The sequence below is a fragment of the Battus philenor genome, unplaced genomic scaffold, assembly GCF_028537555.1.
Source record: "Battus philenor isolate CCGP_79_NKW_IND1 unplaced genomic scaffold, ilBatPhil1.0.hap1 SCAF_23, whole genome shotgun sequence".
Classification (NCBI taxonomy): domain Eukaryota; kingdom Metazoa; phylum Arthropoda; class Insecta; order Lepidoptera; family Papilionidae; genus Battus; species Battus philenor.
In genome coordinates this window covers 5,545,181-5,820,757 of record NW_027181686.1, presented here as the reverse complement: position 1 = coordinate 5,820,757, position 275,577 = coordinate 5,545,181, and the positions used below count along the sequence as shown (strand labels likewise).

The 275,577-nt window shown below is 32.9% G+C and overlaps 14 protein-coding genes across 22 annotated transcripts; 9 read left to right on the top strand and 5 right to left on the bottom strand.

The window, feature by feature from the left end:
- Nucleotides 1-430: 430 nt before the first annotated feature.
- Nucleotides 431-15,858, top strand: sals (sarcomere length short). 2 transcript variants are annotated; one of them, XM_068767585.1, is made up of 12 exons: nucleotides 431-539; nucleotides 2,090-2,291; nucleotides 8,448-9,091; nucleotides 9,342-9,513; nucleotides 11,106-11,316; nucleotides 11,595-11,871; nucleotides 12,363-12,463; nucleotides 12,608-12,920; nucleotides 13,614-13,724; nucleotides 14,072-14,223; nucleotides 14,433-14,637; nucleotides 14,743-15,858. In XM_068767585.1, exons 2-12 carry the CDS (start codon nucleotides 2,099-2,101, stop codon nucleotides 14,938-14,940), a joined length of 2,577 nt encoding a protein of 858 aa, XP_068623686.1. In that variant the 5' UTR covers nucleotides 431-539; nucleotides 2,090-2,098; the 3' UTR covers nucleotides 14,941-15,858. The 2 variants fall into 2 exon arrangements, with proteins under 2 accessions (XP_068623686.1, XP_068623685.1); XM_068767584.1 differs by having other exon boundaries at nucleotides 431-628.
- A 1,297-nt stretch (nucleotides 15,859-17,155) lies between these two features.
- On the top strand, nucleotides 17,156-37,936 carry Cap-G (Chromosome associated protein G). Its single transcript, XM_068767347.1, has 28 exons — nucleotides 17,156-17,395; nucleotides 18,002-18,172; nucleotides 18,515-18,640; nucleotides 19,459-19,607; nucleotides 20,492-20,651; nucleotides 21,017-21,198; nucleotides 21,461-21,655; nucleotides 21,901-22,061; nucleotides 23,244-23,434; nucleotides 23,520-23,618; nucleotides 23,939-24,010; nucleotides 24,335-24,463; nucleotides 24,678-24,791; nucleotides 25,472-25,655; nucleotides 25,820-25,902; nucleotides 25,992-26,109; nucleotides 26,730-26,815; nucleotides 27,143-27,262; nucleotides 28,103-28,270; nucleotides 28,754-28,844; nucleotides 29,466-29,534; nucleotides 31,095-31,199; nucleotides 32,772-32,912; nucleotides 33,375-33,551; nucleotides 34,501-34,686; nucleotides 35,917-36,026; nucleotides 36,803-36,900; nucleotides 37,707-37,936. The coding sequence occupies exons 1-28, from the start codon at nucleotides 17,240-17,242 to the stop codon at nucleotides 37,768-37,770; spliced, it is 3,705 nt and encodes a 1,234-aa protein (XP_068623448.1). The 5' UTR covers nucleotides 17,156-17,239; the 3' UTR covers nucleotides 37,771-37,936.
- A 3,778-nt stretch (nucleotides 37,937-41,714) lies between these two features.
- LOC137924142 (glucose dehydrogenase [FAD, quinone]-like) lies at nucleotides 41,715-59,456 on the bottom strand. Its single transcript, XM_068767491.1, has 14 exons — nucleotides 59,376-59,456; nucleotides 58,315-58,360; nucleotides 52,348-52,593; nucleotides 50,900-51,071; nucleotides 49,094-49,293; nucleotides 47,503-47,627; nucleotides 46,892-47,072; nucleotides 46,211-46,471; nucleotides 45,679-45,827; nucleotides 44,460-44,625; nucleotides 43,897-44,107; nucleotides 43,507-43,551; nucleotides 43,221-43,365; nucleotides 41,715-42,310 (listed from the first exon to the last, which is right to left on the bottom strand). The coding sequence occupies exons 2-14, from the start codon at nucleotides 58,330-58,332 to the stop codon at nucleotides 42,136-42,138; spliced, it is 2,094 nt and encodes a 697-aa protein (XP_068623592.1). The 5' UTR covers nucleotides 58,333-58,360; nucleotides 59,376-59,456; the 3' UTR covers nucleotides 41,715-42,135.
- Nucleotides 59,457-123,881: 64,425 nt separating this feature from the next.
- LOC137923957 (pupal cuticle protein-like) lies at nucleotides 123,882-128,107 on the top strand. The gene is made up of 3 exons (XM_068767219.1): nucleotides 123,882-124,008; nucleotides 126,954-127,200; nucleotides 127,564-128,107. The coding sequence occupies exons 1-3, from the start codon at nucleotides 123,997-123,999 to the stop codon at nucleotides 127,950-127,952; spliced, it is 648 nt and encodes a 215-aa protein (XP_068623320.1). The 5' UTR covers nucleotides 123,882-123,996; the 3' UTR covers nucleotides 127,953-128,107.
- A 2,830-nt stretch (nucleotides 128,108-130,937) lies between these two features.
- Nucleotides 130,938-137,674, top strand: LOC137923959 (chromobox protein homolog 1-like). Its single transcript, XM_068767220.1, has 6 exons — nucleotides 130,938-131,019; nucleotides 132,970-133,059; nucleotides 133,974-134,097; nucleotides 134,445-134,591; nucleotides 134,796-134,994; nucleotides 136,498-137,674. The coding sequence occupies exons 2-5, from the start codon at nucleotides 132,970-132,972 to the stop codon at nucleotides 134,972-134,974; spliced, it is 540 nt and encodes a 179-aa protein (XP_068623321.1). The 5' UTR covers nucleotides 130,938-131,019; the 3' UTR covers nucleotides 134,975-134,994; nucleotides 136,498-137,674.
- A 2,288-nt stretch (nucleotides 137,675-139,962) lies between these two features.
- On the top strand, nucleotides 139,963-153,583 carry LOC137924026 (uncharacterized). 2 transcript variants are annotated; one of them, XM_068767322.1, is made up of 2 exons: nucleotides 139,963-140,058; nucleotides 149,925-153,583. In XM_068767322.1, the coding sequence occupies exon 2, from the start codon at nucleotides 149,933-149,935 to the stop codon at nucleotides 153,422-153,424; it is 3,492 nt and encodes a 1,163-aa protein (XP_068623423.1). In that variant the 5' UTR covers nucleotides 139,963-140,058; nucleotides 149,925-149,932; the 3' UTR covers nucleotides 153,425-153,583. The 2 variants fall into 2 exon arrangements, with proteins under 2 accessions (XP_068623423.1, XP_068623425.1); XM_068767324.1 differs by lacking the exon at nucleotides 149,925-153,583 and adding an exon at nucleotides 143,783-147,800.
- Nucleotides 153,584-156,090: 2,507 nt separating this feature from the next.
- Tao (Serine/threonine-protein kinase Tao) lies at nucleotides 156,091-174,805 on the top strand. Of its 3 annotated transcripts, none has more exons than XM_068767171.1 (21): nucleotides 156,091-156,319; nucleotides 156,681-156,767; nucleotides 157,600-157,829; nucleotides 158,752-158,869; nucleotides 162,429-162,692; nucleotides 163,015-163,137; nucleotides 163,715-163,955; nucleotides 164,062-164,198; nucleotides 164,632-164,723; nucleotides 164,922-165,226; nucleotides 165,547-165,662; nucleotides 166,287-166,457; nucleotides 166,570-166,781; nucleotides 167,165-167,315; nucleotides 167,432-167,544; nucleotides 168,397-168,523; nucleotides 169,031-169,132; nucleotides 169,343-169,477; nucleotides 169,976-170,134; nucleotides 170,669-170,787; nucleotides 171,357-174,805. In XM_068767171.1, the coding sequence occupies exons 3-21, from the start codon at nucleotides 157,606-157,608 to the stop codon at nucleotides 171,478-171,480; spliced, it is 3,033 nt and encodes a 1,010-aa protein (XP_068623272.1). In that variant the 5' UTR covers nucleotides 156,091-156,319; nucleotides 156,681-156,767; nucleotides 157,600-157,605; the 3' UTR covers nucleotides 171,481-174,805. The 3 variants fall into 3 exon arrangements, with proteins under 3 accessions (XP_068623272.1, XP_068623273.1, XP_068623271.1); XM_068767172.1 differs by having other exon boundaries at nucleotides 156,091-156,476; nucleotides 164,967-165,226; XM_068767170.1 differs by having other exon boundaries at nucleotides 156,091-156,476.
- A 50-nt stretch (nucleotides 174,806-174,855) lies between these two features.
- Nipsnap (protein nipsnap) lies at nucleotides 174,856-180,547 on the bottom strand. The gene is made up of 6 exons (XM_068767352.1): nucleotides 180,380-180,547; nucleotides 180,112-180,294; nucleotides 179,350-179,518; nucleotides 177,704-177,837; nucleotides 177,292-177,425; nucleotides 174,856-175,983 (listed from the first exon to the last, which is right to left on the bottom strand). The coding sequence occupies exons 1-6, from the start codon at nucleotides 180,433-180,435 to the stop codon at nucleotides 175,835-175,837; spliced, it is 825 nt and encodes a 274-aa protein (XP_068623453.1). The 5' UTR covers nucleotides 180,436-180,547; the 3' UTR covers nucleotides 174,856-175,834.
- A 442-nt stretch (nucleotides 180,548-180,989) lies between these two features.
- LOC137924078 (rabankyrin-5) lies at nucleotides 180,990-245,063 on the top strand. Its single transcript, XM_068767398.1, has 21 exons — nucleotides 180,990-181,080; nucleotides 181,171-181,476; nucleotides 182,117-182,297; nucleotides 183,124-183,224; nucleotides 184,049-184,185; nucleotides 227,306-227,532; nucleotides 229,548-229,691; nucleotides 232,147-232,516; nucleotides 233,439-233,623; nucleotides 235,099-235,286; nucleotides 236,393-236,546; nucleotides 237,202-237,364; nucleotides 238,650-238,726; nucleotides 239,531-239,699; nucleotides 239,904-240,140; nucleotides 240,250-240,467; nucleotides 241,538-241,737; nucleotides 242,363-242,475; nucleotides 242,817-242,939; nucleotides 243,143-243,267; nucleotides 244,035-245,063. Exons 1-21 carry the CDS (start codon nucleotides 181,077-181,079, stop codon nucleotides 244,162-244,164), a joined length of 3,552 nt encoding a protein of 1,183 aa, XP_068623499.1. The 5' UTR covers nucleotides 180,990-181,076; the 3' UTR covers nucleotides 244,165-245,063.
- On the bottom strand, nucleotides 191,647-199,541 carry LOC137924247 (uncharacterized). The gene is made up of 3 exons (XM_068767627.1): nucleotides 199,158-199,541; nucleotides 194,413-194,574; nucleotides 191,647-192,268 (listed from the first exon to the last, which is right to left on the bottom strand). The coding sequence occupies exons 1-3, from the start codon at nucleotides 199,201-199,203 to the stop codon at nucleotides 192,009-192,011; spliced, it is 468 nt and encodes a 155-aa protein (XP_068623728.1). The 5' UTR covers nucleotides 199,204-199,541; the 3' UTR covers nucleotides 191,647-192,008.
- LOC137924079 (uncharacterized) lies at nucleotides 206,046-220,776 on the bottom strand. The gene is made up of 5 exons (XM_068767399.1): nucleotides 220,634-220,776; nucleotides 212,053-212,248; nucleotides 207,591-207,764; nucleotides 206,982-207,138; nucleotides 206,046-206,282 (listed from the first exon to the last, which is right to left on the bottom strand). Exons 2-5 carry the CDS (start codon nucleotides 212,111-212,113, stop codon nucleotides 206,156-206,158), a joined length of 519 nt encoding a protein of 172 aa, XP_068623500.1. The 5' UTR covers nucleotides 212,114-212,248; nucleotides 220,634-220,776; the 3' UTR covers nucleotides 206,046-206,155.
- Nucleotides 209,377-211,159, top strand: LOC137924317 (uncharacterized). The gene is made up of 2 exons (XM_068767708.1): nucleotides 209,377-210,289; nucleotides 210,367-211,159. The coding sequence occupies exons 1-2, from the start codon at nucleotides 209,400-209,402 to the stop codon at nucleotides 211,157-211,159; spliced, it is 1,683 nt and encodes a 560-aa protein (XP_068623809.1). The 5' UTR covers nucleotides 209,377-209,399.
- A 432-nt stretch (nucleotides 245,064-245,495) lies between the features above and the next one.
- On the bottom strand, nucleotides 245,496-247,947 carry LOC137924129 (cytochrome b-c1 complex subunit 6, mitochondrial-like). Of its 2 annotated transcripts, XM_068767467.1 has the most exons (3): nucleotides 247,877-247,947; nucleotides 247,672-247,754; nucleotides 245,496-245,825 (listed from the first exon to the last, which is right to left on the bottom strand). In XM_068767467.1, the coding sequence occupies exons 2-3, from the start codon at nucleotides 247,747-247,749 to the stop codon at nucleotides 245,652-245,654; spliced, it is 252 nt and encodes an 83-aa protein (XP_068623568.1). In that variant the 5' UTR covers nucleotides 247,750-247,754; nucleotides 247,877-247,947; the 3' UTR covers nucleotides 245,496-245,651. The 2 variants fall into 2 exon arrangements, with proteins under 2 accessions (XP_068623568.1, XP_068623567.1); XM_068767466.1 differs by lacking the exon at nucleotides 247,877-247,947 and having other exon boundaries at nucleotides 247,672-247,866.
- A 1,072-nt stretch (nucleotides 247,948-249,019) lies between these two features.
- Nucleotides 249,020-274,131, top strand: Set1 (SET domain containing 1). Of its 4 annotated transcripts, none has more exons than XM_068767275.1 (29): nucleotides 249,020-249,106; nucleotides 249,444-249,680; nucleotides 250,113-250,362; nucleotides 252,246-252,425; nucleotides 253,345-253,490; nucleotides 254,533-254,808; nucleotides 255,184-255,280; nucleotides 255,839-255,934; nucleotides 257,019-257,149; nucleotides 258,910-259,061; nucleotides 259,512-259,651; nucleotides 259,734-259,886; nucleotides 261,118-261,295; nucleotides 261,927-262,048; nucleotides 262,836-263,042; nucleotides 263,693-263,905; nucleotides 265,130-265,245; nucleotides 265,987-266,104; nucleotides 267,000-267,078; nucleotides 267,704-267,867; nucleotides 268,644-268,762; nucleotides 269,032-269,278; nucleotides 269,972-270,131; nucleotides 270,659-270,782; nucleotides 270,998-271,316; nucleotides 271,988-272,162; nucleotides 272,545-272,651; nucleotides 273,052-273,246; nucleotides 273,863-274,131. In XM_068767275.1, the coding sequence occupies exons 2-29, from the start codon at nucleotides 249,445-249,447 to the stop codon at nucleotides 274,034-274,036; spliced, it is 4,674 nt and encodes a 1,557-aa protein (XP_068623376.1). In that variant the 5' UTR covers nucleotides 249,020-249,106; nucleotide 249,444; the 3' UTR covers nucleotides 274,037-274,131. The 4 variants fall into 4 exon arrangements, with proteins under 4 accessions (XP_068623376.1, XP_068623377.1, XP_068623375.1 ...); XM_068767276.1 differs by having other exon boundaries at nucleotides 249,020-249,289; nucleotides 269,044-269,278; XM_068767274.1 differs by having other exon boundaries at nucleotides 249,023-249,289.
- The last annotated feature ends 1,446 nt before the right edge of the window (nucleotides 274,132-275,577 follow it).

Genomic DNA, 275,577 nt, shown 5'->3' with positions numbered 1-275,577 from the left:
TAAATATAAATATCGAGAAACCTACGCGTAAAATTTAGCAACAGACGTAAATTTATACACGTCTTTTTAATACATACTTATTTATTAGTAAGTTGTTAGAGGTGAAATAAAACCATCATAATAATGTTGATAGCTTTTATTGTGTGGTGTATTAATACCATCGGCATGTACTTTTAGTTTCTTGAAAAAGTTAAATCTTGCACTTTATTCATTGTTATATATAATATAAAAATTATATTTTCTTTTTGAGTATGTATAAACTTTTTTGCTATTTTTTATAATTTAAGCGTGCGAAAACAAGATTAAACATAAAATATAATCTGTTGATAGAACTGATGCTTAATACGTGGTACACGCCTTGGCACGTCTATTTATAAGTTCCAGAGGATTGTTCAGCGCTGAAATTCCGATGGTAGTCGTGAGCCACGCGTACTCGCCGTCGCGTCTTCGCGTCCCAACGAATTCCGTTTCTGGATCACCATTCTAATCCTGTCGCAACGGAAAATATGACCAGTTGATCCTTTGAATTGTAATGTTCGGTGTGTTCTGTTTAAGTGACCTTTTTATTTAATAAATTTACGTGCCTTTGACATTACACAGACAGCTACACATATACAAGTGGATTGACGTAAGAAAAAGAATATTAAAAACTTTTTAACACGTTCTGCATTTTAAAATAAATTTTGAGCTCAGCTTTTTCAGTTGTTTTATGTTAAATGTAAAACAATAGTCTATTATTCTACACAATATATAAAAAGAAAAACAATTTATGTAATTGATAAAACAACATTCGTTCATTTGAATTAAATCTAGACAGAGAAATTTTTGTAGGGTTTTTCTGATCATTATAACATAATTTAATATACGTAAAATTTTATACAATGTTACATACTAGTAAGAGTGGAGTTCCTAATTCATATTCCTATTCATAGTAAAAAATTAGTTTGTAATTTTTTTTTCGTAATTTTGAGTTGTAATTAAATTTTAAAGCAATAATAGTAATATATAGAACCGTAACCCTGTCCCGTCTATGTTATTTGTAACTATAACGCTATCGTAAATTCGGGATAAATATAATCTCTGCCAAATATTCGCCTCTATCGTCCGCTATCACGCGCTATCGTGTCTGCCTTTTGTTTTAGAAACTTACGTATGGAAAAGTGAAATACTCTGTTTTCACAATGAACTAATCAGATAAAATTGTTTCAGATTCACTTTCCAATACCTATGCTTGATACCTGCATTGTATTCAAGTGAAACTTTACAAACATTTCCAATTTATATTATTGTTTTAGATATTATCAAATCATAAGAACTGTATATTGCATTTGATAGATTTATCACGTTACCATTTTTTTTTCAAAATAATGTGTTTTGTATTAAAATCATTACAACATAAAAAATCATCGACACATTTTTTACTATTGCGTAAACGACGAGCTGTGCTAGCCTATTGTTAGAGTACTGAGACTTGCGATCATAGGCCGCGGGTTTGATTCCCAGAATACAGTCTTATATATATTTCACACTTTGTGCATTAATCATACAGGATTGCCACTACTTTTAAACAAGTTTCCAGAGAATGCTATCATATGCTTTCCCCGCATAGATATCTTTAAGGGAGGTCCATGCCTTGCAGTGGGCGTCTATGGATTGAAACAACTACGATGAAACGACAACATTGTATTAATCTTTGTGTTATCGCTCAGATTTTTCTAACTTTTAAATACACCTTTACACATAGTTGAGCAAATTTTAGTGATAAGTCAATCAACCTAGGTTAAAACAACATTTGAAACTATATGTGACAACGTCGACTTTCTATGAAGTTAACTCAAGTTCCACTCAACGTAGGAGGTCTAATAAAAATGGACGGTTTACATTCCAGTTTCCACATTTTTCATACAGACTGCTACATTGTAAAATGCGATCCCTGGTGTTTTATCTATCTCTGTTTCTCTGATTTTAAAGACATCCATATGACACGGTTCTCTTATTTGTCATAGAGTTGACATTTTACTTTTTAATCCATATAGGTAGTAGTAAATCATTATACATAATACACCTTTCATAACACTCTTAACCACAGGCCTGCGTCATGCCGATCGGTAACGTAAGCAACAACACTGCTGTCCGTCGAGATAGCTTCAGGCCGCCATGGGTTAAGGACAAAGATACTGAATCGCCACCATCATGGACCCAAAAGAAACTGAAGCCTGTAGAAAGCACCACCAAAACAATTGACACCCCGTCAAAATCCGTCGACGAAACGCCTACGAAACCTTTAAAACGTGAGTATTAATGTCGTGAAATAATTCCAACCATTATTTTTTAACTTTTTATTCCAATCGTAAAACGAAGCAAAAATTTTAGAGAAATTCATTCATAGTTTTCAAAGAAAAATTGTTAAATTGAAAGGCTAATTGAAAAATTATTGTCGTAAACAATATAAATTTAAATAAATAAATATTAACAACACTGAAAGCCAGGAATGGAGAGATTTTGCTCGCAATTTTGTAAAATTGTATTAATCAAAGCGACATCTAGTAGCAATCGAAATGTGACATAATCAATATTTTATGAACAATTCATCAGTTAGCAGTAAGATGGCAGTAGTTTGTAATTTTTTTAAAACTGTAATGTACTCGTAACAAATCCGAAAGTCCAATTTTATGCCCAAAACATTGATTCAGAATTTATTAATTGACTTTTTGTGCATCAAATATTTATTTAAGAAGCCTGTACCGTGTGTTTGAGGTTTAAGGTTCATTTTAACTATTTTTTTCAACAAAATATAAATTATGTTTCCTAGTAAATCAAAGTCTAAAAGTACGAGTATAAAGGTCGCGGGTTCGATCCCCTGGATAAGATCGTAAATAATTCACACTTTATGCATTAATTACATAGGATTGCCACCGCTCACAAAACAAGTTTTTAGGGGATGGACAGTAGCGTCCTCTGACTAGCATAATACCACAATACGATTGCCAGCCCGCCTGCCAAGCATGGCGATTAAGAAATATCTCGCCATGGATATCTTTGGGAAAGGCTTGTGCCTCGCAGAGCGTGTCTGTGGGTTGAAACAATCAAATAACATTCAGAATTTTAATTTATTCAAAGCTACCAATAAATCTTGAACTTGGACTATTTCTAAAATGAAAACTTACGACTACTATTTTTAATTAATTTGTTTTTAATGTGTTATAAATATTTGCTCTGAATCTTCAATCATTAATCAGCCTAGTGGTTAAAAATCTAGTTTATGCTCTACTGAACTGCTACTGCGTACAAGATGCTATAATGCATATGTTGACCAGAATAGCATAGGACCACTAACATTGTAATGAGTACCAAAAATACGTCACAAAAGCGCTCTGTTTACTCATTTGACCATTCCGCGCAAGATTAGACGAACGATTTTGATCCTTATTAAAATATTTTAGAAATTACCACTTATGTCCTTATGACTTTCAATTAATAAACCACATTACAACATTAACTTATGTTGTTATATTTCGTTTAACTTTTTTTCAATACTTACTACTTGTATTCCCTTTTATCTGTTTATATAAAATTACGATATTGCTGCATTAATTTTACTTTAGAGCCGTTCAAATAATAATATTTTTTATACTTTATCATAAACTTTGACAAAAATAAGTGATGATGTTGCAGATTTTATTTAAAATATGAAAAGGGTAACAGACAAACTTTTTTATTTATTTTATTCATTTATTCCAAGCTACTTCATAGCTGACAGGTTCATACACAACAAAATACAAACATTAATAGATAAACTATGCCAATTACGAAGTACTACGAGTGTTAATTCAAATTAAGAATTACGAGAGTAGACATTTATGTCTTCTTTCTTTTAAGAAAAAGAAACTAAAGCAGAGATAATTTATTATATTGACAGTATGTACGGATTGTGTATGTTAAGTGCGTGTGGAGTATGTGTGTGTTTGATTAATGATTCCAGTTACATATAGTATACAGTGCACGTACATGTGCAAGTATAAATACAGTTCCCCATTTGAGCAGTGGCAATCCAGCTGTAGAAGACTGAGACCTGCGGTCGTAGGTTGCGGGTTCAATTCTCGGGATTCAATTTTATATAATAACCATTTTGTTCATTAATTATATGGGATTGCCACTGCTCACAAACAAACTTCCAGAGGATGGGCAGCAGCGTCCTCTGCGTACTATAATACGACACTGCGATCGCCAGCCAAGCCAGCAGGCGATTATGATATATCCCCCCATAGACATCTCTGGACGAGGTTAAAACGGCGATACAGCACATATTATACAATATATATCGTACATAACATATGTCTAGTGAGGTGAACTTAGTGTTACAATCATCTTGTATGCAGAAAAAGGAGACAATTTCAAATAATTAATTCTACGTTTAGCGGGAACACTAAACTTTAACTTCACAGCAATTCAGGACAATCGGCAATAAGTTCGCTGCTATACATACATTGTATAATGTTTGTTTGTGCACATACAATGTGTGTTTAAATAAATAAATAAACAATCAAATTTATTGTTTAATACATCCAGCAAGAACAACATATATATATCTCCCAGTGTGCTTATTTTATGGTAATGATAAGACTTAATTTCGAAATATGACAACTATATTTGAATCTTTTTAAGATTGTCAATACGAAAGGGTCGCAAAATTAAATTCGTAAATTGTATGTTTATTGCATAACTGAAATAAAGCATTTTAAGATAATTGATGTCATTGAAGGGCGTAGAATTACGTATTAAAAACCGTAATAACCTTTTAGTTTTACTGATAATGTAGTTAATGTATGTACTGGATCTGAGCTTTTCATCAAGAATAGTGCCCAAGTCTCTTACCTGTGTTAAAGTAGATATGATTTCATTACATTTACAGTAATTATAGTTTTTTTTTTCTAGTGGACGATGTTTTTTGAAACTTTTGCGTGTTTACACTAATTTTATTATAATAATAATAGGTTGTTATTCTACAAATTATTTACGAAACTATTTTGTGAATCAACAATTTTAACTTGTAAATCTTCTTTAAAGTTTATACATATAATATCATTTCATTGTTACCATAGGACGTCCAACACTGACGATAGATTCCCCCTTGATTTCAAATAGGACCTCTAGGTAGCGACCTGTTTGTTCAGCGTCTTCTATCAACTTTATTTATTTATGTATTGATGAGGTTTCTATTCTGGCCATAAACTCACAAAATGGTATTTTTATGCTTCTAATAGGTCGCATTTTATTATAACTAATACGTTTAAATCACTGTAAGAAGTAACATCCTACCAGATCGTACGTCGGTGGATTATGAAAATGAGCGCTCTAAATACGTCGGCAGAGCTTCGCTCGTGTTGTAAGCTTGTTTATTTTTTCTTCGACGCCACTTTGAAAGACGGCTATATTTCAAAATGCACATGTATGTAGGTTGATATATATTTGCCCACATAGTGACGTCAAAATGTTGCCCGAAACTTTGGCAGGGCTCATGGACATTAGACTCTTTGTAAGCGAACTCAAAACTACCAGTCTGAAATTTGGTAGCGAATGACGCGAAAGTGTAACAAGCTATCGGAAAGTGTTCTTCTCAGATTCGCAATCATAAAGTGTGTTGAGATATTGTGTGTGTTGCACATGATCCCTTTAACGTTTAAAAAACTACAAATAAAAGCGGTTATGCAACCATAAATTTGTGATTGATTGAGTTTTAAAGGTTTGTGAAGAAAAGTATTTTATGAATATTTAGAATATTTGTAAAGGAGCTAATAGTTCATCTATTACAAATAGCATGACTTGTAATTTTTGTTTGTTGGTGTTGTCTACCATTGTATTCAAAAATAGTAATTATCGAAAATAATTAATTTTGTCCTCTCATCATTGTTTTTTTTTTGTTTAAAATAATAGTTCCTCCGTATGAATAGTAATGGCTAATTTGATTGTTTATGTTACATGTGGTATTTGTATCAAAACCCTTATTATTCTTATAATTACTCCACTGTTAAAGTACGAACTTTCTCATGTAATATGATTAAGATAATCTCTAATAAAGTAATGAAGAGGTACAAAGTGTAATATTTATTTTATATGCAATTAAAATCAAGCCATTTTATTATCGTGACGTATTTGTGAACGTTACAGTTCACAGATATGTATTTCGAGGTAACCAACGCCAACGAATCGCGATATTTTTAGAGAGGACAGACATTTTACAAAATAAACCGCGTTGTCGGGGTTACGCTATGATTTATCAAATCGCTCTATGTATTCAACGCCAAAAATAATTTTTATTCAAAATATACAGATATAATAAACCAATGTATATTCCAATTAACTTTTATTTGATTAATCGGCATGTATTTATACGTAAAAGAATACCAATCCTTTCCAATAACACGATTGTATTTTTTAATGACGCCATTCACGTAAAGATGAATTAGGTCTGTTATGTATAATCTAAGGAAAATAAACAATCCCTAATATATATATGTAGTTAGTCAAAATATCTATAAAAATCAAAATAATATTAAAATCACAACTCATAACGTGTCCATACTTTTCGATATCATTTTTACTTCACATCAGATGCCAAGGCTGTTTAATTAGTCACCGATTTCCTTCACTCTTACCAACTAATTTTTGCTTCCATTTCGTTTACACAAACGTAAATATTTAAAATTACAATATTTTAACTACGTATATACGCAAGCAAAGTCGTATTATTTTCTTTGTGTGCACATCACGCTTATCTAAATCTAGATGAGATATAAAGTACCGATTCACCAAACATAATTACCTTTTAACGTAAATGAATTAAATATGAATCTGATATTACTTTAATGTAGACAGAGGTGATGGGCAGAACCTAGAATTATATAAACCATTTTAACAATTATATTAAAAGATACTATAATGTTCACCTAACTTTACCACCCTTTTACCACCATTTGGCCCCCTAAGATGATTATATGACCACCGTCTTTACTTTTTTGTGTGACATTACTTATATTTCAAAATACTATCTATTTCTTCTTCATACTTTGTATTAACCGAAGAGTTAATGCAATATATTTCATAGGCTTATATTAATAAGTTAAGGATGCGTTAGCCAAATTTCAGTCTGTCTGTATTTTGTCCGAAGCGGCAGTATTTTTTTTTGATTGACACTTTTAACCTACGTCGGCGCGTTTTGTCCTGATTTCTTGAATGAAATATCGTTGAGGTCGTAGAACATGCTTACCATAGAACATAACATTATACCGACTGAAATTTTATTATTAGTTCAAGAAACCCAGGAACTATTAGTAATTCAAACAATTAGAATTTCTTAAATTGTAGAGAAAATAAACTAATGTAAACGAATCTTTAACTCTTTTACAATTGTTGATGTCCACTACATTCATTTTATCTTACTACATCATATAAACCAACGTCTAATGAAATTTTTTGAGTATGGGTCCGATGAAACAGCTTTTTATTCCGTTATATCGCTAAGCATTTTATCTTAAGTCAACTATTGGTTAAATAAAAAAAGTTTTTGTTGATTAATATTTTTTACAAAGTAAATTAACAAAAAACAAATCTTGATAAATTACATCGTTAAAATAGCGAAGGTCGGCCATCTTGGCAGCAGCCATGTTTATTTACGCGCGCGAATCACACGAAATGCATCGTCACATGTGTTTCCATTAATTCATACAATTTCATACGAAAACTGTACACACTTTCATGAGCAAAATATAATTTTCTTGATTGAAGCTGAAGTAAAACCCATCTTTAACTTAATAATACAATAAATTAATAAGTAATTATTTAACTACTGATAGAGCAGTCTTAAGACTAAGATGCTCCGCCTATATCAGATATCCGTAATACACTTTTTTTCAGTACGTTTATTTTAGTCACATAATTGGCCTTCAATTACTGTGAAGCCATATAAAAATGTTTATAGAATGCAATATGTACATATCATCACTAAAAGAAAATAATAACTTTTAATTTTTACGCTATGTCATTAATATTACATTAATTCTTCGGCCACGATGTCTTTATTTTATTTAAAATGTCTACTACAATAATCTGTCATAACAAATTTAAGAAGTACTACATATATCGCATTACAAAATTTAATTACGATAGAATCTAGACATTTTAAGAATCATGTACTACACCAAATTTTGCTATCTCTTTTTTTCACCGGGTTATTACTAAATATCAAAAAATAATCTTAATAACTAGAGTACTAGCTTAAATAAGTAAAATAAAGGAATAACAGACAACATATTAACATTGATTTATATATACGTGGTTAAAGCCATTATCATAATGCAATGAATGTACGCAATCTACGCTTAAGTGCGAATTATAAATTTAAAAAAGTGCGTCTCATTTTTTAAAACAATAATTTACTGTTTTTACAGCGGTCCTAAAAAAACAAGCAACTATTAAAGACAAAACGGAAAACGGAGTATCAGAACCAACTGAAGAGAAGCTTATTAAGCCCTCTGCAGCGAAAGAAGCAGATAAAGCAAACAGAACACTTGATGAGAAGCCTCGCTTTACAAAGTCTTCTTTAAGAACTGTTAAAACAATAAATTCGGAAGATAAGAATGATAAAGGTCCCGAAAAACCAATATTAAAAAGTGTTAAAACAATAGATGATAAGGCTAAAGATAAAACTGTTACAATTGTAGACCAAAAAAACATAGATAAAATTAGCCCGAAGCAAAATAATTCTGTAAGTGATAAGTTCACAAACAGCAAATCAGTTTTGAATTCTGCGAAAAAAGAAAATAAACAAACTGAAAAACCTGCAGAAAAAACGAAGGTAGATTTGAAATCCAAATTAAGAACAGAAGAAAAGAAAGAGGCTCCGGAAAATACAAAATTAGATGAAAAATTGAAATCCGTTGAAAAACATACAACTGAAGATAAAAGAAGAACCGCTGACAAACCGAAACAAGAAGACGACACAAAAGCAGTCGCTAAATCAAAATTAGAAGAAGGTTCTCAAGATCAATTGAAAATGGCCACCAAACCCCCTATCGAAAAATCTACATCAAAAGTAAGTCATTTTTATAGTAACTCAAGACTCATGTAATAATCACTATAATTGTTTCTTCTAGGTATGCCTACACGTGATTTTAATATTATTATCAATATTAGAAGCAATGTAAGCAGTGTATGTCTGCACGTAATCTTGCTGCAAAACTTTTCACTTTTTTTCATCAGCATCAAATACTCATCATGTCTCAAAATGCTTTGAACTGTCTCTTAGGAAACCTGAATTATAATTATTTACATTTATTTTTCAGCTTCCACCAACACCGCGAAAAGCATCGTTACAAAAGGCACCTTCTAAGGATGAAGTAAACATGAAAAAATGGCGGGACCCATTACATGAAAGGGTGAAAGAAAATATTGATAAAACTCTTGCAAATGAAATACCTAAAGGTCACACCTTAACCAAGAACGAGAGTTTAAGAAGTGAGTTCAAGCTATGCGGATACAATATATACTAATAATCAATTATAATATTGCATGTACATCTTGCTTTCGTAACGTATTTATTGGTATCTTTATTTGGACATAGATTTTACACTTTGTCTTAATATTTGAAGGAACATATAAATTAAAGTAAAAATGTTAAATTCAAATAATCACTTAATCTTTATTTAATTAACGAAGTTTTTATTTGCGTTTTTATGGTAGTTTTAATTACAAAAAAAAACTTGTTTTGCTTATTCTAGATGTTTTTAAATGAATAATAAACCTATAATTATTTCTTGTAATGTACTTAATAATTAATTGCTCTGCTGAAGTTCGCGGAATTATGTTTATTAAATTTCTTTTAATTTCTAGCTAACTCTAATTCTGCTAAAATCATCTTATTTACCTATTCTTGCTTGGACAGGAAAGAGAGGGTTTGACTTGGTTTATTTACTTTGCGACTACATTTATGACCTCCGAAATACTTTTTTTTAAAAAAGTTATTTATTTTACTCATTTATGTGTATACGAAAATATAGGATACATATAATTTTGGCTTATGTATTATATAATTATAGTGTATATATTTCGTAAAAAGATGAAATTGTGAAATTCAGGAGTACCTTCAAAATACCAAAATATAATTTAGTAATAAATATTTAAATTAAAAAAAAATCTGCTAACCTATTTATTCATTTCTAATGAAAAACGCCATGTTGTGCTAATGTCTGCATAGAGTCTACGTACAAAGTTAGTAATAAATAATTAACTAATACCATTATTTATTATTGAGTCCAAAACTGTAACATTCAATAAAACTAAGATTATCCGACAGTAACATCTTATGCACATAATATTTTCTGTCGCCTGTCTCATTAGTCGGGTTACTTCGCTATTTCAATCCTTTACCTTTTGATCTCTTGTGCGCTAGACAGCATTTGTAGTCTAAATCTGTCGCCCCCCAGTTCCGCGTGCATAACATATGCACAGCTTTCTCGTTCAGGTGCAAATGCTGTATACTTCAGTTTATTAACGAATTTGTCTCTGGCATCGACGTTCCAACTTCAAGTGTTCGTTGTGTACGAATTACCATGAACAGAATTTTTGAATAACAGTGTAAAAGTGATATTTCAATAATTTATTCAAAAAGTGATCGCATCCACCTTAAACCATGCCAGATTTTAATAATGACTTTAATGTTAGAGGTATGTAAAGCTGAATAATCTCTCCTCTGAATATTAATCTTCAGTAAATTTACACTGATTTCTGTAAATAAAGCGAAAGTCACGATTTTACATCGTGACTTTCGCTTTTCCCTTCAAACTTAGCATCCTTGTAACTTAAACTAATTTCAATGTAACAATTTTATCCAAAAAAAAATATTTTTATAAATTTAATGTTATCATCTTTATCACAATTTTTTATGAAATTAATGACGAAAAGCAAAATAATTATAAGATAAAGAAACAAAAAGTGTTTATCAAACGCAGAGCTTTTTAATGTTAAACATGATTACAAAAAGGTTTTATTATGAGCATACAAAGAGAGAGATAATTTAAAAATGATACAAATTCGTTCTATACGTCCAGGTCTACTTAAGCCCACTCCACCACCCATGCCTCCGCCGTTGCCACCTAAGATGCCTCCTCCACCAGACTTCAAAAAATCGCCTCTAGATCCATCAAAACTAAAAAAAATTGAGTCACTTCGAAGCAGACCTAGGAAGAGACCTGACTGGAGTGACATGATGAAAGAAGTGGAACAAGGGAAGAAGCTTAAACATGTCGTTTGCAATGATAGGTCAGCAAAAATTATTAATTTGTTAACTTTTATTTTTACAATTACAGCTATTTTACTCGGGAACACAGTTTTTTTTGTACATATTTAATACGATGTATAAGTTTTTTTATGTAATAAACTGAAAAATCTGTTATGAAGACCAAATTTGGAATAATCTTAAATGAATTATGCATAATTAAAATATGATGACCATTGCTATAACCGCTATATGTAGATATGAGACGTGCATCTAAACAATAAATGAAAATATTTTACTTTAACATATACACTATTTCTAGGTCAAGTCCAATAATTACACGATCGGCAGTTGTTAAAAATAAAGGGCAATTCATCTTTGAATCTGAAAAACCTAATTCACATAACGAACTTTTAAAAGAAATTTCCAAAGGCGTTAAACTAAAGAAAGTGAAAACTAACGACAGAAGCAAACCAAATTTAGAAGGCTTAAGGAAGTTTAGAAGGCAGATGACGATAGAGGAACAAGTACAAAAATCGATGTCGCAAGCAAACCTAGCTACATCACCCTCGGGAGTTTTAGTACCTGGAGTTCAAGAGGTGAATATTTCATACTTTATATTTATAATTCACATGAGTAATCGCAAGAGAAAATCAAAACTGAAACTCCTATTAATAACTTGAATTCACAACAGTTATGAGATCAATCATTTCAAAGTTAATAAGACTTATATTTATATTATCTACATCAGCTATAAGTAAACTTAAGATTAAATCGAGATATGTATCTGATAATATATGAAAATAATTTGTGCATAAAGACATTCCAGCGACAAATCCTCCACAGCATTACTCATTGTTATCTTTAAGAAATAGAAACGATTTTTTAATTATTTAACAATATAAAAGCATTGTCCTCTGAACACGATAAGGTAAATAATTATTAACTTTAAATTATAAATATTTTTCTCTTCCAATGCATGATAAATATGGCGTTGTATACGATATTGAACAAACTTATGAAATTAAAATTTCTAAAGTCATTTGTATATAAAGTGTTATTGTACCATCCTGATTGATTTATACTGTAGGTACCTGCAGCAGAAGAAGAGGATATTGATGAAATGGACGACATTGATAAAGTCAGAGACGATTTGCAGTCTACTAAACAGCTTCTTGCTATAGAATTGAGGTAATTCAAAAAATTATCAATAAAATACTAATAAATATTCTTTAATTTGATAATAAATTGAAGATTAAAAATAAATAATTCAAAAACCGTATTCGTAACGTATTTATCTATGTATGTTTAAAAATCACATTGATTTATTAATAGAAATAAAGAAGTTCAAGAAAGAGAAAACAAACGACTTCTAACAAGGATACAAAACTTAGAAGCCGAATTAGCAAGAGAACGAGCTATAATAAAACAGGAACAACACAAAACTGTCATATCGGTTACTGATGCATACGATGAACGACTTGTTAATAACCTTAAGACGGAAGTTGAGAAAGCTAAAGAGACAGCAGATAATCTAGAAAAACAGTATTTAGAAGCAGCTGAAGAAAGAGATACGGCTCAATCAGAACTAGAAGAATTAAAGAGGAGGAACGCTGAACTTGAAAAAAAATTAGAACAGGCTCTGTCGGTATGTTGTAATCTAAATAAAGTTATGATTAATATTATTTTAAAGTTCCTTAAGCAATTAACATTTAACAGCGTTAATAAAAATTTACAGGATAGGTATGAAGAGTTATTAGCATCTGAAGGATCTTTATCTTTTTACCAAAAAACCTTGCTTGATATTATAAGACAATGTAGATTATTAAATATTGGCGTTAACTCTAAAGAAGCTGAGGAGCTAGAAAAAAAATTTGATGCTAACAATAACCTTGCTTATGCTTCTAATACTAACCCTAACGAGGATGGCGAGGTAATGACTCTTATCACTTTAACACATTGGTTTTAACTATCAAACAAATAAACTTTATTTATAAAAGTATGGAATGCTCAATATAATTCACCTTTATTAATTGAAGGATATAAGTGACATTAATATCGTGACAACCGCCTCATACTCAATAATAGAATTTCATTTTTTTGACATAAAATTTCTCGTACAATATTGATCATATTTCAATTTTTTAAATATCATTAACATAATAAATATTACATAATGTTGAAAATAAATGACTACACATTAATTGCAATCAACCTTTTTTCATTATCATTCTTTTTAAAATTTCTGATATTTATCCGAAGCGAGAAGCACCTTCGTCTCATGAAAGAAAAATTTTTTTGTATTAAAATAAAATGGATACATTTTAAGATCTTTTTTCAGGGGATCATACCAACAAACGTAGGTTCGCGACGGTCCAGTCATGCTGTGAAACAACTTTCCGTAACAAAGGATGATAGCTTTGAAGAAGAAGAAGAATCAGAAGAAGAAGTGGTAATTAAACTGCTGCACAAATCTATTTTCTAACAATAACTTTTTTTTATATCTGCTGCATCCGAGAAACTTTGCAGATACTCGAATTGATCAATCAAACTTGCTAAAATTTTTAACTCTCCGATATCCCTCATACTAGCAGTGTCGACATAATGAATAGAAGTAGTTATTACTTCGCTCGATCATGCAAAATCTCTCATTAGGAACTGTTAATTTTGCAAAATTCATAAAAAAAAATATTCTGGTTACAGTTAGACTTTATAATTTAAAAACCTATCCCTTTAAAAAAACAGCATTTGTTTTAAAAGTATTCAGTTAATTTATTATTTGTATTATGTGTTATACAGGAAGAAAGTGAAGAGAAGAAACAAAAACGAATGGAAAAAGAAATAAGAAATATGAGGAACAAAATCTCTCATCTGAAGCAGAAACAAGACAATATGAAAAGGGAACGTATGGGTTACAAGATGTCTTTAAAGAACCAACAAGCTGCACTAAAGTCAGTATAACTTACGAAGAAATATTATTGAAAAATCACTTTTCATCAACTTAAATTTAGTTTTGAGATTTTTTTTCCAGAGACTTGATTTCTTCAACAACTATAGATATATGTTATATCCATTGTCTTCTCTGTGCCATTTATCCTACAGTACAGTTTTCAGGTCAATTAATGTTTTGTTTAATATAATGATGATTTAACTTTTATAGGGAAGAAAAACGAAAATACAAAGAGTTGAAACGCGAAGTTGATAAAATGGCTGCAATGATGAAAGAAGTAGGTTCAGAGGATGACGAAGAGGAAGAGGAGGAGGAGGAGTCTGAAGAAGAGAAAAAGAGTGAAAGTGAAGAAGAATCAGAAACTGAGACAGAACAGGACACAGAAAGCGAGACTGAGAGTGAAAGCGAACCAGAGGTAGTTATATTTGTTAGATTTTACAACATTTGCAACGTTTTGTTTTTTAATATTTTTTTATTTATGTACTTGTAAATAATAAAAAAATGGCTTCAATAATTTCAGGATGCTCCTTTACCAAACAAAAAGGATAATCTTACAAAACGCCTAAAAAGACATGAAACTAGAGTTAACGCTTTAAAGAAAGGCAATGCTCTGTTAATGGCAAACGTAGATCGACTGAAAGATGATGTCCTCAAACAGAGAGAAGAATCTATGACGCTGCAAAAGGAATTGGATTCTCTAATCGAAGACCTGGAGTAATGACGTGTTTATTATAATATTTTGATAATGTCTATATATTTACATATATACACATTAAAATTAAAAATACTTAATAAGCCGATTTTTCATATTCTTTATATATAAATGAGTTTTTAAATTGTCATTATCAACTTTAAATATACTTTTTTCAAATCAAATATTGAATGGTGAAATTCATAGTTAAAAAAAAATATTTAAAATCGCATTTTAATGGTAACATCAACCTAATTAATAATATTTTTGCTAAAGATTTTTTAGTAGGAGCTTTAAGCTGATATAATTACTTAATATTCTTATTTACTCATAAATTTAAATAAATTAGTCCATTGTTTCCATTATAAGAAACATCCCACCATTTTGCTGCGCTAGTATTTGAAAAACTAATTAAAACCTTTTTTTTGTAATAGTATTGGAATTGCGCAATTAAACTAACACGACGAAGAGTTACATGAAAATTTATAAAATTTTATGAAATCTAAAAATAATTTTAGCTGTACCGATAATCCCATAAATTAACGTATTTTTAGAATGATTGGTAGATCACGGTAGCGTGAACATTAAAATCATGAGAAAAGTGAGCTTTTTTTCTTTCATATAAGTTTTTAAAAAACACGTGACGGATTTTTTGTTAAATTACTAGGCATAACCATCCCGTTGCGGCTTAACTTTGGTTATAGGACTACCTGTATTAAATTTTTCACCGATTTACTAAACGTAAAAATTAAAGACATTTTTCTATCCTTGTTTTCGTTTGGAAAAAAACAATGTATTTTTTTAATAATATTGAAACGTCTAATGTCAATTTTATCTTTAGATATACGTGTAACTTGTAAATAATATTATAATAAGTTAAATTTTACAATAATCAAAAATTAATTATGATCGTACTAATTAAATTACACATTAAAATTTTACTACATATAACATGATACAATTATTTCTTTATCCTTTATTTCGTTACCAAACCCTGCGCAAAAAATAACTGTACAGGTACCACTATATTGTAATATTGAGTATAATTCATTTTTGTATTCCGTTATTTCATGGCCCTTATAACAAATGTTACCACTCTATAAGGCAGCGATTTCCGATTTAATGTTTCTGTGCCGTATACTTTAATTTGATTTGTGCAAATTTAGAACTGCATTTTGATACACAACTAAGTACATTAGTTCCAACAATTTTTTCACAAAATTATATGTAGCTTATTTTAACTAGAAATTTTAAAAAATAACGTGCGGGAAAAAACGCTGACTTTGTTTTGTTAATCGTACAACGAAATACTTGCAAAAATTAGTTAATATCCATAAAATTTACCTCAAAGGAATTTTATTTATATGAATTATTGCTAAATATGACAACATTGATAAATATTAATATAATTAAAGCAAATGTCTACAATGGAATTATATCTTGAACCGCCATAATTAAAAGCAACATAGTTTAGGTAGGTTTAAATTTAACGATAGGAGCGAATCTGTACAAATTACAGATTTGACGCAAAACAGTTAACCCGTGGGTCACGACACGACAGAGAAAATAACTATCTTGCTAGTGCAAGTGACTCGTTTTAAATAATTCCGCCGCGGGGTACGAAACGATGTACCGCGCAACTATTGGTATATATAGCTATGTTTACGCAAATGTTTCATTTCAGTTATTATAAAGAACTTCTCTAGTCCGAAACTGTAAAACCAAATTCCACATAGCACTAGACTATAGTGTAATAGAATGTTTTCATTAAACTCAAAGGTAGATAAGAAGAAAACGTGTGACCTGAGGCATAAAGTAACTAGCTAAAAAGCTAAAGCTTAAGAGGCAAGAAAGTATACCCACGTTTTGAAATGTAAGTGAAGAGAGCTGGCCGTCCTGTAGCATCCGAAACGTTACGGATTACCAAAAAGCTATATTGGGTGAGCAACCTACTTACTTACGCGCAGTTTGAACCGGTCGGATAACACTCCTCCACAACACACTCCAATTCTCAAGATAAACATACTGCAATAAAATATCATTAAACAATAAAATTTGTTCTTTAAATCTTGTATTTTTATATTATTTTGATATTATTTTTTACAAAAATTATAATAATTTTATTTCTTGAATGTGGTTGGAAATCATGTTATAAATACTTATTTTTGGTATGACATCACTCAATTTTAAACGTCATGCTAATGTCAAAACAATTTCAAATATTAAAACGGTTCTATGAAATGCTAACTGCTGTGTATAATATTGTTGAAATTTATTTCATTATATTGTGCATTATTTGAAACACAATAGTTTAATTTAAGTAGCAATGGTTCCTACTGAAGCTGATCTTCCTCAAAATGTGCCGGCAAGTAAACCTAATCCTAGGAACATTCCAACAATGTTTCAAATTTTTCAAAATGTTCAATATAACGTAGTTCAACATAAGAAGTATGTAAAAGAAATGAAGAAACTGTATAAAAAGGTAAGAAATATCTTACAAAACGTAAATCGAACAAAACAGAAGTGACTCTGTGCTTATGCATAACGATATAAAAAAGTATACTATAAAAGTAACGATTGTAGGAAGTATATTTGTATGAGTATTTTTAAAAAGTAATCATAATTTTTAGTTACACACGTTATTTGTCAAATATTACACTGTTCTTATTATAATTATACATATACTTTAGATGTATTATTCATCTATTGAATATATTTTTTCTTGTGGGAGGTCTTTACACGGATTAATAAATGCTCCATTACAATAGTTAGACTGCACTGTGTTTATCATGTAATATCATTATACTTATTAATATAACAATAATTACATTAAATATAGTAGATACATTATTATAGATTAATTAAAATAATATGAAAATCCTTTTATAAATAAAGTCTTCATTATTCCAAATAAAAACTTTATGTTCATTAAACTTTTTTTACAATAATTATATGACAAATCTCATTTTTAATTTTTATAAAAATTTTGAAATGGTGATCTTTAGGTAGCGGCTATTACGTAAATGTTTGCCACTATTTTGCTATGTTCCATCACTTCTGTTTTAATTCATTTGTATTTCTTTTTCAGACTGATGAAGATTTATTCAAGGAAAGTTTTAAAAATGCTCTTCTTTATTTATTTACTTTTGGAGATACTAGTGCAAATGTTGACAGAGTGATACAGTTTGTGGCTACTTTTTGTACAACACTTGATGATGAAGAAGAATTTCTAATGTTCATATTTGATGTTATTTTTGATGTTAGTATCAACTTTACCTACAATATGCAAAACTATATTCCATTTCTTTAGTCTTTTGTTTATTCATCACAATTGTTTTATTAATTTATGTTTTTTAAGTTATCTTTTGAACTTGTATTCATACTTTTATCTTTGTTGAGACTGGTTTTTAGTTCGTAAATTATATTGATAACCAGAATGTTGCATATCTTTTAATAAAAAGATGCTTTTATATAATTAATCAATAAAAACATGACAGTAAGCTTTTACTTATTTCTGTTCATAAGTACTAACTAATAATTAAAATGTGTTAAACAAGAACTATGGCACAGAAGAATCAAAATAATCTTTGTTTATTTTTAGTGTCAATGTGTATCTGGACAATCAGTAAGATATCGCGCTAGTCAATTACTGGCAGCAGTGCTAGCTGCCCTTGGTGATGATGCATCTCTAGATGATGATCTTTGTGACAAACTGCTTACTACTGAGGTATATTTTAATGTATTATTGCGTCCTTTAAATATAACTTCAATGCTACATTATAATTTATCATATAAATATGAAAAACTATTGATGAGAAGAAACCACATTCTTTGATCACGCAGTGAGCATTGGTACCCTACACTATTAAAACCCACATTCACTTATAAAATTTGATTATAGTTTTAAAGGCTGACTGCAATTAATTATGTAAAGTCTATACTGCAATAAACCAAATCGACCCATTTCAGAAAACTATTTAAAAGACTGTGGCATATAATTTGCTACCATAGCTAATGTGTGTGAACTAAGAAGAAATCTTTGGTATGGTTTAAACATAAATGGTGCTTCAGTTCCTCTAGCCGATGACATCATAGTCATGGCAAAATCAAAGGAGAAACTCAGTCTAATACTAGAATACCTCAAATAAGTATTGCAACAAGTTAACCATAATTTGAAGATGTTTAAGACAAATATTTTGTCTAATGTCAATTTTGTGCCCTGTTCAATGTCAGTAGCTGGCTTCGTTCTTGAAGTCATTGACTTCTATGTGTAGCTGGGGCAAACAGTCAAACTGGGTAAGTCAAACTTAGAGCCAAGGGAATTTTTGCAACCTACTCTACAGGGCAGCATTTCCAATGTGTCTTATTAGAAATCTCTATGTCAATGTCTAGCAGTAGACATCCTGTGGCTGAAATGGTGATGATGATGTCTTTACAAAAGATGCATATGTGGAAATTGATTCATACATATGTGGTAAATATTATGTTCACTCATTAATTTAAAAAGTTTGTGTTACATTATATTAAAACTATGTTACACTGTAGATGCAAAGGTTACACGATACTCGCGGTGCTGTACGTTGCCGCGCCGTTTTAGCATTACAGCGCTTGCAGAACCCTACTGAACCTAATGATGAAGTCACTAGGGCTTACCGTTTCCACATGAGTTGTGACCCCAGTTCATCAGTCAGAAGGTAAGATTGAAAAAAAAAATACTCTAGAAAATTGAGGATAACAGTTATAATAACAAAGATGAAAGACTCTGTAAAGGGACTTCCCTCTTTTCGCTATTGTTCTTAAATTTTCCTTGCTATCAGTTATTTGAAGGGAATATGGTACAGGACCATTCAATACTCACTGCTTCATTGTCTATGGCTTAGTGACTTGCCAATCTTGCCAACAATATAATTAGAAATATTAGGGGGACCGGAAAGAAAAGTCGCTTTCTCAAGTACAATTCACATGACTATATTTTTAACAAGTTTTTATTTCTAATCAACAATTCATTCACTTTTGTTATCAACCACCTTTTGTTATCTAGTAAATAAATAAAAATTTCAATAAAAGAGTAGGAAAAATCAGTTTTCCTGTAAAATATGTCAACAGAAACGACATTAATTTCCGGTTCCCCTAATAGCTTTAAGACTTTGTGCCGGACTTTTTCCACCGGCGAAGTTTGCATTTTTGATGAGAAAAACTATCAATTGCGAGATTTGTAGTAATTAAACATGTGCAACATTTGCTAGTGGAGTATGAATGGAGAGGTATCCGAAGAGAGACTGATGGGAGGTCTTGGAATCAAGCCATATTATCAAAACCAGTAGGCTGGTATATGTAATAGTCATGGTCTTCTGACAGTGTACCGTGTAATTTCTGAGAAGGAAAAAAGTATTTCATAGTACCCGGAATTTGATTTGGCAAATCAGACATAACACTAAGAATTATGGCTATTGGTATTGTAGGGTGTTGTTATAATCCCATAGTGCTTTGAAAGCTTGGTATGATAGATAAATGCTTTAATTTATAAATGCTTGGACTGTACGTTATACTTTTTTTACTTGTTGTAATATATTTTCAGAGCTGTAGTAATGTCTATAGCTAAATATACAAGAAATGTTCCATTTGTTTTGGAGCGCCTCTGTGATGTAGACGAAGCCGTGCGGCGTGCAGCTTTTCTATACATTGCTGCTATTAATGTTACCCAACTGCGAGTGAAGCAAAGAATACTAACTCTCAAGGCAAGTTACATTTTTAGATAACATATGATGTAGATATGTTGACATTTTTGGAGAACTTTATGTAAACACCAAATGACTAAATCATTATTGAATTATTTTTCTAAATCAAACATTTGGGTATTTTATGTAAAAATTACAGTAGTTTATATAATTTGCCTTGTATTGTTTTTGCCTATCTTGGCCTAGCAGCCAAACATCTTTTATTTTTTATTTGTTTTGGTAGTACTAAGTTCAGAGTTGATTGATACAGCTGAATGTCAACACTAGAAGTATATCTTTCGCCTCTTATTTTAGTAAATTAATTAAGAGTATAAATGATAGTAAATATATTATTGTTAAAGTTACATTACCAGTATTATTTACAGGTGGGCTTAACCGAGCGGAGTTTTAGAGTGCGCCGTGTGGTAGAAGAGATTTTAATCCCCGGTTGGCTAAGCACATTTCAAGGAAATATTGTGGACTTGTTAAAGGCAATACGACTGGATAATGCCCATGATGTGAAGGACTCTCAGTATGTGACTGGAAAACTGCTGGAGTCATTATTTAAGTAAGTAATCGTTATTTGCTTATTTGCTATGATCTGTTAGTGTTCCATTTTGTTTTGTAAAACTAGTTATGTGTATGCCAAGTTTTATGCCTACAAGAGTTAGTTTCAAAATATACATTTTTATAACGAACACGCCGCATGTGGAAATGTTTCGTAAAATTTGTCCTGAGCTGACTTCTACTGGTCTACAAGTATCTATTATGGTTCCAGTGATATTGTGATGAGTCAATACAATACACAAAAACATGATTGTATGTTTTAGACGTCTGCCTATATCTGAACTACTGGAATGGCTACCCACCAACAAAAGTTTGCGGCTTATTCCCGCTGATGATTTAAATAAAGAGACTGTATGTTATTGGCGCCACCTAGCAGAACATCTGCAGAAAATCGACGACGACGAGACTTTGGAAACAGTTTTGCCTGATTTGGTTGTTCTCACGGGTTACATAAGAGCGTGAGTATAGCAATAGTTTTTGAATATCAATGTATAGAAAAAGTTATTATGACATCAATGTTATATGGGATTTATTTAAAATTATTAAAGAAGTTAGACAAACCCTTCTCTGATTTATTTTGATATGAATGGTTTACATATTCTACATTTTTATATATTCTTATTGTAATATATTATGTTAATTTATTCTTACTTAAATATTTAAACTTCCAAAAAATATTTTATTATTTTTTATGTTTATTCAGCATCATCGAATCGCCATGTCCTGCGGAAGGAGATGATCCTGTTGGATTCAGTACACGTCAATATGTCTTGCAAGAATTGGGTACAATGTTACGTGTGTACGATGCTTCGGATCCTCCTGGCAGGACTGAGCTGCAGACACTTATTACTGATATACTTACTGGTATGGACTTATGAAACTTTTAAACATAAATTGCTACATAGTAATACGGAAATCGCTGTATCGTAATATTTAATATTAACCACTCCGCTTTCAACCAGTCCGCTGTCAATGCTACTTGATTTCTCTGCAGAATTGTTTTCATAACCAAGCGGCACTGCACTCATTTTATTGTTGGTCTGCAGTACTTCAGAAATGATGAACGACGATAAATGTCGCCTAAAAGGGAGGCAATGATTCCACTGACTTTATCCTTCCATATTTTCAACTGACATTCCATTCTGGGTCTTCCAAATGCGAAACACGGTTACCTGGTGCTATAAGGTCTAGTCAACGCCCGGGTCACAGAAACACGAAGGGTTCTCCTTGAACTTAAACCGATGAAGGTACTCTGAATCCCTCGTACCACGTGTCCAGCTGCACCTGGCGAATATTGGGTTGTGTGACACTGGGTAAAAATATTCGCGTTGTCGTCAATTCCACGTCAAGTCGTCGTTAATTCCACGGAGCAGGGTTTTAAAGAGTCAGCAGCTTATGATAGGCATTGCCACTTTAGCTTGTCGGCACTACTTATGGTTGATCCATTGAGCTATCACGGCTATCTAAGTTAAGATTCATTTGGTTTAAGATCTATAGCACATTTTATCAACTAAGTTTTGTATTTTTCTAAGACTTTTTTATTTTAAATATTTCATGTCTGTGGTAATCATTTTAAACGTCATTTTTATTGTAAAACAGTATTTTATATGTAAATAAAATACATAAAATGACATTTATTGGAAAACATAGGTTATTATTGTTTATTATTGCCTTCATTTAATTTACCAATATTGCCACCCTATGGTCAGACATAAGAGGGATTTACTTAAAGTATTTTTTCTCTAAAAAAATAAGCAGGTAAATTCAACAAATTAATAATAAACAAAATAACAAAAGAAGCCTTTTTGACATCTCTAAGTGTCACAGTTATTGTCCCACTCGCCCATATTTGTGATACAAGAGGTCTCTCTATAATAGGACACAGTTGTTAAGGTATTGCATTTGCAAATATTAAATAATATTGAAAGTATCTATAAATCTACACAGTATTAGATATATTGGTGTTTATCATTCATTTTTTCACATTTTCTAAACAAAGGTTTAAACTGGGTACTTAAAACTTTTTGTATAATTTAATGTTTTTAGATGACTATGGACCATTAAATGAAGAAGTATTGCGAGCATTTGTCTCAGCATTGGAACTTGCAGTGCCTGAGATATCCCCGCGTATGGAAGTGATTAGTGGAGTAATATCATCACTACGGGATCCCCCAGAACCTGATATAGCGCCGATTCCACCTCCTGTCACCGTTGATAGCACTGAAGTCAAATTACAGGTAAGGAAAAATTGTTCCTCAGTTGTATAAAATAATGGCTTTGTTTTAAAGTAATTTTTAAAGTATAGATTATTGAAATTTTCAGAGAGCTAGACTACGTGTATCCCTTAACGTGGCCATGGAAGCACAGGAGGAAGCAGTAAGGGAGCAAAACTACGCCCTAGCAGCAGAATGCAAAGCTAAGGTTTAATCGCTATTTCCTTGACTGACTTTTATCTTTTTTTTAATAATTTAGATACTTTTTACTTATTTTTACTAATAGTAAACAGATTCAATGTCTGGTTGCAATGGATGCTGTTGCCTATCCTCTAGAAACTTATTTGTCAGCAGTGTCAATCATATATAAATAAAGCACAAAGTGAGAATTACATAAGATTGTAACCCGGGAATTGAATCCGCGACCTACAATCGCAAGTCACAGTCCTCTGGTACTGGGCTGAGCAGTGGTAGCAACAATAAAAACAACAAACAATGCATGTAAATACTTTGTATTTTATTTTTAAGGTAGAGGACATTCAAAAGAAATTAGAAGATTTGAATATTCAACCGCCACCACCACCACCCCCAACCATTACCGTGAGTAAATATTAATTTTCTAGTATCTTATAATAGTGTAAAGTGACTGATTTTAATTTCCTAAATTTATTGATTACGCACCGGTATTAATGTTTCATGGGATGTAAGCTGTTATGTGAATTGAAAATATGTTATCATATTAGGCATAATTGCAAGTGTTTTAAAATATTAAGCCCTTACGAGTAAAATATAGCGACTTACAAGAAAAAATCAATATTTAATCTCACACCCAGAATATTTAGGCAAAGTAATCAATTACCTTAACTAATATATACCAGAAGGGCATTCTCTATAAATAATGAAAATTATATTTATGCTAAACAGACTATAAGAGAGAAAATATCTGATGAAGCAACACTTAATAAGTGTCTAATCATATTAAACGCAGCATTGGATACACCTCAGCTGAAAACATTGACACCAATGCTTCAAATGATCTTTAATGAATTGGAGGTATGTCTTCATTATTTTTTTGTTTAACTAGACAATACTTTTTTTATAAAGTGATATATACAAAGTTAAAATTATGTTGAAATCAAGTATGTGTAATGCAACAAATCAAAAATAATAAATGCAACACTTAATTTCTGTGTTACTCACTAATTCTCCAAGTGTTACAAATAGCTATAATAACTGTTATTAAATATGTAATATTTCGTTTTTACAGGTAGACATTTTTCAAAACCCAGACATAATAAAGAATGCACTTGAAACAGTGTCATTGTATGGAATGCTGGATAAAGAGTTTGCTAAGGAACATAAGGCGTTTTTCTTTGCCAATGTACGTAAAAAGAATTATTTATTTTAATTTGGTTTTTCATTGAGGCCGAAAGTTTCTCGAGTAGTGACGTGATACGGCGTGTCCCTCAATGTGGACCTATAACACAATCAGGGTCGCATGAAATTGCTCTATACAACGGCACAGCAAAACCGATCATTATTACGATCTTAGGGTGAGGCCTATACCTTACATAAGCACTAATCGGCTGACATGAATGAATGGTTTAACCAAAATAGTATGTGCCATTAAGTAAATTATCGAATTTTACATAATACTTTAAGATTATCATTTAAAATGTTCTTTTTTATCTTTATTAGATCGTTTAGACGAGACGAGATGATTCATCATAATTATCATTTTAACGGTGGACATCCACTACTGGACTTAGGCCGCCTACTGTAGATTTCTAATAAGACCAGCTTGAAACCGCTTACTATGCTTGTCTACTCTGGAACCTTGTAGATCCAGCAGCCATCTGTTCTGTACACTATGTGGCATATAGTTGAGCTGTTTCGGTTACTAATTAGTAAATGAAGAGTTATTTTTTTTATAAGTTGCACAGATTTTTTATATAAATAATAAACTTTGGATGTTGATATGTTAATTATAAAGTATTTTGGAAAATTCAAGGATCAATAAAATTAAAAGTGGACAAAAGTTTTCTTACTTTTATGTTACAGTTAATAGACACGGCCAACGAGCCGGTAGTTTCGACGGCGCTACAGTGTATAGTGGACTTGTTATGCATGCACGGGGCGAAGGTGTTCGAGGAAGAAGCGACTGAAAGTCAGAAAGAAGACTCCCAAGTAGAAAGAAAAAAGAAACGCAACACTCGAGTTTCTGTTAACGACTTAGAAGATGAAGGTACCCTAAATATTTTATCATTCATTCATATGTATGTAAAATTGATCGTGATTACTCTATTTAAAATAAATTTAGCTATCCGGCCAGACTTCATATTGTAGTGTAACAGTTCCCTATGTTTAATGCCTTTACTATTGTTATAATTTTTAAAAAAATCTTTTCAGATAGCATATCAGAGTCAGTTATGTCTTTATCTCCAAATGACAACAGGGTTATTGAGTTACTATTAAAAATAATGGACAGCACTGTATGTATTTTTTATATATATATATATTTTAAAATATCGCTTTTTTGTATGTTTTCTTTTTTGAATTAATAATAAATTTGTTTTAACAGTGTGCAACATACAGGCTAATTATCGTGGAAGGTCTCTGCCGTCTTATAAATCTTGGGCATTTGGAATCACCAACTATACTAAGCAGATTATTGTTATTGTGGTTTAACCCAGCTACAGGTACTTGATTATTTTTAAATTGCTAGTGTTTATTCTGTGGGAAATGCCCTTAAAGGTTCCTTCTACATTCATTTTGTATTTTCTCAATATTTGTATATATTAGTAATTATTTATATTTTTTTACATTATAACACTGAGCCAGTTGTGCAATCAGAAAAAAATGGAATGAATATGATTTTTTTTTAAAAATCGGTAACATTTTACTTAAATTTTCTGCTATAACTCGCTGCAATTGAGGACTCAACAAATATTATGAAAATACTTATTAATTTTTTTTATTACTCCTCGTTTGGTACATATTATATAACTTATCTGTGACTTTTATAATGTTCTAAGTTTCATTACAATCAAGGCTTTAGTTATAATACATTGCAATGCTCAATAACATTTCAGGCCTTTATGTTTTTGATTCTTTTGCTTCACACTTTTATTCCATCCAATATTGTTGAGTGTGAATTATATCAGATTATATCCCAGAAGTTGAACCCACAACTTACGACTGCAAGTCTGTCCTCTACTCCTGAGCTACCACTGCATGTGCTGCTTCCGATTATTACAATCATTTATATAGCGATTCAATAAAAACCTTTTGTTTAATGTTTTTAATTAAACCATTTAAGCGGATGAAGACATGCTGCGCCAAACAATCGGAGTTTTCTTCCAGACATTCCCAGTGAACGTTGACGGAGCTCAAGAACAAATACAGGTTAAAGTTATTTTATATGTAATATATATGTTAAGTGTCATTTGAAATTCAAAATACTAAAACCTACCCAACGTCACAATTGCGTCTAACAAACCAACACAGTAATGGTGGCGCAATGTGCAAGGTGTGTCACAAGGGGTGTTAGAAAATATATTAAAAAGTTCTGGTTCGTATTTATAAAATTATTCCGAATTCCAAAGTTAATTAATTTTATGCATTCTGTGATGTTTTTCCTGTATTACTAACTAAAAATCTTTAAATTAGACAATATTTTTTCCTTTGGTTAGCAATTACCCACTATGACACTTTTTTTTTACTTTTGAACAGAAAGCAACACTGCCTACTCTACGTGCACTGGCGAATGCACCCTCAAGTTCGCCAATTTCAGAAATAGACCAGGAGGCTGTTGTTCGGTTCATTGTATCTCTAACCAGAGTCAACCACGAAGTAAGTACAGTGATAAAAGTATTGCAAATATTTTTGTCTGCAGCAAACAACAACATGCATTTTGGATAGTGTCTCCTACAATATAGTACTTTTGCAGGGACCTAGCGTGGTGTGGAGTGTTGATAACAATATACCAAATAATGTTACAGTATTAATTGGTAAGTTAATTAGTGCTCCAGATAGAAATAAAAAAATACAATAGCTGCTAATAAAATTATAAAAAGTAATTCACATAGGTGGAGTTGCTCTGAATTCCAAAACTTTACACTATTTGTAATTTGTACAATTTTAAGTAAATAGTGTATAGTATAAGTGATAAAATTATAACATGTAATTGAAAAAAAAATTGTGTTAGCGTTATAATTTCTTTACTTTTGGGACACAAGCTTCATCCGAGACATGCTGGGAAGGTATACAAGCTCATTGCAAGAGTTGGTGGATGCCACATAATTTTTTAACCTGGTAATGGCAATTTGTTAACGCTCTTCTCTATAGTTCAACTCAATAAGCGCACTTACAAAATTGAAGACGTGTTTTTTATTTTTACTCTCATAAAAATTCGTTTAACTTATAAATTTTAATATGCATTGCGGTATTTCAGATAAAATAACGCAGCGCTTTTCCGCTGCGAAGCAACGGGTAAAAATAATCTAATATAATGTATATAAAATTATCGTGATAAAAAAAACTATTTCACCACTTTTCTGTCAAAATTTCATGACAATGTTGTTTATGACAATCAAATTTCATTCGATGTCTGAACATGGTTTTTAAAAACCAAGCTGGTATGGTTTTACAAATTAAAAAAATATGTCAAACATATAATTATTTGATCATTAGTTGGAGGACAGTCAAGGAGGCATGGCGCTGACACTATGCGGAGCGCTATCTCGCCGTCCGTCGGGTGCGGAGATGGCGCTGGTGTGCCGTCTGCTGGCGCTGCTGTCGCCGCCACGGGATGCGCTCGTCGCCGCGAATCTCGCGACCACACTACGTAAACTCGCACCGGTCGGTATATTTGATTGCTGCGATTCATCCGAGAACAGACGTTTCCGACCCAATCCCGTAAAATAAATAATATCACGCTCCCTAGACAAACACCATGCTTACATTAAAAAGCTAGGCTAGACCGCCTTCAGGGTTCTTGATTGGTGCAATCAAATATTAACTCTTCCAGGTACCCTCAAACCTATAATTAAAATAAATACCCAATTTGAGGTCTAATCTTAATCCTACCTGGAAGAATGCCCGGACTTGAGAGCTGGGTCTTTTAAGGCAGCCTTTGAACCGAGTAAATATCAAGAAGTCTGGGCTAAGCGCCTTTAGTGCTATACCACAAACAAGGTGAAACGAAAAGTGCCAACAAGAACACATTTATCAATTTTACGTGTGATTCTAAGTGTCTACAAAAACTTGCAGATCATTTCGTCTGACTTGAAAAAATCGGTTAAACCAATCCAAAATTATTAAATTTCTAAATTGTTTTTTCAGAAATTATCAGAAAAGCAGTCGATTCGAAATCTAATGCGCTACCTTGGCGCCTTGGAGATTATAGAACGGTCCTCACTTAACAAATTGTCAGGTAATATTTAAATTCCGGAATATTTTATAAAAAAATGTAATACATGTTGTATATAAACGTACCAATTATTAAAGTTCTGCCATATTCATTTTTAAAAAAAATTTAATTTTTTGGATAAAAAGATTTTTTCCTTTACATAAGCCATGTATTTCAATTAACCAAACTGAATATGTCGTTATTAACAAAGCATATTGAAGTTTATATAAAGTGCACATCTTTTATAAATAAGGGTGATAAAAATATACATATTCAACATATCTTAGAATGTGTTGACATCCTAGTAAATATGTGGATCTCATTTTCAGTTTTTATGTCATTAATTTTTTTGCCATTGCCACTTTGCCATTTTCAATTCTAATGTCATTTGCAAAACTGTGCATGTTATAATTTAAAAAAAACTACTAATTATCGTGTGTTTTTTTTACTTTGTATTTGTATTTCACACTGTATTGTAAATTTAGTCGGCAATCCTTTTGTTGTTAAACGAAAAGCGAAAAGGAATTTATGTAGACAATATGATGTTTTAATTGTGTGTTTAAATTACTGGTATGGTGCGCAGTAACTTAAACCCTGTACTTTAATAATATATTGTATAATATTAACAGATAATTTTTTTTATAGCTGTATCCGAGGAAACTATTCCAGAGGATGACACAATGGCGCGAATTAGCTGTGCATCATCTACTCTACGTAAGTATATAGTAATAGTCATAATTAAATTAAACACTGCTGTACTGCGTATTAGTTATGCACGCGGCGAGACGGGGCGAAGTATCAGTCGCACAGTTTCTTCACTCTACGTACATACAGCCGGAGCACTCATGTCCTTTTTTCCTCGACCCCTACCTCGCCATTTTTATTAAGGAGCTGTATAGCAGTTTCGATACCAATATACTACAATCCACGTTTTACCAAATATTTTATCTTCGTTTGAATTTTTTGCTTTTTCTGCACCGTCATTATAGGCATTAAAAATTAATTCCAAAAATAAACCATTATAATTTGTTAATTCAAACATATCCAGACATCGAATAATCAGATACTTCTTAAAATTCTACTTGTTGAAAAATTGCGAAGGTGCATTCAATGAGTTAATAATTAATAAATTATTTTCAGATCGTCAACCTGTACTAAAGTAGATATAGAATGTCGTCTCGCTCGCACAAGCTGGTATAGCTATCCGTCCAACCTGCCCAATCGCATCACGAAATCGTTTTTATGTTAAAATGTTCTGCATAATAAACTAACTCTTGCATTTAACTTGCATTCGACAATCCGATCTGGTCATGTCTTTAACTATGTACAGAAACAACTGCACTTAGAGAACATAAAGTGTTTTGATTACTAGAGAAAGACAAACCAAGGCAAATAAATGTACTGTAGAAAGTTTATTGTTTTATGTAGGTACCTCCCGGACCAGATCCAGTAGAAATCGACGATTTCCAGCCATCATAATTAGATGGCGTATAAGTATGTCAATAAACACTAAAGTAAATTCACTATGTGAAAGTAGTTTTAAAATGTAATTTTTGGTAAGGTTAATATGGTATTAAAATTAATTTTCCAGTGTTCCATTTGTAAATTCGAGATTTGAGTTGAAGTTTGAAAATAGATAGATTCATTGACCTATTTTAATTAATCTTGTTCAGTGCCTATATTTATTTATACTATGGTAGAATATTTAGCTACGTAACATGTGGTAAAACAATAGTAATCAATACTGGTACCCAAATGTCCCAACAAAATAAATCTAATTACTTTATTACTTATGTACTAGATAGAGATATAGAATAAGCGGATGCATATTTATCTACTTATTTTTTAAGAAATTATGAGTATGTCTTTATAATTCCATTATTCAAAAAACTATTGAAATTTTGCTTGTTTATTTTTTATATCTATAGTTATTTTTAAACTTATAATATTACTATACTACTTATAATATTACTTGTGTTTAAAAAAACATTATTTCGTATAAACATAAAATTTAAGTAAATTTTATGTTTAGTACCTGTTCATCAAACCAGAAACCCGACGTTTACACGATACTAAAACACTTTATTAAATAAAACAAAATTTTAAATTTGATATATTGTCATCCTCCTAATTTTATTAGCAAATATCAATACTATTCTGTGATTTAGGAAATAATGGATTTGATGTAAGACAAAAAAATTCAAATATAAATTGTTTGAATACTAATAAAACATGGATTGAATTATTTGTAATTCTGAAATTATTTTATTTTAGCTCAACCAATTGGCCGCAGCACGCACGTGGTCGTCAACGCAACAGTAGAAGAAGAAGCGGAGATTGATCAAACGTCGCCCGGTGACAATGTAACAACAGACAATGGTAGTATTAATGTGTTAACTATTATATTTATTTATAATACTGTTATTCATAGACATAATCATATTAATATTATTAATTATTTTAATTAAATAATGCCTATCACCAACATGCTTTATAAGTGCAAGTCAGTTACCCAACTAGCTTCATACTTACTATGATAAGACAAACTAATATTCCATATTGCTACCAGTTTGACCTTAATATATTACCAGGTTTTTTTTCTTATTTGTTAATTTAATATAAATATGTTTAATTAATATCTTATTAACATGTTCCGTGCCACAGCAATTTTTGAAGATTTTCCATTCAAACCGCGTGGGACGTATAGGATCCACACTTTAAAAATTTAATAAGTTTAAAACATGTTTTACACTTTTTCAATACTGCAAAGCTATAATTAGTGAGAAAAAGTTGTAAATTTTAATATGCATTACGTACGCGTATATGTGGTGTAAAGTTATCTATATTCAACCCTACAATTATATTTTTTAAGAATCATTTTTTTTTTATGTGAACTGGACTGAACGGAAAGTGCAGCGAGGGTCGTATACACCCCACAGTGCATGAAATATTTTAAAAGTGTATGTAAGCACCAGCACTTACTACTAAGTTTATATGGTGCAATGTGAAAAAAAAATTTGGCTTTCTAAAAAGTTCTAAAGTTTAATCTAATCGAGAATATAATTTATCAACGATTTGATAAATGATCATAAGAGATAGCATATTGAACTATATCTGTCTATCTATTTTGTTAAGTTATAACCCATTGAAGCTGTCTCCATATATTCCTACCTAATTACTTTAGGTATAAACGTGACTATCTGATATCAGAGGAGTGTTTTCAATTTATGTTCAAGCTCCAGTGTAACTAAGAATTTATATTCCTGATAAATTTCATGTAAGATAAAGTGTTATATTAATGGAATAACTGTGATAATTGTTAAAAAAAAACTATGTTTATTAGAAATGATATCACGCGGGCGTATTAATATATTTCACTTATCTTGCTCGGATCTTTAGTGCGAAATATGCCGATTTTCCAATAAAATTTCCGAAATAAAACGGTTTTCTCTGGTATATCAACCCAGATGTTGGAAAAAAGTGTTTATGAGAATTTCCAAAATGTCACTTAAGACTACTTAACCGGAGACCAAATAAAATCTACACTTCAAAAATAAAATTTAATTGAAAAATTCATAAAGAATTCAATTCCTCTTGCCCTCACCATAACATGAGAATGGCTTTATCTCTTTTTTTCTTTTTTTTTATATCATTGTCTTAGTACTTAGCAGGAATTTTGTTTGGGAAAAATAGATTGCAAAGAAGTTTGAATAATTTTAGAAAATATTGATATAAATGATGGAATGATACAAAATTCACCCTTTAGACTGTTCACGTGCTGCAATTGTATGTTGTTGTTGCTGAACTGAATTGAACTGAAGGAACTGAAGGTCACTAATGCATTTCTCATTTGATCAATATATAACATGTTAGTCTGTTTATTTCCTGGAAGTACAGAATCTACCATGATAGCCGCCTGTACTACGTATTTGACATTTATTTCCTTTTCAGATCAGCAAAAAACTTTGAATAGTGGACCAGCATCAACAGAAATGACTACAGACTCCGACACTGCACCTGCTACTGAACCCAATGAGATTCAGTCAGATAGTAGTGGAGTTTCTCCGGTGAAAAAAGCCAAAGTATCCAAAGGTCAGAAAAACAAGAAAAAATCAAAGAAACAAACTCAAAGCATCACTGCAAAGCATAGGTCTTACTCAAAGATATCTATGGGGGGAAATACCATAATCGCCACTCTTGGCAGTTGATTATGGTATGCAGAGGAGGCTGTTACGCATCCTCTGGAAACTTGTTTGTGAGCAGTGGCAATCCTATTATCGAAAGTCTTCTACCACCGGATTACCACTACTCGTTATTTTATATCAATAATAATATATTTATTGCACACAAAACCAGAATAGTTTAGTAGACAAAAAAATACACAACCAATCGATTTAAAAAATTAGGATTTAGGGTAAACATTCCTTAGTTGCCCCGAATGGTATAGTCTCCGTATACTGACTTCCGACACTCCGTATATCCCATAGGCCTTTTTATCTTCCGATGTACTAAAATTTATTGGGATTAAATAAGGGTTAAATATATTTATTACAGGAAAGAAAAATAAACTTTCCATTAATAAACAACAAACGTCAAACGAAGCCAAAAACAAAACACTAGGAAAGAAAAAAAATGCAAGTAACAAATTAAAAGATGGTGCACCGGATGAGTCAGAAAAAGGAGGTATGAAGAGGACCAGGTCACAGTGGACTTCTGAGGATATGGACACAGGTAACTTTTAAAAAGATTTGTATTATTACTTCTTTCTGTATATTCATGGATAATACATACAACTATCAGTAAATGTAATATAAGAATAACAGGTGTCGTAATAGATTTACTGATAGAAGTCTCTTTTTTCACTGCCAATCACTAGTTTGCAAGCACTATTGCGTGCACGATTATGAAACCCTTTACTGTACTATATTTGTGGGACAGAAAAAAATGATAATGTAAAGATGCGTTTTCATGCTTGTCATTTTCTCTGAACGTCTCTGGCAAGTACATCTGATGACCCAGCAAGGTACTGGGGAGCGGCGTGGCCTTTTGTACACCGGGAAAAATAACAAAAAAATATTTGTCACTTAAATTATTACTTACATACCTTTAAAAAAAATAACCACCTCTAAATGCATATTTTAATTAGCGTCTGTTGAAGCCGAATACAATCGTTTGTCTCTTTTACTTACAAAAGTGTGATTGTAAGAGCGCTATATTAATCCCGTATAGACAGCATGTATATTTTGTAACGTAAATTACTTTTCTCATTTTAATGTAAACGTTCTGTTTAAAGTTGTGAAATTTAATACAGTATTTTACGTTATGATAAAACATTACTAGTTTTAGTTCATAATTTTTTATATTAGTATTATTAAAACTATTTTGTCGCGAATTACCCCAGGGTGAAGTCCTACTTCTTCTTCATGATTTGTTTGTCCCTGTTGACCCTCATCCAGTTTGTGCCAGCAGTTATCATAATATCATTCGTACGACGACACTTCTCTTTCTTTCTTTGGTCTTTTCCATTGTCTTTCACTGGACTTTTCCAATTTACCCGCTAAATTCAAATTTGTGATTATCTATCCTTAAAATTCATAAGTAAATTCCATTAGGAATTAATAATTATAATACGAGCAATTGTAATTTGGAAAAAAAATATATTTATGAATCAAATGTACAGCAAAACAGCAACCAAACAAAGGCAAAAAACAACCACAAGCCAAAAAGACGTCGCCACATTCGCAACAATTAGATGATTCAAATGTAACTATACGAAGATCGATGCGAAGCACGCTGTCTGGCTCAAGTCCCGAATCCGGCGGATCATCTCAGAATGAAAAAACAAATGGCAAGAAGAAAGGAAAAGGTAATGTGATTAATTTAAACCTTTTTTAAATAACCATTAATAAAATTAAAAGTGAATGTAAAATTTGACACAATCTAAACTGTCAAATATGTGAAATAATCAAGAGAAAATGCTATGCAAGAAGAGGACCAATATTTAGCCACTTCCGCACATGCAATGGCACTAATCGGTGTAACATAACTCCTGAAGATGCCTCGTGGGAGGGTGAAACACGTGTTGAATAATTTGGCGGTGGCAGTTGTGTGATTCGCATTGTTTGCCGCATACGCATTTATCAGCGGGTTGGCGGGCGGTGCACTTTGTTACACGATTACCACTGCATGTGCGGAAGTGGCTAAATATTGGTCCTCTTCTTACTTAGGATGGACTTCGGCAAGGTAACTCCTGATTCCATAAAAATGCTATGCGACAAAATTAAACAGCAGGATACATACAGGAGAATAAATGACGGTAGCTGTTTTTATATTTTGTAAACCAACCAGACGACATGACGGATTGTGAATTGTTGTCTGTTGCATACATCTTTGTTCAATTTTCTTGTTAATTTATTTAAAAAAAAATTATTCTCTTTATTATTGTTGTTGAACCAGACCATTTTTATTTGAAATGAAATGTTTTTCCAACGCCAAATATGAAGTACATGATATACGTACACTTGTGTTCCTCCTAGAAGCAAATGTTGATAGAAGAGTTGTATTAGGGGGACCGGAAAGTTAAATTTTTCTTTCTTAAGTTAAATTCACACGACTATATTTTTAAAAAGTTTTTATTTCTAATCAACAGTATATTCACTTTCGTTATCAATAACCTTTTGCCATCTAGTGTACGAATATTCAGTGCCGGACCGGTAAAAATCAACAGGTTTTTCTGTAAAATGTCGACAGAAACATTACTTTCTTGTCCCCCTAATATATAAAATGTAAAAAAAAATGGAGCCAAAAGAGAAACTAAGAGATAGAACCTGCCTATCATAAAGATTATCAAAAATCTTGTTATTATAATTTAATTACAAAATAAAATGCTTAGTAATTTTTAATTTATCTACATTCTAAACTCACCATCTGTATATATATCTATATAAAAAAATAATATTGAAAAAAATATTAAAAAATTAAAAAGATTAACATCTAACCCATAGTGTAAAAATAGCATTATGTATAATAATTTTATATTAAAGTAAGTATTTGCCATTCGTCCGAAGATAATACAAAGATATTCTATTGTCAAAAGGCAACAATGAGAAGAGAGTAACTCGCAGTAGCACGGGCAGCTCGAGTTCGTTGTTTGAAGATTCGGCAGATGAAACTCAACTTCATACAATCATTTACGATAAAGAAATTGTAAGTAAAAGTTTTGGATAATATTGCTTCATGTCTCTACTAAACCATTTTATCATAATGTAATTTTAAATATAAATATTATTTGGTAATTTAGATAATTTAGAATTATAAATTTTTTGTTCCCCCATAAATATGTATTTACTTGTAGTAACACTTGTTGCAATTTTTATGAGAGTGACCAAAAATATAGTCCAAGCGAAAGATTTACTCTATTGTTTAAAATTTTGTTATATTATCTTAATTTACATATACTCGGGACAGTGGTCCGTCTACCTTGCTTACTTGTTGTATCAACAGACATTTTGCCAATGGATACAACACCAAAGAGATATTTAGACTACTTATCTGTCATTTACACAAATTATAAATTTTGACATATAATTAAATAAGGGCTTAGTTGTAGTTCAAACCAAATTTTATCTAACCTACATAAATTTTTTCGGTGAATAGATTTTTCCATCCATTGCAAAATGTTCTTTATGTAATGAGATCAAATTATTTATTCTTCATCTACCAATTTTCTGTGAACTAATTATCTTTTGGTGTTAATTCTAGACACCATTATGTACCTACTGTAGCCAGTCGCAAGTTAAAATACTAATAGGCTGAATAGATACATATCTAAATACACAATAGTAATGACGTAGTACCAGAATAATGTAAATATTTTGGTTTTTTATTTCATTTCCGTTTTTTGTTTGGCTGATGAACATAATTGTGTTGTCATTATGAACAAAAGATGATCTGGTGTTCACTTTTAATTCATACCTTTACAGCAACAATCGCTTTTGGACGATTCGAGCGAGTTAGCAAACAGTGTTCAGGCTCCCAAACCGAATATCACAATACCAGACTCACCTGATTCGAGCGAAGAGTAAGTTATTGCATTTATTTACACATGTTTGTTTTGGCCAATGTATATTGAAATGCTTATGAACTCTTTTTCTGTAAATGTCATGTCTGTTTTCAAAGTTAAGAAATTATAAATAAAACAATCATAAAAAAGAAGATTAGTACCCCCACCAAGTAAGCATAATTTTAGCTATTTATAAATGATTATGATGTCATATAATAATCTAATCTAATCCTTTTAATATTGAGAACAGAAACTTTATTTGAGTCCACAGGGACACACACACTCCATTTGATGAAATTTATTAGCTTGTCAAAGTCTAATTAAAAAAAAATAATGTGACATGTTTTACAATGACTACGATTTGTCGTTAACTATAACAATATGTAATATTTACTGATGTTAACAAAAATTAATTTCTTTCTAAAACACTTAATACATATATAATAATGTCATAATATTTTTGCAATGGTTTGTGGGACATAATACTTTTATTTGATTACATCCTAGTACGTCTTTTTTCTTTTTTGTTGTCATATATTTGTTTTTAAAGTCATTTATTTTTTTAGTTTTAATGGTAAAAGTATCGTTATTGCTATTGTGTAGACATTCCATTTTTGTCTCCACTTCTTCGTCTACTCTGCCGTAAGGAAAATATAAATATTAGCAGTATATTAGGACTGGTTTTCGAGTTTTAGGCTTAGCAACACATTTGGAAATTCATTAAAATTTATTAAAATATATTAAACATTCAAAAAGAAGTAGTTTAATTAGGTTAGATTTAAAGAAAATCATTTTTCTGTGTCCTAACTCGTGTTATATTTCAGATCTGAACCTGAAATTCAACGCATGCCAGTAAAGGGAAAAGGAAAGAGAAACGGGAAGAAATAATGTTATCGGTGTTTTGGTTGTAAAAAAGTTCTTAGTAAACTAGTCTATTTTTTGCGCAGTAAAAATAGTTGTTTCTTTATATTTCATGTAATTTTTAAGACGCGCATTTCTTAAAATTAAAAACGATTGTTGTATTTTTTTTTAAATTGTTGCTTTAGTAATTCTTAATACAGTACCCGTTATATATATATATATATATATATATATATATATATATATATATATATATATATATATATATATATATATGTATATGTGTGTGTGTGTGTGTGTGTGTGTGTAAGTGTGTGTGTATGTATATATGTATATAGTTAAATATACATTTATTCATATGTATACTACTAATATAACTGTAAATACTGCCCGCTACTTATGCCTATCTATATATATATATATACTATTTTTGTGCTATGGTTGTCTGGAAAAATTATCTCATGTGAAGACCGCCCATTGTAATTTTTTTTACTATCAGATCGACATCAGGTCTACTAATTCAAAATCGTTAGCTATTAGTGGTAATGGTTTACGAGTATATGAAAAAATACAGTATTAAACGACGTTTAGATCAAGTTTATTGACTCTGCAATATTTAATATATATTTAAATCGCCTAGCGATTAATATCGGATGAGAGATGGGCAGCGTCTGCATTGGTATTGCTATTTCTTTGGCAATTCCACGTCATCTGCAAAAAGAAATATTTTAGAGTTTCCAAAATGCCTGAATATTGTTTATAAATATAATAAATAGCAATGGTCCTAACAAAGATCCTTATAGTACTCTTGATGAGATTAGGCGCCATCTGGATGTATAACCTTTGACAACTGCTTGTGATCTTTTGTGATATACGAGGAATCCCATCTGTACAAGTCACTGTGGATGCCAGTTTTATACAGTTTCTTAAGAAGAACAGCATGGTATATTTGTCCAAAGGCTTTGCTGTAATCAGTATAGACACAGTCCACCTGGCCTCCACTATTCATACACTTCGATACCAATTTATTGAAGAGCACAATATTGTCCTAGCCTTCAGGAAACCATGCTGTTCCTCGGAGAAGCACGGTGATAATGCACGTATGACTGTAGACAATTCACTCAAAGACCTTTGCAAATATACACAACTTTGATATTGGCCGATAATTTTCAATTACTTTTTTATAAACCGGATAATTTCTTTTTTATAAACCGGCTTGATAAATGCAGATAAATGCATTTCCATAGGTCATGGACTGTTCCGCTGTAAGTGGATTTCTGGTGTATCAGTGTTAATGGGTATGGAAGACTCGCAGCACTTAGTGATAAATATTGGCGAAATATTGTCAAGCCCAGCTGATTTAGTAATGTGAGTGTAATGTGTAATTTGAGATGTTCAAGCACATCCACCTCATTTACTTTGTTTCAATGTGAGATATACTTATATCTGGGTTACGTTAAGAGTTCGCTAAAGTAAGATATGCAGCAGTGCTACGGCTCATCGACAGCTTCAAGGAACTGAGATTGGAAGTAGTCGGAGAAACAGTTGCAAATATCTTAGCCAGAGCTCGCAATTAGATTGCTATAGGTCATTGTAAATGGAAGAGCATGAGTTATGGTTTTAGAGCTCATGACTGACCAAAAAGACTTAGGACTGGTTAATATAGGATTTCCAATATTATTTGAGTAATCTTTGTCGCAGATAGCCTCGAGCTTTTCAGCTCTTTTTGATAAGAATTCAGACGGTAGCCGATCTGTCAAATTACCATATATTCGATATTTGCTTGAGTATTTAGCTTTTTTCTTAAGTACTTTACTTAAATTGCGTAAGTACCAAGGAGGTGACTTATTATTATCTAATATTTTAGACGGGACATGCTCCGAAATGAGGGTATTTAATTGACTGTAAAAAGATCAACGCAATGCTGAACATTGTTGTCCTTCAGATAATCCGCTTAGTCTAAAGCATCAAATTTCTTGCGGATACTATTATGGTCCCCGGTGTTATAAAAGTATTTTTAATGGGTTAATGGCTTTCATTCAGTATATCGAGTTATACTAAAAGTAACTTGAAGTTATCTGTAGTGTTGATCCTCCGGTACCAACGGATAAGAACACGAACTGACAGACATGTAACTATTAGATAGGACTAAATCGAGTATACGGTCATTGCAATTACGTACATAGTTGTATTGAGACAAGTCACACAACAATTTATAGTATCAATGAAATCACATTGCGTGACACCAACAAAGTTAGACGGGGTAAGGTCAAGACTATTATTTAACTTATTCCATAGTATGTTTGGTTGATTAAAATCACTCACAATTATGAAAATATTATCTGGGTTTCTAAATATAATATCTAATAGATTTTCATAAAAGTAACTATAACTCAGCTGACAAACCTACATTTTCGTTGCAAATGTATACAGAGCAGAAATTAATTCTATTCAACTGTGCTCTATTATTTAAACGTGAGCTTATAACTACAGTTACCCATATATCTTCCGCAGAGCTACTCCACTCGGGCCTGGCCACTGCAGCCAGGTCGCTGTGCACAGCAATAGAACTCCTCCCCCTTTTGACTGTTTAGTATGTTCATAGTCACGATCACGATGGAATACTAGGTACCTATCGTCAAACAGTTCACTATCTGATATTGCATGCAATAACCATGTCTCAGTAAGCAATATAACGTAATGAGTTCATAAGTATATATCTATAGAATTGCTTAGTTTTAGAACGAAGGCCCTTAGTGTTTTGATGGTGTATACATAATTGTGCAGTATTACAATCACTTATTGAATGTTAACGATAGTCGAAAATAGCAAAGGGAGTTAAAATGTGCAAAGTAGATCAGAATCTTTATGTAGATAAGTAGAAATAATAAAAGTGACAACAGCGGCAGGGACCAACTGAGGCAATGTGCAAGTGGGTATCAAAGCAGTGGCGTAGCTAGGGAGTGGCGAGCGGGGCGGCCGCACCAGGCACCACAAGCAGGGGGGGGCACCAAAATTAAAAATAATTTTTTTGAATTTTTTTTTTGAATGATGAATAATGAAATGTTAAAAGAAAAATGAAAACCATAATTTAAAGTAAATAACATTAAAAGAATATCGAATTTTACTATTTTTGTTAGGTTCTTTTTTGTAAGTTGTTAAATAATATGACCATTAAAAAAAAAGTAAACGGTTACAAATTATAATATACACAGTGTTTAAGCCTTTCATTCGCAAAACACATAGTGTTTTTTAAAAGGGCCTTAAATCACAAAAACACATTTCTGTGTTTCAAACTAGTCGACACTATTGATTTTGAAAATGTAATTAATGACTTTGCAGGCCAAAAAGCGAGAAATGTTCGTTTTTAAATTTTCCCATTAAAAATTATTAAGATCTAATGTTATTTTATATAAATTTATTATTATTTTGAACCAAAAAATATATATACTAACAACATTCCGTTCTGAATTTTGAAATTATTTAGACTCTTTAGGGGGGGAGGAGGGGCACCAAGCCCCAATCTGCCCCAGGCCCCAAATACCATAGCTACGCCACTGTATCAAAGGATAAATTTATTAACATACACCGCATATTGAACATTAAGCGATAAGCAATAGAATTTAATAAGCTTGTGTTGACCGCAGCAAAACGTTTTTGAAGACAGGGACACACAGTCAACATTTTTTGTAATACTCGTATGATTATATCTAAGACCATAAGTGTAATAAACACTTTTTTCATAATAAATATTAATTGAGTTTTATAAGAGAGCAAAAGGTGGGAAAATAATAAAAAAAAAACAACGAGTAGTATTATTTTTAATACTTTAATAATTTATCTTAACACCTAATTTTGCGCTAGCGTTGCATTGTATCCAATAGCTATCAGTTATAACCGCTTATTTACAAGTAACGCCTATTTACTTACAACCAAAGAATTATAAATAATGATAATATACACTCATATCTAGCAGCATCATTCTTTTACAGTTTACAAAACAATAATTAAAAATATTAAGATTGTTTTTGTTCTATTTATACAACTAATAATGTATTACCTCCATTAATTTACTGTTAAAATGTTTATACAAAAGGACTTGAAATTTTACGAAAAATTCTATTCACTTGATTGCCTGTCCAATTTTATTAAGATTAAAAATTAGTTGCATTTTTGTTATATGCTTAAAACTTTTTTATTTTATTCGAAACAGGCATTTTTTAAATCGAGAGCATGTTACAAACTTGCTGAATCTAGCGCAATCTTACATTTTTATAATAAATAACAATTTTTGGTGATGGCAATAATTTTTTTTTTCGTAGTTCGAAAGTGACGGAACTTGTCTGTCTTCATGCTATCGTTTTATTTAAGAATGTGTCTCACATCTCTATTTTAATACGCCGCAGTAGTACTCTCTTGGTTTTGTGTTTTCCCCCAATTGGGACTTTCATTATCATGAGACTTGTGGGCCCAGTACCAGCGTGGAAGTTTATGCCATGCACTCCACTCCCATTTATGCGCTTTATCCGCGTCATTGATGTGCCAATCAGCGCCATTATTATCCCACCTATAAATTATAAACAAAATATTACTTAATCACTGTATTCAACGTACTTTGCGGGTTACATGAAAAGGATTCAATTAGGTGCAAACTTGTACAATGCTCTTAATTTTAAAAAGACAAATATTCACAGCTATGAACCAGCTCACACTGAAACTAACTTTTTAAAATTTTGTGTTTTTATAATATTTGAAATATAATAATTTTTATAATTACTCGGGGGGTGCTAAATAGTTTATTTTTCTTAAGAATAACATAGCATAGCAAGTGATTGCCGTACATCTACAGAATGTACGGCAATCACTTCATTTGACACTGTTTGTTACTAATCATTAACATTAAAAAATACTGTTATCCATATTAATATACATTGAATAAGTTTTAACCATAATCAAAATTTTTCTATGCACAATATACTATAATACAGAATATATTTCCCAGGATGTTATGGACACAGATTTATTTATGAAATTTCAATATTGAATAGTATGATTTAAATTTAATACAATAAATGTAGTTGTAGTAGCCCAGGAATAGAGGACTGAAACTTGGGATCGTAGGTCGCGGGTTCAGTACGATCTTATATAATTCACTATTTTTGCATTAATTACACTCAATTGTCATTGCTTACACAAGAAGAAAAAATAAAAACAAGTATCCAAAGGAGGCAAACCGCGTCGTCTGCGTACTATAATACCAATAAGGTCGACCGCCAACCCGCCTGCCAATCGAGGTGATTATGATAGATATGCGGGATATGGTCGGGGGATACCTGGACATATATCTTTTTTTGAAAGAGGCCTATGCCTTGCAGTGGACGTCTATGGGTTGATACGACGATTATACTTGTCATTAAAGTAATATTGACGACACATGTCAAACTGACATGACGTCGAAAATGTTACACCGGACTCACCTGAAATCATTATTGCCGTTTTGAGATGTTTCGCCAAATCTATTACCAAGTTCATCAATTGGCCTGTTTTTAAACTGTTGATGGCGGGTTATTATGAATTCGGCGCCGCGCTCTGCCACCATTATAGTTGGAGCTGCAGTGTTACCTGTTAAAAATAACTTACTTTTGAACAAGTCTCTGTAATGTTACAAAATCCATAAACCTTTGTGTATTTTCCTTGGAATTTGTTTTTAAAACAAAAAGTGTAAATATAAACCATGGAAACAATGTTCGAGGTTTGACTTACCTGTCGGTAATGTTGGCATGACAGCTGCGTCGATCACTCTCAGGCCTACAACATAAATACAGTAAGAAATTTATACGCGTAGTCTTTGTAAGCATAAGCTACTTTTAGTAGTTCTAAAACCTTGCTTTATTAATTTAATTCTTGCAATAAATATATCCATTGTCTGTTCAGCATTGCGTATTTGCTGTCTTTGTCAGTAAGAACATTAAAAAGATTTTCAAAGTGCGTACAGCCTAAACTATAGAAATTTAAATTAAAAAAAATGGTGAATAGTGTGCCGAAATGCCACGCGTACACGGTTGGATATAAGCTTCCCTTATAGATTTGCAATAAAAACGGTTTAAGATGATTAAGACGAAAAAAAATAATTTGGTTTAAGAATAAGCGTACCTCGTATACCATGCACTCGGAGTTGCGGGTCTACGACCGCCATTGGGTCTGTTTCGGGTCCCATTTTGCAGGTACCGACTTGGTGATTCTCGGGCGCCGTGTATTCGCGCGCCAGGCATCGGAAGAACTCGTCGGTAGGATTCGCCCCACCTCCCGGACACTTCTCACCGTACCCGGGCTTCGGGATCATGCCATATTTCTCACGTAAAATCTACGAAATTTATTTTTCTATGTCAAAACACGCATTTCTATTATATTCGAATTTTATACTATTCGAATAAATATTTTTGGGGTAAGGGGCAGTATATTTTGCCGTTATTAATCTATTTCAAATCCAGTATAATATGTTATTTTACAACTCTAACCCATGCTCCAGATAGAGCCCTAGAGCTTATTAACTAGGCTATCAAAATCAAACTCTGGCTATAAATGCAGAAAAATAACATTTGTTAATTCAAATTATGAAAGGTATTGCCATGGTTTTCACATAAACTGTTAGGCTAAGCATGCATGCTATTGTATTCTTGTGTCCTATATTTATAAATGTGAGTAATTCAGCTTACAGTTGCGTTAGCTAGTCGATATGCAATCTTGGAGGCTTCTACCAGGACATCCATCTCATGCTCGTCGAAGAAGTAATTTGGCTGCATGAGGGGCGGGTCGGCGGGGTTCGTGGAATGCAGCGACACATAGCCCCTGCTGCGAGGCTGCAGAGCTATCGCAGAGATCCTGTGCCGACATTGAAGTTATCGGTTCAAAAATCTATTTATTCATCATCATCATTCATCATTTCAGACGTAGGACACCGTTAGATGTAGGCTTCCTACGGATTCCAGAAACGATCGAAAGCGGCCAATATCCTAGTTCTTCCGACGATTATACAAGGTCGTGTATTAACTTTGTAAGGTCCTTGATCTTTACTGCAGAAACTTAAAGCCAGCCATTCTGTGAAAATATGTGTGAACCGCCCACCGCCACTTCAATTTGCTAATCTGCATCATTATGTCAGTCACTTTCGTTCGTCTACAAATTTCAATCCTGATTATGTCCGCAACCAAATCCCGAGCATAGTCCATAGCTAGTTACACGATTGTGAGCTTGTAAATGTGGCCTGAAGTAATTCATAATTGCAATCAAATTATCATCAATTTCTTTTCCTATTTTAATTATTCCTATTTTAATAATGATATAGTATCCGCATTGCTATTACGATCTTACTAATCTGCAATTAAACAACATTACATAACAGTTATCGGTTTAATCAAACATGACGCAAAGTAATGCGCAGATTCAATGTCCAAGAAATTCCACAAAGCGCTGAGGAATTTCTAGAACAAAGGAATTTCTAGGACAAAGGAATTTCTCGGACAAAGGAATTTATAGAACAATGGAATTTCTAGGACAAAGGAATTTCTCGGGAAAAGGAATTTCTAGAACAAAAGAATTTCTAATTTCCGCAACGAGTTTTGTAATACAATTATTTCAAAACTGTTTTCTGTAAACTGAATTGGCTGCTCATTATCATCAGGAAAACGCCTGCACGTCTCTACTTACTATTATAATTATTAGAATGTTATTTTTAACACAGCACTACATTGTATGTATAAAGAACAAAATGGAAGGGAAAAAACTAGCCCGTGGGAATAGCAAAAAGTGTAATCGTATTGCTGTTGCACTATACCGTAGGAGATTCGTTTCAGACCTTCGTTTCTGCATTGAGGAAGAATTAAGCGAGAATTTGTACATCTATCGTACGTGGAACTGTTCTCTCGTATCACTTACGACACAGTCCTGTGCTCGTCGGCGTCAGTACTGTCGGGTTCCACGATATTCCCATCGCCGCAGCTCGCGTAGTAGCCGCTGAAGAAATATTGGATGTCCGGCTGGCGACCCCCTGCTGGCGCGTACTTCGAATTCAAAAAACCGGTTAACTGGAAAAAGATTTGACGTCGTTTAATAAAATTGTAACGGTCGTGCCCGTTGGTTTATACAAAATTGGCCAAATGCGATTAATCTGATCGAGCTCTTGCATTATAGTGATATTGTAATCGCTGTATTACGCCTTGGGAAAGCGCGGCCAGATGGGGGCCGAGGAAAAAAGAGCGTGAGCGTCGCCGCTGCGACAGGAACGTAGCAGGCCATAGTCCCCTTCGTTTTGTCGCGCGTATACCTACAACGCTTTATAGCGTTTTAGATTTTAGGTACGACAATAGCCGAAAAGACATCTAAAGAAAAAATGATTATAACTACTAATAAGTGAAGCTACTGTTGATGTAGTTATCACACATATTATACACCGTTTACTGAAAATTACCTGAGATAAACCAGTAGAAGACAGCGGGCCAGTCCTCTGCAGTATGTAATCCATAGCCGTCGACCAATCCAATACAGGTACATCAGGTTCTTTTGTCAGTGTAAATTCAAGATTAACTCCGACGTGGTTCTGTAGATTTTGTCCCACGCCTAGAAGCTCGTGGATCACCGGTATGTTAAATTTGTCTAGAATTTCTTTTGGACCGATGCCGGAGAGTAGTAATATTTGTGGGGAATTGAGTGTACCGCCTGATAGTATTGCCTGAAATTATATTATTTATTCATCTATATCTTTTTACGAATAGCAATCAGCGTAAACTAAACTATGTTCGTGGTACAAAGAAGATACTATATAATGCAAAACTTATCTTCTACACTTCCTCTTCTCGTCTATAATTAAAAGTTGATACAGGTTCGTTTATTCGCGTAAAACAAAGAAAAAAGTTTTTATTGGAAATTTAATGTAAGAAACCCAGATACAGGCAGTAAATTGTACGATGACGAAATTTCGATTGAAAAAAAATAAATTGTTACTCTAGTATCCACGTGTAAAAGAATCTTTATGATTTTTAACAAATATTGATGCCTATCTGTCCAATTCTCTTTCAAAATGCGCTTGAAAGAGCACTAATAACAGGAGCGGGAAAATAGCAATCGAATGTCTTTGTATACAAATTCTTACCTCCTTATTGACGCGAACAGACTTCGTTACGCTGTCTTTAATGTATTCCACAGCGGTAACCTTCTTGGTGCCAGGGTCTACTACGACCTTAGAGCCCAGTGCGTTAAAAATCACGTGTAGATTTTCGCGCTTCGCGGCGGGGCGCAGGAATCCACGCGCTGCGCTATATCTTGAACCACCGCTGTTAGAAGATAAATGTTACTTATTAAAACAAAATTTATTGTAGTAGCCAACATTTGGTTTCTTGCCATATATTTACTACCCCATACTATATTGCCTATGCCTTGCAATATGCATCTATTCGCTGACACGATGCTAATTATGACATACTTATTTAACATTTAATGGAATCAGGCGTTACCTCGCGGAAGTCCATTCTAAGTAAGAAACTATACATTCATTTAAAAAATATAAAATTATAATAAATTTAAAACCGACTGCTTTTATAAAAGATAATTCTGATGAAATATACTCCCACTTGCTAAATTAAAAATATGTTAGTTTTTTTACATAATATAAATTTTTTTATTAGTTAAATATTAGTTATACAAGAACAATTTACTATTTATGTAATTAAGAACATTATTAATATAAAAGATAGTATTCCTTACTCGTTGAAAGTCTGCGCGATGGTAAAACCCGTAGAACTTTCGCCGTTTAAGTCGCTGGTGGGTGGAAAACCAAGCTCTATTGAAGCCGAGACCACGTCGTGAGCAAATTGAGGCGCGTGGCGAAACTGTTGTTAGAAAAAAATTAATGTGATATTTATTATTTTAATATTTCACATTAATACATAGCCCGCTGCAACGCATATGTCTTCCCCAGAGATCGACATAATGACAGATTTTGCGTTGCCCACATCCATTGATTTTCCACAACCTTAAATATGTCGACGGTCCCCACAGTGGCAAGCCTACCCATGCTTAATTTACCGGCACGTGGTCGCCACTCGAGAACTTAGATATGCTTACAATACTACATACATGTATATATATACATTACGTATAATACTATTTTATTATTAATAATATTATTTGATTTTAACATGTTCTTTTGATATATCTTTTTTTAATATTTAATTTTATTTAAGTATGGACAAAAACTCAAGGTTTTACCAGTTGCGAAGTGAAAGTTAACTTCAACTAGTATCATATAATCCCTCTTCGACTTAATTGAATGCAAAAAAAAATAGTTTATTTTATGTAAAATCAATTGATTTGAAAGCCTATCATTACGTGAAATATATAAAATTAGAAGGAAACAATCATAATAAACAAGTATGCCAATTATACGCTAGGGGACGGCAATAAATTGATTTTAAGTGTGAATAAAAAGTAAAGAAATTTATGAGAAGAGAAAAATTGGGTTGCAGGATGAACTTATATAACTTCGTCAGAAGAATATTCATTTATTACAAAATTACACAATTATAAGATAATCCTTTTAACTATAAATTTGCATTGACGAAGATAGATTTCCGTTCGAAGAACGTTACCAATGAAGAAGGGGCATATATATATGATGATAATTTAGCACTTCTGGAATCTTCATCAAGATTGATTTCACGAAGATCATAAAATTAGTAACTATTTCGTAGAAGCGTACGGTTTTAAAATACGCTCGCTTGTAATGTCTCGGAATTAATTTCTATTACTAATTTAAGTTTAATAAACAAAACTTGTATAAAAACTTATTACTACAATGTGTAGATTATTTTAGCACCGAGATATACTATAATCGCTACGTTAGGCAGGTGGTTTGGCGATCACAGTGTGGTTTTATGGTACACACAGGACGCTGCTGCATATCATCTGGAAACTCGTTTGTGAACAGTGGCAATACTATATAATTAATGCATAAAGTGTGATTTATCTAAGATTGTATCTCGAAAATGGAAACTGCGACCTACGATCGCAAGTCGCATTCCTTTACCTAGTGTAGCTAGAAAAAAATAAAATATTTATCCAAAAACATATGACCTAACAAATACCCTTGAAAAATTTTAGTGACTTAATCGAATATTACTTTATTAATGAATTTTATTAATAAAGTAATATTCGATTATATTTTTTCGAATATTATTTCCTCGAATGTTTCCTTCTTCAATAACTTAATTTACTTGGTTATAAATGTTGAAATGCGCAAAATACATACATATCCTCTATATAGTTCTAAGGAAAGTTAGAGGAAGACATTGCTTACTCTCTGTACAGGCATGGGTCCGCCAACATTGTGATATTCCCTCGACACGCCTGAACCAATCTCTTTATTGTCTTCACTTTTTAAAAAGTAAGGAAACACTTCATGCCATGACCAGCCGGTAGCGCCGTTGACAGCCCACCCATCATAGTCAGCGGGGTGACCACGCGTGTACATCATACCATTGATTGTGGAACAGCCACCTGGTAAAGAGGAATTTACATATAGTCATTCAACTAGAAAAAACATATTCTCGTCCAATATCCCAATCCAGTGCCTTAAAATGTAGGTGTATGACCAACGTGTGCAACCAGTGATCACTTGCGGCACTGAAACGTGTTCTCTCACATTGGGCCTTAATGTGAAGATCGCAGTCGCTCAACGAGCCTTGGAGAGGACCATACCTGGGTATTCGCTGCGCGATCGAATTAGTTGAAAACGTCACCGATTTAACCTAGCGGATTGGCAATTTTTTTTAATATTCTTTTACACCCCTTCCATGCGCGGGGCAGGGACGTTACATTTCTGATATAAATAATTGGATTGGCAAGTTGAATTTCCGTGGTTGCCACATAGCATGCAAAACAGATTGCCGTTGGGGCCTTACGTTTCTAGAGTAGAAACCACAGACCGGCTATCGCAAAGTAGGACAGCCTTCCACAAAGTGCACATGCGACCTTGTTAAAGTCGTCGGAAAACATTGGATATTGGCTGAAGTGATGATTTACATATGGCAAGAATAAAAAGGATTATAGCTACGGCGATAATTTTGAACTATATGTAATTTCCTAATAAATTCAACCAATATAAATTAACGCATATAAGCAGAATCGAAGAAATCGGAAACGTTATGGCCAAGCATAATTTATGTCAATGAATTTAAATTTAAATATTAAACACTAATCAAGGATAAATGTAGATGTAGTATAATAAAGGTTGACATCCGGGAAATGCCATTATGATATGGCATTGTTAATATTATTTTATGATGTAATAAACGTGTATGTTAATGAATAAAATACGAGATATTACCCCTGAGTTAATTGATCGTAATTATTACTTTGTGATCACGATTTTAAGAAAGATCTTTTCATCTTTTTGTAGTTTAATTTTTTGAATGTTTTTATAATTATATTCCTCCGTATGAATAATAGCTATTTAATTATTGCATAAAGAGTTTAAATAAACTTTTCTAGAATTATTTACGACTAAAATATATAAAACAGAATTTATCACTTTTTTCGCGTCAGTAGGTTTTTGCCCGTAGGCATTTACAGCTCCTCCGGGTTTATTGGCAGCGGTGAGTACTAAAGGCACTTAGACTGGAAGTCTTTACAACAACTCCGAAGCTTCCTAAAAAATGTTGCATTTATTAATTTTACCTGAATGTAAAATGCCAAACTTTTAGGGCGCTTAAACGGAGGTTACATAGATACGTACATATTTCTCTTTTGTTTTTTCATATTGCACCATAGACTACTCAACTTCGCGTACACTCATTTTTTGTAGAGTCATAATAATTTAACAATTTGCACTCAGTACTTTATATCATACTGAACCAATATACTATGTTAACAGTGACTTGATTTAAAAGCACTCAAGTTGTTAAAAAAGAACCTACATCACATTAAGATTACTAAATGATTCCGAGGGAAAGCTTTTGAGAATGTTACTTAAACCGAAGAATTATTTAAATGCTTAACATTACGTTACTTGACTATTTATATTTATAATAAACCGTTTTTAGTTTTCAGTGCTTTTTTCTTTGAATTTTTCCTAAGAAAAGACTGAATAAAAATTTATAGTTACCTAGAAGTTTTCCTCTTGGCCAGTAACATTTCCCTCCGTCAGCTAGGCAAGCCTTTTCCTGAGGTTCTGTGTAGTAAAGCCAATCGGTCTCATTTTGCCACCAGTACGCTGTCACCCACGCTGGCACTGACGATGGTACTGGTTCATCACCACCAGCCTCCAAAAGTAACACCTATGCAGACATTAAAAATTATTAAAATTACTTGTAATAATTGAGAAGCGGTATAGAATTAAGACTAGCGGTCGTAGTCGCGGGTTCAATTCCCGAGATACAATCTTACATAATACACACTTTATCTAATAACTATAAAGGACTGCCATTGCTCACAAACAATTATCCATAAGATACGCATCAGCGTCTTCTGCGTACCATAATACCAAAACGCGTTCACTAACCCGCCTGCCAATTATGGTATTATGGCGATTATGGTATGTTTCCTCCATAGGAATTTTTTGGGGGAGACCTATGCCTGGCAGCGGACGTCCCCGAGCCGAAACGACTTGTAACAATGATTACAACAAACCGTATGCACAAGTACCGACGAACAACGAAGAACGGATTGATCCTCTTAGAGAAAGTTATACTTTATTGTCTCTAGCATCGCCTTATCGGTACGCCATATTATTTGGCTTGGTCATGCGATTGCCGTGATTCACATAGATGTCAAAACACATCGAATATCACAAAAAACGAAAGCCGATATCTAGTAAGCTAGAGAAGAAAAAAAAAGGCTTATAACACAGTTAAATTTATAAATCGCTTTAAAAACCAAAAACAAGTATTACTTATTTATATCATTATGCATAAATTCATGTGAGAAAAGTATAGTACGGTTGTTGCATCTCATTTTGATTAATAAAAATCTCTTATATCGTGAATCAAAATATAATTAAAATTATTTCGACTAATAAAACTCGTTACGAATACGATATTTAAACAATTTAGGGAACTACGCGTTCACGGTAAACGGTTGACCGACGCCGTATAGTCGGATTTCACACATTTGAATTTAATTGAGGAAATTAAACCGCAGATTTGTGGCGAATACATTGACTAGTATATTATACAATTATATTTTTCTAAGTGAAACAACTGCAGGAACAATTTCCGCCACAAAAAAGCGTATACTGCTTTCCCATAACCCCATAAGGGAACCATACTTATTAATTAAATGGGTTGAAATTTCAGGTCCTATGTCTGGACAATTAGCTAGGATTAGAATTAACTAGGATTTTGTACTCCAATCACCGAATAGTAAAGCATGTCACGTGATTCAGATCAATGATAAACGTTTTGTCAATTATAATTTAAAAAAAAACCACAGCATTTATGTACGAGCAACATAGAATAAAAAAATATATGTATGTAAAAAACTTCAAGCACGTTTAAAGAAAATATGATAGTTAAAGATTTAAACAATTCAGATTAGATAGTGATATTGCCTCACCTTCCACTGTGGATTTTCTGAGAGTCTCGCTGCGACTACAGAGCCAGCGGTGCCTCCGCCGATAACTACAAAGTCGTAAGTATCATCCGGATCCTCTTTGTTATTTACTCGATTGCAGGGGTCAGCCAAATCGCAGCGTCCGTTTATAAACGCCTCTAAAATGGTCATAAAGAGCAACACTGACTGTCCCATACACGAACCCGCTAAAGAAGGCGCACCTATCTCCCGAATCGGACACTCGCAGTTCTGAAATATTTAAAAATGAATGTGTTATACTGAGAAGACCACAAAATAGCTTACTTTGTCTTTTAAATAACTTCTTACAACTTAAGAGCTCAATAAGTACAACTCCATGACTTAATTTCAACAGGGCGGTACTTCTCACATTTCTAATGCCAGCATTAAAGTACGTCGTCGTACACGTGAATGGCCATCAATGTAATTTTTTATAACGGTACCTCAAAAGCATAGTCTACCGTAACTGTTCGAAAACGCTTTCTGAATTAAAGCAAGCGTTTTTTGTTATAACTTTCGATGTTCCCAAGGACACGTTGACGATGTAATTTTCAATATAATAAATTACATACTACCTCACTACTGTTATAGAATAAAAATATTATAAAAGTTCAATGTATGTAATGTATTTGTTTTGTATTGTATCAAACTTAAATTGTTTTATAAGTAATTAAGGTAAATAGATTCTTCCATTCTTTCCATTTCATTACCACTCCGACAACAACATAACAAATTAAAAAAAGAAATAGTTTTGTAACACTTTTATACAACTCTCATAACAATATTTTTTATGGCCCTTTACAGCTTTACAAAACTTGAGGTAACAAACTACTGAAAGCGCTTGCGCTCGGCTTGACCCGTTGCACCGATTATTACAGATTCATTCATTCGGATCAGACAACTGGCAAGCACTTAAGTAATGTAGACGAACAATCCATGGTGCGATTGGATTGGGTCCAGGTTTTTTTGGGCTTACTAAAAGTGACCTCACCTTTATCTATCATTCAGTAGATGATTCAGTATTACCTGATCGAAGGTTTGCGAAATGACTTAACTATGTTTCTGGTTGCTAAAACTTGTATCATAAAGTATTCTTTATTCTATAATCAAAAATCGCCTCAAGTAAACTTGTAAAAATTAAAATTGTTAGAAAATTTTAATTTTCTAACGATAAAATAACTTTTTAGCGATAAAATAAATTTTATTTTAAGCCCAACAGTGGACAAATCAAAATCACATAAAAATCGTAATAAATGCAGACATTTAGCGTACAACGAAGAAAAATTAACCAAAGTAAATATTCACAATCCATTCAACATTTTGTAATGGCAGAAGCGACCAGTTGATTACGTCAAATTTTGTTTCTTAATATTCGATGTAAAATCCTTTAGTTATATAACAAAAACAAGCAAAAAACCAAACAAAGGTTAATTACATACATACTTTGCAGGCTCCGATTTTGCCAGAAATCTAACGTTTGAACATTTAAATTTATCATTTATTCACATTAAATTAGTCGAAAAAAAATCTAATTATAATTGTGTAAGAACAAAAAAATTTAACTAAAAAAGAATTGCTTCTTTATATTATTGTTTCGCCAAAGTAATATTTCAATTATAATATTTGTCACCATAATATTTTAATGAAGATTTTACGCCAGTTTTACTGTTGATGAATAAGAAGCTGATGATTGGATATTTATGGTAGACACGTTCAAGAAACAATGTAGTTTCCTCGAGGGTGTGGCGTTGACGTCTACTAGACCTAACTTATTCCTATTTTCAAAAACAGTGAAGGGAAATCAAACCCTGGGAAACCAATATGCCTAAAGACGAGCTATATACTATTGTCTCGGAAGATGTTAATTCTTTTAGTCTTAGGGGCTTTCATAAATTCGTCGGAAATGAGTTCACGGAACGAAGGTTCCACGACCTTTTTAAAAATAAATCTAGACAGGCGAGTTCCAGTTAGTACAATGACGAATCGCACGAAGGTAGCAGTCCTACACAAGTTATTGTGTAGTATTATGAATGTGAATGTGCGACTTGGGAGGGCAACGAGGACCACCGGAAATTTAAGGTAGAATACAGATCCTACCTCGGATCGCCCGCGCTGTTTGCGAAAACGGGGCGGGCGGCCGTTCCCGAACACGCATCGGTTAATATGTTGTGTGGTACTTCATTTTGTTGCATCGAGCGCTTTTATGTGTGCAATGTGAGGTCACAGGTAGAGTAGATGCAGAAGCTTTGGGAACGGCGCTTGCAGTGATGAGAGTATCTGAAACGTGCGCTGTATGGCTTTTAGATTGTGGAAACCCTAAGATACTGGTGTTAAACAAATGTTTAGGACACCAATTAAAAGTCTTGAAGGAGGTTCGGGGGGTATATAGCGAGATGTGCTCGCTTTGAGTGGGTTAAGATGTACAGAGTCACTCTCAAAGTAGGTATTTGAGCAGACCTGAAAGAACTCCTGGACCGCGCTATATACTAGTAAACGAAATAACTAGGAATAAATTTGTAATGAATTCATATATGGCAAATTAAAGAGCGAAAAGTATACAATTGAAAAAATATGACAAGAGTAAATTTCACCTCATTTATGAAACGAGCTTCCGAAGGAGCTTTAGTATGATCATTAAAAATGTCGTTAGGTAAAGACAACAGTCTGGATAATGGAAGTTTTTTTAACAGTTTTTTCCACGTTTGATTACCAACTCGACTGCCCCTGGCTACTTACTCTTAGGCGCGATGGACCCGGAAGACTCACAGTGATTACAAGGAATAGGTGTCTTCGTAGTGACATAAGACTCAAAAAATTCTATCCACAAAACAAAATACTCTTAATAGTAAAACGTCAAAATATCTCATTACAAAAGCTACAATTGATATATTGAAGTAGATTAAATCGCTTTAATGACACATAATTGTTCAAAAGATCGTGCATAATGAAGGTTGATTATAAAACTATGCGGTCTCTCACGATAGTTCCTTTACTTCTTCTAGATCGGCAAAAAATATATTTTTTGTCTTTGACCTAAATTGCATCGCGTGACAAATTAGTACATACCAGTTAAAGACTGTAACACGCACAAAAGACGAACGACGCCAAGAGAGGAAAAAAATAAGAGAAAACTATAAACAAGAAAACACAATGAAGTTTTGTTTACCATAACAAAGTATTTTTTTTATTAGAAAGCAAACTGAAGCAGGTACTGTTTTCTTTAAACTCATTCTAATTACCAGTTAATTCTATTATAAAATGTAAGAGAAAAATTTTAATTTTTTATACGGAACTTCAAATTCAACAACATAAAAAAAAAACAAATTTTCAAAAACGTGTCGAAATATAGAATATAAAACATGTTTCTCTATTGATTTATTTGGTATTTATATACTAAAAACCGTATAAAATCCCAATAAACGTAATTTATAATAATTTTCATTAAAAATAAAATCTCAAAATTTAAAGTATGCTGTTTAATAGCAGTATTATTAAAAAAAATAGATAATTGCGTTGTGGTTTGTAGCAAAAACAAGATAAACTATTAAGTTTACATTGGATATAATCTTCAAGGACACTGTTTTAAACCGGATCTGCAAAGTCTTATATGTAAGGAAACATAATGGCGATGAAATGGCGAGAAACATAACAGACGGAAAACTATTAATTTCAAATAATATTATAAAATAAATTTCGTTAGTAATTGGTATTTGTCACGTTATGATTAACATGTGATACATAATCGAAGTATAATGTCTTTACTTCTCATGTCACTTTTCATGTCAACCATAGAAGGCTATTTCAATGCGTAGACTTCCATCAAGATTGGCCACGATGTCCGGCCTTGCGCAGCCCGCATCTAGCGACTTTCCGCGACCCTGACCATGTCCTCGGCCCACATATAATATACTAAGACGCTTTAGTTAATTGTATAAAAATATAGCACAGACAATTAACAAAAACTACAGGAGCTCACCAATCAAATTCCACTTTCTTTTTTTTTTAAACACATTAAGATGGAACTTTTGTAATTTTTAATTCGTTTTTTGCTATACAAAAAAAATTGATGCTTCTTTATTAGAGAAATATAATTGAGGATTACATTATCACACATTATCAGATAAAATCACAGACCGATGCTAGTATAATTTTGCTAAAAAGTATTTCTTAAAGAATTTTCATGTAACCATAAAGCTCACTCGCTTATTAACGTATTAGAAATGTTAATTAGATTTCTGAATAAGTTTTATTGTTTGAATGCTTATTTTAAAGCATATTTGTTTCACTAAAAAAAATACTTTTAGATGTGAAATATAATTGGTTTACTGTCAAACACGAACATTCAAGATGAAAACATAACTTTAAAAAACGTATACGCAACCATCGTTTTATGCACGCGGAACTTCTTAGACCAATAGGGTCAAAACTTAACGATTAAATGAAAATATTATTGTTTTGATTTCAATTAGTCCGACGTAATAACAAAACCTGTTTTAATGTGAATGTGTGGAAAACGACAGTATACTGCCATTACGATGAACTAACACCATTGATAAGTGGCCTTCAACTAGGGTAATTAGCCCACCTCATCTTCCTTAGTAACGGTGCATTTTTATGCTAGAGCTAGATAATCATATAACCGGTACGTTTGCATGGTATATGACAGTATACACCACAAAACGATTTGTTTACAGCTATTTAGTTTATAATTTTCATTAACTTGCAAAAAGCAAGTAACCCTGCAATATTTTGAATTGACAGGCGTTTTTATTTAAATCTAAAGTGATTTTATCTTGCACATCCTTAATCTGTTATTCAAATTCCTCTTTACATGATCTCCTAGACCTTTAATAATTTATGTCGGCGGTTTCAAATGGCAGACTCTTTTGTTTTATATTAATATGATACTATTTTAAATGTAAATTTCGAATATTTCCTGATTGATAACAATATTAAATTGGACGCAGTCAAGATAGCAGTCTTAATAAGCCGTCTTTTCCAGTCATATTTTATTAGTTACCATCTTGGTACATAGGATCCCAATTGGTTCTTTTTATTATCAGGTATAATTTATTATCGTTATATTTATATTATTATATATCATTCTGTTTTGAGTGATATAATCTATTTTTTAACAAATTTACTTCCACCAAAATTAATCTTAACGATCTTTTCAATCACACTTGATATGGTCTCATGTTCTCTATGTAATTATTGTCAATATTTTGTATTGTCGTCATTGCTACCCTTAATTTGTTTAAAAAAAGTAGTTATATTTTATAGATCTTATTTGGGAATCTCGAATTATTTTGCCTTATTCATGCTTGTCATTATATTTTGAATCAAATTGCAATTGAATTTTGTTCATTTTAGTTTGCTTTTAAATTAACATTTAAAACTCATTATTGAGAATATTGAACAGATCAAAACAATAAAAAAAACTCCAAAGAATCTTAATGAAATTGTGGAGGTCACTGCTGTGCTTGTTTAAATAAATATGCAAACATCTATTATATGTGCGCCAAAACTTATTTGTTAAAAATCAGCCAAAAAACTAACAATTATACTGCTGCTATCAGAATTATAAGACACGTTATGCTTTATTATAAAAATGCAAAAGAGACAACTAATAAATTCTTAATAATTTAACTCTTTCAACCGGTATCATTGAAAACATCTGGGGGTGGCCTAAGTTCAGCAGTGGACGTGTTATCGCTGCAATGATATTGATAATGATAAATGTAATAAATGGGATCATATTAATCGTTATTAGAAGAGATGAAAACTTAAAAGAAAGTTTTTGTCTTGCTACTAATAGTGGAATTACGAGCACCATAATACGTAGACCCTGCCTTGCCATGCAGTGTATTCACAGGAAGGACTTAATCATATTTTAATTACTTTCATTAATTTAAATTAAAAAAAAACCTCAATGAGTATTAAAAAAATTACCTCTGCGGAGCGAATCATTTTTAAATAATGTAAATGTACTGGGAGTCTGAAACAAAACAAATTTATTTGTTTATCACATATATGTATATATATTATATACATGATATATATATATTATATATGTATATAAAGTTCACTTACAAAATTACAATATAGTTCAATACAGTCAGAAATATTAAACCATTAAATTTCATATTTTTAAACACTTGAAACATTGCTTGATTGAATCTTGTTTGGAAGGAATTAATATTATCAAAATCAATGATTAGATCAAACCTAAAACCTTTGACGAGAAGAATATTAGGGTTTTGCCGGTTTTTCACAATCCCTTAAAAGAACTCTTATTTATTTTATTTATTTATATTTTATTATACAAAACCCGATTTTTCTCTTTTATCACAAGGTTTTCATTTCACTTTTAAACTTTGAGTATAGTACTTTACAATTCATTGTTCACACCTTTGCCGCAAATAATACATGTACAAATAATGTTATGTGCCTTTAAGACAAAAACTAATATTGGTGCTATGATTACATAGCATAAAATGTATTAATAACTTAAAAGTATTTGTGCACTTATTTGAATAGTTGCCATAGCTGTTTGGAAAAGTCACTTGTTTACCATAAAGGAGGATTTATGCAAATGTACATAAAGGAGAAACGGACGCAGAATAATGTAAATAATAACGGTGCCCGCGCTTTGGAGACGACACGCTCAGCATACTTCCGCAAAAGGCTCTTTACTAAAATTAGCAATTTTATTTTATTTTAATGTTCGCTCCTTATGTTTTTCTTTGTAATATTGCTATCTTTCTTACTCATTTAATGATTATACTTTATAAATAAAACGTAATGAAAAATTAAAAATTTACTTAACATAGACCTTCTAATTAATAATTGGATTTTAATTTTAGTTATTTAAGGTCAGGATTTTATCACAAAACATATATTTAAATTGTTGTAATTAAACTAATATATTCAAATAAAGCGGCAACTAAAAACGAAACAGATTTTTTTTAAAAATAAATATAAACCTTTTTTAAAAAAAATAAAACACATACCGAAAGCCCGGCAAATGTATCACCACACAATATAAATAAATATACACGCACGCTCTATCCGCGATGCGCGCACGTTAGAAGACGCGCGGCAGACGACACCAACTGCCCACGCCCAGCATTTACTTATATTGTATTTATGCATCAGCAAACTTCAAGCATATTTTGGTCATTATTTATAACGTTTTATCTCTGTAACATAAACAAGAAACACGAATTGTATCAGCATCATATGAATATATTCGTAATTTAAAAAAAAATACAATCATCAACATTTTAAGTCCACTTTTAATCATTAACAACTGTCATTGACTGTCCTATTTAAAAGTATTAACATTTTATATTTAAATATAGGTCACAGTTAGAATTAATAACATATGTAAATGAAACTGGAACTTTTTTGAAACATGACATAAAATGCAATTTCGAAATAGTTTACATTATTTAATAGTACATATTAATAATAGTATCAGTGAAGACCTAGTTTTCGCAATCAGTAACATTATTTTTTATTTTTTATTAACGAAATGGTAAAAGAATATGATATAGGTTTATATACTTTGTAAATTACAAAGGCTTTTAAAACAACAACTTTAATAAAATAAAAGTAAAAGGTTTTCTTCTTAATATATTGACGCAGAGGAACTCGACTTAAAAGTCGTTGACCGCATTGCGTTTTATAAGATCACTGTCATTGTCATGGTGTTCCAAATCCCATATACAAGGCTGTTTCAACAAACTTAAATAAGCTAACTAAAATAAGTTCAAGAATGAATGTAATTGAATGTAAATATTTATGTACAAAAAAAATAATTACGAAGTAGTGAAAAATTTTTTTGCTATATTTTTTGATTAAAACATAAACATATTGTTTTTAAATAAAGAACATGAACATTCATGTTATATACTGTTTTGTTTGCTGATATAGTAGAAATATAACCGAAATATTAAAGTGCAAAGTAATATATATACAACAACCGCCAAAAACTATTCTCTCGTGTTACACATGGGAGTTCTTTTGTAAAGTACTTGTAACTTGCTAAGTGCCATCTATTGGATATGATGTTGGCATTTTGTTCTCTCCAGAAGACAATAGCTTAACTAGATATATATAATAAGAGACATTGTTTCTTTTAAACTACAGAGGTGATATATCCACAATGTGATCAATCCACAATCAATAAAGATTAAAAAAAAGTATTAGCTTTTTAATTACACGTTCATAATAAATAAGTAAAGTAGGTAAGAAGTAAGAAAAAGAAAGTAAGTAAGATAAATAAGTTCATATTTTTATTTTTACAATAGTTATAATTATTTAACAGTCTACTCTATATAAACCTCTATGGAGAGATCGTATGTGGTCAGAATTGATCAGAAATCAATACGTGTCGTAAAATATCCAGTTTACTTACTTTATCTTACAAAAGCTTTAAGAGAGAACGGCGATCTTGTACACATTTATTTTAAATCTTTCTGTAATGGAACTGGTACTTGATATTTTTAAGACAGTTATATGTTTATAATTTCATGTTGTACCAAATGATCAGTTCCTTAAACAATGGTATTCTGCTCTTAAGATTCGTCATATTCTTACAATTAAAATAATATTTATTTTTCATTAAACTATTTAATAATAATCAGAGAATAATTATTAATGTTTACTGAATTACAATAAATTTTATTATTGCCATGTCATCCCAACCTCTATCTGCGGTATTTAAATGTACTCGAGTCATCCGCTGCTTATTCATATCCTTTTTTAATTCCTCAGATACTTGATAAAATTATTCTAGCTTATTTTAAATAAGTTTTACACCTTTATAGAAATAGAAAAGAAAATTTAACGCACTTTCTTAAAAAAATAAGTCGGTCGTGATAGCACAAGCGGCATTTAAATTGTAACGATTGCTTGGTAAAATTAAGGCACGATAGATCTCAGTCTTGTTAAAGCATTTATTTTCATCATGATGTCAACTGCTACCACCAGTAGAGGTTTCCTGCAAATATTGCTAAGATGACCAGTTTTTTGCTGCCAGCATCCAGCGACTTCCTGCAGCCTTGCTTTATCGGTCCACCTAGAGCGGGGCCTTCTCACGCCGCGTATACCGGCTCAATGCAAGGCATTGCAGCCTCAATACTTATTTAATCGTTTAAATAGCGAATAATATTTATTATCCAAGATTTTTAACAAGTAAACTCGCAAATATGAAGAAGTGAAGGCATATCTATTTTATCGGCTAAAGCTTCGTAATCTTTCATTAGGACTTTCTTATTCAAGTCTAGAGTTGTGTGTAGTAAAGACGAAGTAGCACGAATTGTTCTAAGAGCGTAGTAGCTCTTTTTGGATTTCAAAACACAGCGGGTATTCCAAGATTAATTGTCTGCATTTATGACAATACGCTCGTAAATAGCTTATCACCAATAAAATCGACTTTGTAAGGCACGATGGATGAACCTGTTCCAAGCTAGACTTCAACCCGTTGACGTTTACTATAATTATAACAAAATGTGCATCCCGTTATATATTGAACTCACGATCTCAACTGGTTAGTTACAATCCCCAACCGTTAGATTATCATTGCTCAAGTAAGAGAATTTATTGTTATTTATTTATGTGATATAAGTATATCAATTTTTATAACATGGTACTAAAATAAATTTTAACATCTGAGTGAATAATACGACACAGTTATATATACGAGTTACAGAAGTGTACCAATTTATTTTATAAAGCTTTTGTAATAAAACTTATGAGTATATGCTAAGTTAAGTTCTGTTAAATCTAAACTATTTCAAATAACGATTCTGTAAACGGATCACGTATAGTGAGAACCGTTAAGGTAAAAAGAAACAAAATATGGTTGAATGGTCGCTCTTTCAACGAAAACGTGATGAAACGTAATGAATAGTAAGGAAAACGGAAAAGATAAAAAAGATAACTCAATTTGTTACGTAATGCCTACAAATACTACGCATTAATATCAAGAACTGTATGCATTTGACATATTGAATTCTCATTGCATTATTGATTATTTTATATGACACTTTTTACTTTATCATCGTCATCATTTTATCCGTAGGACGTCCATTACTGAGTATAGGGCTCCCCCAGAGATTTCCAACAGGACCTGTTCGAAGTGGCAGTTTTTGTTTACGTCGAGGAGATGCATCTTACGTGGGCAAGGACGGGTTATGTCAAACTTGCACTTATTTCGCTCGATCCATGTTTCTTCATCATCGCTATTAAGCAGGACCATAGGAAAGTTTTTTCACATACCCACCAATGATGGCTCACGTATTCCCATCTCAAAACATCTCTGCCCGAGAAGAGGTTCGTTTGACTGTAGCATTTTTTACTATTTGGCATATTCATTTTAAATGGCTAACGACCTCCACAAGAACTAGAATTTGGAGTCCAACGAGTAATGAGAATAAGTTTCCATAATTATAAGTAGCTTCATAATACCATACTGAGATCGCCACCCCGTCATCTAAACAAAAAAGACAAAAACATGGTATACTCGTATCTTGGGGTGAAGCGTATGCCCTGTAGTAGGCGTCTATGAGCTAAAATGATGACTATAGTGATTATGCTTAATCAGCACGAAAATTAATAAATGTGATAGGTTCTACTAATTAAGTTTTATTTTATCCTGATAGCAAAAAGGTATTTACTGTATTAGATATTTATTTGTTATTTCGTATTTTATAATTCCTTTTATAATGTATATTACTTAGGTGACATAATATATGTAGTATATAACTTTTGCTAATGTGTTGTTTGAGAAAAATTACACGAACTGAAATATAAAACTCACTAGCGAGGATAAATAAAATTTATTTTGAAAACTGCAATAAATTTCTAAATAAAGATCTTGTGTGATTACCATTTAAATTAAATAATGTTTTAATTAAAGATTTTATCAATTTACCGAAATATAGAAATGTGATTTGATTCGTTGTTAAAATAATATTGCGCTGCCTTATTGTAAACCAGTGATTCCCAAAGTGGTCTATATCGACCCCTTGGGGTCTATGACAACCTGCAAGGGGTCTACGTCAGCGAAAAAAAATTTGGGGGTCCATGAAATGAAAACGGGGGTCTACGATAGTGGATCTCAACAGACACTGATAGTACCTATTTACTTGCATCATACTATCTTATAATATCAAAACATTTACATTATTTATAAAAGTACCTATGAAGTAAAAAAATTATAATTTTTAATTTTTTAATAATATTATGTATGTTTATAAAATCGTGTAAGTAGTAGGATGTTGGTATTCGCTCTGTGGTCGCAATAAATTTTGAACTTGTAAAAACCTGAGAGTCGCAGTCCCAGAGCTTCGCTACCTTGCACTGACTTGTTCAATTCGTCACTCTATAAAAACGAATGTGGAACAAATACGTTTATTCATGTGTTTCAACATGTGTTTTTACTTCTTTAACACTAAACTTTACTACAGTTAGAAATTTACAGGAAATCAATATCAGGTAAGTAGGGGATCTACCCTACACGGAAAAACATGGCAAGGGGTCTACGTCACAAAAAAGTTTGGGGAACTCTTTTGTAAACTATAGTGCGGCAATTATTTTTCATTCTATATAATCAATTATTTTATATTTAATCAAAAAAGACAGATAAATTTAAGTTAAAGATTAATGCGTACACTAAGCAATATTTACGCGCAATTCATAACAATAACGCATTGAGTACATTCTATAAAAATTATATCAAAATCCGATGTTCTCAGAGCTTTCATCTAACAATAGCAAGTAATAGGATATATTAAGAACATCTAAGGAAGGTGATTTACTTAAATCCTAACTTAGACTCACAGGGAATTGTTCCGGAATGAAAGTAATTCTATAAACAATGTAATGATACATTTGACATTCCTCTTACAAGATACAGAGAAGACGAAACGGTAAATATACTGTTAATACAAAAATGGACAAAAAGTTGCAACATTTAAATATTTATTGTCGTGTCATTATAAAAAAATGTTCAAGTTATATGATTTTGATCATTTTAATAATTATTATAATATATTGTAATTAATGTAAGAGACCCTGAAACTGATCGTGACTCAGACAATGACAAATTTTTAGTTAATGTAAAATATGTTACGTTATTTAATCTTTATTTTTATTTAATTTTAGATTAAATTAATAATATCTGTGATCGTGTTTTTATTAATACAATTTCAATGATTTTCACCACAAAACTAACACGGTATTTTATTATGAATAGACGCTGTTCGAGGATATGATTAGAAAAATTCTTACTATTCAATTTGAGAAACATTATTATTATCTTTATAATATAATTTATCAACCTTACTTTTAATCTCCAAACAAAAATATAGTGGTTTCGTCCTATAAAGTAACAGCGGTATGAGAAAATTAATAGGACTGATTTCATTAGCACCGACTTTAAACATGTCACGTATAGATAGCACCGTTAATGCAAATGGAGAAAAAAATCACTGGTTGAATGATCGCCTTTTTAACGACAACTTGACGAAGCGAATAGATAGTAAGGAAAACGCCATGATAAACTAACGAAAAAACAAAAAAAATTATGTAGTTGGTAGGTTTATTTGAGTTGCAAAAGTTTAAGGTATTGAATGTTTACCTCAAATGTCAACAAAAAGTTTTATAGCTTTTACATCCACTTACAATCATTCTGTATAAAGCGATCGCCCTGAATTAAATTGTTTTAATTTATGGACTCAGACAAATGGTGAATAATAATTAATTTTAATATGCAGTAATCCGAATTTTAAAAACCATAACCGTTTCGATTATTATTATGTTATTCATCATATATATTCACTTATATAAAACTTTTACACCTATTACCAAACATCCTGTATATGTTGTTAAATGTAGTGCTGGAAAGGAATATTACGAAGATCATGAACTCAAAAATCTGTAAACTAAATTTCCAAATGATTCAAGATGCTGAGGTCGCTTTATTTTAAAATGGATGAATTTAAATCTTTAGGAGATCGTATAAAAGGTCAGATCGGGTAAAAGTACATAATAAACAACTGAGATGTTTAAGAACCTCTTTCTTAATGGTGACAATAATAAATACAAATACATAACATTTACTAATGCATATATTAGTGACAAATTAATTAGTATGTCCTGATTTATTTACGATATTAATATTAACCACCGACCATAAAGACGTCACTGAACGAAATGCACAAATTTAGGCTATATTGTATTTATGACTCATAGGTTACCATGTTACACAAGCGAGATGTATCTCTCCAAACTTAGTAGAACTTTGTGATTTTTAGCTTAATATTTTTATTGTCTTAGTTAAACGATTAACCATTGATAATTCGTAAATAATATTTTGCTTTTCGAAAAAAGATGTTTTCATCAAAATTGTGCATGTTAAAATAATGAACCCAGTGTAAACACTAGCATTTTCTTGGGTACATGATTTTACTATTGTCTAAAACAATCACAAAATCCACAGTATACTTGGCCCTAATCGCCACTTGTATTCTTTTTTTGCAACACATCAAGTCTAATGGACAATTAATTAAGATATTCAACAGTGTGAAGGAGAACCGTCGTGGTCTAAATGACATTTGTCTTAGTTTTATTTGGATTATTTTGCCGTTTGTTTTTTATATAAGTGCTTTATGATATTTTGGCAGATTGATATTCTAGGACAGAATGGTATTTATGCGGGCGGTTCGTAGTCACAAACATGTTTTTTCACTATTCGAAAAAATACATTTCGCCAGCTAAGATACTTGGATTACTTTAGTTCTTTCTTACATAACGATTACATTTGCAATTGATTATTTATTATAATCTAAAAATTCTTACTTCAGTATATATGTACACAAATAGAAATCGAATGAATACGGCTCGATCAATTAAGCAATATTTGTGGATTGTAATAATTTATTTTCTTTGTTATACAAACTAAAGATTAAAATATAACCCTTTTAGCAAGTTTTTAAACACTCGCCTGCATCAAATTACAAAAAAAGCTTTGGTAAATTAAAAAAAAAATATCGTGAACCGTAATGTAAACTAACGTAGCCAAAGCAGGAATACGAAATAATGAATCTATTTTTGTAAGCATTTGTTGTTTGTTATTTTGTTAATAAATATGGTTATCACTATAAAATAAATTGCATTTGTTTGTTTTATATTGGACTGCGACGGGCCAACAACTTCTTTTTGTACAAAGTCTAACGTGGCTGCTAGTTTATAATAGTTTCACACAAATATACACAACAGTATTTCTGACGGTGATCATGAAAATATTACAAACAGGATTTTTAAACATACAAATATTCTTCACCCATTATTAAGAAACGTCAACATATGAAAAGGGATGTTTTGTTTATTTTGGCACCTTGCTTCTTATAGTTCATATTACGGTGATTTTCCAATGCATATTTTTTTTACTTAAAAAAAAATTGCTTTCAAAGCATTTGACATTTTGATAGATGCATTATGTAAATTATAACGAGTGACATTAATAGTGTAGCGTAACTTTAATCTCGAAGCTAATGGATTTAAACGATGGATCAAGTTATAAAATTAATTCGGACTAATAATGGGAAAACCCAACCGCACGTATAAAAAGTTTAACAATGTTTACACATTGTTTTGTTGGCACAAAATATTCATGAAAAGCATTTTGTACATTCGTCTTAATGTAAACGCGTTCTTATGATTCATAGGTATTATTGATGAACAGTAAAATTAAAAAGGCTTAGTTTTTCCATTTTCTTTATTGATCATATAACACCAGTAAGAGAAACAATTTTTGTCAAATAATATGACACTTAAATAATTTCAATTGATCTTCTTTTGCTTAAAACTGTAAGTAAATCTTTCAGGGCAATCACAGAAGTTACTTTTTGGAAAACTTACTTTAATTAACGATCGTAAAATAAGTTAGCCTAAAACAACATTAAACATACGTGTAAAATATTTTCTTGTTTATTGTTTTTATAAAAGGTACTTATTTACTTGTACTGTTTTCTCTCCGATAGATTTCCATAATGACTAGTTTACAGCGGCCTGTAGCGCCTTCCGACCATATTGACATGGTTGTCTGTTCACTTTGTGGCCTTTTTTATGGTCTCCATTCCGAAACTCCAGCAGGCATCCGTACTGCTTACTTTATAATCTTCCTGGCAATCCGATGGATTGGTTGATCCTCACATTCCTAATTCGATCTATGAATAGGCCTATATCCAGCAGTATATGTCCCACGGCTGAAATGTTGATGATGATGATGTTATCTACTCTCATGTTTACAAAAAGCAAAAGTAAAATCATTTAAAAAAAAAAACTTTTGTTTCTCACGCCGGCATGATATTTAGGACGCGTTTTTACCGTGTTTAGACTTTGTCTATACAATGTACAATCAATGGCCGCCTTTTTTTTACAATCTCTCATAATTCAACGTGAATACCAGTCATAAATGGTTTTAAGACAAAAAGTAATATTTAATTGCGTACGCGGTTAACATTGATATTGCGTATGTATGTGTTAATAAAACTTGTTTCAAAATATAAGACGACCTTTTTGTCAAAGTAAGGCACTCTAGACTTATTTTTGATGTAACTTCCCATATTAATATAAAATGAATCTAAAAAATACGTCTAATCTATATCAAAGTAACACTTGACATTAAAAAATAAAAATCGAAATAGTATTGCAGGTTATTGAGCTTATTTGTAAGACGAAAGTTGCTTCTGGTCGTTTCAGTAACTTGAAAGTCATTTATGAATTGTGTTTATATAAACATAAGCATAGAATAATGAATATTTATAAGCGGTGTTAGCCCAGCGGTAGCGGATTGAGACTTGTGATAGTAGGTCGCAGGTCTATTCTCAAGTTATAATTTAAAATAATTTACACTTTCTGCTCACAAACCAGTTTCCAGAGGATGGGCAAAAGCGTCCTCTACGTACCATAATACCACCCTGCGATTGCCGACCCGCCAGCCAAACATGGCGTATTATATGTTGTATATAAACCTTTGGGATATTTATGATAATAGTGAAGCTCTTGCATAATTGTTAGGTGTTAAAATTTTAACCCCTATAGAATACTGTTGATTGTTTAGCAAATGAAAATATCACTCAAGAACACCTTCACCTAAAATCAAGCCAAATTTTCTGTAAATAATGACACATTACAGCAATTACACTACATGTAAAAAAATCATAGCATATAGAATTAGAAACGGATCAGTTATCCAAAAATGTGACGAAAACTTTTTTTTAACATGCAATGATGTATTGCATAAACCACGGACCTATTTATTATAAAAGAAACAAATGCTAAAACGTATACAAAAATTTCGTACATTTATTAAGATCATAAAAAATTTGGTACTTTATCTTCGGTATAACATAATAAATATTTTAAAACAAAACCAAAATTTTAATTGCTTTTTGATTAATAAATAACAATTTAATGACCCTCAAATGACACAATTTGGGCATTTATACAACATGATTAAGAAAGAATTTCAAGAATGAAATGATTTTACACCAATTTCCTCTCCCTCAGTATTGTTTTTTGACAGTGGTAGTTGTGGTGATTAGTCACCTTTTGAATTTAAACTCCTAACGCAATGCGAACACGCGCAACGAATGAGATAGTCATAATTCCAGAAATATACACTTTTTCATAATATTATTATAATTACAAATATTGGAAAAACCTACTTATAGTTGCCATTTGAAATGACAAGGAAAAACGATAATTTATTACCCACATCTTTTTTTCCGTAGAGGACGCTCATTATGTTTCTTACATTGGAATAAAAAACCAAATTGTAATTTTTATAACTTTTTAATAAAAAACCTCTTCAAATTTTTAATGCATAACGCATTCATAACATTTCTCTTTTGGGTAGCGGTATTTTTCCTTTAGGTAGCGCTATCACTTAATCAAAAATAAGTCTTTTATTTTATATTAAAATTTGTAAAACATTTTTACATTAGACATCGATTGCAAATTGAACTCACTAAACGAAAATTGGTTTATTTGACAAGACTAATTTTTAATGTATGTATTTATACCATCAGTGCGTTTACTTTAAATTAATCACTATTATTTCATTGATATTATATTCTACAGGCGACAAGCGACTGTATCCAGCGTCTTTCGATGATCTTAGATATGTTGTCTATCCACCTAGTGAATGGACGTTCTACGCTACGCTAGCCGGCCCTTGTTCTCCACTCCAGAACCTAAAGACCTGTTCTAAAAAAATTTTTTTTAATATTATACAAACCCGTAAGAAATTTATACTTAGAAACAGAGATAACATTACTTTTAGTTCCGCATATATTTCCATACTGTAAATGCACTATTATTCATCGCTGACAAAATCAAAACGCACCTGTAAAGAAATGACGTAATAAGTTAGCTAGTAGTTCAGCCTATCCAATAGCGGAAAAACCCAACGTCATAGCGAAAACCAGTATGTCCGTCTGTTAACCGCATTTGTGAATTGTACTATACATAAATTGATAGTTTGTCAAAATACTCCCAAAACTATTAGGCAACTTTTGAAGTTGGGCCAGTGTGGTTTTACGTGCTGATTGGTTTTGTCGTCACAAACTGCCGTGAGCTGGTTTCCACATTATTACGCAATTTAAAAATATAGCCATTTTAACCGGTGACGTTGAACATGATAGAACTACTATTATTTATGCTATTATTTATAGTTATGTTTTTCACTACACATAGAAGATTTTTTTCACTACATAAATTGGTCATTCCAAGTAAACTCAAACGATGTTCCTAAACATTTTATAAATTTATTTATTAATGATGTAATCTAATTTAAGTAATTTAACTAATTATGTAACAATATCTAAGGAGATTGACAACTTGAAGTGGCAGTGGACAAACTAAATAGCAGCACATAGCGGCCTTAAAGTTCTGCTGTGGAGAGTACAGATACAAGCACAGCGCAGGACATCCAGCCACAGAGCTGACAAAAGACCTTTCATCGGAAGACGCTGGAAGCAAGACGCTTCCAACCGCTCCTATCGGAAACCTATTGGGAGGCTTATATCCCGTAGTGGACTCCTACGTTTGCAATGACGATGACTATGATAAAACAATTACAACCATTTATGATATGTATTGAATTGTTCTTATCTAATTTAATATCAACTTGATTTTACCAATTGTGAGTTTTTTACTAATCTTTCAACTAATACTACTTGGATTAATGAAGATGTAACTAATGCGTGAATTCTCTCATTGTATTGTCACCGGATTTAATCACCGGTTGGAGAGACACGCGGCTTCAGTCGATTTGCAACCGGAACTACGGGTTCGGTTGTTAGAATTAGAGTATTGATCAATGATATCGGACTTATAATAGCAATAAGGTAAAGGCCAGACGTCCGAAATGTTTGTTTGTCTGATTTAGTGTGTGGCCGGGCATTCGACGTCGCGTGGAGTGAGGGATTATCGTCACTGGTCTTGCGAACAGGCCGCATGGTGGGTAATAGCGCGGTTAGGAGCGACCGTTAGCAATAGTATGCTGGCTAGCAACCGGCGAGTTACCGTAGCGCGGGTATTTGCTATCGATAATAATACCAATTGCATCTGGATATAGTTTAGGCTAGAATCCGTGATGGGAATCTGGATGATATCCAGATAATATGGGCGCCAGCTTGTGTGGCCTCCCGAGTAACGATTCAATTATTATGACAATTCAGGAAGTAAGTTAGCCTTACAACTCCATCACCTGCTTGTAGAGTCAGATAGTGCATTCGCGCACGGGGCACTCATCTTAAAGAATATTGCTGTCAAAGACGGTGGAGGCAAGACCTACCATGAGTAGGTCCCTGCACTCTGGCAAGTTTACTGTCCCCATTGGTATAGCCCAATGGTTGGGAAGTTCAAGAAAAGTATTATCTACAAATTTAGAGTAGGTTAGAGAGGGCATAAACTTATCAGAGGAATTAATCTAAACCATGTTTTGACTGCCCAAAAACAGTAATTAAACTTATGCACACCGATGAAATTAACGATAAAGGATTATTTAAAAATAGTGTAAACTAATTGCTTTGTTACAATATATGTAATAATTAATCAACAGTAGAATTTAATGAAATACAATTGACATCCGAGTTATATATAAAAAAAAATATATATATATATATATATATTTATATATATATATATATATATATATATATATATATATATATATATATATATATATATATATATAAATCCATAAAACTTATACATTATATTTTAACTACCCGATTTTAAACACTACTTAACAATCATATTTTAACACATATGATTATCAACCTAGACTGACACGATAAAACTAACTTAAGTTATCAGTCATTACAAGCTTTTTTAGTCGTTTAAATATTAACGAGAATTTTATTACGGAAAACCAAGTAACAAAATGTTATGCTTCAATTTTATAATCCGGAACGCTTAAAACTTGGACATGTTCCTGTATAAAATAATTATCTATTAGACTCTCCTTTTCTTTCAAAAAAAAAAATTTCCTTCACCCTCGTTTAAATGCACATAGGAAGTTGTTGTTACATACTGCGAAAACGAACTTTATAGTTCAAACCATACATCTTACATAATTATTAAAACAGTATTTCATTATCATTATTATGTGAGCCAGTAGACGCCCACTGCTGGGCCTTGGACTCTCCCAAGTATTACCACAATGGTCGATATCCGCAACTTTGATAATGTCGTCGGACCTTCTAAAGAGGACCTACCCAAACCGCGTCTACCTGCTCGTGATCGACACTTGAAAACTGTTCGCCCCCAACGGATTTGTTTCACGAGCGATGTGCCTCTTAGTTTCGTTTGTACAACACTATAATATCTGTTGACTGTATTTACATTTTTCAATTCATCTATCAAATTTAAAAAAAATACTAAGTAAATTAATTAAATCTAATACTAAATAATTTTTTTTTATTGAATATAGAGATTTTATTACAATTTTTTATTAATATCTTCTGAATGTGCGTACGTGCGTTCGTACGTATATCGCACTACGGTGGAGACCTTACCTCTTTTACATAATTCTTTTAATTTTTGTTAACTGTTAGATATGTTGAGAACTATTTATATTTGTGCTATATTTTCTGTTCTTCCCCAAATAAATAAAAACATGTTTCATCAGTTAATTCGATTAAAACAAATTCTTTACAATTCTTTACAGTACAAATTATTAAGAGTTGTTAATACTAGGCATCATTTAATCATTGAGGGACTTGAAATATTTGGAACGGAAAATTTACACTTCATATAATTGAAAGCAATGGGAAATCCCTAGGTTTAGATGACGATAATTATTATTAATGATTGATGCACCTACGTATATCGATATAAAACATAAACATTTTATTGGTGATTCCTGTGATAAATAATTAATTTATAATCGTAGAAGACCTATAATTGTATAATATTAGAATGTCCTTAATATAATTATCAGTTTAGCCGTAAGACACACTGCTGGGCATAAGCCTCTCCTATAGATATTAAATAATACCGGTAAGAAGCGATTATTTGTCGAAAAATATCTTAAAAGTAATTAAAAAGCTACGTGTTCTTCAGTACCCGTAGAATAACGAGAATATTTTGCAGACAATTATTAAGATTATTCTTTGCCACCACCTTTACCAAAACATAATGTAGAATAACCAAGCCAAGATCATAAAAGATCACAAATATTAACTTCGACAATATTGGCTTACTAAATAGAATTTAGCACAGAGTATAAAAAGATTACTTTTTGAGATAAGCAGGGGCAGGCCAGCGGTAGGAGACTGACATATGCGATCGTATGCTGGTTCCATTTCCGGGATACAATCTCATATTATTCACAATTTGCACAATAATTATATAGTATTGCTACTGCTCACAACAAGTTTCCACTGGATGGGAAGCAGCGACTACTACGTACCATAATACCACACTGCGATTGTCAACAACAACAACAGATATCTTTGGCAGAGGCCTGTGCCTATGGCTTGAAACGACAATTTTTTTTTTGCCTATTACATGTGATTTTTTTATGTCTATTGATGTACAATAAAGAGTAAAAAATTATCACCCCTCGCAGACTCAGATTATTTCGGATTTATTTAATTTATCAAAGCTATTTCAGATTTATCTTCCACAATTAAAATCATTAATAGACTACAATCCGACCGCTATTAAAACGCACAGTCCTATTAATGTTCCATCTTTTCTTCTACGAAAATGTATTAAGACCGAAACACTCGCAACTCCTATCATAATACGTGATATAATTATATCCCAATGAAGGAACTATGTCATACGTAATGTGAAGTACAAAGTGAAAGTCTGTTTTTTGCTATAAATCTGATAAAAGTTTGTCTTTAAACAGAAAAATTTTACTACACGATGATAAATGTTCACCTAACACTGAGTATAAATAAAAATTTAATTGATCACATCAATGATTCCGATAAATATGTTAATGAATATAATCTAGATGACATTGATGATCGTATTAATGTTAGTTATGGCTACGATGATAATGAAAATGATAATCATTATTGAATCATTTTTATTTTATGAAAAATGTTATCAAACTATACATAAATTAGTTATAAATTATTTAGTCGTTGTACATTGATATATGTACATTATATGCTTGGAATTTTTTTTTTTGGGCCGTTACCAGAACTATGCTCGAGTATCTCTCTACGAGATCGAATTGGCAACAAGTAGATTCATTAACGTAAGTAACCGACATGACGGATTAGAAACTTGAAGTGATTGAAGGCAGGCCCCAGAGATGGCTATAAGGTGAGTAAATACCACGGACCACGCAGCGTAGAATGTACACCTATAAGGTGGACAGACAACTTTGTTAAGGTTGACGGAAGCCGCTGATTGCAGACGGCTTCCTACCGATCCTATAGGAATTATACAGGCCTACGTCCAACATTAAATGTCCACTAGATGAATTTCGTTCTGAAATAACTATATTTTCTGTTTGAGAACTAATTTGATAAGTAGGCCATAAAAAGTAAAAAAGTACTTTAAAAAATGGCCAGAAGTGACGTACTGTGTGTGTACAATTTCAAGTCGAGAAACTGATTACGAATATTTAATCATTATTTTTAATCATAGTTTACACTAATTGTCTGCTATAACAAGTTTAAAAACCACACTAAATATACAATTTTTGTATATTATTAAACTATTTAAATGCACAATAAAGAAAAATAAATAAATAAATATGGAGAACGGCAAGCCGAGAAAGCATAATATATTGCAGTAAATCTTTTTTTCGCTGGCTTTTTGCCCAGTTAAAAGGAAACAGGCGTTCGATGCAGGTTCGAATTAATTATACATACTTGCACTAGATTGTTGGCCTACATTAGATATACATCACCCGTATACATATGAACTACACCTCATTTCGATGACCTGGATATATACGACTAATCAGATTGTAACTAAAAATAGTAACATAATTTTAGTGTATATTGAGTGAGCTAAGATAGGTCCGGTTCAAAGGTTTTGAGCGGTTCAGGGAAATCAAAATTTGGCCCTTTTTCATACAAGAATATCAAATAACAGAGATAGTACATAAAGACAAAAAATCAAAATTGCTCAATAAAGACCGTATAAAATTATTTATTAAAATAATAACACAACAGTTATTTACTGACATCATATGACACAGCATAAAAAGCGCATTTGTAATTATTAATGTAAGAAAATAGTTTTATTTTTATAAGAGTAGCTTCGTTAGCAGTCTTAGATAGTCGCCCGGCGGGTCCGTACCTTTACCGTGCCTAGAGCTCAGCTCAAGAACCTGTGATAAAAGAAAAAAAGCAGGTGTCTTCACTTTATATGATAGAAAATCGAAAGCCGGCAAAAAACTCCAAAAATTCATGGCAATATTAGGTTGTTTTACAACAGAAAGTAATAGAATAAGCTAGGCGGTCACTTGATGACAAGTAAAACAATAAAGATACTCCAATCGTTTCATCTGTCAGATGCATACAACCCGTATGCATACTGCTGTCACTGCTTACCTAACTAACCTTCTGAGTAGTAACAACTTCTATCTCTCATTTGTTCTAACCCCATTATGTTTATTCAAATTTGGAGTCTATGAGAGTTTCAGGAATTCCCACAGAACCGATAGCAACGTTCGTCAAGTACTGTACCCAGGCAAATCCCGGAGAAGATTCAACCTCTCATGGAACCCTCGCCTATTTATATTTTCAGCACGCCTTTAACTGCTTGGTGGCTTCTTCTGCGCAATAACATTTTAAGTAGAAGAAAAAACCCGCCTTTACGATTTTTTCACCAGCGCAGGCGTTACTTGTGAAAAAACCGACACTCGTCATCCTTATCTGAAACACTAGTATCTATGAAGCATTTTCTTCAATCTATAGGTAAAAATGTTTTTTAACCGAAAACTAAGCTACGAATGTAAAGAGTAAGGCACCGAGTATCGTAATTTCCTCAACCTCAATTAAGATGTCACTACCTAACCAAAACCAAGGTTGGCATGTTGGTTAAACAATACATTGCTCCATAACTTTTACAAGGCGTTTTTTCAGTGATAATCTATTTCTAATGTTACCAAAGGTAATATTAAAACAATGATAGAGTTGCGTAATATATAACCCGACTTCATCTCACTACACTAAGATAATGAGAGAAAAATAAAAAAGAGAGAAATATGAGTTAAAGCATCTTTAGAAACATAAAAGGCTATGCCAGTGCACTCACAAGGTGCACCTATAAAAAAGCATAAAATCAAGCATATCGTATGCGTGCGATATATTCGCACAAGTACACAAGAGGACTTGAATCATCTAGGTAGCGAAAAGGCCCAATGGGAACAATAAAATCGGTACGACATCTCCGATTAAACATAATCTTCTACAAGAATACTTCTCCAAGCCCAATTCTCTTGTGGTGGCGATCAATAAGTTACATACAATCGTAAAATTGTTATCCGACTCCGAAACCACCTAGTTTGCCATTCGACTCGCCTTAGAGAACACGGCCCCAACAAACGACGTGCTTCTAGTAACACTGTTACACCGTGACATTGAGTTCATAAACGTCGGCATAACATGGCATAACGTATCAATAGCCATGTTTTATTCAAGCGAAAAATAAGCATTTCAAAGAAGCATTATAGAACATAGAGTCGATTAGAACAAGCGATTTACTTCGCTCGACAGTGTTTTACACACGACGACAGTTGCTTACCTAAATTATTCGACTCGGAAAATACTACACACATAATTTATATATATATATATATATATATATATATATATATATATATATATATATATATATTGATAAATAAATTTGTCTTCCAGATCTACTTTTACCGCTTAGAACTCCAGTAATATTATAAAAGGCAGACTTGGACTCTCTTCGTCAACCGAAACTTCACCAAGTAATCTAGCTCAATAGATACATCTATTTGCTCTAAAGCCAGAAGTTCGTCGCTTGTGTTATATATTTTTAGCAAGTGAGTCCGAAAACGCCAACGAAGTCCAAAAATTTTACAGTCGTCATGAGACGTTATACGTTGAAAAGATGTGTCGATTTTTAATTAATATATTTATATTATAAAATAATGCGTATTACTATTTCATTGTAGGAAAAGCGTAATCAATAATTATTGGACAAACGAGACACTTTTTAATTACAGAGAATAGGAAACAGTATCTTATTACGAGCGTAATATTTTATGCATAACACGTAATCTTTTTAAAAACGTTTATTTTATCATCAATTAAAATATCTCACGTCGATATAGCAACGATGAATTAACCATACCTCTCGTGAATTTGCTCTAATAAAATAAAAGGCGCTTTACATTTTATTCTTGAAAATAATGTGTCAAGCATAATTCTACATTTGTGCTGATTCTTAAATTTTAAACAATAAATACTTATGCAGTGGTAGACCGCCGGTAAAGACCGAGGATCGCAATCGTCGGTCGCAGGTTTGTTTCCTGTTATATAATTTAAGTTACACTTAAACTTATTGACTTACACTTTTTTCATCAATTATATGATGATTACCTCTCCTCACAAACACGTTTCTAGAGCATGAGCAGCTGCATCCTCTGCGTACCATAATACCACACTGCGATCGCTAACTCGCCTGTAATGCGTATCGATTACGTTATGTCACCCCGTCGAAATCTTTGGGGGAGGCTTATACCTTGCAGTGGGTATCTATGGCTGTGCTGAATGATACTAGTACTTCAATTTTTTGCCTATTACGTGTGATTGTTTTTATGTTCATTGGTGTACAATAAAAAGAGTAAGAGATGAACTCTTTATCATAAAAAGCAATAGAAGATTTTAGAAAATTCTTTAGCAAACGATTGTGTAATTATTATGCGTTATTTTGCTAAAAACAAATCCCGTTTTTTTCATGGTGCATAGCTCTCATCCTAAATTACTTTATATACTATTGATATTGTACTACATGGAAGTAAATTAATATTTAGGAGTTAATATGATATTACTATTTTTATTTATTACTGTGTTTTTGAAACGAGGATCTTCAAGTAACACAAGAACATAATCAAATTAAAATAAAACAGTATTAACAGTTACAAAATAGTGGATTGCAAGAATAAATATATGATGCAAACTTCTGTCATTACTATAACAATCATGGCGTGGAAAGTGTCAATATACACAAATATGTCATTAAGTTGTCATAGTTCCAGACATCGGTATTATTCTTACTTAACAAATGAGAAAACGTGATAAAATTTGACGTCTTTTGCAAGATATTGGGCAACACGTTTTGAATCAAATGTATGAATCTTTAATAAGTAATCTAAGTTTATTAGACAAATTGTACCGTGGGATCTTTACACAAAGCTTCATTACCCGTGTTCCATCAGCGCTCATTGTCCAATCAAGCAATGAACATTTTTAATTTGTTATCTCCGTGTTTCGCATAATGTATATCATTGTTGCTGAGGTTTCGCCTATTTCCTTTATCTGTCTTTATCTCCAAAATTTTCTCTACGACTTAAGTCAACTTTTTTCATACCGTGTTTAACTCCAAGACTAGATTATTAGTAAAAAGGAAAAATAACTTTTGAACCCTGACTAGAGAAAATATTTCTGTCAATGTAATTGGCTTGATGCAGTTCAACAAAAATAAATACATTTTTCTTATTAAGATGTATTTCAAAGCAATGACTTCTTCTTATTTTTTCAGCCCATATACGCCTTCTATAAGACATAAGCATTCTCTAAAGATATCTATGGGTGGCTATAACAAAATCGCCCCGCTTGGCAGGTGGAGTGACCATCGCAGTGTGGAATTATGGTACGCAGAGGACGCTGCTGCCCATCTTCTAGAAACTTGTTTGTAAGAAGTGGCAATGCACGAAGTGTGAACTACATGAGATATCATTCGGAAAATCGAACCCGCAATCTACGATCGCTAATTTCAATCCTCTACCTTTGGAACTGCTCAAGCGATTTTTTTTTAAATTAATGGCTTAATAATAGATAACGGCTACTTATAATTTTTTTTTATTTTTCTACAACTTTACAATGAAATTCTTTATGCTACATGATATTTTGTTCAATTAAATCAGTGGATCCCATGCTTTGTTACTAAATTACAATTTCATTATTTATTTATAATACATTTATTAACTACAAGCTTTTACACGTACAGCGAATCACCCGTATATGTTTTGGAGTAGCAATAAAGTACACCGATGCGGCCGGCAATGATGAAAAATTTAAAGTAATTCAGAATTCCCTTCTAATAGAACGATAACCTTATTTATAACGGTACTTATTAAAAATATACAAAGTCAAGAAATATACAAGTCTAATAATAAAGGCGGCCAAACCTTTGACCGATGGCGAAGAGATATCTCTATGACCGTGCCCGATACAATGAATGGTTAAGGAGCCAGGGTGTGGTACAAAAGGTCAAAATGTAGTTCGTATTGCAAAGGTCGATTGATTGCATTTGGCGCTATATCGCACGAATCGAATTCTAATGGTTCATAATAAATGGAATCCACTTGCAAACAACACGACTTATTTTAATTCTGAATCAAACTTCCAAAGTTTACTCACAAGTTGGTGTAAACATTAATAAATACTTCGAAAAAGTCACCCATTTACACTCTATGTGCAATAGCGGACTTGATGCGTTTTACGCATTTTCTTTAAGTCAACCCAGTTGTGTAATGTAATCTGTTTTTGAAATAGGTTCATGGTTAGTACGATCACTTATCGTCATCCTAAAATCTAGAGAAAGGAAATGATCTTTAAAAATATTTCTCAAGGTTGTATTTGTTATAATATAAATATAAAAATGTTTGTAATTTTATTTTTTAATATGCACGTACGCAATTAGATTTTTAAAATCATCAGAGAAATTGTGGCTTCTTAACACAGGAAAAATATATTTTTATTTATATTAATTAACTTACTAATTAATATTTATATTTTTATCTTATTTTGTTAAACCATATGATAGCATAATGTAATAAGATTGAGTTTTTTAAAAAATACATAAATATAGTGATAATTTCCAATAAATTTTCTTAGGAACTTTACGTGGTTTTACTTCCAAGGTATTTGAATGTTAATTAAATATAAAATTAAAAATAAAACTGAATTTATTTTTCAGATCTGTAGCATTTATGACCCGAACAAGTAGTAGACAGCTTTGCAATATATATATATATATATATATATATATATATATATATATATATATATATATATATATATATATATATATATGTGTGTGTGTGTGTAATAAGTAAATATGTGTACTTCTGCTTAATCATCAATCATCATCATCAATGAATATAAGTATATATGTTTCTTAACAGTGTAGTTTATAGCAGTATGTAGTTGTAATATGTGTGTATATATATATATATATATATATATATATATATATTCAACTATTTCGAACATCTCCTATCGCGTGATGACCGCTCAGCCACCAGCTCTTTTTTTTCTTAATAACCAAAACCAATCTGGAAAACAACAACCACACTTTGTACATTTTTGCTTATTACTTATGATTTCCTTATATGCCTTATAGTACAATTGAAACTAAATAAATAAAATAAAACACAAATTACTTTTGAACCGGAATGAGAAATTAGCCTGATGAGAATAAGACCTCTGTTAAAGAAAAGAAAAAAGAGCTTTATACCCAATGTTATATACACGCATCCTTAAATAATTGCACTTTTCAGTCACAAGTAAAGTTTAATATAAACACATAAAACTAATAGTGAAATCTTAGTTTTCAGCGTGGTGATACAGATATCGAATGACTAATGCAGAGCTGGAACCGCACGCCGGGGCCGCGGGTCACGAGTTCAAGACCTCCCTCGCCTCGCAGCTGACTCACCGCAAAACGATCGCTCTCTTTAATTAAGAAAATCAACTATTCACATCTACACTATAAACGCCTGGTACTGGCATAATTTTAATGCAAATGTACCGCCTAAGGAATACCTTATAACTAATTCACGATTATTAAATACAATTTATAAAGTGAGTCAATTTGTATTTGATTTTTTTCGGAATATTGAAACAATGAAAGAAATCTACAATCGACCAATTATATTTTACTACTTTTTCCTTTTTACAAATCTGACTTCGTTCATTCTTCTTCTAAACTTTCTACTTTGGAATAAACTTCCCATTTGAATTAGGGTGTCAGAAAAGAGTTATATGTTTAAGATGAATCGACATAACTTTAATTATATAATACATATATCCTACTTTAGTATATGTTTATTAGTGATTAGGCGATAAGTTGTAGTTAAGTGTTCATCTTCAACAAATATATTATGTTCTATATATATTAGAAAGACTGTATTATTTTTCAATCAAAAGAACACACCTGCCTACTTGTTACTAGTATGTACCACTCTAAATTGTCTTGGAGAGAATGCCTATTAGGCATTACAAATAAATCCGCCATAACACAAAACATCGTCGTTTCAGCTTGTAGATAGACCTGAAGGCATAATTGGCCCTCCCCAAATATATCCATGGGAGTTATCATAATCACCACGTTTGGCAAGTAAGTTTGACATCGCAACGTACACCACATGTGGTAAACAGAGGATGTTACTGCCCATGCTCTGAAAATTTGTTTGTGAGCAGTGGCAATCCTACATAATTAACGCAAAAGTTGTTCATCGTATAAGATTGTGCATCGGGAATCGAATCCGTAACCTGCGATCGCAAGTCTCCGTTCTGTACCACTGGATTACCACTGTTCAAAATTTAAAAAAAGTAAATTAAGAAATATTTATGAATGCGAAAAATAACTGACGAAAACAGCCCGCTATACATTGTGTGTTTGATTGGCAACAAAAAGAAGTTTTTTTTTTTTAAATTAAGGTTCAAACACTTTAAACGCCTATTCTTCGTCGTGGAAGATCTTCCGGTCTTAAGCAGGTTCTGCGTTATAATTATTAAAAAACCACCCCAGATTTTAAAATACAGTAGATCTCTTTTTAGGAAATAAAGTGGTTTTAAAGTGATCCAGTTGGAAAACCCTGGGAATCAATGGGATAATCGACAAGATTAACAATTCGTTAGTAGTGGTCATCGAAAATTTATCTGCTTCCAACAGTGAAAAACCATTTTAAGAAGCTCAGCGATTATTACTTGTAAACACTAGCGTATTTAAATATGCAGTAAATCGTGTTGAACCTAGGTTAGCTCCGCTATCACCCACCACGCTTCTTCAGATATATAAAGAGACAAAATACGACTTGTGATGTAGATGTAGGTGCCTACAGTATTGCATGAACTTGTTTGATTCTTCTCCTATGTAAATACGAAGTCAAGGAATTTATAATTTTTTTAGTAATATGGTGGAATATGGTAAAAATAATAACGCGGATGTTTTTCCCAACGCTGTCTCGGCCTATCGCGTGCTTCGCCGGTTGGAGCTAGACACGGTTCTGGCCCAAATGTTTACGGGGTGTTAGGGATTTGCTGAGTACCTAAATAGGTTTAAACTCAAGGAAAGTTCCTCGTGCACCTGCGGTGGACCAGACTCTGGCGCAACTGAACAACGGCTGTCCCGTATTTGGCGCGAAACGTATGGACTGCCATGTACTATGTACTTTGGGTTGCAGGAGAGAATAGATGAGGGAAACATCGCTTCCTTAAGGACACAAAAGGAAAGTCACCTGACCTTTCTGGAATATTGCAGAAAGCTAATAAGGTAGTAAAAGACAACAAAACGTAGTAATCTCTAGAAGGATAACAGAATATAGCTGTTATACAAAATAAATAATAGAAATAAAAATAAATGTAAAAATGAACATAAAAACTATAGGCAAAATTGTTCAAATTGCAAAATACAAAAAGCATTCGTGGAGGAAATGGTAAGCGAAAAAAGGTGACGCATGAAGGTAAGGGAACGAAAGTTTTTGTGAAAGAAAAAAAACGAGTCAGAGATATCGAGACGAAAAAAAGAAAAGTGCGGATATAATAAGAGAAAAAAGCGAATCAATTATTTAGTAAAAAGTTGTCCCTGGGAACCCAAGACAGGGGTTGTACGAAAAGTCCTCAATAGCGGGGACCGTAAAAAATATGGTGGAATATCCGGGGATTCACCTGAATCAGCGCTATTTTTAATGTGGACTATAAAAAAAGACAATGCAGAAATTCTCTCAATGCATAAATGGCAACAATTTTAAAAAAATTAATGTCCAGTTTAAAGTTCGGAATTCTCTTACAATATTAAGGTATGAACCCAAACAGAAACATGTACCCAAACAGAAAATTAAGTTTTCCAATTTATCTAATGACCGTTGTCAGCTTCTATTGACAGATAAATTAATCTGAATCACAAGTAAACGCGGACATTATTATTTTCATTAAAAAAACTACAATATCCATTTTGCTGTATATAAACAAAACTTCCTTATTTAATAATTCTACATTTGAAATTAGAACATACCTATCGTTTCGAGTGTTCAGTACAGGTGGGCCACACCCTGATTTGCCGCGTTCTTGTTCTAATACTTGTTATCTTTTATTAGGGATGCCACTTGAATAGTTTTGTACATTGTATTTGAAAATACTTTGAACAATAAATACGTAACTTCTAAACATTCCATGAATTCACTCTGCGGATATCAGGTCCACCGCATAGAAAAAAAACAGTCGTGTAAGCTGCATAGGGTTGACAGCCCGCACAACTGGCTTAAGGCAAGGAGTTGTACAAAAAAAAAACTACAAGGAGTTGTAATGCATTGATGGTCACCTTCACTGACTAATTTTCTTATTCTTACCTAACCAAATTTTAAGCAAGCATGCTAATGTTACTTTTGAAGCCTGTTCCAGAAATGACTGCATTTTGACAGACCTTTATTTTTCATCAAGACAAAGAGATTTCCCTGTTATACCTCTCGCTCCTGCCTTCACCGTATAAAAAATCGCTAATAAAAACTAAATTTAAACCCGAGGCGAATTTGTTTTGATATTCCTAGTTATTACTTTGACTATATAGTCGTATTTGTTCACGGTTTACGAATACTTTCTGGGCAATAAATATATTTATTTATCGCTCAGAAAATATTATATTGATAATATTACAATGTTTAGGACAATAGAAATACGCCTCGTCATATCGTCCGGAATTCAAAATTGTTAGTCATTCGTGTCCATTATAGGTGTTAATCAAATTTCTTTTTACATATTTTAAATAAATTGATATATTTTACTATGTGAAAAAATAATACAGATCAGCCGTAACAGTAAAATGCTATTCGAGTTAATATAAATAATGTTCGGCTAGGAAAATACTGTTCAGCATCTTAATGGCCGAGTCACTTTGCAACTATAGAAACCAGCTTTTCAAAGCTAAACAAATAAATGTTATGAGAAAATTTACACTCTATGGTAGTTTCCAGATTCACAGATTCTCTTCTAAGTCAAATAAAATGTGAATATTTCGCGGATGATATTTAAGAATAGATCTCTCGTCAACCCTACTTTTGTTATAATTGTAAAATTGCATCTAAGCCGGGCCGTTAACAGGGGTTTATTTAGTAATTTACTGCAGGGCAATAGGCATCGGCACGCAACTATCGCTTAACACCTATTTCTTTGTAGAGGCTGTAACACGATACAGTCAACAAGTAAGCACACCGATGAATAAAGCTACAAACACATGGTAGCGACGGTAATGGTATTCTTTTTGATCAACGTGTAAAAAAATTAACGGTCATCTTATCACGAATATTCACAATATTAAAAAATGAGAGACACACTAACAAGACTTTCTGTATCAGATGTGACATATATTTATTTAATTATGTATAAAGAGGGAAATTTTTTATCCACAACAGAATGCTATACATAATTCAATCTATCGACTAAAAAGTTATAACATTACAGAAATAATTCGGAAAGTCTTTGAAGATAACATTTAACTTTTAAGTTAAATTACACATTTACTGATTATTATAAATTTACCTGTGTATGGTACCAAACTAAAAATACACACACGTGTAGTTCTTACTCAAATAAAACTATAAAAAACTCGTCTCTCTGGTCATGCACTAATAATCGTACAACCATGACACGTCGCGGTAGCCCAACGACGATAAAATTTCACCAGCTCCTACGCCATTCACACCGGAACAATATTTGCAAACCACTTACTGCTTGTCAGTTTCTGTAATTGTCTTCCAACATTCATTCTGCTATATAATTCTTGAATAGGATGTCTAGGTTCGTCTGGCGGTGAAATTAGAAATCCTATATTCGCTACCTGAAAATATAGCTTTCAAACATTAAATAAAAATGTTCTCTTGTAATTTTTTATGTACACAGTTCACTGCATAATGCACAAAGCAACAACAACCTTCTAGTACGAAAATTTGGTTTGTTAATGTGTACAAAGTGCATAAATTGACAATACTAAAACTAAATATTCAATTCCAATAACTATTTAGAATTTGTAATAAAACAATAAATCAATGCTTGGTTTGTTTTTAATTATTTATAACTATATTATTTCAGCCGTAACATATCCACCACTTGACATTAGCTTCTCTATGTTTTAGAAATCGTCCAAGGAGAGACGATATTGACACTTTAGGCATTAGCGGCCACCTGATCTGCGTTGTTTGTGGTCTACCGAATGCCTAACCCAATTCAACTTGCCAATCCGTTGAGTTACCATTAGATTAACGTATAATATCACTGCAATTTTAGAAAAAAACATTCTTTGGCTTTGTTTGTTTCTAAACAGTCAATGTCTTTTTGCACTATTGTGAAAAATGACCAGTACTTGAAAAGGAACAAGTTTCCAACATTTTATACTTATTTTAATTTCAGAAAAACAATACAGCTGATTCAAACAAAATATTAGCGACGTTCTTTCAAATACATTAGACCTTCATATAAAGTCGAGGTAGTTTTAAAACTTCAATGTTAATGATTCCGACTCGAATTGATCAGGAAAACCAACGACATTAGACAATGACGTGTTGAAGTAGGAAGTGGAAGCAAATCCGCATCAGATGATTAAGAGACTGGCAGAAGTATTAACCAACCTTGTTCGACGGTTTGAGAAAATTGTAAAACTACGCAATAATTATTGGTAAAGTATATGTATATAATAATAAGGTTAATAGTTTCTGGTTTTTGCCTGGACCCATTGACTGCAAAACTACAATAATCAAATTGATTATTAGAAAATTGATAAAAAGAAATCTGTCTAAATCACAAAATCTTGGGATGTTCCCCTTAATGTCATTTGAAATGTTTTTTAATAAAAATAGCTTTTTATTAAGCCAGTATTGAAATTGGTACACAAAGAGGCAATATGTTGTTAATAATGAAAATTACGGTCTTTAAACATGTACATATAGAAATTTACAACACTATATACAAAAAAGTGTAGTGGAGAAGGTCGTCTATCCAGGCCGCTTGCAACCGGTCTATTGTAAATCTACAATTCAACCATATTCAACTATGGATGTACTACGGCTGGAATAATGATGGTGATGTGTGAAAAACATAAAAGTGCCCTATCACATCGCCCTAATATCCACGAACGCTGTTATTAAATAAATAAATACAGTTGTTGGTTAACAACTATATTTATTCATTTGCTCCATTTCAAACATATTTCACGCATTAAAATCGTAATAAAAATAAACTGAAATGAACGCAAGACTGCATATGTATGTGTTAATAATAAATGAAACGTGATATTTATTTGTGGCGCAACTTTCTATTGTCGTTGACTGAATGAATAACTCTAATATTGGTTTGTGTTTGATAGCGAACCTTGTCGTAATGGTGCGTTCAAAACCTGTCTAAAATGTTACATAGTAATTTCACTACGGAATCACTATGAATTCCCAACTGGCATTAGTGCTAGTGCACATACGTTATACTTATATGAATATACAAAAGCATAGGATCAACAGTCTTATCGAAATAAGCATAGATATAACATCAGGTCCAACATAACAATTAATGTAACAAACGGTTCAACATAAGCATAGTTATAACAATATGTTCCAACGCAGCTTACGTTAACTTTGGCAAACACTACTACGTCTAATGCACTTTATAAAGGTACTTGTTTGCCACCCTTTGTAACAACTTGTGTTAAAATAACCTGGTTTATTTTATATAGACCTAGAATTCAGGTGTCCGAGTCAAAAAACAAACATCCCAAAATCATCCATATTTCTTCACACTTTAATTATATATTTATTTGTTCCAAAATTCATAGTGTCTTAAAATCAGATAAAATTATAATAATAAATTCAGTTAATCTTAGAATGAAAGCTATGTTATATTCGATTGGATTCATCATTTTTATAATTTTTTATAATAAAGTGCGTTTTACATATTATGGTAATATTAAAACCATTAAAATAATTGTGCAATTGCCGCCTCAGATCTGTACTATATTTAAAAAAATGAAGATTGAAATTATAGCGCAATTACTTTCGTACATTAATTATCCAACGGTAGTAATGATAAAGCCGAACCATTAGTTACCTAATAAACTCTCACGGTTTTAATCGTGGATTTGTTCTACTGAAATTAAGTAGCGATTACTAAACATATTTCGTATTAAGCTAATTAAAGAAATAGAGTTTTTACAATATTCATTTAATTAAAAAACATCCATACACTTTAACCATGCACTTATTTATATTCTTCTTCTACTTCTTTTCAGTCGACGGACGCTCACTGCAAGTGATAGGCCTCCCCCAAAGATCGCCAAGATGACCAGTCTTGCGAGTAAGAGACCAGTCGCCGAATCCAAGTCGGATAGGCAGCGTTCAGAAAGTTCCGAAACCTCTTCTCATCTAATATGCAATGTTTTAAAACGAATGTCTTTGACCAATGTATTTCGCCGATGATTATATATGGATCCGAGACGTGGTCACTTAAGATGAGCCTTATAAGAAGGTTTAAGGTCGCCCAAAAAGCATAAAGAAGGATACTTGGAGTTTCGTTGTGAGACCTAATCAGAAATGAAGAAATCCGCAAAAGAACCAAGATCACAAACATAGCTTGAAGAATTGCTCGTTTAGAGTAGCAGAGGGTGGGGCACATCGCTCGTGCTTATTCATATTATTCTTTACTTTTTAGAGTAAGTACTTATGCACGCATAGGGTTCGAAGTGCCTGTGCCGCTGAAAGCTTTGCTACTTGACACTGTAGTATTTTATATCAATCGCCACACTTGTCGGACGGTTGGCTATCACATTGTGGTATTATGGTACCCAAAGGACGCTGTTGCCCATCCTCTGGAAACATTTTTGTGAATAGTGGCAATTCTATATAAATAAAAATACTATCAAATAAAAAATTCTATTAAAATAATAAATACTATCAATAACAATGTGACTTGTAAGTTATAACATCGGTTTTATTTTTAAACTTTGGTAGATATTGCAGAGACTAGTTTTTGGTGCAAAATTTTTTAATAGTCGGGATTACGCTACTGTTCTTAAAATATTAAAACTGAAGGTGCCTTAATATTAATATGCCATAATGACAATTTTTTTGTATTCTACTTAAAATTTCAGTATAGTGCTACCTATATTTGTGCTGCCAATGACCACCGCATAAATAATATAAATAGCTGTTTACCTGTTAAATTAAATAGCTTTTAAATATTGCTATGTACAGACATAGCTCTCAAAAATCATTAAAAAGTCGTTAATAATTTAGAAATACGAGCGGAACCCACTAAATAAAGTAATGTTGTCTTAAAATATAGAAGCAGGAGTAAACAAAAATGGCTTTTATTCTACGTGAGCAAATAGAGTTTAAATAAGAACTAAAGAATTTTACTATATTAAGTTGTAATCGACCTTTTTATATATTTCTTATAAGGAATTTATAGATTAATGTTTTATTAATAACACGTTCTAAACTATATGCCATATAAAAAAGCTTTACAAACAGACCTCGGTACAAGTATTTGTAACATTGACAACTTCGAATTGATAAAATCTGTGTAACAAGGATTGTAACAAGTTAATTACAAATGACTTCTTTATGATATTGTAGTTGTTTTTAGATAAGGAGATGATTGTATATTTACAAAAAATGTTATTTATATTTTTATTACCGGAGCTATTGGCGCCAATCAAATTCTTTTAGCTTTTACGTTTAACTTTTAAAAGTTTTATTAATACGGTCTACGTGAAAATAACCACGGCGAGAAAATATGCTCCTATTTTTTTAGTTTTCCTGTAATCATCGATGCGTCTCAAAGTAATTTTGAATTCATGTTCAATGAAGTTATAAAACTAAGAGTAACTGTGAATAATATTTTTCGACGTTACAGTGATTAAGAAAGGAATTTTGTAAATAATAAATGAGTTGAATAATTTTTAAATATTTTTTGTTATTAAATATTAATTACGAATATCTTAAACTGAATTGCGTCGCGACTCGTAATTGAAATTAACTTTTGAAATGCCTAATTTGTTTTTATAATAATAATGTCAACAAATATCTGTACGAATGTACACTCTCACTAGTCTAGTGGGTGCGTTTGGTCTCTAACAGAGCATTGTTTTCGTACCGCTTATTCTGTTTGTTATTAACGTGCCTCGAAATCTAAAGGCAGTATCGGCGCCATTACAATAAACGCATTGTCATTATTGCGTGCGCAAACGTTTTGTCTGACAGCAGACATGGACGTAATAATTATATAGATTCCCTGCAGTCGATTCGTAGATATCAATCTATATATGATTGACCGGTATTTAATTATATTGTAATTACTAAATAATTAAAGTTTTATGAAATAGAAAGTGAATCGCATGAAGTGAAAGTGGTTTAAATGTAAACAACAACTGTCATCACAATTAATTGTTATTAGTGAAAATACGTTTTCAGCTGCAAATGGAAGGCTGCTGTTGAAAAATCACTTATTTTTAATTTCCGGTGTAATAAATATGTATAATAAAACTTATATATATTTTACAGATGCACAACTCTATGACTACGGTGCAAAAAGTTGAATAGTAAAAGATAGTCAACTAAATCGCATGTCTTGAAAATGTGTTGTGGATACCTTGTACTCATCACCAAAATGTTCTCCAGGAACTTAAATCTAGAAAGGCTTCACGATAATTATCATCCACGAATTTGACAAAAACTTTCGACATATTAGGCCAAAAAAAGATAACGCTACAGGAAATCTTGTTATTCTGGAGTAGGAAATGAATAAAGAATAAATGGTCCCGGATCTAGTGATGACTGCAGATTATAATGGATGAATGTTATCAGAGATATTATCGCCCCTGGAACTATACCTGCGACTTGCCTCGGAGAGGATAATATGGCAGAAAAATTTGAAATAGGACGTGCAAACGCCTTTGATGAATCTTCTTGCCAAGATCATACGATTAAAAGACGAGATTAATTATTTTTTGTACAGTTTTAGTCACCGAAATCAATAAACCTCTCTACTCAATATTATGTTGGAAAAGAAGTTTGCATTTGTAAATCTATTTGTAAAAAAAGAATCGCCCAATGTGTTGCAAGCGCAAAATTCGAGAACGTCCCGGCAGATTTCCATAATTTATTTTCGTGAAAGTACGAGGAATGTTTTCTCGGAGAAAAGTATGAAAAATAACGAAAAAATTACACTTTATTTCTTCAATACAGCAAATTAAAACAATCTTATTTGATTCGCAAACATTTTGACATATTAGGAAGTAAGTAATGGAATAAAAATATTAACATAAGTTTCGTTTTTCTTCCGTTTATTCGACATTAGAACTATTATTGATTGAATAGAACTCTTATTGATTGTCAACTTATTATCCTAATCCTGTCAACTTATTATCTTATTATCCGAATCTATTGTAATTTTCACTCCCTATTATTGTGTGCTAAAAAGCATTATAATAAAACATAATCACATAAGTATTATAGTTATTAGAGACAAGTCCAGTCTTGCAATGTACATAATAGATAATTCAATTTTCTAGCTTGTTGTATAGTATTAATACATTAAATCAATTAACCGATGACTTCGAAATATGTTGTATATTTATTTTATATTTTATTGTGACTAGCCATTAATTTTTGTCACTCTAAAGTCTGACCATCAATACTTTAATATGGTTGTTCTCATAGAAAAGTTAACTTAAAATCTAAAGTATTACAATTATTTCAATGGGAATCCTTAATAAACCAATATAAAATTAGGAAATCCCAAAAAAAACGACAGTGATTACAATCTGTTTGCATAAGGAGGAAACTGATGGCAATTATCAGTAACTTTGAAGATAGTTAAAGGCAAATTAGTGCAACACCGCGCGTGCACAGTGATGCGTGTCCCACGCGACCTAAGAATGCTGATTGCTCATTTCTTGCGTGGCTATATTAGTTATTTTATGTGTTCACATTAATTATTAACCGACATTAAATAAAAAACGAGTCTTTCGTAAAATATCAATATATTATTAAAATCATTAAGTTTAATTTAAAAACTTGTTATCTTAGTATACTTTTACCTTGAATATTATATTCTGTGAGTCGTAAAATTAAGGATAGACTATGAAATGAGAACACGTCAGTACGAGAATAAATGATAAAACAGGCAGATTTTAATTCTTTTTTCTCATATTACTGTACAAACATGTATTTTCTATGACAGAAGGTCAATGTCTGAGATATTGCTTTTAATAGTTTCCGTGAATTGAAGGTGATAGAGCGGTTATTTTAGGTCTCTTATTCTGTGCCTGAGCCGGACCATCTTCAAGAACCACGACATGTGCGATTACTTTGCCTGAGAGAAGTCTACCAAGCTCAATACGTGTTTAGTATTTCGATTCAAGGGTGCCAAAAAAGGCCCGACATCATCATTTCAGCCGTAGAATATCTCCTGCTGGATGTAACCCTCATCGTAGACTTTCAATAGGACCGGTTTGAATCTAGTGTCTTTCGATAATAGTAACAAGATCATATGTCCATTTTAGGGGCGACCTTCCTACTGTTCTCTTGCTGGTTTATAGTCTCCCCTCCAGAACCTTGAAGCGTCAGTGGACATCAGTTGTGCGCACTATTTTCCCTGCCCACTGCCACTCCACCTTGCCAAACCACCCGGCTACGCCGGTTACGTTCATTCGTTTACGGATCTCTTCAACGCCGATTCGATCTTATAGAGAAAACCAGAGTATAGCTCTTCCCATGAGTCGTTGAGCGACTGAGAGCTCGCCTATAAGTCCCGTCACCACGTTCCACCACTATAAGTCATCACAGGTAACATACATTAAACCGAACCGAACAAACAACTCAATCGGTTACTTTTGTTAAACTGAAGATGCTAGAGTCGTACTAAAAAATACTGACACATTTTAATGCCAACAAGAGTTAAATAACAGAGCAATTACATATATAGAGAGTACATAGAACACCGGCTTTTGATTTAATTTCTTAGTTATCAAAGTAAACAAGAAGACTGGCCTAATTTTCTAGTCGATATCAAAAGTTAATTAATTCTCGTCCCTTAAACGACATAGAGTATGACACTTATTTCTAAAATCGAAACACTCTGTACGTCGTTATTGAAAAGTTTTTACATAAGTCTTTAAGCAGCTACTTCTGCTAAGAAATTCATTCTGAATAATTTTTCAATTTTCGCCTAGTCATCGTAATAATTATACTTCCTACGGCGCATATTATACGCGGTAATGCATGCGGCAACGAAATTCTATGTATAAAAATATTCTATATATAAAACAGAGATAATAGCCAAACATATTGCCAGGCGTGAAATTCCACCGACGGCGAATCTAATTCCGACTGTCTTATTTTAGCACACTATTGTTAATGCACTCTTAAGAAGAGAAAAAAAAGAATCGCAAAATATAAAAAATAGCATTTTCTTAGCATATAAAAATTACAAAATAATTTAAAATGTCTATTCCTAGCTATCATTCTAATTCAAAAACAAACCAATAGGTGTGTACAGATATAACAAAACTATATAATAATTACAAAATAATATAATCAAAAAAATAAAATTATCAATGCCAATATTTAGCTAATTAATTATAATAATGCTTTAGTGACACTAGATGATATAGAACTGTCCAGTTTATAAAATCACATTTAAATTCCAAAATAAACATTTTTGTTTTAATTACTTTATATCATTATCTTATTTTTTTTCAGAAATTGGCGGGAACTTATTTAATTCTTGCTCTTAGTTGCAGCATCATTTAAGATTTAAGACAAAAATTTCGAAGCATCTTTTTTCGATTTTCGTTGCGAGCTTAGTTAGCAATAAAGTCACTTTAGAATTCTTTTTGGTGAAGAAGCACTTTGTCATAATATAAAGCTAATATATACAAGAGGTTTAACGAGTTAAAACAACGTCTTAATGAGGTCAGGATGATGATCAGCATGAGAGACATCGTATACCAGCAAGCTTCGAGCAAGATTGGGTAATGGTTTGAATCAAATTGAAAAAACAAGATCATTTGGTTGTTAGGAAGCTAACAAGCTACAAGGATATCTTGTACTATACATAACCAAACCTCAACAAAGCCAATCAATTATTGGTGTCATGCATTTGACATTATCACAATGATGAAACTTGGATCCCATGTTATAATCCAGAATCCAGTAGACATTGTTCACAAGCTGTTTTGAAAAAATTCCGGAACAACGGGCGGGATTCTCGTTCATCAGGCCAACGCTTCAGCGCATTCGACCAAATGAGATTTTGAGCATAACAGATGTGGAATTATTGAAATATCCTCCTACAGTCAGGACTTTGCACTATGCGTCTTTCATGCATTTCCAAAAACAAAAGAAAAATTTGTGAAATAAGCGATGATTGAGTTCTAAAACCCGCTATGGAAATGACCTCACTGCGTCGCAATGGTTTTACAGAATACAATGATACATAGGTTGTCAAAAGGACTATTTTGAAAAGTACTAAATTATTTGTAAATTTTAATTTTAGCTTAATTTTTTGGTATCCTTAAAACGTCTGAATGTAACATGAAGTTCAAACGTTCTGCGGGCAATTTTTAACTATGACATTTACGAAAATGTAATAACGTCGATTAGGCAAGTTGTTCTTAAAAATGCGGAAACGTATATTGCGAAGGCAAAAAATATAAGTTAAGAATTTTATTACAGCTTAATGTGAAGTCTGGTTGCGCCGTTAGAATATAACATATTTCAGTGTACATTAATATAAATGCATGTGTACATTTTCATTTTCGTACATTTTCGCTAGCTATATTAATCTATATTAATTTTATCATCATCACAACTTTAAGATGCTTGTTAGATTTACAATAGCCTCTGTTGGAAGCGGCCTACATCCAGCGTTTTCTATCTGCCTATCAGCCAGGTGGGTGGACGTTCTACGCGGTGCTTGCCGACCCTTGGTCTTTACTCCAGAGCCTTAACACCATAACGGCCATATGTTTTGCGTGCTATGTAGCTTGGCCACTGCCACCTCAACTTGCTACTTCGCTGGTCTGTATAAACCTTATTATATAAATCTTTGAATAGTTTTTATGAATGTAGAAAATACACATTTATGAAAATAAACATATTTTTAAGAGTAATTAATATACATTAATAATATTTTTACAAACAGAGAGCAGCAGTAGAGAACTTGCGATCACAAGTTGTGGGTTCGATTCCGGGGTTAACAATCTTATAAAATTAACACTTCGTGCATTAATTGTATAGGATCGCTGTTGCTCACAGTTAAGTTTCCAAAAGATAGGCAACAGCGTCCTCTGCGTACCATAACACCACATTGAAAACGTTAACCCGCCTAATAAGCGTGGCGGTTATGATATATCCCCCATAGATATATTTAGGGAAGGCCTATGCCTTGCAGTGAGCATATATGGGCTGAAACGACGACGACGACATCTTAACAACATATTGATTAATTTTAAAATTCATAACATCGAATAAAACGCAATTAACTCAGTGGGATATGTTATGTATTCATTTAAACAATGATTAATCATGGTAGATGATAAATCGATACAGAAATGATATTAAAGTTTCGGTCTACTTGACCTACATTACAAACGTGTGTACATTTATTAAGCAATAAATATACCAGCTAGGACATACTAAAATATATATGATGTATTTTTCGTACGTTTCAAACTTAAAATCATTAGTACGCTATCTAAAACTTCTCGAAATAAACTTTATAAAGTCTTTTACATAGTTACTTAATTTTGATAGATATTTAAGCAATATGTACTAGTATCTCAATCAACCATGGTCACTTTACTCGGATGTGAAATTTTGCAATACAACGGAATGTATTATGTAGGAGTGCGTCTAATTCAGGACCGGATTCATGCTTATAAATAGAGTATCTGTTTTAAATGCAAATACATCTTATCATTTCAATTAATCCCATATTTGTTGTACAATATAAGCAAGAGGTGTTCCCGCGCCTACCGTCATTAAATCATTAGTGAAAAATTTAATTTACGCCTATAAAATGTATAAATTTACGTCAATCATGAATTTGCAACAAAACATTTACCATTTGGAGGTTGTAGAAACGAGGTTACAAGTAACAACGTTTTAACCAACACGTCTATAAAAGTGTGACGGTGCTATTGCAATTTATTCAAAATACTGGGCCGTGTTTTATGTGGAAATTAAATTATTTGTATGCGTAACTTCCGTTTAGGCTGCTTTTAATGTCATCCCAGTGTCAAATAGACAGAATTGTTTTAATGCCTATAATTATAAAAAAAATGAATATTCATAATTACATGTTACACCTTAAAGACCTGGAGCGAAGACCACGGAGTAACAACCGCAACGTAAGACCTAGGTAGACAGATGACCTAGCCAAGGTCCTCTGTAGAGGCTGAATGCAATCCGGTTGAAAATCCATAGACAGCTATGTCCAGAGGTGGACATCCTGCGGCTGAAATGATGATGACAGTGTATAAAAATAATTTTTAGACATTTCAAATAAATTTTAATTTATAGATCATTATCTGTTAAAACTATTCCGAATAATTATTTAATGATTTAAAAAAATGATTTAAATTAAATTAATAAAACAGCTACTCTTAATATCTTTAGCAATTGTCATATGCAATAGTCAAACACTTTATCACAAAGCTTATGAACTTCAATGCACAAATTTAATCTGCAATCGCAGCTCAAATGTTTTTGAACTGAGATGAAGAACGTATTCATTAGCAACTAAAATCTATCTAAAAGTATACAAACGCGCGTTACCTCTTTCGAAACTATGTTGTTAATAACTATTTATTACTTGACCTTTGTATTTTCGTTTTACGTCGAGGAAATGTGTTTGCACATCCTAGTTGCAAGAATTCCGGGAACGCTTTTACACTTCCGCATCAATACTAACGACGCGGCCTTGCTGTCTCTTCTCGAAAGAGAAAAATCTCTTCTACTTCCAAGAAAATCCGCACTGGGACTCTTCATTTAACACACGCAACGGAATCCCCCGAGCCTGTTGCCCAGAAGCCATAGGGATTAGGAAATTATCAGCTTCGGCACCAACCATTGCTGAGGTGCCGGAGGCTATGGATGATCAAATATCTAAACAGGAGTATAACAAAAGAGGAGAGGAGTATCGGTATTGTGATCAGCCGTTGCCTCCGACTTCGTCTCTGCTTTGAACGCCAAGGTCGAAGAACCCTCCTCTATTTCGCAACCCACTTACTCGCCTCTGAAGTAACCGCCTCAAGGCCAGTTTTTCGAGTCCTACATTTACATTTGTATATTCTCTTATCTTCACTGAGGATATCCAGGCCACAGCTACTGAGCCACTCCACCGCGGCAGTAACCAGTTCGAGAGGATGCTTTCCTAGAACCTTAGCTAAATGGGCTCTGGTAAAAAGCCTAGTAGTGTCAAGCTTACGGTAAAAAAAATCTGCTTTTTACCAACGATATCATATGTAGCACATACATACATAACACATGAATCAAACGATATATTTTTTCCATATACAACATGTACAAAGCAATAATTTATTGAATAAAACTAGATCAATAGCAAGCAATATTAAAAAAAAAAAAACAGAGACTTGCCATTGGTAATAAAACAAGCCGACATTCATTTGAATCTCAATCAAATTTAATTGCGGCGTAACGTTACACTTTGCAAGTACGTGGCGCTAATGGGGTTGTAAAGGCATACCGCATTGCAATTACCACACCTTATAAAATTTTTACTATGTAATAACAGTGATCTAATTTTTAATGTGTAAATATAAAGTAATTAATGCAAATATACGCAACTAATGTTAGAAAAAAAAATCTTGTTACATTAATATTCTTACTCAGAACTTTATGGTCCACTGCGGTTTTATAAAACAGAAATCTATAAGAGTGGATGTGATACGCGGTCATGTAGCTGTCACTATATTACCAAAATAACACCATCTAGTCTAATCAGATGTTTATTGTTAGTATATACTATTTATTTAATCTAGTACACTATGTACTATTAAGAAAAAAACAGACGCGGAAACACTCGGATACCGCTCCTACTAAACAGCTGTCATTTTGTTTTAATTCTAGTAGGTGCGTTTTTAATGTGCCACAAACCCTTTAAGAAAATATAATGTTTGTCACTTACAAACAGATGCGGCGATAAAAAATGTTACAATATATACCACTGAATTTCAAAATGTATTAATTAGTATAAATTCAGTAACATTTTATTTTTTACTGAATGTTGTTGATTAGTGAATGTTAACCGGCATTAAAACATAAGATGAAAGATGTGTGCTATTTGCTTATCACAAGTGTTATATGTTGTCTTCGTCATCTTCATAATTTGACCCGTAAGAGGTCCACTGTTAGACAAAAGCTTCTCCATAGATTTCCAATAAGACCAATTAGAAGCGGCCATCTATTCACGTTGTTAGAGAACGTCTTACGCTACGCTCGCCGGTCCGTAGTCTACTTATAAACCTTAAAAGCCTATCTGTTCTGCGCACTATGTAGTCTATCTATCGCCACTTCAACTTCCTAATATGCTAGACTATGTCAGTTACTTTCGTTCCTCTTCGAATTTCCTCGCGTTAGCTCAATACCATTTAGTATGATTGTTTTTTATTACTTCGTTATGTTCTATCCGTAACGTTACATGCTATGTAAAATCATGTATTTTAAAAAGACACCAATCACGATTTCATGTATAAATACAATGTAACTGGTAAGCTGTACATTAGAACAAAGCTCCGCAATTACATGACTAATTGTAAACTATAACAAGACACGATGTGGAAGGATATTGGACGGCCGCTCCCGTCCGGTTAATCTCGACCTTTCGATTCGCAATCTCCAGTATGAGAGGTCGCCTCCAGGCTTTAACGTTTTGTATGACGGTCTGATTCATTCGTGATACTACATAACTGTAAAACGGTTAAGTATAGTGTGCGATTTCCTATTATTGATACAAAATTGTAACCTTCGCAGTGGTTTATTATTAAAAAAAAAAACTCATTTCTTTCTTGGTGAAGGTGTAGTCGTTACCGTTTACATCTTCCCCGGATTTGTCACAGAGCTTTGAAGCTGCTTAACTTAGATATCTTTGAAGTACCTCGGCGGGGGCTATTATTTATTTAACTGGACTCAGAATCTGAAAACTTCTTTAATCCATAAATTCAAAAAATATGATAAATAACATTCTTTGTATAAATGTGATCAAAAGCATTAACACTCACATTAACTTCAATATCTTCTCGTTTGATATCCCTTTGTGTTTAAAGACCGAAGATCTAGAAAAATACGCGTTAACAATGATGACTTATAGCATTTAAACGTGATTAACTTGGTATCTCATTGGTTCATCGCAGACACAGTCACTAATCGAGTTTGGAGAGGGCTATACTCGAAATGAAGATATCTGGCTGAAAGTAGCCGACATTGCCCAGCAAATTTGCAAGTATAAGTTACCGTGAGCAGGCCATAAGCGCGCAGAATAGATGTCAAGATTCTTGAGGGCAGACCACGAACCGGCAAGCGCAGCATAAGACATCCTCCTACAAGGTGGATCTTGTTAAGCTCGTCGGAAGATGCTGATGCAGTCTACTTCCAACACCTTGTTGGAAATTTTTCTGAAATAATAATGATTAGATGAATCAATTGTCTTAAAACGTATTTTACCACTGCTGCTTTTTGAAATGAGAGAAAAGCGAACTTCATATATGAAAAGTAAGGTGTAAAAGTACATATTTTAAATCCCTAATATATAAATAGCAAAGAGATGTGCAAGCAACCATTTAAAAAAGTGAAGTCCTAATTTAAACAATGTTTTTTTTTTAAATAAGAATTTGAGATACTATGCTAGGATTACATTACATTAAGCGAACGGCCAAATGCGTTGCCTCCAGCGTATTTAAAATCGGAGTACTCGCTTATGCTCTATATTTCTCAACGGCAGAATTAAGTAGGACACCGGTTAAACCCTTTAATTTTAGAGTTCTACTAAAGTACAAGCTGATTTAAATTGTAATAATATATTTTATTTTTCTACCGTAAAGGTTTAATGAACGAAATTTTCTTATCTAATATTAATTCAAGGCGAAAATTACTAGGAAGACCGCAAAGTAATGTCGTTTCTGTCGACATATTTTACAGAAAAACAGATTAACTTTTACCACTTCAGCATTGAAAATGTGTATACTAGATGGAAAAAATGTTGATAGCGAAGGTGAATATATTGTTGATTAGAAATAAAAATTTATTAATGATGTAGTCGAGTGAATTTAACTTAAGAAAACGACATTTCTTTCCGGTCCCTCTAATATTTTAACTTCAAGGTCAAACTTATTTATAACTAACGTACATAAACTTATTGTTTCTTTAATTATCTCTCTACAAAATGAGTAGCTTTTTAGGATCTTTTATATATGTGTAACATAATTTGACATTGCAATTTCAAAAAAATAATAGTCATACACGAAACGACCTTTATATCATGACAGGGTTAAGTTATGACGGCTGTTTATTGATGGTGTCAAAAGATAAGCTAATTGATTAGAGCCATTAAGGTGTGAATGGTCTCGAGTGATATCTTTTTAAATCTGCCGTCTTACTCCAGGCTTGACAATAATTGCAAATAGGTGGATTGATTAATGTTAGTAAATAATTACCAATTATAAATAAACTGTCAACCTGGACAAATTGATAATATATATAAATATATTATATATTCATAACAGAGTTTAATTTCTGAAATATTTCTAGCATATAGAATTAGAACAGACACGGTTATAATTAACTTGAACATTGATCGTTGCTATTAAATATTGATACATCCATTTTGATGTAAAACTTCAATTGAATAATGCTTTAAAATTTTTTAATCATAAGCGGTCGTAGGTATTTTTTGTACATCAAATACTAGTGTCAACAAAGATAATTTACTCATTCTTTCATTCATTCACTCAGAGCTGACATTGCTATGCTATTATATATTTTATGGTATTAGTCCTTCATATTGCTCCATTACGAGCTGGCGAAACTTATCCATATATATAAATGGAATGAAACTCAGAAAAATTTCGTAAATGTTAAACATTAATATAAAACTTACTAAAAACTATATATCTACAATAAAAACTGACTTAAATAAAACTTCTTTTAATACAAATTATTCTCTGCAAATATACTTAGAAATCAAACAGAAATGAGGAGATCTGTACTACAAGCTCACCGACGACTACCGGCGTATGACAGCTCGTGGTTGCGACTCAAAAACCTTCCAGTCTCAACGGCCGTCAACTGCACGAGCGAAATATTCTACTGCCATTTCATTCGAGCAATTGCCCGAGCTTGGGTCCAACGTACGCACAGAAAGTTTTATGAAAAGCATCAATTCAGAATCTAGTTCCAAAAATATAGCCATTGATTTTTTTTTCTTTTAATCTTTCAGTACTGTCACCCCACATACTAATTCAAAATGTTCAACAAACCTCATTCACTTTTCGAGACAGGCAGCGCCTAGTGTAGAGTTTTGTGCAGCAAGGTTTTTTGTAATTCTAATATTAAAGTAATAAACATTATTTTTATTATACTTACCACCTATTGAACTACCGTTATCACAAATAAATCAACTCTTAAGATTATTTTTTTATAATTATATATATTTGTCATATTATTAATATATATTTGTAACCGTTTATTATTTACAAAAGCTAAGCTAACATAAGCCCAATCTTTGTCGACGTTTATTTTCAAATTATCGTACCTTTAATCTCCTCCCAACTCTATTTGTTAAATAATTAATTTAATAATACATAATTGACCATGTCAATGTCGTGTATACCTTCAGCTAATATGACCTAATAAGAGGACAATTTGTAAACGTGTAATCGACCAAGTGGCATTCCTTGCAGTTCTATTTCCCATAGTCTAACACCAAATCAAGAGGCATGACTACCTGTCGCTGCTAGCGAAAGGTCAATTGTTCGTGAAATGTAGGGTGTGTTCGTGATAATGCAGGGAATGCTAGAAATACCTAATACAGTTTAGAGTAATTAGATCAAACAGAAATCAAACATTGTAACGAAGGTAGACTGTTCTTTGTTTTTTATCAGAACGAAAACAATTTAATATATAATTCCGTACATTTATTTTTTAAATAAAATTAATTATAATTAAGATATCTGTTATCTTACAACTTTTCCTAAATAAGAAATTCCCGGTTGTTTCTAGCCAGAGACGCGCAATGCAAAGTATTGACCACCCCAAATACATGATAGATATATTCAATAGTTTTCCATTAGTGGGGCACAAGTGTAATTAACTAAGTATGAAATTTGCTTACGTAAACTAATACATATTAGTAGTTATTTTATTTTGCTTACAGAAAAGTATCCAAAAATCTCAGCAATCTAAAAGTGTACGGGGAATTGAGCAGCGGTAAAAATTGAGACTTACTATTGCAAGTTCGATTCCCGGGACACGATTTTGTAAAATTCACACTTTGTGCATTAATTACATAGGATTGCCACTGCTCATAAACAAGTTTCCAGAATATGGATAGCAGCATCATTTGCGTACCATAATACAACACTGAGATCGCCATCCTGCCTGCCAAGCGTAGCGATAATGGTATATCTTCGAGGGACACCTACGCCTGCAGTGGGCGTCTATGCGCTGAAACGATGATAAGATGATTATTCGGTTACTAAACAATAACGGTTTCGTTGCATTTAAACAACTAAAAATCAAATTGAAAAGAAACTAGGTCATTGTTACTCAGCTAAACATCTTTAGATTGATAGAGATTATCAGCTTATTGTATCACGTATGAAAAGAGTAGGAAGAGCAAAAATAATTATTTTTCCCGGCAGATTTACACTGCGACCTTCCAATAACGGAACTAGATTGTAATGTTGCTACATCTTAAAATATACATTTAATAATTCAATTAAATTACGTTATTGAGTTGCAGTGGGCATCTATCCACTGACATGATGAAGGTGATGATGATTGAGTTGCGAGGACTATAATTAGGCTAAAATAGATTTTGTGCGATCTCAGAAAGTATAATCATTATTTGGAACAACTATTGCATTTGCTTTTACAACTTCGCATTCACACAACAATATGTTTATTTCTGAGCGTATTTAACTAATACTAACTATTATATTGTGCTAGTTGTCCCCTACTCGCTTTGCGTGCACGCACTGCTTTTGTCGGTTTAATTACTTTAAATCCATCCCCGACTAAATTTAACTTACTAAAAAAATGTTCTGACCATTTTTTGTATTTCAAGAGCTATGGTTAAAAATAAATTCTTAAATATAACCATCTTTTACAATGAATGCCCCCTCAACCTTGTTTGCAGGTCACTGCGTAAAATTCTAAAATTATTAGCTGAACTGTACTCAGCAAAGGGTGATTCCTACCAAAATTCAAATTTCTAGGTGATATAGGTCTATGTATAGACGAAAATTTTTAACAAAGTGAACAGATCTCAACAAAACTGGCACTAAAAACTCAATAAGTGAATTCTTTCACTCTGCCAAACACCGTGCTGCAAGACGACGCATAGCGAAAACAGTGGGGCCACCAAAACCAACTGGGGCGTGACCACAACCACTTTGACATAAGTGCACGACTGAGAAGAAGATATATAAATATGTATACATAATATACACATCATATATTTATATAAATATATGGACGTACAGTATTTTCATTAGATTCCTTACAATATATCTGTGTTGATAATTGCAGCAAATTGATAATGATATGGTTAAACAAATAGTCATTGCTGTTACTTTAAAATGATGAAAAGTAGGATGCTACATATAAGAATATATGTACATTTCCAAGTCAGATATTGAAAGAGATATCTATTTAACGCAATATATTTATATTGTACTATTAAATGTCATATTTGTATTAAACTAGCTATTATCATACAAATCTCATATTTATAAACAAAATTTATTTACGTTCACGTGTAATTCACAATACTATTCACGGAGACAAGGAAACAAAATTCTTGAACCGTTTAGTCGTCATAAGTTAATCATAAAAGACATTTAAACTTAAAATAATTCGCTTTTATCTATCCTTTGTTAGTAAACCAGTTGTTGGTTCCGGTCTGACAGGTGTCAAAATCTTCGTAATGGAGCGAAAACGAAGTTTCTAGATCCCCAGGTGAAAGGGTTAACCACAAGGTTAAGAATACAATACACCTACGGCATAGGAGCTGAGTGTTATTGATCTAGTTTCGGTACAAAATGTTGTGTTGTGCGTTCAAATTATCTTATATGTATGTACGCGAATTGGTCATTAATTTACGAGACATAATGATCGGGTTTAATTCAAAGTTGTCTCAGTCACCTGGCAACTTTATTGATTGCTTTATGTATATGGACGTAATGTACATATCTCAATACAAAAAATAATTGGATACCTTATTGATATCGTGTATTTCATTTATAACGTGTATTTGAATAAAGACGTTGGTGTAGTATACACGTATTTGTTTATTTAAAAGAAAAGCAATATAAAATGTTTAAACATCCAAAATGGAGCGAGAGTAGCGGTAGAGGATTAGACTTTCGATCGTAGATCGCGGATTTAATTCCCGGGATACAATCTTATATAATTCACATTTTGTGCGTTAATTATATAGGATTGCCACTGCGCACAAAAAACAATTTTCAAGAAGATGGGCAGCAGCGTCCTCTGCGTACCATTATACGACACTGCAGTCGCTAACCGCTTATTAAGCGTGACGATTAAGGATACCCCCATAAATATCTTTTGGGGAAGGCTTATGCCTTACAATTAATTTTATTATCGTTATAAAGTAATCAATATTTCTTTTAATATTGCACGATTTAGTACTTCCGTTAAAGTATTATTAACCAACACATGTACGGAATAACTTCGTCGTGACTTGCCACCTATATATATATTAATATGACGTCGGATCTTAGCTATGCTATTTCTTTCAATGAGAAAATCAGAAATTTATTAGTTTCAGTTCTGAGCGATATTAACAATGAGAGATAATGCAAAGATCATTAGAATTTAAAATCTATTACGTATTTTTATATTATTATATGAAAAATTAATATTATTAGTAAAATTGAGCTTCTAATATTGCACAAGTGTTATTCAATGCTACCTTAAACTGGTTGCTTTGCCAAACAGAAGGGCGTCGACTTTCGTTATTGTCTAATAGATTGTTCCAGGAAATTGTTTATTTTACTTAGCCCGCATATAAATTTTATGAAGATAATCTGTGGTACTATTATATAGGGTATCACAGATCGGATTTTATTTACAATAACCAAGTGTTGCCTTGCAGGAATTGGATACAGATCTTTACCTAAAACACTGATTATTTCAAGCTGCCTAGTTTTGAACTAAATCTGCTTTAATACATGTTTGACCTGTCTTTGTAAATATTTATTAATAAAATGTTTTAATTTCAGAGATTTCGGTTTTAACTACTTCCATTATGTATTCGTCATCACGGCAATGAGTTTTATTAAAGCGATACGCATTTGTTACGTGGGAATCGACTACTTTCATCTTTATAACTGAGTATGAACGTAATCTAGACAATTATTCCATTTTATATTACATTACCAAAATAGTCTTTGTGTGTTTGCGTTTGTGTATATACGTGCAATTATGCGCGTGCGTTGGTGTGTGTAAATTGGCCTCGAAATTTTTCCATCACAAGAACAAAAGTCAACGGCCAGAGGTTGCAATCTTCTAGATAAACATAAGCCACGTCTTAATCGGTCAAATATGTTATAGATTTTTGAGCCTAGATTATCACGGATTCTTTACAAAAACCTATTTAGCATTTATTACCACGAGTGATGTTCAATAAAATAAAGTGTGTAAATAATGTTTGAAGAAAATATCTTTTGTATTTTGTATTTGTATAGTTGAGGATAAGACCACGCTACTGTAGCAAGTGTCTGATTAATAAGAAAATAAAATGGAGATTTCGTAGTCTTCACATTCCACATAAACTACGGTCGTAAGTCGATTTTATAATATAATAATTAAGTCATCAGATAGTGTTATCTAGTTTACATTTTAATAAATTTATCTTAATTAAGTTAGGTTTTAATTAAACTTAATTACACGTTAGCTCGGCACCGCTAAAAGAGTTCAACTTTCAATTTTCAAAATTCATTAATGTTCATATCTAATAGTTACAAATAAGGAATGCAGTAAATATAAAGAATTATGTTTTATTCGTAAAGAATTTCACAAGTCGGGTAAAAACTAAGTGCGCTATTACTTTGCGGTAACCATAAATTAAAATAAATCCGGGACATGAGTTTTCTTTTTCTGCAAAACAGCGTAAATACGTATTTTCATATATAAAAGAAATACCGAGTATGTACAAGTAACACATATTCTGGATTTCTCTACGAAATCGAAACAAGAATGAAGAGATCGCCCACCGCGACATAGGTCGCGGATTCACTAGTAACATTGAGCAGGACACATAGCGAGCAGCACAGATGGCTGCTGAGGCCTGAAGATTTTGAAGTGGATCCCACAAACCACAGAGCAGCGTTGAATTTTTTGACGGATATTGAACCTGATATACTACACCATGAGAAACTATACGATAGTTGGAAAAGACAGTCATTTAGACAAATTCAAGCGTTGGTCATTAAACATTGTTACTTAATTCACACTGAAATATGTGAAACTTTAAACCATTTTAAGCGATTGTTTAACAAACGTAACATTTATTAAAGTAATAAATATTTGTAGATGTAATTCAATTTTCATTTGTTAAAATAAATGAATAATTATAAAACACGCTGAAATAAGTGGATAACTCACGGTTACGTAAAAAAAATATTAAAATACATAAATCGTGGTCACCTTATTTTTAAGTAACTCTGAAACTAGCGCGTGCGATCTTGATACATATCGCAGTATTTTATTGCGTCTTTAGTTGCACCGTGTTAGAGCTAAACTCCTTCGCTATGACTTACTGCACAACACTCAATTACTAATTCGCGCCGATTTCACTATCAATTACCTACAATTTCTCATTCAATGGATATTTTACAAATTGATTTAATATTTAAACGAGATGCAATTAAGTCAGTTACGTGCTGATGGCGGTGTTCACATTCATTAAAACCAAGGCGAAACGGCAACCGGAACAAAACAATGTACGAGTATTCCTTCGTAAGAACTTGACTCATTGACACGGACACAATGGATCCGCCTTTTCATTAAGAAACTTTAATTCAAGGATTTCATTGAAAAGGAAATACTATCACTTAATATATGAGGGAAAGTAGTTTTTTTTCGGTTGAGTGCTTATGATTCCTAATTTATAGTTCGACTAGCTGACCCTCACTGCTTTTTGTAGGTGTCATTTCATAATTCTATTCCTTGTAAATATTAAGACGCTAAAAACAATGTTCTTGCTAAGTTTTTTAACCGACAAAAGTATTTTTTCTTAAAAACACTTATCTTAACACAGCTGATCTCTACTCCGCGAAAGAAATATTTCTATCGAAAAACTTCAAGTCTCTAAGCGTTGTGATTCCAGAAATATGGTGACAAGCCAGTACAAAGGTAGGTAGATGTAACTTATCTATACAATTAGTCTAGCCATAAATATTGTTAAGAAAAACATTTTTTTTTTATTTTACGTAAAATTTATTACTATTATAATGTGTTACTTTAATACATTAATATAAAACCATTAAAATATATAAAGCTTATTAGAAGTCAAATTAATTTAAAACAATTGGACCGGCAGTTATGTTCAGAGATATTGAATTTCAGCACCTCTATTCTATGAGTAAAAAGTTGCGTCGAGAAAAGGTCTACTTTTCCGAGGTAAATGTTTCGCTACAATTTTTTAAATTGAAGTTTCAAAATCATTAAAATATATACAATATTCATCTATCTCTCTACACATACATACATAAATACATAACAACTATCCACCTATGTATTAATTCATCACAATATCTCCGGGATCATAAGACTTGATTCTTTAGTTTGGTAAAGTTTAACAACAATAGATTTTATAAAATTACACCCACAAAAAGCGCGGACGAGGGACAGCGAGTTGAAATTTAAATCAGGAATAATAAGTAATGATACCAAGAATAAATACCTACCCTTGAATATTAAGTACTATTAAGTAAATACTATCACTTTGTATACTTTGTCAAAGTAAACAATTACTACATATTGCTTTTATATCAACTATTATATATTATCTACGGTGTCGATACTTACCTATCTCAGAGATGATAAAACGCTAAAATACAGCAAAGTATCTTACTCAATATTTCTATAGACAAAGTATTTATCATAATACTTATTGATATTAACTAAATCTCCCACTAACATAATAGCTTTCGTGTCTTATATTCATTAAGCGTTGTTTCGTAAACGTTTTGACTATTAAACAAGATTGACATTCAAGATATTTCCGCTGGCTGTCTACCCTGTAACTGTATAAATTGTCACCGTCCATATCACTGGCCTACGCCTTGATAATTTTATTCGAATTCCGATACCGGTAAAAAATGAAATATGCTTCAGCGACAATGTAGACAGGTTGCACTTCGTAAGATTAATGAGCGTTCTGCCGGGTGCTTGAGATAAAAAAAAATCACGTGTAAATTATTGAACGCATTCACGTTCATAATGGCGCGCAAGTTATCGTGATAAATTATTATAACTTTTACAATATACAGTTAATATAACGCATAAGATTATTTACGTTTAAAATAATGTATCATACTTGTGATGACAAATTGCAAGTTTTACATTAAACTTCTTTCTGTGTCTTATTTATTGCAAACCTGTTGAATTTAAAACTATTCTTTAAAGCAATACTTATATATATATATATAACAGGATATAAACTTTTCAATACAGAATAATAAAGAAACGCTTTCTTTTATATATGCATCCAGATAGAAGCTTGGTTGCTGATATCCTGTTCAACTTTGTGAACCTAAATTATGCAATTTTTTTCCTAAATAAATTTTGTAAAACATTGTCTTGCTACTGCAAAACATTTTTTAGTTTTTTTTAAGTCCAGAAGATCCTTAGTGCGAACGTCGTTTACGTAACCTAAGGGCTGTCTCCGGAACCTCAGCTCAGACCGTTATATCACGTAGTATCAAAACGCGTTCACTAAGCATTCGAATCATAAGGATTAGTAATAAAGTTTCTATAATACTCAACCTTTTTTTTTTACCGAGATCCCCCCCACGAGGGGGCCCTTCAGCGTGATCATTCCATGGAAAGTTCACATAAGCGATCAATTCGATAAAATAGTAGTTCAGTACTCGGCGATAAATATTGTACATCGAACTTTGGAAAGAGACGATCGGTTAATTTCGGCTTCGTAGACTACTATCTCTGTCCCACACTACCTATGTGACGTTTTGTCAGTCGCTGTATTTTTTGCGACAGAGATAACGATAATGAAATTAGCCGATTGTCTCTTTCCAAACGTCGATGTGCAATATTGTCGCCGGGTACTCTATATAGCTCACAGAACTGAGACTCTTCTGAAAGCCCTCGAACTTCGCTACCTTAAAAGTAGTCTTAAGCGAGACGTCTTTTGGACTCTGCCACCTTAATCCCGCGGAATCTGCATATGCCATTTGAACATCAGTGATTCACATCCAAAAAAATCACCTAGACGGTATTGCCCTTATGTCACGTACCAATAGTGACAAGACAAGAAAGCAGTTCAATTGTTAATAAAAGTTACTACCTACTCGGTACTGTACCGGTACCTACCTTTATCTGTAGCATCGTCTTCATGATCGTAGCCATGAGACATAGACTAAAACAATAATAATAAGCAAATTAGTGCAGTAGCTTCATTTCCTATGACGTCCTCAAAACAAGAATGTATACTAGCGCATTACTCGGCGGCAGAAACAGATATGGCAGTGTTACCATAAAGAAACTTACAACCCCAGAATATACTTCGTTGGTACTCCAATAAAAACTGTTCTGAACCAGTATCATATAATAAACTTTGCCGAAATACGCAGAAATTATTAGTAAAACTGACAGCTTAATAAACAGCTTCTTTAAATTAACAACGCAATTATAAATTACTATTAATTAAAACGAGATTTTATATTAATTTGTTTTACTATTACATTAATTATTATGTCTAATGGAAGCTGAAATATTGGCATGCTGCCAAGATCGTGTGCATTCTGATCGCATAGCAGCCGAAACGTGATTCAGAAACAGATGACAAACATTCCGACAGATTTCTCATAACAATAGCTTAACTATTATTACTATTTAATAGATCACGCCCCGCGCTATTAACTGATTTATGTACTATAAAGCTTACGTTACCAAAAAGCTCTAGATTGTAGAAAACAAGATTAATAAAATATTTGATAATTTAGATTGAAAAGTAGAACTAGATCGACATTTATTGGTAACTTCGATCAAAAAAAAATTACAATTCATAAAATGTTGCTGGAACAGGGGAATAGTAATAAAACTGTATTTTAAAGCAGAGCTACCTTAGCATTCAGGCAGTGGTAGCCCAGAAGTAGAGGTATGAGACTTGCGATCGTAGGCCGCGCGTTCGATTTCCGGGTACAACCTTACATAAGCACACTTTTTGAATTCATTATGAAGGTGGCCACTACTCACAAACTCTGCGTACCACAATACCACACAGCGACCATAGATATTTTTGAGAAAGACCTATGCCTTACAGTGGGCGTCTATGGGCTGAAACAACGACCTTTATATTGAAAGTCGATATCGAATACATATTTATCTAAAGTTGTAATGTTAGCTTATTACAGAAAGTACGCAAACGGGCAATGCACACGAACAGGGAATGGAATGCATGAGGGAGACGATTATACTTTGTCGTCTGTTGGTAAGCGGGCGTAGACACTGCAAAATGGTTCCTTTTGTTATTTTATCTATCAGTAAGTCATTGAGTTTGCCTCGATATCTTCTCAATAAAAAATACTTTACGTAAATATGTGCTTAAGCATCTGATCTTTGCCCAGAGCATAATAATGTTTACACACTATAAACATGGCTAAAATAATTGTTAGCGTACCGAGAGAAAATGTCTTTATTACGTTGGACTTGCACAGACTATAACCCTCACGATATACGTCAATCTTATAGCGAATATAGCGGGGCCCTGGGAACGTTTTCGGGCAATTGGCGCGCAACAATTCCATCAGGACAAAAAAAAATCTTCCCTTCTCCACACGTAAAGGGGCCGGATAGTATACGAGATTTTTTTTGGCCTCTCCATCAGTCGTGGGTGTCGGACTATTCTATATTCCGTGATATCCATGCAGCTGATCTGAAATTGAGCTGACAGTAACCTATATTCGGCCGTGGGATTCTCCCCGACACCGCTACCGTATCCAAGAAACTACTACCGTTAGTCGCGGTGAGTAACACCCACTTTCCTCGCCCCCTGCGACTCCTACGCCTACACTGAGTAAGTTAGAGGCGGACGCAACCACTTCTGCTCTGAAACCCACTTGCTCGCCTTCATTGAGTCTTGGGAAACGGCTCTCTTAACTAAACCGTGCCGTCAAACAGCTATTTAGCCCCCGCTGACAAAGTGTAAAGCAGTTCATCTTGCATGAAATGATATATTCTGAAAGTCGGATTTCTATTTACCAAGGTAGATCAACGCTAAAAATTAAGAAAGAAGATCGTTGCAACTTTATCGTGCAACGATCTCATAATTAAACTAATTTCCAGGACGCCACAGATGTAAAGCATAAATTTGTATATATCCTTTCTCGTGATCATTTTAATATTATTTAAAAAAATTATTATATGTATACATGTACGTACCTTATAGTAAATACATGTGTATCTATCAATGGTAAATTTTAACAAAAAAATAAATGAACAAAAACACCGATGCCATTTAACCGCTGACTTGGAACACCGTTGTATTAATTCAGTGCGAAGTTTCGATTTACAGTCATTTATTGTAACATAATATATCGCGTGTAATATGTCACAATAATTCGTGACATTATTTGTGCGTCATCATCATTTTAGTCTCGTTATTGGTACTATCGATTTGCAACCACGCTCACAATTTATAAGTGGTAAAATATTTCAAATGTTAGGTAAATATTTGACATATTTAATAATAATTAATACTTCAAAACTAAACTTTTCTATAAAATATGTAATAAAAAAGTCAATATAAAAATGATGTATATTTATAAATGAAAGTTCATACACAAAATACATTTTATCATTCTTCTTATGGTGTTGTCTTTTACGGTAAATTGGCAATCATTGGGGCCATTTTGTTCTTCGACGCTGCAACTCTAGACAGAGCTCTGCTGCTCAAGTTTAGAAAATTTTAGAGAATCAAGCCTAGAGATTGGTACGAGATGAATCTTATGCGTAGCTATCGGCATTCTTAAATTTTGTGACGCACTGATGTCATCATCATTGCCATCGTTTCAGCCCTAGTTCGTCAACTACCTCACCTAAAAATTTCCGATAAAATCGCTTAGAAATGGTCTGGAACCTTTGTCTTCATTGTCACCGGCCCAAACAAGTTTGTATTTACACCCTGTAGGTGGACGTCCTATGTTGTACTTCCGATCTGTGGCCCCAGAGACGTCATTTCATGCTACCTCTCCATTTTTCAGTCCTTTTCGTTGACTAACATTATTAATTCCAAAATACTACTTGCTCATCGAAGCGATATCAGAGCATGGTAGCCTTCAAATTGGGCTCAGCGTAACACTCGGGACCCATGGGTCATATTCACGGACTTAGCATAAACAGGTTTATGCTAAGTCCGTTTTAACTTTTTACCTAACATTCTTGAGCTAAATTTTGAAAAACTATCTCTTCATCATTCATAAAGAAATGTTTATATAATTAAGTTTGATAATAGAAGAATAAAGGCTTGCCAGGCACGATCAATAAACTATCAAATATAGTTCCGGCTAATCGACGTAATTTGACGGCAATTTAAATTAAACGTGTCACAAAAGTATCAATTACTATGCAAAATATAAATTGATTTAAAGTGATTGCGCCAATTATATTGAATGTAAATAGACACATACATTGTAACGTTTAGCCTTCAGCCTCTGTCTTTAAATGTCTTTCAAATAAGGACGGTTATTTAGGAAAAAATTAATAAATACGTAATGATTTTATTTTAAATTTCTCTCGTAAACGAGCGAATACTACATTCGCAAACTGTTGATGCTTTGATACGGATAGGCAAGCTACATAGAGCGCAGAACATACCAATGCTGCCTTCAGGTTTTGGAGTCCACAAACCGGCAAGAGAATCGAATCCTTCCACAAAGTTGTCGGCAAACGCTAGATGTAGGCAGCTTCCAAAAGAATCGTATTACGATTGTAATGATGATGATGCTGCTTTTAATCACATATAATCCTTAGACAATACAAAGAAAGTAATAAGCAAGTTCTGTGTATAATATTACTCGTACATGGTAATTAATATCTATATATTAATTACCATGTAAATATTATATGTATTATAATTAATATCATTTTAAATATTATTTAATTTGGTTTTAGGACTATGTTATTTATCTGCCACAGTTTTTAATCAAACCTCGTATTCAATGCCTCTTTAAAATGTAACAGTTACTTAATGTATCCAAAAGACGAAATAATCAATGAAATTACCTTATAGCATGCAATATGTCCTGCTCCACCATGGGACTGGGTTTATAGATAGAAAATTTTGCTCTGGAATGCTTTTGCTTTACCGTTACTTAAGGCATTAAATGGTATTTCTATTACTTCTAGATTTTTCCAATTTATTATAAATACAAAATAAAGACAACCGACATAAACGACTATTTTTATCAACACAATAATTATACTTTCGATATTAAATTTAACGACAAAGATATTGCAGTATTTAAAAAATAACCTTCAATAATATTTAACTAATTGGAACTGTCAAATACATCATCATCACATCAGCTGATAGATGCCTACTGCAAGTGATACGCCTATCTCAAAGTTCGCCACGATGACCGGTCTTGCGCTACACGAATCCAGCGACTTCCTGAGACCTTGACCTTATCGTTGGTCCATCTATTATGGGGCTAACCCGCGCGACGTCTACGTACTCCTGGTCGCCGCTTGAGAAACTTTCGGCCTCAACGGCCTTGATTGCAAACGAATGTTAACAAAAACTTTAAACTAATCTTTTTATAGTGAATTGGTTTTATAAGTAATGATAAAGCTTGCGAATGATTTGCTCTACTAAAATATAAAGGATATTTCGAAAGGTTCCACAAAAAATCACATCAGAGTTCTTTGTGGGACCTTCTCCGCGCAGGGTACAATAAATCCTTTTAGTTTTAAATTGTAGGATGCCGTTATAGATGATACCAATCAGATCATTTGTTAGACATAATAAACCTATCGTAGAGTATCTCTCAATTACTGTCAAAAGAGACTGTATGTCTCCCAGCACATATTAAATGAAATATACGAGTCACTTGTTCAACCAAATACACATACACACACAAACAGGGCGTTTCAATGTTATCATAAGATATTCGGCATTTGATTTCAAACGTTGGAAACATTAATCTTTTATCAACACACTCTGTTGAAGAGACGTAGACACTACATAAACACATACAGTATTTTTGCATTCATACTTAATAAATTTACAATCTGACATTTGAACATAGCCTTTGTTTATTAATCTTTAGAGCATAGAGCTTATTCTAGTAAATATATCGACGTCGTCCATCCCCTATTTTTTTCATTTATTTTCATTATATTTAAATTCACTCGTGTGACAATTTTAGCTAAATATTTCTCTCGCATCAATTTACTCCGTGTAAAATACTACTGCGTATACACAATCGATCGTCGACGGAAAATAGACACTACGGCAGGACACTGTTGTACAACATATTTATTTCCTTCACTGTTTGTAAGCATGATTGTTCATCTATCCTTGATTATTTTGATCCATTAAAACCTTTGAGTCATCTCAACTACTGAGGCTTTTGCTCTGAAGGGCTCTACGTACCGCCTGTGAGTTTACTTGGTGTTTGGTTGGTAAATAGTTATGCCTATGACCCCAAACATGACTTTAATTCAAGCGTGGCCGAGAAGACACGTCCGTTGTATATGTCGCCAGGAAAATTTAAAATCTGTTGGGTTTATGTACGTGCATAGCAATTCCTGAATGATAGTAGCAATATGAATCTAAACCAGTATTTCACAACTTAGGGCTCATGCCCCACAGGGAGACAATTTAATTGTTAAGGGGGCAATTCCAAAGTGGACTTGATAGAAGCTTAAACCTTATATATATATATGTGTGTGTGTGTGTGTGTGTGTTTGTGTGTGTTACAAAGGGTGCGTAAAAATTTTAGAGAGGCTATGTTGGGGCATGACACGTAAAAGGTAACATTTTTTACCATAGCCTATACACATTGTGTTTATTGAATATTATACATGTTGTATGTTCATATTTTTAGTGAAAGTTATTTACGACGCCTCAGATCAAATGTCGGGTACGCATTTCCACGTGGACGTCTTCCTTGAAGTTTAAACCAGTTAAAACATCTTTTAATGATATTATAAAATAAAATTTGACCATAACCTTCCGTTTAAAACAAGTGTTATAAAAACTAGCCGAAGAACATTCGCTTGAAACACTGCCGGATGAAATATATCATATTTACCATATGATATATCTCGTCCGACATTAACTACATATTTTAAGTACGTCAAAATAAATAATTGTAACTACAGTTTAAAAAACCCGACGACCTCTGTTAACTAGCTGTGCGGAATTTTAATAAATTCCAAGACGAAATGTGTTTGATTAGTTTTTCAATATTAAAGGTCCTGACTCTGCTTGTGGTAGATTCTTTGATCATCATTATTTCAGCCGTAGAACGTTGGATTTTGGCCTTCCTCATAATTTTTTTTAATAAGACTCGTTGGAAGCGGCCTTCGTCCATTACGTCTTTAATTTAAAATTCTTAAAATTAGTTTTTACAGTAAATCCATGTATTTAAAAATTAATCCTTATTTTCCTTGGTCACGCCATAACTTGCGATCGACTTTACCGATTACTTTCATCTTTAATTTAATACTTTCTATTTTTAGACAATTATTATAAAATTCAGTCGTTAGTCGTTGAGTGTTTGTGGAATCAATCTTGTCCTTGTGAAAAATCTAAATGTATAACTTTAATATTATTTATTAAAATTGGAATTGATTTATAGGTCAGCTAGAATAAAAATTAACGAAATCAAATAGATACTAATAGGCGATAGCCCACTGATAGAGCTCTCCGTGTTATATAATAATAGTTGACGAAATCAATGGAAACTAGTCATGAAGAGGACTGTGCAAGATCGATACTGGAATGAGAAGATCCGTAGACAAATGAAAATAACTGACATAGTTCAAGTGGAGTGGGCAAACACCTTAGTGCGCAGAATAGATAGCTGCCGGGACCTTTAAGTTCTGAACCACTAACTGGTTAATGCTGCATTCGACATCCATCTACAAGACTGACAAGCGACCTTGTTAAGATCATCTAAAGATGCTTGATGCAGGTCGCTTCCAATTGGTCCTATTGGAAATCTATTGTGGAGGCATATGTCCAGTGGACGATAAACAAGCGATAAGAGAAAATATCTTGAAGGGACCAAAACATGTAAGCACCCAAAATTAAAAACTCTCCAAACCCTCTGATAACTGCTTTTTCAACTCAAAACGGAACCATTATGCAAATGATTACCTTCACCTTTTATTAATTCATACGCATTCATCTTTTTAATCATAATTTGCAAACGGATCAACTATAACTTCGAATGCGATGGGCTGTGGCCTAATAATAGGTGACATTTAAAAGTATCCCCGTACAAAAACCCGATTGCATACTCCGCAAATTCTATACGGAAGCCAAGGACAAGACAACTATAACCTTTTTTTCATACTTTTTGCTCCAGCGGACTTTAATAATATACATCCACTTCCCCACTCACGACACTAACTTCATTAAAGAGGGTCGTAATATATTTTTTCCTATAAATATATTATTCCATTTGTTGCCTTTAGCAAGTGTAGCGCATCGGGGAATGTGTAGTTTAACACAAAGCTTATTTTAAAGTATAGGCTTTTATTTCTCGTATGCTACTAGAATTCATACTATAATTAGTATACAGGGTAATAAGCTATAGGTGCAAAAGCTGTAAAGAGGTGAATATAATAATCAAAAAATTCAAAAATTAATGATTTTGGAAAAAAAAGAAACAACGTAATGTTAATTAAGTAAGAAATACCCGTTTAAAAATTCGAATTACTATGTATTAATATTGTCAGTGTCTGTCCCTGCTGACTTTATACTGCTAGAATTTCCAAGGCCAGTCACACGAACAAATGAGCTATAAATTCGTCAGCTTCTGCACCTCAACCAATAATCCTGAATATATTTTATCTATTTCACTTAAGTAAATATCATTGATGTCACTAATTTCACGTAATAAATAAGCAAATAAGCTTATGTGTCATGTCACAAGTAAAATATTTATTTATTATAAGACAAATTCGCTTATAAAGGAGCTCATATGTAATTTTAGCACCGTATGCTTTATAAGATATGAAATACTTTTAAGATAAACCAATAAGTATATCGATAACGGAAATTATTTATTTCTAAGCTCAAATGAAATGATGGTCACTTACGGTCATATTAATAATGCATGGGGGAGGCCTATGTTCAACAGTGGACGTCCTGACGATGATGAATTAAATAAAAATAGGGACCGAGGCAAAAATATGTATATATTACCCCCCGACCTGGGGCGGAGCCGCGGTCCGCGTGTGACTAGGAAGTCGTTACACGGGCCCTCCCTTCGGCGAGGATCCGGTCATTACCTTCGACAGTAAAATGGCCATGAAATACCCGGATGAGTACAAGGCAGAGGCCAAGGACCGTCCCACCCGCTTTCTGAGTAACTCCCCGCAGTCACCAGATACCCTTGTCCGCTATGAAGACGAAAATCTCTCCCCGTCGTGGACCCACACCTGAGCTACGGCTCGTCGGACTACACCCGGATCCGAGTATCTAGGCTCGGACTTGGAGATGGCGATCAACGGACCGAAGTCTCTCCCTCGAACTGACTACTTCACCCTAGTCGCTACAGTACCTCAAAAACTGAAGAAAAACTTTGCCTTCAAAGAGGTCTGCTCCCTTTCGGGGGCCTCATTAGAGGCCTCTTACCGCATAGGCATTGTCGGCCAGTGTCACAAATGCCAGCTATACGGCCACGCAGCTGTTTCTCCCGCCCCCCCGGTGCGTCAAGTGCCTAGGGGATCACGGAACTGCAGACTGTCCCCGTCCCGCGGTCACAGAGACACCACCCGCGTGTATCCTCTGTATAAGACCAAAAGCTACCCCGTCAACTACAGGGGCTGTCTCAAGGCGCCTAAAAAACGCTGCGCAGGCCACCTCTCGACCTCCCGCCCTCCCAAAGTCGCCGTCCGTCCAACCTCCTCAGCGCCCGCGAAAAAGTTTCTCCTCCCTCCGCCCCCTGCCACTTCAGTCTGGGCGAAGCCACTCTACCCGAAAGGCAAGCACGCCACCCTCCCTACCGCCCAATCGGTGGCCCACGAGCAACCGAAAACCACCAAACCCCAAACCGGGTCCCCTTCGCCTGCCAAGAAACTTAAAGCCCTCGCGCTATACCTCGCTAATGTAGGCCTCGACGAGGTCTGCATCCTTGCCGCAAAACTCCTCACAACCTCCGGTCTCTCGAAGCGCTTTCTTTGTATTGTAGAGCACTCGGCCCTTCTCGTCGCCCTTAAAGCGGAATTTAATTAATAACCGCTCCCCCGTCTCAACGCCAGGATACACACCTCACATCGAGCTCCGGCGTTCTCGATGCACATGTCATGCACTACTCAACTACACATGACACGGCGGCCGCGTCCGCCTAACCTGCGTTCAAGCGAAGGCGGTCCGGTAAGGCCCGTATCCCTACCGACCGCCGAGTAGTCCTTGCTTCGTCCTACATACACTACATCCATCTCACTACACTATACACTTACACGGTTATAGTTCTCCGCGTGTGTGCGTCTTCGTCGTAACTGGGATACGTAAAATTTTAGTCTGTGGTTCTCTGTTTCCACGGGCACAATTTCGATGATGCTGCACAAACCCTAAACCGGCTAGTAGTATAACTTCTAGTACATCAAATACAAATAAAAATATCTCTCTTTTTCTCTTTTCTGTGGATAGGCGCCTTCAGCAAGTCATAGGCCTCTCCCAAAGGTATCCATGGGGAGGTATATCGTAATCGCCACACTTGGTAGACGAGGTGACGATCGCAATGTGGCACTCTTACATAATTAATGCACAAACTGTGACTTTTATAAGGTTGTGTCCCGGGAATCGTATACACGACCTGCGATCGCAAGTCTCAGTCTTCTACCGCTGGAGTACCACTGCTCGGTTAATGGTTATAACACCTCAAATGCATAATGATCAAAATGGTAAAATAATTCCATAAAAAGTTGTGGATAAATAGGCAAGGCGTTCATAGAATCTCGTCTTGCAATAGAACTAGTACAATCTTTGCATAAGATTTTATTATCATTAAATTGGACGTTTTTTTTTCCAAATCATCTCTTTATTTTCTAAACTTGTAGCAACTGTATTATAATATTTTGTCAATAAATATCCGGTAACATACTAATCTTCATAAAATATAAAATACAATTAAAACCGATAAAATAAGTACATTTTTACATGTAGAAAACGTGAAACCTTCTACATTATCTATTGTCACAAAAATAAAAAAATTTAAAACTTTGCGACACCAATTTCTATGCTCTATTGACGACGAGGCGAGTTGATTGATGTCTATGAAGCATGGAATTTTTGATGGGCTCGAAAGCCTTGAAGGCAGCTTCGATGTCTGAAGCATATATATAGCTCGTTAAGCTGGCGCCTAGATTTACAATATAATTCACATTGTGTTTGAAACACATAAGTAACTTCATGCCAATTTCATAAAATACGTTAGACCTTATGCTACTAATCAAAATGTTATTGACAAAGGATGCTATTAACATTTCTGATATTCGCCTAATGTAACCTCGTCAAGCAATTGCGAAATATTGGAAGCCACAAATGTTCCGAATTTCTTTTCGTAAATTTCCTCACGATGATTCACTGCTAGTTAGCCATTGTGAAGTTATCATTTGCACAAGGCTTATGACATTATCCAATTTGTATGAAAAACTTTTAAATTCACTACAACGTGAAAACAACGTTTTCATATTACGGAACTGTTACTTATGAATAGCTTAATTAAAATGTTAGATTTAGTAAAAACTCGATCAGTATATCTTTAAAGGAAATGTGAAATAGTCACGCCACGTGTAAAATTTAAAATGCGTCTAGTTGGCGGTGAATTAAGGAAATGAACGTAAAAACGAAAGCAGTGATAACTGACAAACAGTTACGTACACCGCGTCGGATACACGCTGGCTGAGACATATTTCATTGATACGCTGCCGACGAGCCTCTTTGGCATGATTGTTGTCAATGGTTGAACATGGAAAGCTGTTGTTAAATAACGCTATACTTTTAATCTATACATATACACACACATATGAAATATATATATATATATATATATATATATATATATAATATATAATATATAATAGTAATATATATATATATATATATATATATATTACTATTTTATAGATTTTAAATGTATTTTAAATTGTATGAAGATTTGTACGTTACAGGATATTTATTGACAAAATATTATAATACAGTTGCTACAAGTTTTTTCTAAACTTGTAGCGTTGTAAAGAGATGATTTGGAAAAAAAAACGTCCAATGTAATGATAATAACATCTAATGCAAAGATTGTACTAGTTCTATTGCAAGACGAGATTCTATGAACGCCTTGCCCATTTATCGGCAACTTTTTATGGAATTATTTTATCATTTTGATCATTATGTATTTGAGGTGCAGGTCAGGTATATATAAAGAACTAGACTAAGGCTTCATCATAATCATTTTCGTAAGGCGTCTACTGTTGGAAACAGGCTTCCCCCAGAGAGACCGGTCGCGCGGCATGCATCCAGCTACTTCCAGCGACGACATCCTACGCGCCAGTCTATGGTCTCCAGCATAACAGCCACAACAGCTATCTGTTACACCCATAGTGCTAAAGCACTTGAAATTAAAATTCATATCTAACCTTGTGTCGAATAGAAATCAACTAAGAAGGAGTTAACAAAATTCACAGAGAAGATTCATCAAAAACGGCAAATATTCAAACTAGACACAAAACATGGCCATGTTTTTTGGCCAGTTTAAAATTACCAAAAATGATTTTATGAAATTACATCCACAAAAGTGCGAATACGCTAAGCAACCAGGCAACTACTAATTCTAGATCGAAATAAAATTTTTGAATTTCATAAGTAATAACTTGCAGTACAATGTTTCTTGCATACTTGGTATGAAGCTGTTTCTTCGACTATGTCGTTATTTAAAAAAATAAAAAAACATCTTTTTTCAAATAACAACGTTGAGTTTCATGCCGGCTCTTCTCAGCATTGCAAGCCGATAGTAGCTTACTACTTATGTTAAAGTAATCGAAGGGTTAAAAGTGCCTGTAATTGCACACTTGAACAAAGGTATTGTGAATTGAATTTAATTAAACCAGATAAGAGTTATTAATACTTTACTTTTTGAATTTCGGACTTTGCTATTTTATACGATTTTTAACACCTACTACTAAATCAAACACACTTATCATAGTTTTAATATTTTGAAATTTCTGCAACTTATATAATTTAACGTCAATAACTACGCAACATCCATTTTATACTCTCTGTTATACTTTTTTAATGTAATTACACATATTATTTTTTTATAAGTAAAACATGCTCTCATTATGTACTTACATACTTATTGGTTATTATTATTTATGCTCTAATGACAATTACTTAAATAAAATTACTGTATTTCTCTATTCTCGTTTACTTAATGTTAATAATGTTTATTTTACCACATATACCCGCACACCGTAAGTACGTAAGATATCAATTAAGTATTGTCAAATTACCAGACACATTGTACATGAAAGAAGGCGTTAAGCATATCTCAATGGTTTATCTAAGATTAACTTATCTTCGCGCTAGAACAAAGCTCACGATTCGCTACCAAATGGTTTTGTAACATGGCTGTGTGCGCAAACTATAGATTTATATTAGATATAAATATAATCACGCATTTAATCAGGATTTATAAGGTACCTGTCTGCTAAAAATATTATACAACAATAATATATAGGAATAGACGAAATCTTTTTGTCACGTCGTCGGCTACCACTTTAAGACAGTTAATAAAAAATATTGTATAGTATCCGGCATTTGATTTGGCACGTTGGGTAGAAGGGTGACTAATAGCTGAAATCCACGGTGGTAAAGTAGTTAAAACCGATTGTGAGTTAAACCACAATCCAATTACTATAATAGCATTCGATAACGTCTAAAAGCTCTAAAACTAAATCAACGTTTACGAATCTGGAATGTATCTTTCTACAAATTTGAAATCTCTTAATTATTGTGTGTAGATATGTGTTTTACATAATTGTTTACTCAAACCGTAATTTGTGCAATTCAAAATAAAATCAATACTTTTTAAGAATCAGAACCAAGGATCAAGAATCACATACTCATTCATTTTTAAGACAAATATTTTAAATCAAATTATTGTTAGTTAATTTTCCGTATTAATAAAATGTTTCTATTCATTCTCGTGTTACAGCTTCTACATTACACTCATTATTTACTCTATTAATGCATCTTAACATTCATATAACTCTCATTCATGTTTATATTCACACGACAAATTGTCACTGTAACTACGTGACCGTTTACTGAACGTCACTACCCGGCGTAGAACCGGAACTTTTACATACTAAAGACTTCAACGTCATCCCAACGCCGTCGAGGATATATTTTGATCTAGATTACCTCGAATTCTTTATATTATTTTAACTTGAGATTTAGTATTCGGTTTCATAATTAAAATATTGAAAATATGTAACGGCAAATAATTTAATTTATTTCTTCGTTACATTAATTATATGCGATGATAGAAGTAGAAGAAATAGACGAAAAGATTGAAAAGGGCGAATATTTTATATAAATATAAGGTTCGTTTGTCAGCATAAAGCACAAGTAATTACTATGAAATTCTATTGGAATAAAACAACTAAGTCTATAAGCTTCTGGGAGCATTGTCTTAAGGAATAGATAGTTAACAATAATTAATTTTATTATTTTGTATTCCGAATAGGAAAATGCTTTTCTTAAAGTATTATCGTTACGTTATTTATTCTTTCTAAAGCCGTTAATTTTTGGATAGGGTTTACGGTACATTTCATGATGGAAATGAGCTATACATTCACCTATTCAAAGCTTTCTTATCTATTTTTAATCTGTTTTAATATGTATATACGTAAATGAAAAATATAAATAATAGTATAAATATAGCAAAAAAAGAATTAAGTTATTAAGTAAAGTATTTTTCAATCATTATTATACGACGCCACAAATTAATTATATTGTCGATAAATATAATCTTTATAATCTGTATAAAAAAATTGAAATTTGTTTGAACATCAGTAAAATTCAATAAAAATGAATATGAATATTTCTAAAAAGGTCTTTTGCGAATAAATAGCGCTGATGAATAACAATCAAAGCATAGCCGGTATTAAATATATTCACCAATATAATAATTATGGGTATCACCAAATGTTTATAAAACACCAAAAAGCTTGTCATTTTCTTACCCAGGTTATAACATATTTACTTAAAAAACCAACGTTCACTTCAGTTGCTTCATTTAAAAAAACTTACCACAAAAGATATATTCCATCATATATTTTTTTTTCTGTATTTATCAAATTAACTGTTTGTATGATGTACATAAAACAAGGTCAAAGCAATTCAAATATCATGTAGTTTACTACACACCCTATCTCGGCTTCAAAACGCCTATCGGAAAAATCTTAAGATTGAAAATTGCTTAACAAAACCTATAGCAATTTTCGAAGGTATGTTTTCGAACTTTAAAAGGCTTTAATTATATCCAAATAGGATACTTCCTAATTGGTTCATTGTGTTTCCGAATTTAACCCTTAAAACTACCCGCGGCAAGAAACGCGTGCGCATCTCACAATTAAAATTGTAGCATTGCACTTGCCGCGCAGTTAATTGTTACCAATTACGACCAGTCGAAGCGGGGTGTTACATATATAAAGGGGCACATTGTGAGCAATCGACATTCCGACTTGGGAAGTGGTTGCAAACACACGTCGCTTAGGCGGAATTCTCTAGGCGAGTACTGGCTTACCAGCAGCGCCTACGTTAGTTCGTTTGAGATCTCCATAACTTAGAAGTAAAAATAACAATCATGCAGTCTATGGTGAGTTCATTTCAGAGTTACTTTATAAGCTTAAACCACAAGATATTTTTATTTAGCCCATTTTCATCATTCCATTAAATAATATTTTAAAACTTTCATAGATATAAAGATTTCCTTTTTTCCGTGAATAATTTCCACTAGTTACTAACAAGTTTACTAAAATACTGCAAAGATTCCTTTTTGCGAAAATAACAGCGTATTTTATAAAAATAAAACTAAACGTTTGTTAAAAAAAAAAAACATGTTATTTGCAAGTGAAAATAGCACAAAATTTCACACCCACTAATTTCACGAAGGCATATCACTATAATTACAGAGCCTCGAACGATATTTGCATAATGTTATTATAGCAGCTTTACCGTACATTTAACAATCAATAAAATCTGTCAAATTGGCACTGCCTAAAGAATTCAAATTAAAATTTATTAAACCGTAAACGAGCCGCTTTAGCTCTAATTCCACTAGTAATTTAGCTCTGTCCTATAAATCACCCGACTCTCGAAACCGCAACATATACAGATGATTATTATTATACCAATGCCTATTTTGTGAGTAAGAACAATGTACCAAGGTGCCTGTGATTAATTCAGGCAACTAGAAACAATCGCCTACGGATTCTCAAAACTATTTATACCTATGCTAATTAATATTTTGATGACAGCATTGTTGAGGTCGACAGAACGATGGCAAAATATAATAACCCCTTTCAATGTTCCATAATCAGAATAAATCTTTATTAGACAAGTGAACATAATCTTAAAATTACAAAAACTTCAATTCTCTATTATTCAAAATAACATTTAAGTTATGGTTTTGGAATCAATGGGTAGATTTACTAGTATTATTAATATTTAGTAAATATTTATTTTTTTATTAATTAGACGTTGATAAAAAAATATTAAAATCAGAAAAAAAGTTTATTTACTAATTGATTTAAATAAAAGAAGACATTTTATCAACACGCTTGACACCGACACATTGTGTTTAATATTTTACGTGTACTTTTTTTTATTTACATTATGATCTCTGAAATTATATGTTTGTATTTAATAATAAGTTCATATGTAATAAGCTGATAGGCAACGCGATCCCGTGTTCGCAACAAACTTCCGTTGTAACCATTTGTCCGAATAACCTAAATTTCTCTATTCACCGACCGTACAATTTTTCTTATGACCTTCGCAAAATTTAACTTCCTACCACCCACCACTTCCTCTTAAGCAACCCGGTTTGCAACAGCCACCTGGTTGTGCACCAGTTCGCTGAATGATAATTCAAAACTATTACTAAACAACTCTTTAGCAACAGCCTCTACAGGCGTATTGATATAAGCTCCACGCCCTAAAATTACAGTACGTATTCTTTGTCTACAGACCTAGATAAAGTTTCAATTCGCTCGCTACTAACAAGTATTAACATCACTTTATATTACGATCTATTTTCGTTAAAAAAGATTATGAAGTATTCTGGCTTCATATTAGATCTGATTACCTAGATAGCAAAGACAAAAAACACATCTTATTATTCTGTAACTTTAGGTGATGATTTATTTCAAACCTAATGTTCCTTTTCTAATCTACATTAAATTATAGAACATTGCAAGGCTTTGTATATTGATCCTTGCACAACTATCAATTGTTCATAAAATGACGGGCTATTTGCGCGAACGCTCACCTGTCAGGCAACTTGGCTATTTTAGCAGATTGCTCGCATTCGCTACACCACTATAGGATGCGAAGATGTAATTACGCTTAAATTTTTAGCGCCTAACAATAAAAAAATAGATAGATTCTAATAAGCACTGCAACAATAACTAACAGATTATTGTGATAAACATAAAAAAGGACCAAATATTCGTAAGATATAATTTCATAATATTTAAAGTTCTCAACGATTCATTATTTATACCAACCTTCTTATTTTTATTTTACACCCATTTTCAATACATATATTGATATAAGATGCAAATATGTTTTTATCAGAAATATAATATACAATAAGTCGCATAACGTCCGGTATATGTAACATTTTTATATAATCTCTAAAAATAAATAGTATACTTATTTGTTTATCTAGATGGTTATTAACTTATTTTAATATTTAGTTAAACTTATCAAATTACAAAAGATTAGGAATTTAAAATTAATATAGACGTGGTTCATAGAATTACTAAGTAAATATGTATACTATGTAGAATTTCAAGTGGTAGAGAAAACGCTGCTACAATTTTTAAATCAGGTCAATTCAAATCTAACTCAAAAAAATTGAACGTTACATGCATACTCTTGTTATTTTAGTGTTTGCACCAAAGTACCATATTAATTACGAATTGCCTGTACTTTTGTAAAAGCGCAAAAAATATAGAGCATTTACACATTTTATACTGCTTATTCAAACATTTGAATCGTATCGTTAGTGTGTTTAAACATCTTTTAAAATTGCCAAACAGTTACAAAAGTGTTCTGCTGATACTTCTTATTTTAAATCGGCTTGTTAAATCCACTGAAGCGTCAAAAATTGCATTTCTTCTTTGGAATCATTTTTTATTTTATCATTATTCTTTACGGCACATGCTTTATAAGGTGATAAAAAACTTTATAAAATATATTAATCTTGTTATAAATAAGATGGCAAAATCTGACACTGTAATAAATTAAATAAAATGTCTGATGTTTTCGCATAGTGGTATTTAATCTATCTTATTTACACGGTCTGCTAAAAAAGTAAAAAGAAGAACCAAAAAAACACAAGCCTCAATTTTATTTAACATCGTACGCACTGCGTTATGGTGCTGTCTTAATTACCATTTTTCAAATTTATTACCATTATAAAAACACAAAAACTCACTTGACACTTGTGGTGGTTTGGCTTTAAAGTTCTATGACGATAAAATAATGTACAAGTATGTTCAATGGTTTTTATGTTTTAATATTATATATTTTTAGATTATCTTCGCCGCCGCTCTCTGCGTCGCGCAGGCATCTTACTACGCTGGTGTACCAGCCCCCGTTCAATTAAGCCCGGACGGCAAATACGTGCTGGACACGCCCGAAGTTGCCCACGCTAAGGCTGCCCACTACGCGGCCCACGCTCAAGCATCTACTTCCCACGGAGCTTGGGCCCCAGCTGCTGGCTACCTCGGCGCTCCCGCATACGCCGCAGCTGCTCACTATGGTGGTGCCCCCGGTGCCGGTACGTATGCGGCAATAGCAAAATAAAGGAAAAAAGCTTGTCCGGTAGGCCTTACCTTAAAAGGCTTAGGCGCTACCGTCTCTAATTTTCGGAATCTACAAATGTCATTGAGGCAGCAGTAAGTGCCCGGTCCAAAAAAACATGACTACACATTACTTTGAGTCGTAGCTAGCGAAGCTAACAGACATTTGTTACATACCGAAAACTACTATATATTTGTGTATCACCTGAATATTAAGGGCCTCGTCACGTAAGGGCATTGAAAAATTGCATAAATAAATAGTTCAATATCAGATTGTTTCAAAACTGAAGTAACTGATACGATTTATAAATACTAAATATGAAACATAATGATAATTGCAGGTCTCTTCAAATACGGCCCCGCTCCTCTAGCTCACGACGGTCGCGTAGTTGACACTCCCGAGGTTGCTCACCTGAAAGCGGCTCACATCGCTGCCCATGCTGCTGCCCACGCCAACGCCGCCTCCGGTGCCCTCGCGCATGCAGGAGCAGTATCGCCATTAGCTTATGGAGCACCCCTGGCCCATGGAGCAGGCTACGCCGCCGGCTACGGCAAATGGACCGGCCCACAAGCCAACATCCAACTCACACACGACGGCCAGTACGTCGTCGATACCCCTGAAGTACAACACGCGCGCGCTGCACACCTCTCCCAATACGCTGCCGCAGCCCACGCAGCTGCCGCAGCGCCAGAGGAAGGTCCTTGGAACCACGGACACGGCTGGCACTAAACCCACGTTACCTCCGACCCGGCTTCTAAACTGCCTGATATATTTTTATACAAAACAATAAGAAAAATCTTAAAAAAAAATGTTGTACTGTATATAAGTTGAACGTGATCTGTGTATAGCAACTGCTACTCTTAAGAAAAAATATAACAATAAAAATCTTATAACATAAAACATTATTTTATTAACCAGCTGCCCTGAAAGAATACGTAACGTTAAAAGTTAAAGACATATCGCAGTCCAATAGAAAAAAAATAAAACATATTCCACAGCCATCACTATTTGTATTGACTTATTAATAATAAACAACGATTACTAAAAATAACTTTGATTGTTATTCCTTATATTTTATATCTCAATTAATTCTTTGGTTTGCGTCTTTCGGCCGGAAACAGAAAAATCTGGAGAGCATAGTAATAAAAGGTCCTTATCTGACAATGTATAAAAAATAGTGATGATTTAGTAGGCATTTTAACAATATTGCGTATGAAAAGCTGCCATATTCATTTTTTTTTAAATTAAAGACATTAAAAATCCATAAAGATTATTCCGTTATTCTTACTGGGGAAAGCAACATTAGGTCCACAATTTCTATTAGGTATTGGCAACAATTATAATTTATCTTTTAAAAATAAATACTTCCAATCTCATTAAACCTTAGTACTCAAACATTAAGAGCAGAGGTAGTCGTAGGTCGCGGGTTCGACAATCTTGTATAATTTACACTTTGTTTATTAATTAAAAAGGATTGCCACTACTCACAAATTACTTCTAGAGGATGAGCAGCAGCTTCCTCTGCGTACTATAATACCACACTGCTGTCGCCAACTTGCCTGCCATGCGTGAAGACTATTTTATATCGACCCAGTGGACGTCTATAGGTTGAAACAGCGACGACGACTAATCGCGTTACTACATGCAATCAATTAATGGTGAACGGTAGGGAATATTGCTAATGTTTTTATGCGCCATACTTCTCTAACAGAACATTGTCGTCGATATTGCAATAGGCTTATGATTATACAATTTTGTCAAACGAATCAAATTTTTAATTAAGGGGCATTCACCTTATATTATTCAACATTATCACCATATTGATAGCGATAAAAATGAAAAACAAAGAGTGCAGAAAATTTATTGTTTTGAGGTATGGTTGAGGTTCGGATCATACGTAAAATATTTAAGCGGATGTGTTGCAACATATATATCATGCGTAGGATCCCAAAGAAAGAGATGCTGAATCCACTTGCTAAAATAAGCCTCCATAATGATCACTTAAGAGTAGAGAACCATAAGAGTAAAGAGAAGTTATCTATCCAAATTGAAGTAAAAGATTGTGATGTGATATAAATTACATGACTGTTCCATACGGAACACTACTACGGCATGCTTGTGCTTATCAAAGTTACGTGAGTATTTATACGCCTGCGGGGATAGTATAATGAAAAGATCCCACAGTCACGTGGCGCATAATTTAACATCCTATTGCACTTCAGTCGTTGCTCAAGTCCGTCGTTTGACAACAAGATCAATTTAACGCCGGTGCAGACCCGTAGGTTAGCAAGCGGCCAATATGCAGCTTAAGTGGCAGCCACTGTTTATTTTCACGCCGGTCGCGATACGCGGCTCAGCAAGTGGTCGATAAAATATGAAAGTTCAAATGGCAGCTACAGTACAGGAAGTAAGTTATTTATACGAAGCGTACAAGTAGATTGATACGTCTACAGGGACAAGAAGTGCGGTTTGTTTGGCTGGCTACTTGCCGTTGACTCGTCGGTTAACTTTGTTGAACTTGATGGGACGTCGTCGCTATACTTAGTTAAGCTTAAGTAAGCGAGTTTGAGACGCTTGATATTGTACCCTGCTGATACCAAAGTTTGAGCTTGCCAAAAAAATCGTCTCGTGTTATATTCGCAGTTTATGTACCCGTGTGTCTTGTGCCGTAAGCAGCTTTGAAGGCTCATTAATGGACGTCAACTGATAGTACGGCTGCATGTGTGGTGTAGATATTCGCAGAAGATTTTTTGTGAAACGGACACCAAGATTCGGTTCATTTTGAAATTTTAAAGTAATGCGGTGTGAAAGCAGTGAATCGACTCGATATGAAGAGAGCGTTGGCAACGACGCTGCTTTTATTTTGCTTATGTGGCGAATATCGGTCGTTTTGTATTTATGGTATCTTATATGTTCAGTATGGCTGTTTGACCATAATATATACGTGAGTGGCTTATGAAGTGTTGTACGTCAGTGGTGCAGTATCTATGATATTGAAACTAAATCATGTGTAGAAGTAGAGAACCATAGGAGTAGAGAGAGTGGTTCTGTATCTCAAGTATAATAAAAAATATTCACTCGTCTAAAGTAAATCTCTTGACTGTTCCATACGGAACGCGATTACGGAATGATTGCATTTATCAAGCTTTCATGTCTATTTATACATGTGCGGGAATAATATTACGGAAATGGGAACTATTGGACGGCACATAAATTATCGACCTATATCAATTTTACCATTGCTCAAATCCCTCATCTGTCAACAAGACAATTATTTTGGCACCGTTCAGGACCTGCATGTTAAAGAGTGGCCAATAAAATATGAAGGTTAACTGGCAGCTTTACTGTAACTAATTTTTAATTTAAATTATGATTGCTAACTTATACATTACTGATTCTAAAACTTGTTAATTCAACAATTAGGTACATATTTTATAAAAATATACAGCCTTTACTATATCACTTAGGTACATTGTGCAAGTTACATTTTAATTATATCTGGGTAGTGAAATGAAAATTTTGTTAAATTGATATTTAATTTTATGTTACGCTATTCTCTAACATTTCGTATGTTTTATTTTTTTTGTATTAACATTTTGTTTGCTATACATTGATTTTTTTTATAATTGCGTTAAAGAGTCCACAGATACGACATCGTTACACAAACATTATTTTAATTTTTTTGTTATAGTGTGTCCCTGGCAGTAACAAACTACTTGCAACATTTCAAAATTGTCATTGGTAACTCCACGCACCGCACCGGTTTGTTGTGCTTGTGTTTTGTGTATTATTGAAGGTAAATAACATTTTATTGATAAATTTAATAATTTATCGATCAAACGAAAATATTTCTTAACTTTTACTGTTCTTTACCTGCGTATTTCATATATGATGGTTTTTCTTATGTTTTAAGGCATTCTAGCATTGCAATCAAAATGGCGGGATAAAATCTTGTTTTTATGTACTTTTCGGCTTAATAAGAATAACTCTCGCATACACGTCTTAATGTTTTAATATAAAATAAATCTGTACCCTTTGACTAATGTGAGTTCTTTATATTTTAAACCCAAATTTGGCTAATATCATAAGACCCTGACATTGCATGTCTTAAAGCGAATTTAAATGATTGCACTATTCATTATAAGGAAAAATAATAATTCAAAATGTTTATCCCGTGATTTAATTAACATCAGTATCAGAATATTATAGGATATATAATTTTTTTCTGATTGTGCTAACAAGCACAGTGGAAAAGATTTTTCTCCTAACTAAATGATTTTAGTTAGTAAAGTTTAATTTGAAAACAAAAGTAATTATTTCGAAATTATATATGAGTATACATTTGAATCATTAAGAACATGCCCTTTTTATTAATGAGTTATGAATCCTTGAGCTTAGGATTAACTAATGTTATATGATTATGTCAAATTATATACAAGGTGTGATCAAAGAATATAGTGAATGAATTATTATACCAAGAACTACTGTATCCTGATTCATTGAGATTGTCTGTAGCAAATTGGAATTAGTTGCAACTTGTCTCAGCTTCCACGGGTAGAAGAGTTGGTCATATACTGTCTTTTTGTAGTTTGCCAAATATTAAAATCAATATATGGTGATAATGTGGTGACTTTGAAAACTGTTTACAATTAGTATGAGCAATTCATAAGGGGGAATGAATCTATTGGGGTTGAGCAAAGATCAAGGCATCCTTTGACCTAAAGAATAAAAGAAAATGTGCTAAAAGTGCGGAATTCAACAACGCAGTGTGCCTTGATTGTCTGTCCCTACTCACCTTACTCTCCTGATTTAGCACCACACAATTTCTGGGTCTTACCAAAAATTAAAGACTATGCTCAGAGGCAACTATTTTGACACAATTCCTGACATTAAATAACTATGGTAGATCAGCTGAAGAACCTTCTGTAAGAAGCATTTCAGAAGTGCTTCCAATTGTGAAATCAATTTTGAGATAAGTGCATCCCTAGCCAAGGAAAGTAGTTTGAACATGGTTAATTTCAATTTGATGTAATTTTTATACTTTTTTGGAACAAAATTAGTCACTATATCTTTTGATCATATCTCATATGATACCTAAAGACTTTTAGAAATATTACCATTTAAATTAAAAATATTATCTACTTGAAATAGAAAAGTTACAAAAATATGGTACAACTGATATAACATCTATCTTATAAGTAAGAAAAGGACCATTATTTGGCCACTTCTGCGGATGTGGCTAAATATTGGTCCTTTTCTTACTTAGGATGGATTTCCGCATCTGATTCCATTAAATATCTATCTCATAAGACATGTATTGTGTCTAGTTTAAAAACTATAAATATTTAACATTTTCTAATTATATTCCTTGTTTGATATATCTTAATTTATATAAGTAACAATAAAAAGCACAAAAGCAAAGACTTTGGAGCAAAAGTAACAAACCTGAATTAAAATCAGATTTTCTTAACTGTCTCAACTTGGTTGTACTTCATTTAAATAAGGTAAAAAGACTGTAATTTTCCAAAAAATATGTCAAGAGTGACAGAATGCATTATAGTTTTATTTTCATTTGACTTTGAATATGGTAATAAAATGGATTAATCTACAAACTTAAAAGTTATTTTTTCAAGTCAAATATATAATTTGAGTTGTACCATATTTTTGGAACTCCTCGTATGCTAAAGAGTGAAATTGAAAATTCCATAATTTTTTTAATAATTTGTTGTATAAATGAATAACTCAGATGGCAGATAAGAAGAAGGAAGGGGAACCAGAAGTGGAAGATGAGTTCTCAGTTGAAAAAGTTCTGGACCGTCGAGTCCGTAATGGAAAAGTAAGTTTTTTTATATCAATTCTATAAAGTCATCCATATTCATTACTTAAGAGGCAAACTTACTGAAGTTTATTTTTGCTAACTTCTAAAATGTACATTGTATTAAAATTAATACTAGTGGAAATTTTCTAATCATATTCCTTGCGAAAATCCCTTCTAAGATATTTAACCTTCCAGAAAATTTATGGAAGGAAAAAAGGTCTATATAAAAATGTATATAAAAATCTCCATTTATAAAAGCTTATGCCGTTGAGTTATAATTCATTCCTTTCTGCTTGTTTTAAAACAACCTTTTAGTGTTATTTTCCAAATTTATACATCATTTCTCTCATCTTCAAATTTTTTATGAAATAATATTGTCCCCTTAAAAAATTTTAAGGACTAAAATAAACTTTAACAAACTTTTAAGTCTTTAACACATTGTTGACTAGCAATTTTACTGAAAATTTATCTCATATCATGTTTTTGAATAAATTTTAAGTAACTCTTTCAATAGAGAATAGTACAAATTGGTCTGCATAACAACTAAATCAAAAACACTACTATCAAAAAATGAAACCATTACCCTACTGATAGTTGGAGCATCACCAAGTTCAATAGTTCAAAATAATTCTGATTCAAAATAATATCAATCACTCACTTCTGATACAATACAATTTTCACAGCTACCACAATTTGATTCATCGCGCTTGCGTAAAATTCATTGAAAGGTTGTTATTATATATTATTTAGCCCCACTATAAAAAATCACTATTTTACATGTTAATCTGTGGCTAGAGCGAAATGTCTGAGCTAAGAAGATATGATAAACATGCAGTGAATCTTAACTGATTACAAATATTCCTTCCTTTATAATTAATAACCTATCAGAATTTTTAGTCTCAATACTCACCAGAACTGTTGTACATTTTCAGGTTGAATATTTTTTAAAATGGAAAGGGTACAGTGATGAAGATAACACGTGGGAGCCAGAAGAAAACCTGGATTGTCCAGATCTTATACAAGCCTTTGAAGAAGCAAGAAAAAAAAAGGAAGCTGGTAATTTGCAAATCCTTTTGCTTTCTGTATTAATAAGAGTATATTCATCATCATCATCATCATTATATCAGCCGATAGCTGCCACTGCTACGCATAGACCTCATCCTAAGATCACCATGATGACAGGTCATGCACTGCCAACAACCAGCCACTGCCCTCTACCTTAACCATCATCGGTCCACCTGAAGGGACCTATAGACTCTGCCTCGTGGCTCATGGTAGCGATTCGAGAACCTTTAATTGTCTCCAGTTGTCTATTGCAAAATCAATGTGCAAATATCTATGCATTAAGAGTTAAAAAAAATTCTAGTTTAACTTAGTTTGTCAATTATTTTATCTAATTTCAGAAGGTAAATCCACTAAGATTGAAAAAGACCCTAAGAAACGCAAGTCTTCTGCAGCAACTCCTGATTTGAAAGGAGCAAAGAAATCAAAAAGTGATGACAAAAAAGCCTCTGGATTTGATCGAGGTCTTGAACCTGAAAAAATTATTGGTAAGTTAATTAACTTTTAGATGACTTTAACTATCAAACATTTTCTAAATTTCTTTTAATACGCCTAATAGTTATCAGAAGAGTTTACACTTTTTACATTCTTTCCACTGACAGAGTACAAGATATATCTTCTATTAGATGTTTTGTCATAATTCATCTCCTTCAGTTATTACTATTTATATAATCTTTTTCCCTCTGTTTTAGGTGCTACAGATAGCAGTGGTGAACTGATGTTCTTGATGAAGTGGCAAGGTACAGATGAAGCAGATCTAGTGCCTGCCAAGCAAGCAAATGTGCGCTGTCCACAAGTTGTCATACAATTTTATGAGGAAAGACTTACATGGCATACACCAACACCGGATGAAGCAGTTAATGAGGACTAAGCAAAGCAAGGTTGTGTTAGGTATGATAAAAAAATTTCAGTTTTATTATGATCTTTATCTAGAACATCTACAAGTACAGTGGTACCTCGACATACGAGTTTAATTCGTTCCGCAACCTTGCTTGTATCTTGAATTACTCGTATCTCGAAGCAAATTTCCCCATACAAAACAATTGAACTACCATTAATCCGTTCCAACCTCCAAAATGTCACCCCAGTTTTTTTTGTTACGTGGTTTTGAATAATAAAAACGTATTTATAAATATCAAATATATTACTGCACAAAAACAAAAAAGAGAATGTAAAGAAATAAATTAGATATCCTTACTGGTCTTTGCCTTTTCGCTACATTTTTCTCGCTTTCACCTGTAGGCCGTTTAGAAAAAAAAAAACATGTCCAAGGAGGTTGGTTTCTTCCTCCCTCTCAGAATGTTCCGGAAATGAGTTAGGCAAGTGTCATTAAAAAGGTCAGATGCACGACCTGTTGCTACTTTTTCTGGGTGTTTTCTTTCCACGAACTGTGAAACTCTCTCCCACATTCCTAAGATCTCCTTTATCTCACTTGTAGAAATAACCTCCTCCTCTGACTCCTCAAAACCAATTTCTTGCATAACCTCAGTATGCTGCTGTGACTGTAACTCTTGTATCTCCTCAGTCGTCAGTTCCTGGGTGTGCTCCTCGATGAGCTCGTTCACGTCTCTCTCTTCCACCTCTAGACCCATGTATTTCCCCAGAGATACAATCTCCTCCTCTACTGAAACACCGGGTTCCAATTCTTCATAACACAACTACACAACTTATCACAGCGGAAGCAAGCGATCGTGATGGCGCGACTGCGTGTTACTACCGAACCGAACTCGTATCTCGAAATTCGCTCGTAACTCAAAGCAAAAAATCACTTGCTCGTCGGCTCGTATCTTGAAAAACTCGTATGTTGGGGCACTCGTATGTCGAGGTACCACTGTACTTCAATCATATTTTAGCACAAAACATTTAATAAGGTTTAAAAAAATACTAACCAATTTTTAATTAATGTTCATGTTGTCCTAAATCATTACAAATGTGACTAATTTGTGTTTTAAGAATTCTTAAATTTAGATTGTCAAAATTTAATTTGCGGCAGCATATTGCACAAAAAAACAAACATTTTAAATGTTATTGTACACTAATGCTGTTTTCTATTTTATTCAAGTTAATAAAGTTTCACTGATACCATAATATTTAAAAGGTTATTTATAATATTAATTTTGTATTTAATAGCATAGAATACAGAATTAGTTTTTTACATGATTGCAGTTTTGGAACATAAAATTCTGTTTGAAAACTTCCACCTTGACCTTCTCAAGACTAATTGTCCATATGTTTCCACTAACTATAACACTTAAAGATATGACTTTCATACCATAGTTTCATGCCATTGTTTGTCACCAAAAAAGGTTCATGCATCATCCAAAAGAGTCTTAGCACCAATAAATATGGAGCTTTCTATTATTCTCTGTATTAATTGAAATTTATATTTACCAGGTAAACCACAAAGAAACTTATCTCGCCATTATCTACTTGCAGTTGCAATGGAGAACATTTTTATTGCAAAGTGTCTGGTGAAAAATACTTAGTTGTAAAAATTATGTATTTCATAAGTGTTTGCATACTATTAAAAAGTAACATGATAAATAGTTAAGAATAGTAGAAAGTGCAATGTTGACAGCAAAACCCTAAATTTAGTAACACATATTGACTGTACAGTATGACTGGTAAAATTATCTTCATTGTCATGGTGATAATGAAGATCATTTTGATGTGATGTTCATATTTAATATTAAAAGGATCCTAGTAGGAGGTTTTTTTTAAATGTACCTAGGAAATTAATTTTGAATCTTTGTTTATGAATGCATCTATTATTTACTTGGTAAGGATATTTAAAAAATTTAACTTAAGGACCATTAATGAAAATATGACCATTTTTATTATACATTGATGGAAAAAATATTTCCTGTTTAAATATCCTGTGCCAATAAATATATTAATGGGAATTACAACACTTTACAAGAAAAAACTTTGTTCTTCATATTACATTGTAACGCTACATAATAAGATTATTCATATTTATGATATAACTCCAATTTCTTGTAAAAAAACAACTCTTACAATATTATCAGTTTGACAATGTTTTTACAATTTTCCATTAGTGTTTTGTAAACCAAAATTTTGTTAGAACATTAACATTGTTCTTTTTCAAATTTGGATCAAACTGTATGTGTGTATTACTTGTTTCCATAAGAAATCCGTAAAGAAGGTAAAATGGGTTTTCATTTTCTTTCATATGCATATAAAAGTTAAATTAATTTAATGTGTTAAATTTATTGTCAACACTACATAGAACTATGTGGATAATAAGTGAATGTACTAAGTTATATGATTTTTTTGACATTCTTAAATAAGATTTTAAGTGGATGTTGCCAGTGACTTAAACCAGAAAAACTCTGTGCTCTCACCGCCGCAAGAACATTATTCAACTTATTAAAGCAACGTCTGGTAATCACATTATAAATTACTTTTATGAGCAGGTGCAGTCATATTTTTGATAAATTGTTAGTCATAAATTCCATAGACAAATGTGAAAGGAAAACGTTATTTTGTGTTGTTATCTTTTCACTGTGTAAAATGTACATTAGGCTTAAAACAGAAAAAATAAATATAATCTTACATCATTTTACTTTCTTTTATTTTATTTGTTCCCATTAATTGATTATATGAATTATATATTTACTCTATATCTTAAATGATTGTAATAAATATTATTAATTATATGAAATTCCCAGCTTATAAATTTTTCCTGCTCTTTTTTGGATGAAACTATAAGCGAAACACTCAAATTTTAGTATTATTAACATCAGCAATTCTGTTTAATTATTTATTTTATTACACGGTTAATTAGATGATACCAAATGGTCTATCGAGCAGTGGTAGCTCAGCAGTAGAGAATTGAGGTCTGTGATCATAAGTCGCGGGTTCGATCCCCAGGATAGTCTGATACATAATTCATACCTTGTGCAATAATTATGTAGGATTGTCACTACCCACAAACAAGTTTACAAAAAACAGCAGCGTCTTCTGTGTACCGTTATAATCCACTGTGATCGCCAAACCGCCTGCCAATTGAGGCGATTATTTTAACGGGGGTCTCTTAGATATCTTTAGAGGAGGTCTATTCCTTGCAATGGGCTGAAACGACCTTGGATTGATTAGTAATAAATCTTAATCATTTTAGGAATAATTTTTTTTAACTTTGTACACGTAGTACATTGCATTGCAAGAGGACTACAATTTGGGATTTTGGTGAGATTGTCCTTTTTTTATAGAAAATATCTGAATTTTTTCTTTTTAATGTACTGAAAAAAGGTCAAGTATATTATGTATGAATGAAAGATAAAAAGTACCTACAATTGCATACAGGGTAAACTAAATTAGATGACAGAGAACCATTTAGAATACTCGATTATTTTCGGTCATAGTTGTATGAAACTTAATTATAGTACATATCATAATCATATAACAATTAATGATTCAATGTATGAATCATAATTATAAATTTTAATTTTTTTTACTAGATGTAGTGAGTTAAATTAATTTAATTTATAATTCCCACAGACTCGAACGTTATGCCGAGATAGACCCTGTTTTTCTTTTATTTTGTTTTTTTTTTTTATTATTGCGGATCGACTAAACAACAGAAGCAAAGACAGAATATTGATTGATCTAGAATCAAACTGGTAAGTGTACGTGACAATGATAGCGACATTAAAGAAGAAGAGTATGACAGTGTTGAATATTTTGGACTCCGATATTAGTGAATTTTTCGTCCAAAAAAATTTTAACCTCCATAAAAATAAAATCAAAATTAATTTTAGCGCTATAATCAGTATTGACATGTGCAACGTTATGTTATCTACTGTTTATTTCATTTCGTTGCACGGTTATAATAAGACAATTATAGTAATGATGAATGTCTGATCTCATATAATTAAGCTATTTTGACTTTGACGTATCGTAGACCCCTTTAATTTGAACTGACTTTTCAATTCACTGCTGATAAGTATACGTAATATAATTACGTAAACAATATTGACAAAAGAAAATGTCACTTATTTTATTTATATCTTTTATACTCTGAGGAGTTCGATAATGGGAATTCTCCTGCAATGGAAGTATAATAAAGTTCGTTAGTAGTAACATGAAACCTACTCGTGCTATATTTTTACAGTAACTGGAATTTATTTATTACCAATTACATGATCCAAATTAATATTTATTTTTTCTGCGTATTTTTAATGAAGGTTATTTTTACCACTTTCATATTTTTATTTTGGTAACTATATACCATCCTTTCTGCTATGTAAATTTTTACAGATGTTATAGGGCGCAGTTAACCTTTTTTCTTAACTTATAGAAATTTATTGAAACAGTGAAATATTATAGAATAAAGCGTGTTTTTGGCTGAATACTGAAAACGCACACAAATTTTACTTTTTACTGAAAAATTAGTCCAAATACAACTGTGATGATGTAGTCTAGAAAATCAATCTAGTCCATTTGAGTGCAAACATCCAATAGATTAGAACATTATTTTTTATTTACGGACTTTTACGACTTAAGTTGAGATTCAGACTTAAATAGAATGGATTTAAAACTGACTATGAATTAGAATCTAATTGCTCCTATCAGTGTTTAAACTACGTAAAACTGCAGAAGTTTCGTCATAAAAAAGCGCGCATTGAAAAGATTTATCAAATTAGAAAAATGTTTATGCACTATACACTTTCTTAAGCAAACAAAAAGGAAAACGAAGCAGATAAGTAATACGTTTAATATTTTGACTTCCAGTACATACAGGTAGAGAATTGTAATATAATGGTTTCAGCTAAATTTGCCTAGTATCCAAGCCACGTCTTACATCTCATATCTGCATTACAAAAAAAAAACAAATTCAATTGCTATGAAACACCAGGTAAATAAAAAAGTAAACGTAGTAATTGCCGGAGGTTTTATTACCAAGTATTGAAAACACAATATTTCGAGCTTATGGTAAGTCTTTATTCAGGCGTTTTTTTATTTTGAAGTAAAAAATATATAGTTTTGAATAATGTGTTTTGTTTCAATAATTTTCTAGTTAAATTTATAAACATTCATATTTTTATTTACAAAATATTTCAGTATAACTATGATTTACCATACTGAAATACAGTTTTATATTATTAATTTTTAACTTATACCTATTTTTTTAACTTATCATTTTAAGAAATTGTCAGAGAAATCGTCTAAGACCATTTTCACTCTTTTGTTTTATAATATGCCCATAATTTGTTTCTGTTATTACTAATCAATAGTTAACTTTAAATAATTGTGAGGCAATGCGAAAATACCGGGTGACGTCATTGCCTAAAATAATACGTGTGCGGTGGCGCGATTGCGGCCTTGCACAGTCATACAAAAACTAAATTTTCAATACAGAGCTCTCTTTAAGCAAGTGATAAATATAATCTCAATTTTTATTAGGATACAAACAGGATAGATGGTTTTAAAATAAAAAGTCTCATGTATAACACAATGTCTTAATCTTAAAATTATTTACAGATAAAATTATCTAAATGATTTATTCTATTAACTTTTATCTATAATTAACTTGATAAGAATACGTAACATTTTCAGGGTAACTCTTGTAAAATAAAGTTACATTCATATATTTGTTAGTATATTTACCCCGCTTAAAGAAAAGTATTAAAAAATAAATGTATCTCATTTTAATTTTTATTCACTGGCGTACCGGTAGCTATCCATCTATCATAAGTGCATTGTTTTGCTGCATCCAACAAGTACAAAAATAATTGATTGTATACAATGTTGTAAATACTTAACTGGAAATATAAGAAAACTTACTCATCTTATTTTTAAATAGCTTAGATTTATGATTAATATTTCAGTTTTATTAGGTTCATGTGGCACCCCACATTGATTCATGACATATCTCTCACCCAAGAAATTAATTTGATTTAAAAAACAAATTGGACATACTGCTACTAATAATTCAGAAAAAAAAATTCAGAAGTAATTAATATAGTTGACTCACCAGATTTTTTATCCAAAATAAATTTTAATGTGCCGAGTAAGGCTCTTTGATTTAGTGGACTCATATGTACCTCTTACATCAACCAGCTATAAATAAAATAGTTTTGTTGTGTGTGTGGGCTATAATTTCAATTGTGCCTGTAAGCAGCATGACTGATGCATTTTCAACTAATGACACCAACCATGTTCACTCGGTATCGACCCCACTAACTAACATACCATTTGAAAAAAAGTTTGAAAATTGTTTAAGGATGTTCTGCTCTGCTCTCAGCTATGAAGAAATCTTATAGCTAGGAAGTGTATGAACCTTGAATTTTTTTAAACATGATCTCTAATTTGGTCATATGGATAATAAAAGAACCACATCTCACCTTTTTGTTTCTTTATTGTAATCTTTACAAAATCTATACACTGCTTGCAAAATCGCCAAGTTATAGACATTTCTATTATTTAATACAAATTCGAATTATATTTATTCAAGCGGTCATTTACTTGCACTTTTAAATGGTCTACCATTTTAACATTATGAGTAGTACACTACTACTGGCTTCAAAGCTGATCTAAAAAGAGCTGGCTAGACACTTAACAGTTGCTCCTTTTAAATAAAATACCAATTTTTGATGTGTATATTTCAACATGAATCATGTAAATAGTCAACAAACTATGTTCCATGGATTTTGAACAACCAAGACTCTTGAATGCTATAATAAGATTTATTTAATAATATATTTTTAAGATATCTTGTGGAATTTTATTACTATATTGCAACTTTTTAAAGGGCGAAAGAAGGCGCCAGAAGTTTAATTTTCTTTTTAATATTTCTCATTTTCTTTGTTTCATCCATTTAACTGATTGCTAAGGTGTGCCAGATCCGTACATTTTTCAAAATAGTATTGAAAAAGGTAGAAAGGTGTTTAGGCAGGCATTTAGACTCCTTATTGCAATATTTATAACCTAATACTACAAATAAAGATTTTCTTTAAATTTGACTATCAGTTTAGTCTTGCTATATTTAATTACAAAACCATTTGACTTCCATAAAATAATTACATTTAATATTATTTCAGATAATTTTAAATTGTATGTTATGAATCCACTCCATTGGTTTGTCTAGTATAATATTGCTTTAATGTCATCTATATTCAGACTTACTACAGCAAAGTTTGCACTCCCTTTTTGAATTGCTCTTTAGCCTTTGCTCCCAATGTTGCCTACTTTGACCTCTGGCTCCCTCTAGGTATGACTTTTTGTATAGATACCCTAATTATCTATGTAAACATTTAAAAAGTTGACAAGTGTACCTGGAAAAAATATTTATAATAATAATTGAATAAATAATAGCAATTATTACTTAAAGGACTTTTAGGGGCACACCTAGTGTGACAGCCAGAAAAAAAGGCGATTTTTGGGAATTAATAAAAAAAAAACTGGTGGATCAATCGTTTTAAAATTTTGAGGGTATATTTATACATGTTTTGAGAATACACAGTATAATTTTTGGAATAATATATTAAATATTTTTAAAATAACACGCGATCTCCGGCAGCGCCAAAAAAAAAAGGTCCTCCACTGCTGGAGTGACTGCAGCCTTCTCCGTTGACAAAACCTAAAAAAAATAAATTCTCGTTAAACAAAAACATATTGTCTGTACGATGACCCTCGGACGAATCAAAAAATCAAAAATTGACAAAATGGCGGCATGTTGAAAAAAAAAATTAAATTTTACCCAAAATTTTGGTGGTTTTTGGCCTACCAAAATCCGATTTTTGATCAGATCAAAAAACTGGAGGGTCATCGTATGGAGAACTATATAGAGGAGATGTGAAAAAAATTTGATAGCGATCGGATCATTTGTCTCCGAGTAATCACTCCTGCAAATTCGAAAAATGCTGTTTCGAGAAAAACGCGTTTTAAGATAAAATGATCGTTTTCACTGTTATAAATGGATTAAAGTCATACTTACAGCTAATCTGCTATTCCAGGCCCATATGTTTCACCTTCCTCTTCCTCAAAAAGAGCTTGTTGAGCTGAAGAAACTGTCCACAAATTTTTAAAACATCCATCAAAAGTTTGATGATAAAATTTGCTTGCTAGATCCGTTAGTCCGCAAAAAAGATTGATCACATTTATTCCGACGTCCAAAAGACGCATCACAGCAACAAGACGTCTATTTATTTCAAATGCATTATCGACCTTTGGTCCAGAATTAATGTACGAATTACCACATTCACAAATGATAGCTATTTTAAACCCCAGGCCTCTTGGACTTGCTTGATTAAAAGTAATTTCCTTGTGACAAGTTTTGCACATCACTAAATTGCTGATACCTGGAGGCTTACAATATAAACCTGAATCCTATTTGCAAAGGTTGGAAAAGACGGTAGACTCCGAACAGTAGCTCAGGTATTTCCCGTAGCCAATGCAACTACCTAACTGCCGAGCGGCTACTCTTTTAAATGGCTGTAACTCAAAAACTATTTAAGATATCGATTCAAAATTTTAGTATGTTATTTTTAAAGGTATGACCTATCGAAATATGAAAATAAAAAAAATCGATTTTTTGATAATTTCACACTAGGTGTGCCCCTTAAGTAGCATAAGCAATGTTGCAAGAACATAAGCTGATAAGAGAAGTAAATTAACATTTGCATGCAACTTAATGAAACTTTTTTTCAATTTTCAGTTATATTTACTTAAGGCGATCCATAATGGCACCATTAGAACTTCAAGGAAATACACTTGGGGAAAAACATAAACATTATAATGAAATAGTGAATAATATTACTCAACAAGATTCAATGCAACATTTATCAAGTATTAACTATGAGGATAATGATTTAGACAATATTTTAAAAATTGACATAGCATGTGCTAAAAGGGATGTACAATATATTTTGGAAGTTTTTAAGTGTAGAGACATTTTATATGTGTCAAGAGCTGTTAAACAATCTGTATGGCTAGTTACTGATGAGCAATATGCACATGTTATTCACCCAAAATATTTGCATTCCCAACTCTTTCCGCATATGAGTTCTAAAGCTGTAAACAAACTGTCTCTTTTCATTAGATTAAAACTTAAAGAAGAAGCACGAGTTGAAGAATTTTTTACTTATTATGAAAATATTAATATAGAAATGGCTTTAAAATGGCTACCAAATTGTTCAATATCATTTATAGAAAATGCTACATTGACTTACGCAAATATAATGAATGTAAAGATTTTGAAACGACTTTGTGAAAAGTCAATAAAAGTTCTGCAAGTTTTTGTCGATCAACGCAAGGAATTTCTTAGTTGTATAGAAATGGAGGCAACTACATTTTTGCTAAAAAAGCACCTAAAAGAATATTTGGATTTAGTAGAGAGCCTTGATGAATTTCATTATCCGAAATTAAATGCAAATTGCACTAGGGTTATTCTAAAGACAGATCCAGACAGAATTCTTAATAATTTTGAAAAATATGCCCACAAGATACATTTGCAGACATTTGTAAAATTTATGAGGTCGGAAAACATTGCGCCATTCTTGTCACAGTACCGAAAAAATTCAAAATTACGATATTGGTTCTGTGAAGAAAATTTGAAACCATTTATTTTAGCAATGCCAGTAGAAATCAAAGTTGAATTCCTGAAAAATAATTTTATTGACCAACATGAAGGCTTCGACGAGATGAGAGAAAAAAACTACGACTGGTATAAGTATATACCATTTGAAATCGCATTTAAAGATATAAAAAAGTTAATTCAAAAGGAATCTTCGGTAAATGAACGTAATTTATTGTTAAAAGTACTGTTGTTCTCTGCAGGACGCAACTTGCAACATATTCATGTTATTTTACAGTATTTTCGAAACCATCATTTTAATGAACCCATCTTGTTTAAAAAAAAGTTTGTTATTGCTTTGCTAGAACAAATTAATGCTTTTAAATTAAACGATACAACATGGAAAATTCTGGAAGAATTCTTCATGACAATGAAAGTTTACAGTGAGTCTGAAAATAATGTACAAAGTTTTGTCAAAGTGGCAATAACACGTAAAGTCATTAATAATGAAACTGTACCAGAAATTCTTGAGAAAAAATTTTCATTTGAGACTCTTAAAACATACATATTGGAGCTAAATAAAGTAGACACGGACCTTATTTTTAATTATTTATATAATCATTGCATAAATAAAATCAATGGCCTGAATATATCAAATAAATATGAATTTAAGGAAGGAATAAATTTGATTAAAAACGTTTTAACATTATTGTCTGACTGGGGAAAAAACCTCACCGATTTTCCAGCTGTACTTACGAAGATAAACAAACTTATTGAAATAAAGAAAGCAAATACTTGGGATATCGACGTAACATGCATATATAAGATAAAAAAATCTTGGAAGAAGTATTTGTTTCAAAATTCCATTGATTTATGTCCATCACAAGAAGTATACTTAAATGCATTAAAACATGATCCCAATTTATTATCGTCAAAGCACATGTTCGAATCACTTTATTGTAATGATACTGGGCCCTTGAAACAATATCTCAATAAAATTAGATTATACTGGGGCACGTCATTAGCTAAAGATAGCATTTCTTTTTGTTTTGATGAAATTAATCGTAGAAATGACAATGAGTCCTTAATTCGACATATTTGTTACCTGTTGCCACTAAAACTTCTCCATGATATGGCAACAAAATATGCACCTAAAGAAGAAAAAATTGATTGGTACAAAAATGAAACGGTATTGTTAAATACCCAAAAAAATATTGCAAAACATATTTATACCGCTAGGCCTCAACCGTCCCTCGAAGTTATACTGTGGTATGCGAAAGGTGATTACTTACAATTTGCTGTTCCTTCTTTAATGGCGGTATTACACAATATGAGTTGTATAGCAACTCGCAAATATATCAAGGTATTAATAAAGGCCCCAGTTTCATTACGAAAATATGGCATTCGTGTAGCTATCGATAAGCTTAACAATGAAGAAATTATAGAAATATTTTCTGAGGCTTGGAATGGTACAAAAAATAAATCTATCCGTGCAGACCTTTTCAAATATTGTTTCAAACTTTTATGTAAGGAAAAAAACGAAATCGAAGTTCAAGACATATGGTCATTAATGGAAATTTTTATAGAGACATTAACAGATGAGGAGAATGAAGTAATTTATAAAACATTGACACAAGTAAATCAAGTACCTTGCTGTGTGAGGGTAGCATTTTGGAAAAAAAGTGTACTATTTTTTAAAAAATTCCCATCAAAATCTATTGATAAGAGATTTATTGAAACAGTGGTTTACAGTTCTAAACAATTCATGGAGATAGTAGATGTCGATTTCATAGCAGAAATATTAAAAGAAAATTTTAAACTCAATATGGCGACGGATTCGTACAATGATATTGACTTGATTTCATGTTGTTTATTATCATCCAAGAACGTCGAATCACAGGCTGAGAGATACGACAAAATTCTTTATCCAATCATGGAAATGTGTATTTTATCTTGGAAATCAGAGCACGGTGATGTAACTTTACTCAGGCGTAAATTATATCAGTTGCTTACAGACTTGTGTAAAAATTTTCACAGTCAAGTTCTTGCAAAACGAAACGTAATTCCAGATAGTATATTTAATGAAATTCAAAAGTATTTAGAACTAAAATTACCCGACGAAGAAAATTATTTATTATTAAAAACATGGAAATTTGCGTGTGTCTACGTACGAATTATTGCTCACAATATTTCTGAAAAACCTTACTTTGAAATGGAAAACAGTGGCAAAACTTCACGCGCGGACGTAATTGATGAACGAATATCAGAAATAAGCAAACAATTTGGAGAAGAATTAGTCCAGATTTTAAAACAAGATTTAAAACTATATTATCCTTCCATATACGTATCTTTTAGTGACGCCTTAGATGCGATGTTCGACTTATTTTGGTTTAATAAATCGTATCGGTTAAATATATTATTATCAATGTTGAATCATGACTTAAAGGAAAGTTTTTTGGTTGTTTTAAAATTAATGCCCTTAAATTTATCCGAAGAAGATACTCCAATTAAAAACGTTATTATGGAAATAATACGATCACATCCATCACCTGAAATAAAGATGTTTTATAACAATCACTGCAGTAAACTGTTGTTTAATTAAAATAAATTCTTTTCTAAGTGGTGCATTCTTATCAGAGTGGTCGTGGTCATGCCCCGTTGCTCTATGCGTCTCCGTGTAGCTCGGTGTTTGGCAGAGTGGGAGCATTGATTAATTAAGTTTTTATCTGTACATCTTGTTGAAGAACATTCATGAGATCGCTTACCTTCCACAATAAAAAATTACGATGACTGAAAATTGATATTAAGAAAATAATACAACAAGTCTAACTTGGATAGTTTAAATGAACTATGGAAGTATCGTCGGGGCTGTCGCATAGGATACCACCACAATGAAAAAATTATCTCCCAAAGCTTCCGTGTATCTTCTATGTATTATTGATTTATTAAAAATGTTTCACGTATGTTACCGGCAGTGCCTAAAGTACGCATTCTATGTTATTGTTTAGAATTACGAATTTCAAACTCTTTTTCCATACTTTTATCACTTAGTCTTTAAAAATGAACTTATATTTGACCAGGAACTGTATTTTTAATATATAAATGGAAACATTCACAGGTGCCTATAACGCAAGTTTCTGTTTATTAAAATGAAATGTATTATAGTGGTTAATATTATAAATTTTATAGATTACAAATAAATAAATATTTAATGTTTCTATCCTTACATTTTTTTTAATTACGTTACCTTACTGAACAGATATTGTCGTCCGGGACGTTTCCAAAACAATCAAGGTCTAGTACCTATTGCGCATCAATTATATATAATTTTGTGAAAAATTTCATCATGTGCATTATTAAATTACTACTTGTTAATTTATAAAATTAATTAATATTCTTCTTAAGTAATATTAATACGTTATTAATTCAGGGTTTTTGGTTTAATTTTTATAACATTAAAAAAACTATTAAAATACGGAAGGTCATTTTTTTTGCATCGCACTGCTGCCCAAATGACATTTGCAGATTCGGGGTGTTTGATTTGTGTTTGTTGAAGAGCGCAGAGGTCGCCTAGCCTAAGACCTCTTTTTAAAGTATCTACAGCAGCTAGTAGCTACTATTTTACCGGATTGGGAGGCCGCCAAGCTCTTAGATCGCTTCGGTGAACGCTCCATGGATTGACAAAGTTCAAGGGGATCTCGGCATGGGCTATCACTTGTCGATAATAACTGCTTAGCATTCCAACATAAAGGAGCCCGAGAAGGCCGAAGCTTGGCTTGGTCGGTTGCTATGCCTGGCTAATATCACTACTAACACTTTGGAAAGCGTTCAGAGAAGTGACGGAGGAAACTCCAGGAACGCTTCTGTCTAGTATGACTAGGAGTTGGCATCCCTTGTCCATCCTATACGATACGACGGGATCGGTTGGCTATCGAACAGTGTACGTGGTTTGCGTTAGTCGTCGCGTTGTCTAGAAACACGAGTACGAACGAATCGCAGGACGGTACGGCGTTTGTTCATGAATCTATTGCAATAACAATTGAGTTTTTATGCTACATCATCGCAGATGTTTATTCTTTATAAAATTTTCCAAAAATAAAAAAATTGCCAAACGGGCCCCTGTTTCGTAAGTTACGTCATTTCTCTAAATACATATTTGTATAAATAAATAAAGTCGGGTTGTACCATAGATTTTATCAACATTAAGGCAAATATAATGCTTTATTCCAAAAATTAAAATATGTTCGTATATAACATAACTTTACGGCAAACAATTTGAAGAGCGATACCTAGAGATTTGACTTAAAAGATTATTTACAAAATGATGTACAAGAAATTTGTATGTAGTAGAAGTCCGTGAGATTGTTTAAAATATTTTGATATACGACGCGATAACTTTCAAAGAAATTCAAATTTATAGAAACGCATTTTCATATCTTTAAAAAGTTTATGTTACAGTAGTTATATTACATTTTATTTCTTTTTGCTATAAATGATGAAATTTTAAAATTAATAAATAAAAAGTTATAGCATAATTAAAACATTTGTAATTCGTATTGTTGTATTTGTTGGATCTAAATGATCTTGATTATTTATGTACGCCGTGAGAAGAATGCCAGAAGAGCGCAATTTGATATAAGCTTGCAAAGTCAATTGCAAAATTTTAAAATTTTTTCTTCAGAATATTAACACGTTCCGTGCCACGGCAATTTTTGAAGATTTTCCATTCAGGCCGAGTGGGGCGTATACGACCCACACTTTAAAAATTAAAAAATTCGTTCAAGACGTATGCTTCACACTACAACACTGCAAAGCTATAATTAACGGGAAAATGTAATAAATTTTAATATGCATTATGTACGGCGCTTACGTAATGTGAAGTTATCCATATTCGACCCTACAATTAATTTTTTAAGAATTCTTTGTTTTTCATTGAGAATTGCAAATGGCCGCACGGAGAGTGCAGCAGGGGTCGTATACGCGCCACATGGCATGGAATGTATTAAGACACTTCTTACAGATTTGGTATCAATCTGTAAATAATATTGTCAACATTCATCCACTTTCTCAGATAATAAGATCTCATTTTTTTGAAATTGTATCTTGTTGTTCATTGAAATTGTATCTTGATAAATCTAAGGTGTTCATAAATACGTGAAGTTTGTTATTAAAACCTCATTTTAGATGTTTTATGGGATTGAAAAATACCGCAGCACCTTGCGCTACTATAAGAAAGTTTACATACAGTTTAAAAACTAATATCAATACATGTTTTCTGTTACAGTGCATAAAATGGCGTTGATAATGGAAGGTAATAATCTTGGAGAAAAACACAAATATTTCAATAATTTGGTTAAAGAAACCATAAGAAAGAAAACTTTTCTAGACATCGATGACTCTAATTCAGTTGATATTGATCTAAGAAATTTAATTAATATAGATGTTGCAAACGAAACCAGAAATGTAGATTATATACTGAATATTTTGACCTGTGACGACATGTTGTATGTAACACGGGCGCTAAAGAAATGCGACTGGTTAATAACCGATGAACTGTACGCGGATATAATCAACCCGGAAAATCTTAACTTAAATCTCTATCCACGAATGCAAACAAAGGCTATTACAAAACTAAAACAACTTATTCGACTTAAACTACAAGATGAGTCACGCGCTGAACAGTTTTATAATTTTGAAGAAAAATCTTCAGAAGCGTTAAAGTGGCTGCCGAAATGTTCCGTTCAATTTATTGAAGATAATTTTCATAAACATGCTAGAGATATGAATCTTTCCTTTCTGAAACGTCTTTGCGAGAAATCCGAAAAAGTCCTGGAAATATATATAAAGAGTTGTCCTTACTCTGGAAGTGAAAGTTTGCAGAGAGCTTCTTTTTTGTTACATTTCGATGCAGATAAATTTTTAAATATTGTCGAATCGCAACCGTCGTATAATTACCCAAATTTTGGCAAAAGGACGACAAAAGTTTTGATGACAAAGTGTCCTAAAAGAATAATTGAAAATTTTGGAGATTACTGTTGTCATATTGATACACCTACTTTTGTAAAGTATTTGAAAAAGGAAGACTTACAGACATTTGTTATAAAGAAAATTATAAATGCAGAAGATAGGTGTTATCAATTAATGCATTATTTCAACAATTACAACAATTGGAATTATTTCTTAGCCGCAATACCTAGACAGGAAAGATATGATTTTATTGACAATATTTTCTTAAACGACAGGGTGTCTGAAAATGAAAGTGAATTAACTGATGTGGAAAAGGTAAGAAAGTTCATAAGTACACAAGTAAGTTCATCGACCCCTGTATATTATTGGTACAGGTTCATTAGTTTCGATGTGGCTTTTTCTAAAATCAAAAACATGATGGGACCGGAAACTGACGCTTATCACAAAAATGAAATGTTTGCTACTTTATTCGCTTCAGCTAAAGGTAATTTAGAAAATGGAAAATGTTTACTGCAATACTTTCGTGACAAACACATTAAATCCTCGCAAGATATGAAAATTACTTTTTTGAATAATTTTATAAAGTATTTTGAAATTTATCGTTTGGATAAAGACAGCTGGGTTATGTTTGAAGATATTGTTAATAGCGTAGACATGAAGGATAGCACTGAAAACATTTCTACAATAATAGAAACGATCATGATAAGCAAAATTGTACGCAAAGAAAATGTACCCGATAAAATAGAAAATCTGTTCAATTTTAACTCTTTAAAAACATATCAATACAAATTAAACACAAAAGAAAAAGAAGATGTATTCAATTACCTACAACAAATTGTTATGAAGAAAATAGAAAATATTGTCATAAGAAACAAATCTGATTTTGAACAATGTGTAGAATCACTAAAAACTATGATGACTTTGATCAATGATTGGAATAAAGATATTACTAGTTATCCTTTTATACTCGATAAAATTAAACATCTTAATGAATTAAAACAAGAAAAATCATGGTCTGCGAATATGTCATCGTTATATAATTTACAAAAATCCTGGAGAAAATATATGTTTAATCAATCGATACTTTTATCACCTACCGAGGAAGTCTGTATTAATTATTTGAAGCATGGTCCTAATATTTTAGAACTTTATAAGCGTGAAATTCAGGAAATGTTGTTTAATGATAAAATTTCGCTTAAACGATTACTAAGAAAAGTTAGAATTTACTGGCCGCAGTCCTTTAACAGCGATTGGCAAGTTATTTATTTAAATGGCCTTAACCAGTCTGAAGGACAAAACGCAATAACTAAGGGTTTATGTATTTTATTGCCTAAATATAAACTTAGTGCAATTTTGAAAAAATATGCTCCGGAAAATCCGAAGATCGACTGGGATAACATTCAAGAACATGAACTGGGTCTACAAAAGAATTTTGCCAAAAACATGCACAATGCTCGCCCCCAACTTTCTTTGGAAAATGTCCTATTATACGCCAAAGGAGATTATCTGCAGCATGCGTTACCATCTCTCTTAGCAGTTTTGTACAATTTAAGTTCTACACAATGTCAAGATTACCTTCCGGTGATACTCGATACTCCAGTCTCTTTACAGAAACATGGGATTCGATGCGTTTTTACTAAAATATCTCCAGAAAAATTAAAAGAAACCTTTAAAGTATTGTGGGTAAAGACCAATAACTCTACTATTCGAACGGAAATTTTCAAAATTACCTTCGATTTATTAGTGAATGAAAAGAATGAGTTAAAAATTCAGGATATTTGGGGGTTGTTGGAGATCTTCATCGATAATCTAAAATTAAATGAAGATAAAGCAATATATAAGTTATTATTTAATATTGAAAAAATACCGGAGAATGTAAAAGCAAGTTTCTTAATTAAATCCTATAAATTTTTGAAAACTCTGATCGCCCATAGTCCACAGGAATACAGTGGGTCTGTGTGGGACATTAAAAAACTTGCACGGTCTGCGAGGCAGCTTATGTCATCTTTACCGTCAAGTTTTGTCGCTGATATCATAACGGAATTTATTGATACCTTGTTCTTTAAAGAAAGGGTTCAAAGGCACAACATGACTAACCTTATTTCGTCATACTTGCTTTGCGCTAAAGACGAAGATACTCAAATGAAAAAATATAATGAAATATTGGCTCCATTATTAAAACGGTTATTTAATTTAATTAATGATTGCCCTAATCAAGAACATCATGTTAGACTTAATTTTGATGAATTAATATCCAATCTTATTACGGATTTAAAGCTGGTTACTTTTGAGCAAAATATGGTTATTCCCCTTAAAATGTTTTCGCAAGTACTAACTGAATTGCAGCAGGCATTGCCTTTGTGTGAAAATTATGTTTTGATAAGAAAGTGGGAGTTAGCTACGAAAATGGTAATGTTGCTGGAAACAAATCCACAAATACCTTGGGAAGAAAATTGTTTAAAAGTAGCACCCCAATTGGGAAAATATTGCGAGAGCTACCTAAAAGAAGACACTGCCTCATTATTTCCCTGCGTATACATTCTTTTTGCAAGAGTTTTGGAGATTTTTGAAAACATATTATCTAACGCTGTAAAGTACGAGATTTATAACCTTTTCGTTCAAGATAAAGATTTTGTACAGGGTTACTTAGTTGTTTTAAGATTGATAAAACGTTTACGCGGTGACGACGTAATTCTGAAGGCAAAAACTATTCAAGAAGAAATTCGCCGACATCCTTCTGCAGAAGTAAAAATGCATTATTACGACGTATTTCCGGAAGACAGAGCTTATTTATTTACAATAACCAAAAAAGGATAAACTGTTTAAAAGTTAACAAGTTTAATATATTTTATGCTTTAATAGAACGGGTACCCCAAATATAAATGTAAATGCTTTTAATATATACGCTTATGTGAAGTTACGGCTATGTTTTTATTTTCAATTTTTTATATTCTTGTTAAATAAACATTTCTTTAATTGTGTCTTTTATTGTAACAAGATTTTTCTCCTTTCATTTAAAAAATAAGTAAGAGTAATGTTCTTTATTGGGTAATAAATAAAACTATGTAAATGTGAATAGCTTGAAGGACAAAAAGTGATTACCTTTTATCTTCTTATAAAATTTTAACATATTATCAATACCTGAAATATTCACTTAACAAAACAGAACTTTACCGATATTTGTGTAATTCAAATGGTGGGTTAGATATATGAATTTGAAGGAAAGTAGGAAAAATAGAAGCTCGTTAATATAAGCGTAGGCCTACATAGCTATACTGTTTTATAATATATATAATTTATAAGAGAGCTGTTCATGCAACCTATAATATGAGAGCTAGCTCCTACATTATAGATTGCTAGACTCTTAGTTACGTTACGTGAAAAAAATTATGACAGTGCATATATGATCGTCTATTCTATGTGTATAATAATATAAATTTAATAAAAATAACTATGTACGTAAGGTGAAAATGAGAAATAAAGCAAAATAAGCCGGCAATACTTTTTTCTAGACGTAAAGTTAGTGGTTTTTCTGTAGGTAAATGCTTAAGGTATTACAAGATATTTCAATGTATTGTAATATCTAAATAATCATGTAATAAATTTCAGATGTTCATTAAACCAAATATAGTAAAAAATCTTTATTATAGTGGAAAGAATTTTTGAAGTGTTTGATAGAGTTTGGGAATGAATTACTTTCCTGCCATGTCAAGGTCATTGTAAAAGTGACCACAAAAAACCCCATCTAAGTTTGTGAACTTTTCTCCGCTCAGGGCACGTTTGGAACTCTTGGAGCTTCAAGTTAAAGGATGCAATTGTAGGAGAGCTCAATCTGATTCTAGTTTGTATCAAATTGGGTTCTTCTAGCATTCTTCTCAAGACTTACACAAGTGGACACTTTAACTGATCCTGTGCGGATAATAATGTTAATACGGGAATATCATTTTGTCCAAATATTTTCGATTAATATTGATTGTTTAAATCGCTTTCACGAAACAATTTTAAGCAAAACTGCTATCAATATTCAGGTTTTTTATAACATAATTATCGTAAAAATAAATTTAAAAAATACTGCTGTCTCTTGTTATTATATTGCTACCGCAGCCGCTGCACCGCCGTAAGTAGTACTCCCGGTACTTCCCGCCTCCGTTTCGCTGCTCCTCCAAGGCGATACCTAAGAAGCGGTTTAGCGGTTCCCCAATAGCGACCTTCTTGGCGAACATGCGATATAAATGCGATACGAATATCAGCCCCGAAATAGCTGTGTTAGGTTAGATTAGTAGTATTTCGGTTCGTTGTCTTTATTAATATACTACATTTGTAAACCGAGTAAATGAACATTTTTCAGTCAGTGTTTTCATGAAAAAAAGCTATGGATCATCCATGACAATTGTTTTATAATTTTATAATCGCCACAATATATTTTAAACATAAAAACAAGAAACATGAGCTATAAACATATAAGAAATTGAACACCTCAACCAACACGACGTTATTACTGTAGTATATATATATATTATATACTATACATACTAAGTATATTACTACCCAGTAAGTTGTACATTTGCAGTTATTAATTCTGTCTTGCGAATAGTGAAATTAGCAGACAAATACGTACTATCACATGTGTCAAAATGAGAAACAGATGTGATTTTCGCATTATAATTTGTAGTAACATTCTTTATTCTGTCGCACTGACTATATCATTTATTATCAGGTGGCCATGTGATGTATATACCATTCTCATTATTTCATAATTTTACAACAGAAATACGTTACAAATATTTTAATTGCATTTAAACATATTAAATAAAAAAACACCATTGCAATAATTAAATTATATGTAGCATGTTGAAAACAAAAATAATTACCAATAAGAATTCAAATTTCCATTATCAAATCAATGCATAAATATTTGATGGTCCATAGACAACATTTTGTTTCAAAGCATGTTATAATTTATACTTAAGATACAATTAATTACATGAATTTGAAAAATATTCCACTGAAACATGTTTCGGGTGAAATATAATTTAAATCCAATACGATTCGTATTAGCAAAAATTTTTTTTAAGACTGTCAACGGAAGACATTTTTAATTAAGATAAGTTAAGAAATGTATTTTCCTGGATAGGTATGTCAGTATAGGACAGATACAGCTTTTAAAACACTAATTTTATCTACTTGAAAAGTGATTTTTTATGACCGTTCTTTAAAATATACGCTACTTTTACATTTAACATTAAACTCAATTAAATGGATATAGGTTTCATAGTATATAAAATATTAAAAATATCCCTGTTGAAAATTTATAATGTCAGTCTTTGAACATACAAGTGAAATCATTAAGTAAACATTACATTCTGATAAAAAGTCATTCATATACGATTCGAAGTAACATTTTGTAGTATGACAGTACTTTGTATAGCGAGAGCTTTTTTTTTAAAAAGGGATTGCTCGGAGTTGCAATAGAGGGCGCTTGAAGTTGAAGTTTCTGAGAATATTATGTTCGTACGGGAAAGTTGTAAATAGTTTTTAATAAAATTTTAATAAAACGTTATGATAAAAATCGTAAGATAAATGAAAAGTGATTTAACTAACATAACGTGCGTGTCGAAAGTGATGAAAAACCTCAAAGTGTGTGCCTTATAAAACAAAAAGCTATCATCGCTTACTATACACCAACGCCATTTTGAGGCGAAATTTTGTATTGTAAGTGCCAAGTATTTTGCAATATTTTCGATTATTACGCTCTTTGGGGCGTGTTGCTATTAATTATTGACTAAAGTGGATGTGAAAGGCAAACGTGCGTGTCCTGATCTATGTTAGAACACAAAATATGTGACGGCGAAGGAGTGTGGATGCAGAGGTGGGTTGCTACGACGTCTATCTGAATCATTTTAATTGAATTATAACATTGATGTATTGTAATTGTCATAATTAAATTGTATGCTGATTATGTTTATACCGTTTCCATAAAGTTGTTTGAAAGGTAGAGGGTATGGTAATTTTACATGGCGTGGTCAATGTTATCGGTAATGCCTTAAATGTAATGCTCGGTCAATGCTTTCAGATAGCGAGTAGCGTGGAGGATGGCCCGGGGAGGCGGGAGCGTTCTAATTAACTGACGGACGCCGCCGGCTCACAGCTGGCGCAAGCAGTATGTTTTTTTAGACATCCCTTTAACTATGTCCAGCAACTATAGAATTTACATTAATATACCTTTTTTATTAGAATAATATCTGCGATTTTCAACTTATTTAAACCATTTAGTTTAAACTTTTACTAGACTTTTTGCAGACTTGCTATGACCAATTTGCAGATTTCGTTTTGAGTTTTCTAATTTGGTTTTAGAATAATGATATTCTATTACCATAGAAAGAACTTAATTAAATGCTTAAATATTTGGTCAATTGATAAAATATGTGATTTTTAATGAATAAGAAAACTTCAATATATAATTCATAGGTTATGAGGAAATTACATTCTTTAAATTAGCTGTTTAGTTCATAATCTTCACAACCAATAATAGAATTTAGATGTGTGATTACATTTAAAAAAATTTGGTATAACCAAGTACCAAAAAAGAAAGGAAAAATGTACTACAGAATAAAATCCTCTTAGTGAAATTGAAGATGACTTGTCTAACATAAAAAATTAAATTTTTAACAACAAGTTCATAAAGCACCCATAAATTTCAGTGTGATATTTAAAGTCTGATAAATCTCTTAAATTCAAGCATTCAGTTTATTAATAGATGTGACCAAAAAAAAATCTACCTTGGTATTATGATAAAATTCAATACTAGAAGAGAAGGGAGTAGTTGTTTTTATAAAGCTTAAAGATGTATTTCTGAATAATAATATTTTTGTCAATTTTAAATTTATGAACCAGTTTATAAATATAGGTTAATATTGCATTGTATTATTTCCTTTAAAACAAAGTTAATTTTGGATGTAATTGCAAATTTCATCATTCTTACATATTTTCAGACAAGAATGCCACGTCCTGGCAGTCTTAAGGACCCTGACATTGCAGAATTATTTAGTAAGCATGACCCGGAGAAAATATTTGAGGATTTGCGCGAGATTGGCCATGGGTCTTTTGGTGCAGTGTATTATGCTCGCTGCAATCTCACCAAAGAGATTGTTGCAATCAAAAAGATGTCATATTTAGGGAAACAAAGTGAAGAAAAATGGCAAGATATTTTGAAAGAAATAAAGTAAGTCTAAATTATTTTATTTGAAAATAATTTTAATACACTTTTTTGTTTTCTATTTAAAATTAATCAAAAATTAGAAGAAGTTGCATAAGTAATATTTTTTGGTGATATTTTTTAATAATTTATTTAAAATTCTACTTCAAATTCGACTTTTAGTGAACCGTTTAGCTAATGGTATGACTGATTTCATAAAGACATATTGGTCTATAAAAAATATTTTTTAAGCAATTTTTTATTCAGTATAATAAAGAAATTTCATGTTAATGAATGTCTTGATACATTCAAGATTGGTATTGGTTCTAGAGTACAAATTGCTTTAGTTTGTTTTGTCATTTGTTTTGTTTTGATTTGTATGTTAAATATATGACAAAAATCAATGATGAGAATAATAAATATACATACTTCATTATGACTAATTCTTTTTTATGTACCTGATAATTTTTTAATACCTTTCCAAAAAAGTTTTTAGTTTTTATGATAAAAAAGTTAATTTTCGATTATTGCATATGATAAAGTTGATGTATAGGTAAATTTTGTTTGTTCTTTGTTGTTATCTGGTAATTTATGATTTGTTGAAATCCTTTCTATAAAAAATGTTCTGTAGATGTTTAAAAATGTTTTAAAAATTATATGAAATACAGAGTAATCTGTGTATGGCAGTTTAAATACTGTGAATACATTAAAGAATAAGTTAGCTATTATGGTTTGATTTTGTTGATCTCCTTTATTTCATTATTTTCTTCTAAAATAAATTATCTTTTCAATTTTGTGTAGTTTGTTTTAGGTATGTAAATATTTTAAAGTAAATCAAAAATGGTGCTGAAATACAACTAAAATTTCTTATACCTTGTATCAGCAGTTAATATAATGTTATTTATGTACACATAATGTAAATATTGTCAAACTGTTATTTTTGTTTTAGATTTCTTAAGCAGTTAGACCATCCAAACACTATAGAGTACAAGGGCTGTTATAAACGTGAGCACACCGCATGGCTTGTTATGGAGTATTGTGTTGGTTCCGCTTCCGATATCATTGAGGTAATAATCTTTAAAGTACAATTCATCAATGTTTAATATTTACAAAATCATAAGCAATGACAATTAAAACAGGTTTTGTTATTGTTTATTATGAAAATTCTATTAACTATAAGAAAAATATGCTTTGCCGAAACTTTTAATGCATTGACAAACATTATTATTTTATTAAAGTATGTTTAAATCTGAGTATTGTTATATGAATAAAACATTATGGAAATGTCTATTCAAACCAGTTAATTGTAAATTATCCTTAAACTTGTATGTTATCTACACTATTACATAGAGAATATACTAGTTATCCAATTATACTGTTATAGAACGAAAATACCAACTCCAATTATAAAATCTTCTTAATTTTGCTGAAATTGCCTAAAAAAACAATGTTTATAACTTTAATTAAAACAGTGGGTAAAAAACTTGTATAACTATCACTATAATACACCAACAGCACAATTGTAAGAAAAAACTCAAATATTGATTTCAGTTTACATATATTATTAAAGAAAATTACTTTAGATCCATTCTAACATAAATTTTACAACAACACAGCACAGTTATAATTTAAGAAACAAGAACAAATTACAATTACTTTATATCAGAACAAACTATAGAGAGAATACTGTATTGTTTAAAAAAATTACATTTGTTCAATGGCCTGCCCAATAATTGGAAGATAATTAATAATAATTAATGAAGAAAAGATTTTGCAAAATCGAAAAAAAAAATTAAAAAACATGTTTAGTTTATTTATAGAGTATTCAATCGCCCCATTTGAATATAATTAATACCGTGTATATGATGTATTAAAAATAAGACTAAGACATTTGACTAAGATATTTTAATTTTTAAAGTAAAATAAATTGTAATATAGGTTTTGTCATAATATATTACCACAATATGATTTAATAATATCTTATTAAAGTAATTGGCATCACCCATCTATTCCATATATACATGCTGTACCCCATCATTCCTAGTAAGTTCAAAAAAATATTATGACCCATTTTTATAGCCATAAGAACTGTAATCTGAAAATGTGCCTTGTTTTCAATGAACCCTTTCCCATCCCCTCCTGGGGGTGGAATTCTTTAAAATCCTTTCTTAGCTCACATTTACCCAATTACAGTTTCAGCGATATCATGATGAGACAGTACATAGGTGGAAATCATATATAGATAATTAACAAACTCATCAATTGGCTTGGTTCAGTAAGAAAGAATGTCTCCAAAATCAATGTGTGTCCAATTAAGTATAATTTAATTAAATGTTTAACCTTGCATACAAGACAATTTAGCTGTTAATCACTTAAGGCCGGGTCACAACGAAATGCACGAATTTTAACCTTCCTACATACAAACTACACTGACCGAGATGACCATAATCCAAAATAAATCGCAGCTAAATAAATCGCAGCTAAATAAGCTAAATAAAACAGCGTGCCCGCCTTGCCCGTGAGGTCTAGCCAGGATACTGCCACAAACCAGGCAGGTTTTCTCTAATCATAGTAAGAAGCGTTTCCTGTGCAAACTTCAAGCTCAATTAAAAGTTCGGGGCTCTCGGGTTCCCTGAATTTAGAGTAATAAGAACCTAACCCCCTAGCTCAAAAATTCAGAGACGGAAACATCTCGAAAACAATATTTGCTGAAATACTCCACTACCTACAAAAATTCAAAACGATAGCGTATTTCTAAGGCGGTGTTCGCCTTAGAAATACGCTATCAATAATTAAAATTATAAATAAAGCTTCTGTCACAAAAAAATTAACAGTATCATTATATTAATATTCCATCAGGCAAAGGTTAATCCTCCAATAGTTCACATCTTACGGCTGAAATTGCGATGATAATTTTTATCATTAGAAAAATGTACATGGTTCCAATAAAATAAAGACGAAAGTACAAAAAACTACTAGCCAAAAGGAACTTATCACTTGCTATTAACTTTAAACAAAAATAACATCCTTATAATCCATTCATTTTACTGTCTGATTATATTCAGAGCAAATTCATAATTATTTAATACTAAATTAGGATCTAGGGGAACACAAAATAAGTTTTAATTTGCAAAGCATATGATGCTTAATTTAATTTAAAAAAATATAATTCTTGTGTGAAAAGAATGCATGGGATAGTGGATTAATAATATGTTAAGCACTGCAGCTATAGATATAGCTGTATGATTCAATAGCATTAAGTATGATAGAATCAATAAAAAATATTATATGGACATGAGATCATTAAATTCTAAGAAAGATAAGTGATTTATATGAACACTTAGCAGTTTCGCAAAAGAGCTTTTGAGTCATCCGATATTCCTTACGCGCAAAGTATTGCAATATCATGTAATGTAAAGTTTCGAAGCGTTAGGGACATGCTTATCCAATTTTTGTTATTTATTTTTTAATATTGTATGGTATTTTCCCTTAAAATGCATCTATAAATCTTATCTTTTTTTACGTCTTTAATTAAATTATGTATTAATTTGTGGTTCATACTAGTACCAAATTATTAATTTTCATTCAATTCAGTTAATTCATCAAATCAGTTAATTTTGGTTCAAATAACTTATCTCCAAAATGTTCGCTGAAAATGAGATTTAAATGTACACCTTACACGTAATATTTTAAAATGTCGTTATTGTCGTTGTCGAAGTGTATTATGTATTTCAATTAACATTTAGAAATGAAAAAAGTAGCAATAAAACTATTTTAAAGGTGTTTCATAAACTTATTGTTAGGATAACATCAAATTTATTTTAAATATCAATGAAGCGATCAAGATAAGAGATATGCGGGGCAATGACCGTGAGAAAACTATTTCATTGATGGTTTTTAAGAAAAATTTTCACATAGAACTAAAGAATTTTCCCACGCGAGTGAAAGTCAAGGCATCAAATTCTCTAATAACGACACGGTAACTAGGTTTCACTGTCTAACAATTAAAAAAGAGATGATTCTGTTGATGGGGGCTATAATTTCTAGGATTTTCTTATATTTATTAAACCAAGTCGGCTTTTTTGTCACTCTCTTTGTGGTAATGAATGGACCAAAGAAAACAATTCAGTGTATTGTAATTATAGTAAAGCAAATATTAAAAATAAAGAAATATTTTTAGTATTTTTTTGTTTGCATCTTTGTTCCTCTCAGCTTGTTAAATACTCCGCCATTGATTATTTTTAAACTAAATGTACTTAGCCACACCATTGAGTAAGTAATTGATTGATTACTCGTGTTATTCAATCCGAAATCCTAAGTTTGCGTAATTTAAAAAATAAAGAATTTAAATAATAATATGGTTTAAAGTTACGTAAAGGATCTTCGAAATTATTTTATTGACTATCAATATAACTTTCGAATGTAACATAAATATAACAGAAGATATATTTTCCGTTTTTAAATAAAAACGTAAACTTTTCTTTGTCTTTGGTTACAAGGATGAAGATATATTTTTGGTAAGTTCATCAGACTGGTATTAAAGAGAGTAACCAGTTTTCCTTAACAATTAATTCAATGAATATTGTTAAAAAATCATTTTCACAAACAAGCTCAATACTTCTACAGGTTCATAAACGACCATTGCGAGAAGAAGAAATAGCGGCTATCTGCGAAGGCGTGGTTTGTGGACTATCTTATCTGCACAGTTTGGGCAGGATTCATCGGGACATAAAGGCAGGAAACATCTTGCTCACTGAAAATGGCACAGTTAAACTGGCAGATTTTGGTAGTGCCAGCATCAAATGTCCGGCAAACAGTTTTGTGGGCACTCCCTACTGGATGGCACCGGAGGTCATCTTGGCTATGGACGAGGGACAGTATGATGGAAAGGTAAAGTCAAAAAAGTAATGTAGTATAACGTATCAACTATGTTATTAATGGTACCTTTTTATTTGTCATGCCAAATGGAAGAGCATTGAAAGTCATATTTAGTAGGGTTTGATGAGCTGCTAGAAATATTGGAATAATAATATACAAACAAAGAACTCTCTGAGCATTAGCAATATGCATGTTAGAGTGTAGATTACGTAAATATTTCAGAAGAGAATTTATTGGCAGATTTGTAATGTAGTGAGAAAGTAAAACAAAACTTCTACAATACATATTTTATATTAAAACTCCTTTTTAAATAATGATTCGTAAATTTTTGCAGGTCGACGTATGGTCTCTGGGCATAACTTGCATAGAATTGGCGGAACGGAAACCACCGTATTTTAATATGAACGCCATGTCAGCTCTGTACCATATTGCTCAGAATGATTCACCTACACTACAAGTGAGTTTTTTCTTTAACATTATTATAAAACCATTGCTTTTCTTCTTTGACTAAACACCAAATGTACAGTTTTTGTACTAAGTATAATATACTTGGCGGGAATAAATATGGGTTAACCTATTTGTAACTGTATATATCTATAGGTATTTGACTTTATATACACACTTACAATTGTGTGCCAACTTAATAGTGTCTGTTGTAAATGCAATAATCTTATTTCTATTAAAAATGGAAAAAGTAGTTAATTACTACAATGTAAAATTTTCAGGGCAAAATGTCATGGATACACAATTGTCTAAGATCAACTTAATATTAGTTTTATCTTTTATTAATCGAAAGTTAAGTTTTTACAAAGCCTTATACTCTCTTGTTATAAATCAAATGAAAAATATTTGTTCGAAAAGATAAATAGTGATTAATTTATTAACCTGAAATATCAGACATATATGTCAGGTTATATGATATGTTTAGTTGGCTATCATCATTTTGGGCTCCGATTTGAGCTGTAATGCTTCAAGCCTCGATTTAAATAGGTATTAAATTTTACTTCTATAGATATTGTGTAATCACTTTTCAGGCGCCTGAATGGACGGATACCTTTCGCTATTTTGTGGAGGCTTGCTTACAAAAGAACCCGCAAGACAGACCTTCTTCTACTAAACTGTTAACTCATCCATATATTACAAGGCCTCGTTCTCCTAATGTTTTGGTGGACCTAATACAAAGAACCAAGGCAGCAGTACGAGATCTGGACAACCTGAGTTACAGAAAGATGAAGAAAATACTGATGGTGGATGCTGATAATGAAAGCGCCTTTGGTATGTACAATTTCTTTTTCGAGGATCATGGATAAAATATAATCGTTTTTCCAATTTATTAACATAGAATTGTTATTGAAAATTTAATAAAAAAACTCTTGAGCAGGAGACAGTGAAGAAACGGCAGAAGAACGATCTGGAGGCGACAGCTCCAAGTCCAATTCTGCGACGTCTGAGCACAGCGTAGCCGGAGCTTCCAGTCAGAGTTCATCTTCGGGCAGTTTGCGTCGAAGACCACATCCGGTATGTATAGTAGTTTATTTATATAAGACAATTTTTTAAACTATTTTCTATTTGCTCACTGAACGTGAACGTTTAATTCATAAATTTGTTATAAAATACATTGCCTAGTAATTAAATTTTATATAAACCGTACTCTGAAAAATTTAAGTTTGTGCATTTATAAATAAGATAAAGTAATGAAGCAAGTGTATGCTATGAGTAGATATAACTAACAAGATCATAAATTTAGTATGAAAGCTTAATAATCACTCACTCTTCTATCACACAATACCCACTTCTCATAACTTTCAAAGGGTTTCAGGATATTTTACTCAACAAGGCATACATTTATGTTTGTATGGAATTGTATATTTGTAGTCTTCCAATGATTCAATTTGTATTTTTTGTAATACTTAATAAACACTCTTTTTATAATGAATTCCGTCAATTTCAGCTTAACGCGGTCAACATACGAAACCACGGCCAGCATCAGCAAGATCAACAATACCAGCAATTCAACCACCAGCACTCTTCTCACTCAGCAAGGTACATAATTACTATATTTTTGTCATGTTGGATCATGCAACTAGAATCTTTGGCTTTTATTGTAGTTTGTAATTAGCAGCTTTGAAAGTAGCTTCTAGTAAAATATGAACATCTGCATCTTGTCCTCGCGCTTTATACTTTATGCTATCATCATCACTAGCTACACCTTTCGCATTAGAGCGCAACATTACCTTTCAGAGTACACAAGCGCTGGTTTTACTCATGTTGCTGTTTTCTACGCAGAGAGAGTGAGAGCCCTCTGCCGCCCCCGCACGATGACTACGTGAATAGAGATGCGTTGCGGGACTACGCGAACAGGGACTCGTTGTGCGATGACTATAGTGAGGACTACGCCAATCGGGAGGCTATACGGGAGGCTCAGCGTGAGAGAGAAAGAGAACGACAGGCCAACGAGTACAGAGAGTACGTCAACGCGCCATTTACACGGCAGCAGGAGAGCGGCGACGACAACAGGAATACGCAGCGCCGCTCGACACATAGAGGTGATTTATTCAATTAATTTTTAAGTTTTTTTCTTTTCATTGCCTCATATTCTATTTTCGCTGTTATTAATATAACAATTTTTCTATTTTCTTATTGAAGCATCAATTTATAGTTTTAGCAAAAGATTACTGTTTGATGGTAACTTAACTTAAATAAAGCCCTCAGCGCATATTAGATCTACTTACCATGTATTGATTTGTTAAACCCAGTATTTATAAAGAGATAAAGAAATACTATCTACTTATAAAACCTATTTGAAATTTTTTTCCTTATCATAATGAAAAACATTTAACTATTTGCATTATGAAAAACCTTTCAGGCGTCAGCAACAACGTATCGGCAGCGATATCTCTAGTGACGGAACATGGCGCCAACAATTTTGCTACAATACGCACTACCAGCATTGTCACAAAGCAGCAGAAAGAACATAACCATGTATGTATACTTGGCTACCTTATGAAATATGATTTTTTTTGTACTCTAATCTATATGACTCAGCAAACATCATTTTCGCTGCACATTTAGAGAGTGGAAAAGTGAGACAAAGATAATTAGTTTTGGACCAACTCAGACAAATTGTAACCATATGTACTATTGTGACTCTTGTATTATTTCAAATATAATGAAAATATTCCATTTTAGATATATCAAATAAATGTAATTTACGAGCTTAAATTGTTACATAGTCTAAATTATGGTTTGATAAATTATAAAAATAACTGATTCATCACAAACAGTCAGTTCACTCCTTTAATCCGATCTAATCTGTTGAAATTGTAATATAACGTGGCTCAAGTCGAGGTTCCCCAGGAGCTTTCTACTTCCTTTTTAGGCTAAGCGTCTTCTGCACTCTGTTCCCCCTCATACCCTACGCGGGTTCTACAAATGCCACTTGGGGAGCACTGTAAGCGGTCAAAAAATCCAGTGTGAAAGAATAGTTTGAAATTAAATGATATTTTCTCGAACCTTTCACAAGGTATTATATAATGCTTTGATTAATAATTATACGATACCGAAAATACTGTTCCTTTTCCGTATTCTTAATAAATTTTTTCACAGGAAACGCATGAGCAAATGTCGGGCTACAAACGTATGCGTCGCGAGCATCAAGCAGCTTTAGTCAAATTGGAAGAGCGCTGTAAAGCTGACGTCGAAGCTCATAAAGCCCAGCTCGATCGCGAGTACGACGCGCTGCTGCAACAGTTATCGCGCGACTTGGAACGCTTACAAGTATGTACTTTCACATTTTCTTCTCTGCATTGGTAACTTTATCTAATACAATAAAAATTAAACTATTTCTATTACATTTAAATGATACCTAAGTTAAAGTTTAAATTTTCAGACAAAACATGCACAAGAGTTGGAACGCAAACAAAAATCAAACACAGCCGCAGAAAAAAAGCTGATCAAAGACATTACCTCGAAACAAGAACAAGAGCGTAAATCCTTTGAAGCGCAACGCAAGCGCGAGTATAAGGCCAACAAGGAACGCTGGAAAAAGGAACTTAGCATGGACGACGCTACGCCCAAGCGACAAAGGGATGCCACGTTACAGTTAGTATTACTGCATATAAAACGAAATATTTGGTCTTCAGTCTTAAGATATAATAATCAAGCTACAATTATACATAGATGCTTTTAAATTAAATTAAATAGAAGTATTACCAAATAGTAACAAAGTTTATAATATCTTGGCAACATTTAATAATAATTTTCCATCTGTTAATTTACAATACTATGATTTGTCTGTTTTGTTCATTTTCATATTACACACTAGTAAATACTATAGTACAATATAAATACATTTCATTTTTTTATTTTGCAAATGTATTTATATTGTACTACAATATTACAATATAAATACATTTGCAAAATATTCTAAAATAATAATAACTAGCGATAATGCGCAAGTGCTCAAATTATATTCAAATATCCAGATCGCAAAAAGATAACTTGAAGCAGGCTGAAGAGGCAGAGCAGGCGCGTCTCGTTAGATCACAACGCGAATATCTAGAGTTGGAGTTGCGGCGCTTCCGCAGACGTCGTATGTTGGCTACACATCATAAAGAGCAGGAGCTACTCAGAGAGGTAAATATTCGTATATGTATTTACCATTACAAGTAAATTTGTTAACTGCATGAAAGATGAATCTTAACAAGGATTGTAATTATATTAAGCTAAAAAACACTCAAATCTCTTTTCAGGAACTTAATAAAAGGCAACAACAATTGGAGCAAGCACACGCGATGTTACTCCGCCATCACGAGAAGACGCAAGAGCTAGAGTATAGACAACAAAAGGGTGTACATGCGTTAAGGTAATGTTTAAGTAAAGTTTTTATATTTTATGGTCTGTCTTGTCTTGGCTCGTCGATGTAAGCTGTTTTCCGCAACTAAGCGTTAATGCCTTAATATCTTTCGTTATAAATTTTGTCACATGCTTACTTTAAAATTTTAGACCATATATTATTCCGTCTAGAAAAGTCTAAGCTAATTTTGAAAAACTTCAGATCTAATTATAAAGTTTTTAAGTGAAAAATATGTTTGTGAAAATTTTTTGCCTGAAAACTTATTAAAAACCCTAATATTTAAAACAAAAGAGACAGTGGTTGTTTAGACAGCAAGTACCAATGTCAGCTCTAGGAAGTTATTGCAGCTAGCACAACAAACATGTCAAACTGTTTTTTAAAATCAACAACATATGTTTGATATTAGAGAAGAATACCGCCACCCAAGCTCTGTAAGTATATGCTAGTATCAAAAATAAAAGGACATTTTGAATTACTTTTATTTTAACGAAAATTGGAGTGTAACATAGCACTAGCTACCAGAGGGTGTTACATAATTAGTGTTATAAACATTGCATTATTGGATAGTCCCCACAACTGTAATCTAAGACATATGTAATAAGGCATTCAACAACTAAATATTTTTGCTTATTATTTTGCCTTTTAATGCCTTAAAAATATTCAAGACTCCTTCTGAAGTGGGGTTGCTTTACCTATCTGTTGCTTTTAGTGGACACTAGTTTTTATTTTATTTAAAGAACTCTTTCAGGTATTTCTGGACTGTCATTGTAGATTAAATATTAAATATCATTGTTATAATAGATACACGTAAAATTAATAATAAAATAATTCGTAATTAAAAAATCATTGCATTTGTTATAGAGAGGAACAACTGGCTAATCAGCATGCGACAGAACTGGCCAACCAACGCGACTACATGCAGCGGCAGGAACACGACTTGCGCAAGAAGCATGCCTTGCAACTCAAACAACAGCCCAAGAGTCTCAAGGTAACAAAAAACAATTATACCAAAAAGTTACATGAAGGAGAATGCATAATCTCCTGCTGGCTATAATAATGTGGACTTTAACATGTTAACATTTGTGTTAATTTGCATTTAAACTTTTGATGCTGGTTGTGTTATATGTTATCTATAGAGATCTTCCAGAATTGAGCAGAGATATGTTTAGTGGCTGCGCAGTTTGCAAAATAGAATTTATTTAATAAAATTGAGTTAGAGAATTGATATTTGTAAGATAAAATATTTACTCATAAGCTGTGTATAGATGATATCCTCTTAATAAGTGCCTTGTTTAAAAAAAATTTATTTGCATATACGGGACATTAAATATCTAATTTTCCTTCTTTATGCAACTATTATAAATAAATTGAGGAATTGAAATATATTAAAAGTTAAATTTGCACACAGCTTTAGTATAAATTATTAGTCAGTGTGATATTAAATGTAAATATTATTTTTTCGATTAATGATTAACCATATGCATATTTTTTACAGCAAAAGGAGATGCAAATTCGTAAGCAATTCCGTGAGACTTGCAAAATACAGACACGTCAGTATAAGGCATTAAAAGCACAAATATTGCAGATGACGCCCAAGGTAAGTCTATTTTAAATTTGTCTTCTAATACAGCTTATCTGGTATTGACGTAATTCTGAATCATCTCATTAAAAAAGCAACAAAAGTTTGAGGTTTTATACACTAACAGGATATATTTTTAAAGATATTCATTTTACCAAAACTAATGACACCTTGTTTGTGGTATTCAATAATTAAAGTTATTAATTTGTATATTTTGATTATATGCAGGAACAACAGAAAGAAGTTATAAAGGCGTTAAAAGATGAGAAGCGTCGCAAGTTGGTGAAACTTGGCGAGCAATATGACCTCAGCATCACCGATATGCTCCAGAAGCAAACCATTAAGCTTGATGAGAGTCAGATGGTAAAATTAATTGTTACTATTAAAATTTTAATGCACTCATTGTATATTGCCTCTTAAACATTTTAGAACTAAAATTGTCGCTATGAATAGCAAACATCTAATTTTTTTAGTAATCATTAATATTGGAATCTATTACAATGATAATTTAAATAAAGTCTAACATGGTCATCATTTTAGCTATAGTATAATATATCTACTGCAGGATGTTCCTCCCTCCTCTTTGGTTGCCAATAAGGGCAGTTGGATTTGGTCTTCATTCAGGGTCTCAGTTTGTGTTTTCAACCTGGAATCTGAACTAGCGAGTATCTGTTCTGCATGCAGTTTGACTTACCCACTGCCACTTTGATTTGCCAATCCACTAGACTATGTTAGTTGCTTTTTCTCATCCATGGATCTCCTTGTTCCTGACTTGATCTTGTAGAGATTTCCCAGGCATAGTCTAACTTCAAATGTTATCTTATCTTTAACAATTCATTATTGAACATATATTATTTATAGATGGAGTGCCAGCAGAAGAAAATGCAACTTGAGCATGAGTTGGATATGCTAACGGCGTACCAAAGTAAAAGCAAGATGCAGGCTGAGGCGCAACGCAATCGCGAACGTCGCGAACTAGAGGACCGCGTTTCTGTGCGTCGCGCTCTGCTCGAGCAAAAGGTATACTGACTTACAACTAACTCTAGTTATTGTACTTAATTTTGTTCACCATTTTTAACAAGTTTTCAATGCATAAAGAAGACCCCCTGCTTTTTGAGACTGAAAAAAATAATTTCCTAATGTTAGACTTGTTTTCTTTTTCAAGTCAACTTGTGCATATCCTGCAATATGCATCTTAGGATTGGAATCTTAATATGGTATACATATACATTAACCTTAGCAAACATACACAATCAGTAATTGTAAATCCATTTATATAGATTAAATATTTGAGTGAGATTATTTGAAGATTAAACTTGAGTATGAGAGATGTTTCTTTATATATTGTTTAATTAATGATCTTCAATAATAAAGAAAATTATGATTTTGTTAAAAAAAATTGCAGTTCAAATATTCTTTGTTAAATTTACATAATTTAATATTTGAAGTATTCTCTTATAAATAAAATTATTGTATCCTTGTATCATATATGTCATATAAATAAAAAAGGTTATCATATAATAGATATTTAAATACTTGTTTTCAAATTCTCAGATGGAGTCCGAGTGCGCCCAGTTCATGGCTGAGCGCGCGGAGAGGACACGCCTCATGCACGAACGCCACGAGCAAGAGCTTGCGCATTTTGACAACGAGAGCGCGCGTCTCGGCTTCAGGTAAATATACAGCAAGAATAATAATAAATTCTTGTCTCTCAAGCACTTATGAATCGGAATGCATGTCCAATGATAGTTCCCATGTTAACTAGGGATCCCCGAAACTTATATACTGTAGAGATGCCTAGAGTACTGTAGGTGGCAAAGAGCATATGTTATCTGGCAGAAGACACATAAGACAAAAATAAATGCTTGTGGTTTTTCTATACTATAATAATAAACGTCAATATTATAATAACACATCAATTAAAGATTAAACGGGAATCTATACAAAAGTTTGCAACATCACATCATAAGTAGAAATCAGTCCGAACTCGTAAGTTGTAAGGTAATCAGCTTCAATCAACCTAGAAGCTAGAGAATGTTTGCCCAAGACGCAAACATACATGCTTGTCTCAGTGTCGGAGAATACCATAATTTTATAATATCAATTATGTTAATAGTATCTCTGCTAGTGATAATGAAAGTGCTTGTCGCTCGACTATAATAGATGGATATAGCAAATAGCAGTAATTGTATATATTGTGAAGACTGAAGTAAAGATGCTTACATTTACTTTTATGTAACAGTGCAATGGCGATCGCAGAAGGCAGCCGAGAGGGTTACGGCGAAGAAGAGCAGTCGCTTTCTGGCTCGATGCTCTCGCTCGCACATAGCAACTCGTCCGCCAGCTTCCCCGCTGGGTCGCTCTAACGGCCGCCACGTACCACACAAACTGTTGCCACATATACCACTGACCTCATAATTAGCTAATTTCTGTTCAATCTAACGACGCAAATCCCACCTCGATATTGTGTTTTCAGGTCACCATAACTGCTTATCAATTTGTATATTGTTTATCACTCATTACACTTATGTGAGAAAATATTTTTTCTTGTATGAACTTATGTAAATTAAGTTTGTGGTATATGGTGCTTTGAAATATCATCACCAAAGGCCTAGTAATTTGGTGAATAATGTGCCTATTTGTGGTAATAGCAATGTCAGTATATTTATTTTTAAATGTATATTTATATTATACTTATGTTTCCAAAACTATTTTAAATTATATAGTTTTAAAAATGCCACTAATGAGAAATGTAACTTGGTATTCAATTTTTTTTATTTATACAATGTCTTATCAGTTCTGTAAAATATAATACTTGTTAATTTTACAGAGGAGAAAAATAAGAGGTTTTTTTATATTAGATTTATATTACAATGTAAAGTTATGTGGCAACAGTAGTAATATGTTTCACTTGTCCCATTCTATTCGCTGAGACTGTACAGCCCTCCCGCGGTACGTAATTTGTTTGATTGTTTCAAAAAAAGGAAAAACCTAAATTTTTATATTGTATTTTAAAGCTAATGTATAGCTTTAAAAGCTTTTTATTATATTTTTCGTTGATTGTCTTCCAAATGTACGACAGTATTTGTGTAGCCAATTAAAGGAGGATTGGGGCGGGCATTTCCTACTCTACACTATTAAGTTTATTACACTCCATATTTAAATAATTATCTTTTGATGCATAAGTGTGTTTCTGGCTATATGTGAAAGTTGAAAATGCGCAAAATTAACAAACGCTTAAAGTATTCTTTTGCACACCGATGGTTGGATATATTTGTATGTGAAGGGAAATGTTGCGCGTGAACATGTGATGTTATTGTGAATGATAATACAATGGCGTGAGGATGCGATGCTTTTTATTAGAACGTTCACTCACCACGTGACTCCTTACCGTCGGCTCCGTTGACATGACTTGATCTGACCGCATGGAAAAGTTACAGTTTATGCCGTGAACAAATATACACTTGTCCAGACCGTCCAGCACAACTAGCGGGGCGACGGCCGGGAGTCCACTAGACGGCATGGTCGAACCTAACGAACGTAGTGCTCTTGATCTATCTTTGTATTATAACGTAGTCACGTAAGTTTCCGCAGTGGCCGGCCGCGAGGGCGTTGGAAGCCACGAGCACGTCAAAGCATATTTGTAAGGTAAACTTGTAGAACGGTCCCGATGTGTACGCTTAAGGTGTTCGTCAGAGGCATTATTCGGGCGCACTCTCCCCGCGCCCGCCCCGCGCGCCTCGCTTTACGAAGCTAAGCTATTGTTTAATAACATAATTATAGATAGTCAAAATTCTAATATTCATATCATTAGTTTACTTTAGGAACAATTTTGTTATAAGTTTTTACATAGGGACTGATCGTGTTTGTTTATTGGCCTAGAGTTGCGTTCGTCTATTAAATGTTTATACTCGTATGCAGCGACGCGTCACGACTTCAGTGAACGATTGACACGCTTTATTAAATTTTAACAAAAATCAGGTGCTGTAATATTTTATGACCGACTGGCTATTTATTATGTTTTGTAAATATAATAAAATTGTCTTTATATTATATATATATATTTATGTATCGTACGAGCGTAGCAAGCACACCATTTGCCGTACGGCGGCGAGGCGCGCGGCCCGGACGTGTGTACATAGAGAACGATAATATATAATTAACTATATGCATAGTTTGTTACTTTAGTAAGGTGCGAGTGTAGGTTTGCGCATCGCAAGGACGCCGAGTGGCCCCGCGGCGACGCCTGTGCTAATTCTTTAGTCTTCTAATACAACTGTATTGTCTACTAAGCTTACCAGTCATTTATGTATAGACGATCGCATATTATTTAATTTAACGCAGATTTTAGTCATAAATATCCAAATTTAGTTAATGCTATTGTATTAAATATATTTTTTTTATTAACCATACTATTTTCGTATATCACATTGCTTGTAAGCATCACACGATGTGATCGTTTTGTATTATTTGAGTTTGTTAGTGGTTTAATATAGAAGTATTTCGACTTTCGATACCTAAGCTAATTTAGACGTAAAATAATATAAAATGTTGGACAAAAATAATGTTAATCGTTTTTTAAAACGATCCGTTGCGCAATGTCACAAGTGTGGGTGTAGTTCAGCTCGCTCGGCTGCGGACACGTGGCGAATGAGCCTGAACGAGTTTGAACACTGTTACTATACGATCCAAGTAGCCTTCATTCTGACCTTTCTTCGACTGACCAAGTAAATGACAATAATCTCTAGAAAACCTAACTAGACTCTCCATCTCGTCGGTACTGTGCGTGACGTTTACTCGGAGAGCGCAGCGGCCTCCGCCGTCGCCCTGTCGTCGCGTCGTCGACGATCGTAGGGCGCTTTAGTCAGTTTCAAGTTAAATAAAAGTTAGAGAGATCAAAAATTAAGATAAAATTTTAGTAGTTTGTATAAGGCGTCACAAGAAAGAGTAAATATATTTGGTTTGAAAATATTTAGTATTTTGCTTGCAGTTTTGTTTTCATATTGAATTGTTAATATTTTTACTTCAAATAAAAATGAATGCTCGGTATTCTTGTTGTTCATTTATACGCGGGCGTGCGTCCGCTGCTCTCGTGTGATTTGGTGACGATCCGGCAACGAAGCACTATGGAATTGAACTGTACGCTGTAATTTCGCTTGCGCGCAGTAGATGGTCAGTACTTAAGGTTAGACGTGTTGCTTCTCGTTGTTTAACGCTACCCGCGCTTCGTGTTACTTAGTCTAAATTGATTATAAACCAATTCGAGCGTTACGATCAGATGTCATATGCGCGGGCCGGATGGAGCGAGCGCAGAGGGCAGAGACAGGTTCCCAGTTTCAATTTCCACCGCTCGCCGTTAGTGTCAGTGAGCGCCGCGAGCAGACAGACAGACGTTTACGATATAGAAGTACCAAACCCGTAGTTAGCGACCACGTATTATGTACATTGTAACTAAATAATTTTTATATTTTACCATTGTATAGATGTTTATGAGCGTGCGGTAGATAGCAATGGAGGTGGTCGACGGTTGCCCACGCCGTCACGCCACCCTTGTCCTTTTCTTTTTATTTTTTTTGTTATATATTTAACACAATCGACTTGGTAGTTTTAATAATTATTATCATTAATTATTATATTGTAATATAATCTTATTAATGAAAAATCAAACTGAAAATAAATAGAAAGAAAACATTGACGTGTAATTATTTCAAAATACCTTCAACAATGCATATGCACTTAAATAAAACGCGACTTCAACTGTTTGAAAAATCTACTTGATTTTTATTCCAACTGAACATTTATTGAATACAACTGTTGAACCGACCCGCAGGGAGACCGTACGGATACCATAAGCTTCTCTTTGAGAGAGGTCAATGTAAACAATCGTTGAAAAAACTAAAATAGCACAAGTTACTGATAAACACATTAAACACAACGTTTTGACGCAAAATAGACTTTTTTATCTTATACGTAATAACTTCATAAAGTAGAACTTTGATGATTATGATTTCATTTATTCTTAAATGCTAACACTGTAAGAAATTAACAACAGATCCATGATTTTTGAAAAATATTTTACATGTTGACTATTTAATGTAACATTCATTCAACATCACTTTCGTGCATTTCAGTGTTATAACAAGATTAAAAAAAACGAGTAAACGTAAGGCAGTTATGCAATGCACCTATGTTGCTGTATTACATTGAAGGCTTTAATAAATTTATAGTTGTTATTGAATAGCCATGCAATATAAATTTGTCTTAAGCAGTAATAATAATATGTCCACAGTTATGTACGAGTAACGATTTCATCCTTGATTTATTCAAATAGCTTTTAAATTTATGTTTTTATTTTTATGGATGTATTCACTCATTTTATCACATACAGATAAGAACCCAAAATTTTTTTTGCGAAGTTGACATATGCATATATAAAATAAATAGGTTAACTTCATTTTTACTCTATACATAGGTACATATTAAATAACTAATTGAAATATACGTTTGTAGACAAACATGAAATCGTATGACATTTTTCATGAGCGTTGCAACAAATAGGTTTGAGAGTTTCAACTTTTTACTATTCTCAAGTAAATATAGTTCTTTTAATTATCTGTACTAATGAGTAGCTCAGATCTGTTATGAAAGTTGTGGATTTTTAAAATGTAACGGTAATTGAAATAATAGAAAATTGCAAGCAACGATCCGGAGCTCAAAGGTTTACTGTGTGGGGGAGAACTCGGTGGGTTCAAGAATGCGACAGTGCATTTCGCGGATCAGAGGCACGGTGTAGGCGACGCATTCGTCCCAGCCCGGGTTCCGCCACGTGCTCTCGCGGGTCTCGCGACGGGCTTGGAGGTTTTTATAGCCTAAAAATACAACAAACACATACATTACTCTGGACAGACTTAATAGTAACTTATAGCAAGGTGAGGATGCGGTTTACAAATGTGGTTAAATAAACGTCAGTTTACATCCGCCGTTTGCGCAGTGCGGGTTACGACTTGGTGTTTGTTGAAACAGTGATTCAGATAGTAACAAATATCTTATTGAATTTGAAAAATTGTATTTCTAGCGCACGTTTTATAAAAGTACATGGAAACATTGAAGCCGTATAACGTCACAGCTAGAAATAAGCCTCTCTTATAGATTTCCAATGAGTACGGTTTGGAAGCGGTTTGCATCCAGGGTTTTGCGAAGACCTAAACAAGATCGCCTGTCCACCTTCTGGGTGGACATTCTACGCTGCGCTTCTTTCGGGAACTTAAGGCACCATTGGTCATCTGTTCTGGACGCTATGTGACCTGCCCAATGCCACTTCAGATTGCCAATGGGGCCCGAAGTTTCAGTCATTTCATCGTGCCGTAAGTCATCACTGGTAATACACATTAAGTCATAAATATTTCCTCTCGTCTTTAGGCACTACGGGATATCGAACGAAAGTGTTTTTGTGGTTTCACAAACGCTGCCCAGCTGAGTTGAATTCGACGATCAAGCTTTTTCTCGAAGTTGGATATACTTGGTTTGACTGTTTGCTCCAGGTACGGGTCAATAACTTTAAGAAAGTCAGCAATTGTTATTAGAGTGGGCATAGCATAGGCGTTTGACATAGTTCGAGCATCGTGCTGAGTTCCTCCATCGTCTTTTCCACGACTATTACGTGGTCGGCTAAAGGAAGGTGATTGATGTATTAGCCCTTAACGTTGATGGCGAATCCTTGCCATTTCAAGAGGGCATCTCCATCGGCAGTAGTCTCGGAGAGACAATGTCTTCACATGCATTCATTAAATTTGGCTACAAAAATTTGGTTAAAACGGCGCATATTAACTCTGTCCAGCAAATATAATATAGAAAATACCTATTGGGGAAATAGTTACACTGTAAAAATATTTAATAACGGAACAATTCTAATAAAGTTTCACTAAATTTTAAAAGATTTTAATTTTATTACAATACAAAGTCTTCTTCTATTAATAATTATGTATATTACATGAATGTCAAGGTTACGTATTGCTTACCTAAATGTTATCTGAAATACTAACATAATAGAAAATAATAATAGCGATCGTCGTATGCCATGTTATGAAACACTTGTTGGAATATTATTCATATACTATTCTTAAATAGGGGAAAATTGCAATAAAAAATTCGTGTTTCCTTTAAAATGCGATACTTACACCAAATATGATGTACGTTGTAGAGACGTCCGATCTGTGAGAAATATCCAGCAAAAGCTTCGTTTTGTGCGCGTCGGTACGTGAGGCCACGCGCCCAGTTGTTGCCCCATTCAATCATAGTGCCAGGCTTTAAACTGGGAACAATAAATTAATTAATCTTAATTATGTTTTGACCTGACACTACGTTTCAAACGGCATCAGAATTGGCGAAGAGTTCAACTCTTCATTATTTATAATGTTTTTAGAGTTATTCACTTCTATAGGTTTTTAAAGTATTTTTCTATCCATAATTGCCTGCGAGTCATAGCAAATAAAGTTCGCTACTTAGCTGAAGATAATAAACACGAAATTAACTCTGTAGTTTTACCAAAACACAGAATCCTGTGTTATTTCCCCAATTTTTATTATTTACCTGTAAGATCTGATTTCGTAAATATTGTTTGGTTCTCGTGGTTCGCCGTTGGGCCAGAAGCTGAAGGCCAAAAGATATTGCAAATGTCTAGACCTGACGAAGTTTCCACGCTCCTTTTCTAGAGAACGATACTCCTGTGAAAAGTTAAACAAGAAGATAGACAATTGCTAATTTGATACATTCTACGGAAAATGGATGATTAAGTCTGCTTAGTTAAATGTAATATCAGAGAAAAATATGTGGTCTACCGCAATAACACGGCAGTGAGTGCCAGTAACAAATAAATAATAGCCTTAACCACTAAAATATTCAAGAGAAATTTAATACTTTTAGCTGCGTATGCATTACATTTTAATTAATTATAAGTTAAGTTTAACTTTAGATTATTTTGGTTATTAATTTTATTAAAACTAGATCCACGGATTGGACAAAAATAAACAGAACTTTTTCAAATTTCATATATCCTGATATCCCATAAAACCTGTAAACGTGAACAAAAAATATCAAACTTAAACCCTTGGAAGTATTAATAATAACATTCTGGTAAATATCCATATAGATAACGGGAAAATAACAGTGGTTATGTCATATTATCACTGATTATAAACATAAACGAAAAATATGTACCTACACAATTTATCAGTTCATAAGAAATTATGTCATTTAACACAAATTATTATAACACAATATTACAAATATTTCCAAAAAGTTGTTTTTTTTTAATAAGTAGGTATTAACAATTATATCACAGCACGCAAAACATTACGCGTGAATATAGCGCAAATATTTGCTGACAAAATATCACTGGTGTAATGACAGTAAGTCATGAATTAGAACTTTCCTATGTGACACTAGACAATTTTTTATTGTTTTAAGTTACAGATCTTAACACAGACAAAATCTTTTTGTGTACAGACTTATATAGGGCAATTTTAAACAATTTTACATACATGGCGATGCTGTTTGCATATACCTTAAGATTTTAAATAAAAAGGCAAATATGAATCATCATAATTCTTGTAGGCTTTGTAGAGAGGTAATCAACAACAAAGCACAATACTTTTCATTAATTAAGATTTAAGGTTGTTAACCTTAATCCTGTTAGTATGCTTTCTAAAAAGAATTTTGCTTTCCTCTTATAATCAAACATTATCAAATTAAGTTAATTAAATATTTATAAAAACTGAACAATTAATTCCACTACATAATTTACTACAAAGTTTTAATACATAATATCATCCTTACATAACATTATTGTTTACAGATGTTGTGTATTTTATCAATTCATCATAAGCCTCTTTAACACTATTTCATTCTGTTTATTTTAATTTTTTTTAAACTGCTATATAGTAATTAACATAAGTAGTAAGAAACTTTTTTGTAATTTCTTCTATGATGGCAAACTAGTGAAGGAACCATGTTTTTTAATTAGGGCCTCTAATTATAATTAATTAATATGTATAATAATCAAGATTGAAAATAATTATGTGTAGTTTACAATAATTTTTACTAGTATAAACTACAAATACTTTAAGTGTTTTAATAGCAATGAACGTGGAATCAAGTCTTTTTTTACTTTTAAATATAGAAACTGTTTTAAAAATCACAAATGAAGCCACAGAAAAACTGTTGAGAGTCAGACTTACTGGATTTTCTTTGAATAATATCTTAGCCTTGTCAATCTTCTCAAAGCCTCCCACATAGCGCCACAAATGTAATGCTTGATCCATATCCCCTACAGACACTGTCCATGATCCTACCAGCTCACAGCCAAGCTCAGACTTTCTTGATGTAACAAAATCCACTGATGTTTTACTGCAAGTGCAATTAAAAGTTCAAAGCCAAAAAATGAAAGTATTTTTATCCAAGTTCCTTATACCTTCCTAAAATTCAAAGTCACAATTCAATTACTTCCAATATTTTAAAGATTCTAAGAATAAATTCGCCATGCTAGCTATTAAAAGAAACTTACTCAATATATTTAAGTTTATTTTATAATAAAAAGTGAGGAGAAACATAGCAAATTTACTACATCAGATAATAACTTTTAAACTTGTTTTAGGAAAAAACCTAGTCAAATGTAACAAAAACATAGCACTAACATTTAAATTCATTTAACATTAGTATCATAAACTCCTCTTAATACCAATAAAACTTTATGATTTTTAATACACATAGTGTATACAATATACAGATGTGCAAGCATGAAGATACATTAATATCCACCAATTTAAAAGGACTAATAAACAATATCTGCATATCTAACTAAACGTATATCATTGCATAGTATAACTTATACCTGTTTGACACAAAAATGCTACATTCTATTTAGGGATTGTTGCATAATCGAAAATGTTTAAACGACATTTGGTTTCTAGGTTCTTAACGTACAATATTAATAAACATACTAATTTTTCAAGTATTTATCCACAGAGTCGGGTCGAATATTGTGCGTATGGAGTGCGTATACAATTTCCTTGTCGCTTAGCATACGACTGTGGGACTCTTTCGTTGGTTCTATCCTTCGCACTAACAACTTCGAAAACCATCCATCATCGGCATTTAGATAAGTGCTTGTTGTTGTAATCAACCTACAAAAATAACTTAGCATTAATGATTCTAAAATTAAATTAGGAACATCCCAAATAAATAACAACATTTGAAATATTTGTTTACCTTGTATTCTTAGGGATAGACGAACCGATATTTAAAATTCTATGTATAGAATTCATCCTGAACTTAAAACAGAATCAATATAAATATAATATAAAACTTTTGACCACCGATGACTCTCTAAAGCGGCTGATACTTGCTTGTTATCAATTCATTTGACAAAATCACTTGAAGGTTATCTTGAAAATAGAATTTGGCGTAGGAGAGACATCTATTGCCGCTGACCTTAAACATTGATAACAAAGTTAGATGCACATTCACTTCAAAATTTATTAAACGTTGAAATCATCGATGGATTATGACAATACAAAAATGCCTTGTTAATGTAATATTCAGTATTTTCGTTCCTTAAATGGTTGAACTAATCCAACCGACATTTTATTTAATTTATTGCAATTAATGTTTTTGCTTGGCATAAAGACTAACTTCTACACTTAGTAAATAATAAAATGATTAAACTTTAATATCCAAGGAAGTGAAATAATGTATTATTTTCGAATTTTTACTCTTTACTTTTATGTTAAAATCTCAAACATTTTAAAGTAATAGACAAATTAGTAGCAATCTATTATCTCTATGGTAGTTTAATTGTCATTTTTCGTTTATTATATTTGCTTATAATATTTTATTTTTATATAGGGAAACATAATAAACACAGTAAACAATCAGATTATTCACTTAATCTTTTTACATTCGCATTATGGGTAAATACTCATAAATTAAATTACATTTTATACGCTAGTGAGGTGGGCGGTGTTGATAATTCTAAGATAATTTTATTTGTTTATGTTTAGCGTCCAGTGAAGTGACAAAACTTCAGCAGCATTTAGCTTTGCTAAAAGATGAATACAGTAAGCTCCAAAACCATTGTGCTGAAGTTGAAAGGAAGTATACACTAGCAGCAGCTTCAGCCGGTGATCTTAGTGAAACAAGTTTTGTCGCCCGGTTACTCATGACGGTGTCGTCTTTGTACGGCAGGGAAACTTACTCGGATATAAATATTAAACTGCAAAGCAAGTTGGTTCCTGGACACAAGTTCGTGTTGAATGCACGTTCAGATGATTGGAACGAAGCAGCACTAAAGAACCTTACAGAATTAGGTAAAATAAATAGTTTTACTTCACATTACATTTTTATCAAGTCAGTTGGAAGAAGAATGATACAATGTTATCAGTAATTTTTAATGTCTATTTACATAGAATATATAATATTGTAAAATAATAGTCAAGTAATATATTATAATTTTTGGCATCTTTTTATTGTGAGTTGTGTACATTTGTTGTCTAATAAGTAATTTTTGTTAAAAAATCATTGAAATAAGTGAAATTTAATAAAACACAACAAAGATGATATGTATTGGAAATACAGCTTTTCAAGATAATCTGATCTTGTTACAGTTTTCAAAACTAACATTTTTTTTTATTTACATGTAGTATTTAGACAATCCAAACTACCTAAAACCAAAGTTGAATGAAATTAAGTACAATATTAAAAGGGTATAGTGGTTGATATTTTATTATAATACAAGTTAATTAGTGTTCTTAAATTTTATATTTATCTCATTGTAAATGAATTCAGATATTTATATTTATGAGAATGACAAACATTGTCATGACAAAAGTTATGAAGACAGGTAATCAAGATGATATTAAATGGTATTTGTAATCATCTTTCTTAACCAAGCAATGTCATATGCTTATGACAATTTAATAATTAAGATTTGCAATTTATTGATTTCAGACTGGTCAAATTTGCCAGATGATGTTGGTTCAGCTCTCCTGAAATGGCTGTACACAGATGTTGTAGATCTAACCAGAGGAGATGCTTTTGCTTTACATCTTATGAAGTGTGCAGCTAATTTTAAACTCTATGGATTGGTTGGGAAATGTGAACAAGCACTTATTACATCTGTTGGTGTCAGGTAAGCGGCATTTTGGTTTCAATATTACCACAATGGTTACAATGATTACATTAACTTAAATTATTCCAAAATTAGCTTTGTCATCTGTCACATCATTTTTAAGTTACTGCTAAAATTCTCTGCTTAACTTTAGAACCATTACTAAATGGGTTGAAATGATTGAAATGTATTTTAATTATTTATTTACTATCAGACAAGTATTTACAGAGGAGAACTGATAAGCCTGTATCCTGCACATCTCTATATAATTAATCCTTTTTCTAAAATTGGCAGTCATTTTACTTGCCAATTGAGTTTTTTCTTCTTTGAATCTGTTGTCGAGTATATAAGAATTTTGTGCTGATACTACATCTTTAGGTAACTTGTTCTATACTTCAACTACTCTGTTACTCAGAAAATGTTTGTGAGAGTTACTCTGGAAACTAATAATAGATTTGAAGTGGTGATCCCTGAGGAGGTTATTTATATTAGGCATATATATTTTATGGGAGTCTGTAATGCAATAACTAAGTTTCTTGAAAGTTTTAACCTAATAAGCTCTATGTTAAACCTTTGAAATGGGTGAGATTTATGATTTTCATTCTTTCTTCATATAAGTGACATCTTAGTCATAGTGACGTTGCATTGTACTTCTATAAGTTTAATGTTCTTAATGACTAGATTCCACATTTTCCTTGTGTATTACAAAATTAGTCTCATGCAAATTATATTAATTTTAATTGAACAAACAAACTTATTTAATTTCTCCGCTATGTAAACTATTAACATTTATTAAGGTTTGTTATTACTTGGAGGTCTTTTATTAATTTTTCTTTATGAATTCTAGAACATGTGTCAAGTTTTATTCTGCGGCAGATGAGATTGGTGCAACTGCTCTTAAGGAACATTGCTCTGGTTTGATCTCTACACATTGGGATGATCTCACAGGTATATTTTATTACACATATTAGATAATAGATATCAATATCAGGCATAGTTGAAGTCATGACCTAATACAATGAAGAGATTGTGTATTTGAGACTAACTTGAGTGTTAATAGCTAGTTGTCAGTGTTTTGTTTGTAATGCTTTCTAGAGATTAATTCATTTATATTATAAATGGTTAAGTTAGAAAAAAGGTATAGATGCCTTTGTGTCCACTGTCACATATAAACATAAATAAAGGATTTAAATAAAAAACGACAAGAAATAAGCTAACTTGATAATGTGCTATTTGTAATTACTTTTTTTATATTCCCTCGTGAGGGCCTTTAAGCTTGGAAACACTGTGGAGCGTCAGCCATAGCAATCTAAGAGCTTGGCAACTGTTACACCCGTTGAAAAAGTAGTGTGGCAGCCCTCGAACTTTGCTACTTTGAAATAGGTTTTAGGCTAGGCATCTTCAGCACTCAGCTGCTTCGAACCTGCAGAATCTGCATATGCCATTTGGGCAGTGGAGATATTTAGATCCCAAAACAAATATATATGTTAAACAAATAAATTAACTGACCAGTTTGAAATATTTTTATTAATTTATTTAGTTCGATTATACTGTGACAGAGCAATACATTTTAACTAATAACTTTTAATAACTTTAATTAATCAACAACATCATAATCATTTCAGCTGATGGATGTCTATTGCTGGACATAGACTTCTAGACATACATTAAAGTCCTGGTATAAGCGGCTTGCGGTCCGACAGCCGTGGTCTGCACTTCAGAACTTAAAAGCCCCAGGTAGTTCTCAATAAAAAACATTCTTTCTTGCATAGGTGATGACTTCGCTCATATGTCCTCTGCCCTGCTGTACCGCATGCTCAAGAGCAAGACGCCACAGCCGTTGCACGGAGCCGTTAGACTGATGCGTGAAGATGTAGTGTTCCTTTGCCTCGTCGAGAACCACGCTAATGTAAGTCTTTAATTTTTTTTTTAAATTATTATCGCGATTAATATTTATTTTTGCGTTTGTTTATAGTCTCGGATTGTTGACCATATAAAATTCACTCCGAAATATGTTATAGCGTGCATTAAGTAAGTGAAACGTTTTTGTTTATCACAATAATTTTACGCAAAAAATGGTAGGTATTTATTTTTCTTATATACTATAATTAAAGAATTTTAATTGATTATAATTTTTATAACTATTGTATTTAACAATACAGCTAAATGAATATTTATAAAGATCTAGTAGCAACTACGCGATGTCCTCTATAGTCATTTAATCTGACGTAACATTAAGAGAATTAAACAGCTGGACTGCCACTAAATCCAATGGAATATTTAGTGTATGGGCTCCAGTAACATGTCGGGAGAGATATCGAGTTTAATTTATATATATTGTAGTAAATTGTTTATACTAAGCGCCATCAGCGCTCCGCTGCTTCTGACCGGTGACCCTGCAAATGTCGACAGACAATGTTAATCGGTGAAAAATTTTTTTTGGCACCCGTAGTATATCATTTCACCCGTAGGACTTCTCGTTTGTGTTACAATGGGTAAATTAGATAGATCAATCTTTTTATGAACTTTCTGTGCAGTGTGTTTTTAAATATGAGGTCTGATCCTTATTCGACATTTTATTTAAAATTTTATATACCTTAACAAGGGTTAATGTGTTTAGATCGTGAGCGGCTAATGTCGTCACTATTTACGTCGTCTTCATAATTTTAGAAATAGGAGGTCCAGTACTGGACGTAGAGCTCCACCATAGCTTGAGTGGACGTATTACGTTGCGTTTGTTGATCTGTGATTGTTACCTTAGTTTCAATAGGCCCCTGCGTCTATCTGTTATGCGCGCTATGTGGTCTGCCCATTGCCTCTTCGACTTGTCAATCCATTATCTCTTACCCATATCACTCATTCCTGATCCGATCTCGTTAGAAAATCTCGCGCTGACCGCAGTCCATGGCTTGACTGTGAACTTGCCAATCAGACCCGAAGTAAGAGACCACGTTTCACTACTGTTAGTCATGCATTATTTAAAACGTTATTTTTATGTCATTATTATTAAAGATTATATTTTCAAATAAATTTATATATTATTAATTTACAACGTACTTAAGGTCGGCGTCTATAGAAACTTTACACTTTGGTCAGTTTACTATAATACCCGCGACAGCGCCATCTGTTTTCATGGCGCTATTCCCGTAACTTGGAAACAAGGTCTTACGCTTATTTTTTTAATGACGTTTTATTTTATTTCTATTCAAATACATCGTTTAACAATATTTTATTAGGAATTCGACTCGTTAATAGGAAAATTAATGCGGAAAGAGAATACCAATTAAAGAGGCGCTAAACAAATATAATAGTAAAATTCGTTTGCGTTATATTTTTAATTTTCAATCACAGAATGTTTTAATGTTACTTACTCCGCTACATTCTTCCAATGGATATAAAAATTTGGAAGTATTACACTGACAACAAAAATAAACTATTTTATGGTCAATTTTCAATGTTGTTTCAATCTTAAATGTACTGACGGAATATAGTAATAATTAGTCTTAAAATTATGAAACAGTTCAAGAATTTTCAAGATGAAAATGACTCAATTTTGAATAATAATGACCTCAGTTTCCTTATTTATAACATAGTAGACGAATATTTTTACTAACGTGGGGAGAAAATAAGCGAACGATTAAGTGTTATGAAATATGGTGGTCCTTCTCGTTAAGCTAAGATCCTGAGTGCATTACGATGTCTCCCTGTTTACATCAATTATGATGTAAATAGAAAAACATCGTAATGATGGGGATGATGATTACATCATCAGTCGAATGAAGTCTTTGGCTGGATATCGGTCTCCTCCATAGATTTCTAATACGACCAGTTTTGCTTGGACTTATAAACAATCTCTACATGTACTAAATCAAATTAGTTTTTTTATATTATTTTGGATCAGATGCTAATGCAATAGATTTTTTTTTCTTTATCATGTTAGCAGTATGACGTCCACTGCTGGGAATTATCCTCCACAATAGATTTCCAATAGCACCAGCATCCAGCGTCTTCATACTAACTTGACAGATTCGTCTGCCCATTTTGTATGAACGTCGTATAATGCACTTATCAGGCTAAGGTCTCCACACCAGAACCTTCTTCACTGTTGTTCCAACTTCACATCCGCTAGACTATATCGATTACTTTTGTTGGTGTACGCACATTTTATTTATGTAGCCGTTAAAAATATTACCCTTAAAATAATTAATAATAATTTTTTAAACATAACTTATTTACATATAATTTGTGGTTCTCGTTTTTAATACAATCGAGTTGGTTTAGTTTTTGTTCTTAACTAATCCCATCTTATTCGTCAAGGACAAGGACAGATGCCTCTCTCCGAAATCGGAATCGAAACAATGGCTGACGTCACTAAAATAAAACACAAAAGTGGTGCCGCCTCTGTTAAATAGAGGTGGGCTAAATCACACGTGCACCGAATATTCATATAAAGTGCGTAATGTTCGATAGTGGCGTGCGAGACTTTGTTAGGTAGTGTGTTAATAGAAGTTATTATGTTCTTTATAACGGATGGAGCTTCATGTAATAGCATACTAATATCTCTTCCGACCGGCATAGGGCGCAATGATTCATATTTCCTTTTAATAGGACATTGTTCCCTGAAGTTGAAGGTTTTATGCACTTTGTGCATAATTTGTACGGATAAATTATGGTTTTAAATAATTAAACCATTATTAAAATGAACTCTTTACTTTAATATATGTTTACGAAGCTTTTTCCTGTTATTGACATCATTATAATGTGTACAGAATATTGAAGTTTAAGTTGCTATATGGCGTATTTAAATGTATAATTTTAGGTCCAGTAATTTAACTAAAATATAGGCGAAAGACGCAGTACAGCGGTTTCAGCAGCACAATAGCTATGAATACTTTTAGAATGTTTTGTGAAGACCTTACAAGTCAGACAAAGAACCTTGATGACGATGTTAAGTTTATATTCTCTTTGTTATATATATTATATTAAATTTAGGACATCCGAAATTTTAATCTTTTATAAACAAAATGAGTAGTGGTAGTCCGGTGACAGATGACTTGCGAACGTAGGTCGTTGGGTTGATTAACGGGAGGCATTCTTACATAATTCACACTGACTGTGAGCTGTCAGTGTGAAGTCACAAGTTTTCCAGAGAATAGGAAACATCACTCTCCGTACCATACTACACTACGATTGCCATCCCGTCTGCCAAGCGTGGCGATTATGGTATATCCTTCTTGCAGTGGGTGTCGATCTGCTAAATAAATAATCAAGAGAAGAAACAAAATCAATTTTAATTACATTTCATTAATTCTTGGTTGTCGTTGTGCGATGAACACAGCTCTACAAATTAGTACCCAGCCGATGTGGCCCCCGAATCTTACTCCTCTACCCGATGTGCCAAATCATATGCTAGGTATTAAAGCTATTTATTGCTGGATACATGCGTCTCCCAATGCACTGTATTTAATTTCAGGTATCTATTTGCTGCTAATAGCTTTGTGAAATAAAGGGCTTCCAGTATAATATGCAAACACTGATTTTCTTTTGTAAATAAATATTTACTTACGGATAAACAAATTTTCCTTGTAGACATATAATTAAAAATTATGAAAGTGTTTATAAATAACTGTACACATATTTGTCATCGATTGACTTAATTACAGCGGCTGAGCGACTTCCTGTACAAAAACCATACTCAGAAATATAGTAGGTAAATGCGAATTAAGGAAATGCAGCAATTGCTGTGAATATTCGTTACACTGTTTTAAAGTAAATACACACTGGTGCCTTTATTTATCGTGAAAATATTTATTACAACTGGATTTTAAAAAATATTTAAATTGATCAGTTCACGATCCGTGTATGTATAGATTTTCTTCCGTTGTTTAATCGACTTGCTGTCTTATTTATGAAAACTAAAATTATTTTTAATTAAAATATTTAGAATTATACAGTACAATTTTTTGTTTCTTACTTGCTAGCGAATATTTTAAGATTCATTATATAGTTTCTGGAGCTAAATTCATTAAGTGGATAGATGTAAAGTTCTCGGATTCTATACAGTCCTATTGCAAATTTATGGAGAAGGCTAAATATCTAGCAGTAGGCTTACTATACACATATGGCCAGAATCCTTCGCAAGGATGTCGCTTGATTAATTTTTTTTTAGGCTATATCTAGCAAGTGTATGTACATTAATCGGTTTTTTTAAACTATTAAAACGTGTTGCGGTGGAGTTTCTTCTTGCTTCTTCTCCAAAACCATAACATTGCGAATCAGAGCAGTGTCAAAAATAAAATGAACTAAATTAAATAACAGTCAGTAAGAGCCCTTTTAAAAGTTCCAATGTTGAATAAAACGTGTTTATCTTTTATATTTATAATTAAAATGATGATATGAAATTAAATTTATTCGTGTTACGTAATAGTTAAAATGTTTTTGTAGTTGTGTTTCATAGTACAAAAATTATCCAAGTTAAACTTAGTTTCGCAACTAATTCTAAACATACAGACACAAAGTATACAATCGCGGACGAAATAGATTAAAATATTGTTTAATATCATTTAATTTTGTATTAAATCGAAACCGCAACACAAATATTGTAAAAATACAACACTCGGCGATAAATATTGCATATCGACGTTCGGAAAGAGACAATCGACGAAGTCGAAATTAGCCGATTGTCTTTTTCCAAAGGTCAATGTGCAATATTTATCGCCGAGTACTATACAGTCCTTAACAAACTGAGAAAGTAACCACCGCGCCTACTGATCGTAAATGCTCTCTCGGGCGCCCTTGAGTCGCACTGCTAAACGGGTATTATTGATGAGTGATAGGACAAGCCGAGGTAACCTCGTGAGAGCCCTTAAGCCTAGTTTCTCCATGGAACACCTGCTGAAGCGATCTAAGAGCTCAGCGGAGTCTTAATCCGGTGAAATTGTAGTGTGTAGCGGATCGAGCCAAGGCTCTACAGGCTGCCTTCGAGCTTCACTACACTTAATGCCCACGGCGCTTAGCCCCTCGTACCCTCTGAATATGCAAATGCCACTTGGGCAGCACTGTATGTCAGCTGAAAAAAAATCGATTGTAACCGTAGTTTGGCCGTCACTAATATGTAAGGATCGGATTGCTAAACGATTATGAAGGCTCGACTTGTATTGTCAAGTCGAACCTTCCACTCAAGGCCGGACACTATATGGAGAAATGGTCACAGCGAGTTTGTTCTCGATCCGTTAGAATGTTCGTTTTAGGAAGCTCTTTGACGAAACCATCGAGCTTAATAGGTAATATATAGATTTAGGCTAAGTGCCTTTAGCGCTCGCTCATCACAAACCCGATGAAGCCATAAATGCCAACGCATGTACATATGTCCAAATTTGAATTAACGACACAATTCGACTTAAACGTTAGACAAGTCTAGACGGCATGTGTGTTTATCTTACGCAATTTATAGCTACTCGGCAACTACTTGCAGAGTACGCAGTTTTAGCAATCTTTCTATTTATAGATACTAAAAAATTTTAGAATGTTAACACTTAAAAGCGTTTTAAAATTTTGTGGTAATTACTGTTATATAGTTTAATCGTATATTTTATGACGTTATATTAAATTATATTGTCCTATATGAAATGTTATATAGTACTATGACGACGATTTGGTTTCAATTGATGTTTCTGTTAGCTATTGCAAGGGGCTGTTACAGTTTCGTCTGTCACGTGTTTAGTTCGTGAATTTCTGACCTGCGTGCTAAAATAATGGTTCCTCATGTCTTTCCGTACTTCTCGTTTAGATTGTTGTGACGCGTCCGTATGTTTTGTGTTCGTTTGCTTCGGTTCCCCCCAAGTGGTGTTACGTGGACAGTCAGTCGATTGCTGTTCTCAACTATCAATTTGCTGTTGATAGGTGTTGTTAATCTTTGCCTTGTCCGCATGCCCTATCTGGTGATGCCAGCTTCTTGTGGCCTTCGTGTTCTGGTGCGATGACGATATCGATCTGATAGTACTGATCCTCATATTCAGAGATTCCTCAGATTCATAGGACATATTGGCCTATGAAGGCGGCTTCTAATATATATTTATATATATATATATATATATATATATATATATATATATATATATATATATATATATATATATATATATATATATATTTATTTATAATTATTAGGGAACCGGAAAGTAATGTCGTTTATGTCGACATATTTTACAAAAAACCGAATGACTTTTACTGCTCCAGCATTGAAAAAACTATTGCCATCTAGCAAATGGTTGTAGATAACGTAGGTGAATATATTGTTGATTAGAAATAAAAACTTGTTAAAAATGTCGTCGCGTGAATTTAGCTTAAAAAAGCTAAATTACTTTCCAATCCCCCTAATATATATAAGAAGCTAAATAAAATTTTAAAGAAATTACAAAACATACTATTTTCGCAGTCTATTTACGGTTAGGTTGTAGTTCGACGTCAGACTTTGACAAGCAAGAACATTAAACCTTTCATACGACATAATAGACCAACTCTTTTTTTTAAACGATTTTTCAACACGTTTTTGAAATAACGATTCGCAATAATGAATACAGGGGCGTAGATTAAAATTTCAACGTCTTACACGTTTTGTGTAGCTAGTTATCAAGAATTAAACATTATCTTGTGAAGCCAAAAAACAGCCAGATTAACTTATTACCATACACTAATTTAATTTTTTTTGTACTGGCATATGATTTTGATTCGTTTTATAAATACCTGGGTAATATTGATCTTATTATTGCTGCTTTTGCAGAGGTTTTTTAAGAAAATATTTACAATTTTTTTCTAGAACTAATATTTTTTGTACACGGTTTTTATTACACGCTTATTTCTGTAGAATTAATAACGTTAAAGGTCTCGATTGCTAGTATTTTACTATCATATATAGAAACGATATAAACAGGTTTCCAGAATAGTTAATAGTACATGGTCGACTCTCTCCGATTATAGAAGTAACATACGGCCTTGGTTAAATAAAACATGGTTAAGTTTTGATGTGATGTATTGTAGGATTATTTAAATGGAACTTAATAAAAGTTATTTACATGTTAATAAAATAATTTAGCATCGGACAACGTTTACAATAGGAAAACGCACGTCAAAATATGACAGATATCATGTATTTTACAAATATAAAATAAATAATTTTTATGACATTGTGATGATAATATTATAAAAACGGCACATAACGTATTAAGTGTTTTGCGATACTTAACGTTATTATAATGTTGTTCACACAATGTACATTTCATGTCACTTTTTTTATAAAAACTATAAAAATTTTGATTATATAATTGCTATTCAAATATAAAACTGTAAGTCTGTTGGTTATAAAATTGTTTCATCTATCCGTAATAAAATACATTTAATTTACATAAACTAAACTGAAATATTCAGTTTAATCAGGTGTCAGCTTATCAAAGTTTATATAAAAGAGATCATAAGCTATTATTTGGTCAGTATACATGCTCTATATGTATTACGAAAAATATTCTTTGTAAATTGGAAAAAAATTTGTATACAAATGGAAAATAACAAGTATATTATTAGGTAATTCTTATACTTATTCGTTATCGCTTTGGTTTTTGTTTAAAAATAATTTTTAAGCATGTAAATCGCATTAAATGCATTCATATAGTCGTAACATAAACAGTTGAAAATTGAAAGTAACATTTTATCTAATAATATCACATAATGGTTTCATTAACTCATTATCAAACCAATTATAAATATTAATATTGTAAATAAACTTGCGGAATGGTTTCCGACGTGATTGCACATGTCCCCGCGGCAGTAGCAGTTGATTGTTTTAGTAGTGCGTTCGATATCACCTGGGTTCTCTCCGCAACCTTCCTCATACGCATCGTAGATGGTGTTAACTGGTCGCCACCTGCCGTTTATCTTCTTCTGGTCTCCGCTCATGGTTTGTTGCGCGCAGCCCCGCTGTATTGTTGTGGCAGTCACTAAAACAATCACATAATTGACTTCAAGTTAAAAATCATATTTGTTACATAAGACGTGTTTAAGAATACCAAATAACTTAGAACTTGTAAGTTCACCGCTACGTTTGTTAGTGTCTAAATTCGTATAGATCATTTAGCTTAATTCATTTTAAAGTATGAAGTCATTCGGCTATTGTTAGAGATAGCTTATTAATTAAATATTCGTCTGACCTAATATCGTGCTCCGGCAATTATCAGTGTAACACTAGTCGGGGGCCAGAGGATTGCATTGTGCTTGCTCTCGTCGCCTGCATTAGTCTTGTAAGAGTATCGAATTATAATAATAATATTGTAGAGTTATCGTATACACATTTATTTAAACCAAGTAAATTCATAAAAATTTTGTCACAAAATTTTTGCAATAAATTATAGGCAATTACTCTTAAAACAGACGCCATTTAGAGTTTTAGGTAGATTTTATTACACCGATATAAGAAATTTAGAATAAGTTATAATAATTTTATAATACACGTGTTTTTAATTTCTTTTTCTGAACATTTAAAAAATAACTAATACGATATTAATTATGGACTTGGTTTGGATATATTTATTTTGTGTAATTGTTCAAAATGATATTGATTTTAGATATAATAAATAAAATCTACGCATTTATGTTATCTGTAAAACAATGGCAAGTTAGTATAATTATCCTTTTTAACAGATATTAAATCATTATTCAAATAGGTCAAAGGTCAATTTTTATCGTAAAAACAACTAAAAAATCCGATCCATTAACTATTAGTTAATTGTCATGAAAAAGCGTTTTATGTTATTTGATAATTATGAAATAAATACAGATTTAAAAATTACATATCGTCATGATATTATTTTCCCCATAAGAACATATTTTTAATAAATATTACGCAAGCTTTTTTAACGAAACTGATATTTATCAGAATGATGTAAAAGTTTACTTAAATGAGTTTTGCAACAAACTTGCTTTTATATGAAACGATTTTATGATACGTATGTGACCTTCTTTTCATTGTATCACAATATAACTTGTACGCGGTCGTCCCATTGTATTCAAAAAATGTTGAAAAGTTAAAAATAGCTATATTTTATTGTAGGACTTGTTTATATATCAGGGTGAAAGGCCATTCTACTTTGACTTCGAAAGTAAAATTACGTATCCCAGCAATCGTCAATTCAATCTACTAAAGAATTTATTTGGACGGAAATACTGAGATCGGCATAATATTCCGTTTCGGTGGTACATATTAAAAACAACGAAACCAAACGCTTCTTTTGCATGCGAAGGATGTGCACTACAAAGGGATAAACGCTTAACATGCGCCACGACGTCCGGTGATAAAAAGATGACAGTGAAACTAGATTGTGTAATTCCTGTACAGATATCCAAATTGCAACCTGTACTATTCTTTTGTCCGTTGTGATACTTATTTACAATTACAATACACTTATAGTCTAAAAACAATTAACGGCCAGTTTTTAAAGTGCTTTTATACGGATGTAAAAATGTTAGTGTTTATATATTATATATATATTTATTTAATTACCTAATTTTTATTAGTTAACATTTTTAGGGTTCAAAAGACCAAAAAAAATACACTTTTGTATTTTGATTTACTGTTTTGTATTAGAACTAAGATATTTCATAAATTGAATTTACGTTGTCGTTTTTTTTTAATAATGGCTTAAGTTTAATTTGGTATTCTTTAGCATGTTTATACGCCAAAATACTGCTTAAAATGTTACACTTAGCATATGTATGCAATATTATAAACTTTGGTTGCTATCACACTATCGACTTTAATCAATGCCGATAAGCAAGTTAAAATATATTTCAGTTCTGTACGATGATTGTATTTTGGTATTTTTGGTTGACACTCAACGACACAAGGTGAGAGCTATGCTCGGGATTTGTACTTTTCACGTAGAACGTCACTTTTAGCGTAGAACGTCAATCTACAAGAGACCTTGTCAAGGTTGATGAAAGATGCTGGATGTGAGCCTCTTGGAAATCTATAATGTAAGTGGTCCTTTCGGAAATCTGTAAGAGAAGCTTATCTCCAGCAGTAGATTTCCTACGAAAGAAATGATGATGATAACATCTATTAAATGGGGATTGGATTGAATCTTACGTCCATTCCCCAAGTCCAGGGAAGTTATTCTCTTGTAGCACATGGAGGAGTGCTCGCAGTTGGCGACGTATCTCGCGCTGGAGTCGAAGTGCTCGCACAACACGTTTTCGTTGCCGTACGTTCGCTCCGGGTCGCATTTGTAGCACAGCATGCCCGATGACGCTGCAACATATATTATCGAAGCAAATAATGTATTTTATCTATAAAATAAAATTATTAGTGAATAACTCGGTGAAATATTAATTGATTGGTGTATTTATATTTTTTTTAATTTGCACATTTATAAATCGTTAACATAACGCACACTGGCGGTATCAGTTACCGCTTTAATTCAGTACAGCACAAGTGTCATACACATCTGGAGGCCGATGTATGGTGTTTGATAACAAAGAAACCATAGACCCGATCCATAGCTATGTTACTATGTGGTAGGGATAATGGGGCCATAAGCGGAGGCGGATGCGTGTGGGAGATCACGAGCATTGATTTTTAAACGTGCTTGAGCATTTGTTATATCAATGACGTGTACAGGTTCAGAAATTAATGTTGAATATAAGCCAAATACTGGTTGATTTATACAGCGAAATTTAAGAAAATAATATATATTCATATGTTGTTTATAGTTTTCATAGAAAAGGCAATATTTTCAGTGATTAATAATCAAAGACCAAATATTCCGATGCATATTTATTAAAGTAATATTTCTTGGTATTAGCACTGGCATATCTAGTTATCCGTCTCTATTGCCATTTCGCTTCTAGATATTATTTCGTTATAAAAGTGCTTTGCTTTCCTTCCTATATGTATATATATACATATAAATATTTGTATGTGTGTATAGATATAAGTATATAGTTATGCAAATAAGTCCATTGTAATTGATTGTCGAGCCACCTATTGGGTTTATACTCATAAAGCTTTTATAGTTCTACTTAACACGCAGACGATGCGCATGAAACAACGTTGTATATGACTAACTTATTTGAACTTTTACTACATGTTTCATTATGTTTAGAAAACACTAAATATTGCCCATTTTACACATTTGTTAATATAATGAATATAATGCATTTTTTTATGTTGAGGATAACTTTTAATTCTGCTGCCTGTTTAATATATAATACTTTGGTCAAAAAGTAAGGTAAATTATTATTACAATTTATTTTTTTAAATTATTCTCCCAAATCAATTTCATCCCCTTTAAATTAATCCCCATACGATGAAACGGACTTTTGCCAACGACTTTCCGAAACAGGTTGAGCAGTTTTTTTCTGGTAAAGCCTTCAAGAGCTTCTTCGATTCAGATTTTATCTCTTCGATCGTGTCAAAACAGTCCCCGTATTCAAATCAGACAATTATGGTGGTTGCGGAACGATATCAGTCCAGTTTTTGTGTTTAAAAAAATAAATGATTTAGGCAATATTCGAGACTTGATATGATTGAAACACAAAACATCCTTCTAAATGGTTTGTATAAACGGACGCTTGGCGTATATTATAGATAGTCCTACTAACCTAGGAAAAAATAGCTCATATCGCCCGGGAGTTTTAAATGACAATTTCACCTTACTTTTTGATTACAGTAGTATTCGCAGTGCCTCGCCCGCTTCGCATAGAACGCTGCCATTTGTGAATGTAATTTCATAAATGGAAATTTTATGACATGCCAAAAAGAGTTTTGGGCAGGTTTAATAAGTATTAGAAGTACAATTGGATTTTTTATGAACGTTCCATCAACAACACTCCGCTATATTTCGCTAAAGGAATGTTCCTACCAATCATTAAGTGTCTCAAGCCGTATGGTTCCATAGATACCGTGATGAAAGACATATATCAATATAAGACATAAAAAAGATTAGTGTTTTTATTTTGACCTTCAAACAAAGAATTTATTTTCGAAATTATCTTGAATTGACTTTGCGCACATTCATTTTTAGTGGGCGCAGTATTTGATATTTATGTTAAATTATATGAATATCTGCTGTATTTATAAGCAAGGTTAGCAATAGAATAATTCCGAATTGTTATAATAACAACACGCACTACGGATAAACTCAGTAGGGACCCTAGCTAAACAAATGAGTACTAACAGGATACGGACAGATTATATGTAGAAGTATATTTTATAATTATACAGGCTGATTATAAATCAACTTTGATGCTTAAATCGGGTGGTAGAGAAGTTAATATTCTTTGTTGTACATGCTAAAAACTTATATATAAGTACATAATAGTAAAGAAAAAACTACAGTAGGCGGTCTTATGACACGAGACAATTTCTTCCATAAAACCATGGTATGGACGCAATAGAAGTATAAATATAAATAACGGGTAGTTCACGTGTACATATATACAAAACATACATATATTCAAGTAAACATACACAAACATATATAAAGATGCATATAATGTGTTACGTGGACCGGAAAGTAATGTAGCTTTCTTAAGTTAAATTCGCACGACTACAATTTTAACAAGTTTTTATTTATAATCAACTATATTTTTACCTTCGTTCGTTATCAACAACCTTTTACCATGTAGTATACAAAATTTCAATACCGGAGCGGTAAAAATCAATCGGTTTTTCTGTAAAATATGGCGACAGAAACAACATTACTTACCGATCCCCCTAATATATAGCATATATACTTAAAATAAATACAGTATAATACAGTAATATAGTGGCTAATTACAGAAAATTAATTTAAAAAACGTTGTTACAATGAATGACATAAAAAAGTAAATGATTTTCATGCACCCTGTGATGTCCTTTCTATTACTATATAAAAATATTCTATTCAAATGATTTTATTCTCATGTTACCGTAAGGAAAACGACAGACAAAAAATAATTCATACTTGTCAATCGTCTAATTCAAAAAATAGCATTTTTATATACGTCTCATTATGTTAAAAGTGTGGAATACAGTAATGTAATATAGTATAAATTCTTAGCGGCAGAAGTAAACGACGCTAGTAAAATCTAAAGTGAAAGATTTTAGCAGAAATGTTTTAAAAAGAACTTTGCTGTGTGGATGCCCCATATAAAAGCTTTATCTCAGTAATTTTGCTTGTTAAAATATATATTTTTAACTAAGAATTCCAATGCATATGCTTTTGGGACTTAATAAATTTCATTTAAAATTAACAATTACAAAAAACACAGGTTGTTTTGTGCAAAAATGAAATAAAACTTGTAATTGACAAATATCGGTTCAAAGATGCGTGCTTGAACATTTAAACCGCATTAATTAAACGCTTAACGAACTCGCAAATTAGTCAATTTGTCCAATTGCTGATCGCAGTTTTAGGCAATTATAAAGCAATAATAATTCTTAGGCGCCTGTACGTTGTTTCCATGGGTTAAATGATTAAATAGTATACATGTGGTGTTAAAAATAAAAATAATAGTTACAATTGAAGCGACACGAATTACTCTGGTCATAAAGAAACTAAAATTGTTTTAGACCTCCTCTGAAGACATCTATTGAGGGAATATACCATAATCATTACGTTTTGCGATAGCGCAGTATGGTATTATGGAAAGCAGAATACGCTGCTGCGATCCACTGGAAACTTGTTTGTGAGCATTGGCAACCATACATAATTGACACACAAAGTGTGAATTATACAAAATAGTATCCCGGGCTTTGAACACGCGATTTACGCTTTCAAGCCCGAGTCCTTACCGCTAGGCTGCCACTGCTCAAATGTAGCTTTCTTTATTCAAATGTTGTACAGTAACATGTAAATATTGGTCTTGCACAGGGTTTGTATTTCAATAACAAGTAATTAACTCGGCGTCTTTATTTACCATCTAAAATTAAAACTGCTCGAATCGTTTTAACTGCGATTTCAGTGTATATCCACCGACCGCAAAGGTTATTTAACGTCAGGTGTAATGTTTATAAAGTTTTCCCTTTAAAAATAAACATATCTGAATATAAAACTTTCATCGATTTGTTTGAAATGCAAGTTAATGTTTTATCGAATGAAAACAATGTACGCACAAATTAGTTTTCATGATTTCCAAAATTTAAGTAAGAACACGTCATCGACTTTTCATTATATGACTATGTCTATTTGTTTTCAAATGCTACTAATATGTTTTAATTATATTTTGTAATAATGCTAATGGATATAATAAATGATTATTTTGAAAATTGTTCTTTTTACAATATATAATTAATTAAACGATCATATTCGTTAATAAAATATTTAATCTTGTTGAAAACTGATATTATTACTTTTCTTAAAAATTACGAAAGTGTATTTATTTATGTAATTAGAATTTTTTTAATAAAGAAGCCTCTATTTCTACTCTTTAATTAACTGTTGTTAATTTCACTAGTTCCCGTTGGTTCGCCTAAAAAAAGAAAATTGTCTCATACATCGGTAATTAATACCAATTTTTATTATACCGTTGTAGTAGTGCTTATATCCTAATATCACAAAAAAGCCAAAGTGTGCTTCGTCACATATTCATCTGAGCCAAAAATGATTAAAGTATTTCCAAAATTACATTCATAGACCTACATTAAGTTAAAAGTAAGCATATTTTTTTATATATTTAAATATTGATCTTTGAATAATATCATTAAACCAAACCGATATTATCTTAATGTCAGTGTTAAACAACCTAATGAGTATAAATAGTCAAATAATTAATTTAGTTTACCTTTAACACCAATTAATAGTTTTTTAATTTTACAAAATTATGAAAAAAAAAAACAAATTTATTACTTACATTTGAAAACGAAAAAGAGCTCCAATAAAAGTAAATGAGGTCCCATAATTTTAGATTAATTTAAATTATTTTAAAAATGAACACGCCTCGCCGTGTGTAATTGTAAACTTGGCACTTAAAACTACAATCGTCATTTAAGTGATAAAAATATATTGACACGTAACGCTAAAGTATTTAGCGGGACGCAATTGAACGGCGCCCGTGGCGCCATGTGCTCTGCACCCGACTGAAGCCGCCGTCTCCATTCAAGACATGATTCACAGGAAGGAACCTCAGTAGCGAAACGGGCGATGTCCAAATAACAAGGAAATTGGAGCCTTAAACTCGCACTGTAGCACCGAATCGAGCAATCAATACTGGCGCCGCCGCGAGACTGACCAACTTTTGTCGGAGCGGCGCCCGAATGTTTTTATTTTTTATTTTAGGACTATTTCACTTATTATCAGCCGGTGACAATAGATAAGGAATAATCCTTCAATGTTGTGTACGTCGTTACTTCACTACGAACAATCATTTAGATGAATATATTTCAGATATTTAGTTTCGTTAGAATTAATTTCGGAATTTGTTAAATTATTTTAAACAAAAAACGATGCTGTCTCTCAAATTGGGCGTGTATTCATTGGTGCGTTAAAGAAAATTGTCAATATTTTGAGTTGTATACAGGGTTAAAAGGTTACTCATTTGTCAGCAAAAAGATTTGAAGCTTTTTACACCTATTTCCAATCAACCCTTATGCCCAACCATATTAGGTTACTCTGAATCTATTGAAATTCGACTGACTACTCCTAGCACTCAGGAATAGATAGTAAATAATATTTAAATTTAATATATAGTAATCCGAATGAAAAGGAATAACGTTATTTATTATCAACTGTCAGAAAATATGTTATACATTCACCCCATAAAGCTAATCATTTAAACATGATTACAGCATAGTTTTTTTTGAATAAAAAGTGAATGTTTGCACTAGCTTGGTTTCAATATCGCGCGTTGCGGACATATGAATTACTATTTATATTAGTACTCCTTTTTTCACATCGAATAAAACATATGTGTTTCGATTATTGGCAGGTCGTTGACCGTTGACCGTTGCGAAACATTATTCCGTTATTATGAGTCAATGTAACTTTTTTATTTTATATTGTAATTAATAGCTATTTCACTTTCTGATCACGACTTACATTTTTTATCGGGGTCATTAGGACGACGTATAGCACCGATTGATTACGAAACAATGTATAATAGCGGAATTGTTTTTAATACATATATATGTATAATAATGTCCACACAGGCAAAATACTAGTCTTCATCGTACGCAACATCCTTCGATAATTGCGTGCGTGGTACGATCTGGAATTTTTATATTACATTTGTCCCTTATCAACATGTGTGAATCATTCTTTTTCTATGATGTTTTTGTGAAAATGTATAGACCGTAAGTAATTTGAATATAAGCTGATTTTAGTTGGTATATATTATTTTTGTACTAATGAAGTAATGAGCAGTGGTGGCACAGCGGCAGAGTAGTGAGACTTACGATCTTAAATTACGGGTTTGATTCCCGGGAAAAAATCCTTTATGATTTAAATTTTGTGCATTGATTAAATAGGGTTGCTTTTACTTACAAACAAGTTCTCAGAGGATGGGCAACGGCGTCCTCAGCATACTAAAACATTAGCTTAGGCCCGGGGTGAAGACACATATAATCAATTTTAACTACTACTCTTTATGAATACCAGACTGTTGTGCTATAAAACCAGCTCTACAAAACAGTACCCATCTAATCTATGTCGTAAATCTTATGTCCCTTTATATATTTTTGGGCGATGACTATGCTTTGCATTGACATCTATGAAGGGACTGATGGAGTACTTTTATTAAATTCATAAAACTGATGTACAATATCATACAAAATGAATTTTGAGGATATATTTAAATTCATTTACAGTTTTCGGCGTCTAATGAATTTTACACAATAATTATTTGGAATATTGGTTGAGTAACTTCCGGTACGAATAGTAATTTTTATTCAAATATTATGTTAGTATTTAATGGAATCAGGCATTACCTTGCGGACGTCCATCCTAAGTAAGAAAAGGGCCAACATTTAGCCAATATTGGCTAAATATTGGTCCTTCTTACTTATTATGTTAGTGTTTGTTGCACATTCGTAAATTTTATTTACAAAGATCAAACCGTTATGCGCTAGAATGACGAGTTGTATTTAATTAAGAAAAATAACAATAAGTCAACAAAAGTATAGAAACTAACAACCACTTTAATATTGTTTGTTGTTTTATAACGAAATAAAAAACTGTTTAATGTATCACAACATTTATTTGTGATAAATGAAATATAACAGTTAAAGCTATTTATGCGAGTGAGTCATTGCAGTTTTCAGCCCTTATATAAAAATCATCTGCAGAGGACAAAGACTTCGTTTATCATGAGTCACATATTTTTTAACATCGGCTTAAAATACTTTTAGTCGCATTCCCGAGTACATACCTCCTTAGCAATTATATTAAAAATAAGACTAGAAATACTTTCGCGGGACCTGTTAAATTACTTTGTAGCTATGTAGGCTAGTTAAAGTTTTTACTATATTGATATATGGTATTTGCCCGTCGGGATATACACATGAATATACAGCATCACTAGCAGAGCACTAACGCGTAGTTTGATCGTGTCGTTCCATTCTTTCGCTGGATTAGAATTTTTTGGTCTTGATGCACGTGGTTGCTTTATTGATATTAACAGATTCCGCGGGCTTGCGGGAACAGAGCGCGGAAGACGATTGTTCCAAACCTTGTTTATGTAACTTGACTAACAACAGCTCATTCAGTATTAACGGACTAACTAACGCAAGCACTACCGAAAGAAAACCTCATCTTGGGCTAATACTCGGTACGTATTAGGGGTTCCGAGTCCAAATTGTCTGAGAGGATGGAACTTTGACTTGGTCGGTTGCCATTACTTAACTAACACTACCACTTTAAAAGGAATTAATTAGGATGTCGCCAAGCTCTCATGGGCAGACGCTCCATGGAGTAACAACGCAAGGTACATCATGTATCCCTTTAAATTTTGGCTGTCATTCAAAATGCGTTTAACATTCCGTTAAGAGCATGCCTGAGAAGGAAGAACCTTGCATAACCGCATCTTGTATTATTGAATATTCGGAATATGTTTTTTGCACTATTTGGTTTCAAGGGCGCGCGTGGCGTCGCGTGACGAATACAATTTGCTAGAGGCGCACCTGTCTAAACTGAAGTAAATTTTATTAGCGGTTGTATATCACATTGACATATTTATGGAATGGATATAATACTAAGCTAACTGAACTAATAAATATTAAATAAACAACTACGATTTCAATCTTATATATCAGGTGATGTTCGAGGTTTTCATCTTTTATGGTCTTTGTAACTTCGTCAAATACAGAACTCAAGTTAAAAAGAAATACTGACTGACTAATAAATAATAGATTACACTATTTTTATGTAATTGTTAAATATAAATGTGATTCCCGTTCCCACAATGACAATTTTGTCTAAATGTACACTTTACAATTTTTCTATACCTTATCAAGGACCGTTCCTTTTTCAGTTGCTTATTTTCTTATTTTTTCCTAATTGCAATGAAAACATTTTTTTTCCTATTTCGTATATAATTTTAATTAAGAATTATTGCTTTTGATAATATAATTTGGTGGTCTAACACAACTATAATTTATATAATTTATTTAGTATTTTTTCATTTTAAATTTATTTTATTTCATTGAATTGCGCTAGAAATTTGACCTCGCCTTCTTCTGAAAATAATTAGGTTGAAACTGTTAGTAGGGCTGTCGGTCAATTAAAATAGTTATCAGGATAAGGATTCACAACGTGTTATGACCCACACAGCGAAAGTTTCAAAAGTAAGGAATTAAAATATGAGAAATTAGTAACCGAGAATTAGATACTTATGCTTAATAAACATTACAGCGGCTACAATGAGTACGATTAGCAAGAATATTAAAAAACTACTATTTTTTATGAATAAAATAAGTGTACCAATGGCATATGTACGTAATAGGTATTATTTAAAAAGTTCAATTTTCTAATTTCAATGAAAAGTGGTTAACTATACAGTCAATGATTTATGCCTGTGACCTAATTTTTGGGCTTATCTGTCTTGAAGAATAAGTACAAGCACTTGATTGTTACAGTATTTGAAGTTAAAGGGGTAATGAGCTCTCTCATATTACGTTAAAATTGACGACAAATTTGATATTAAGCTGTACATTATTCAACAAAATGATTTGTTTATATGAACCGTTTTAGCGGACTGTATCACTAAGAGAAACGTGAACGTCCTGCCTGACTTACTGAATTAAAAGGAAACAATATGAAGTACAACGTATAAAACCAATCTTTTAAATTAGCTTCTTTTTGTGTCGATGAAAGTAAATCACAATGTGAGGTAATTTAACAAAAATATTGATATATTCACTTTTTGCCTAATAAATGTTCTGGAATGATTTATCATCATATCACGAGTAGGACGTCCACTGGTATGAGACATAGGCTTCTGTCATAGATGTCCAACAAGCCTGTTTGGAAAAAGCCTCCACCCAGCGTCTTCCGCCGACCTTAATAAAGACGTCAATTTACTCCCACAAAAGAACCTTAAGGTCGCAACGGCCATCTGTTCTGCGTGCTATGTAGTCTACCTGCTGCCAACTTCAACTTACTAATTTGCTACTCTAAGTCCGCTACTTTCAGTCTCGTAGAGAAATCCCGACCATAGTCCTCACTATGGCTCGTTGAGCGATTGTTAGGTCGCCAATGAGTTGACAAGGACAGAAGATTGCACGCGGCTATTTCACCGCGTACCAGGCAGATTCTCACATATCAAAGCGTTGTTGGAGCTTCTTCTACCGCGTTTCCCAGACCTCAGGCTCCCTGATAGAATTTTTGGCGTAGAAATTATTCTGATAATCCAATAAATAGTTGGTTGGCGCATGAGTGACAGAACAAGCAGAGGTCCTTACCGTACGTACCTTGAGAAAGCGTCGGCTTAATCTAGTTAGAACATGGCGGATTCCAATCTTGCACAATATCTTATGTAACGGGTTGAGCAAATACTCACTGGAGATCCTTAGTTATTTTAAAGAGGTCTGATCTGTAAATGTGTGAGGCTGTAAATACCAACGAGTAGATTGTCCGTATGTTTGTATTTCTCCCTGGTTTTATATAATATTATAATTTGTTGATCGTATATATCAATTTATACCAAAGAGAAATGAATTCTTTTGTTACAAACTTTTTTATTATATAATAGTTTAATAAAATCAATTTAACTTCGAGGAATGCATAATATTACGTATATTCTTGCGTAAGAACAACACTCGATTCTTTTTTTAGGTCATATTCAAAATAACCTGATAGCCATGACCGAGATAACTTAAAAAAAACTTGTGTATATAAAGTGACTTTCAAAAATTACGAATTATTTTTTATTTCAATGTAAGTAGTTGTTGTAAATCAGCAATGGTTGGAGTATGCCAAGATTTATGTAGTTTTTGAAGGTAATTAGCGCTGTAAAAAATATCTTTTTTCCCCTTTGCAAGGTGACCGACTTGTAAACCAATAATATTTAATCGCATAATTTTAACTTTTATTTAAATTTTTATTATTTTATTATACATTTATAACATCTAAAATGAGTTGTTTAATGTGCTAATTTAAATACTAAACGTATTTTATATACATTCACATAGTCGTTTATTTATTTTGGAGATGTGTTTGAGCTCATTCGCCTTAATATTTTCGAATTCTTCCTAGCTATTTTATAGCAATAAGTATTACCTAACGAACATTAAATAAAAAGAACAATGTGTATTTCATCATTCAATTATTACACTAACAACCAAACGGTGTTTAGCGTCTACTTTTAAATATATAAATATTTGTTTAAGGACACTCTGCCCTTCTTTAACACATATATATACAAAATGTATATAAATCTAATGAAAAATTCGTATCGAGAAAAGGAAGAACCAACTCAATGAAAAACAAGGCCATTTCCTATATGCCGTGTATTTGTGTTCTCGGTATTTAATTTTGCTTCAAGATCATCATAGAATACTTACAAAGCTCTTAAACTTCAAGGTCTTTAAAAAATTATTAAAATATTTATTTAGTGGGGTTAGGTTTGTAGCTAAATACCAATTGCTTAAACTTAATGTACGTTTTAAAGGACAATTCGCTTTCGAGTTATGTTTTTAATTATACAATGCAATAAAACTATTCTATGCAACTAATGAACGGATCCAAATGTCCTTGCAGACTTTCAAGCGTCCACGTTTAATTATTATCAGTCTTACCAATAAACAAACATAAATAAACACAGAAATTCTAATGTTCAAAGTGTGAAACAGTCGTTAAACATAAAGTACAGCTATTGTCATTCAGTCAATAATGATGTCGGTTTATTTAGTTATAATTAATATGTGTAAACAAATATTAGTAAAATACGTTCTTTAAAAAATTGTACATGTTACAAAGTAACTAGACAAAAGCTGTCCGTCTTTTTTCTCTGATAGACTGTCAGTATTAAATTTCTCTAAATTAATATACTAAGATTGTCATTAATACATCTTTTTATACCTGAAATGAACTTAGAAGCATTTATTACCTTTTTTATTTCATCTTAGGCTGCCTTAATATCTTCGGTTAAGACTATGAATTACGGATCGCCTCGTATAATAAAACATATAACTTCAATAATTGTTTTATAATACAAAAAGTCAATCTGTATTTATTTGCTTGTGTACTGTTTGACTCGTCTCTTTTTGACACGCTTAATTCAACACTAATTAAAGATAAATAAAATTCGTTTAAGTAATGTTATTTTAATATACAACCGTAAAAGCTAATTAATATAATATCACATATCATTCACCAAGTCACATTTGACTAATAATGTTCCACGTTTTACACCGTGTACTACCTAAGGCTGTTAATGTATTTCATTAGATTGAAAACCAATATAACTCCCATGATGTCTGTGTAACCGTTGTCGTGGTTCGTACTCGGTGTGGAGTTGCAAAGATTCTTTCGGCAGTAGCAATATCTGAAAGCAATAAAATATATCAACGTAATATTGACAATAATTATTATAATTACCCGTTATAGTTATAAAAATCATTGTTGACAGCGTGAAAAAATCATTTGACACTGAAATTTGTACATTGATAAACGTAGCGCTAAAAAATATTAAATTATACGCTATAATGTATCAATGAATAGGATTTTTAAGAATTAAGTTGCCTACTATCTTATAATAATGCATTAAAAGATATCTTTTCGCACGGTTTTTTAAATTTACGTAGTTATTTACGGGTCGGTAAACTCGTTTGACGTTATCTTTTATAATTGAAACTAAAATTTACCCACTTGAAATAAAATTTGAACTTTGCATTTAGAAAATATTGTTATTATTAAATGTTAAGACAAGATCAATTAATAACACAATTAAGTTTAAATAGGAGACAAAAAGTAGAGGTTTGATATATAAACAATCCCGAATACAGGTGTAAGCGGTATGTTTATCAGTTTACAGCATTTACCTGGGCGACGATCCACACGAAAGTGTTACGCAGTAATTAATAATACAAAGTGGATTGAGATGATGTAGCTACGGCGTCTTTATCAAACGATGGGATTGTAATACTGCCAATTATTTCAGGCAAATCAAACTTTTAACTATTAACTTTGGTACAAAAATGTTTAATACAATCTTGTAGTATTAGATAGCTATAACAAATCTCACCTGCTGGCCGTTACTCGCTCTCCTTTATCGTCAGCGCTGAAGCATCCTTCTTCGTAAGGCTCCAAAATTTCAGTTTTCGGTGTCCATTTCCCATTTTTGAAGTCTTGGTACTCATGTTTTTGTGGTGCACAGTCTCGCAATACTCCAGAAATTCTCACTGAAATACAAATTATATATAAGGATTATTAAAGATTTTTATTAAAAAATTAATTTACAGAACGAGTTCTTACTTTAAAGTGTTATTTAATAATTTATCTTTCATAAAGAATACTATGATAAAGTTAGGGTTTAATGATAAAAAAATTGTATAGCAATAATGATTAAGATTATTGATAATAACAATTATGACCACAGCAGGCTTTCTAAAAAAGTTAATGTACACCAAGTGCTTTCAGTGTAAACTAATAGATATTAATGATGTGATGATCCATTTACAAAAATTACTTTTCGACTAAGATCCAAGACAAGATAATACTCGTTTTTATACGATGTAGTTATTAACCTTTTTTACATGCAATTTTTATTATTTTTAATTCTATTGGTCGTAAAAAGTAATTTGATTGCATTGGTTTTATGTAAAAATAAATAACTAATAATTTCACGTCTTACCTCCATCTTGAATGTCTAGATGGAAGTCCTGCTTCATGCACATTGTGGAGAATGGGCAATCGACAATAAAAGAATCGGAGTAATCGAACTGTACACACAGAGTTTTCGCGGTGTTGTAATTCTCTCCCAGCGGTGGATTGATCAGGCATTTGTAGCACTGAAGAGACGACACACCTGAAAAGCGTAAAATAAACAATTTAAATTTAAATTTTTAATAAAAATACGTGATCAAAAAGGTAACAATTTTCGAAAAAGAAATTATGAAAGAATTATTTTGATTTAACCATTACGTAAGTTATATTCACCAGCTTCAGTTTAATCTTCTATTTAGTTCATCAATATTTACTTAAATTTAAAGAGGCAATATCGAAATTTTACGAAAACTCATCAATTTAGTAAGGCCGATTAATATTAATTTTTAATTATATAATAATTTTCACACTATTATTTCCTCTTCAATGCAATCGTTACAATTATGGAACAGTAACTTTTGAGCCGAGCGCTCTTAAAGCGTCGCTTCGCTGGCTAAATTGATTTTTGAAGTTAAGTAACATGGGATTAAGTACGCCGTTTTCATTTCCATTTATTCTAGAGGCGACGTAATCTGAGATCTGAACCTGATTCGCCACAAGCACATTTCATCGTTTCTAATAATTACATCGGTTTATAAATTGTCACAACCATTAAAATTATAATTTGCACAGGACTTTTACTATTGTTAAATCAATACAGCTGGCAATCACGAGGAACATATGGGTGTTTTCTTGTTTTTTATTTGTATCTATCTTTAAAATAATATCTGATTGCTGTTATTGTATAAAATAATACCAATTTAATTATTATTATACGTTTTTTCTTTAAAACGAATACAATTATAGATGGAACACGATTATTTATATATATAAAAGTTATAATGGTATTTTTATAACAATTGAATAATCTTTTGTTTTGTTACATTTGTTCATACCGTTTGCTCAGGCTACAGTGAAACATGACGCATATTCTTTGCTCCCACACACCTATGCCTCACTCTAGACGGTGAACGCCCGTTCGTGGAATCTTGTCCTGTTTGGCTCAAACTTGAATATGAATTTTATATCTTAACATAACGGATTTTTTGTTTACATAGCTATATAATGAACTGCATTATACTTTTTAATTACTTAGGTTCTGCTAATGTTGCCAAAATATATATTTTTATTTAAATACTGTAAGTGTTGTAAGTATAGGGCCTTTTATCACGCTTTATATCTAAAATTGTCTATGAAATTATTTTCGTTATTTCCGAAATGACCTGGTAAAAAAAAGTTAAATTTAACAACAACTTTCAAACCATTATTTATATTTGGCACCAAATTTAAACTTTCATTAAACAAAAAGGAACAATATTAGAAATAAAGGCAATTGTTGTAAAAAAACTTAAAATAATAATATGAATGTTAACCTAAAGTATTTAAATTATGTCAAAAATAATAATATTGAACAAAGACTTGAGTCAAATCAAGTTGGCCACAACCTACATTGGAATTGTAAGAAATGTTTTATTTAAGTATCTTTTATATGTGCATTACAACAAGTTTAGGGATAGGAGTTGATTATTATTACGAATTAGACCAAATGCACCAGCAAAACGTAAGTACTTTAGACATGAATCCTCTGTTTCTTCAGAATGATACAAACAACAAATCTTTAGATGAATTAGATTCTGATATGAATAACGTAGAAATGAATGAATTCACCTACACAATTAAAGAACCGGTAACAGAAAATGAAAAGTTCCTAGAAGATGAAAAAGAAACAAATAATTCAATGGATTTTGATTACAAGAAAATAGTTCAATCATATCAATTGAACCCGAATAATCTTTCCAAGTTTTCATTAAATATTTTTGATGAATACGAGTACATTTATGATGATGAGAGATACCAAACGTCTGGCGGTGATTACACATATATCGCTCCAGAGGAATTGCAATCCGGACGGAAACACAAGCAGAAAATACACAGAAAAGGAAAAAAAAGCAAATTAGGAAAAGTTAAATTAAATCTACTGGATTATTATAGCTTGGAGCCTGCCTCAGCTTATGTCAACGTAGACGATAATAGACTTGTCAGCGACGACGGTAATGTATGGTACGTTCCGCAAGATCTGCCCTGTTGGCAGTTGCCTTTATTATACGGTGAATTAGGACATAGAGAGAAATCTAACGTATTTTCTATTAACCGAGGGTATCTCAAAAATGTCGTACACCACAGAAAAAAACAGAAATTTTTTTCGGAAATTGTACACACTCCTGAAATGCAAATGTACAACAAATGGTGCGGAATAGAACCTTGCTATGGAGATCATACTCTTTGCCTTTTCCCAGATAAAACAATTTCTAACTTCTGCGAAAATGGATACACTGTCAAGACTCCGACATCATCAGAACAAGTAGCGTTAGTCAATACCGTAAATTCAATGCGAAATCGTATTGCTATTGGGGAATCAATAAGATATAGTCATTTACCACAAGCGGCTAACATGATGCAAGTTACCTACGATTATGACTTGGAAAAAATGGCCTACGCATGGCTTAGCCAATGCCTCCCCGGCCCGGCGCCTTGTTCAGCCCTCGATGGCAGTTTTGTTTCTCAACTTGAATGTAAAAAATATTCGCAGCAATGTTGCGTAGATTCTTCCAAATCAGTTATGAAATGGTAATTAATTTAATTTTCCAAAAAATTATGTTATTCTCTTAAAAAGTGCACACCTTACTATTTTCTCTTTGTTCTAGCACGCCATTGCCCGAATGCTTTATAATACCTATCGTCGGTTGCATACACACGTGGTACTGGAGTGCAGGGGAGCGCTTAAGTGAAAGTGATATTAAGTGTGGTCACATAGAAGCTTCAACTTTTAACACTGTTCAGTTAATTTGGGCAAACACACACAAAATTGGATGTGCTTTAGGCGTGAGCCAAAACGGCGATGTAAGAGTTGTGTGCAATTTTTCTCCAGGCGCTCGTTACTTTATTAAGCGAACATTTTACTGCGGACTTTTGCCTCATAGAGATATTTCAGAATATGTGGATACATCTGTAGATATTACGAATTTGACATTCTTATCTTCTTTAGGAATCAATATGGATGAAGTTTCGCCATTAAAAACCAATAACATTAGTAAAATATTTAACTTCAATAACCACCCAAGGAATGATAAAGGTTCATCAAAAAATTTACCTCATTGGGGCGTAGAATCTCTCAGTAGAACATATACAGAAGGATGGGCACCAGCTCTCTTAGGTAAAAGAATAAACGGAACAGTGGGAATGCTAGCCCGTTTAGTAACAAAATTTAAGTTTTACGAAGAGAGTCAAGCTAGGTGCGATACAGAAGAACCAATTTACGTAAAAGGTAAACCAGGTGCTTTATGTTTGGAGAATGGTAGGAGGTACCCAGCCCTATGCTACCACTTTGGCGATCCCACACCTGGATATAGGCTTGTGGCAATTTTAGCTCCAATAACCTTGTTTTCTTTGATTTTGTACGATTTATTTAGTGGTGCAGTGAGACAAACTATTCATTAAAATGTAATGTAATGAATATTTTGGCATCCGCATATAGTTTTGCATTGTAAATATCATATTAAATTATGATTATTTGTTTGGCGAAAAAAAATGTTTGGTGAATAGTAGGCTATGGAAATTATATCAAATACTGTAGTTATTTGCTCCTCTGTGTGGGTATCGTGTATCGAGTCAAATTGCGCAATTATTTATTACAATGCACGACTGTAGTACAGCGCTATTTGCACAGGTTATTTACGTGTAAGTGCCTTTTGTGCTTGAAGTTAAGGAGCGCATAATGGTGCACAGGATTATGCATTATAAAACATACAATTTATCTGCGGGCCGTATCATCGACCATGGTTTGATAGTTTTGCTTGTAGTAAAACTGTTAGTTATCTTTAAAACTGAGCCCTGTAACACTATCAGAATCTTTAATAATACCTCTAATTTCGAAAAAGATACATAAACAATATATACTTTTACAAAATTTAAACTTCATAACGGGTCATTGCTTAGGAGTAGTTGTGAGAAACTTCCAGCTTTTATGAAAAAAGTTCGGCATTCAGGGGCACATCTGCTGAAAACGTTGTTTGGCGGCAAAAATAATTATACGATATACGCAACTTTATTGTTCCTAAGTTCACTTTCCTAACTTGTGTAGGTGTTTGGTAGAAAATTTTCTGTAACAATTTATGATACTTCTCCGTTGGCCGGGAGCGCTTATTAATGGTAGAGGAGGGGGTAATTTTACGTTCAATATGTCCTCTGGAAGAAGAACTAAGATTAACCTATGTTTTTTTACTGCAACTAGAAAAATAAGTTCGCTTTTATTTATATTATGGGCAGTTTTTCTTGCATCCGGCTAACGGAAAAGAATCCATTACATTTGTTTAATATAAAAATATTCATACCTGAAACAAGGAGCGTGAGGAAACTGATTACCGAAATTACAGTGAATATATCAAAAGTCATTTTGCAGTTATATTTTTTCTTAACATGAATTTGAAAAGTATTTCTCTTCTTCGAACACTCCCAAACTTCTTGCCTTGTCCCCAAATCGGTTCAGTGTCCTCCAATTTGTAACTCGAAGACTCCTTGTGTCTATATCTGTGAACATTAACGAAATATTCTTTAATATTTTTATAGGAGTTTAATTTTAAAAAGTGACTTAAACGCCTATTAAAGTAGTAACTCCAAGTATTCTTTTTTGACTACATTCTAAAGTAAATGGTAAATGTTCTATTGATATAATATATTGTACTTTGGACCTTCGTAACGTGAATTGTAGGGTAATAAATCGCAATGCATTTTGGCACAATTTTGTAGTTTTCAAGGTCGCCTTGTAATCTAACAACGAAGTGTGTCAAACTGTTAAAAGATTCGTTTTATTTTATTAACGACTCATTACATGCCATCTAGGTAGACATACCGTGTTCGGTAGAAACAAAAATGTATTTTAAACTGATCGCTTTATTAATTGCCTTGACTTGCGATCTCCGGAATACAATGTAATATAATTTAAACTTTGTGCATTAATTAAACATTGCCACTGCTGACTAAGAAGTTTCCAGAGGATAGGCAGCAAAGTCCTTTGCGTATCATTATACCATACTATGATCGCAAAGCTTTGACGATTATGGCATATCCCCCATAGATATTTTTGGGAGAGGATTATGCCGTGCTGTGGGCATCTACGGGCTGAAACGTTGATTTTATTTTTTTAATGTTTTAATAGTTAACAACGATTATATATATTAATAAAATTTCTATTTCCTATACTGTGAGACTTTTAATGATGTAATTATACTATCATTGTAATAATTTATGGTACATTATTTTTTTTAAAATTACATACTATATACCACGCTTTTATTGATTGACGTCGAATGTTCATTAACTATTAACATTTATTTCAGTGTTCATTTGGTGTGTTATATGAAACAAAAGGGTATTTTTACAATTTTTACGCATTTTTTTTCTAATTCCTTAAGAACCTTTGCTTTTTCGAAAATGTGAAAAAAATTTTATTCTTTAAACCTTCATCGAACTTCAAACATATTTAGCGGTACATTTCTATTTATGTAGATTATCCGCTAATGTTATTTAAATTAAGTTTTTTATGTTTGTTTTTCAACATTATAAAACAGAAACGACATTTTTAAAGTTGTTTTTGGAATATAACTAACGTCATATATGCGAACAATCCAACAGATTTCATTCTTCAGTTTACGAAAATAAATATATATTCAGCAACTATGTACAGATAAAAGAGTGAGTCGCATTCCTCTTGCAATTTTTAACGTTTACATAACAGCAAACGATTACAAGAACGTAGAAGCTGCCGTCTGAGGGGACGAGCCTGTGTGCACTTTACTTATTCATTGTTTCGTGCAGAGGACACGAGAAATTTGCAAGGTTTTTACCCGTTCGTAGACATCAGACGCAATTGTCGTACTTCCTTGCTTTTGAAAACTCAAAACATACAAACTCAAGACATACAAACGAAAATTTTTATATTTTAATGCTTATTACTAATAAAATTAAAATGATGAATGTTACGTCACACTTATATTATGTGAATGTTTGATCCACGTGTATTCAATTTGACTGTTAGTTTGTTATATGCTTTAACATATTTTATATACAAAAAATATGGACATATAAGAAAAGTAATGCATTTTTCATTGGCATTGAATGCGGCTACAATAAATTGCCCTTATATTTTATTTGACAGGCAACTAAGATATAGCTCTTTCAGTCAAACTTTTGTAAGTGAAAGAGACAAACAATTCCAGTGGACGTCAAATATTGTAAAGTTGCGTTTTCATGCCTTTATTTTTTATAATATTGTGTACATTTCAAATATTTTTTGGGTTTTTATTTTTCGTCTCGATTAATCTAAAATACTGTACCAATATTTTTTTGGTAGATTTTCAGAAGTACTTTTCATCTTGGTTCAAAAAACACTGAGTCAGTAAAAATCAAGAGCAAGATTTTTCCGCACCATGCTAAAACCGATGTGTGTAAATAAATCCTTAGTTGTTTATTACTATATTAATGCCGTTCAGCGAATAGAGCACAATACATACAAACCCGTTCACAATTCGACACTAGTCATTGTGGTCTGTACACAAAGTTTAACAGATCGAATAGTTTTATAACATGCATTTTATGATTTCATTTAACTATACATCTATTTAATTATCAAGAAGTCTATAATTAAATTCGTACCAATTATATCGCATTTATATAATTACATAAAATAGTTATGTATGGTAATACATAATCTATTATATACGGAAAACGTGCTAAAATGTACCGATTATGAAGAAGTTACAAATCGATATTGTGTTGTGCGTGATTTTTGCATAAACTGTTTTCGTTCTGAAATATATGCTATTAACTAACAAAGTTAGAGATAACGATTTAACCTATACGTTAAGATGAATTACTATCGAACAGTTCGTACTACAAAAGATTTTACTTCCTCAACAAATTGACTCAAGGACTTTTTATGTCATATTGGATGGTAGCACCGCTGGTGTTTTTCCGGCAATTCTTTTCCCAGCGCTAACGTTTTCCGAAGTAGTCGTAATGTTATTAGTCTGGCAATGGCAATCGTCCAAATCTAGGTTCGGCCCTCTCGGGCGCTCTTGTGTCGGAAAATTAAGCGGATGTTATCAACGAGTCCCCTCATGGGGTCCTTCAGCCTAGTCACTCCATGAAGCGTCCGCCGATGCCATCTAAGAACTCGGTGGCCTTCTAATCCCTGTAATATGTGTGCCCAAGCCGCTACCTCAAAAGAGGTCTTAAGCTAGGCACTTTCTGCGCCCTACAGCCTCAAATATGCGGAATCTGCTAATGCCATTTGGATAGCAGTGAGAGTCGTCCAGTCAAATAAAATATAATGAATCTATCCTATGACCAACTCGCTTGTCTTATATACATTTAAAGTTCTATTACAAAATATTCTCTAATATATTAATGCAACCATATATTATAGAATGGTTTATCGTGTATTTGATTTATTTACTACATATTCCAATTCGTATAGATTAATTTATTATTCTTTATTTGACTGCAAAGGTTATCTTCGAACAATCAAGTCAATATACGTTACGTCATAGTCATGTCTAAATGTGTGGGTGGTACTTTGATTCGGACGGAATTATTTGTAGGTAATATTTCTGTTTGAAACTAATGGCCTCGTTGGAACACGGTCCGTATGTCATGACGGTACAAGTACCTTTAGAGTTGTCGCATGTTTTGTAGTATTAGGCAAGTATATTTATTTTATTTATACCAATGCTGGTACTATTAATTTTAAATATACTTAACAGCGATACACGTTTGAAAATGATTATAGAGTTGTAAACTGACACTAAAGTTGAATTCGTGTCAGTTTCGCTTTGGGGAATCTAGTTATGAAACTAATTCAATCAAGATTAGTATTTTTAAACATATCTCAACCTTTATACTTTTTAGTGTTTTTGTTTTGATGTTATTTTATATTATTCTTGATATGGGCACATGAAATGGATTATAATTGTCTGTAAATGACATTTTCGAAGAGTTTAAAAATAGTTACCAAACTCCAGTAAACAACTCTAATCAAATAGAGTTATCATCGCTTAATGTAAATAGTTTCACTCGTCATAAATGTTAATTATGCGTTGATACGGAGTATCAAGGTCAGGCAACTGCTTTCCTATTGTTATTTTCGTACATAAATTTTTTAAAGAAATTTTGTTCGTGAATGTTCCGTGATCGAAGCAATAACATTAAATCGTATTTTTAATAGTGTTATTTAAGACTTCATTTTAATTGAAATTAAGGCAAACTAACGGACGCTAAGATAAACAGATATATTACTCGCGTTGAAACAAGGCAAGGCTGTCTCAGGCCGCTGAGCATTTACTTACGCACTCTCTAAGTGCTGATAAACATTCATCGAAGTGAGACGAGGCGTTAGACATTATCAGCCTTGCGTTTGTGCATTTTTCGCAGGTTTACAGATACGTTTCGTAACGGCCGCCTCAAGGTTTCCGGGGCCTTTTTTATTATAACCTAATTTCCAACTTTTAAGGCTATTTTCTGTTTGAATAAACGAAATTGTACTAAATAATTGATAGAAAAGAAGATTAAGTTTTATATAAGCAAATTGTTGCTTTTTTCAGTTATTATTATTCCAAAAATTATACGTATAATTTGATATAGTACAACACGATAAATCGAAATTATTTAGACGCCACAATTTTTATGTGATTTTCTGTTTTGTTGTTTAAATGTCGGCGTTGTAACATCTTTGAATTACATGTTATTACTTGACTTTCATGCAAAGCAAGAAATTTAGGAATTAAAAGCGTTTTCAGTTTTTTATAAACTTTTTATGTGTTTTATTTAGAGGAAGTTATTTATTTCTTATCATAACCCAAATAAATTTTATTATGATAAAAATAATTATTACTCCATAGCAGGTATTGAAACAGGTTTCTCACGTTTTACGAATTCCGGGCTCAGTTTATTTCCTGTATTTTAACGTTATTTTGAAATTACAATTAAGTTATACATCAATAATAAAGTTTAACGGAAATATACATGTTTATGTATCACTATTTTGTTAAATCATTGTGCCCAAGGTTAAAAATAAACTCATCGTTCTATAAAAAGTATAGATGTAAAATTTAATATGATCAAGTTACGAGTTATATCGTATAAACATGACCATTAGTAATTGTCTCTGTTTTAATTTTATAATGTAATCATGCAAAATGCAATCTAAAACTTTTTTTCTCTTCATTTACTTACAAATTTTTTTCTTCATCAAAACTTAGCCACTTTCTTAATTTATATTACCCTATGCGATGTATAAATTCTCAGAGACATATCACACGTGTTACGCATACTAACACACAGACGTACACACACATTCAATGGCCAGTAGGTTGAGTTTTATTGTTTATACAGACGTGCGATGAGTCATAAACTCTACATACATATCACTTACATTTTAAAGATGCATACATATAAATATCTACACAGCACATATTATTTGTGTTTACCAGGAAGAAATTATAGAACGTGAAAAATGCAAACTAACGAAATTCGCACAGAGCAAGCATTGTGTATTGAGCGACAATTTCTAAATAAAACAAAACCCGTATTTTATTTATTTGCGTGTTTAGTAATTTACATTCGTATATGTCCTCAGAATTTTATTAATATAACTGGTTTTTGCTTATGTTTAATATTATTTGATTTCCTCAGTTAATATACATATTAAACTATTTCAACCGCTTACATTTATATTCAAAGAGAGTCAAAATTATTATGTGATATCTTTTTCTACGTAACCCGTTATATCATTCTACCATATCTTGCTCTTTGTATTTATATTAGAATTAATTTTAGTTTTCATTTAAATATTACGTTCTAAAATAAAATCTAAAATTCAACCATATTCTCAACTGTTTCATTTAAAGTAGAGAGTGGAAAGTAAATTTTACAGCGCAGTTATGTCAACTATATAACATATGTTAGAACGAGTCATTCTGCAACTGACAAACCGCAATGCTCTGCCTACATTTGCTTACTCCTCTGTTATTACAAATATACTGTAAGCTGTTTCAAGTTTTTAATACAAAGTCTACATAATCCTCGTGTATTTATATGGAAGCAACTGGTTATTTCATTAACATGCGAGTGCTAACAATTTGCGTATTGAATTATACTTGCTTAATATTTATAAAATTAATCACGGATGGTCGCGGCTAAATTACGTAAAGCGAAACGCGAGTTGCGTGAATTAATTAGTTTTCTAGGGCGCGAACTGTTACGCCTTCATTGTTGAGATTATAATATTCTTCTGTCAGTTATTAGGTCATTAGCGAGGAGGAATAAAGTATTAAACATAAAGTGCCATGGTATTAGTCTATTTTGATACGAATGTCGTTATTATGCGATACTATTTTTATGATGAAATACTGAAAAGTAATAATAAGTCTAAAAAATTCTCATATATTTTTGTTGCCAAATAGTACAAGTGTTGCACACCCTGAATGGGCTATATAAATGTAATAATATTTGTGAAATTGAGGAGTATACGATCATTCTTCCTGCCTCTTAGTTGTATAAAGAAGCAACAACGAGGACATAGTTTACACTCACTGTGTATCACATATTCAACATAGTTCAATGAAAATAAAAAATATATCGACAGTCGATCTCTTGTATTTTGATTCCGCCGCATCGGACTTTATCGCGTAAGCATTTTCGCTTGATTAGTAACGCAAATCATCGAGTAATGAGCAACCCTGCCAGTGATGAAACGAACATTACGCGTTTAGTTATCCAACACACGATACTTTCGTTACAATTACTGCACAACTTGTTAAATTTACATAAATATAGCGTTTTTAATGGGTAACCCACTCAAATATTTTTTTAAAATGATTTATCGTTTAAATTAGGTTAAATTATAATATTCTAACACAATTACAGACGACTTGTCATTCATGGTTGATAATAAAAGTTAATAATTCTTCTATTCTCGTTGGACGGTGACAGAGCGTTGAGTCATCTTTACCTTTAAATCACATAGCAATGACGAAAACTGTGTTATGCTAATACATACTTTGTAGCAATATTAGTTTATTGATTACTTAACATAGACTAATAACTTCAATGAATTTGGCAACATCGATTAATAATTCTTTTTGTCGAAATTTCCTGTACATTGGAATCGGACATTCGCGCTTTATTAGTTTCATAATGAAATACAAGTTTACTCATAAAATAAGTTGAAAATATATTGTTGTGATATTTTTTGTAAAAAATGTATATTTGTAGTGGAACATTTAAATTACAAGAAAAGATCACCAGATTAGACGGGTAGATTTAATAATAAATTACGTCTGTGAAGTACAATTTCATATACGCATTTTCATTACTTAAACGAAATGTTTAAGTAATGAAAATGATGAGTAATAGCCCAGCGATAGAGGACTGAGATTTGCAATAGTAGGTCGCGGGTTTGATTCCCGGAAATCAAATTTATAAAATTCACACTTTGTGCATTAATTATGTATGATTGCCACTGCTCAAAAACAAGTTTCCAGCGGATGGGCAGCAGCGTCCTCTACATACCAAAATACGATCCCCAACCTTGCTGCCAAGCGTCACGATTATGGTATATGCCATGCAGTAACCGTCTATGGGCTAAAATGACAAAGGTTCCAAGAATATCGTGATAACATCCTGATAAGCTTGGCCACAGTATAATATATACCCGTGTGCGTACCCGTCTGCTGTTTTTATAAGCCAAAAAGCAATATATTTACGTAGTACGAAACGAAATTTTACGAAATTTTTAAATTAATGGTACATAACAACCTAATTACAACATAACCGCCATAAAATATATCGACTACAATATGTAATCTCTGCGAAATTTGCAACTCATTGCATATTGAGTCAAAATGGGGACAACTATGTTATCTATAATCTGACACCTATTTTAAAGTAACTGAAATAATGCCAATTATATCAGAAATTCTGGTGCAAAATTATATTTTAAAAGCTATTGGAAAAATATCTATAAAAACTCTTTCATAAGCATTGATAGTAATGGTAATACGTAGCAATTACTTGTATTTTCGTTATAAATTATAATCAAACTAAATATTTTTAATGAATAACTTTCAAAATAATCCCATGGTACACTCCAATTTTCATGCACTAGCTGTTGCTGTGCACTGTCTATCAGAGCTTATACTCTAAATATTTTTGTATAATTTCATTTTATTTTACGATATTGAAATTAAATCTAATAAAAACCTAATCCAGGCAATATGAAACAGTAGCTCAGTCTAGTTATATAATGTAACAGAAAAAAAATGAATACTAAAATAATAATAAAAAACAATACATAAAATAAATCAGAGTTGCTTCTAATTGTTTTTTATTCTTTATATATATAATCATTAGAATAGCAGTCATTTTTTCCTATTATATTCTCTAATACCTAATTTTAAAGCTTTCTGAAAATACATCTCATTGAATGCTACATTTAATATAAATCTTACAATTTCTTACAAAAATTCCGTAAGACATGATTTTTAAAAAATCTACAGGATAAATATGAACAACATAAATATTTTTTCTTGGTATTAACTTTAAATGTCTTTCCATTTTTGTTAAATGTAATTGTTAGTAGTCCTCACTGCAAGTGCATTAAGTGTTTTATGTTTATCTTCGCATGGACCAAATATTAATGCAGTGTTTAATATGTGTGCAATTTTTTAACTATGGATTTAATGTTTTTTCCTTAAAACAGTTCCAAAATATAACCTCTATACAGTGTTTCTTTAAAAAAAATACTTATTTTACATGAATTTTAAAGAAGTTTATGCAAATTTTAATAGTGGCATATTAACTTGTAAATAATAAATATGATTTTTATCAACCAGAACCATTTTTTTAAGTAATAGTTACCTGCACGAACTCGGTGTTAAGGTTCAAGCTACTCACGCAATCCAATATTACACATTTACAATTGGCATCCAATCTCACAATGACAATACGCTTAGATTGGCGTGATATCGTATTATTCGCGAACGAGGGCGACTGCGCGTGGACCAGCGCGAGGGCGAAAGCACACTGCGCCCAGACGCGCCGCGCCAAGGCCTTGTAATACTACGTAACTGATGTGTACTTGACCGATGTCTCATACTCCCGCTAAACGCTCGAACCTTGCGCTCTTAATAGTACCAGGTTTTGACATTAATTATTCACTACATACGGTATAGTTCTTCATTGAAATGAAAGAACATCACGAAACAAGCGGCGCTTTATGTCGCGAAAAAAAAGTAAAACGGACATCAATTTCCATGTTACATGTTGAAAAAATTATCAAAGTGTAGTAGATTTAAAACACATCGCCGTTCTTATGCAAGAACACATATATGTATATAAATTAATCTTTTTCATATTTTGACATTAATTATAATAGATATATTGTGTTTTTAGGATATAGTCGAGAATATGTTTGTTACGGAAGTCGCTGAAAGCAGGCCGCTTTCAACAAGTCTTATTTATATTAATGCATGGGGGAGTGCTATGTCCTCTCTGATGATGATACCTATTACCTGTTCTATAGTGCCGATAATAAAAAGTCACGATCACACCGTACCTTCTGTTTATCATAAGCCTTACACAGGCTCTTGAATATTGTCGTCATCACGTTACGTTGCTCCCCATCAAGTGTATTGAAATTTACTAATTCATTTTGAAACCTCTTAAGATTTCGAAGCCGCTTTTTAGAACCTGTCTTATTATAATAATAAAATAAATAAAGTCAATGACACTTCCCGTATTTTATAAATCCGTTAGTTTGTAACACGCGATGTATATAAATTTCTGATTCCTTACAACTGTTTGCCGAAAAGTTATTGTAAAATGTAAATCAATACGATGATACATTCCTTTGATTTGATGTACTGTTAAGTTAAAATTATTTTTCCTCCTGCGTCCATTACTGTGGTATTTTATAGTATTGAAGTGTTGGTATTAAAACAGCGAAATAAATACTTGGTGAATGTACTGCACAGCTAGCTTAAGTAAACAATTTCAAGACTCTAAATTAAACACAGTTATTACTAAAAACGTTTCCTAAACGACACATAATGTTGCAGCGGGCACTCGTTCCTGCTGCAGACGGCGCCGCGTCGACGGTTCGCGATCGGTAGACCTTACTTCACGAGAACCGGTATGCATGAAATAAAAACGAATGACAAAATCACTGCAGCGCGCGCTACACCCGATATATAGGCCACCTTGCTCTTTACAATACCGGCAGATACTATTTATAACGTGTTACATACGCATACAGAGGGACTTCGATCATTTTATTGTTACAGAAGCTGGTATAAGCAGATTCTTATTAAAGAAAATTTATTTTCCAGTGACTTTATAATGTTATTACAAGGATAGGCAAGTTCATTGTACCATTTTATTTGTAATATGTATGGTACTATTATTTTTTCTTCAACGTTTTCTCGTAACTGTCGTGGCCAATTATATCAGTACTAGTTAGATTATTTATCCAGGCCTTTAGGTTTTCGCAAAATAATAAAGCCGTGCACGATAGTGTTGCATGCTTTTGTCACTGCTTGAGTCTAACAAGTAGCTGACCGCCTTCTTGTCCATTTACCATCTACATTGCTTAATATCTTCTGTTTGTAAGAAACTTCTCATGTTCCAACTTTTCTCAGAAAAGAAATCTCTTATCCCTGATGATATGGAATTAGTTTCACAATTAATAACCCAGTTAGGTTACTTGCATGCCGCTCGATTCTAAGCGTTTAGGACCACTCAGTGAGGTTCTGTAGGGTATTAGAGGTAATTCCTGCGGACACGAAGCTATGCCTCCTAACTGTCACAAGTTGGTACATCACTGCCGTATTAATAAAGACCAATATAATAGCCTGCAGCATTTTAAAACCAATTCCCTCAATATGTAAATGTTGAATCGAATCATAACATTTATTTAAAGTTTTAATACGTGTTTCCGCAATGACTCAATACCTTGAACAACACGTAATCGTGTATAATAGTCATTAGAGGAAACGTTTATATTTTTTTTTTAATGAAACATTACCGAAGTTTAATATATGCCTTTTATTTTTTGATTTTTAACCAAAAAAAATGTTTTTTTTTAATCCGTTTAAGCTATATATTTTTATAAAGGGAGCCTGATTTCCACCCTTCTTTGCAAAATAAAGAGTCTAACATGCTATTCGTATTTTAGACTTGGTTATCCAATACATGAGTTTAGTTGACTACAGATTTTAAATTTAAAATTTTTGGACTTATCTCTGTTGATAAAAATATAGTCTCTATTTTCCGAAGGGTGTCTGATATTACAATAATTTGAAAATATTTCATTCTGTCGTAGTCAAAAAAACAATAAATATGTAATTAAAACGTAAAATCGTAATAAATAGAGTGATCTTTCTGAAATCAAAGGGAGCAACTTATATATTGATTGATATTTAATATCGATAGCTCACAAAAATCGATTTTCTATTTCGCACATTACAAGACTATTATAATATCGAGATTATATGTTACTTAAGATAAGTTTTAGATTATTACATCCTAACAACATGCTTTTTTAGGTTTTGGTTGACTTCAAACAGGAACAGGTATTTTAATTTTATTATTTTTATATTAGTATTATTGTATGTACGTTACGTTACGGTAAAAAGTGTTGTATTGAAGTATTATTCATCTGATTTTTTCATATTTTCGCTATGATAACCTTCCTCGTGCCGTAACGAAGAATTGAAAAAAATAAGAAAAACTGTTTTGGGGTTTTCCCCTTAGCAGCACATTTGCAATCATTCACAATCATTTTTACGCTACAATTCCCATTTCATCCAACAATGATATTTTTTTATTACATATCAGTTTACTTTTTTCTTTTTTATTGCGTGTTTTGCCTTAGTACTTAAATGGAGCGATAGGTGCAGCAGTATGTATTAAGCCATGCGTATACTATTACCTACATTATATATAATCATAGCTTAACCTAAATAGTAGTCTATTTACACACACAACTAATCAAAAAGAAAACTTACTTATGCAATGTAATATGTACATGAGTCAGGCTATTTACCACACTTTGTGAAGAATTAATGTTTATTCTATGTCTTAATGTCGTCCAGGGTTCTTTTCATTTTTTTTTTCTTCCATGGTTTCCTGTTTAAATATCTTATAAATGAAGTCTTCGTCGTTTCAACTCATAGAAGCCCACTGCAAAGCATAGGCCTTCTCCAAATATATATATGGACGTATATATGATCGCCAGGTTTGACAGGATTGGAGACCGCAGTGTGGTATTATCTTACGCAGCGGACGCTGCTGCCTATCCTCTGGAAACTTGTTTGTAAACAGAGGCTATCCTAAATAAACAATGCGCAAAATGTGAAATACATAAGCTTGTATTCCGGAAATCTAACCGAAGAGAATCCTCTACCACTAGGCTATCACTGCTCCGGTAGATGTAGTGTATGTTATTTCATCAAATTAGAAATTAAAATTCTGCGAATATTAGGCAAATTATTCAACAAAAGATTGGAATAGAGAGTGAGAATGTTCATGAAAAATGTAATGCAATGTATGTAAAATATAAATGTTTGCTAGTCGGTGTACATGTGCGCGCAAAGACGCGCACTCAAAACATCATTATGTGCAATGCTATCATGCGCTAATCCATTGCCACGGCCGCACTTGACCGTGGTAATCTATAAATTGAGTACGGGAGCCGCTGTTATGTATTTTGTTGAAATCATGATCATGCAATTCTCTTAAATGTTTTAAGCAAGACATTGTATATAATTATAAGCGGAAGCAATAGACATATTGCCTCCGCTTATAATTATACAAGTCACATTACTTCTTAATTCATCTAAAAGATAAGGAAACAATTTTAGTAGTAGGACGTCGTCATTTACCCTTTGATTTCCAGTAAGACTGGTCGGAAGTGGCCTGCTTCTAGCATCTTCCAACAGCCGTTGTTATTTTTTTTTTAATCTGGTCATTTTGGGGGTGGACTTGTTATGCTATGCTTGCCGGTCTATACGCTCCACTTCAGAATGTTAAGGACCTAAAATAAAAAGAAAACTATAGTTTCCCCATAAAAATAACATATTCCGTAAATTGACAACGTTCAATCAAAATCAAGTCGCCTATTGTGAATTTCATCTGCTAGTTTGTGCCTAAACTTAGTTAGACTTCTTCAGTCGAGTTAGTATTGTTGGCAACGTTACATTTGGCCTCGTTAGAGTCTTATGCTGTCATTAAAATAATAAGCGATAAATTCAGGCAAAACGTCTAAATCTTTATATGACATTTTTCTTCGTAAAGTATGTAAATTTGTTACGAAATGAGTTCGAGGGACAATGTTGTAAATGAATCTGTTGTGAAAGGACGCAAATGCGACATTGTAAAGGGCTGTATTTTTTATGTTGCTACATAACTCAACACTTATGGGTGATGTCTCGCTTTTTCGACTGTTCTAGAATGGTCAAAAGAAAAGCTGTATCGACATAATAATTAAACGCCAATCAACCAATCTATCTAGCCATCAATGACAATAAAATTAAACGAAACAAGTGAGATATTGATAAGTTGCTTAAGTGAAGAATTTCTGATTGGATCTGGATTGCTGTTTAAGCTTCAATTTGTTGCATATTTTGATACGTTTCTTTTCTTGTAGAAATTGAAGAATGGTACGGCGCGAGATTTCCTAGGAACAGCCCCGAAGAAGTTCTTTTTAGGTCGGTTTTTTTTGATTTGGTTTGGTTTGAGCTTTGGTTGTTGGGTCTATGGTCTAGCCATCCTACGTTATGTGAGGCCAGAACTATTCTATTTACATTGTTTGTAAATGTGTTATTCGGTTTTATGTTACTCCAGGACTCACGTCAGAGATTGTTGTAGATCGACCGGTTCACGACGACTTGAATGCGTTATCCATTATTGAATAATCATCATATTAGTCGATAGACGCCCCCAAGAATCGCCACGATGATCGGACTTTCGCTGTCCGCATCCAGCTACTTCTAACGCCCGGAGTCACTGGTCATGAGGTAGCATGTGGGGTTACGCCGAGTTTACCGGCAATACCGGCAGAGTAAAATTTTATAATTAAAAAATTTCTATCAAAAGTTAGATATCGCAATCGCGCTGTTTATAATCAGCGTTGTAGCATAGACGTAATTAAATTTTAGTAGCTCTGCGCGGTCGTCCGTATATAATTTTATATTGTTCCCAATAGAGCGGTGTTGTTATTTAATCTTGATAAGCATTCGTTACTTAGATGGCGCATGTTGTATAATCGTGAAAGTAAACAATGATTGTAATTCATCGGGCCGGTGGAACATCGACAGGCTGCGCATGTCTTGCATTTTTAGCGACGACGCAACTGCATTGTCGTCCGATTTGGCGGAAAGCACGCACTAAACTTGGATGCGCATGGGCAATGAGTGACAAATGATTAACTTTTTATTCTATGAGCTAGTAAATGTATATCTTACTAACACGCTCAGCAGCAAACATTAAATTATGAACGTTGGAACGTTTTTTTATAACTGAAGATATCGCTTATCATCAATGACATGCGCTACTGTATAGACCAGTTATGACATAAGAGATTCCAAAATTTCTCACGCAAACATTAACCATTGTCTTGGGGTTTGATGAGTAGAATACAAATGTTAAACCCGCGACTTGAGTTATGGCTTGTAATACAGGTACCGATTTAAAACACTGAATAAAATTATTGGACACATTGTTCCTATAACCAATGTATCACAAATATATGATTCTAGAAAGATAAGGCGTATATTAATGCAATAGCGTAATTTAAATTTTAAAATTGTTTTTTTAAAGATATACTTTATTGTATTTCTATCATAACAGCCAGTACTGATTGATGAATGTCACTTATCATTTGACTTTTTTATACTTTTCATCGTCTTTGGTGAACAGGGGAATTGTATATGATTATTCACACATACATGGATACAATTCCGTTAGTTACTAAGGAATGCTTATATGTGTTTGTCTATTCATTATTATTGTATCTCTTTTGTGTATGTATACTTACATAAGTTACTGTAAATATTGTGTTCAATAGGTATATTATAATTAATATTAATAATAAAAAATATAACGAGGATTATTTTCACTATCTTTCACGTTAAGATTTATTCTCTTTTTTATTTTTTTAATGTAATAATATTCAGCATTATTAACTGTTACATATTGCGGGTAATGTTGATAGTTGAACAAAAATGTTTTAAAACATTTCCTGGGTTCAAAATGTTATAAATTAATTAAATTTTTGACGGCTGTTAATATTCTGTATATAATAAGACGTGAACAATATGATTATAATACAACTACGTTTTTTATGGTAACAAATTTGAATATATGCTTCCAGTACAATTGTGGTTATAAAGCTTTCACATTTTCTGATGAAATGCTTTAGTTAGATGATTATGTGACAAATGCATTATTCTCAGAGACCTGAAACAATTTAGTAATTTTCTTTTGACACTGTTTCGATTAGATGCCCCGTTTTAAAAATTTGTTTCGTTACAGCTGACGGATATCGTGAACGCAATGTCACCTCGTGGCGAGCTGCCCCTCGAGCTGGCGCTGCGAGGGCGAAGCGCCTCTATAGCGGCGACCTTACTGCAGCATTGCGCCGATCCTGACGCTCGAGGTCCACGCGGCCGGACGCTGTTGCACCGAGCTGTGGATTCCAGGGACGCATTCTCGGCAAAGTTCCTCGTTGATAATGGAGCTGACACTGGATTAACCACCAAGTACGTGCTATAGTATTCGAATATAAAGAATCTTTTTTTTCGATACGTAGAATTTTCGGGATATTCTCCTTTTTCGCTGCAAGCACTGAAAGTCAATAATCATTTTTAATATATTAATTAAACTATTAAATTATACTTCATAAAAATTTGAGTTGTCATTTTCTATTCTCACATTCATTACACTTATTTTTCTAAAGTTCAATAAAAATTTACGCAAAAACTTTACAATTTCTTATCATATAATTTTGCATCATAAATATTTTATTTTATTTTTTATAATAGGTTTTATAAAATAAAGTAAACTGCCTTTCTTGTCAAAAATGTTAGTTATTTTTAATAAGGCATCTCTTAATCTGTTACTTCAATAAAACTTGTGTGTGGTGTCTAACAAATTAATTATCTCCTGAATAATAATACGATATACGACCATTGCAACCCATTTGCCTCCGCAAAAGGTCACCACAATGATCGGGTTTGTGCTGCCGCATCCAGCGATTTCCTGTGGCCTATGTTGTCGGTCCACCGAGTAGGGGAACTAAAGAACCTTTCGGCCTTAGCGGTCTGCCTCGCCCACATCCACTTCAGATGAACAATTCTTCGAGCCATCAGTTATCACCTCCAACACACACCGTTCAGGGACCTTCGTGTTTAGACGTGTCACTGGGAAAATATTTTTTTTTTTCTAATTTATTGGACTACCGACTGCATTTATCAATTATGAAAGCTGTACATTGTGTTCTTTAAAGCTTGCTAACGGTAACGGTCGGATTTAATTGATAGCATCTCACATAACGTGTGTGCACGACAGCTCCAAATCACGGGGCATTCCGTGAGCCCATCCCGAAAATAAGTGCAATGACCTCCACATGTAAACAAGCTCTTACGGTTTCTGTATATAAAATAATTCGGATAGGCTGTTTACATTTATCCTGTTTACGACTGTGCGAGCTTCGGCTTGCGGTTAATATTTAGACAATCATTTAATCGTAAATAGTTCTCCACAAACCCCATGCATTTAATTTATTTACTAGTTGCTCCCACGTACTGATATATGTTACTGGCTTGTCGTAATCCAATAGAAAAAATAAACTTATAACAGAGTTACTTCATTTATTGATTTCATGATCATTTTAGTCGAAGGACATCAGACTTCTCCCATAGATTACCGATATGACTGGTTGGAAACGGCTTACTTCAAGTTGTGTTCCGCGATGTCCTTCCCAAAACCTTAAACCTCAGTAGCCATCCGTTCTGTGGCTAAACTTGCCTGTCCACTATCATCGCAACTTACCAATTAGCTTGGCTATTTCGGCTATTTCCCTTCGTCTAAAGATCTGTGATTTCATTACAATGAGATTTTCCCTAAGGGTGTACGAAGTTTTTGTTTGCATCATAACACCCCTTTTTGTTTTGATTATCTTCAAACGTCTGGGAAAATAATAGTGTTTTTTATATTATACCTTTCTATATGAAATTTCCTTGTGCTTTAAGAAAATATGAAAAGTTGCCCAATTGCCACAATTCTTGTCGGGTTTTTTGTCTTAAAACATAGCTATACTAACAACTATATTTAATACAGCAAACTTAAATTAATAATACGTGTACTAGTCGTAGAGTCTCAGTACGAGGAAAATAATCGTAATTACAAAGGAAATCGCAAATCGCCCACTAATTTGAACTGACATCGTTTATTGTTCACATCCCGACACCAATCTGTAGCACAGCTGATATTTATGTTTTAAACGCGTGGAAATCGGTACTGTATCATTACAATGAATTTAATAATATATTCAAATATGCCGTTCACTATTATGATAATTTAAAGAGGCTTAACGGCGGAACATAATTGGCAGAATTGATTATAAACTTATTTGATTCTATTCACATGGTTAAAATTTAGATTATGAATCTCTGTCCAATTAATGTAAAATAACGTTAACAATGTGCTTGCCTAATAGGCGTTACAGCAGTTTCGTCTGCAGACTATGTCTTTATAAATACCTTTGTCCTTATAGGGAGGAGGGCGATACGGTACTCCATTTAATAGCAGCGCTGACATCCAGCTCCTGCGACCCGGAAACTATGGAGCAGATGGTGGAAATTGCGGACGCTGTTGTACAAAAGGGAGCAGATATCAACCGTCAGAATAGGAAAGGATAGTAAGTACTTAACGATCTCTTGGTTAATTCTGGAACATCCCATATTTTCAGAGTTCGGATTCTGTAAACATAGGATGTTAAAAGAACTTTGAAAGTCCAATCTTATTTTTTCATGAGTTGAACTGAAGCGAAATAGTACATAAACTAAAAGTACGTTCCATGAGGTTGACGAAAGGTTTATAATCAAACCAAGTGTTTACAAATCAGTACCCTTTCATCATCATCATCATTTCAGCTGGACACATCCATTGCTCGACGTAGACTTCTCCCATAATTTCCGATATAAGCGATTGGAAGCATCTAGCTTCCAGCCTGTTCCGACGCCCATACCCGGTCAAGTTAGTGTTTGTATATGTGTGTAAAGTGAATTAAATAATAATATTTTAAATTTACAATTATTCTTTAAAGCATTCATTTTGTATATAATATATTATTTATGCGCCATAGGCAGATGATAAATACAAAAAATAAAGATAAAGTCGTAATGTCTAAATTTCGTTTTCAAAAAGTTAACAAATCTTTCATGGCACTGAGTGTATGTATCTTAAATAATTTTCACAAAAGATTACCTTATATATAGCTTCATTCCTTTTGTTGCTTTTAATTCAAAAATTAAAAGTATGTCGTTAAATAAATCATAGCATTCAAGAGTTTTTGGTCAATTTATATGCGTGGGAATTGATTTGTTAACTCACATGGTTGATATTATTATAATGTACACATAAAAATAGTTAAAATCATTTAAAGGAGCAACTGATGAATTTCTGGTAGGTTTTTTTCAGTACATTAGCGTTGATACCTTACTTATAAAGTTAAAATAATCACACGCATTTACATGCGCTATCGAATAAAGGTAATTTGAATTTGAATAAGGAATATTGGAGCTATGGACATACATATAGATTCATTAGTAATACACAGAAGAATGTTGCGACAAAATCAAATTTAAACACATATAAAATACTTATGAAGTTTATCTTCATAAGTCGTAAGTAATTGTAACTGTCTATTTTTACATATTCTCTTTGGTGTTAGATAAGCATCTTTCGAAACTAGTCAATTATTGTTTTTTTTTTTTTTTTACCATCGTCTTCTATGATAGGTAATCGATTATAGTCTTTTCTTATTATTTACAGTCTTTACCCATTGCTACTATGATTGCAAAATATAAATAATTTTCTATTAACAATTAATATTTTTAACTTCGTTAAGCATAATTAAATAAATCCAAAAAAAAACGAAACGATTCAATTAAAATATTTCTCTACTTTAAGCAGGGTTAAGTGAAACTATTTTTATAAATATTTAAAGTAATCGTTTATCATTACTCTAAGTTTAATTCGGGCTAATTATTGACGAAAATTTAAAATAATTTGAAAAGTGTTTCGTTATAAAAATATCAAACAAACTTGAAAGGATGTGGTTGGCCTCTCACTTAGTCACGGTTTTGTAAGCACTGCGTGGGCACGAACTTATTCGGTACGAAAATGTCTTCGCAATGTGGTATTGTAACAACATTTTACATACAGGATGTTATAAATCAGCAACCAGTCCAAATTGGGAGAAGAGGTCAATCGAGTAGTGGCTATCATTAGATAATGAAAGAAAAAACATAACTTGAATTTTAAAATTATTGCCATTAAAGAAAGTGAACGAACATTATGCACTTCATTAAGTGTTGTTAGAGTAGTCTTATTTTGTATATCGTTTACCCTTTTGTAAACGGTAAATAGAAATTGATAATGCATTCTGATTTTAAAAGACAAAAGCTTTATATCAATGGCCGTCTCGTTATTATTACTACATACAACTTTAGCCCAGGGTCTTGAAAATAATTGTATAATGGAATTAGCCAATTAATCCTGTATATCTGTATAAGAGATGAGTGTAAGACTCAAAAAGTGGTGTCTCCGAAACCATATTGACATGTATAATCTCAAGACTGCTACGGTGGATTTATATTAAAAATATTCTGCGTACCGTACTGTTACAGACAGGCCATATTACTTTTATCATTAGGTGATGGCCATACTTTACCACTAGGTATAAAAAATCAAAAAGTTCTCATCTTTAATAATATTTAATCTATTTTTTTACACAAAGTGAAAAAACAAAATCACCGAAAACTATGTGCCGTTGACTTATTAAAAAATTTCATACTTTTTTTTTCTTGGTTACAATTACAATAAATTAAATCAACTGCAAACAGTTCTCAAGCACTTAAGAATTAAATTTCTTCTTATCACGTTTTAATTTGCAAAACTCTATCAAGATGTGTTAAATGAACGCAACTTTTTATAACGTAGGAGACTAATATCTGAGTGTCTTGTCAGTTCTCTTTATTATTTAAACTACGTTGGCGGCGTCAAGTACAAGACGCTTAATGTGTTGTTTATTTTTAGCGCTCGATATCTTCGGCCATAGCTGATTAAAATGAAGTAAATCTCTTTTTCAGCACACCTCTTCACCAAGCCGTGATATCAAGAAATCAAAAAGTCTTTGATCTCTTACTTAAACAGCCTAGTTTAGACACAAACTTGCGAACGCTATCAGACGAGCATCCACCCCTGTACTATGCGCTGGTGGACGACAGGCGCGCATCCATCTCCTCCAGCGAGACTTTGGTGATGAACGGCTCAAACCCCTTCGACACGCCGGTCACAAACAAAAACGCCTTCACAGAAGATCCCGTGGAGGGCAAAGCGGAGAACATTATCGAAAGAGGTTTTGCCGCGAAGCTCCTAGAAAAAGGTTGTCAAGCCAATCCGTTGTATTCTGGTACAGGAGACAGTTTGCTTCATATACTGATCCAAGGATGGTTCGAGGCGAGTCTTCGGAATTTATAATTAATTTGTATTATTTTTAATTTGATAATCAATTCAGGCAATGTTCAATCAGTTGCAGCATTTTATTTCTATCCTATTATCCTGTGGAAGTTGTTTATCTGGAATTAACGCGTTTGTTGTTAATGTACGTGCGGTATAATTATGTACTTCACAGCAACTTCCTGAACAAGTATTGTTTATTGTTGAACTTTGTTATGCATTGATTATTAAAATATAGATAACATTGTTTACTTGGTGTACATTGAAATCTGTCTAGAAATTAAAAAGCTACATTGAAGGTCTAATTAATTTTCTAGTAAAAAGATGTACTGCCTTCGCCTGCCATTCGTTTTAAGAAAGCAGTTTGTTATCAGTGCAACTACAATGTTTATGCGTATTAATCGTAATGTTAGAACTACCAAAAATATTTTTTTTAAATACACAAGTTTAAAATTCATTAATAACATATTTTAATCATTATTTATATTTTATTTTAATTAGTATTACTTTTTATTAGCGAATTTTGATGTATCATTTAATTTTTTTTTACTTTTAATCAATAAAAACTGTTCACTATAACACCACGTATACGGTTTCTGAATTTTGTACTAAATTATTAATAGTCTTAATTAAATCACGTTGTTTAAATTAAGTTTTAGTCAGGTATAGTGACCGGCAGTTGATACGTATATATATTTATTTATACTTAGAGTAGTTAAAACCGATTATATTTCACAAAATATTAATTAATCAGAATTGCCAAATTAATAGCAGGTTGCTGAGTTAATTTATTAAAACTTAATTCTGATAGTATACGAAGGATAGTACACAACCATCCCGTTAAAAAGTTCTAAATTCCTTTCTTAACGTGAACTGTTTATGTCTCATTTGAAATAATTTAACATAACACATTTTTATTCAGGATTCAGCGGTGTTCCTTGTTGCACATTTGAACGGCGATTTAAACCACAGCAACGAGGCCGGCCTGACGGCTCTGCACGCGGCCTGCGCCAACGGACTGACGCGGCTCACGGCGGCGCTGCTAGAGCACGGCGCGCGACACAACATGCACACCGCTTACGGCGAACATGACGACACCGTCTACAGGTGCAATGTTATCATCATTTCAGCTTCAGGACATCCACTGCTGGATGTAGGGCTCCCCCACAGATTTTTAACGTCAAGTGCGACGCCGATGTGGTCTGCGATTGCGGCCATGAAATCTCCGAGCAACAAACAAAGTGGAAATTCAATTGATATAATAATATGTTAAACAAAACATTTCATTTAAGATTTACAAACTATCAACATCTTTTTAGTGATAAGACACTGCTTGACATAGACCTTAAAGATTTCCCAAAAAAAAAACAGTTGAAAACGTCCTGTCTCGAGCGTCTGACGTGTGTCCACCTTGTGAGTGGATGTCGTACGCTGCGCTTGCTGGTTCGTGGTCGCCACTCCAGATCTTCAAAACCCTCGCCGACCATGTGTTTTACGCTGTACGTGCGTCTCGCTGCTACTTCAACTTTCCAATCCGTTAGATTATGCAAAATCTATGTTATAATTGCAATATTATCTTTAACGAAATCGGTCAATGATCCACTAACCAAAACACTACACAGCAATAAAAGTCTAAACTCCATTCGCGTTAAGAGTTATTCGCACGTCTTCTTTATATATCTTAAAAAAAATTATATATTACTTTACCAAAGACAGGATTAATTTGCTATATCAAGTTTCATATTGACGCTTCGACACATATTGACTGGTATACTTCTATGAATTACCCTAAATGACGTACCGTACGTAACATTTGTTTGCTACCTAGGGTGTTTGAAAACGGAATTCTTAAAATTATAAAATAACTCATTTAATGGTAACCGATGGAGCTTTCGTCGAATTAGCTTTTCTAATAATAACGAACCGGAATACCGAACACCTGTCAGTCAGTGTGAGTCTTGAGTTGTCACACCTGTCAGTGTGACAACTCAAGCCTAAGTTCTTTCTCAGCGATCTAAGAGTTTAAATCCACTGAAATATATAATACGACCGCCCTTGACGAGACTATGAGGAACACCTCTAGCTCAGTTACTCGGAGGAAAAATGTTAATCCATTTTTAGTGTTCAAACGAATTCTTCTACGAAATATTGGTTTACTACTCAAGTTTCATTAATCTAAAACTTCTTTTTTTTTAAAAAGTTATACATGAATATGAATGTATGTATATGAATATATTTATATTGTCCATCTTATTGAGAGTCGACATGGGGACTCTGTGGGTCTAAGCTCGTACTCTGGCGAGCCGCCATTTTCCTCGTGGCCTAACCCAGAACTGACGCTATGATATTCCTCGCGTGTACATAGTCATGCAGACAGCTTATTGGTCAAAAGAAAGTCTAAGAAATAGATATCATTTCTTGCTTAGCTTGCGCATTATTTTACACACACACACACACACACATACATATATATAGATTTTATAACTTACTTTTGTCCAAATATTATTAAACACCTGTTCCTATTATTTTTAAATAACATCAAAAACTTGACTCTTACGTTTTAACTGATAATGTTTCACCAGACAAACGCCCCTGCACTTGGCCGTACTCAACAATCACGAGGGCGCAGTGATAGCGATATTAGAACATAAGAAACAAATAGAAAAAGGAGATTTACCGGCTAACGACCGAAGCAACGTCAGCCTCGTGCCTAATTTGAATCTGAAAAATTCGGAGGGCGATACTCCCGTTAGTTTGGCCCTTACTGAAGGTACGTAACACTTAATTATAATTTATTTACAAACTTAAATATAAATAAGCTAAATTACACATGCACTTTTGAATCGTCGTTCATTTTAATGTAATAATTAGTAAGATACCACCGGCTCGGAAGGCTGATCTGATGAGAATGAATCGATTTGCACATTATTATACCAACCATGTAAATGAGTCAATAAACCAAACCATGCATTTCGTCAACCAAAACCTCTTGAACGCTATAACATATTTTTTAATAAAGCACCTTTAATTTTAGATTTTAGGCTAAGAAAAAGAAACTGTTAGTTAGATATGTTGTCGAACTTTATAATATTTGGAAGGACCATAGAAGTAATGTCGCTTACTTAAGTTAAATTCACACGACTGCATTTTTTACAAGTTTTTACTTGTAGTCAACAATATATTCACCTTCGTTATCGACAACCTTTTGCCATCTAGTATATAACGTCTTCTAAGTACGTAATGAGTTACCAAATGACAATCAAATATCGACATGCGCAGAAGCGACATTACTTTCCGGTTCCCCTAATATAAACGTACACTCAGACCAATTCAGGATTTGTTAATTTAGATTATTAATATACACATGAGAAATAGTTAAATTTTGTTTAGAAGAGCAACTATTAAGTTTCTAGTCCGCTCTTCTGAAAAGATCAGTGTTCCGAGTCGGTGGTAGCTTACTACTTATAATGTTAAAATAAAAGACGTTTCAAAAACGTATGTAAATGTCTACTTGAATAAAGACAATTTAAATTGAATTATCTTGTGAGTTTTTTTTTGAACATATGCTAATGTAGTAATCCAGGTTTTTCTTACAGAACAAGGTTATTATACCAATATTATAGCACGTAAAATTAAGTTCAATATTACTAAAATCCTATCACCTATCCATGAATTCTTAAAAGTATAATTCTCTGCGTGTAGTAGCACGCATTTCGATTCGTGCTTTTGCTAAGTATCTCTATATACTATTTTAAAACTGTTTTTTTTTCTTTTTCTGCTTGTCAAGAATTATATCTTTTTCTAATTGATATGATATTTTTAAACGTTAATTTGATGTTTTAACTCAAATACTTATTTATTTTATTTTTCTTTCAGGTCACAAAAATTTAGTGCCCCTTTTAATTGAAGGAGGAGCCGATCCAAATATACGTAATGGTAAAGGTTTTACCCTCTTACATCAGGCAATCGTTGAAGAAGATTCTAGAACTGCCATCTATCTGTTAGACCATGGAGCTGATATGAATGCTTTGTAAGTATAACAAACAATTCAACTTGTATTCAAAAGTAATGAATTAGAACTTTTGACTATGGGTCAATGAAACTTTTACCAGACTTATGCACAAATTGCAACATCGCATAATTCTAAGTTTCAGTTACATGAAGTAAGTTCTAGTTACATAATTATAATACTCTCGTTGTGAATCGAATCGACACACTGCCATTTTTAATTATAGTATAATTTTTAATAAATAAATATGTTTCTAATATTCACATACAAGATGATTAGTTACATGTGTAAAAGCTTTAAATTGGTGAATGTTGAGCTCATTTTCTGTCAATGAATTGTACACCTTATCCAAAAATGGATCATAAATAATATAATGACAATATAGTAAAAAAAAGCATTCCAAAAATTCTAATAACTAATAATAAAAATAATTATTGTTTACTATCTGTCCATACATAATTTGTACTGCCAGAAGTCATGAACCTGTCGCATTTTAATAGAAAATAATTAATGTAACATTCAAATTATACAGAGTGACTGTAAGTAATTGTAAGAACTTTAAAACTTTTTGCTGTCTAATGAGTAATCCAATCACCATTTTAAAGTTTGGGCTCGCCTCTCGGCTCGCGCTGCTAAGTACTACAGTTTCACTGGAGTGAGAATCCGTTTGTTTTAGAACGGACGCTGGTGAAACCCCGTTGCAGCTCGCTATACACTGCCGCCTGGGGCTGGTAGTGGAGGCTTTATGTGTACGGGGAGTTGATATGAGTCGACTCGATGCTAACGGAGTTCCACCACTCTGGGCGGCTCTCGACTCGGGCCAAGAGGAGGTGGCGAGTGTGAGTATTGTATAAAACTTACATATTGCAATCGTATAGTGGCTACGTTTTTTTATAAAATCTTAATATCTATATTTTACAAAGGTTAAGAACCATTTACTAGACCTTAAATTATCTATCTCTTAGTTCATTTCTTTTTCTTCTTGCTTCTTTCTGAGGCAATTGCGATCGAACCAATACTGATCGAAGTCTGTTCGATGTTTTTATTTATTATTGTATTATAATTATAATATGTATTAAACCTATTTTATTATAAGTATATATGTTATATACGTATGTATGTCTATGTATGTTTATGTTCATTTGTTTGTGAATATGTATTTTTTGTACACGTAAGTACTTTTATAAGCTACTACCCTTTATAAGTACTTTTATCTTTACCATACTATGGTTGTTTGTAAGAGATTGCCTTGTGCTAAGACCGCCCATTGTACTTATTTGTATATTATTGTAAAACTTATTAAATGTATCTTATCGTGTACAATAAAAAATATTAAATAAATATATTCTACATATAGATAATAGCCAAGTGGTGACCGTAAGCAAGTAGAAGTGGCGTGAGAAGGCCACCCACTTAGTATATTAACGACATAATCGAAGTCGCCGGATGCGGTAAAGATGGCCGGCCACAGTGGCGATCTTTGCCGAAGGCTTGTGCTTTGCAGTAGCCGTCTTTCGGCTGACCTGATCATGATAATATATCTATAACGATAGATGTATATGATGATACGTATATCAAATTCCTACCTATGTACTGACTCATTACAATATCTCTGGAATTATAAGGCTTAGTGATTTTTTGGTAGAGATGTTCGTTTGCCGAGTAGAAATCAGCTAATTAAAAGCGAATTTTACGCAATTTATTACATTCATTAAGTACGGGAAGCTGGTGGAGACATGACCTAGTTATTTATATAATAATGTGGTTTCCTAAAATGTACATAAATCTTTAAACGTAGAAGTAACAATGATTTACAATTAATTATTTACTTTAACCAAAATATTTTCAAAACAAGCTAAACCTGATATTGTCCTCTCAGGTAATAGCGCAAGTATTTTTATATTAATCGATTGGACACTTTTTTTAATTCATTAAATTACATATACATTTTGTCGTAAAAATGTAATTAAAGAATAATTAAATAAATTTAAATTGATAACCTGACCAATTAATAATATGAACAGACAATGTGGCGCCATCTGTTGATAAAGTAGACTGCATACAATAATACATGAACATTAAAATTTTCCTTGTGGTCAAACGATTCCATTATTTTTGTTACAGATTCTAGTGAGAAATGGCGCGGATGCGGATTGCTGGGGTCCCGGCCCCGATGGCTGCTTACAAACTTTATTGCACAAGTAATGTCTACCTTTGTGATTTATGGTTTTTTTAGCTATTATAACAAAGCACTAATATGTTTTATTTATAGATAAATAGATAAGTTTGATTTATCATTTATAAATTCGTCATGAAAACAAAATGTAGAAACAGTTATTTTGAAGAAAAAAAAACAGTACTGGAATACACATCATTTGATATCTATAACTTATAAATCAACAGCTCTCTTCATAAAAAATGAATTAATCGATCAACGTAAAATATCTAAATAAAAGTCATGTTTGTTTCATATTTAATGACATTTACTTTTTTGGAAATTTCATTTTACATAGTAGTTATTTCTTATAAACAAATATTGTGATATACGTAAATATATATACGTGTCTGCGCTCAGTAAATGCGAAAAAACACAATGTAAGCTAAACAAATTAGAATTAATAAAAAAAATCGTTATTACATATTTGTCATTTGTTAATGTTGTTATACAATTGCCGTATTCACACGTCTGGCCGCGATCAAGCATACAAATAAAAAACAAAATTATTTAATAATTTTAACTTAATATCAATAAGCTACATCTCAGTTTACGTGACACACGCAGCGTCGCTTCAGTTTGTGATGGTGTGACGCTGCTTTACTTAAAATGTTATTGCTAAGGCGCCAATTCTGAAGTCGAAGCATTCATTTCTCGATAAACCCGCTATTTGCTGCTAGACAGTGGCGCCATCTGGGCACTGGGGGTATATGTCCGCATTAGTACACAATTTAATTTCTCAATTGATTTTAAAAAAGGAATGAACAATACAATCAAGCTATTGTTACAGGGCTATAGATGAGAACAAAGAAGCGCTAGCAACATTCCTGATCCGCTCGGGCTGCGACGTGGAGTGCGCGCGGCGCACGGGTCCCACTGGCGAAGGCGCCGAGCTGGCCGCCGAGCGCCACGCTCCCCTCCATTTGTGCTGCACCTGGGGCCTCGCTGACGTCATTCAGGTGCCTCTAACACATACTTTTGACTAATAACCTGCATATGAGATTTGCAGGTGTATATCATATACACCTGCAAGTCTCGTATATCAGTATTTCGGTGCGTAGAGTCCGGTATTGGTCAAATTGTCTACAATACTGAAGATTGGGCATTGCGTTGTAATGAGATGTATAATTTATAAAAAAAATATATTGTTTTCTTTATTACAGACTTTACTAGAACACGGTGCAAATATCAATACGAAAGACGCGGAGGGTAAGACGCCGCTGCACATCGCTATAGAGAACCAGCACGCAGGCATTATCTCTCTGCTGCTGTCCCAACCCGGGATCGATCTGTCGGCGCGGGACAATAAGGGTGTGTCACCTTTCGCGGCTGCGCTCACTGCGAGAAACAACAAGGCCGCACAGGCTATTCTAGAAAAGAATCCGTCCGCAGCTGAACAGGTAAAGTTGGAAACGAACACGAATGATCAATTAAAATATGTGGCACGGTACTGCGGTTGCAATAGCACTATAATGGTCGTAATCTTCATAAGATATGGTAATGTTGCAGGTGGATAAAAAAGGTCGCAATTTCCTGCACGTAGCCATCCAAACGTGCGACGTGGAGAGCGTGATGTTTCTACTGTCGGTGGACGTGGATGTGAACTCGCGCGTACAGGACGCCAGCCTGGCACCGCCGCTGCACCTGGCGGCCGCGGCCGGCAACGAGCTTCTACTGCGCAGCCTGCTGCTAGCGGGCGCGCGCCCCAACGACCGCGACGCTGACAAGTCAGTACACTCTACACACACTCATATACGGATCTTAATCTTATACTACACGCCTAATATTAAGTCACCGACTTAGCTTAAAGAATTGCCCGTCTGTAGTGGCAGTGGGCGGATCACATTGGATTGCCATTGGGGTTGAAATGTTTACGTGTAAAGACCACGAGCCAGGAAGACATGGCGTGAGTAAGCCTCCCACTAGATAGAACGACGACATAGTCAAGTGCACAGGTATCGTTTGATGCGGGCAGCGCCGTCATCGTGGCGATTTTTGGGAGATGATGATAATGATAATATGATTAAATTACTATGACCCCCGCCATGGATTTACAATAGGATTTCACAGAACTCGTTTGTTCATATTTGGTGTGGTGTCCTACGCTGCGCTTGCTGGTCCATGGTCTCCACTCCTAATCCCCAGAGCAAGGCCTCATCCATCATCCGGTCTGCGCGTAGTACACATTGTTACTTCAACTTTTCATCTTACTCGACTATGTTTGCTAATTGCGTTCGTCTACAAATCTTCTCATTCTTGAATATTTCCATACAGGCCACGCCGCTTCGGTGAGCCATCTATCACTGAACCATTTAAATCATGGAACTCACCAGTAAACCACCACTCATTTAAGCACATAAACCATGGGAGTTACCTGTATCAAACAAAATGCACCTAGAAGCAAGTCGCGTGGCCCTGTTGCCCAACTGGACGACGTTGTTTTTGAATCTACCAAAATCTTTTATCTTTTCAACTTTTATATAAAGGTATAATAAAACAATAATTACTGCGTTATATATGCCTTAGAATGTAATCTGAATAAAAATAATTGATATTCTAATTTTAGTTTGGCACAAATTAAAGCATATAACGTATCTTTTTAAACTTATTACCCTCATGTGGGTAGTTGTCGGATATACACAAACTGTTATTGAACTCAATTTGTTTGCTGAACGAAGTAGTTCTCAGGTAGATTATAGAACCTAGGTCAGCTGTCATATCTAATGTTTAAAAGATCAAACTATCTTAAGTATCCTATAGCGTACATATAAATATAATGCGAGTTGTATGTGTGCAGGCGCACGGCGCTGCACGTGGCGGCGGCGGGCGGGCATGCGGCCATCGTGTCCGCGCTGCTGAGCGGCGGCGCTGAGTGCGGCGCGGTAGACGCGCGCAGCGACAACGCGTTGCACGTGTGCGCGCGCGAGGGCCACGCTGCAGTCGCGCGCGCGCTTCTCGCCGACAGCGATATCGACGCCGCCGCCCCCAACCTCAAGGGTACCCGCCGACATCACCTGATACACGCACACTTCAAGGCATAGGCCACTCTCAAACATCAATCGACGAGCATTTTTACGCTGCCGCATCCGGCGTATTCCCGCGAGATTACTCATGTCGTCGGTTTACCTAGTGGAGAACTTTCCTCAACGCTTGTACCGGCTCTTGGTCGCCACTCGTTAACCTTTTGGCCTCTAAGGCCATTAGTTACATGAGCGATGTCTTCCGCCCCGTGTAACTTAACATTAGTAATTCTTCGAAGTGAGTGACTTGTATTCTACGAATCTACCCACAACGCGTCTACCGGCCGTCAATTACAAGTGCGACGTGCTTGACCACGTATATTAAATAGCGCATATATTGGGGTATATATCTTAATAACACTTCGGTCTAGAAAGTAGTTTTGTCTCGCATGAAATAAACCGTTTCCTGCACCCTATAAGTCGGCTTCAGTAAATAACAGAATGGCTCATACTACCCCCGCCTCGCCATATATAAAGCACGGTACAGCAGTTTCCATTATAATATAAAATTATTTGGTGGGAGTTCTATGCATAAGTACAAAGTTCGTTTCTTTTGTGTCAATACCTGTTTTATTTTAATAAATGAAAATGTTGTTTTTTAGGTCGGAACCCTCTGCATGAATTGTGTTGGTGCAAAAAAGACAACGCGGCCACTATTTGTGAAATATTTCTCGAGTTTATGCCCGACTACCCGATAAATAAAACCGACTTACAGGTTAATATTATCTGATAACATTTCATTAATGTTTTGTAATATTTATATATTCAGTAAAGCCATTGTTGTTGTGTACCGTTGTGTTTAAAAAAATCCTATTTTTTTAAATAAAGCGAAAATCAATTTCATCTGCAGCGGAAATCATTCAGATGGTCACAGGACCTTTGCGCTCATTTTTGTTACCAATTATTGTATTATAATAACATTATTCTTAATATCTCCCCTCATAATGTATAAAATGACTTTTAGTATCCAATAATACATTTGTAATACAGATGTGTCTACTATTTTTAAATAATTTGAACGCGCGTTTGAATTGCTTTTCTTTATATTTTTAACAGGGCAACACTCCTCTGTTACTCGCTTATATGAATGGACAAGCTGCAATGTGCAGGGTGCTGGTGCGTGCGGGTGCCTGCCTCGCGCAGGAGAATAAAGATGGCATTTCCATTTTTAATTATCAGGTATTTTACTAATTATGTGAAAATACAATTTCCACAACGTATACAAAGCACTTCTTTTAATGTATAACACTTAAAAATATATGGAATATAACTTTCTGCACTATTTTTTTTTAATATTTATGCTCTTATTAGAACTAATCTTTGAAAAATATCTTAATGTTTGGATGGTGAATAGATATAGCAATATATTAATTTTGTTTTAGGTGGCTACGAAGCAGTTATTGCATCGGTTGTTAGACGCATTGCCGTCTGAAGCCCCGTGGGCTGAAAGCGATTTGTGTCAGGAATGCGGAACAAAATTTACGCTCACAATGCGAAAGCATCACTGGTAAGCAAATAACTAGTTCTAAAGTATCTAAAAGTTCTCGCCGTTTCAGCCCATAGACATCCACTGTGAGATATTGATTAAAAAAAATTGAAGTGACGTAAAAAAAGACGGTGGATTACTAAGGGTATCTAATTGAGTAGTAGAAAAAAGACAGTATGGACATATAGGGTTCCACCAAATAGTAACAAAAAGCCAATATTTCATAACTTTGCTAAAATTAAAATAATTAGTTTTTATTGTAAATCATAGATAATAACTAATAAAAAGGAACCATTTATTTAGAGTTACAAGAGGCGGTCTTATTGCTCGAGACGATGTCTACAAGACAACCTTTGTATGGAGATGAAAGACATCTAGGAGAAGGCAGTGTAGGGTGTGGGTAATTCCATGATGTCTAATTTTTCACAAAAGATCAAAAACCGGAAACTACTTTGACTTTGTAATAGATTTTTATATAATTAATATAAATATAATGTTCTGATCAGAGCTGCCAAATTTATCACGATTTGTACGATACTGTTTGGGGATATCATGTTTTAAACAAGCACAAGCATAAGTCAGAAATGAATGAAATGTATCATGCTTTGATATTGATATATTTAAACAGGATATATTATTGATAATAACATGATTTGCTTATTTACTACAGATGTAAGCTCGAGCATTTCAACCATACCAGCCTAACAACAGACGACGTAATTTTGTGGTATTCTGTCGAATGTCATTGCCCTTTTTTTTACAAAAAATGGAATTATCAATTGTTCCAGCCGACACTGTGGCCGCATGCTGTGCAACAAATGCTCAAACCATGACGTGCCCATACTAAAGTTCAGTCTGAACAAGCCGCAGCGGGTGTGCGAGATATGTTTCAACGTGCTGCAAGTCGGCGCCAGTTAGTGCACTCCGCGATGTACTTAGCCTACTTAGACATATGCAACTTTTGTACTGAAATGTTTTAGGCGCGATACACACCGATGCAAAGCATTCATTTAATTTAAAAAATAACATTCATTATTAATAGTGAGTTTTATTAAGATTTATTTCAATTAATAATATATTATTAAAAGTGTGTTAACCTCGGTGCTTATCGCGATAAAGCAAAAGCTTTTTATATTGTTTAACGAAATGCGTATATACATTCTTATTATTAGGACTTGTAAGTTTGTCAATGTATGTCCGACTAAACTTATTATATAAGCTATATAATTCTTTTTAATATATTTCACGACTTTTTAGTTATGGCTTAGTCACAAATACTTTTATGCTATAACTAGGTTCCTCTGCAATCTTTAAAGTTTACATTTCTATCTAAAGATGCCAAAGTGTATGATGTGCTTTTATTTCATTTGAATTTGTAGCTTTAAGTGTTGTTCATAATATTTGATAAGTATATAGATATTATTATTGTTAAAAGCGAAGCTTTGAGAAATAAGTATTTTAGCAATATCAATAATGACCATATATTCGATTAATTCCAAAATTGTCCAAATTGAGCATTTGTATTTTCACACTATGGGCTGCTATGTAGCATTGGTCACAAATCAGCTTCTTAGGTTAAGTTTAATTATAGTTTCTAATTTAAATACAATATGTATCACTTCAACTTTCTTTTTTGCCTCTTTGTGTGGGTCAGTATGGCTCATGACTAAGTTTTACTGTAATACTTTTCTAGATTGTACATTCAAGTATTAGCCGATGCATTTTAAAATTATTGTTACATTCCAAAATTATTTAACATCAGGCAGATCAATAATTTGTTATTGCATATTGTATTTGTTAACATTATTTGAAAAATCCGAATTTGATTTTATTAAATAAATCATTATTATCTTAACTATTGGTTTTCCTTCTTAATATTCTGGAATCCTTTCGACAATAATAAACTGCATTGTTGATATTATAATGAATACTCTTACATTATATCTTCTTCCTAAATAATTCTTCATATGCATAATATATATTCAATAACAAAACGGAGGGCTAAGCCCTCCGCGGTATGTTCACTACTTACATAAAAAACGTAAATGTTTCATCAAATAGTATTTATTTTAGATTTAGAGTAGTAAAAATCAAATCAGTATAATAATAACTAACATTGATATCTACAAAATAATTGGCATTGTCACCAAAACCCTCAGTTTATTCTTACCAGCTTCAGAACAAAGGAGGCTGAGGTTTCAAACACAACATTCCTAAGCACGTTATTGAATATGCATAAATAAAAAAGGTTTAGGTTTAAAATAACAGTTTATTTACAAAATTGATGCTACATTTATTAGATATTTCAAATCATAAAAACTATAACACCACTGAAACCTACAGAGTAAACACTAACTGACGAAATAATTTAATGTGAAACATGGTAGCATAATCTACAAAGTGTTTTACTTTAGCCTCTTGAAAAGGTCTTTGTTAACACACTTGTCAAGTACATGGATGTAATCAATTAACTCTTCTTCACAGGTTTCAGTTGTCTTGGAACGGGAATTCACTCGGTCATTACACTCTTGATACTTTGCCCATAGGTTCTGGGCGTCTGGTTTCTGGGAACAGACATCCTGCAGAGAACAATTTTATTATTTAGATTTTTGATAATTACGTAATAATATCTGTATAGTAATACTTTTAAACAACATATAAAACTAAATACACCAAACAGCTACATATAAATTGAAAAAAAAAGGACCTTGAATATCTCATGTTCAATAAAGTGATACTGGTAATCCTATAAAAAAACAAATCATATTAAAATAACTTAATAACATTTTATCAGTTCATTTTAAAGTTTCACTATAATTTTTTAATTTTTTTTTAATATTCTTATATCGTAATGAATTACAATTGCCTTGTAATAATTTTCTCAAATATTAAATTATATTCCCAAAAAATTAAAAATTCAACAATTTTAAATTAAAGAAGGGTTTTAGTTTTTTTAACTACCATTGTCTTAATCAAGAGAATTTCTGACAGTTACAACAATAAATGGCAGCTTTTGGACACAAAAAATGTATTGTAAATATCTACCACATTTCTTTCAAAGATTTACCAAGCTGAAGCCAAGTCTATCGCATTGTAAGGAAAGACTGCACAATTCAAGGGAATTAAAACCCATCTACCACATGTAATTTACAATGCATTATTGTTCATCTCCGACCACACTACTAAACTAAATTTTCAATGATCCTACCAATGTTGCTTTAAAAGTTCATACCAGTAATATGCTCATTTTCGTCTTTCACGGGTCTAAAACCTTTGGCAGAATTGAGTGATTTTGCTGTTATACCCCATCATCACCATCCATAGGATATTTACAGCTAGTGATAGGCCAAAATCATAGAAAAATTATTAATTATTGATATGTTTTATTCATATTCAATTCTGAACCTCTGCGCAGGCCGCTGAATACTATTGTTTTACCATATTGGTAGACCAACAAGTTATTAGATTGCTTTCATGATCATGTTCAAGGGCCCTAACAATGGTAATCTCAGCTTTGATCTGACACTGATTGATAACATTCCCTGTGCATCTTGACACTGAGTGTCCGAGAGGGCTGAGAATTTCAGTGTATTGGAGATTAATAATCTGCATAATTCTGGATGGTTTGTATAGTAGCTGCATTTGGATTGCTTTCGATAATCATTGATTGACTTATCCTAACACTAAACAACTTAAAAATTAAATTGCTTGATTCAGTAAGGGTTGCTTATTATAGTAAAAAGAAGTCCAACCTGTAAAAATATTTTAAACATGTAGATTAATTGATCTGTAGTTTGATGCCAAAATATAATTTCAATGATGCATTTAGTAACCAAATAAGAATTGGTCCAGACATGCTTTTGTTAAACATAAATTAAAACTTTTAATTTTTAATTAATTAAGCCAAAGCTGGTGGTTATCTTATATTGCTACCAGCTTGGTAACTATTATTGAAGCCTGTTTATGTGCCATCAAACAGGTATAAATAACGTTGAATATTATATATATATATATATATATATATATATATCCAAGACTATATGTTTACACTATGTATAGTTTGATAGTGCCATTGATGGTAGATTTGATGAGATGGAACATCCCTCATGCCTTTCAATATGATTAAATGTTTATGTAAAATTATGTGATCACAAGGTTATTCGGAACATTGAATATACATTAAGACCCAGACCAGAAACGTTTTCGCAAGCACAACTTATCTCCGTGAACTTTTTGTTATCAATGTAGTATTCACATATTTCAATCAATATTTTAATTTATTACACTACGGTCATCATATCTTTTATAAGGTTAGTAAACCTCACTATCGAGAAATCGATTAAGAGAAATTTATTTATTTAATTTAATATTACGCGTATCTCGAAACAGCATGTTTTATATAAATAAACTTTAAATTGTTTTTACCCGTAGCTGTTGTTGAGGATCCACTAATTCTTCTTCTTCGTCATCAGCTTTTACAACAGGAATCAGTTTCTCGGCCATTTTGCCTAGAATAATAAAAATTGTAGATATACAGATTTGTTATCCTACTTAGTAATGGTTTTTTGGCTCTAATCTTAATCCTGGAAATATTCACAAAATTACTCCAATCGATGATGCAACAACCTACCTCTTCGCCAATATCTTGGACCTAGACAGATAATTTATGACATTAGATCAGGAAAACCATAAACAATTTTTTATTTTTTTTTATATTTTTTGATTTATTCACGTTGTATTTTGTTTTATGCAATATTTCTCCGAAAGAGTAGATTTAAAAAATGCACAACTTATCACGCTATTTAATCCTAACGTACTAAAGATGGGTTTACATGCACCTGTCGTTAGTATGGTACGGAAGCGTTCTTTTGGTGGTACGTAGATTTTTTATGTTGACTTTGTGACTACGGACTCATGTGTACTTTATCTGTAAATACAATATCTTGTGAAGGCCTTAGAAACTAGAATAAATAAATATGATGATATCTTAACAGTTACTGAAAATTTTAATATTACTGTATGAATACCAGAAACTGACTGCAAAACATCATAACGCGATAGACAGTTATAAAAAATGGAATAAATAAATGAATTTAACTTCACAAAATATACTAATTGTTACAAATATTTATTTAAAAAAATGTTACGATTATGTAATTTCTCATAATAAAAGAATTTTTATATTTTACTAAAAGGTTTTTTAAAATTTATTCCGGACTTGTTTTTTTCCATTTATAGGCAAAGCTTTTGTTTTGCCTCAGGTTAAGCGTTGATGAAGCGTATGTTGATATGTTTATTTAACCTTTTATTTGTATAACGTTCATATGAAAATATAAATAAAAAAGCAAATAATTTTTTTTAATAATAGCGTAAGTGTTTTCAATTTTGTGTGATAAGGCATAAAGAGCAATTATTACAATTTATTTTTTAATAATAATGCCGCTCTAAAATAGTAATCTAATTTATAATTAAAATAATTTCGAAGTAAAATTTCTGTTTTAGCTATTACATTTATCTGACTATAATTTATCTGGCGATAAAATGACAGCAGTCAGTACGGCCAACCATAGGAAATTTCATGCTCATAAAGCACAAAGTTATTGTTTAATACTTGTCTAGATGACAAAAACGGTACTTTATTGCAAACATGGTCTATATAGTCAAAAAGAAATCTCGTTACTTAATATTTTTAATTAAGGAATTTCGTAATAATGTTTAATGTAGTATATTGTTATTTATAATATATAACAAAATTTGGATATTTTACATTTTTAATTATGTTAGTAAATATCATTTAATACTTGCATTGCTTAGTAGTAGATTACAGTTCGAGTGGTCGTCACCATGGAGAGTGCTTGCAGTACGAATATATTTTTTAATTCGATATTAGCGTTTTAAATTTGTAAAACTTGATTTATATTATGTGTGTTGTAATACGAAAGTTTGATTTATTATTGAAGATGATATTGTGCAAGATCATTATTATTCGTTAAACAGCAAAGAAATTACATTTTTCTAACATATTGTTTTATAAACATTTCAGGTTCGTTTTATTACCTATGTATAAAACAATAAGTTCAATTATATTATTTCGTAATATTAATTTTATTGAATTGGAATTTTAAAAAGAATTTCAAATTCAATGTAATGTGATGAGGTTATGTATAATAAAATATCAGTGTTATTTATTGTTTCAGAATGAATGGAGGAATGGAGCACAGAACTCCAGGTCATAATGCGGTGCTTCATAAAGCACCTAAAAACTACAAATTGCTTATGGACCCTTGCCTAGTAAAAGGAGCAACAAAATTGTATAGATATGATGGTTGTGTTCCTGGAGATGCAAGTTATCCTCCAGTTCAGTGCAGAGATCCTAGATCAGCGCTATCGAGGATATGGAATAAGTTGGAAGCAGCAGATTTGCCGATCCCTAGGTAATAGATAGTTACTGAAAATGTTCCAATAATGTGAATGCTTACATCTAACGACAATTACCAAATAATTGATGTTTTAATATCTATACATGTAATAAATGATTAGAGAATAACACTTATAACAAAAATTATGCGATAATTAAAAAAAGATATGTTTATATCACATTGTGAAATATGAATAAGATTCTCATTAGTTCTAATGACATTTCTTTTATTCTATATCTTAATTTAAAGTTTTTTTGATATATTGGCCCCTGGAAATACACTTGTGTTATAATAATTACGATTTAACTCTATATTTACGTAAATTTTTGTAAAATTTGGTTATAATCTTCTTTGTTTTTATTATACTTAGGCACTCAATGGTGCCAACCTTATCTGAATATGACATTAAAGCATGAGCGGGAAATTCGAATAAGATTTTTGTTTCAGGTTTAGGATAGACAAAAATTACGTAGGAATACCACCTCAACTAGAAATTACGATAGCAAACTTAAACGATAACATCGATAAAGCCTTTTTAGCAGACATGATGAATAAAGTTGGACCATATGAAGAGTTGACAATATTTTACCATCCAATTACTCATAGACATTTAGGTTTTGCAAGAATAGTGTTCCAAGATGTACAATATTCCAAGATATGTATTGAAAAATATAATGGAAAGTCAGTCATGGGCCAGGTATGTATACAGTTTGGAAATTATTGATATTATTGACTAATCAAATGTCGTTTTGCAATTAAACAATATATTGTATATGCACTGTTATGACTGTACTGTATTGATTTGATAAGTTTTAAAGTTAGTGAAATCTTCAACATAGTTTAAGGCACAATTATGGTGTTGTAAACTTCAGTTAGCAGTGAACTCTGCTTATCTTGTCACTTGCTCATATTAACTTTAAGGTCTTAAATTTTTAAGTTACCAGTTCTATTGGCTGACCTGATGATGTTGATATTGAACAATATATTTGTTATTCTTTGATATACTTTCCTAAGGATTTAGAACTTTAATTCATTGTATTATTTTATAAGATTGCTCTGCTTTACCCATATTTAATTAAAGTTGGAAAATAAATACTGGTCTCTTATAATATCTCTTAGAATGCTTATATGGAAATAGCTTTTGCAGTGAGCACATTTTTTAAACAACATAAACATGATTTAGGTCCTTCATGATTTTTAGAACATATTTTAACTGTAAAGATTTATTTTAAAAACATTGTTAATATATTTAGACGTTCTGAGGAACTTTGGGAAGGTGTTAATCATAATTGACCAATGTATTCACTAATTTGTCACCAATCTGTAGCAGCACTGGCATAGAAATGACCTACCATAATTTACAATTTATGATTGTTGTTCTCTGATGAGTGGTCTCTAATTAATGTAATATGGAGTTTATTAGAATTCTCTTGAGTTTAGAACTACATGATGATACCCATGTTTAATTTTGATTCACAATAGAAATATGTTATATTTAACTGTTCACTTTATTCTTTAGAGCAGAGTTTTGAACTTTTTTTGTTTTGTAGATCATTTGCCATGTTTTTCTGTGTTGAGTAGACCCCCTACTTTCCCGATATTGATTTCCTGTAAATTTCTAACTGTAGTGAAGTTTAGTGTTAAGAACTCAAAGTAAAAACACATGCTAACGATTGATATATAGAGTGACGAATAGAATAAGTCAGTGCAAGGTAGTGAAGCTCTGAGACTGGGATTCTCAGGTTTTTACAAGTTCAAAATGTATTGCGACATCCTACAAACACATCCTACAACTTATACAATATTATAAACATATATAATAATTTTTTTACTTCATAGGTACTTTTATAAATAATGTAAATGTTTTGATATTATAAGATAGTATGATGTAAGTAAATAGGTACTATCAGTGTATGTGTTGAGATCCACTATCTTGGACCCCCATTTTCATTTCATGGGCCCCCAAATTATTTTTCGCTGATGTAGACCTCTTGTAGGTTTTCATAGACCCCTAGGGGTCGATATAGACCACTTTGGAAATCACTGCTTTAGAGCATATTTCTCCAACCTTTATGAACTACTATCATCTATTCAAGAATAATATTCATATGTCCACTTTACAAAATAGTTAACCATACCCATTTGAGAAAATCTGTAATTGAACAAAAATAACTGACATAACCCAGTGGCAAGTTGGCAGTGGTTATTGGCAAGTTGAAGTGGCAATGGTCAGGCCATATTGTGCACCGGCTGAAGACTAAAGGTTCTGGACAAGAGACTATAGACTACTGACATGTGCAGTATATGTACGCTCCCTGCCCACTTTCATGCACATGTTTGCCTAATGATCTACTTGAAGTTGATGACATATGCTGGATACACATAGCTTCCAACCCTTCTATTAGGTATTTCATAGGTGTTTAGGGTTAATCAAATATTTAATTAGTACTTTGTGTTTAAATAGTACAAAGCTGTAAGTGTTGGATATATGAACATAGCATCTGCAATTTATTTCATCAAGTATTTAGATTACAAAACTTCTTTATACTCTGTAGAAATCATAAGCCTAAGTTTTTTTAGGTGCTCGATGTATTTCATGACCCATTTGGCAAAAAATGTCAAGAAATGTTTGAGGAAAAAACTTTGGATAAAAAGGCTCAGCCAACATCATCTACTACAAAGCCTGTAGCGGAAGATGTTAGGACAACCAAGACAGAAGCCCTTAGTAAAAGGCTCGAAGACACTAAATTGACTGACAAGGTAATTTATACTTTCTATTTATAGTATCCTTTGATCATCTGCATCTTCATTAAAATTCATTCCTCTGTGACATTAACCATGTAATATGAAAAACAATTGTAGATGTAACGATTGTATTTCCCGAATAAAAGTGATTATGAATTTATAGAAACATTTGAAGAAGCTATTAGTACATATGAATATGATCTAGAACTAGAATATAAATACTTCATATGTAAAAGCATTTATTTATATTGAGAAAGTGCCTAGGTAGTAAATATTTATTTGATTATAGCAACATTAAAAACATCCATCCATCCATCAGAAACCCACCCTTATTTTCAGTTTAGGTATTAATGACAATGGCATTTATCTTTTTGATGTACTGCATATTTTTTGTTCTTGGGAATATGAAATTAAAAATCTACATTTTTCTTTCTAAATGAAAATTTGCCTCGTATCATCTCTGAATCACATATTTACATATTTTCTCTGGGCTTAAGTTAATGAAGACTTGCAATTGCCTTGCATTTATTTATATTTTTTTCAATAAAATTGATTTGGCCCCTTGACTAACTTCTCAAGTTTTGAAGTGTGATTAATTCAGATTTACACTAAATTCTCAAGTTTTTTGTCTTAGAATCATTATTGAAATTATTAAAAGGAACTATATATCCTATAAAATGTAAATTAAAAAAGTTTCAAAGCTTTATTGTTTAAAGGCAATAGAATATAATATCATTTTCCTCATTTTACTTTTCTTAAGATACTGAATTTACTGTTTAAAAGTAATATCAAAAGCTATTTTTTAAATTGGGCTCAATGAATTTCGATTTGTGTTTCTCCTGTTTTTCCTTCTCCATGTGACATTAAAATTATGACTTTATGTAGTCTTTAATAGCAAGCTTGTACTAGTTTGTTTCATTCTTTTTAAATGTAGGAGGGGTATCCGCGTTACAAAGAGGATCACGGTGACAGTAATACCCGTTGGTCAGACGAAGAGCGAGGCGAGTATAGGCACCGGCATCGCAGTCGCAGCGAGAGAGAGAACGATGGGGAGAGACATCGTGACAGAGATAGAGAACGGTAAGTACTTAGCAATTTAAATTTTTAGTAAAGTTTAAATATTGCTTACAATTAAACATTTGAAAATGGATTGTTGTCATTGAGTTATGTTAAAGGGTTTAATCTATAATTACCATATAGTTCTTTTGCATTACCAATGCAGTGAAATATCATTGTTCAACGGCCGGACTATTCCAAATATCTAATCATCATCAACATCATCAGAGTTTTAGCCATAGGACGACTATCACTGGGCATATATACCTTACGGCCTTCCCTATAGATTTCCGTGAAGACCGGTTGGAAGCTGTTTGCATCCAGTGTCTACCAACAATCTTAACAAGGTTGTATGTGTCTACCTTATGGTGAATGTTCTTTTAACTGTGGTGTTTTGGAGTGGAGACCACAGACCATCAACTATGGTCTCCACTCCAGAATTTTGAGATCCCAGTTGTCATCTGTTGTTTTTAATCAAATCATTCCTAAGTAGAAAGTCAGGCGCTACAGTGATCAGTTGAAGGCATAATTTCGAAAGCAATGGTTGTGTTAAATTATTAATTTTTTATGCAAGGTCATAAATTGACAGTAACTTTAACTTCAAGTAAATATGCAACTCAATTATAAACAATTATTATTACACTAACATTATTTCTGTAAATGTTTTATGTTTAACTCTTTATTAAATTTTATTACAAGCCGTCGATGCAAGAGGAAATGTAAAAGAAAAGAAAGGTAACATGTGACTTGTACTTGTAGTGTTCTATAGTTTGAATTTGCTTGCAATTGTACCAACATTTTACACACATTCATCTTTCGTGGATATGGAGTAATGTAGTTAATAAATAGTTCACCCTTTGCAGTTCTTTTTATGTGCTGCAATAATTTAAATATCTGTTAAATTTTTGCTAATCTAGGTCTTACACTTAGGCTATCAGGGTGTCTTGTACTTTTTGTACTGCATGTGATAATTTATCTATAGAAGAAAAATAAGAACATTTTAAAATTGTATATTGCCGATTTTGTATCAATAAATTTAAATTAAAAAGTGTTTCTAAATGTAAAGGCACCGGGAACGATACGGGCGAGGTACCAGTGAAGTTAGTGAACCAACATTTGCCGCACCGAGTCACGCATCCAGCCACGGATCCAGTCATACTTCAAGCCACACCTCCAGTCAGACATCAAGCCACACGTCCAGCCATGCGCCGACTCACCCCTCGAGCCACTTGACAACACACGTTGTGGCCCCGGTTGCTAGTCTTCCTCCGACCCATCCGCCAGAAGTGCCCTACACACCCACGGGTCCATTGCCGTACGACCCATATTATCATCAGCCTGGGTATGTTAAATCATAAGGCTCATTTTTATGGTTCGTTGACTTAATTGCCATAGAGCATGTTAGGATTTTCTTCACACCGCCTAATAATCAATGAAATTCATCGATTGGTGTAAAGCAAGCTATTGCGGTGCAGAATCTTGGTGAAAAAAATGTTCTCAAGTGGCCCCCAGTCAACCAATGACACTCGTATGTCTTTACGATCCCTAAAAAAATCTCGACCCGAAACGACCCCAAAAAATAAAATTAAAATCTGGTTTTATTAATCACATGATAAAGATCTCACTTTTATGAGAAATTTAGGTTAATTAACAAAGCTATTCAATTGAAAAGGCGATTAAAGAAGTATTTTACATCTGGTGTATGTTTCTTTTTCAGATACGGGTATGGATATGGTGCGAGTCCGGCGCCTAGTGCAAGCGGCATGTGGTGGGATTGGAGACATCCCCACCATCCATCTCATCACCATCCACACGTTAGTTATAACACTATATTTTCAGTTTAAATATTCGTATTTGTACCACTAATGACAGAACATATCCTGATTTAAAATGGATAGGTATTAATTTGTTCAAACTGTTTGTGTTTGAATGCATCTCTCTTGGTTATGCATATTAAGAAAATATTGAATATGTCATAACTTTAAATCAATTCCATTTAACACTATGCTATTCTTAATATTATAACAAATTTTCACTAAAACTTAAAAATGATGTTTGCTTACACATCACCGTTTTTTTTAAGAAACTGCTTTATTTGTCTAAATTTCTGATATTTGATATGATAATGTAAATAATATACACCATTTGAATAATATACTCATAGCAAGTATCATGGCTTTATAGATATGTATCAACCATTACATCCTCTCATTCAATATTCATTTGCTAACTAAAGTCATAATTGAAAATATCATTTACAATTAAATATGAATAAGTTGGAAAACAGATTGTTTTGAGAGTTTGGTTGCAACTCTGTAGTTTTTGTTGTACACTCTTGCGATGGCTCACTTTATGATGTGGTCTGACTAAAGTCGGAGAAGCGTGCGGGTGCAACGTGGGCAGCGCCTGCCACTCCGTCTCGCACGGGGCGTTCGCCCGACGCCAAGCCACGGAAAACTAAAGAGAAGGTCGGCTTTGTTCACGGACTTTATACAAATTGTACCGATTATCGGGTTTATACATTATTATATATATACAAAAATTAAAATTGTCAAACAGGCAGCCATAAAAAATATAGCTTACCTCTTACAAATAGCTGAGATATTTTTAGTAATATTCTGTGCTATTTTTATACAGTTATTACTTTGTTTTTCTTATTTTAATGTGTAAAACTATACATATGAATTAGTTATATTTATAACTGAAGCTAACAAATTATTTTTTGATTTTGTTTTAAATAAAATCAAATTATTAGGTAGTTGTAAAACCAAGTGATTTATGTTATGCCATCAGATAGTGAAAAGTTTAGATACCAAAATACTAAAAAAAAATGAACTTATAAAATCAGTACTTTGCATTTTACATTTTACATGGGAGGAAACAATACGTCAATATCAGTCTTAGCCGCGATGATTACTCAGATAATTCAATTTGTTCGTGTAGACCCGATTTCGGTACAGTTTTGGAAGTAATTAAGTGGGTGTTGTGAGTAGATTGTGGATATCGTGTCGGACATACATACATTGACACCGCATGATCTGTTGTCATTTGCATGAACTGTTATATACCCAAATAATACATAATCTATCTATGTTCCTTTTCTTAAAACTAATATTGAATCTAATTGTAGAATAATTAATATGTCATATTAACTTTTAAGTTACATTCTGTTAAAAACTTGGGTATGGGAGTTATGAGGTCAAATATCTATTACATCAAAATTTTGTTATCAAAAATAGGCGTTGGCTACATATGTAAGTAAAGAACAAGTGTTGGCTTATTGTGGAAAGCGCTTTTGCATCAGATCTTTGTTTATATGAGAAGTTATTTCCATTAATTTTTTTTGCATGTCTTTGGCAATATTGATGAATATAATTACATTTTATGCACGAAACATGAGTTACAATATTTTTTTACATATTTAATACAATCAAAATGAAATAGCCATAGTTTTGTCTTGCAGTAGCAATCATGCATATGATTACTTTGTTAGCATGTCTATGTTCATGTTGTCTGTCTAGTGGTTGAATATTAATGTTGTAATATATATAGGAGGTGCCAGTGGAGACCAAGAGTGTAGAAGTTGCAGAGCCTCCGCCACCGGGGTCGGATAAGGAAGGGGTTCCAGAGCCGAAACCGCCTCCACCAGCCGATGAGCCTAAGAACGTCGATCTTGATACCAGGTGATATGTTTGGTTAATTATACAGGGTAGGCCTCGGAGTTTTGCGAATTTGAAAAATTCATAAAAAACAAAACAAAAGTAATACTAAAATAAATTTATTTTTAAATTAAAGTAAACATTTGGGAAAATCATTTTTTGAAAATAACATCATCCAGATGCGCACCATCCCACTGCAAACATTTTTCGAATCTCGTCTTCAAATTGCCGAAAACTCGTTCGCACATGGCGCGCGGAATTGCGGCCATTTCTCCGTGGATATTGGCCTTCAACTGGGCAATTGAGGTCGGATTATTACTGTAGACTCTACTTTTCATGTAACCCCACAGGAAAAAGTCTAGTGGGGTTAAATCCGGACTCCTAGGTGGCCATGGAATGTCACCTCGACGCGAAACGAGTTTTCCAGCGAACTTCTCCTTTAAGACTGCCAAACTCTCGTTAGATATATGGCATGTGGCGCCATCTTGTTGAAACCATGTCGCACTATTGTACCCTGGAAATTCTGACAGCTGCGGGAAAAAGAAATGGCGTAACATGGCTATGTATCGCTCAGTATTTACTGTCACAGAATTCCCTCGCTGGTCTTCAAAGAAAAAGGGTCCGATGATTCCGTGTGCTGAAATAGCCGCCCAAACTGTCACTTTTGGCGAATGCAAAGGCTTTTGGTGTTTGAAACGTGGATTGTCTGAGGCCCAATAACGACTATTTTTTTTTACGTGCCCATTTAAGTGAAAATGGGCTTCGTCTGAAAAAAGAATATTGTTGAAGCGCCGAAACCGCTCAAACATTGTTTTGACGAAATCACGTCGTAAATTGTGATCAATCGGCTTCAAATCTTGCACTAGTTGAAGTTTATAGGGGTGCAACTTTAAATCTTTCTCAAGATTCGACGCAAAGTCGTTCTTGATACAGAGAGCTCTGCTGATCGCTTGCGAGTTGATTGCCCAGGATTGCGAAGTACGTAAGCTCCGACTTCGTTTATGTTTTCCTCTGACCTTGTTGTCTTTTTGGGATCCTTAGGTTTCTGATTGAGGGTCAAACCGGTAGCCTCGAACTTTCTGACCCACGCCCTAATCAAACTTTCACTCGGACACTGTTTTAAGTCATGCAATCCATAGTGAGAGCGAAATAAACGTCGAACAATAACGCCCGAATCGGCATTTTTGTAATAATTTTTAACACAGAATGCACGCTGTTCACCCGGGAAGTGCTCCATCGCGACAAAATTTCCGAGAACCGAGCTACAGATCCCCACCTCCCGCACTCCGCTCCCTTACCCCGTTCCAACGCTATAGCGATTTTAAATTCGTACGCATCCGTGGCCCACCCTGTATTTTCAAGATTTTTTTTATTCCAAAATGCGATCGCATGTTGGTTGGTAAAACTATATTTTTATAAAACGCTGATGGTTTATCTATTACAAAAAACAGATTATGAATATTATTTCAGTAGAATATATACTGTTAGAATTGGCCTTGCGAGAAGCTTAAGTTCCCATCTGTCTGGGCGCACTAGCACCGTAGGACAGACTACATTTCAGTGCTGTAAATGATCACTCATTCAGAAACAATACACTGAATGGCTTTTGGGTACATTTCACAATGACGTAAAATACTTTTATTATTATCATCATCATCATTATCATCAATTTAGTCATAAGTCTGCTGAACATACGACTTCCTCTCCGGGACTTGAATTTGAAGAACATTGAGGCAATTGTTTGTGTATATATTTACGGTGATTGGAATATTGTTTTCGTGCAGGATCGCCATGCTGTTATCTGGCGCTGGCAGCGGCGGTGGCTTGGCTCCTCCGTTTCTTTCGCTCGGCATCTCTTCGGAGGAGGAGGACGACGAGCGTCTACCAGCGCGTATTCCCGACCTCGACGCGCATCAGCCGCCCTCCGACGACGAAGGTATAGAGGACTAACGGACTAAAGCGTTTCTCCTCCCATTTCATCTCTTCTTGGTATACCTCATTATTGTGGCTTTTTGGAAAGTTTGTGGTGCACTATGTTACGCCATTTATGCCGGTCTTTTATTTTGAACGAATCAAGGAACAAAAAGTTTGTTCCCTTTTTTGAATTGAAAAATCAGCAGATGGCATATAACTAAACACCCCAAACGTTTTGATGTCTGCCAATCCATCTTTTATTAATTCTGGCCCTTAATCCACAAATGCGTAAGGTTCGACTTAGCCTATAATACGACATACAACGAGAAATTTTAGGAGGCCATCACTGTTGTCCGAATTAATATGAATGACTAAGTAAATAAACCAGATATGAGGATCTATTTTACGAAAAATTCTCGACGTATATAAATATTTTTATTTATGAAATATTTCATGTTTTTGTGTTGAACAGGATCAGGTAGCGAAGACCGAGGCAGCATAATATCAGTGAGCGTGAAGAAGGAAGTTGACTCAGAACCGCTGTCCAATACACCATCTCCATACTTAAGTCGGGAATTCTACCTCGAATGTTTAAAAGTTACTGTAGAAAGGGTAAGTTGTCCTGAAATTATGATACTCGTGCTATGAACTACTGTAGTCTATTTCTACTTCTTGTGTTTTAATTTATTTTCAGAGAGTTAAAGAGGCGCATAACAAAGCATCAAATGCAGACAAAATAGGTTCAGATATATCTTCGTCCGAAGATGAGCTGTTGACGGGCGAAAAGCCTCGACGTTCCCCAGCCGGCCTCCCTGACAAAGATCAGGATAATCTCGACGATGACCAGGTAAACATTTATATATTTGGTATGATCAAAATATAATCTATGCCGTACGGCGACACCACAGTGGTGTCGGGCGTAAAATAGTTTAGGTAACAATAAGTTACACACGTCAAAAAGTTTTTTGTTTTTATAAGCGCTTGTGCCCTCTCATCATGGCAGACGAAACAGACGACACAGTTATTTATGATGAATGCCGGACGTCTTGTCGGACGTTCCGGACGATTTGGTCGACTCGGAAGAAGACGTTGGAGATGAAAAAAGTGAAAGTGGAGTAGAATCGTCGGAAGATATTAACAAGGCGAATTCGACGTTGCATCTTGGAGACTGTTTTGCTTCATACCATACGAAAGAAAAATACTGAATACCAAAGAGAATGGAAATGAACAAATATATAAAACAAATAAATTTTGTATTTATTTACGTATGAATATCTTCGAAATTTCATGAAAGTTATGGAACAGGGTTGAGAACGCATGAGAACTAACGATGAGTTTATTAAAACTTTACAGTTCATAATTTCCCGTTAATGTGAAAAACGGCCAGCGACAAGCCAAGTAATCCGAATTTGCGCTGCCGGCGCCAAGCGAATAAATTTTTACGAAACGTGCGGATGGCAAAGTGTTAAAACATTTCTTTCAATCCGAACGGAAGCTGACGAATTTTTGTTAAATAATTATGGATGTTAATTTATTAGTTGTTGTTCATTGCCGACTTGCGCGTTGCTTACTATTTATTGGTAGTTTTAGAATGATAATAGTTACAAACGTCTGACAGTTGTCTATTAAAGTTATTAGGGTTGGTGTAATACATTTTGTAGCTGAAATTATTCAATGCATCATAGAAGTTTGTTTGGAATCAAATGTAAAGCATTCGATGCTGTTAAATTTTTGAAGTTCTTTATCCGGAATTCCTTTATGATAAGATAAAACAACATATGTTTGCATATTGCACCAGAAAATGTGTTAGAGTATTGATAACGCAGGACTCATAGAAGGAATGCCATCAAAACCGTTGTATCGCGCCTTAGCTGTGAGGCCTCCACCACACCCCGCTTTCCTAAGGTGAGGTACAACGGTTTTGCTTATACTAACAGATAGAAAAGTGCATATGTGTAAACATTATTAAAAACCGTGTTCTGGTCTGATATTGGTAAAATTATAAAACCATCAGTTTAATGTATCCCAAAGCGTCAATATTAACAAAATGATTGTGTAACTATGAATGTTTAAAACAGATGTCGCTGTCGTCTCTCTCATCAACGGAAGCGAAGATTGAGGAGCAAGTGCCGGCGGAAGCCTACTTTTACCCGGCGCTGCCCGCGCACCCGCATGCCCACCCTCACGCGCATGCTCATGGCCATCTGCATCCGCATCCGCACCCGGCGTATTACCAGCACATATGGCCGCCCACAGGTAATAGCAAAGTTTTTAAATATCATCTTTTTGTTTAAACCTGAGGTTCCCAAACTTTTTTTTTTTTCATAGACCACTTTCATAATTTAACTGGTTCTTGTGAACCCCTGCAGCGATATTTTCATTATTGAAACTTGCACTAAGCAACATTTGCTCAGCAACTTTAAATATTATCTACCTATATTCATAGGTGGAAGCAAGCCAATATTTTAAGTCTTCACTTTTGAAATCAGATAATTTTTCATGCATACTCTCACGAATTGTGAATCTCCGTTTTGCTGCCACACTAGGTAGATCCTCATGGAGTCGTTCGTGGTCCCACGGGGGTTCACTTTGGGAGACTTTCGTCTAAAGATAGTATATATATAGTATATAATAAATTGCTGCCATTGCTACTTAATAGTAACTTTACGGTAGAACAATTCGAAACAATTCGAACTGTAGATATTGTAACGTTAGTTATTACATTTTTCAATTGTAATGATTTATTTTAATGACTTGTGCTTAGAAACACGTTATTTTTTAGAATCTTAATTTATAATTGTAACATTTAGATGACAATAATATTTTATTGATTATACTCTCTTAAGAAAGTTAAACACATACATAACTTACGTAACGTATATCTTAGCATACCCTCCGCCGACGTACGCGACACCGGAGATGGCGATGGCGTACGGCGCGGGCTACCCTCCGCCCTCCATGTTGCCGCATCCCTACCAAACCTACCCGCAGCCTGTGCACCACGAGCAGGTACATTAAGATACATATAAAGACAAGATGTAAAAGGTGGAAATGACAATATGTTACATTTTAAAATAAAAAAATTCCTCTATGTAACATACCTATGGCCGGTGGAGTCGTGGTTCTGGAGTGACGGCCACAAGCCGGTTGATGCCGGTCGATGTAGACCCTCCACTAGGTGGATTGACATCCTAGTTAAGGTCGCAGGAAGTCGCTGTATGCGGGCAGCGCAAGACCGGTCATCGGAGCTATCTTTGAGAGAAGCCAATGCCTTGCATTTGACGTGTGTCGGCTGAAAAGAAAAAGAGTTGGAGACTGTAGGTTCTCAAGTGACGACCACGAGCCGGTAGCTGCGGCGTGGGTGGGCCCTTCTCTAGATGGACTGATGTCACTGTCACGGTCGCAGAACGTATCAGCGCAAGATCGGTTATCGTAGCCACCCTAATCTGGGTGACTCTTAAAATATATTAAATTTTCTTCAATATTCTTCATTCTTTTTTTTCGTAACATGCTATGTATAACAGGAAGGATATGATCTAGATTCATCATTTTTATTAAAAAAAAAAACTGCTGAATATAAAAAGAATTTATTTGCGCTACGGATCTTGGATACACGGTTCAGACTATTCCAGAATTCACTGTTAATTTTTTTTAAAGATTTCTGATTTTTTGTAGATGACTATATAACATTAGACATTACGTGAATACACAGCAGTATATACAAGTGGTGTTGACAAATCTGTTATTTCACTAATAATTTCCTGTCATAAATTATTAAATGCTAATTTTGTTCCAGGAAATAGATAACCCATATTTCCCGACAATTAATCGAGTGATCGATCGGGTCACCGCAGAATTGAAACAAATTCTGAAGAAAGATTTCAACAAGAAAATGATCGAGAGTACTGCATTCAAAAGTTTCGAGCTGTGGTGGGACGAACAGAGCCGCAAGATAAGACAACCGAAGACCGCGAAGCCCGAGGACACGGGACAGCCTCTGCAGGTTCACTATCGTCCTTATCTAACTACATTTTTTCTCATGACTTGAAAGTACAACCGTAGTTGGTAAAATAACGCTTTTAAATATATAACTCGAATATAATTTATATATTTAATATATAACCTTTGATAAATATACGAAGTTCTTTTGAAAATATATTTCGATAATTCTAAACCGATTGAGCCGATCAGAGTACTAAACACGAATCAAATAACAGCTTAAGCTGTGATCCTCTGTTGGAGGCTCGTGCGCTCTGTAACCATAGATCATCCTACTAAACGACCTCAGAGCTTGGCAGCCATTACAGTCAGCCGTACATATCACAGCCAGACATACCAAAATCGTATCCACAAATTTTAGAACAATAATTGTAACTAGTGATTATGCAAATGAAAAATGTGCATTACATTTTCACTTGAGTTTAATAAAGAAAAATGTTATCCTAATTAAAACTACAAGCAGAACAAAAATATAAAAAATATAAAAGTAAAAGTAAATAAATAATAGGAACTATTTGGTGTTTTGTATCACAAAAAAAAAACTTTTTATAGTAATTAGGTGTTCTATTTTTTTAGTAAATCAGGCATTGTAGAATACATGTTTTTAATCATTTAATTGTATGTCGATTAAAGAATTTTAAAATTTCTCTGCAGGATATTTCGAACAAGAAAGAAGAAGTGGCTGTGGATTCTATTAAATCTATAATGGAGTCACGGGAGCTGGGGCTCGAGCTGGGAGGCTACGGCGTCGGTATTGGTTTAGGTTTGCGGGCAACAATTCCAAAGATGCCAAGTTTCAGGCGCAAAAGGAAAATCCCCTCGCCTGTTGTTATGGATGAAGATTCTTCTAAACGACTCAGTGATCAGGTTAGCTTAAATATATTTACACTGATGATTACTTTAACTATTACTGTTCTAACAGTGATGAAACCAGTAGAGCGTTTATCACTTGATGAATAATCCAGTTGTAAAGAGAGACAAGGAGACATCTCTTCAAAACTGTTTACTGCTGCACTGGAAGATGTCTTCAAGCTCATAGGTTAGAGCGGTTAAGCTCAGAATCAGCGTGCATAACTGAGCTTCGATTTGCCGACGACAGTAATAATAAAAGATCTGGATACAAAGATTCATGACTCTCCTAGATATATCCTCTGGATTAGTAGGCCCTAAAATGAATATGGACAAGTCCAAGTTTATAACTAATGTCCATGTCGTGTCTACTCAAGTAGTTGTCGGAGGTGCTACGCTCGAAGTTGTAGAAGAATATATATACCTGTTACAAACCCCCCGAATTATCACAATCCAACTACATCCAACTCGGATGGGCAGCGTTCGGGAAGCTTCGAAATATCTTCTCTTCCAAAATACCGCAATGTCTAAACGATAAGATCTTTGAGCATGTGTGTTGCCAATGATGCCATATGGATCTGAAATGCAGGTGTTTACTAAGGGTTTTATAAGAAGGCTCGAGGTCACTCAGAGAGCAACGGAGAGGGCCATGCTCGGCTAAAAAGAAGATGTACAACCTACATAAAATACACTAACAATATAGAATATATATACCAATTTTTATTAACACCACTTTTGTGATGATTATATGACTAATTCGATGCATTCGAATAGTGATAGTGATGGAGCCTGTGGTTCGTTCACCCATTTTCAGGCACCCTCTAATCGCATTAGTTAGCTTAAGCTAAAGTCCTTTCTTGGGAGTTACTGTTCTCATTTGTTATATGGAATGTGTTGAGTGACCTGATAACTTATTGGTGAATGGCTGCAGTGGTAGTTCTTGGATAGGAAAGAATATGTAGTGTAACTGCGTTCTCGCCAGTTGTATAGCTTGGTCACTTTAAAAAGATTTAAGCTAAACAGCATCAGTGCTCTGCCAGAACAAACCTGATGAGGTGCAAACAGTGTTAATCGATATTAAGAAAAATACCTTGTGACGTCAAATAGTAAGCATATCAATTAAACAAGTTATATAAATTACTTATGTGTAAGTTCATCAAATAGAGATATATCCTGTTGTTTTTAAGAAATATGTGTTATGCATAGAAACAGCAGAAATTATTCTTTTGACAATTCTTCCAGGAAGAAATGGTGCAAAACTCTGATGAAGAAAAGGAAGTTCCTACCAGTCCCAGGAGTAGGACCGCGGGTTCCTACCTGTCGACAAGCAGGAGAAGGCAATCCAGCAGCTCTTCAAGGTCAGCCCATGGTTTTAATTTGCTAAAAGTAATTGAGTTATTGGTGATGTTTAAATAAATTGGGTCTGAAATGTAGACAAACTGGTAAAAGCAACATGGGACATCCACTCATAAACTAGGCAGACGACCTTGCTTAAGTCGTCGAAAACGATAGATGCAGGCAATTTTTTTTATTGAACTCACTGCTGCCCAAATGGTATTTGGGTATTCCGTGGGTATGGGATGGCAGAGCACAGAGTGCGCCTAACCTAAGATCTCTTTTAAAGTAGCATAGCTCGAGGGCTCCCGTGGAAGCCTTGGCTCGGTCCGCTACATATTACTATTTTACTAGATTGGGAGGCCGCCGAGCTTTTAGATTGCTTCAATGAACGTTCCATGCAGAGACTAAGTCCATATTCCCCCACAAAGGGATCTCTGCTTTGGCTGTCACTCGTCGATAATACCCGCATAGCATTCCGGCAAAAGAGCGCGTGAGAGCCGAAACTCGGCTTGGCCAGTTGCTAATATCACTACTACCAATCCGGAAAACGTTAGCGCTGGAAGAAGTGGCGGAAGAAACTCCAGCGACGCTTCTGTCTAGTGTGGTCGGGAAGATGCAAGCTGTTTTCTACAGCTAGACAGTACTATTCGAAATCTATATGGCAGGTCTATGTCCGGCATATGTCCTACGGCTGAAATGATGGCGATATTTAAATCTATGTTTCTTGTAATAACACGTTGCTTGTGTGTGTGTGTCATTAGATCGTCCTCGTCGTCGTCATCACGGTCGTCGTGGTCGGGCTCGGGGTCGGAGCGGAAAGGCGCTGCGCCGCGTATTTATTCCGATTCCGAGGACGATTCGGAACTCGACGAGGCTGAGGTATGACATGCTAACCTTGTTACTTATGCAAATAATCTATGATCAGTTTACACGTTATGTAAATGATTATCGCCATAGAAATCTTCACTATTCATTAATACTTATATACACATATAATTTACTGTGCATACTTGTATTCTCTGGTCTCTGGTTTCTGCAAGGTGTCCACGCTGCTTATAACAATTTTTTCTCTTCTATCACTATTGTCCCTACTTGTGCGTTAAACATTTGCGCACGTTATGAGTACAATAACATAAGAGCCCTTTTGGTACAAATAAGAATAGCTACCCTATAATAGCATCTTTCAACCTAAACCTTCCGAGTCGGCTCCGAATGCCGGTTAGGTACTAAGATCTGCGAGGACGCTATAGCCTCGCTTATCGAGAATAATGAGATATGACCAGGGTTTCTCAGGCTATGTAGAAAAATTGTGATAAACGTTAAAAAAAATGAGACAATATTCTAAGAAAACGTAAATAAAATAAAACGAATGTAAGCAAAATATAAAGTATATAAATAAATTATAAAAAAAATTAAAAAAAGGTATTGTACAAAACTGAGAAACGAGGGGATGGATAAAAGGCATCGGAGAGGGAAATGGAATGAAGGAACAAGACATAAAATGTAGAATGTAAGGAAAGAATGAAAGATCTTGAGGTGCATGGAAGGAGAGCGCAAAAATAAAAATATTGGTGATAAAATTATTAAAGAGAAATAAAAGTCTCTAACCCATAAATAAGTTAGGGTTACGAATGTTATCAAAATTATTCATACTAATCTAATATTTTTTTGTTTGTATTAATGTGATGTCACAGTTAAAGAGCAATGAACCTTATTTAAATTTTAAATAAATTCAAAATATTGTCCTAGTTTCATAAGATTATTTTTTTTTCAGTTCAAAGTCGTATCAAACAAGGAGAGGCTCAGGAGAGTGTACTCGTCCTCTGATAGCGAAGAGGAACAGAGTAGAAGAGGTAATTTAGAAATTTTATAATAAAACATTAGGAAACAAATAACAATAATTTTGGGTATCTACAAGTAACAGACATTTCGAATAATTAATATCAAATCGATAAACACCATAACATCGGGAGTGTTAGCAAATTGTCCTTGTTACTAAAACATGGTGTTCGCTTTTATCCATTAAAGATTTATTTATTTGTATACCATTTTGTAAGGAAGTGGTATATTATTTTTAGTCATCAGGTCACTTATGGAAAGCCATTAAGTAGGGTTTATAATTTTTGATGTTATTTAATTTTTTTTGCCTGATAAGTAAATAAAAAGTATGCCTACGTAAATGATTTATGTTTATACAATAGTGTTTATAGTTATATTTATGATATTTGTATTATATATATATTTTACGCCAGTGTGCTGATTTATAATGTTGTCTTTAGAATAAATATAATATTATTATAAATAGTCATATTCCTTTCGCCTTGTAGGGGACAGCTAAGACGTTGAGAATTGATAATAAATAAATTGATAAATGTAATTAAATGCACAAACTGGTATTTAAATATAACAGTAAATAATTTTATTACAGTAGTCTAAATTTAATTTTTAAAATATATATATATATTCAACATTACGCAGAAAAAACTCCAATACCGCCGGTGGAGATGGACGAGGCAGGTGAGGAGTGTATGCCGCAGCCGGCCGAGAGGCTCGGCTCGCCAATACTATCGCCGGAGGAAGAACCGAGGGATCTCTTGCTTGATCGCGTCTACTCCGACTCTGAGGAAGAGAGGGAGTACCAGGTATGTTGCTTGCTTTTGAATTTTATCGAGTAGGTCAATAATAGCAACCAATCGGCTCGACGTTCGTCCCTCTCGGCAACCCACGAATGAGAAAGTTAAACGTGATTTGAAAAGCACTCCATGTAGCCTTCGCCTAAATTTAGCGGCCTGCCAATCTGGTATATTTTTCTGAGGGAGCCCTCGAGATTATAGCTGATCGCCCTGATAGCTTATTGGATAATAGATAACGACGTCCTCGGCAGTACCTTGAGCCATAGTTTGATCACTTTAAAAACATTTAGAATAACCTGGGCTCAGCTATGTGCCAGGTTAGACTTGATGAAATGCGAAATGTGTTAATTGATATTCAACAAACCTTGTGACGTTATATAATATGCACGTAAATTATATAAATCACTTACGTGTATGTTCATTACGTATATACGCTGTATGTCCTTGTTGTCTTAAGCAATATGTGTTATTTATCTAAACATCAGAAATTATTCTTACTGTAAAGAGGTTTATACTACGCGTTTAGCGCTATACCCACAAGCTGTTAAGACCAACAAGCAACAGCATTAGTTTATCAAAAACGAGTATTGTATTTGTATTGGATTACATTGTCATTAACGTTAGAGATAATTATCTCAAAATATATAATTTGCTAACTTGATGTTATAATAAAAATCAATTACTTTGGCTGTCTTTTGTTGCTATTGTTATAAGTACCTGTTTATCATACATCTGATAAATACGCTAATAATCTCCGTTACGGCTCTGATGTTTGTTATTTATAGGAAAGAAGAAGAAGAAATACGGAATATATGGAGCAAATCGAAAGGGAGTTCTTGGAGGAACAACGGAGAAAGTTGGAAGGAGACGCGAGACCACAACCCGACAAACCGCCTGACGATAGGTAATAATATTGTTCTACACAGTTATTTAGAATTATTGTTATATGTGCGGATTAAAAAAATATTCAGTACTTTGTTCCTAAGATTTGCCAGTCTTTGTTATTTCCTTTTGTAGTCACCGATTTCACTTACATTAAAATTACAATTTTATGAGTAAATGTTCGCACAATTACAATCGACATAAATTGATGATTTCATATTTATAACGACAATGATTCTATGTTAAATATAAATCTAATTATATTAAATTAGACTTGGTTTTATCCTATAGCTTATTAAACAGTAAGCCTGAAGAAATAAGCAGTCCAGTAAATAATCATCTGAAGTCGCCGGAGAAAAGCAAAAAGTCTGCCGAAGTTGAAGAGGGCGAGATTAGTTCAGAGGAGGAACCTCTCGACACGCGGCGGAAGAAGGACAAGAAACAAAAGAAGAAGGATGAAAAAAGACAAAGGGTCATTTCAGTTAGCGATGAACACAGTTATACTGAGTCTGCTATCGGAGTCAACGGTGTTAAGGAGGTGAGTTAATTACCTGTTTTAGTTTTCATCGAATTAAGTAAAATCATATACACATACCTCTAATAAGATCCTGCATAGTCGTATTGGTATATGGGGTCTTACTAGAGGTATGTGAAAATAATATTGTACTGACCAAAATACGACACCATGTGGTAAATCAATGTGCTGTTTAAATTAAACCGTGAAAGCAATTAATTAAAAATAGTATCTTTAGTAAATTATTATATTTTGTTTATTTATATTGAGTGCTTTTGAATCAAAAGTTCATGGTACAAAGTATCAGAGAAGGTATACGCAAAAGTGAAATTTTATTATTACAACTTATAAGAATAACAAAAGGTTGATAATAATTGATGTTAATAATATATTTATATTTTTATTTCATCTGTCTATGTGATATGTAGCCCAAATTTCTTTTTGAGACTTTTACTCTGGATATAAACGCCTTAAGGCTCTGGAAACCATGGATAAGCGCAACGTAAGACATTTACCCACAAGGATGCAAACCGTTTCCGGTCTTATTGGAAATCTATAAAAAAGTCTGATATCCGGCAGAGTCTTACGGCGAAAACTACAATGACAACAGATTGCGAATCTGAAATAAAATCAAATAGACCATGTTTTGTTAGTTGTAGTTTTTTAATATGAGCACTGTTTATTCCTTGAATTGACATTTTCTATTTGTTTGAAAAGACAAGTGGCGCGTTATCGGAGACATCGTCGCCGCAGTCGCAGGCCTCCCAGGCATCGCAGGCGTCGCAGGTGGCGCTGGACCACTCGTACTGCCGGCCGCCGCCTGCCGCTTCCACGCCGCCCGAGCGCCGTGTCTCTAACCACCTGCACCATGACCACGGTCAGTGTCGGCCACCCACAGCTGTTACAAATGACGATTATGTAATTTATAGACTATCTAAAATTAATTGTACATATTAGTACACTTCTAACATTTAATGTTAGACGGCAGTAAAAACATTCAGTCAAAAATGAGGAGGTCTGCAGAAGAACCAAGGTCACCTACAAGTACCTTGAAAAATAGCTCGTCTGAAGTGGCAGCGGACATATCGTTAGTCGTTAGGGTCGAAAAGTCCGGGGGCTCGTTAAGGACGTCGGTATGTTCACTTTGACCGTTCTTTAAATTTTATTAGGTATTAGGTAGTATTAAACTACCTACATGAAAAAATGTAAAATTAAAATTTGTCGCGCGCACACAACATAATTGTCCCAAATTCAATCGACGAATATTACTGAAATTTACTTCTTTTTATAAAGTTTACGTTATATTATAGACATTTTTTCGAGAACTGTTTTAAATATAAAACAAGGTATTGATAAAAGAATTTAAATATTTAAAGAGATTGTAAAGAAAATTTTATTGACCAGGGTACACATGGATAGCAGAACCGGAGAGCGAGTCACAGTTGGAAGACATCAAGCCCAAGAAGGAAACCAAAAGGCCCTACAAGCGCAAGCACGAGACGAAGAAGTTGGCAGAAATTCAAAACAAGTGAGACTTTTTACATTGTAGCACCGATATAAATCAAAATTGAAGTTATGTAAATACATTGCTTGTTCGATCTAATATATTGTAAAAACAAAATTTAATTTTTGTTGACTTTCATGACTGACTCTCAGCAGATCAGCTTTCTACTTATATTGTTAATTGACGATTCAAGAGTTGTGAGTAAAGATATTCTGTAATTACTATTATGTTTTTTGTAGATTGCACGAGACATTGTCGGAGGCGGGTACTGGTGCGGAGTTGGGGGCGGAGGCCGGCAGCCCGAGGCACGGCGAGGTGCGGTTCCCGGCACGCGACCTGATGGCCGAGATGCAAGTGATGTACGAGTTCCTGACGCGCGGCATCGACCGCGAGGACGTGCGGCTGCTGCGGCGCGCGTACGAGGCGCTGCTGGCAGAGGACGCGCACGGCTACTGGCTCAACGACACGCACTGGGTGGAGCACCCGCCCACCGACCTCGCCTACGCGCCGCCGCGCAAGAAGTCCAAGCGCCACGCCAACATGTACGAGGACCTGCAGGTACCTGCGCCCGCTAAACTCGCACTGCTCGCATACTAGTACACAGTACTCGATGTATACACGAGTATCTTATATGTAATTGTTGAATGTAGGTACAGCCACTTAATATGGTGAATATGACTATTGTATCGTCACTATAATTTTAATATTATTTATTTCTCCTACTATTCACAATAATTGCTCCAATAACTAAAATCGAGTAGAAAAAAAATCAGGTGTAAGCTTTAATTATTTTTATACTTTTTATAATGGCTTAATCTCTTAATAAGCATAAATGTGTTTTGTCTGGATATTTGCCAAATATACTTCAATGTACAACAATGGAAATCATACAGTAACAGTAAAAATTTATAACAAATATTAACCATAAACAAATATTGTCTAACACGAGTATAGTCAGACAGTATAGTAAGGTGTCTAATACGTACTGGTCACCTGTTTAGAGTGTACTAGAAATTTGCCGCGAGCTGTACCAATCCTAAAACTGTAAAGTCTTAACTTGTGTCAACTTGAAGGTTCTAAGATATTGTATTCAATTCGTTATTGAGCTTGATGTTAAAATGATTTGCGAAGACAGTCTCTTCTAGTGTGATTACACGATTTTAAACTAGTAGTGTGCAGGACTCGGGAGCATCAGCGGCAGTTTAAAAGTATTTGTTTAATGACTGCAGGGCCACTCGAGCGGAGCGGCTCGGACGGAGGGCTACTACAAGATGGACGCGCGGCTCAAGGCCAAGTACAAGTACCACCACGGGCGCGGCGCCGCTGCCGACGACAAGAAGGCCAGCAAGATGCAGCTCTCCCGCGAGGCGCGCTCCAACCAGCGCCGCCTGCTCACTGCTTTCGGTACTACCGCACAGATACCAATCGATCCACGTTTAAACCAAACACAATACTATCAAAATTTACTTTATCTATATTCTATGAATTATTTTTGTCTAACAAAAAATTAAAATATACGCATAAAGGATCCATTCAAAGTGCTGATAAAATTTTGCGTCGACATCTGGGTAAACAATGTTTCTGTTAACGCATACAAAGCTGCCCGAATTCTTCATTAGCTTAATTCAACGCGAATGGACTGTTGATAGGTTAACACACTGCCTGTTCGCGTTACGAATGCTACGAATAATAGTTGTCCTATCTCATTTTGTCATCATCATATCAGATTTTGATGAATTTAAATAACTTCTGAAACAACCATACTAACAAGTGTTTTTGTCAATAGGTACAGATACCGATTCCGATCTATTGAAGTTCAATCAATTGAAATTCAGAAAGAAGCAACTGAAGTTCGCCAAGTCCGGCATCCACGACTGGGGATTATTCGCTCAGGTACATATATCTTTATATTTGTAAACATACATATACATGTAATGGACATTTATAGTTTTGCAAAAGTCCGATACAAAGTGGTTTGTCTTATACACTTTCCTCATAATTTATTATATTATTTACTTTTTTCATAACCCGGGTTCGAAAGTAAATCTTGTTCATATAGTTTATAGTGTCACAATACGTCAATATATTCAATAAAACGATACCTTTTTTTTTCTTGTTAATACAATAGTATTAAGTGAGCAAGTGAGTTTACAGAATTATAACCTTACTAGCACATGCAGCACACAATACCTTCACATGTTACTCCAATGCTGTTTGATAATTGTAAATGAAATGTTTGCCGGTGTATGCACCGAAATAAAGTAGTTGAAATAATTAATTGATTGTGTGACAGGAGCCGATAGCGGCCGACGAGATGGTGATCGAGTACGTGGGGCAGATGATCCGGCCGATCGTGGCGGACGTGCGCGAGGCTCACTACGAGGCCACCGGAATCGGAAGCTCTTACCTGTTCCGCATCGACCTCGACACCATCATCGACGCCACCAAATGCGGAAATCTAGCGCGCTTCATCAATCACAGTTGCAACGTGAGTCCGACCTTATCCTGAAACACATAACATGCTGTGAAAAATCTTGTTCATTCATTTATTCATTCACACGTAAGAGATTTGCATCTATGTACTGACTGATGTTACGAGTCTGGTACGATGTTGTTGTCTGGACCGATCACCTATGGGGGAGGATGCCTCGCAGTGGGCGTCTATCGTCTGATATGATGATTACGTTTGCTGAATGGAGGTCATCTGAGAACGGATATTGAGGGTATTCCAAAAGACCGTAAACCAGGACAGCTAGTAACTTACAATAGTTTGAAATTGACCTTTACCACAAATTTTTATAGAACAAAAAACTGAGTCCCATTGTAAGTATAAATAAATGGTTTATTCTTCAAAGCTATGCCTGTAAAATTTTTGTAGTAAAATTTTTACATAATACCAGGTCCATAATATTATCACAATGAGACAAAATATAATGTCAATAATTAACAGTTTTGGTACCTTTCACATTGGCTTTTACATTTGTGATGTTTACCCATTAGGGTAGACAGAAATAAGGACATACAAATAAATAATAAATCTTAACTACAATTTTTGCGATAGCGCATTTACTTCACTATATGACTTTAATTTTATCTGTTTGTAGCCAAACTGCTACGCGAAGATCATCACAATCGAGTCCCAGAAGAAGATCGTTATATACTCGAAACAGCCGATCGGAGTCGACGAGGAGATCACGTACGACTACAAGTTCCCGCTCGAGGACGAGAAGATTCCGTGCCTATGCGGCGCGCCGCAGTGCAGGGGCTTCCTCAACTGAACCACGCTGTGGGCGCGACCATCGCCCACATCGCGGACGATCACGTTCCGATACAATGGAGCTGCATCTGTACATTGTGTTTTATATGGTGTTGGTTTAAATTACAAAATGTTACCTACAACGCCTCCATTTCAAATTATTTTCTGTTTTAGTATTTTTGAGTCTGCTTAAACTGCTTTTTCTAGTAAACTCACCAGAATACACTGGTACGATTTACTTTTAAAATGCAAATAAGTAGCCTTGTTGAATGACAGTTAATTTATAATTTAATTGTAAGTGGACTGAGCAGGCAATCATCAATTATTTAATTTATTACACAAAATGGATCAATTAGAGGATCTCAATCAAAATAAAAATTTTGCAATATTTACCTTGTCAATTCGCGATGTCTTAATAGGTTCCCTGTCTCTATTAATTTACATAATATTCTCTTAAAATTTGTTTACATGTAAGCTAAACATAATGAATTTGTATATGAAAGTCAGGCTATCTATTATGTTTCTGTCCATTCCCATATATATATAGAACACCTATTTACAATATTTATTGCCATATTAAAAATAGTTTTAAAACTTTTAAAATAGTTTACCATTATTGAAAACTTTTATACACTTATACTAAATGACTAATATGGATATGATATTCCAAGACATAATTATGAAAAATTATTTTCTACTTTTTTACATGGACATAGAATTACATTGAATATTTCTCCTTGAAGAGACTACATATGTTTCTTTTTATAAAGTTTTTTCTTACTGTATGTACTTTGATACAAATGACCACAACTCTAGACAAATTGCTTTATATTTAATGAACTGATCATGAATTAAATCAAATGGAATACACGTCTTTTGTTAATTTATTATTTTAATCCATGCATATGCTTTATAAGCATATATTTAAAATCGGATGTCATAATATATATTAGTTTAAATAAATAGTACACATTATAAGGAACTTGGTAGTGACCCGTACAGACAGGGAACCTAGTAGTCATAGCCCTTACAATAACAACGAATATCTAATGAAATCTCAATACACTTACCGTTACGTACGCGGATTTTATCTTGTAATGTGGAGGGCGTTGGTTTTGTTTTACGTTACGATACCGCAAGTATTGAAATTGGACGTGTGCTCATTTATAACATACACCTATACTTGATTTTATGTGCTACCTTTTTTTAGTTATATGTTCATTATTAAAACGTATAGGACATGTCTTAATAATGTCTGGGCCCTCTGATGTCTAGAAGTAGAAGTAACGAGATCTTCCAGTTAACCGAATCGATAAACAATGGGGATTCGTCACGACAAATCGCTGGCGGTCTAATCCTGTATGAAGTTTAGTGTTTTGTATGTATAGAATAATAATGTAATCGTGTGGCCGGACGCGTGTGTCGGGATGGGTTTTGTCTCTAGTGTTGTGCGAGAAATCCCAGTGTATGTAATTAAATTATCCTTGTATTATAACGACTTTCTCGACTGAGTTTAAGATATAGTTCACTAGGCATAGGATGACGGAGTTAACAGGCTGTATA

What these genes read in the sequence shown, in the direction of transcription:
- sals (XM_068767585.1), top strand. Translation starts at nt 2,099, where the DNA reads ATGCCGATCGGTAACGTAAGCAACAACACTGCTGTCCGTCGAGATAGC. An exon ending in CATGTCGTTTGCAATGATAG is followed by an intron (nt 11,317 to 11,594) that starts GTCAGCAAAAAT and finishes CACTATTTCTAG; the next exon opens with GTCAAGTCCAATAATTACAC. An exon ending in AGAGTGAAAGCGAACCAGAG is followed by an intron (nt 14,638 to 14,742) that starts GTAGTTATATTT and finishes CAATAATTTCAG; the next exon opens with GATGCTCCTTTACCAAACAA.
- Cap-G (XM_068767347.1), top strand. Translation starts at nt 17,240, where the DNA reads ATGGTTCCTACTGAAGCTGATCTTCCTCAAAATGTGCCGGCAAGTAAA. An exon ending in CAGCAGAATGCAAAGCTAAG is followed by an intron (nt 23,619 to 23,938) that starts GTTTAATCGCTA and finishes TTTATTTTTAAG; the next exon opens with GTAGAGGACATTCAAAAGAA. An exon ending in CTCACTTAACAAATTGTCAG is followed by an intron (nt 28,845 to 29,465) that starts GTAATATTTAAA and finishes TTTTTTTTATAG; the next exon opens with CTGTATCCGAGGAAACTATT.
- LOC137924142 (XM_068767491.1), bottom strand. An exon ending in GCCAAGAGGAAAACTTCTAG is followed by an intron (nt 49,294 to 50,899) that starts GTAACTATAAAT and finishes CCTCTTTACCAG; the next exon opens with GTGGCTGTTCCACAATCAAT. An exon ending in ATCGACTAGCTAACGCAACT is followed by an intron (nt 44,108 to 44,459) that starts GTAAGCTGAATT and finishes TAAATTTCGTAG; the next exon opens with ATTTTACGTGAGAAATATGG.
- LOC137923957 (XM_068767219.1), top strand. An exon ending in TGGTGGTGCCCCCGGTGCCG is followed by an intron (nt 127,201 to 127,563) that starts GTACGTATGCGG and finishes TGATAATTGCAG; the next exon opens with GTCTCTTCAAATACGGCCCC.
- LOC137923959 (XM_068767220.1), top strand. Translation starts at nt 132,970, where the DNA reads ATGGCAGATAAGAAGAAGGAAGGGGAACCAGAAGTGGAAGATGAGTTC. An exon ending in AAGAAAAAAAAAGGAAGCTG is followed by an intron (nt 134,098 to 134,444) that starts GTAATTTGCAAA and finishes ATCTAATTTCAG; the next exon opens with AAGGTAAATCCACTAAGATT. An exon ending in TGAACCTGAAAAAATTATTG is followed by an intron (nt 134,592 to 134,795) that starts GTAAGTTAATTA and finishes CCTCTGTTTTAG; the next exon opens with GTGCTACAGATAGCAGTGGT.
- LOC137924026 (XM_068767322.1), top strand. Translation starts at nt 149,933, where the DNA reads ATGGCGTTGATAATGGAAGGTAATAATCTTGGAGAAAAACACAAATAT.
- Tao (XM_068767171.1), top strand. Translation starts at nt 157,606, where the DNA reads ATGCCACGTCCTGGCAGTCTTAAGGACCCTGACATTGCAGAATTATTT. An exon ending in ATGATTCACCTACACTACAA is followed by an intron (nt 163,138 to 163,714) that starts GTGAGTTTTTTC and finishes ATCACTTTTCAG; the next exon opens with GCGCCTGAATGGACGGATAC. An exon ending in AGCGCGCGTCTCGGCTTCAG is followed by an intron (nt 170,788 to 171,356) that starts GTAAATATACAG and finishes TTTATGTAACAG; the next exon opens with TGCAATGGCGATCGCAGAAG.
- Nipsnap (XM_068767352.1), bottom strand. Translation starts at nt 180,435, where the DNA reads ATGAATTCTATACATAGAATTTTAAATATCGGTTCGTCTATCCCTAAG. An exon ending in TATTATTCAAAGAAAATCCA is followed by an intron (nt 177,838 to 179,349) that starts GTAAGTCTGACT and finishes AACTTTTCACAG; the next exon opens with GAGTATCGTTCTCTAGAAAA. An exon ending in TACGAAATCAGATCTTACAG is followed by an intron (nt 177,426 to 177,703) that starts GTAAATAATAAA and finishes TATTGTTCCCAG; the next exon opens with TTTAAAGCCTGGCACTATGA.
- LOC137924078 (XM_068767398.1), top strand. An exon ending in AAAGAACCTTACAGAATTAG is followed by an intron (nt 181,477 to 182,116) that starts GTAAAATAAATA and finishes TATTGATTTCAG; the next exon opens with ACTGGTCAAATTTGCCAGAT. An exon ending in TTACAAACTTTATTGCACAA is followed by an intron (nt 238,727 to 239,530) that starts GTAATGTCTACC and finishes CTATTGTTACAG; the next exon opens with GGCTATAGATGAGAACAAAG.
- LOC137924247 (XM_068767627.1), bottom strand. Translation starts at nt 199,203, where the DNA reads ATGGGACCTCATTTACTTTTATTGGAGCTCTTTTTCGTTTTCAAAT. An exon ending in GCTCTTTTTCGTTTTCAAAT is followed by an intron (nt 194,575 to 199,157) that starts GTAAGTAATAAA and finishes TATATGTTGCAG; the next exon opens with CGTCATCGGGCATGCTGTGC. An exon ending in CCTGGACTTGGGGAATGGAC is followed by an intron (nt 192,269 to 194,412) that starts GTAAGATTCAAT and finishes TGATTGTTTTAG; the next exon opens with TGACTGCCACAACAATACAG.
- LOC137924317 (XM_068767708.1), top strand. Translation starts at nt 209,400, where the DNA reads ATGGATTTTGATTACAAGAAAATAGTTCAATCATATCAATTGAACCCG. An exon ending in TCCAAATCAGTTATGAAATG is followed by an intron (nt 210,290 to 210,366) that starts GTAATTAATTTA and finishes TCTTTGTTCTAG; the next exon opens with CACGCCATTGCCCGAATGCT.
- LOC137924079 (XM_068767399.1), bottom strand. Translation starts at nt 212,113, where the DNA reads ATGACTTTTGATATATTCACTGTAATTTCGGTAATCAGTTTCCTCACG. An exon ending in CCTCACGCTCCTTGTTTCAG is followed by an intron (nt 207,765 to 212,052) that starts GTATGAATATTT and finishes TACGCTTTTCAG; the next exon opens with GTGTGTCGTCTCTTCAGTGC. An exon ending in TCTAGACATTCAAGATGGAG is followed by an intron (nt 207,139 to 207,590) that starts GTAAGACGTGAA and finishes TTTGTATTTCAG; the next exon opens with TGAGAATTTCTGGAGTATTG.
- LOC137924129 (XM_068767467.1), bottom strand. Translation starts at nt 247,749, where the DNA reads ATGGCCGAGAAACTGATTCCTGTTGTAAAAGCTGATGACGAAGAAGAA. An exon ending in ATCCTCAACAACAGCTACGG is followed by an intron (nt 245,826 to 247,671) that starts GTAAAAACAATT and finishes TGTTCTCTGCAG; the next exon opens with GATGTCTGTTCCCAGAAACC.
- Set1 (XM_068767275.1), top strand. Translation starts at nt 249,445, where the DNA reads ATGAATGGAGGAATGGAGCACAGAACTCCAGGTCATAATGCGGTGCTT. An exon ending in CCATATTATCATCAGCCTGG is followed by an intron (nt 254,809 to 255,183) that starts GTATGTTAAATC and finishes TTTCTTTTTCAG; the next exon opens with ATACGGGTATGGATATGGTG. An exon ending in TCATCAATCACAGTTGCAAC is followed by an intron (nt 273,247 to 273,862) that starts GTGAGTCCGACC and finishes ATCTGTTTGTAG; the next exon opens with CCAAACTGCTACGCGAAGAT.